The sequence below is a fragment of the Lethenteron reissneri genome, chromosome 26, assembly GCF_015708825.2.
Source record: "Lethenteron reissneri isolate LAM-NWPU_2019-01 chromosome 26, ASM1570882v1, whole genome shotgun sequence".
NCBI classification, from domain to species: Eukaryota; Metazoa; Chordata; class Hyperoartia; order Petromyzontiformes; family Petromyzontidae; genus Lethenteron; species Lethenteron reissneri.
The window spans coordinates 3,103,245-3,336,336 of NC_083804.1; the positions used below are offsets into that span (position 1 = coordinate 3,103,245).

General features: G+C 51.5%; 9 protein-coding genes across 15 annotated transcripts; 3 read left to right on the plus strand and 6 right to left on the minus strand.

Moving 5' to 3' along the window:
• The first annotated feature begins 3,014 nt into the window (after window positions 1-3,014).
• CAT (catalase) lies at window positions 3,015-15,050 on the plus strand. The gene is made up of 13 exons (XM_061559790.1): window positions 3,015-3,278; window positions 5,886-6,057; window positions 7,322-7,432; window positions 8,522-8,652; window positions 9,516-9,620; window positions 9,816-9,941; window positions 10,472-10,663; window positions 11,119-11,271; window positions 11,406-11,544; window positions 12,129-12,259; window positions 12,743-12,850; window positions 13,203-13,286; window positions 14,287-15,050. The coding sequence occupies exons 1-13, from the start codon at window positions 3,213-3,215 to the stop codon at window positions 14,338-14,340; spliced, it is 1,572 nt and encodes a 523-aa protein (XP_061415774.1). The 5' UTR covers window positions 3,015-3,212; the 3' UTR covers window positions 14,341-15,050.
• A 1,410-nt stretch (window positions 15,051-16,460) lies between these two features.
• LOC133347495 (tumor susceptibility gene 101 protein-like) lies at window positions 16,461-31,501 on the minus strand. 2 transcript variants are annotated; one of them, XM_061559791.1, is made up of 7 exons: window positions 31,148-31,501; window positions 27,570-27,649; window positions 25,690-25,940; window positions 23,078-23,162; window positions 20,663-20,728; window positions 19,155-19,318; window positions 16,461-18,049 (listed from the first exon to the last, which is right to left on the minus strand). In XM_061559791.1, exons 2-7 carry the CDS (start codon window positions 27,598-27,600, stop codon window positions 17,930-17,932), a joined length of 717 nt encoding a protein of 238 aa, XP_061415775.1. In that variant the 5' UTR covers window positions 27,601-27,649; window positions 31,148-31,501; the 3' UTR covers window positions 16,461-17,929. The 2 variants fall into 2 exon arrangements, with proteins under 2 accessions (XP_061415775.1, XP_061415776.1); XM_061559792.1 differs by lacking the exon at window positions 27,570-27,649.
• Window positions 31,502-31,930: 429 nt separating this feature from the next.
• On the plus strand, window positions 31,931-62,126 carry TMTC1 (transmembrane O-mannosyltransferase targeting cadherins 1). 2 transcript variants are annotated; one of them, XM_061559788.1, is made up of 19 exons: window positions 31,931-32,887; window positions 39,434-39,635; window positions 40,616-40,689; window positions 41,563-41,757; window positions 42,384-42,477; window positions 45,707-45,810; window positions 47,836-48,025; window positions 48,532-48,653; window positions 51,078-51,245; window positions 52,138-52,251; window positions 53,106-53,249; window positions 55,636-55,744; window positions 56,377-56,479; window positions 57,245-57,380; window positions 57,549-57,693; window positions 58,368-58,505; window positions 58,662-58,784; window positions 59,321-59,398; window positions 60,039-62,123. In XM_061559788.1, the coding sequence occupies exons 1-19, from the start codon at window positions 32,550-32,552 to the stop codon at window positions 60,252-60,254; spliced, it is 2,793 nt and encodes a 930-aa protein (XP_061415772.1). In that variant the 5' UTR covers window positions 31,931-32,549; the 3' UTR covers window positions 60,255-62,123. The 2 variants fall into 2 exon arrangements, with proteins under 2 accessions (XP_061415772.1, XP_061415773.1); XM_061559789.1 differs by having other exon boundaries at window positions 32,393-32,887; window positions 57,549-57,771; window positions 60,039-62,126.
• A 1,193-nt stretch (window positions 62,127-63,319) lies between these two features.
• Window positions 63,320-108,854, minus strand: LOC133347492 (DENN domain-containing protein 2B-like). The gene is made up of 20 exons (XM_061559787.1): window positions 108,744-108,854; window positions 81,830-81,942; window positions 79,336-81,495; window positions 77,428-77,564; window positions 76,676-76,809; window positions 75,782-75,979; window positions 74,699-74,789; window positions 74,244-74,288; window positions 73,690-73,895; window positions 73,002-73,141; window positions 72,309-72,378; window positions 71,769-71,840; window positions 71,169-71,309; window positions 70,265-70,413; window positions 66,983-67,160; window positions 65,938-65,979; window positions 65,322-65,469; window positions 64,935-65,213; window positions 64,289-64,375; window positions 63,320-63,733 (listed from the first exon to the last, which is right to left on the minus strand). The coding sequence occupies exons 2-20, from the start codon at window positions 81,907-81,909 to the stop codon at window positions 63,702-63,704; spliced, it is 4,389 nt and encodes a 1,462-aa protein (XP_061415771.1). The 5' UTR covers window positions 81,910-81,942; window positions 108,744-108,854; the 3' UTR covers window positions 63,320-63,701.
• Window positions 108,855-121,397: 12,543 nt separating this feature from the next.
• Window positions 121,398-133,931, plus strand: LOC133347387 (endoplasmic reticulum-Golgi intermediate compartment protein 2-like). 2 transcript variants are annotated; one of them, XM_061559629.1, is made up of 15 exons: window positions 121,398-121,517; window positions 123,575-123,638; window positions 124,071-124,179; window positions 124,907-124,953; window positions 125,494-125,555; window positions 126,405-126,445; window positions 126,912-127,004; window positions 127,425-127,503; window positions 127,879-127,910; window positions 128,232-128,290; window positions 128,619-128,717; window positions 129,626-129,723; window positions 130,804-130,861; window positions 131,728-131,847; window positions 133,296-133,931. In XM_061559629.1, exons 1-15 carry the CDS (start codon window positions 121,461-121,463, stop codon window positions 133,664-133,666), a joined length of 1,389 nt encoding a protein of 462 aa, XP_061415613.1. In that variant the 5' UTR covers window positions 121,398-121,460; the 3' UTR covers window positions 133,667-133,931. The 2 variants fall into 2 exon arrangements, with proteins under 2 accessions (XP_061415613.1, XP_061415614.1); XM_061559630.1 differs by lacking the exon at window positions 133,296-133,931 and having other exon boundaries at window positions 131,728-133,237.
• A 1,080-nt stretch (window positions 133,932-135,011) lies between these two features.
• LOC133347496 (calumenin-B-like) lies at window positions 135,012-144,997 on the minus strand. 2 transcript variants are annotated; one of them, XM_061559794.1, is made up of 7 exons: window positions 144,938-144,997; window positions 142,998-143,262; window positions 142,124-142,317; window positions 141,195-141,358; window positions 139,874-139,934; window positions 139,049-139,248; window positions 135,012-138,711 (listed from the first exon to the last, which is right to left on the minus strand). In XM_061559794.1, the coding sequence occupies exons 2-7, from the start codon at window positions 143,246-143,248 to the stop codon at window positions 138,607-138,609; spliced, it is 975 nt and encodes a 324-aa protein (XP_061415778.1). In that variant the 5' UTR covers window positions 143,249-143,262; window positions 144,938-144,997; the 3' UTR covers window positions 135,012-138,606. The 2 variants fall into 2 exon arrangements, with proteins under 2 accessions (XP_061415778.1, XP_061415777.1); XM_061559793.1 differs by lacking the exon at window positions 144,938-144,997 and adding an exon at window positions 144,677-144,848.
• Window positions 144,998-145,985: 988 nt separating this feature from the next.
• On the minus strand, window positions 145,986-157,926 carry TOMM70 (translocase of outer mitochondrial membrane 70). Of its 2 annotated transcripts, none has more exons than XM_061559796.1 (12): window positions 157,577-157,926; window positions 155,792-155,965; window positions 155,176-155,302; window positions 154,087-154,196; window positions 152,244-152,365; window positions 150,440-150,656; window positions 149,640-149,774; window positions 149,040-149,147; window positions 148,349-148,465; window positions 147,749-147,846; window positions 147,335-147,457; window positions 145,986-146,940 (listed from the first exon to the last, which is right to left on the minus strand). In XM_061559796.1, exons 1-12 carry the CDS (start codon window positions 157,901-157,903, stop codon window positions 146,787-146,789), a joined length of 1,812 nt encoding a protein of 603 aa, XP_061415780.1. In that variant the 5' UTR covers window positions 157,904-157,926; the 3' UTR covers window positions 145,986-146,786. The 2 variants fall into 2 exon arrangements, with proteins under 2 accessions (XP_061415780.1, XP_061415779.1); XM_061559795.1 differs by having other exon boundaries at window positions 155,792-155,968.
• Window positions 157,927-158,653: 727 nt separating this feature from the next.
• Window positions 158,654-171,983, minus strand: LOC133347498 (lysophosphatidic acid phosphatase type 6-like). Its single transcript, XM_061559797.1, has 10 exons — window positions 171,594-171,983; window positions 170,044-170,172; window positions 169,283-169,413; window positions 168,459-168,538; window positions 167,333-167,420; window positions 165,574-165,700; window positions 165,303-165,403; window positions 164,227-164,304; window positions 163,161-163,332; window positions 158,654-162,549 (listed from the first exon to the last, which is right to left on the minus strand). Exons 1-10 carry the CDS (start codon window positions 171,804-171,806, stop codon window positions 162,364-162,366), a joined length of 1,305 nt encoding a protein of 434 aa, XP_061415781.1. The 5' UTR covers window positions 171,807-171,983; the 3' UTR covers window positions 158,654-162,363.
• A 2,577-nt stretch (window positions 171,984-174,560) lies between these two features.
• LOC133347499 (A disintegrin and metalloproteinase with thrombospondin motifs 4-like) lies at window positions 174,561-198,028 on the minus strand. 2 transcript variants are annotated; one of them, XM_061559798.1, is made up of 9 exons: window positions 188,739-190,252; window positions 187,974-188,106; window positions 186,459-186,552; window positions 182,340-182,452; window positions 181,244-181,575; window positions 180,516-180,699; window positions 179,720-179,946; window positions 177,853-178,031; window positions 174,561-176,144 (listed from the first exon to the last, which is right to left on the minus strand). In XM_061559798.1, the coding sequence occupies exons 1-9, from the start codon at window positions 188,826-188,828 to the stop codon at window positions 175,133-175,135; spliced, it is 2,364 nt and encodes a 787-aa protein (XP_061415782.1). In that variant the 5' UTR covers window positions 188,829-190,252; the 3' UTR covers window positions 174,561-175,132. The 2 variants fall into 2 exon arrangements, 1 of the variants encoding a protein (XP_061415782.1); XR_009755724.1 differs by lacking the exons at window positions 174,561-176,144; window positions 177,853-178,031; window positions 179,720-179,946; ... (2 more) ...; window positions 182,340-182,452; window positions 186,459-186,552 and adding exons at window positions 195,039-195,140; window positions 197,765-198,028 and having other exon boundaries at window positions 188,739-193,190.
• Window positions 198,029-233,092: the final 35,064 nt, after the last annotated feature.

The window sequence follows — 233,092 nt, forward strand, 5'->3', positions numbered from 1 at the left end:
TAGGCATGAATGAAAACAATGCTTAGAAAGTATTTTTTTAATTAAATTCATATAGCTTCGTGTCAAACCGCGATCATTACAACTATGCATACACTGTAATGGATGAAAGATAACTCCTCCAACAAAAAATCCCGATACTTCACATGAATTACTATATCAGCCATCCGATCTGTGGCTCAGCATGATCATGTTGCTTGCTGCGGTTAGACTTTGTGCCTCGGTTGACGGCTTGAGCTGCGTGGTCAGGATGAGCTGGGCTGATAGCCAAGTTGTTGGCATCTGCACGTAGTCAAAAAACAGAATAGGGGATCGAAGTCCACAGAATTATCTAAAAAAAGTCCATGAACTGAGAAGATTGTTAAAATTGGGGTAAGATAAGAAATGCTCGTAGGCTATCGCTATGAAGCCACCAAGGGAATTGCAAACAAGTGTACGTGATACACAATTGTATTTCATCCAAGCGGGAACATTGTACTATTTGTTTATATACTTTAGTTTCATGATGAAGTCAATGAGTCTTTACACTTGGTAAAACGAAACCCTGCAGCATTTCAGTATTGTGTTCATGATAGTTTGAAAAACTTTTTACCTATGGCACACCATGGTAAGCGGGGATAGAGTCAAGGATATAACTTGACTCTATGAGGAAATAAGAGGGAAAAGTATGGCAAGGGAATGGAAAACGTGACCAAGGTGTCTGGAAAGATGGTACTGTCCGTGAGGAAGAGCCTCTACATGAGCACCTCGAAGGTGCACGTTGCAGCGTCTGTTTTCACAGGGGGCGGGGAAAGGGGAGGGATTAAGAGTGGGGGGGGGGGGGGCTACACAGACGGCACTTGGTTTACAGGAAGGCTTCAGCTGATTCACATATACACTGCACAGATGTTGAGTTCATTGGTGGATGACGATTGGGACCCGAGAGTGACTTGCTGCTTTTCCATCAACACTAATAAATACACTCCAGGGTCATTGAAGGCAAGGCCGGGCAATGCCCTGTGACTCAATCTCCTCATGGTTGGAGAAGGGTTTAAAACCAAAAAAAACTTTATTGGATGACAATTTGGCATTTTTTTTGCCGTATTTTTGTTAACTGGAGATCTACAAAGCTCCAGACCCATTAGCCATCGGATCACACGTACAGTATATAAATTGTTTGTGAAGATCACTGGGATAAAGATTACTATATTGTATTACGTTTTTGTCTGTTCCGAATCAACAATAAATGTAAACTAAGGGAAGATTTACCTTCGGGTTGCGTAACGTATGCGTTTGGCCAAGCGGCCACTGGTTTGACCCCCATGGTCCCTTTGGCTAATTATTGTGAGTGAGAGGGGAGTGTGAGAGTGTGGTGAGGGGTGTGTGAGAGTGTGGTGAGGGGTGTGTGAGAGTGGAGTGTGAGAGTGAGTTGAGAGTGGAGTGTGAGAGTGAGGGGAGTGTGAGAGTGAGGGGAGTGTGAGAGTGAGTTGAGAGTGGAGTGTGAGAGTGAGGGGAGTGAGTTCAGAGTGGAGTGTGAGTACGAGGGGAGTGTGAGAGTGAGTTGAGAGTGGAATGTGAGAGTGAGGGGAGTGTGAGAGTGAGGGGTGTGTGAGAGTGAGTTGAGAGTGGAGTGTGAGAGTGAGGGGAGTGTGATAGTGAGGGGAGTGTGAGAGTGAGGGGAGTGTGAGAGTGGAGTGTGAGAGTGAGGGGAGTGTGAGAGTGAGGGGTGTGTGAGAGTGAGTTGAGAGTGGAGTGTGAGAGTGAGGGGAGTGTGAGAGTGAGGGGAGTGTGAGAGTGAGTTGAGAGTGGAGTGTGAGAGTGAGGGTAGTGTGAGAGTGAGGGGAGTGTGAGAGTGAGGGGAGTGTGAGAGTGAGGGGAGAGTGGAGTGTGAGAGTGAGGGTAGTGTGAGAGTAAGGGGAGTGTGAGAGTGAGGGGAGTGTGAGAGTGAGGGGAGTGTGAGAGTGAGTTGAGAGTGGAGTGTGAGAGTGAGGGTAGTGTGAGAGTAAGGGGAGTGTGAGAGTGAGGGGAGTGTGAGAGTGAGGGGAGTGTGAGAGTGAGGGGAGAGTGGAGTGTGAGAGGGGAGTGTGAGAATGTGGTGAGAGGGGAGTGTGAGAGTGTGGTGAGAGGGGAGTGTGAGGGTGTGGTGAGAGGGGAGTGTGAGGGTGTGGTGAGAGGGGAGAGTGTGAGAGTGGAGTGTGAGAGTGAGGGGAGTGTGAGAGTGAGGGGAGTGTGAGAGTGAGTTGAGAGTGGAGTGTGAGAGTGAGGGGAGTGTGAGAGTGAGGGGAGTGTGAGAGTGAGTTGAGAGGGGAGTGTGAGAGGGGAGTGTGAGAGTGAGTTGAGAGGGGAGTGTGAGAGTGAGTTGAGAGGGGAGAGTGTGAGAGTGTGGTGAGAGGGGAGTGTGAGGGTGAGTTAAGAGGGGAGTGTGAGAGTGAGGTATAAGGGTGGAGTGTGAGAGGGTGGAGTGTGAGAGTGAGGTATAAGGGTGGAGTGTGGTTGTGGGGGGAATGTGAGAGTGCGGTGAGGTGAGAGTGAGAGAGGGGGGAGGGTGAGGGGGGGGGGTGAGGGGGGAGTGAGAGGGGAGAGTGAGAGTGAGGTGAGGGGGGGTGAGGGGGAGTGAGAGAGGGGGGGAGAGTGAGAGTGTGGTGACGGGGGAGTGAGAGGGGAGTGTGAGAGGGGGGAGAGTGAGAGTGAGGTGAGAGTGAGAGAGGGGGGGAGAGTGAGGTGAGGGGGGGTGAGGGGGGGTGGGGGGTGAGGGGGTGTGGTGAGGGGGGTGGGGGGTGAGGGGGTGTGGTGAGGGGGGGGGTGAGGGGGGAGAGTGAGAGTGACGTGAGGGGGGGGTGGTGAGGGGGTGTGGTGAGGGGGGGTGAGAGTGACGTGAGGGGGTGTGGTGAGGGGGGGGTGTGGTGAGGGGGGGTGGTGAGGGGGTGGAGTGAGGGGGGGGTGAGGGGGGGTGGTGACGTGTGAGTGACGTGAGGGGGCGGGGTGGAGTGGTCGAGTGGCAGCCCGGGGGCGGCACGTGACCTGGTGGCAGCAGCTGCCGCCCTCCCTCCCGCCCTCCGCCCTATTTGTTTCCCCGCGGTCTCCCCTCGTGGCGCAGTCCTCACTGGCAGCGAGACGACAGCCTCCTCATCCTCCTGCTGCTGCCACTTGCACCAGCCTACAACAGCAGCAACAACAACAACACCAGCAGCATCTTCCCGTCGGTGTGGCCGACTCCGAGTCGTGTACGAGCCGTGATGGAGCATTCGAGGGACAAGGCCCGGGACCAGATGCAGCTGTGGAAGGACGCGCGCAAGGGCGCGGTGAGACACCCTCAGCCGCTGCCATCACCCCCCTCCCCCACACTCTCCTCCTCCTCTTCTTCTTCTATCATCATCTTCATGATGATGATGAGGAGGTTTTTTAGTGCCACTGCCCCTTACAGTAGCTGCTGCTGCTGCTGCTCCTCGCAGATGCTGCACAAGGGACAATCTTCCTGTTGCCATTTTATCTGATGCCGTCCTCAACGCGCTGCTGCTGCTGCTGCAACCTCTAATTACTGTGCATTGTTATAGTTGCTGCTGCAACTTCTAATGACATTGTTACAGTAGCTCACTGCTGCTGCAACTTCTAATGACATTGTTACAGCTGTTCACTGCTGCTGCAACCTCTAATGACATTGTTATAGTTGCTGCTGCAACTTCTAATGACATTGTTACAGTAGCTCACTGCTGCTGCAACCTCTAATGACATTGTTATAGTTGCTGCTGCAACTTCTAATGGCATTGTTACAGCTGTTCACTGCTGCTGCAACCTCTAATGACATTGTTATAGTTGCTGCTGCAACTTCTAATGACATTGTTACAGCTGTTCACTGCTGCTGCAACCTCTAATGACATTGTTATAGTTGCTGCTGCAACTTCTAATGACATTGTTACAGCTGTTCACTGCTGCTGCAACTTCTAATGACATTGTTACAGCTGTTCACTGCTGCTGCAACCTCTAATGACATTGTTACAGCTGTTCACTGCTGCTGCAACTTCTAATTACATTGTTACTGCTGCTCACTGATGCAACCTCTAATGACATTGTTATAGTTGCTGCTGCTGCAACTTCTAATTGCATTGTTACTGCTGCAACCTCTAATTAGTGTACATTGTTACAGCTGCAAGATCTAATGACATTGTTACAGTAGCTCACTCCTGCAACTTCTAATTACATTGTTACAGTAGCTCACTGCTGCAACTTCTAATTACGTTGTTACAGTAGCTCACTGCTGCAACTTCTAATGACATTGTTACAGCTGCTCACTGCTGCAACTTCTAATTACATTGTTACAGCTGCTCACTGCTGCAACCTCTATTTACGTTGTTACAGTAGCTCACTGCTGCAACTTCTAATGACATTGTTACAGCTGCTCACACTGCTGCTGCAGCTATTGCTCCATGAATGTGTTGCACGTTTGAGGGACAGCCTGAAGCCACGGGGAGGTGTGGGTGTTTCCACCTCTAACAACGCGTTGTCGTGTAAAAGCCACTGTTAGGTTTTGCTGGCTTGCTGCTGCTACTGCTGCACAGTGAGTGCAGCTGTTGATGTATCGCTGCTGCGGAGTGGGACATTGCGGAGTGAGACATTGCTGTGTGTTGCTGTTCAGGTCACCGCGCTCCAGTCTCTCCCCCCCCCCCTATTTGTTTTACTTATTAGACCATCGGCGTTGGCGCATTGCCCCCCACAACCACCACCATCACACGCCACCACCACCACCACGGCCTTTTGTCGAGTTGGCAGTAACGTGGTCCCCTCGTTCATCGAATGCGGCGGGCAGCTTTCTCTGGCTTTTGAACGGCCGGATTATCCCAGTAGCACCACAAGTAGCTACATACTCTTCGTTCTTTCGGTAAAGTCACGTAGGTAAAAAAATGAAATTAAAATTTATAAAAAATAAAAACAATTATTATTTTTTTACCTACGTGACTTTACTGAAAGAACTAAGAGTGTGAATCCTTGCAGTCACGAAAGCTTCAAATCTAGAAGTAGCTACATGCTACGGGCCCCGCACTTCCAAGGCCCCCGCGCTAAATGCTTTCAAGCTATCAATTCCGGTTCAGTGATTCTGCACTTCCTCGATTACTATAGTACTATACCGCCTTCAACTTTTATGGACGACTGGGTGTTTAAGGTTAGCGATTTGTCGTATTATCTGTCTGTATAGCAAATAAAAACACTTATTTTACTATGTAAGTTAAAAGTTTGTGTTTTAATATTTGTGTTTTTTTAGTTATTTAAGGCCCCTTTATAACATATGCTACAGGCCCCGCACTAGCTTAATCCGGCACTATAATTTACATAATGCGCAGATAGAAACACGGGGCGAACAATATGATAGGTTTATATGGTGATATCACTTTGATATGCATGCAAAACCAGATTGCCCCATAAAAGTTGCAGAAAAATGCTGATTTGTAAAATTTGGCCCTTGGCCTATAACTTTTTCGCAATATAGCATGTCCTAACCGACATACGAATTGCACATTCAATACATGTATTGCCAGCGGAGGTCGACTAAAGGGGAGGTCCATTCTTGTGCCAACTGAATTCATGCCCTTCGATAAGCAGCTTTAATTCAGACTGCGTCTGAGTGGGGCTTTCCTAGATTAAAAGTAAACTTGTTTACCGTATAGGCTGCTGCAGGGCTTTCCTTGTTGTGGACAACAGATGACAGTGCAGCCAAATTGTTCTGTGCTTTGCTCCATTGTCCATGCTCCCTCCGCACCTTCACAAATCCGAATTGATCAGTCTCGTGAAGCGTGGTAAATAACCTCTTGACCCGCACAGCATGGGGAAGGCTGCCATCCAAAAGTGAATTGACAAACTGTCAAGACATAATTCTTCTTATGATTCATCTTTGCCCATTTTTGTTGTCCCGACAGCCCCCTGATGTCCTGACGACGGGCGCGGGGAACCCCATTTCGGACAAGCTGAATGTTCAGACGGCGGGCCCTCGTGGGCCTCTGCTGGTGCAGGACACCGTGTTCACGGACGAGATGGCGCACTTTGACCGCGAACGCATTCCCGAGCGCGTGGTGCACGCCAAGGGTGCAGGTACAGCATGCGCGCCTTTCCCCGTGCGTGCGTGCGTGCGTGCGTGCGACAGAGGTACTGTTTGCAGCAGTGGCGTCTCTGTCGTGTAGTGCGAGCCACCCGCTTTTGGTTTGGCGGATGTTGCCCAGGCAGGTGGTTACAACTTTGCCACGATACGAGGATACTGTGATATATTGTAAGATATATGTGACCGCGTGATAGAGAGGAACGTGGCAGACTATCGTCAAGTCCTTGTGGGTAATGCCGTTTGCTTTTGATATTTTCCAACAAGGTGCCGTACATTGTAACTGATGCCAGTGTCAAAATTGTAGAGACCTTTATGTATCTGAATCGCATGCCCTGTTTTTTGGCAAATGCATTGCTGTTGTGAAATGTTTAGAGAATGGTGTAAATGCAGCAGAGAAATTATATTGCTGTACCGACACTCAGAATCGAAATCTGTATTTATTCTAAATCCGATGAGCTATAAAGCTCTTTTCACAGATGTCCGGAGACTGCCATGTATGTGATGGTAGAACTGGTTGAGTTTCTGTGGTCACACTACCTGGTTGCTTGACATAAACAAAAAATGTCTGCGACTCGGATATTGCCACTTTTGGAGACCATTTTATATTATCACAAAGGTGTTGAGTGACCAAACATATGCAACATCCAGCTGCTGTATTATCCCTCGTATGTAATGTAAAAGCATGCAATTATAGGAGCTGTGCTACGGACAGGCCAGAAAGGCTGTCTCCAGGATCCTCCTGACAACCTGTGTGAGCTTTGCTGGAAGAGTTTAGGAGATGGGCGTGTTAGGCAAGCCAACACTTCTCGATCCTCGGTTCAATGATGTTGCCTGGAGGTGTTGAAGAGAAAACCAGGCCACATGTAGTCGAGACGGTAGCTCCAGACTCAACACAATAGGAGCCAACATTATCTCAATAGCCACTTGTTAGCAGAGCCAGCTGATGACACAATGGGCTGTTTTGATACTGCAGAATCAACATCGCAGGGCATATGAATAGACATCAGCGGTGCAGTCAGAGGTGAACCATTATTTGGAGCAGCCCCTGCTGGATAGGAAATCCAGGAACCCCATTGCATGCTGAGAAGAAAATCTCCAGCTTAACCTGGATGCACTGGCAAGACACTATCTAGCGATACCTGTGACATCTGTTCCATCTGTAAGATTTCAATAATATGGGTCAATATCGCAATCAAAATTTGAAATTTCCCCGTCTAAAACTGCTCACGATGGATGTGTGTCTTTGTGCTCCTGCAGGTGCATTTGGCTTCTTTGAGGTAACGCATGATATCACCAACTTCTGCAAGGCCAAGGTGTTTGAGCACGTTGGCAAGCGCACACCCATAGCTGTGCGCTTCTCCACCGTCGGTGGGTTGCACACAAACACTGAACACTGACCCTTGCACTCGCTCTCATAAACTCAAACAAGAATACGTATCGCCACATGCATGAAAGCCAACACACCTGTTTGTCATTCGCACTCGGGTATATTTGTTTCAAGCATATGCATCTGCACCAGTTGTATGTGTTGCCACATGTCTGGACAAGTTTAGATGAATTTGCAATTATTGTTTAATTCTTAATGTGTGCGTGTGCGCATTTCACAGTGTACTTGTGTTGTGTGATTTATTTTTGGCCGCATCAGTTACTGGTGTGTTTTTCTGTTTGAACGTGTGGGTGTGCCTGTGTGATATTTGTGTTAGAGCTGTATAAGTTTATTGCCGAGTGTTGCCCTCCTTGTGTGCACTTTCATTTTAGCGCACGAGTGTGTACGTGACCTCGTTTAGGTGTGTCCCTGTCTGCCCTCTTGTGCCGTGTGGCCTGTATATCTTGGTATTGGAGTCATTCAAATGCTCCGAAAGCAGTTGTCGGTGCACAAGCATAATTTTAATAACGCAACTTTGAGCTCTGATAATGGTCATTATCATAACGTGTAATAAATATCCACTAAGATATGCACTTCAGAAACAACAATTCCAATTTATGTAGCGTCTAAATGAGGGTGGAGCAGTGGTTTTGTGGTTAGTGCACTTTGCTACGAACCCGGCTATCTGATTAACAATTATATATTCGAATATAGCGTCGAAATGCAATTGCCTCTCAAGAGACTTCAAAACAACTACATCACAGGGAGTGGCGGCAGGGAAATATTGGAAAGTATGTAGGTATTTTGAACTTCTTTTGCACCGTACGTAGCCAACCGTGATAATCGGAGGTGCAGGGGAAGGACATCAAATTAAACACAAAAAGATCTTCTGAAGAAATGAGTTTTCAATTTATATTTAAACGTGCATAGCTCCAGTGGGTTCCTCATATAGGAAGTAAGAGCGTTCCAGACGGCCGCAGGGTGAAGAGAGAACAACAACTGTGGCATGGCCCGGGAACGAATACAACGTTTAAGATGGTGTGTGCACGTGGACGCTGTGACGTGTGCTTGCGTACATTGCGGGCGAGCAGGTGGGGAGTCTGGCTCTGCGGATACCGTGCGGGATCCACGCGGGTTTCCTGTGAAGTTCTACACGGAGGACGGGAACTGGGACCTCGTTGGGAACAACGTGCCAATCTTTTTCATCCGCGACCCGATACTGGTTCGTGGTTAAATTCGTAGCCTCTTGACTCTTCCTTGCCACGTAAACTTTCCCTCCCCAATCCTTCACGAGTGATTCTCTTGTCATGGGTCTGTTCACACATTTAGAAACGTGTGCACGGGTATTTTGCTTGTGGCATTTTGTCGACGTCTTTGCTACTTGGAGATCTTTTTTTATTGACGCGTGAATGTAGCGTCACACAAGGTTATGCTTGAATGTTAATTATTTTAAAACATTCTCAGTTTGCCCCTATTTCGGTATTTGCTTGCCTAATCATATTTGCTCTGTCTATATGCTCATGTGGCTACCTTGTGTTTGTTCACTGCGGCCTCGACCTCAGCGCTTACACCTTTCAGTCACTGACCTCGTTATCTCCTGGCTGTTTTTTTGTGTGCTGTGTGTGCACTTTTTGAGCGGTGACGCCAATACTTACTGGTCTTTGGGATACACTTTCTATAATCATCACCAGCAGCGGCCATTGTCTATCCATGGTTGGATGAAGACCTTCCAAGCCGCTGCTTTTCCCATGCTCTTGCAAAACATAATATCTAATTTATGTTCATTCCCTGACCCTTGTGGTAGCCCTTTCTGGCTCTCAGTGTAATTCCAAGTATCCAATAGTATACGGCACACTCTCCGTATGTGGTAAATTAACACAAGCTGTCAAATCATATTGCTTGTCTAGAGCACAGCTGAACCTTACTGATGATAAATCGTTTGGTGTTACAGTGCCTATAAATATGTGAACCTCACAGCATATATGTGCGTAGCATTGTGTCGAGTGATGTTTATGTGCAAATTGTTGGCCTTATTGGGAGCAAGTAACACATTTTTTTTGACCGGCATTGTGGCTGTGTGTGCAGTTCCCATCTTTCATCCACACCCAGAAGAGGAACCCCCAGACCCACCTGAAGGACCCAGACATGTTCTGGGACTTCTTCTCTCTCCGCCCCGAGTCCCTGCACCACGTGAGTCATGCCCCTACCCTCCCCACCCTCCTCACCCTCCCAAGCCGGACTAACAGAGGCCACAGTCCATATGCTCAATGCAAAACCAGCCTCGTGACTCTTTGTGCAATGAGACGGGGATATATTTAACATTTACCTCCAATATTGTAATTTGTACATTTCTAAATCTGCAGCTCATCTCTGTCTCCGAACCAGATGTGCATCCTGTTCAGCGACCGCGGGATCCCCGACGGCTACAGACACATGAACGGCTACGGCTCCCACACCTTCAAGATGGTGAATGCTGCCGGTGAGGCCGTCTACTGCAAGTTCCACTACAAGGTGAGCTGCGAGCGGAGGGTCCATTAGTGATCTCTATTCTGCATAGCCTCTGGAGATGCACATCTCAATTCAGAGGGGATCTCTTGGGTAAGATAATGCTTGTGTCTGGGACCTGGGGGTAGGAGTTCAGCATGGAAGGTGCGTAGAGACTTGCAGAAACTGCTGCTTGCTTATTAGGGCACTCCGGTGGTGAGATTATCTGCCTTGCCTGGTATACAGGAGGTCATGAGCTCAATCCTGACCCTGATGATGTTTGTATATTTTGAGTTTGCATGTTTACCCGTGGTCGCATGGATTTTCCTTCAATTCCTTCGGTTTCCTCCTCCACGTTTAGAAACACGCGTTTAGATTAATTTGCTGCTGCTATACATTTCCACATAATAGGCCACTTCGTTGAGCTGTCATTTGTGGCCAGGCGTTTTCTGAAAAAGAGCTCTCTGGCTCAGTGGGCCTTGCCTGGTAACAAAAAAAATAGTTCAGAGTTTTTGTTTGTCTAGTTTATTAATTGAACACGTGTCCCCATGCTGCAGACTGACCAAGGAATCCGTAACATACCGGTGGAGGTGGCCGAGCGGTTGTCTGGTACTGACCCCGACTACAGCATCCGTGATCTCTACCGGGCGATCGCCGATGGCAACTTCCCCACGTGGACGCTCTATGTGCAGATCATGACCTTTGCGCAGGCCGAGGTCCATCGCTGGAACCCATTTGACCTCACCAAGGTACCTCTGTCGATCCCGCAGGTGCTCCGGACTGCTTTTTTTGTCCAGTCACTGTCTTTCCTCTGATAATATTTACGTTTGTGTTGGCATGTCATCAAGAGCGTTCACCTCTCGCAAACATTAAATGTGCAGCTAGCTACCACCACTTTGCTCAACTGCTTTTTGTGTTTAGTTTGTTGTCCTACCCCCGCACCTCTGATTAGCGCGGTTGACTACGTACGGTGCAAAATAATTTAAATATAGATTATACATACATACACCACCATGCACTTAGAAAAGTGTATTCGTATATTAAATAAATACATATTCCCACATCTTCTAAAAACATGCACGACATCAAACACTTCAAACGTTAACGTCTCACGTGCCGTTTCATCTGCCGTGGGTAACTCCTGTTAAGACTTGTGCCGTAGTCCTGATCGCGAGAGGGATCCGTGTGTGCCCCGTGTGCTCAGGTGTGGCCGCACGGGGAGTTCCCCCTGATCCCGGTGGGTCGCCTGGAGCTCAACCGCAACCCCACCGACTACTTTGCTGAAGTCGAGCAGATTGCATTTGACCCGTCCAACATGCCTCCGGGCATCGAGCCCAGCCCAGACAAGATGCTGCAGGTCTCGCCATCTCTGCCCCCCTCCTCTCCCCATTCTATAACCGCTGATGTTATCATTAACTACGACAACAACGCACAGCATCGTTTTGGGTGAATTTACCTGTGTCGGTGCGCGTGTGTGTTGCGCACATTCAGGGAAGGCTGTTCTCATACCCGGATACGCACCGGCACCGTCTGGGTGCCAACTACCTGCACCTGCCGGTGAACTGCCCGTTCCGTGCCCGCGTCCGAAACTACCAGCGTGACGGTCCCATGTGCATGTTCGACAACCAGGGTGCGTTGCCTGTCTGCTGACGCAGCTTTGTGTTCTTCGTATGTTTTATAACATCAAATATATTACACGGGTCTAATGTTTTTGTGTATGCATGTGTACCTCTCTGTTCGTGCCCCCCCCCCTTTAATATGATGGCAAGGGTTACTCGTTGTGTAGCGTCCCAAGTGACCTAGGCACCACCATTCATGGTCACGCATATCACTAGCAAACAAAGTCTGGGCTTGATACAGTGTCATCACCATTGCCACGCAGGGAGAATTGAGCAGAAATAATCAGCGGAGAATGATACGAGGTGGACCCTGGGCTTCACGTCTGCCAATCTTCCCATTACGGGCACTGTCTTAACAGACCGCGTAGGCTTTCGCAGTCGTGCTGCTGCGTAGCCTTGTGTTTTCCGGTTGTCTGACGCTCTGCTCCACGTGCAGCGAGCTTTACAGCAGTTGGAGCGACACGTCGGACACCGTGCCGAACAACGCGTGGCACAACCCGAAAGTGGGAGAGCGATTATTCCGCCAAGCAGAACGTTGCTGCAGCTGCCTGACTGGACGAGTAAATGGCAATTTTTGTCTTGCGTTTGCTTACAGCCGGTGCACCCAACTACTACCCAAACAGCTTCAGCGCTCCTGAGCAACAACCACACCTGCACGAGCATAAATTCGCCGTCAGTGCCGATGTGCAACGCTACAACTCTGCCGACGACGACAACTACTCGCAGGTGGGCCACCCCGTGGGCACACGTAACCTCGCAAGCCGAGGCACCAAGGGTGCCGCTGGTGCACACACTTTAGTCAGCACATTCAGAATTTGAACGCACACACACAAATAATAATAATAATAAATCCTCTGTATGTGCATCCACACACAAAACAATGTGCGCAAATTTGTGCACATGTGGATAACCAATTTCTACCCGAAATTTGCTATATGCGGTTTGAATTCACTCGTATGTGGGTAAGCGGTCGGACGTGGGACATTGCGTGTACTGTATGCGCTACTTAGCAGACAGCTATCTCGTGCGGTTTGGCTTTGTGCGCCCTTTTTTTGGAACGAATCTACTGCACAAGGCAAGGGAAACCTGTACACACGCGCACACACACTAGCATCTCAACAGCTGCTCGTGTGTGGAGCGTTGGTTATGGGGTGCGCTGGTTCGACTGTGTGTGTACATTGTGCCTCCGTACGTGTGCGCCCTGCGCAGGTGAACACGTTTTATGGCTCCGTGCTGAGCGAGGTTGAACGCACGCGCCTCGTGCAGAACATCGCTGGCAATCTCAAGGAGGCTCAGAAGTTCATCCAGGAGCGCATGGTATACACACGAACGCACCTACACCTGTACACATGTGTATACGCATCCACACGCACATACACACAAATGTATTTTAAATTAATCTGCTTAAGCGTGTTTGTTTCGCATGCAGCTGTGGTGCAGCAGTTTGAAATACTCGGGTGGCATTGTTAGATTCTGTTCACATGCTGCACTGAGGGAGCTGCCACGCGGTGCATATTGTACAGGGTGGACATGTTGGCACGAGCGTGTGCCAATGTCGATGCACATATTGAGCGAAAATCTCACGATGAAGGCTGTTTTGTACGGCGTTGTACGTTGGCCGTGACGGACCCTCACCCGCTGCGTGGTACGTGACCCCGTGCGCTTCCAGGTGAAGCAGCTGACCCTGGCACATTCGGAGCTGGGCGCCCGCGTCAAGGCCCTGCTGAACCAGCACAACGCTCGCTCCTCCTCGGTACGCGAACTCGCCTGGGGAACCCGGTCACTTAAGACACTTTTATCGCATGACGTCATTCACCTGGTGATGTTGTGACCTGAAGGCATCCTTGCCTGGTCACCCCAAACTCTGCTCAGTGGGAGGGTCATGCCTTCTCTGGTAGCCTCCCGTTGTCTGGAATTCCCTCGTCCCAGCTATCTGTGCTGCAGGCTCTCTGCGCCTGTTCGAGGGCTCAAGGAACTTTCTTCTTCCCTTTGCTTGTGATTGCGTCCTACGAAATGTGTCATGTAAAAAAATTATGATATACAGTAAAAACCCAATGGGCAGGCCCTATTATGTCGCCACACCAAGTTGGCTGAATAATAAAATAAACCCCGCAGCCTCCACCGCCCCCGAGAGCACGTGGGTGCAACGACAGTGCCACGTGGTAGAGCAGTCTCCGTCTACCCCCCCCCCCCCTCCTGTGCGTGCCACTGTTTTCAGAGGATCGTAGCTCGGCAACAGCCGTGTTGGTTGCAGGACAGTGGAGGAATCGAATTTCCAGTTCCGTGTTTTTTTTTTTTCATCAGGCAGTAACTCCTCTGTAACGTTATTTTTAACTTGTTACTTATTGTCAACTTGGATTTAACAATTTGTAGCCAATTTTTGTAATGTTACATGGGGTGTTCTGGTCGACAGCATACCGGTGGTGCTGAAGCTAATTGGCACGTTTGTTCCTGTGACAGATGTATTTAATTGGCTATATTGGGTGGAGGGTGAACGGCACACGATCTGAACCAAATATCATTTAGGAATCATATTTGTCGCGAAAGCCTGTGTGTTAAATCCAGGTTGCATTATATGGAGAGTACTATACCTAACCACACCATACACGCACCATTGTATACGTGGTACTGTACTTTTTATCTTTCTCAGCGGCTTGGTTAGGCTTTCATCCAGCAGTGGATTAACCAGGGATACTGCTGATCGTGATGATGATAATGAAGTAATGTTCCATCACTTGTAATTGTGTTTCCAGAATGCGGTGCACACGTACACCCAGCACGGCTCTGATGAGAAGGCCAACCTGTGAGCGGTCTGCACTTCCTGGTACCCCGCAAGGCCCCACCAGGGCCTCCGCTCGGGCCAAGGTGACCACAGGAAGTAGCTCTTGGCACATAAACAAATCGTACCAATCGAGCTTTCAAGTTGTGACTGAGATTTACTTTTCTCAAATCAATTTCGATTGATGTGGCCTTCAAACTATTTTTTTGGCCAGAATGTAGATTCCATATCGCTTCCGTCCACATGAGGAGAGCTAGGAAGAGTTGCTGTAGATTTTTGCTATGATTACTGTGATGAGGAAAAGACTGACTCGTGAAGAATCATAAAAACCTCGGCCTTCAAGGCCTCGTGCTGCCACTGCATGTTCTTAGCCTAGGAAAGGGCAGCTTTGTTCATTACCAGTTTGACAAAGAGATGCCACATGCATAATCTAAATTTGCACTGCAATGCAGAGTTAGAATTGAACTTATCTTTTGAGGTGGCATGAGAATAAAAATTTCACGTGAAATTTGTCCATAGCCTGTTCTTGATGTGTTTCTCATTAACAATAACACCAAAGGGCAACACATGTCAGACGGCAGCCTCGACTAGAGGGTACTGCATGTTGCTGCCATCCTTCCAATATGCCTTTCATGTATGATCATGTTAACAAACTAATTGTGTGCATTATGATAACCGATTTTGATGGTCATCTGTTTGTACTTTAAAAAAACAATTAAACTGATTTATGAAACTGCAGATGGTTGTTTGGCCTCAATTTACATGTTTCTGCCTTGAGATACAAAACACAATATTTTTGGTTCATTTTTAAATGGCCAAGAAAATGTATTTATTTTATTTTTTTCAAGTGAGAAACACGGATATGACAATGTACAGCCTGGCTGCACCCAGTCCAAGTTATAATACATGGAGTGGTGGTGTAGCTATGAAGTGTGCAGGTTCTGTAACTGCACCAGGGCCCACAGGCTAGAGGGGGCCAGGCCCAGGGCTACAAAATGTTTAAATTGAACAGGGTGCTGTCCCATTTAATCCTTTGCACCAGAGCCCATTCCATCCACGCACCATGCCACTGGTATGGAAGGAGTGTGAAGACCACCAGAAGAAGGGATGGCCTTAGGTGTCCTCCTTGGGGAGGAAGACGTCTACTTTGTATGTCTATTGATGCTGAAGGGTGCAGCCGGATACGTTTTGAGCAAATGGGTACAACCAGGAAGAGGAAAAAAACCTGAGCTGTGGGTGCTGCAAAGGACAAAAAACGTTTCTGTAGGAAGCAAATCTCACTTGATATTCTATGGGAGATGAAAACCCTGCAGTGAATTTGAGCTAAATCCTGTCTTGTCATTTTTTCTTATTTGTATAGCGCCTATATTCAAGGTGCTTTACAAGGGTTGTTAGTGGTACAATAAGGGTAGCTAAACGTGATATGGTGAATAGGTATGGGGAGTGAGTATGGGAATTAGGGGGTACCTCGGGATGGAGGGAAGGATGGGCCATGGAGAAGAGGTGGTCTTGAGGGAGGAGCGGAAACTCGACGGGAAGGAGGGTGCTTCTCGCTTGATGTGGAGGGAAAGTTTGTTCCAGTGCAAGGGGACAAGTCGGGGAAAAGGAGCAGAAACGGGATTGTTCACAAGAAGAGGGAGGGACGGTGTAAGAGAGATTGAGTGGAGCGGGCTGGAGGGGGGGACAAAACGAGACGAGAGAAGCGAGGTATGGTGGGGCAAAGCCATGAGGATGTTTATATACTATATATATACACAGCACAACATGCATTGCAAATTCACTGTGCGCGCTCTATTGAATGTTGCCAAGATGCAGGTGTCCTGCCTGCAAACTGCAATCCAAATGCATGCGCACGCTACAAGCAGTTGAACCAACAACCTGAACATCAAGGTATTCTATGTCGGACCATCGGGAATAATTTTTGAGCCTGTCAATACACTGTTGGTTTAAGGCCCAGGCTGTGTTGGTCATGGGGGCAGGTGGGGTGGTGGTTGTTGGCCATCCACCGGAGGCACAACCACAGTATGAAAGAGTATAATATGTTTCTGTACTGCCCTCTGCTGTCCAGGACATAGCCCAAGTATGCCTCTGACAACCTGTTAGTGCAAGGTGATCAAGCCTGCTTGGCTTCCGAGACATTGAGATGCATTTCGGGTGATTTGTATTTTTTATTCTTTGGTACTTTTCTTTTATCAGTCCAAAAACATTCCACAGAATCCACCGATGTTCTTTACAGGAAATGTTCGGATATAATTTGGTCGAAGTGAAAACACATAATTACTGGAAATGAAAACACAATTACTGGAACGTGTTAACGTTATTCTAATGGGACGGGAGCAGTGCTCAAGTTTGAATTTGTTCCTTTCACAAAAGCAATCGCACACACACAAGACCAAACCGAGGTCGCATGTTCCTCATGCTATTACTACATATAAAAATCTTAAACATATATTTGCATATTTTTTCCCAACGTAAGTAATACATACTTTTCACATTTCATTGTACATTCACACAAGTGCTCATCTGAAAAGCATACTAGTTATGCTCTTGCATATACAGTATTTACTTTGCTAATGCCTTTGTTTGCCCAAGCTCAAGGTATTAAGAGTCTCAGTCCCACACTACTCATCACCACCTGTGAAGTGGTTCCACATTCAGCCACTGGAATGTGCTACAAAAATATTAAACGGTGTGCAACTTGTTCCCACGATAGAAATGAGTGACAGGTGAGAATACCCTGCTGAATGGTTTGCGGTCGGATATCTGAATTTTCAGAGATTCAAATCGCAGCTCCAGCCATGTTCTGTTCACCAGCAACAGGGGGTCAAACACCATTCTTTATATATAAAAAAATGGCCTGCAGCCCTGCATTATTGCTCATTGTCTTCACGATTAGCAAGCACAATTTACTCGCAGATATAAATCTGTTGAAGGCACAAATGGCTCGCAAGGAAACTTTTGTTAAAACATAAACGTTCAAATAAATGACCTGCCCCATTATTCAGCTCCAACTCTGGAGCAAGCCTTCCTATTCGTCTCTTGTGACTCAATCTTTCTATGGCTTGAGAAAAAAGTCATAAAAATTTAACTTAAAATTTCCACCGAATCATTTCACTTTAAATAACCGTGTTATAGCAAACACTTAAATGAATTACATTACACTTAAAACCACCAACCTGGAGATCAACCATAACCTTGAGCAGACTCTTGGTATTGGCCATTGTTATAGTAATTCCCACGTGAGTATGCTTTTAAATAAGACAGTATATACTAAAGGCCATGATGTCTTGTGTGACAGTAAAAGGCATTCCACTGGGAAACCAGCTCGAGTCGCTGCACAAAACATCCCCCTCGCACCTCCCTGGCTACTCCCAGCAGAAGCATATAGCTGGTGCTGCGTGCAACGCATATAGCGCAAATGCACTCACCCTGCACCAATACCCACGTGTCCACCCAGCACCCCCACACCAATTCCTTCTGCACTCCCATCGCTCTTCAAAGCTCTCGAGCCTCCAGTCAGTCAAGTGTCACGGCACATCCCGTCGGAGGCGCCGCCTGGACTGGCTCGCCGGTCTGAGAACCCCAAGCAGGCCCCTTGGTGAGGTCGATGGGTTTGGTCACTGCCAGGAGTTGTAAGAAGGCGGACTTGTGGGCCCCCTCGGGAGAGCCGATACGGGCGGCTCCTTGGCAAAGACGTCCGCCATGGCTTGCAGGAGGCCACACGTGGTGGAGTTCGGCTGGGGACGTAAACATTCGCACACGCGGCACCAGTTGAGCGAGGCACATGATGTGGAGATGACAGTGACGTGCGGTGAGGTCAATGGCCGGGGAGGCACTGGCTAGTGTCAGAGCCAGATTCACACACTGAGGGGGGCGTGTTAGACACGTCCCCCTCAGTGAGGCAGATGTGACAGCTGCCTCCCCTGGTGCTTTTTCATTGCAGTTTCATGACGAGACCAGCAAGCCTAAACATCTTTAGACACATACGTGAAATAAGCTACCTGGAGTATGGAAGGTGAGGACATGAAATGAAGGGATCTACAAACATTACATTGGTGATATACTGTGATAGTAACAGGCACGCGCTTATTGCCCGCGCTCCATCCAGTTACTGAGGGGTTGCGCAATCAGAGGGGAGGCTGAGTGCGTCGCTGCCTCACCTCTTGTCTCTTCCTGTATTTGCAGCGGAACTCCGCAAATTTGGCGATTTTAACTATAAAAATGATTAGAATCGTACAGAAATGACATTTATAACACAGATAAAAAAAACTATATCTTAATATTTTTGTTTGATTATTTTTTTTTTCGTAACGGGTACTTTCATTGGAGTATGACACGTGAGGCTCTGCCTCCCCTGCCTCCCCTGACCGCACGTCCCTGGGAGATGATTGCTTACTTGAGAATTATCATTTCAATTGAGAAGGCTGGCTGTGATTGAACGAGTGTAGTTTGCACACACTAATGTTGAAAAGGCCCTTAATACCATGTTAAATGGTTGGTATACTATTTATTTTTCTTTTATTTAGCAGGTAAGGCCCACTGAGCTATGAGCTCTTTCAGAAGCGACCTGGCCACAAATCATAGCTCAACAAAAGTGGCTTACGTGGATTTTTGTTTGCAGCCAAATACTCTAAACACATGTTTCTAAATGTGGAGGGAAAAACCGGACCACCTGGAGAAAAATCCACGCAACCACAGGGAGAACATGTAAACTCAAGATCGAACGCACAACCACTTGTATACCAGGGGAGGTAGTTAACATCTCGCTACCGCGGCGTGTGGTGCGGTTGTAACAAGACGAGCTGTGGTGTTGCCTGTACAGGTTGTGGTGCGCTCACACACATGCGTCCAGTGCTGCAGGTAGGGCAAATACACTCGGCCGCGCGAGTCCACGTGGTGCCCGGGGTTGAGAATCATGTCCTGCGTAGGCTGCACGAAGGCCAGCGGGGGGCTGTACGGGAACGACTCGGGGAGCCACAAGCGCACGGGCATGTTGTACTCGAACCCTGCAGGGCACACAGGCGGGCGGGCGTGGCGGGGTCACGCGGCACAGGGCATCACTCACAAGCTGCATTCTCATGCATGACTTCCTGTGGAGTGCTTTACAGCGAAAAGCTGATTTGGCAAGATTAACACTTATTCCAACGACGTCGATAAACTTTACTTAACCATCAACTTAACACAAGCACCTCTGCTTCATTAGACAGGTTTATTTTATTTATTGTTGTTCAACCAGGGTAAGGCTCGTTGAACTAAAACACATTTTTTCGAGGTGACCTCGGGGATAGGTGGAGGGGTAGATAGATACATAAAAATGAAAACAATGGATAACCAAAAATTTTACGATTAACAATTTGAAAATGGAAAAAAAGCACGATGTCCAACAGATGGTCATGTATCTTAAACTCCTTTCACACCAGTACGTGACCAACCGTGCTTAACGGAGGTGCGAAACGGAGGTGTGATAAACTCTGTCGCATGAATAATAATTCAAGATGTATCATTTGTAATCGCTGGCTTGGAACTACACTTCAGAAAATGTTCGAGGCACGGTTCGAGCGAGTGTTTTAATTGTCGTTACAATATAGGAGACTGTGCTTTCCTTAAGTCAACAACATTTCAGCATTTTTCGCATCATGCGTGGCATTTCAGGCCAGAAAAAATACAATCTTCAATGCAACATGAGCCATGTAGCCTCATGCAGGACCTATAAAATACCTAAAGCGATAAAAAGTGAGAGCTGTGATTTCAACCAACAGGAAATATTACTAAGTTTCTAGTTTTGTAATCCGACGATACTTTCAAACGTAAACGAACGTTTCAGTTTGACTCAAACACTATCCCCTATCAGTTATAGGGGTTATGCATTTTGTTTAAAACTGATATCTTGAAACGAATATAATTTGTTTACTTGTGAGCCTTCTTCCTGTTCGACCGGTTTCGAAAGGCTGTCACTATCATAACACTGAGAACAAGGAAGTCAGATCTGTGCATGATGTATGACCTTTTTAAAATGTTTTAAAACAGTGACCCCCAACATAGGAACATTCACCGGACCTTAACTTAAACTCCAAATTTAAAACAGCTTCCATAAAATCCAAAGCGTCCATTCAGTCTGCTGCATAAGCTCTGGAATTAGAGAAACAACTTATCTCTCCGCAAGGAAGACGACCAAGTAAAAAAGTATTGAGACTTACCATATTTAACCACGGTAGCACACACGTGAACCCTCCTCACGAGCTGAGTGTGCGATGAATACGGTCACGTGCACACGGACAATACAGGACATATTTTGATCCATGCAAAACGTATAAGCACACAAGCACACGTGTACACATCCACACACCCACCTTCATAAATCACAGGGATTGTTCCACTGAGGTGCAGCAAATTCTTGTCAATCCCATTCGTGGCCACTGAAAGGTGGGGCATCACCAATGCATTACAGCTAACAATGCCTTCCGGCTATAAATATCCATCATAATAGCGCATTCTGAACCACCAAGAATTGGACATTTTTTGTCTGGTAATGATTAAAGGTGGCTCCCGCTTTTACTTTTACTACACAATGGGTTCCTGGAAACCCCGTCATAAATCAGACCCAATTTTTCCATAGACAGTAGAAACAGTCGAAACATCACTTGCCGATGTGTTTTTTCCCTCATATCAGACATATTTAACAGGGTTTAATAGGTAAAAATCCACAAAAACACTTGAGAATAACTAAATCTCCACGCCAAGTCTGCGTCGTAAGTTAAGTTTCTGCATCTTAAATCGATCCATGGTAGCATTATATAAATGTCGTAAATGTGGATCGTTGTAAACCAGAGACCACCTGTATGAAGAAGGGGGCTTAAAACAAAACAATTAAATCAAGGTAAAATATTTGTGCTAGTTGTTTTTCTCCAATGAGTAGTGACAACCAAAAAGATTGCCAAAGTTCATCACGTAGTTTGTCAGTTTTACTTAGAGGGGTATTCAGCACATTTTTTTTTACATTTTTTTAAAGTTCAAGAGTTGGGTGGGGAGATTTGATGAGGGTCAGTCGATGGTAAGGAGTTGCCAACGAGGTGAGAGATATCAATAAGGACCGAGGGAACACAAAATAACGAGAAATGTGGTGACAAATCCACACAAAGAAGCACATGGACAAAAATAACAGACAACAGCAACAACAGCAACAGCAACAACAGCAACAACAGCCGCCATTCGCCACTAAGTGGAGGTGGCGTTACCACACCACCGCCTGTGCCAGGCCAGGTGCACTTTGAGGCCACGTGAAGTGTCGAGGGCTCGCCGACAGGTCACAGGACAGACCCAAGTGCCATTGGTTGACCGACTGAGATTTCTCGCAGATGCACCAACACATGCTCACACATGCGCAGAAATAGGCTAATTGCCACAAGCGGATACAGCAAGACAATGACATAGTGAGAAGCAATGAGACATTGAAACAGACTAAGACAAGAGAAAACAACACGTGTGGACTTTCATTCAAAAAGCACGTGGTTCTCTAAAGCACTTAGTTAAACAGTGAAGGTAAAGTCAATATCGATGGCAATGCACTGTGCCAATTGCTGTTCACAACTGCGATAATTCTTCATATCCTGCACATAGCAGTCCCAAGTTTCACTTTGGTGTCCAATGAGAATAATGGCTGGGAACGAGGTGGTTACTCTTACGATGCAGGCTAGCTCCTACAGATTGAGAAGTTCAATTCTCAACCTTTGCAAGAACAGAACATGTAAGGTAGAGGATTCTGAACAATGTTAAACACACGATTATCTACTGCTTACCCCACCATGGGAAATTGGAATTTCCACCACTAGTTATGTTTGAGCAAGACGCACCCAGAAGTTTGACACGAGAACACACTATATCACCTGGCCATTAAGGCTGCGCTTCTCACTTCAAAGGTACTTCCTTCTCAATGTACATTTAAGAGGTGCTCATCTCCTTTACAGTCCTGAGCCAGTGGTGAAAATTCCATGTTACTATGGTGGCAGTGAGTGTTTTCCAAGGGACAACCAATCTTGATTTCCCGCACACAGTAGTACTTATGTTATCGACCCCAGAAGGCTGATGGGCTAAGTAAGCCACAATTTGAACTAACAACTTCCAATTGCGGAGTGCTGTTGGCTCTATCGCCGAGCCATCTGACAGCTTTCACTTGAATGTGGAGAACAATCCGGCTGAGCGACGAACGTGGCAATGCAAACAGCAGCGGTGGTTTCCATCGCCGCCGAGTGAGTGGTAGAGGTCGTGGGTGCCGTATACGAGTGGCAAGGGTGGCACAGTCGGGTTTTTTACAATCGGGTTTAATTGTCTTTTTATATTAAACCCGATCATCTGAGATTGGGAGAAATCCGGTTTAATTGCTTCTAATTGCAGAACCGCACTTCGCCAACTTCTCAACGATGGGCTTCATCCATTCCAAGCTAAGGAACTTCACTGGCGCCCACGATTGTGGAGGAGAAGCTCGTGTTCATCAAGACCAACCTGCCCGCCGCATTCTACGACTACCCCGTGCCCGACGGCTCCCCCGAGTACGATAGCAGCACCGACGAGGAAGTAGCCTAAGCCTATCAGAGCTTCGTATTCATTAAACCAGGTTTTAATTTCCCGAAATCGGGTTAAATTGTATTAAAGAAAAAACCCGATGCCTGCCGCTGGAAAAATCGGGTTTATTCCACCCATGACGAGTGTTAGGTAGCGGGTGCCGTATACGAGTGTGTGAGTGTGTGAGTGGTAGAGGTAGCGGGTACCGTATACGTCTCGTCCTGGGTGCAGCTCAGCATATCGGGCTCCTGCCAGGCGCACCTCCATGAGGGTCAGGTCTCTGAACCGGTACTGTTCACACACACACACACAAGCACATAGATCCCCCATCTATCCGTTCAAGATTGTTGGGGCAAGTGCTCTCAGCGAGCAGCACCTATGAAGGCGTGCACTGCACACGAGGGGATGGGTTGGCAGCACCACGCCTTTGTCTCCTCAATGGCGATGTTCACACATCGCACCGGGTATTCATTTGAGGGTGCGTCAACCTAGGAGAGGGCCCAGGACTGGTTCAGATAAATCGCCGCTGTTGGTGTTGGCTGTGAGCAGGAGGAATCGAATTCGCGCAGGGCGTGAGCCGCCACCCTATTCTTATATTCTTGGTTATTTCGGTAAAGTCACGTAGAAGGGAAATAATAAAATAATAAAAATAAAACACAATAAAATAATAAAATATAAAACAATAAAATTCTCACGACGTTTCGATTGCAACACAAGCAATCATCATCAGGTGTGAAAACCAGAGCAATAAAATCTTCTTGCTGTGGATTTAAAATTTCCTTGCTGTGGTTTTCACACCTAATGATGATTGCTTGTGTTGCAGTCGAAACGTCGTGAGAATTTTATTGTTATATTTTATTTATTTTATTATTTCCCTTCTACGTGACTTTACCGAAAGAACCAAGAATATGAATCCCTGCAGTCACGAAAGCTTTAAATCGAAACACCACCCTACTGTTTACACAGTACACACACACACACACCATAAACCACACACATGCCACACACACACACCACACAGTCACAAATGTCACAAACACCATGTAACGCCACAGCCATCCAAACATACCACGAGTATATGCCATGTACACACACACATCACATACACACTACATGGCAACTCACATCGATAATAGACGCCAACACCTCCCAGTCACACAAACCACACACAGTGCAATACCAATCTACGCATGCCACACATTATTGGCGATTCTGCGTTAGCAGTGGTGCAGAAGCACAGGTAACAAAAACAAATATCAGCACGTGCGTCACTAACACGGTTGCCTTCCTGGTCAAAGTAAATAGCAGGTGACGTTTCGGGCAATGACCCGTCTTCATAGCACATACCACCACCACCACACACGCTTATCACGTGTATAGAACAAAATACAAAGATCCCCGTATAGCCTGCAATAGACCGCTGGGGCAAGTGCTGTTAGCGAGTAGCAGCACCTGTGAAGGCCGCCACGGCACACGAGGGGGGTGGGTGACCAACACCACGCGCGGCCGCCTTTGTCTCCCCAGCGGCGATGTTTACCCACCGCACCAAGAGAGTAATTTGAGGCCGAGTCGACTAGGGGAGGCCTATGCCCGGTGAAGATAATCGTCACTGGCGTTGGCCGTGAATCGAACTCGGGTCGGCGGGTGTTTGTATCGTAGCGCGCTAACCACGACACGACCGCTACCCCCCCACCCCCCACACACATCGCGAGGATGCGGCTCTTCACCGCCCCCCGAGAAACTTCTCAAAGTCTCTCTCCTCTCCCTCTCGCCACGTGGAGCCGGCGGCGAAGGTCCCCCCCCCCCCTTCACCACCACCACCCCCCCGTGTCACCACCACCACCACCCCCCCGTGTCACCACCACCACCACCCCCCCCCCGTGTCACCACCACCACCCCCCCCCCCGTGTCACCACCACCACCACCCCCCCCCCCGTGTCACCACCACCACCACCCCCCCTCCCGTGTCACCACCACCCCCCCCCCGTGTCACCACCACCACCACCCCCCCGTGTCACCACCACCACCACCCCCCCGTGTCACCACCACCACCACCCCCCCCCCGTGTCACCACCACCACCCCCCCCCCCGTGTCACCACCACCACCACCCCCCCCCCCCGTGTCACCACCACCACCACCCCCCCCCCCCGTGTCACCACCACCACCCCCCCGTGTCACCACCACCACCACCCCCCCGTGTCACCACCACCACCCCCCCCCCCGTGTCACCCCCCCCCCCGTGTCACCCCCCCCCGTGTCACCCCCCCCCGTGTCACCCCCCCCCGTGTCACCCCCCCCTGTGTCACCTCCCCCCCCCGTGTCACCCCCCGTGTCACCCCCCCCGTAGCACCCCCCCCCCCGTGTCACCCCCCCCCGTGTCACCCCCCCCCCCCGTGTCACCCCCCCCGTCTCACCCCCCCCCGTGTCACCCCCCCCCCCCCCTGTGTCACCCCCCCCCCGTGTCACCCCCCCCCCCGTGTCACCCCCCCCGTCACCCCCCCCGTGTCACCCCCCCCCCTGTGTCACCCCCCCCCGTGTCACCCCCCCGTGTCACCCCCCCCGTGTCACCCCCCCCGTGTCACCCCCCCCCGTGTCACCCCCCCCCGTCTCACCCCCCCCCCCCATGTCACCCCCCCCCCCCCGTGTCACCCCCCTGTGTCACCCCCCCACCCCGTGTCACCCCCCCCCCGTGTCACCCCCCCCCGTGTCACCCCCCCCCGTCTCACCCCCCCCGTGTCACCCCCCCCCGTGTCACCCCCCCCGTGTCACCCCCCCCCTGTGTGACCCCCCCCCCCGTGTCACCCCCCCAGCTCTCACGTTTCTCAGCAGCGGCCTGAGCGCATCCTCGGAGCCCTGCGCCATCGCCAGCTTCACACCCCCAACAACCCCCAGAGATCGACCCCGCGGGGGCCCCGGTCCCCTTGCGCGGCTCCCCCGTGTCGCTGTGGGGTGGAGGAGGTGAAGGAGGAGGTGGTGAAGGAGGTGGTGAAGGAGGTAGAGGAGGAGGTGGAGGAGGAGGAGGTGGAGGCGGCGATGTCTCCGCGCCCGTGACAAGCCGGTGCTGTACCCTGGAGACGAATCGAATACCGGAATCGGTTACTCGCCTCTTCGTCGATTCCGATTCGGCGTTCGCGGCCCGTCCGCTAAAAGGGGCCTATGTTGACTTTCTGGCTTCTAAGTTGGTGGTTCTGGTTTCTTATTGATATTTCATTGTTTTTGCTCGGATTCCCACTTGTATGCGTGTTGGACTTCTTTCGCACCGTACGTAGCCAAACCGTGCTAGTCGGAGGTACGGGGACATTTACTTAATTTCCATTTACGTTATTTGGGTGACCCACGTCAATATGTGCCCATGAGACTATGTAATATAATATAATTAAGAGCCTCTTGAATTCTCCTCTGGTTAAAAAAAGCAAACTTGTAACTTGAACTACGGGACGTACTATTTTAGCGGCAACTGTTACAGCAATTGACCCTCTGGGATACACAATGACAAATAACAATGCCACTGCACATCATCATCATCATCGTCGTAACACATTCGTCGGTGACACTGCCCCCAAAGGAAAACGAATATTTAATAGGTGGCAATTCTGGGAATTCCCTTTATAGCTTCTTCTGCGCGACTAAGACTTGTCTCAGCTGGTGAAGCCCCCCATTGAGCTGAGCAGCTCTGTTACAAGGAACATCACAGGCCACGAACGCCGGCAGTGGCAGCAGTTACTGGGCATTGCTGGGTGGGAATTCAAGAGGTGCATTGGCCGAAACGTTGACTGGAATATACGGTTCGTATTTCCTTTGAAGGCCACTGTTATTGACTGTTGATTTTTTTTGTAAGAATCGATGTCACCCATCCGACGAGAATACTGCACTCGGTATTGAATGGAAGGAGCTAATCAATGGACATCATTCAATTGCATTGATTCAGTATACCGTACTGTATGGAAGTGAAGCTAAATAAAGAACATATGTATATACACAGTATATATTTCTGTAACCGCACTGTGCCTGTGCTCATTGCCACCACCGGCAGTGTGGAAGTGAAACCACCACCGAGGGAGCAGTGGCGCAGCGGTTAGCACACTGCGCTGTGAACCCGTCCTCACACGTGCAATTGCCGGCCACGGATATAATCAGTGGCGAGTGATATGTGAACCATTCAGTTTGATAATCAAAATAACAAAAAGCTGTGGGCATTCTTTTTTGTTACCAACTTACGCCTCTTGGATTTGGGCTATAATACATAGATGTTAATCAACTGCAGGATCAGGGCCTGTCCTGTGTTAATTATATACAAGCCACTTGCTCCGTCGAGCTTAGCAAATGCATTGTCTCGTGATATGACGCCGAAATAGCAAAGATTAAAATTAATTGTGAGATTCCCAAATGAAGCCGCTGGGTGGCAGTAATAATCCAGAGTCAGGAAAGCCATTCAATATCAGTTTTGAGAGGCGTTAATTGGCAATGCACTGGCCAACAGCCCTTGTAAAGTGGGTCTGTACCTCATCTACTCGTTCGCCTAAGTGTCTCAATAGCGTGCCGCGCTAGGTGGAAATGACTCCCGCTGACAATGAGCCCTTAATACTCGAATAACAAAAACAACAATAGTAATCATGGTTTCTAACCCTTAAGTCAACCCACTGATAGATGAAAGCCTCCCCGCGCCGTGCCGGTCATGGGGGTTGAATATACTTCACCTCTGTGGTCGGTGTGAGTTGCTGAGGTCATGGGAAGCGTGGGTGGGACGGATGAGCGGTTCGGATATCACTCGCAGTGGCTGAGAATCAAACCAAGGCAGACGGGGGCATTTTGGACGATGTTTCCCAACAATGGAATGATAACACGCACACGCACACACGCGTGACAGCTATTGGCGACTGCGACGGGAGGTTTTGGTTTGTGACACGCGCCGCGTGGCGATGCAAGAACGCACAACGTTGAACTTGTGTCGCACCGTGCGTCGCCGACCGTGACAATCGGATGGCGATGACGCGACGAGGTGACCTCGCAAGCTGCTGGAGAGGCTGTCGTTGCGATACTCGGTGTGTGTGTGTGTCTGTGTGTTTGACTGTGTGTGTGTGACTGTGTGTGTGTGTCTGTGTGAATGTGTGTGTGTGACTGTGTGTGTGTGACTGATGAAAGTTGCAAGCGAGAATTTCATCATCGCTTGCAGCTGGGGTTGGCATCGTCCCCCACTCCACCTGATGTCGAGGGTAAATGGGCGAGGTTTAAGACTGTGACTCATGCAGCTGCAATGGCTGCTTTGGGTACGCGGTCCAGACCTCCCCAGAAACCCTGGCTGACAGAGGAGGTGTTCAGGTTAATTGAGAAAAAGCGACAGGCCCACTCTCATCGCCTACAGCATCCCACGTCAGAGAATGAGGAGGTTTACCGCAGCCTTCGCTCGGAAGTTCGGAGAGCCGTAAGGCGTTGTAAGGATGGGTGGTGGTCGCGGGTTGCTGAGGAGATGGAGTCTGCCTCAGTGGCCCGTGATCACAAATCACTATTTAACTCCATCAAAAAAGTAACCTGCAGCGCCACACCTATTACCATCATTAGAGGAAAAAACGGTGATCCAATCTCCGACCCCCAGGAACAGGTTTGCAGATTTGCTGAGCATTTCTGTGAGGTCCTGGGGGAGGGAAATTTCTCTCAGCCAGGAAAACATCATGGCACAAAGTGGGGATAACCCTGCTGAGGCTGCGGTGCCTCAAATATTGGAAGAGGTCACCCCCTGTGAGTGGCTGGCTGAGGTTCCAGCTGTTGAGGAAGTACTGAGGGCGATCCGGAGTCTGAGACCAGGGAAGGCACCGGGCAGAGATGATCTCCCAAGCGAAATGCTGAGGGAGGGTGGCGTTTGTGCACAGACTGCCCTATATGACATCATAACAACAGTCTGGACCACTGGACGGGTTCCGCAGGACTGGAAGGATGCCCTGGTGGTCCCCCTCTTTAAGAAGGGGGACCGCACAGACTGTAACAACTACAGGGGCATCTCACTCCTCAGTGTGCCGGGTAAGGTCCTGGCAAGGATTATTCAACATCGCCTTGCTAGGCACGCTGAGGAGGGGCTTGCGGAGCCCCAATGCGGTTTCAGGAAAGGGCGGTCCTGCACAGATGCCATATTTTCTGTCCGTCTGCTACAGCAGAGGTGTAGGGAATTCCAAAAAGACCTACATCTCTGCTTTATTGACCTGGTCAAGGCCTATGATACCATCAGTAGGACTGGACTCTGGGTTGTTCTTCGTGCTTTCGGAGTCCCTGACCCTCTGCTCACGATCATTAAGGACCTTCATGATGGTGAGCGGGCCCGGGTAAAACTACGTGGCCGGGAGTCGGAGCCTTTCCCTGTACACCTTGGGGTGCGACAGGGATGTCCTCTGGCTCCCACATTATTTAACATCTATTTTGACCGCGTAGTTCGTGAAGCCTTCAATAGCTGTACCGGGGGAATTTCCGTTTGGTACAGATATAATGGGAGGCTGATCGACGCCCGGGTGCGATCAAGGGATGGCTCCCTATTGGTCAACCACGTTATGTATGCCGATGATTTGGTAATAGCTGCTCATTCAGAAGAGGAGTTGGAGGCGCTGCTTGCTGAGACTGGAGCGTGCCACTAAGAGGTGGGGCCTTACCATCAGCCCCACCAAAACCAAGCACCTGCCTGGGTATTTTGTACCATCGGACACTCCACCCCCACAACTCCCAATTGGTGATGGGGCAGTTGTGGAGAGAGTGGAGAGTTTCCCATACCTGGGCAGTATGCTTATGACCGGCTCCAGTCTATCAGCAGAGGTCTCACTCCGAATCAGTCGAGCGGCAATATCTTTTCATCGGTTGCGTAACGCTGTGTGGAAGCTACCTGGTCTGTCGCTCCGCACGAAGCTTCAGGTCTTCTCGGCCACGGTCATTCCCTCCCTTCTCTACGCTTGCGAGACGTGGACCCCCCTGGTGGAGCATCTTCGCCGGTTGGAAACATTTAGGCTGGCCTGCCTACGATCCATCCTGGGTTTAACCAGGCTGGATTGTGTGAGGAGCTCACAAATCCTTGAAAGATCTGGGCAAAGTCCCATCAGTGAGCTCCTCCGGCAGGCAAGGCTGCGTTGGCTGGGTCATGTAGCCCGCATGCCCAGCCACCGCATGCCTAAACAGCTTTTGTTCGGCCGGATCGAGGGGGCTAGACGGGCGCGGCACGGGCTGGAGAAGAGATGGAGTGATGTGGTACAGGAGGACGTGGAGCTGAGTGGACTTGCCGATGACTGGTACCAGCGGTGTCAAGATCGGCCTCAGTGGAGGAGGCTCGTGAAGGACGCTACTGGGCAGTTGGAGGCAGTCGCCCTCCAACAACAACGGAGGGCGGAGGAGCGACGCTCACAACAACGAGCGGAGCGCCGGGTGGCTAAAGCACAGCAAGTTGGCACAGTAGGGGGCACAGGTGGTGCATCAGCCAGTCATCTCGGTCATCTCGGTCAGTCGACCAGTGGCACCTGGGTCTGCCCCGTGACCTCCTGCCAGCGGGCTTTCGACACTTCACGTGGCCTCAAGGTGCACTTGGCCTGGCACAAGCATCGTGGTGACGTCACCGCCACTTAGTGGCGAATGGCGGTTGTTGTTGTTGTTGTGACTGTGTGTGACTGTGTGTGTGACTGTGTGTGACTGTGTGTGACTGTGTGTGTGTGACTGTGTGTGACTGTGTGTGACTGTGTGTGTGTGTGAATGTGTGTGTGTGACTGTGTGTGTGTGACTGTGTGTGACTGTGTGTGTGTGACTGTGTGTGTGTGACTGTGTGTGATTGTATGTGTGTGACTGTCTGTGTGATTGTGTGTGTGTGACTGTGTGTGTGATTGTGTGAATGTGTGTGTGTGACTGTGTGTGTGTGACTGTGTGTGACTGTGTGTGTGTGACTGTGTGTGTGTGACTGTGTGTGATTGTATGTGTGTGACTGTCTGTGTGATTGTGTTTGTGTGACTGTGTGTGTGATTGTGTGATTGTGTGACTGTGTGTGTGACTGTGTGTGTGACTGTGTGTGTGTGACTGTGTGTGATTGTATGTGTGTGACTGTGTGTGTGTGTGACTGTGTGTGTGACTGTGTGTGTGACTGTGTGTGTGTGACTGTGTGTGTGTGACTGTGTGACTGTGTGTGTGTGACTATGTGTGTGAGACTGTGTGTGTGTGACTGTGTGTGTGTGACTGTGTGTGTGTGACTGTGTGTGTGTGTCTGTGTGACTGTGTGTGTGTGTGACTGTGTGTGTGTGACTGTGTGCATGCCACGCACGTGCGCTGATGATGCCGATGATGCTCCTTGAACCCGGCTGTCCCGTCCCGTTATCCTCCGCGCTCCTGTGAGCCCGGGCCCCATTGTCTCCATTGTCTCCGCTCCGCAATCATTGCTCGCAGCCGGCTCGAGATCTCCTCTACTATTTATTTATTTATCACATTTCGTGGTGGTTTTTTTAAAATTCTGTCTCTCCTTCGCATCGCGCCGCACGTTTTCGATGCGATCCTCCCTCTCGCCGTTGTCTTGGGCGAGCAGAGAAGCGAGGAGGGCGGCGAGGGTCAGGATGAGAGGAGCCACTCGTCCACACGGAACCCATCATACACCCCCCCGCAACCCGCAATGATGGATTGACATGCTGCTGCCTGTAGTGCCGTGTCGGTGCTGATGGGTTGTGTAGCTGCTGCTGCTGCCTGTAGTGCCGTGTCGATGCTGATGGGTTTGTGTAGCTGCTGCTGCCTGTAGTGCAGTGTCAGAGCTGATGGGCTTGTGTAGCTGCTGCTGCCTGTAGTGCCGTGTCGGTGCTGATGGGCTTGTGTAGCTGCTGCTGTATGTAGTGCCGTGTCGGTGCTGATGGGTTTGTGTAGCTGCTGCTGCCTGTAGTGCCGTGTCGGTGCTGATGGGTTTGTGTAGCTGCTGCTGTATGTAGTGCCGTGTCGGTGCTGATGGGTTTGTGTAGCTGCTGCTGTATGTAGTGCCGTGTCGGTGCTGATGGGTTTGTGTAGCTGCTGCTGTATGTAGTGCCGTGTCGGTGCTGATGGGTTTGTGTAGCTGCTGCTGTATGTAGTGCCGTGTCGGTGCTGATGGGCTTGTGTAGCTGCTGCTGCCTGTAGTGCCGTGTCGGTGCTGATGGGTTTGTGTAGCTGCTGCTGCTGCCTGTAGTGCCGTGCCGGTGCTGATGGGTTTGTGTTGCTGCTGCTGCTGCCTGTAGTGCCGTGTCAGAGCTGATGGGCTTGTGTAGCTGCTGCTGCTGCCTGGAGTGCAGTGTCTGGGCTGATGGGTTTGTGTAGCTGCTGCTGCTGCTTGTAGTGCCGTGTCGGGGCTGACGTGTAGCTGCTGCTCGCTGGCTGCTGCTGCTGCTGCACGCTGCGCAGACGGCGTCCGTTACCCGTGCCCGGGATGAGATCGCTCGCGAAGCATCGTCCGCGTGCCCGTGCGCAGTGCTGTCTGCGGCGGCGCGAGCCAGATGTCTGCCGCACGCGCTCGCCGCTGAATCGTAGAGACGTCCATCATCATCCCCGGCGGCTCGGGGGCAGAGGGGGAGAGGAGCAGGGAGGCGGGGAGCGAGGCAGAGCAGGAGGAGCGGCAGGAGGAGCGGGAGGAGGAGGAAGCGCTGCGTCTCCAGCTGACGGCTGAGTCGCCACCGCCGCCAGAGGTGCTTGTGGTGGCGGAGCGCAGAGGAATGCGCGGCTCGGGCTGGTGGAGGCGCAGGCGGTGGTGGAGATGGAGGTGCTGGACGTGGAGTTTTCGGTGGCCACCGGGCCGCGTGGGGCCGTGGCCCCGCGTGGCGACCCCGACGTGGCAGGGGTACGCGCTGGTGGCTCTGCTCGCCGCGCTCGCGTACGCCAACAGCCTGCAGGGCGACTTCGTGCACGACGACCTCCTGGCCATCGTGGGCAACCCGGACGCGCAGCCCGGGGCCCCGCTGTCTCGTCTCATGGGCCACGACTTCTGGGGCAAGAGCATGAGGTCGCCCAGCAGCCACAAGTCGTACAGACCGCTCTGCGTGCTCACATTCAGGCAAGCCTCTCTCTCTCTCTCGCTGTCTCTCGTGCAGTGTGCTCAACTCGTCATCCCTGCTCGGTTGTGGTCAGACGGTCCCCCGTCTGCGGGATTTCCAGCTGTCATCATCGGCACGATCCATGATAGCCCCGTAGGTGTCCACTGGACGTTTCGTAATTTGTTTCCATTTTCCTCCTCCGTCTTGCAGAAATATGCTCAAGTAGTGGACATCGTTCTGGCACCAACCTCTTGTGTCGTCGTTAAGCACGTTCTCTGTTAGGTCTTCCTCTCTTTCCGGATCCTTCCATCTGTGTGCCGTGCTAATTTCCGTTGCCAATTAGTGTGGTGATTGGCGAATGGGTGAGACGTGTGCGGAGAGGACGACCCAGTCTCCTCGACCAGATGACGGCTGTCGTGCAGGTCAATCCGTGTCCCCGCCACCTCGTACCACCCATATTTTAAACCAGCGGTGGGTAACCCTGTTTTCCTTTCCGAATGACTTAAATACCTCTGGTGGGACCACCCCATTGGGTGGTCCCACCAGAGGTCATTACACACACACAGAGACACCTCAGTCCCTTCTGGAGTGACTGAGCATGCCAACATAAGCACAATGTTGTTGCCATGTTGTTGCCAGCACATTCACCTCTAGTACCCGATTAAGTGCGGCTAAGAAAGCTAGCAATGACGGATTAATATCATTCATGGGCCAACTCGAAGCGATAGGGCCCGTGTGGCCGCAGGGCCGTGTTAAATGAAGTCGTGGGTTTCTTTCGGCCCGCGAGCCGTTGGTTCTCCAACCCCGTTTTTAGACCGTCGGATACACACACCCGCCGACACACTCATCGTCACCCCTCACCCCTGTCACCCTCACCCATCATTTTAGTCGGTCCTCACTCTGTCCGCAAACACAGACCTCCGCTAACCCAGCCTGAGCACACTCGCATACGCTACCACGCCGGCCAGTGCGGTGCAGTGTAGAGGGATAGAGGGGACAGAGGCAAGAGCAGTTCGCAAATCACTTGCCAATAATGTGAGCCGTGGCCAGAGATCAAACTGGGGTCAACAGGTTCCGAGCACAGCGCGCAATGCTCTCACACTAACAGCCACGATACCAATTCCTTACCCTTCCTGTTCAACACCGCAAACTCGCTAATTCACTCCCCTCACTGGCCGTCATCTTCCCTCGCCTGTGATCACTCCTCCGTTGTATCACACCTGCAAGTGCGTCGATCATCCCGCTCATTAGTTTCAACAGGCGGGGAGAGAAAGTTTGCATTCGATCTCCATCATCGGGAGTCATGAGACTCAGCGAGGCTCTCCTAGGCCACCGAGCATCATAATAATTATAAAAGGTACACAAATAATTGATCGACGATCAGCGACCACGCGCGTTATGCACTGCAATGCGATGAGAGTGCTTTACTGCTCGCCTCTCCAGCCTAATTGGTCACTTCGTGGAAATGAGTTTAGCGAGGCCCGCACGCTGACACTGCTCGATTGGTGGTGGTGGTGCAGTCTGGAGCACTGCACACGCAGCACATCGCGGCGTGTGGCGCGCGTGCACGGGATGAGAGCCACACCAATGTATTATCTATTTACGCAGAGTTCACATCCCCGGGGGAATTGCTGACAGTAATGTTCATCACACACGCCACGACTGTTATTTATTGGGGGGGGGGAGGGACGAGAGGATACCGGGAAGGTCAAGGTCAATAGGTCATCCGAACCAATGCCGCTGATGCCATCACTCCGTTCTGCCAGGTCCCACGTGTTCTTGTTAATTAATCGCAGCGTGTAATCCACGGCTGCGATGTGGATTCTCGGTCGTGTAATGCATGGAACAATTGAGATTGAAACGATTTTTGAAGCCGCTACTCATCTGGTAGAATAGGAAAAACGCGCATACATATATAATGAGGAAGACTTCACAAACACTGTATTGTCATTGTTTTTACTCCTCCATATATACGGGAAGCATTGATCCATGAACATCGCAGTGACAGGATATAGCAGATAGCACAAGAGTCACTGCATCCTGTCGTAAACAATTTTTTCCCCCTATTGGTTAAATACGTTCAAAGCGAGCCTTTGTACCCTATTCGTAATGTAACGAATTATCCGGAATATAAGACGCACCCCGAACGTTGTGTCAATAAAGTTATTCAAATCTGGTCGCTGACGCCCACAGACTTGGCTATGTGAACCCCCAGGTGTTTGCTTTGAGAATACAGCGAGAAACGTCCATCTTATGATACATTGTACTGTACAAGATAATATGGTAAATCATTATCATTTAGACCGGTAGACGTTAAATGATGTGAGCATTTCCCCTCTCGAATTATCTGTGTGGAATAATCTCGTTCACAAGAATGGGCCATTCTTTACTGGTGGTGAACTGGAAGCGATTGCAATTAAACAAAGCTGTCCAAAGGAAATGAGTGGATAATGGAGTCAACGTTAAATGCGAAAAAAATCCCAAATTTACCTTCACGAATCCTGCCTCGATATGCCATTCAACAAAACCCTCCATTTTGTGTGCGCACAACCTCGGAGCCAACCACATTTAACGTTTTTAAACGAGTAAATTAAAAACATGGGCCGTTTTTTTTTTGTCGTCACTGAAGTTCCTGTGTCTGGAAGAAATTACTCTTATCCCGCTGTGAGAATTCATCAGCCCAGGCTGGACCCCATTTACCTAACTGAGAGCCAAATGGATCACTGTCCAGCCAGTTTTACCCTTCGGGAACCCACGATTCTACTTGGGAACATTTCACTCCCAAATAAAAAAAAACCTTCTAGAATCAACCATTGAACCTTATGTTACAGTATATGATCCGTTATTAATTATGAATCGACTCACGGGAGATGGCGCAGCCGTGCTCTTACGCAATCCCAACTACAACATTTACAGTGCATACACATTTCATACAGGGTCTGTGGTGACGCGTGGATTGAGTTGGCCGTTCGCTTCGCAGAATTGCCTTTGATCTTCGGTGCGTCCCTTTGAGGTGCGCCTGCTCCTCCCCCAAAGAGCAGCGCTTCTTCTCTATACAGAGTAGTGCAGTGCTCTGCGATGTGCCGTGATCAAGGGCAGTGGCACGGCAGAGAGAGGAGGAAGCTGCACCCAAAAGGGAAGCAGATTTTAGCTGTTGTTGGCGACTGTAGGGTGGGGGGGGGGAAACCCGGCCCTTTAGGGGCGGAAAGCGATGACCCACAACCCCTCAAGCCAAGTCCGTTCCACTTCCCGCGGATGATGAGACGCCGTCACCATCACGCGAACTCCCGGCGGTCATCCTTGCAGCAGGCATCGGCTTGTGGCGCAGTCATCGAACAAAAACGGCGGTCACCGCATCGCGCGGCCGTCTGGAACGCTCTTCCTTCCTATGTGAGGAAGTCGCTGGGAGCAATGCACTTTTAAATCCAGATTGATGATCTCATTTTTTTAGAACTGCGTTTTGTTTTAGTTTTTCGGCCTTCCCCCGCACGGTTGGCTACGTACGGTGCGAAAGAAGTTCAACGTACCGTACATACTCCCTGGGAGCCACCGCAGCGGCGATGGCTCGGAGGTTGACGGTGATACAAGAGGTGGAGAAAAATATCCCTGACTTTCTCACGAGCAACTCAAAATCCTCATGGCAATCGCTCAACACGGCGGCTACGCGTGTTTGTGAGCTCGATTAACGTGTGGCAGGATACGGTACACTGATGTATCGCTTTACACCCACCCTCCCCCCCAAAATAAATGTTGTACTGTATCGAAAACGTGCCAATTGTCTATGATCCCAAGCAATGGGGTAAACGACGGAGGTCGATGTGAGGTTGTTTTATTTGTTGGTGGTCGGCGCCAAATTGACGAGATGTCAACCTCGCCCGATGTGTATTGTTTGTAGAAATGAGTGAGCTCTCGATCCGTTTTGAAGAAAGAAAGCGACGTTTTTTTATTTAAATGAAATATACGTCTTGAAATTATTGGAATAGGAAGAAATCCACGTGATATCAAACGTCTTGAGTTTATAGGTGGTCCTCCAGCATTTTCTAAATATTTCGGGCCCGAGTCCACACCGCAAAACAACGTGGATTTTAATTAAAGGGCAGTTGCGAGAATGCCTGGGATGTTGGGAGTGGTGGCGCAGCGGATAGCGCGCTGCGCTACACAGCCGGCGACCCGACTTAAAATCCCGGCTCACGGCCAACATCAGTGACGAATATTTGAACCGATCCTCGGTCTCCCCCTAGGTCAACTGAGCCTCAAATGAGTTTCTAGTGCGTTATGTAAACATCAGCACTGGGGAGACAAAAGCGGCCGAGCGTGGTACTGGCCCCACACACCCGCATCGTGTGCCATGCCGGCCTTCGTAGGTGCTCGCTAACAGCACTTGCCCTAACAGTCTGTTAAAGGCTGTACGGGGTATCTTTGTCTTTATTGTACGCACCTCGCCGTACAGGGAATGAATATAACCACGGGGGCAAATGTGACAGCTGCTTCTCCGTTCGATCGACAACATGTGCGCGTGTGTGTTTTTGTTCTATCAATAAACAACACAAATAAAACATTTACAAAGCAACCCATTCACGAAAGCCTGTTCTCTTACTTTGTTGCCCTGGGTGAATTGTGCTGTGGTGGCGGCGTGATGATGAAGAGGTGCCAACTTCCATCCCCCGGCTCGTCCTGTCAGGGTGACTGGCCTCCTGGCTGTCGGGGCAGGCCCTGGCAGAGCCAAACATTTACACATCCTGTTCCTTGGCCTCAGTGATAAAAGCCCCCAAAAAACTCCTGCCAGTAACCCATCCACATTCAAGGGCTACTACGGCCCTTGATTGTACATGTTTGAACGGGTCTCTTTAAAAATCTGATTTAATTTCAAGTACCGTCAAGTATTTGGCTAAATCGTGTCCGAGTGTCCGAACCGCTTGTCGGACTGGATAGAAGGCCAAGTCGGGGTGCTTTGGCTGAGTCGTGGTCTCTGTCAACGCGCCCTCACGACATCTCCAATGGCGTGCTTTTTCTGAAGTTTTCTGCAACCCCTTTCAGTTTTTACATAGTCACATAGTCACTTTAAGATGTTTCTTGTTCATGTTTTTTGTTTGTTGCGGTTGCACCCGATTCAAGAGCCGAATGGCTCACAGGGCTATACCTAATACATGAACTTGAACTTGAAAGGAAAATAAATCAGTATCTTCTAGGTTTTTGTTTACATCCAGCATGCTGTGTCCGTACCATAAGTGGTGGTGGGGGGGGGGGGGGTCTATGCGAGGCTTGTGGGAACCTGTAACCGATTCTGCAAATGATTACCGATTCACAGATCAGTGTTTAACAATATAACAAAAACCTCTACATTTGACGACTGGTCTTACTGATCCATTTGTTTTTTATATTCTTTGACTACCCTCTCAAAGAGACTACTGTAGAAGCAGATTAGTTTTTTTAACGACATAGTTCTGAAAATGACCTTCGACATTGACATTCCTTCTCAATTCAATTATTTTCTAACCCCGACCTGCGAGGCAAACCCTAATCCACATATTTGTTTTGTATCGGATTCTGCCCGTTCTTTGTGTAGGAAGCTGGCATTTGCCAGGATATGCGGTATTATCCGGCTTATTAGACACACGCGATGTTTTCCCCGTGTGTATCTAACGCCACAGTTAGGGGTGCGTCTTATAATCCGGTAGGTGTGTGTGTGTGTGTGATTAGTATCACGTTATTGACACTGGGCACAATTTTGGTTGTGCATCTCAGTTTCTGGAGCGTCTTACAATTCGGTATCTCTGGAATTGTCACCACCGCGGCAGAGGCACAATGGCAACTATTGTGCCTCGTGGCAATACGTTTCCTGGGTTCGATTCCCGACGCCTTTCTGTGTGGAGTTTGTATTTTCTTCCCCGGTCCCATGTCCCCTGTCCTGCACGAGTTTCCTACCGGCTCCTCTGACTTTCTCACACAGCGAAGCAATCCCAACGCTAACTACCTAACTTGCAGGCTGCTCAATTGGGATTACAGTAACACAGTAGCAGCAACATCATCATCACCCCGTTTAACACGTAGGCTTTCGCGACCAATATTATTCATAATCAAGTTTTTGGGTTAGATCGCGTTATTTATTATAAATGTGTCGTAACCCTCCACCACCCGACACGGCTGATTGGCCATGTCGGGTGGTGGAGGGTTACGACACATTTATAAATAACGCGATCTAACCCAAAAACGTTGATTATGAATCATCACCCCGACTCCGAAAACTTGGCAGGACCCTCCTGCAAAGAGATCATCTTTAGACTCAGTAAGGCTTACCTGGTTGTAAAGCAAGTGTAGTCGTGATAATACATAATAACTACGTGTTTAACACGTAGGCTTTCGTGACCAATATTATTCAAAATACATTATTTTTCTCTTGGTTTAGATCGCGTAAATATAAATGTGTTATTAACCTACCACCACCTGACACAGCCAATTAGTAAGGTTTGTCACTTACTAATTTACACGCTCTAACCCCCCTGAAAATAAAAAAAACAACCTTTATTACCAACAATGACGTGTCCCGCGTGTGTCTGCTCGCGCAGGCTGAACGTGTGGCTGGGCGGGATGCACCCCTGGGGCTTCCACGTGCTCAACGTGTGCTTGCACGCCGCCACGTGCGTGGCCTTCGCCGGCCTCGGCCGCTCCATGCTGTGGCCCCCCGCCGCCGTCACTGAGCGGCGCCTGCCCGGCGCGCCCTGGCTCGCCGCTGCCCTCTTCGCGGTGCACCCGGTGCACACGGAGGCGGTGGGACGCGCAACCCGCTAGGCCACCCACCCACCCACCAACTCACCCACCCACCAACCCACCCACCAACTCACCCACCCACCCACCAACCAACTCATCCACCCACCAACCAACTCACCCACCCACCCACCAACCAACTCACCCACGCACCCACTAACCCACTCGCCCACCCACCCACCAACTCACCCACCCACCCACCAACTCACCCACCCACCCACCAACCAACCAACTCACCCACCCACCAATCCACTCACCCACCCACCCACCAACTCACCCACCCACCCACCAACTCACCCACCCACCAACCAACTCACCCACCAACCAACTCACCCACCCACCAACTCACCCACCAACTCACCCACCCACCCACCAACTCACCCACCCACCCACCAACTCACCCACCCACCCACCAACCCACTCACCCGTACACCAACCCACCCGCCCACCCGAGTTGAGTCGTGGTAGAGGCCAAGTCAGAGGCGAGCCGTGACTAAAAACTAGATTTGAAGCTTTCGTGACTGCAAGGATTCATACTCTTGGGTTTTTTCGGTAAAGTCACGTAGATAAAAAAGAAAAAAGAAAATTAATAGAAGTAATAATAGAAATCAAATAATAAATCACGACGTTTCGGAGGCAACACAAGTCTCCGTCATCAGGTGGGACCGTCACAGCTAAATTTACTGCATCAAGTGAGGCAAAATTCCAAGAGACCAGCCCTTAAATACAAGTTAAGGGGGGAGGGACTTATCTGAATTGAATGTGGTAACCAGGGAATGGGACGTGGGGATGGTGGGCGGGGCTACAAAAGAAATTTGCGAACGTCGCGACCTGTGCAAGAGAACAAGAGATGACGGAGACTTGTGTTGCCTCCGAAACGTCGTGATTTATTATTTTATTTCTTTTTATTTTTTACCTACGTGACTTTACCGACAAAACCTAAGAGCCGTGACTAAAAGCATTGGGCCCCCTTCCGCCGGCAGGTGTCGGGGATCGTCGGACGCGCGGATGTTCTCGCCGGCCTCCTCTTCCTCGCCTCCTTCTGCGCGTATGTCCGGTGAGCGGTATCCGCGGGTCCCTCCGCTCTCTCCGTGGCTCACTGCCCGGGCCTTCTTCACGTCCTCACCAACAAGACCCGAGCAAAAATACACTCGCGTTTTATGTCGACCTGTCTGACCGAGGCTGGACGGTGGCTACGTCAAATAGAGTTCAGCTCTTCAAACAGAGTTGACCTTTCTGACCTCTGTGCTGCTGCCCCTTCCCAGCCTACGTAGCATTCCCCACATACGTGACCTTAATGTGTTGTCCTTCACACACGCTGCACCTCTGGCCCTCTGCTTGGGTTCACAGTGACATTGCTATGAATCACATTTCCCAAGACTCAGCCATAGCGATGTGGAATTTCAACCAGAGGCTCAGTGCACCAGACGCGCTGAGTGTGATTACAGATACGCAATGAGGATGTGTGTTGTTGTTGTTGTAGCAATGGCCGATCCCAGCCATCAATCCCAAGCCCTGACCCCTTGGCAAGGTGTGGCCAGGGCGAGGCATCTGACTGCTCCTGCGTCCTTGTGTGTGTTTGTGTCATGTATGTACGTTGAACGTCTTTCGCACCGTACCTAGCCAACCGTGTTAATTGGAGGTGCAGTGTTGTGTCTATGGGCAGTGTTGAGTGTATGGTTAGTGTTAGTCTATGGGCAGTTTTAATCTATGGGCAGTGTTGAGTGTGTGTACGTTGAACTTCATTTGCACCATACGTAGCCAACCGTGCTCATCAGAGGTGCAGTGTTGAGTCTATGAGCAGGGTTGAGTCTACAGGGATTTGAGTATATGGTTAGTGTTAGTCCATGGGCAGTATGTGTGTACGTTGAACTTCTTTCGCACCGTACATGGCCAACCGTGCTAATCGGAGGTGCGGGAACTCTCGCAGGAGTGTGGGCGCGCAGGGCTCGGTCGCCAGTGCAGGCTGCTGCCGCTGCTGCCCCATCACCGAGTCCCCCGGGCTGCTGGTGCTGTCGCTGCTGCTGGGAGGAGCGGCGATGCTCGTGAAGGAGACGGGGGTGACGGCGCTGGGCGCCGCGCTCGCTTACGACGCTCTCGTGCTGAGCCGCCTGCCACCGTGTCGGTGAGGGTGAAGATATCACCACCGGGATGCCTGCCGACATTATCATCATCGGCAACAACATCAGCAGCAGCAGCAGCAGCAACACCATCATCATCATCATCATCATCCAAGCCTCCCTACCTCACACCCTCCAGCCCCACCGCTCCGCCAGTTGGATCTCTCTGGTCGTTATGGAAACAGCCCGCTGTGCACAAATGAACCACAAAACATTGCGGATCTCGTCAAAGAGCATAAACCATCATCCTCGCAGCAGATTTTGTCCAACCACTGAACAAAAACGGTGAGCGCATCGCACGCTCTATGATGTGCTCCTGCGGCCGTCCGAAATGCTCTTCCTTCCGATATTAGGAAGCCATTGGGAGCTGTGCAATTTTAAAATCTCGATTTGAGTTAAGTTTGTTGGCCTTACCCCGCACCTCCGATTAGCACGGTTTGGCTGCATCTGTCGCGGAAGAAGTTCAACTTAGACACGACCATCGGAGCTGAGAGATGGCGGAGGGCAGCACGGCACGGTGTCACGTGGAGAGGTTCACGCCACTGTTGCCCCCACTATTTGCCCACGCCAAATAGCAAAACCTTGTTCCTCTCTTTCCTCTGTCTTCAACCCTCCTTGCTGATGCTCACAGAGAGAAGGAGACGGCGTGGCGTGCGGGGCGGAGCTGGGACCTGCTGCACGGCTACAAGCCGCTTCTGAAGCGTGCAGCGGTCACCGTACTCTGGGTGAGTGCAGCATTCCCCTGGCAGCAGTCTTCATAGCCCGGGTGCATGAGGGCAGTAGCTGAGTCTAAGCCACTGTGTGTCAATGCCATCCTCATCATCTTCCGCATCATCATCATCATTATCCCCGTAGTCGATCCACGTTCCCAAGTTTTTACGGACTTTATTCAAACTCACGTTGTTTGTGATTACTGCAAACGTCCGTGCCAAAATCCTCGAGCCTAACCCCACGGTCCACCATGACAGTGCAGTGTAAGACTTTCCAATTATGGTTGAAAGCGTAAATGTATTTAGCTGTGTCCGTCTTTTCTGTATATAGCGGGGGAGCACACACTCAGTTGAAGAAACGGTTTAACTCTGTCGCTTTGGATTTAAATGGTATATGTGTAGGGGTGTTAAAGAGAGGGCCCGTTATGCATGGCAGCCTATGGAAAACAAACACAGTGGGCGGGGCTACGTAAGTGCACGAGGAGGTGCCCTCTACGACGTCCGAGCCAGACACCCTGGGGGGGGCTGGTTCGAACGTTATGATCCCCCGGGGCCCCACCCCTCAGGGAGGGGTTGGGTATAAAAGAGGATGTTTCAAAGGGCTCGGGAGTTATGTTTTAAGCTAAAGGGAGAAGACTGAAGACGTCTTAGATAGAGCCCTGGACTCCCCTAGTTCGATGTCCTTTTCAGGGCCGGACAGGACTGAGCCAGCGGCGTGGTCCCGAAAGCCAGAGCCGGTGCTCTTGTAAGAGCTGGTCTGGAACTCCGGGTACCGGGCCCGACTTACCAGTGTCGGGCCAGATAGCCTCCCCTAGCCCATTAGTGGAGGACTCGGGGCTAGGACAGAGTTAGCTAGGGGTGTATCCCGAGTTATACGGGTGAGGGGGCCGATACCCCCTCGAGTGTTATATGCCCACTGTCGTATTGTGAAATAAATATACGTGTGCCTCAACCTCGGTGTCAAGCGTCCTCACCGGTACTTCAACTGGAGTCAGAAGTAATACGAACATGGACACGCGGAAAACAGCTCGGGCCAAAGTACCGCAGGAGGAAGACACTGCCGAGATTTTCGAGCCCGAGACGGCACCGGTACTTCATATGTATAGAGCGCCTCAGCTCAAGGCGTTCCGTCACACAGTTTTAACAAATCGCTCAAAGGCACCCCTCTAGAACAGATAGAGACGGGCCCCGGAGAAACGGAGGAAAGGCTAAAACAAAATGTTAAAAGGCCACATGTTAGTTATTTATTGTCGGGGTGGTTGGGTTACACCCCCGTCCCTTTTCCCCAAATTACCCCCCCTCCCCACTCCACCGCCCCCCTTCTCATGTCAGAGGAACTCCTCCTCCTCCTCCCCCCTCCTTGTAACGCCCCACAGAAGACGTCCGCAGACCTCACGGAACTCACAGGTTACCCTGACCACACGTTGGCTCATGCAGGAACGTCGCTTGGACCCCCCCCCCTGCCCCGTCCCGTCCCGCACTAAATGTGTGCCTTGGAAATATGAACCACGAGATGCGTTGTGATGGGCCTGCGAGTTGTTTTGTTGAAATAAAATTATTTAAAAAAAATCGTGAACAGAAATCGAGCGATTTAGATGGTAGGGATAGGTGCAAGAGCCGAGGAATGAAGTGACCATGACAGAGGGCACGTGGGGGGGTGGGGGGGGTCACGGAAGGGCAGCGGGAGGGACGAGACTAGTGGGGGGGGGGGGAGGCGAGGAGAGGGAAGAGGAAGGGAATGGGCAATGGACAACAGGTGGTCTGTGCTCAGGAAACTGTGATTAAAAAAAACATCGCTAATGAATTCCACGTGTTGGCCATGGAGTGATCTGCAACAAGCGCTCCCAACACTACGACATAGTCTTTGGTTTGTGTTTTGCCCCAGGTGTCGTGGTAAAACGCCCGGTTATGTTTTCAACTGCTCTTCATCGAAACCGAGACCTAACGAATGCCATTCGATTTGACAGCCATACCACCAGTGGTTTTGTGTTAGGCATATTCGAAATGAACGCGACGTAGAGGTGAATGCGACACGAAAGGTGTTTGACGCTGAGAGTTCTTGCAGTGTCAATCCTTTGGCTAATGCTGCAGAACGTGTTTCACAGATGCGCTGACATGACAGAATACACAATTTGGTAATTATCTCACTTTACGTGATATTTACTCTCTAAAGTTGGTAGAAAGTAGGGGATAAAAACCTCCCACCGTACCAGTAAATCATTTGAGAAGAAAGAGCAGGGGAAGAAGATGTTTTGCTTGCTTGATGCAAGTGGCCACTGTACCGGAGCTGGCGTGGGGTAGCGCATTGGATGAAAGACGCAAAAAAGTAAAGAGGGGTGGGGGGGGTGGGAAATGCTATCCTAACGTTTTATTGGCAGGGCTTTTTTTCCCTACTGAAGTTTTGTCTGGAGATTGTGCGCTGAAAGGAAACGCTGCTGGATGTTGCTGGTGGCGGCGTTGGGGGCGCGTGCTGTTTGTTCCTGCGACACGGCCAATGCCAGGGGGGAGATTGCGAGCACATGCCTCGCAACGCACAGCGGTGTGCAGGCTTTACGCTTTGTGGAACGTTGCATAAAAGAGAAAAAGAGAGGTGTGGTGGATTAGACGGCACTCTGAATAGAATGGGTTGGTGGCAGCCCAGCAACGTTGGTTTCAGAGGCCACGCTCTTGCTTATGGGACTCCCAGACCAAATGGGACTCGGTTTGTCAGAGTTAACAGATGCCGCTTCAAACAAAAGCGGTGGTCCAGAAGGCCGAGAGACTGACGGATGAACAAGACTCGGTGACAGAGACTCTTGTCTGTGCAGGGTTTTATTACCCTTTATTAAGTGGTGCCGCAGTGGAAAGATGTGAACTACCTCACCTGGTACACGGGACGTGGGTTCGATCTTGACCCTGACGCCTGGATATTTGGAGTTTGCATGTCTCTCTCCCCGTGGTCGCGTACATTTTTCTCCGTGTCCTCCTGTTTTTCCCTCCACATTTAGAATCAATCTGTGTGTAGAGTATTTGGCTGCTATAATTTTCCACGTTATAAGCCACTTCGTTGAGATTTCATTTGTGGCCAGGTCGCTTCTGAAAAAGAGAAAAATTGCTTCGTGAACTTTACCTGGTAAACTAACGACTAGTTTAGGTTTATTAAGGCTATGATTGTGGCTAATACAGGATATGGAGAAAAAAATGTCTCGACATAAAAGTCACCGTGCAATTTTTAAACAACCATAGCCCTCGCCCTCTCCCACAGCTGGTGCTGCTGCTGGCGTTCCGTCTGGCCGTGATGGGGGCCACGCTACCGGCCTTCATCGAGCAGGACAACCCGGCCTCGTTCAGCCCACACCGCCTCACCAGGTGACGAGGAGGAGATCTGTCTGTGGCGTGTGCGTGCGCGCGCGCGTGTGTGTGTGTGTTTCACGCTGTCATTGGACTTGCCTCCACATTACGACGCCAAAGCGCTTTGCCTGCGATTCAGTTTCAACACTCGTTTCGTCATTCCATCGCAGGCGAACTTTACCTGCAGTAGGTGGAGGAGGCGTGACGGGAGCTTATACAGCTCCAGGGCAGTGCCATGGTGTGGTGTAATCAGTGGTATTTAGTGTAATCATTATGTGGCTTTTTTTACTTGGACATGTATATCAACCAGTTAGAGCTGCAATTCATCTGGAATAAATTGTCCACATTTCTTGATGAACGCTCATGAACTACCACGGCATTGGAGGTACTCAGAAAGAACTGATTTTTTAAATCAATGCTGGAATGCTGATGGAATGTTCAGTTTCCGTGTGTGTGTGTAACAAAACATGAACTTATTCCATAAATAAGCATTTTATTAGACTGTACATAATCCCCCTCGAACTGGCGCGTACGGTTGGAATGATTGTCTGTGGGGTTAGCCTCATTTGTGAAACTGCCCTCCAATTTAAAAGCAACAACAACAACAATAATGTGTTACTCGAGCCGGCTCATCGCAGAAACAACGAGCTAAATGCAGAGATGAAGAAGGGGGTTGTTTTGTGCACTCATTAAAAATTGTTGGGTTTTAATTGATTTTCGCCCCCTCGCTGTGCAACAACAACTGCTCCGTGGTGTGACGTATGTGATATTATTTACATCATGAGACCTCCTTTGCCAGTAGCAAAATATAATAATAGGGTTTTTACCCTTTTATCTGGCACAAAACTGACACCATTTTACAAGGGATCATGTTTGCATTAACCACAATACCTGTGGTCAAAATGCAAACAAAAAACAGCAGTCTGATCATGTATGCAGCACTCAAATGATAATGTATGCATTGTCCTTGAAAGGACTTGAAAGGACAATGCATACATTATCATGTGAGTGATGTTTTTTGTTTGCATTTTGACCACAGGTATTGTTGTTAATGCAAACATAATCCCTTGTAAAAAGGGGTCAGTTTTGTGCCAGATAAAAGGGTAAAAACCCTATTATTATCGTATGCATGCTGTTCACGTGCATTGCGGCTTTTGAAATATTGAGTCTTGTACCGAATTCGAAAAAAAAATGCTTTCTTGTGATTCTGATTGCCAACCCCCTGGCTTTATACAAACAATCACGCAAGCACTGCGCTCTGAATTTGGCGGACTGAGTTTGATTCCCAGTCATGGCCAGTGGACACATCTGAACCGGTCCTGAACGCCCCCCCCCCCCCGCTGACCCCCCCTGACCAGTGTGTGACCAGTGTGGTCAAGTTTGGTGAAATAACCCTGCACAACGGTCATGGCCATGGGGGGGGGGGGTGCCTTCATCCAGCAGTGGATTCAAGACGGAAGCTTGTGTTGCCTCCGAAACGTCGTGATTTTTATTGTTTTATTTCTATTAATTTTAATTTCATTTTTTTTACCTACGTGACTTTACCGAAAGAACTAAGAGTATGAATCCTTGCAGTCACGAAAGCTTCAAATCTAGAATCAAGTTTACTTTGTTTAACCAGCTGAGAACTCAACAAACTAGGGTTGTGGGTAGTCTCATTTGCGAGAGTGGATTGACGAAGGACTGTGAGCCTCTAGCGTAGTCACACCTTCAAGTGATGTAACAGGCGCTAGTGGTGTGGGTTCCCGACATACTCTTGCCTGTGCAGGTCAGCTAAGGTGACCAGCAGGCATGATGCCCACAATGCACACCTTGAGGAACTGCTGACGGTTTTAATTATTTGCGTTATGCACAGAGCCCGTGCGCTATTTAGACATTAATGCATCTTGTTTTGAAAGCTATGTTATTCCAGCCTGCGCTAGTTTTCCGTTACGGTGGGGCTTTTATTCTCGTCGTTGACAGATCTGACTTAACACGTGGCTGTTGCTGCTGCTGCTGTGTTTGGTCGTTGTGTGTGATCGTTGTCTTGCCGTCGTGTGGCAGGTTCCTGACCTACTCCTACCTGTGCGCGCTCAACGCGTGGCTGCTGCTGTGCCCACGCACGCTCAGCTACGACTGGCAGGCCGGCAGCGTGGAGCTGCTCACCTCGGCCCGCGACCCGCGCGTCCTCGCGCCCACGGGCCTGGCGCTGGGCCTGGGCATCATCGCCGTGCGCTGTGCTCGCACTCCGCAGGTATCAAAGCTGTGTAGCCTGAACGCCGCGTCGCCCGTCCACCCCAACCGCAACACGTCCCACGTCCACCGCCGTACATGCATCCCGTGTACGTGCGACCTGTGCACGTGGCCCCGCGTGCGTCTCCCGCGTGTTCCTCCCGCATGTGCGTGCGTGCGTAGGTTGAGAGCGGTCAGTGGAGCAGGTTAGTGTCGCGATTAGCACGCTGCGCTACGAACCCGGTGACCCGGGTTCGATTCCCGTTCGCGCCCGACACCAGTGACGGTGATCTGATCTGAACCGTTCCTGCGTCTCCCCTAGGTCGACTCGGCCTCAAATGAGTACCCGGTGCGGTGAGACAAATTCGGTCGGGCGTGGTTTGCTGGCCACCCACCCCGTCACGTGTGCCGTGCCGGCCTTCATAGGTGCGGCTCGCGGACAGCACTTGCCCCAACAGTCTTGTTGAAGGCTATACGGTGGGGTGGTGGGGGGGATCTTTGTCTATGTTTTCTTGCGTGCGTGCCTAGGTGGAGGAGCGCCGGGTTCTGACGGCGGGCCTGCTGCTCCTCGTGCTGCCCTTCCTCCCGGCGAGCAACCTCTTCTTTCGCGTCGGCTTCGTGATGGCCGAGCGCATTCTCTACTTGCCCAGGCAAGGCCTTTTCTCTCTCTCAAATAATAAAAAAAACACGTGGCATTCCGGCGTGTGACCTCCGCCGAATCGGAGTGACCCGCACCTCTGATTAGCACGGTTGGCTACGTACGGCGCGAAATAATTGGACATACACACATACATACTGCCCATAGACTAACACTGCCCACAGACTCAACACTGCCCACAGACTCAACACTGCCATAGACTCAACACTGCACCTGCGATTAGCACGGTTGGCTACGTACGGTCCGAAAGAAGTTCAACACACCTACCTGTCCAGGCAATGTCTCGTCGTCAGGTAACCGGGAGAAATTAATTCAGTTATGCAGGCTTGCACAAACCAAGGGTGGCGGGAATGTCCCGTTTATATTCTTACCACGGGAGGCAAAAGTTACCTGGGCACGTGGGAATTCCCTAACGAGTAAGCAGTCAGCGGTTAGATGATGCCTTTTCGTTGTCCGCAAAAGCCAGAGGCGCCAATGGTAATTGCAATTCACCAGTCTTGCCCAACATCCGATCAAATTGGCTCGCGTGCAGGCGCTAGGCGGATCGTTGCGACCGTTCGTCGCAGGATTGCAAGAGACGGCGGCGGTGGCTTGGTGAGGCCTTCATCCAGCAGTGGAGTGAGAAGGCTGCTGCAGTTGATGACATTATCATGCTCGGGATTCACCCGTGTGGCTGAGTGTCAAAGCCGCTGCTGAGCATTCAGTCGCTCGCGACGACGTCTCGATGCAAGCGACTGCAGTGCTCAGCCCAGGCTGCGGAGCGTTGTTGTGGTTTTTGTAGTTGAAGTCGTTGTTGTGTGTGGGGCTGCGTGGTGGGGAGGGTTTATTTATGCCCCGTGGCGGCCGGCCGTGGTGGTGGTGCTGGCAGACCTCCAAACCCTTCGGAATGTCTGGCATTTGTCCTTCTTCCAGCCCCCCCCCCCATCGACCACGGCGTGATTTCACGTTCCCCAATTTCTCCATAACCCAGTCACGTCAGCTCTGCCTCATCCACTCATTCCCTCGGTCATTCAGACGCTCGTTCACCAATTCATTCGCTCGTACAACAGAAGCACGTGATGCTGTTAGGTTTTTTCGGTAAAGTCACGTAGGTTAAAAATAATAACATAATAATAATAAAGGAAACTAAATCAATAAAATCACGAGATGCACGTGAGGCCGTCTCTACACTAAACAAATAAGAGGACACTTCACCACCTTCGTAAATATGTCCATCCGTATAAAAAGCACACACACACAATTAGATTCCACACATCCCATCAGTCAGACGACCGTCTGGGAACGGCGTAAATGCTGTGAAGAGAGAGTGTGAGTGAATGATCTGATCCCTTTGGAGGCCCTTGTAACAAAGTTACTGTTTTGGGATCTGCAACAGCCTGCGAGATACGAGGGCATAACGGGGGAGGCGAGGCAGCGGGAGGTGCGAGAGAGATGCATGATTAGCGGGGTGACATCTGGCAGCAAATGCGTCAAGCGAGCCCTGAGTCTGCTGACGAGTCACTGTGTGTTGAAACCGGCCCAGGGTTCGTTTCGTTTGCGCTTGAATCGATGCTGCTGCAATTGTGCATTCCCAGAAGGCACTGGCGGGGGGGGGGGGGTGTAAGGAATGCTTTTATTCATGTTGGGGAGTTATGTAGCCGTTGCGTCTGCTGATTTATTTCGCGACTTATTGAGCTGCAGTCTTGGTGCCTCTGCGCGTGCACAATGTGTCACGTGAGCAGAAATTAATGAAACCAACAAACATGCGCCTGAGGGATACAGTCCGATACAAGTCATCAAATATTACCCCTACCACCCCCTCTCCCTGCACCCACACACACACACAATCACACAGCACAAAGACAAAGATCCCCCATATAGCCTTAACAGACCAGTGGGGCAAGGGCTGTTAGCGAGTAGCACCTATGAAGGCCGGCACAGCACACGAGGGGGTGGCTGTTCAGCACCACGCCCGGCCGCCTTTGTCTCCCCAGTATCAATGTTAACTACACACCGCACCAGGTACTCATTTGAGGCTGAGTCTACCTAGGGGAAGACCGGTTTAGATAATCATCACTGTGTCGGCCGTGAGCGGGAACACATTTTTTTTACAAACGCAGATGCGAATTGGATATAACGCGATCGAGTTAACAGGACTACGTCGCAACGCGAGAAGGAATAAGCGGTCGTACGGCTGCCTCGGCGTAGCATCGCACAGGGCGGCGGGATGCTGCTGGATACTTCTGCATGCTACCCACGCGCCCTCAAGTCTTTGTTCAGCCTGCGCGCGCATCTCGCGTGTTACCGCGGCCCTTGCTCTACCCCACATCTACGCAACGCGAGCTTTCCTAGAACGCGGCGTTCCTCGGGAACACAACAGGAAGAGCAGACTCGTGATCTCGCGTTGCGCCGTCTCACCCTCCCGCCCTGCCCGCAGCATGGGCTCCTGCCTGCTGGTGACGCACGCGCTCACCTCGCTCTACCTCCGCGTGGGCTCGCGGGCCCGGCCGCCCGTCGCGGCGGCGGCGCTCTGCCTGCTGGCGCTCTTCGCCGCCAAGACTCTGCAGCGTAACCAGGTGTGGAGGTCCCGCGAGGCCCTCTTCAGGTGAGCGAGCGCTCCTCCTCCTCGTCCCGATTCTCATCCTCGTCGTCCCGATCCTCCTCGTCCGATGCATGCGTGTTGAACTTCTTTCGCAACGTACGTAGCCAGCCGCGTTGATCGCAGGTGCGATCCTCCTTTTCCTCCTCGTCGTCCAATCCTCATCGTACACCTCCGTTCTCATCGTCTGCTCGCCGCTCTTTGCTTCACTCGGTTATTTTGTTCATCGGCACGCCGTGTTCGGTCCAAAGATATTATCTGCGAGTCGACTTTAGGGACCGGGAATTGACTTGAATTTGTTACGCTGAATCATGTCTGCGCGACGGTATTTTGTCTTCTGTTTCAATTTGTGTCATCCCCATGCACCACCCGAGGTCGGAACTACTGTTTCCAGAGAGACGTGTCTGTGAAGCCACCCTTGAGTGTGCGCGCGTATCGGACGCGCTTGTGTGTGTCTGTGTGTCTCTGTGTGTGTCTGTGTGTCTGTGTGTGTCTGTGTGTCTATGTGTGTCTGTTTGTCTGTGTGTCTGTGTGTGTGTCTGTGTGTGTCTGTGTGTGTCTGTGTGTCTGTGTGTGTCTGTGGGGAGCGGTAGTGTCGCAGTGAGCGTTACGTTTCGCTACGAACCCGGCGATCCGATGTTCCATTCCTGCTCACGGCCAACACCAGTGACGATTATCTGAACTGGTCCTGGGCCTCCCCTGCGTCAACTCAGCCTCAAATGAGTACCTGGTGCGATGTGCAAACATCGCCACTGGGGAGACAAAGGCGGCCGGGCGTGGTGCTAGTCACCCACCCTCTCCGGCCTTCACAGGTGCTGCTACTCGCTCACAGCACTTGCCCCAAAACGTCTGATAAGGCTCTGAGGGTGGATCCGTGTCTTTGTGCGCACGGGCGCAGGTCGGGTGTGGAGACCCTGCCACATAATGCCAAGGCGCACTACAACTACGCCAACCTCCTGCGGGACAAGGGCGAGACGGAGCGCGCACGGCAACACTACCGGGCTGCGCTCAGGTACAGACCGCCACCGCAGCAGCAGCAGCACACCTGTGCACGGTCGCGCACCGTCACGCGTCGACACTCGGCTACACAAACCCGTCGCGGGGGCAACTCTAGGATGCTGTGAACGGTGGGGGGAGCGGTGCGTGCGGACACAACAGGGGGACATTAAATGTTGGCTGCGTAGAAGCTGCGGAAGCTGGCAGAAGGGAAGAAGCAATGGCGGGGTGTGGGGACATCGAGAGGATGAGTGCCTCCCAGCCGCTTCCCACCCGCTCCGAGCATCTGCCCGTGAATGCGGAGGTGAATGAGAAGTAAACACGGAGTGAATGGGAAGCGATTGGAGAGTGAATGGAGAGTGACTGAGGAGTGAAAGGGTAGTGAACGAGGGGGGAAAAGGAGAGTGAAGGAATAGTGAATGAGTGAATGCAGAGAAAAATAGAGCGGATGATTTATCCCGAGAAGCCAAGATTGATGACCCGGCACATTGTCAGGGCACGGAGTGAGAGCGGTCGCTGAGCGTTTAACGCAGCGAGTGGCGACGCTGTGAGAAGCCTCCGACGACAACCCCCGTTCCCGAACGACGACACAACCTTTTTTGCCGAGCTGCGTGCGTACCCTGGACTAGAACCAACTCTTCTGGAAAAAACATTTCAAGTCCACGTCGCGTCGCGTCGCGCGTGCCCATGCAGTAACTGCTCGCGTGTCACTGTGCACTCTGTGGTGCCCGGGTACGCGCGCGTGCCAACGAACCCGTGTGCCCGCGTGAGCGTCTCGCTCGACCGTTTCGCGTACGCACGGCTGTCATCCTAACCCCCCCTCCTCCCCCCACCCCTGTATCCCCGTCGCCCGCTCGCGATCGATCGCAGCCTGTGCCCGGGCCACGCCAGTGCGCTCAACAACCTGGGCACGCTGGCTCACGAGCTGGGACACGCCGAGAGCCTCTACAGACGCGCGCTCGCCGCCGCGCCCGCGCACGCCGGAGCCATGTTCAACCTCGCCAACCTGCTCAGGTGACCATCTCGCCAACCGCTGAGAGCGGCGGAAGGGTGAACGCCACTCGGAAGTTCGCTAACCCTTTCCCGTTCCGATGACGTGCGTGTACGTCGTCAGCCTCTCTTCCGATTCCGTTCTATTGACGTAGTGATAAAATAGAAGAACTTTACCGGTACCGAGACTCCCACAAGGTCATGCGGGAGGGCGTGTGGTACAGTTTGGCGCCAGCTATCATTGAGCGCGGTCGTGTTGCTACAGTTCTGTGTGGTGAGTACAATGTCTTTAATAACAGCAGCGCATGGCTTCTCTAAATGAAATTAACGCGAACCACTTATGCGTTCCGAGATTCAGCGGTGAACGGGACACCCACCCTGCAACTTGCAGACGTCTCGGAACAGGAAAGGGTTAATAGCAACCTGCTACTACTTGCTGGCTTTGCCAGGTCCAACTTCATTGAGAAAAATATGACAGCCGTCCTAAGATAGCGAAACTGAACGGGTGGCAAAATGACAGAAACAAGCGAGGAGGAATGAGACTGGGCACCTGGCCATTCGGCCCCCCTTAGGGAGTCATTGTGGACGGGTGAAATGCAAAGACCAAAATGCATTTGAGGTGCGGTGATGCAGGATAAGTGAGCGAGTGAGTTTGTGCGATGACAAGTCGAAGAAAGAGGAGGAGGAGACAGAACCGCTAGAAGTACATTTTGCTGAGGAAACCGATCGAGGAGCAGTGACGATGTTCGTACACAGATGAAAATGTAAGGACAGAGGGAGTGGTTGGTTGAACAGTGTGAGACGTGGGATAGGGCTCTCCATGGATGATGCCAAAGATCGCAAAACGTGGATAACGTCTTGTCATGGACATCAACCCTCGGTTACGAGGATGACGGTAGCTAGGCAGGTAGAGAGTCCACTGGAGAGACACAGCGACAGGCAGTCGTGGGGAGTGTGTGATAACCCAACTCAAGCAACAGCTTAACATCAAAACCCACGCAAGGGTTTTCTCCATATGCCCCGGTTTCCTACCACGTGTAAACACTCATTAATTGACCTATTACACCTTTATATATGGAGTACCGCAGAGCTTGGAGGGAAATTTGGCACCGGCTGACCAATTGGCTGCCTCTCCGGCTTGCGAGCGAACACTGTGTGGGGGGTTACAAGTTGGTATTATTATAATGATTATTAAAATATCTGGTTTCCTTTTGGCCCAGTCAGTCCCTGATAGCCAGGGGCAGCTTAGCAGTGGGAGGCATCTGTTATGAGCCGGCTGCTCGGAGCAATAACACCATCCCCTTCACCTAACCTCCGTGTTGCTGGAGCGAGCAGTGTGTCGATGTCAGTGTTTCAAGCCTTGGTGGTAGGGCTTGCCGAGGATAGAAAGTTTTCCAAGGGCAGTCCTCGGCATCCCCAACAAAATGTTTAAAATCTTCGCCTCAAACCACCTACGATTCCACGTACCGTTTGTTCCTCAATCTCTCTCGCTTTAAAGAAAAAAAGATCTTACCTCCCCTTGGGCTTTCTTATCACTCACGGAACAAAAGGCAAAAACAGTTTTTAACAAAACACATGGCAAAACACGTGACCTTAAAGCAAAATACTTTATTGTAGAGTCTGATGAAGGCTTTTGTTCACTCACAAATCTGTGCTTTGCATTCACATATTGTTTACGGTACAAGTCATTGAGGGAAAAGATTTGCTTAAACATTTGATAAAAATAAACCTTCATATTAGTAGCATGTTTTGGTGTAACTCTTTATTTAACTTGAATATACTGTACATGTCACGGTATATTTAAATTGTTATCTTTCTTCTCTGTTACTTATCTATTTTGGAATGTTCTACATCACCGAGTAGCGAAAGAGGCAGGCTCGGGCACCCTTGGGTGGCCCCGCTCGAGTTCACATCCTCACCACTGATCTGGGTCCTCAGTGGGTTCCTGTGCATGTCTGTCTGTACCTTGAACTTCTTTCGCACCGTACGTAGTAGCCGACCGTGCCAATAGGAGGGTGCAGTGCGCGCTAACCACAGTGCTAGGTTCCCCAACAACAACCGCCATTCGTCACTAGGTGTAGTAGTTTTAAACTGCTCTAAATTTAATCAAGGAAATTAATTCAGTTCCTGCACCTTGAGGCCACTTGAACTGTGGAAGTCTCGCTGGTAGAGTCACGGACCCAGAGCCGGCCCAGCCACTAAGCGACCCTTGCAATTGCAAAGGGCCCCGTGGCTAGCAGAGGGCCCCCTAGAGTCACTGCTAGCTGGTGGGTGAAGAAAATCATACATCAAAGGGGCCTCCAACCAAATTTTGCTTAGGGCCCCCAAAGGTCTAGGGCCGGTTCTGCACGGACCGGAGAGCGAGGAGCCGCTCCGGCTGAGCGGCGTCTGCGGCTGTTGCCGTCCCCAGGAGCCGTGGGCTGGGCGAGGAGGCGGAGCGGCTGTACCGGCGGGCCACGAGGGTCGCGCCGCACTTCGCCGACGCCTTCGCGGGGCTGGCCTCGCTGCTGTCTGCCCAGGTGGGTGTGGGGGTGTGCGCAGGTGTGTGCGGGTGTGTGCAGGTGTGTGCAGGTGTGTGTGTGTGGGGGTGTGCGCAGGTGTGTGTGTGTGTGGGGGTGTGCGCAGGTGTGCAGGTGGGTGTGCAGGTGTGTGTGCAGGTGGGTGTGCAGGTGTGTGTGTGTGCAGGTGTGTGCAGATGTGTCTGTGTGCCCCCAGGTGTCTGTGTTGCAATGCTGACGGTTTTTTGGGATAATCACCATGGCCGTGAGCCTTTGGTACATTTGGTGTCTCGTTTGAAGATTCCGAGCGCCTCCTACCCACGGGGGCTACTCGCCGCCTCGTATAAATGGGGAGCCGTGGTGGCTAGGAGATGTTAACTACCTCGCCTCGTATACAGGAGGTCGTGGGTTCGATCCCGACCTTGACGCCTGCTGTATTTTTGGAGTCTGCAAGTCTCTCCACCCGTGGTCGCGTGGTATTTTATCCGGATACTCCTGGTTTTCTCTCCACATTTAGAATCAACGTACATTTAGAGCATTTGGCTGCTAAAAATGTCTACGAAATAGCTACATAGCTCAGTGGACCTTAGCTGGTAGAATAAAAAGTTCGGTTTGATATTGCCGCTGAGAGGACGACGTCCCGTGCGATGCAGAATCGCGCGCACGAGGCGGAGGAGGTGTACCGCACGGCGCTGGAGATTCACGCGAACAACGCGGATCTTCACAACAACTACGGCGCCTTCCTCCTTGAGCGAGGTACGGCACGGGCGGCAGTCGCGCCGCGACGCGGGTTGCATGGGTGGCTTTCTAGATTTGAAGTTATCGTGACTGCAAGGATCCATACTCTTGGTTCTTTCGGCAAAGTCATGTAGGTAAAGAATATTTTTTATTTTTTTATCTTTTTTTTATATATATTTTTTATTCATTATTTTCTTTACCTACGTGACTTTACCGAAAGAAGCAAGAGTTATGCATGGGTGACCTCAACGTCGACGGATTCTCTCATCTCAAAGGTCAAAGTAAAAACGGTTTTAAACTCTTAAAATATTTCTATGGAGCCCTCTTGTGAACTTATGCCATTAGCGTTGACTTCTTTATCTCAAGTGTCCAGCTTGCAGTCTTTTCACCAACCCCCGCTAACCAGCATGGGGAAGTATGGTCACACAACCCCTATGATCGACACGGCCAGAAAAGGCCTCCGTCCAACAGTGGAATGACAGAGGGATAACAACAATAACAATAATAAATACTCCATGTGAGTGCTAATGCTGCTTTGTGCTGAAGTGGGTCTCGTAGGATTTGGGTCGGCTCCAGCTAAAACAGGCAGCAAGCCAGCAGCAGTACTTCTTCAACAGGCCTGACTGCTGATGACAACCAGGAAATTAGAAACCAGTGCAGCCTGCTTGCTGAAACAAATGCTGACGGACTTAGAAACGCGTTTGACGTGGAGAGACGGACTAGAGCCCGCGCGCCCAGCGGCGTGCCAACCTTTGCTGGCGCGGTGTGCCGGTGCCCTCCCAGGTGACCAGGAGCGCGCCCGCGGCCACTACATGCGGGCCACGCAGCTCAACCCCTCGCACTCCGTGGCGCTCGTCAACCTGGGGCGGCTGGCGCGCGCCCGCGGCCACAACCGCGAGGCCGAGGACTGGTACCTCCGGTAGGGCCGCCGTCCTCGTCTCTCATTACCCCCCTCCCGCCCCCAACTCGGCGTCTCCCCGCTCGCCGCTCGACAGCGGCAAGGTGACACACGCGACTCGTCGCTCGCGGCGCTTGCCCTGACGGCGCGGCCGCGCGGGGTGGGTCCGTGTCTGGCGTCTGAGCGCAGCTGCCTGGAGGTGGACCGCAGTGCGGAGGCGCTGTCGCTGCTGGGGGCCCTCTACTACAACACGGGGCGGACACGCGGCGCGCTCGGCGCCTACAGCGAGGCCCTGGAGCGGGATCCCTCGAGCAGGAGCAGCGCCCTGGCTCTGGTGATGCCACGCGAGCCGAGCGCGCGGAGGAACCTAGCGCACGGGCACGGCTCGGCTTCACCACCACGATGTAGCGATGTGTGTCGTACACCCTCCTCCACAAGAAGTGACAACTTCAATTTTCACTGGTGGCTACTCGTCCAGCTTCCAACGAAGCGGCTTGACGTGTGGAAATTGATAGCAGCCAAATACTCTAAATGCGTGATGTTGATTCTAAATATGGAAGGGAAAACCCGGAGAAAAATTGCACGTAACCACAGGGAGAACATGCAAACTACATATATATATTAGGCGTCAGGGTCGGGATGTAACCCACGACCTCCTGTATACCAGGCGAGGTAGTTAACATCTCGCCCCAGCGACGCCCTCTCACGTTGGCGTTCGTTTAGCACAGTGTGCACCTGTGCGTGTGTCTGTGTGGGAAGCGATAGTGTAGCGGTTAGCAAACCTGGTGACCCGAGTTCAATTTCCGCTCACGGCAAACATCAATGGCGATTATCTGAACCAGTCCTGGGCTTCCCCTAGGTCGACTCAGCCTCAAATAAGTACCTGGTGCGGTGTGTAAACATCGCCACTACGTGTGCCGTGCCGGTCATTCATAGGTGCTCGCTAACAGCACTTGCCCCAATAGTCTGTTAAGGCTATACGGTGGATCTTTGTACTTGTGTGCACAGGCACAGGTGCTGGTGCGTTTGGGGGAGGTGCGGGATGCCGAGCGGGCCGTGACGCGCGCGCTGGCGCTGGACCCCGCGTGCATCGAGTGCCACCGCCTGCGGGCGGCGCTGCACGCGCAGGCGGGAAGCACGCAGCAGGTCAGCTCCGGGGGCCGCCACCTCCAATTTGAGACAAAAGCTACGGCCGGGCGCCGGTGCCTCGCCCGGTGGCTTTCGCCAAAGCGGCACTCGCCCCGAGCGGTCCGCTAAAGAGCTACGCGGGGGATCTTTGTGTTTTGCGCGCGAGCGGTGCAGGCGCTGGAGGCAGTGCGCGCCGCCATCCGCTTGAGGCCCCCGGACTCGCGCCTCCTCGCCGACCTCCACTTTGCCGAGGGAAACCACCTGCGGGAGCTGGGCCGCACGCACGACGCCCTCAAGGTGCCGCCGGGCGAGCGCACTCGTCGCGTGCGACCTCACTGCCGCCGGTGCCCCCGGTGATGCCCGCGGAGGCGCCTGCAGCAGCCGGTGCAGTGGCACCGGGGCCCACTAGCCGGAGGGATCCAGGTGCCGGGCTTTGGAAATAGTGGGGGGGGGGGGAGGGTGATGGAATTTGACAGTCACCTCCCCCCGCCCCCAATTTCCTTCTTGGCACCTGGGCCCACGTCAACCGCGCTATGCGAAACGTAGCGATGAACTTACACCGAGGTGAACTCCCAGCCACGCGTGTGTTTGTTTGTTACTTTGCCAAGGTTCAAAATAGCACGTTCATTTGTCCAGATGAACCTCGATGCGAACGTCAGTTTTTCAAACGAACGAACCAGCCGTCGTCGTGAACGCGCGTGGGAGACGGATAATTCTGAATCCCGTCCGCCCTCGTCTTCTAAAACGCTCGTCGCGCGCGTTCGCCGTGCACGCCGCGCAACCGGTCCGAGACGCTTTGCCAACGCGAACGTCGCGGGCGCCGTCTTCCGCAGAGCTACCACGAGGCCGTGCAACTGGAGCCCTCGTTGGCGCCCGCGTGGATGAACATGGGAGCCGTGCTGCACGTGCAGGTGAGACGACGCCGCGTCCCATGGAGACCGCGTGGCAAGCGTTCGCTCTGATCGCCAGCGGAGCCCCTCTTATCCGTGACGCTGTTATCCTGGTGGCTACGCACCAAGGGGTTGGTGGATCGCGCGAAATATGTTTAAACTCCCGTGGGAGTCACAAATACCGTAACCCGACTTTACAGAAGACGGCGCAGAAAATGTGGACTCTCATCTGTTCCATCTGTGCGGGGATAGTGTTACCCCCCCCCCTCGTACGTGTGGGATTTCTTCGGGTGCTCCGGGTCTGTCCCACATGTAAACACTCATTAAATAATCATATATAGAGAACCTGCAGAGCTTGGGCAATTGCCGGTGGCGGCTCACCAAGTGGCTGCCTCTCCACTTGTTTTGTGATTCTTTGTGCCTCCCGGCTATTACCCGAGTTCGGAACCAATCGTGGGCTTCCCCTAGGTCGACTCAGCCTCAAATGAGTACCTGGTGCGGTGTGGTAAACATCGCTACTGGGGAGACAAAGGTGGCCGGGCGTGGTGCTGGCCACCCACCCCCTCGCGCGCTTTGCTGGCCTTCAAAGGTGCTCCCGAACGGCACTTGCCCCAACAGTCTGTCGCAGGCTATATGGGGGATCTTTGTCTTTGTTTGCCAGGGGGACTACAGGGGCGCCCGCGAACTCTACGAGAGAGCTCGGCAGTTGGAGCCCGGCAGCCTCGCGCTGCTGGAAAACCTGGCGAAGCTGGAGCGAGCGGAGCACGGAGCGAGCGGAGCATGGAGCGAGCGAAGCACGGAGCGAGCGGAGCACGGAGTGCCCCCCCTCGCAGGCCCCGAGCGGAGCTCCCCAACGGCTGTCCCACCGCTCCACTGACCACATCCTCACCCGCGGGGCCAAGCCCCCGCGTCAAGCACAACGTGCGGGGGACACACCTCTGAAGCGTTTCCGCACAGTGGCGCCTGTGTGGCTGATCATTATGGGATCCAGTGCGAGGCGGTAACTGGGTTCCCCTGCGTATTTTCTCTCCTCCACGGCTCCAACTGCTTGTCAGAGTCAGCAGCAATTACCAGCGAGTTAGTAAACATGACATGGTTAACCAGTGGGGAGCCATTGCTAGACCATATCTGGGTATTAATCATCCTCCCACTGTATCCATACCGGATGGAAATCTCATGTTTTTCAAAACGGACCTTAAATTGTACGATGTCGTATTATCGCCAACCCCGATAAGTATGTTGGGAACAGGTGTAGCTTGGGGGAGGGGGGTCAGGGCACTGGCTGGGCCGTGGGGCCCCGGTGCAGTTGCACTGCCTGCGCACTCGCTGGCCACGCCACTGTCCACAGAAAGACTTACAAAGCGAGCGAGCGAGAAGTGCTGGGTGTAAAACCGCGTGAATTTTGTCCAATTGTATAACTTATATAAGCGTGGCTTTACTGTGCACGGCCGTGGAGTTTGTCCGGTGTTTTGCCGTTTACATAATTAAGTGTTATATTTAAGCGGTGAGTGTTGGGACTGAGTGTAGCCGCGGCGAGCAGGTGGGGGACGACTCACCGCCTCCTCGCCACCTCCTCCTGCTGCTGCGGGAGCAGCGCGCGATTCTGGCCGGGGCTGTGGGCAGCGCTTGAACGAACGCCGCTGAGCTTCGTCTGCCTTGAGAGAGCAAGTTCGCCTCCTCCTCTTCCCGCAGTTCCACGCTGCTTACTGTTGTTGTTGTTGTTGTGCTTGTTTACCTAGGAGAGCCTAACAGAGTCTCAAGACACTTTTTTTTCCAAGAGGTTCCCTGTCAACTTTTCGCAGGGAGGGGGGTTCGGGGGGGGAGAGAAGATTATCCCGCGTGTGCAGGAATCCCCGTCGAGTAGTTTGCGAGGTTATTTTTCGGCATCGCGAAATTGCCGTTTGAACTCTTTGCTGTCCAAGGGCTATGCTCTTAGCGCACGTCCCGGACGCGAGAGATGAGCCAGCGGTCCACAGCGCGCGTGCGCTCCACTGCCGTTTCGTTACACACGGGCTCCGAGCCCACGGGGCTGGCATTAGTCAGTGTTTACGAGTGTTTACCTCCGTCTATGCACGATTCAGTTTTCGTCACATCACAGTTGGACACCCGTGGTCGTGCGCACGTTTCTAATTCCGTGCGGTCGTCTGTGACGGAGCATTGCTCATCGAGCTATGCACGGAACATTTATATTTTAAATGCTAATGGCAAGCCCAGGTAAGAGACCCAGCATCTCAGTCTCTCCATGAATCTGGAGCTGGACTTGTTTGAGTCTGTCATCACTGGCTTACGCACACATCGTCGCAAGGACACGTGGGTCCTCCGTGTGAAATGTTCTTTTAAAAAGTTAAAGACAGAGACCAGTCTGTTTGACATATTATGCAGAATGACGACACACGCGCATGATACCAAGTGCAACGTATCGACAATGTTTTATTTTAAAAATTGCAAAAAACAGAGTTATATATAAAATATATGTACAGTCGACACGTGCGGTGTGCAGTGTTTCAGCTTGCGTGCAAAGCAGCGTGGAGTGCCCCCTGCCGAGTGCGTGCAGCGCGACACGCAGACACCAGCGCCGCTCCCCGCACCGACCAGCCTCCTGTGGCAGCCTCCTCCCTCGCCTCCAGTGCCATACTCTCTCCCCTCACCTCCCTACCCTCCTGTGCCAGCCTCCTCTCACCTCCGTACCCTCCTGTGTCATCATACCCTCCTCTCACCTCCTATCTCTCTCCAAGCTCCATATCCTCTCTCCTCTCACTGCCCCCCCCCCCCCCCACCATGTCCAAACAGCATCACTGCCTTCCCACGATCCTCTTCGTTCAAAAGCTCCCTCCCTCCCTCTCGCCGTCTCCCCACCGTCCCTCGTGTCTCTTTCCCCAGGAGCCCATCGTCGCTGTCCGCCGACCGCCGTGGCTCTTCAGCACTGCCCCGTCCCTCGCCCTTCACCTCCTCACCCTACCACGTGCGCATCACCGCCCCCCCCGCCCCGTGCAGCCACCGTCGCTGCCCCCCTCCCCGTTGCGCTCACGGCTACGGACGAGGCTCCGTCACCTGGCGGCTCGCCGTGCGTGCTCCGGCGCTCGCTTGCTGCCCGTGCGCGTCCCCCGCCCGATTCACGGGAACGATGCCACTCCGTGGGCTCGGAGCCTTTGCTTGCTACGGTGCTCCTTTTTGGGGGGTTCAGTCGCTCACAGCTGCAATCCCCCCAAACCCCCCTCCCCCCCGGCTCTGCCCCGTTATCCGCGGACGCGCTCGCTCGCTCGCTCGCGACGACGTTAGTAAGGCTTCGTAAATAACTGGTAAACAAGAAGACTGCCAGACACCGCGGACGAATAGCGATGGACACAACGCGTCACAAATTCAAATAAATACACGGACTGGGACGAAGACGTCAGTACCGGCAGCAGGACTCCTCTACGCGGGTTTATTTGAAGACTTGAACTGAATTGCGCTCGGATTAGATTTCACAGAAATTCGCTAAATGTGGATAAATGCACTCAAGTACCTGACGCACATAAATACAAGGAAATGGACTGCAGTTGTCCAATATTGATGGAAACTAAAAGAATTGGACAGCAATAAACTGAACAAGAATGGATTCAACAGGCTACAAATGAATTTATAGGAACGCGATAAAAACTGGGTTGCGGATACTGTATTACGTGACGCACATTACGTCTGAGATTTTAAACTCGCAATGGATGTTGTACCTTCAAAATCGGGGGAAGTAGGTCGCCTCTCAAGTCTCAACGCCCGACATTCCCGCGAACGCTGCCCTACCATCGATCTCCGTCTCAAGCTCTCCCTTCAGGTGGACCTCGTCCATTTCCCTCCCATCCCACTCACTCTGCGTTCCGCACGCTGCAGACCCCTCCCTTTGCCTTCACCCCATTCCATTGCACTCCATGGTAACCCCCCTAGCCCCCCTCCCCCCCCCCAACATCGGTTGCCAGTGTGAACTGCAAACACTGAGCAGCCAGTCCGTTGCGACGCGACGCTCGTTAGCAGGCCTCCCCGTTTTAATTTCCGCGGACGCGCAGAGCCCGTCCCCTACCTGGGGGGTCACCGCCCCCCATCGCCGTCCCGCCAGGTTCAAGCCGAGGCTGTCGATCCCTGCGTGGGTCCCCGTCCGTGACCCTTGACCTCCCGACTCCACCTCGGGTTCAAGGACGCCCCCGGTCCCAACCAGGCCCCCGCCACCGGGACTTCTTTTAGGGGCCGAGACTGGGCCACGGGTGACCGTCGGCCCCCACCCCACACCCCACCCCTCGGCGTTTCAGGCTTGGGCCTCCAGAGTTCGTACCTCGGTGCTGCACCCGAGGCGTCACTTCTTGGAGAGGAACTTCATTCTGTTGCCTGTTAGTGAGTGAGAGAGGTGGGAGGTGGAATTGCAGGCAGAGGTAAGGGAGGAGGGCTGTTGGTTGGATACCTGCCTTGATCGCTATGAATTAGCCGCGTTACCCATTGCCAATGGCACGCAGAAGTTGGCGCAGAGCCGAACTTTTGTGGATCTCGTTCTTCTTGGCCGGGAACCCCCCCTCCCAACCCCCTCACGTACATTGGCATTTTACACAACAATACACACGCTAGCTTTGAACGCTTTATTGCAGTATTGTCCTTCGTGCCAAGTTTTGAGTCTGCAGCTGGTGGATTCCGATTTTGGAGCGAGCCTGCCTGCTAGCCGCAATGACACGGTTAAGGCCTCACCCCAGCCACAAACGGGGGGAGGCGAACGGACGCCCGCGGCGATCACCGGCAAGTCGTGGCGGATACAACGAAGCGCGGTGGCCCAGTGAGAAGCAGTCGGGGTCTGGCCCACAAACTGCTCCCCGCCCACGCCGCGTGGCCTCAAGAGTGCTCCTAGGCTGGCTGCGGGTGCCGTCACGACCGCTGTTGTGCCGACAAACTCACCGAGCCCTTTGAGGAAGCGATTGACCCCTCCCCGCTCCGCTTCAGGCGTCTCCGCCAGGTACTGAGCTGCGCGCACCTCAAAGAGGCCTACACACAAACACACAAAGGTAAAGATCCCCCGAATCAAGTTCAAGTTCATTTATTAGGTATAGCCCTGTGAGCCATTCGGCTCCTGAATCGGGTGCAACCGCAACAAACAAAAAACAAAAACATGAAAACATCTTAAAGTGAATATGTGACTAAGTGCAAACAGAAAATCCAAGAAAAGACAGCAAAATATTGCAGAAAACGCACCGTACACCAACGCTGTGTGCAAAAATCCCAGTGGGATGCAAGTCAAACAACAACAACCACAAGACAACTTAAATTAAGGCCATCAGTCTAACTCCATACTACAACAAACAAACATGGCCAAACCAAAAAACTTTTCGAAAATCACCAAGTGCTGTTAGCGAGTAGCACCTATGAAGGCCGGCACGGCACACGAGGGGCTATCTACGGGGTGTGTGAGTGGGAGAGAAGCCAGCAATGCGGGAGAGCACGGCGGTGCGACGGACCCGTTGCTCGCGCACGCAATGAGACCGCTCGTCCCGTCCATCTGCCGGTGCGTCCGTCCGTGCGTGCGTGCGGTGCGTCGACCTCTCACCTCTGGGGCAGGCACGCCGCGCCTCGCGCTCGTGCACGAAGCCGGCGAACATCTGCGTCTCCATGAAGAGCTCGAGGAAGCGCCGCGTGCTCTTGGAGGCCACCGCCTTGCGGAAGGTCTCGCGCTGCAGGCGCCGCTCCGCCCTTTCGCGCCTCCCGCCGGGCTCAGCGCGCCGCTCGCGCCCCTCCAGCGCGTCCAGGTGCAGCGAGTAGTGGCCCACGGTCTCGACGAAGAAGCGCACAAACGCCTCGGAGACGAAGCGATCCAGCGGGCCGCGGTCTGCGCGCCGGTACACCACGTTTAGCGGATGCGCATTTGTACGTACACTACAGAAGCTGAGTGAAATAGGGGGGCTCTCAGGGGTGGGGGGGGGGGGTGTCCGCTCACCCTGGTTCCCGTCTCCCGCGTCCTCCTGACCCTCGGCCTCCTCTCCGCTCGAGTCCGGGCCGCGTGCGCACAGCTCGTGGCGCTGCTCCAGCGCGTGCTCCAGCGCCCCCTGCAGCTTCCGCGGCAGAATGCTGTCCTCGTCGTCCAGCTGCGGGGAGAACGCTCCGTATGTGCTGTGTGTACGTTGAACTTCTTTCGCGCCGTACGTAGCCAACCGTGCTAATCGGAGGTGTGGGGGAAGGACAACGGGCTAACACACAACAAGGGTCTGTCGAGATGATTTAAACGTGCATTGCTCTCAATGGCTTCCTAATATCGGAAGGAAGAACGTTCCAGACAGCCGCCGAAGCGCATCCGAAAGCGGGCGATGCAGTGGCCGTCTTTGTTGGATGGCTAATTTATCGACACCACACACACACACGGGGAGGGGGGGGGTGTGCAGTCTACACCAGCTGAAAACAACTGAACGTGTGGGCCATTTTTGTCGTTTAGATCACCAACTCAAAGGGTTAAGTCGCGTTCTGTTGGGTACAAGCCCCGGAGTGTATACACGGCCACTGCTCTTGCAGCAGCAGCGTCGTCGCAGACGCAGCCTCACTACCCGCACGTGACCCACCTGGCGCAGGAAGCGATCGCCGCACAGATCCACCAACAGCACCTGGGGAGGCAGGGAGACATCGGTGTACGTGATCAATAATTACAGGGAACAGACGTTGGTCAATTCACTGCTGGAAAAAGCCCCCCCCCGCCATCTACCTCATTTCTTTAGAACTGATTTTTGTGTTTAGTTTGTTGCCTACCTCCCCCACACCTACAATTAGCACGGTTGGCTACGTACGGCACAATAGAAGTTCAACATAGATCATACGTTGAACCCTGCTGGTCGGTGCGAGTTGATGAAGCAGGGAGACCCAAGGTGCCGATTCAGGTATAATTCGCCACTGATGCTATCCGTGGCCGGGAATTCAACTCGGGACCACTTTGTTCAGAGCCACGCCAGTGCGTATGTACAGATGGTATGTTTTTTTTTTTAATGAGCATATAGTACTGTATGTCCTTACTTGAAATAACAATCTACATAAGTGAACACCCCGCATGTATGTATTTACGTACGTACGTAGCAAACCGTATTTATCGGAGCATCAGTGCATGCTGGGTAAAGGAACTCATAATTCGCAGCTAATTAGTGTAATGAGCAGCTGGCTGTGATGCACCTGGAAGAGGCAGCCTGGTCGCATGACCTGTCGTGATGTTTAAATCAATAAAAATAGTGGACTCTTGATCATATGGGGGCGCCACGGTGGCGAGATGTTAACTACCTCGCCTGGTATATGGGAGGTCGTGGGTTTTAATCCCGACCCTTACGCCTGCTGCTGTATATTTGGAGTTTGCATGTCTCTGTCCTCGTGGTCGCGTGGATGTTTCTCTGGGTCCTCCGGTTTTTCCCTCCACATTAAGAATCAACATGTGTTTAGGGTATTTGGCTGCTGTATATTTCCAAATAAGCCACTTGGTTGAGTTATCGTTTGTGGCCAGGTCGCTTCTGAACAAAGAGCTGCATAGCTCAGTGGGGCCTTACCTGGTAAAATAAAAAAAATGATTTCAAACATTTTTTAAAATAATAATGTATGACACGTCCAGGATTGCACGTGGCCCCTTACCTCTTCGATGGGCAGCTCTCGGAGGCGGGGCAGGGCGGAGCTAAGCACGCCGATGAGGAAGGGCGTGGGGGCGCACGCGATGTCCAGCATGCACGCGGGCAGCACGGGCACCAGGGTGTGCTGCCACGCGAACGGGTAGAGCAGCGCCGCGATGGCGTGGCCGCACTGCGACAGCGTGCTGCTCGCACACGACAGAGACAACGGGGCCCACGTCGCTGGGGTCAAACGTTTCCGTGAGCGAGCACCTGTGGAGGTCGGCAATGGCCCACCAGGGGACGGTGGCGTGGCCTGAAAAAAAAACTCGCCCGGCAATGGGGGGGACACTCACTCTGTGATGGAGCATTAGTAATGTGTAATTATTGTTGTGCTTCAACACGTAGTCGGCTTTCGTGAGCAATGTTATCAATAATAGAGGGTTTTTTGTTTTGTTAGATTGGGTAAGATATAAGTGTGTTGTTAAACCCGCAAGCACCCGACACAGCCAATTAGTACAGTTTGTCACGTAAAAAAAACATGCCAATTCATTAATAGTTGAGCATACCGGTGTGTTGGAGAGTAAACCCACAACATTTACAATTCGATTACGACGTTTCACCGGCAATTACAACCGGCCTCAGCAGGCAACAACCAGAGTTGTGTAGAAATCCTCCTGTTTCGGTCTTAACCCCCCCCCCACTATTATAGATGATTGTGCTTGTTTATCCACGAAGGGATCACTGAGTCTCAAGACTCTTTTTCAGGTGGGTCCTGCGAGGAAGGGGGGGCAGGGAAGATGTTGCCACTGTATGTGATCCAAAGTGAGTAATTTTCAGGTATTTTTTTCAGCATTGGGATGTTTCGGCCGCTATCAGTTGCACTGTGGGTTCTTTCAGCGACGGGGAAAAAACCCAGAAAAAACCCCATGCAGTTTGTTGTCCTTCCCCCGCACGTCCGATTAGCACGGTTGTCTACGTACGGTGCGAAAGAAGTTCAACATACAAGCACACGACATACAAGCACACGACATACAAGCACACGACATACAAGCACACAACATACAAGCTCTGCACAGAAAGACGCCCCAAGTCGGGAGTTGAACCCAGGCCGCTCTCGCCGCGAGACAGCACGCGTTTCCGTCGCGCCACCCGCACTGCCGGCAATACAAAACAAACAACAACAACAATAACAACTGAGTGACGAGAGTCGGCCGGTCGTTGGCGGCAGCGGGCTCAGAGGCCGCGTCTCGTGGATTCTGCCGCACGTGGGACGCGGTGTCGGGGGCAGGTCCGCGACCTCCGGAGCAAACCTCGCTCCCTGTCGCGTTGGGCGCCCTCCACAACGAGTTAATTGAATAAAGCGAGTACAGTACATTTATTTTCACAACGTACATTGGCGCAAGAGATGTTGATCGCGTGCGTGCGCGCGCGCGCAAGTCTGGAAAAGGTATGCGCGTGCCGACTCGCTATGGAAACAGCTTGCAGCCCCCCCACTGCTGCCCCCCCCCCCTTCTTAAAATATTACAACGCGTGGGAAAGTATGAGATAATGTGCACACAGCCCAAACTCTCTCTCCCCTTGCCCACCCCCAGTACTCCCAGATGAAAAGCCACCACAACATTCAATGGGAATGACAACCCGGCCTCGGTCCACCGTTTGCTTCGCAGAATCAGAATCGGAATATTTTTTTTGCACCGCAGGAATCCGATGAGCTTTTAACGGACGCCTTTTTGGTGTGGCGTGATGATATGCCCGCGTAAGCGTCTTCTCTCATTCCTCAGCGGCGCGATCCACGGGTTTGTTCCCCACTGGGGCCGGCTGGGAAATCTAAGTCGCGCGTGTGGGGCCGAGCCCCTCGTGCAGCAGCCTGCAGCCCACGTGTGCTCTAGAATGCACGTGCCTTGACTCTTCCGAGTGTGAAAGAGTCGGCCAAATGCCCTCTGAATGGGCTCTCTAAAGCTCCGTCTTGGGGCCCTTCCGCCAGCGGTGGAGTGAGCGAGCAATTGCAGGGGCGGCGCCTCCGCCTCCGTACGTGTGGAGTCCTCTGGTGGCTAAGATTTCCTCTTGCCCAAAATACTGAGAAAAAGCAATTGGCTAAACCTCCCAGGACTCTTCCCGAAAGAGTCTTAAAAAAGAACATTTTTATTACAGCTTTTTAAATGCATTACAGTGCTTTGTTATCGTTATGGCAGCGCCCGTTATGGGCGATGGTTAACAAAGATCGCCCGCTATCTGGGCAGACGTGTGGTGCTGGCGACGGCGGCGGTGGCAGGGGAGGATTGCAGGGGCAGCGGAGCCGGCCGGGGTGGGGGGGGGGGCGAGCGGAATCTAAGCAGGGGAGTCCGACCGCTTCCCCCGCCCCAAGCATCGCGCGCGGTATCTCAAGGGACGAGCAGAATGCAACGCTAACGACTTCCTGCGATTACACTGTAGCTGTGGACGGGGGGAAATCCGCCTCCAGTTCACATCTTGCACTCCATTCGGGCCGAAACCAGCCGGTTGCTACCTGACAATCTCTCTCGCTCGCTCCCTCGCTCGCTCTCTCTCTCTCGCTCGCTCTCTCTCCAATCCCCCATCACAAAGATGGGAAATGTATCGCCGCTGAGAAACGTGGCACCAAAGCGTAAGCAGACCGCAGGGCGAGGCTGGGAAAACCTTTCCCTCCCGAGGCCCACAGACGACTCTTAAATACCCAACACATTCACCCGCAGACCTCAAGTCACTCCTGTCGCTGCAAGGGTCTCTTGTAGTGACAGAAGTGTAACACGGCATTGCCAGGTGGAAAATATTCCCTTCCAGCACCCGATTAGTACGGCTAGGATGCTTGTAGCGGTAGATAAATACTAAAGAGTATGAATCCTTGCAGTCACGAAAGCTTCAAATCTAGAAATATTCTTGAGATGTTTAGAAGTGGCAGGCCTCACATGGCCGCAGGCCTCACATGGCCGCATGGTGCCGAGACGTCAACTACCTCACCTGGTATACAGGAGGCCATGGGTTCGATCCCAACCATGAAGCCTGTACACTTGGAGTTTGCATGTTCGCCCTGTGGTCGCGTGGATTTTTCTCCAGGTCCTCCGGTTTTTCCCTCCACATTTAGAAATACGTATTTAAAGTATTTGGCTGCTATAAATGTCCACACGATGATAAGCCACTTCGTTGAGCGATCATTTGTGGCCAGGTCGCTTCTAAAAAGAGCTGCATACAGCTCAGTGGGCCTTACCTGGTAAGAATAAAAATTCAGTTTCGCGTTTAGTTTAACTCCGGTGATGCCCGTGCACCACTGGGGAGCACAGGTGATGCTCACCTGAGCCGGTCGGCCGTCAGGATGATGCGTCGCTCCAGCAGCAGCGAGGCGAACACCTGCACGATGTGCCGCGTGCCCAGGCACGCCAGCAGGCACGAGAAGTCGACGTGCTCGAGCCGCGAGTCCAGCGGCCGCCGTAGCTCGATCACCTGCGGTCGGGCGGCAGTGGCGCTCACGGTCACGGCCGCGGCGAGGGGCTCCGGCGCCGGTCGGTGATGGGGAGTCCGTCACCGGCAGCGGAGGCGTAACGCCGGGTTGGTGGGGGGAGGGCACGGTACGTTGTGGGCACACGAAGTGCTTGCCACAAATGAACCACGATGACCTCGCTGATCTCGTCAAGGAGCGTAAACCATCACGTGGACTCCGGTCATCCTGGCAGCAGCGGCTTTTGGATGGCCGTCGAACAAAGGTGGTCACCGCATCGCGCGCTTTCACGTGCGCTTCTGCGGCCGTCTGGGACGCTCTTAAATCATTATCTAGATTGAAACCGCATTTGTTTAGAACTGCTTTTTGTGTTTAGTTTGTTGTCCTTCCCCGCACCTTCGATTAGCACGGGTTGGCTACGTACTGTGCGAAAGAAGTTCAACATACGTACTGTACATTCCGCGGTGCTCGTGCACACAGTGAGGTTGCCTGGTGCAGTGTAGGAGCGGGATCTGGAGTTTGCATGCTCTCCCCGTGGTCACATAGATTTTTCTCCGGGTCCTCCGGTGTTTCCCCTCCACATGTAGAATTAACGTGCGTGTAGAGTATTAATTGTCTGCTATAAATGTCCACGTGATGATAAGCCACTTCGTCAAGCTATCATTTGTGGCCAGGTGGCTTCTGAACAAAGCGCTACATAGCTCCGTGGGGCTTAAACCTGGTAAAATAAAAAACAAATTAGCGTAATACTATATCGTACCTCGTTGCCCGAGCCAGGCAGGAAATTCTTGAAGCGCACGGTGCGTCCGGGCGCGGGGAAGGGCGCGTCGGCGAGCACGCGCATGAAGGGGTAGACGAGCGCTGGGGACATGCAGCGCCGCTTCTCCACCTCGTCCAGGATCTGGCGGAGGGATGGGGGGGGGGTAGGGGGTTAGGGCGCGAGGGAGGGGGTCGACGTTGTGCGCGGGTGCGGCGACAGCGGGCGGGGGGGTCGCCGTCGTCAGGGGCGGGGACCGGCCGTGACGCTTCGCGTGGCTCCGGGCCGGCTCGCGTGGGGACGGTGACTTGAACGTCGTTCCGACTGCCCTGCGACGAGCGGTCGGCTCCGAGAAATCCCCATGAAATAACAAATCTCTTGTCCCATTCCATCCCTTACAATGTGCGGCTCCTCCAAATCGGACCGCGTCTTTAGATGCCATGGAATTTAGACATTTCACAGATCTAAATAGTACGTTAACTGATATAGGTATCGCATGGAGAAACCCCGTGATACATCATGCGGATGCCTTGCTGTGGTGCGTGTTGCCCACGCTGTCTTCATGAAGCGATGGCCGTGAGTGGGGTTTTTGCGCGGAGTCACCTTTGAGAAGAGGGTGAAGCAGCCCAGACGGCTGATGATGCAGTACACCTCGGGCAGGCCCTTCCCCTCGGGCTGCAGGCACACGGTGGCGCAGGGTGTCACGCGAGGGGTCACGGTGTCACAGGGCGGCACCCGGTGGCGCGGGATGACACACGGTCACACGCGGTGGCACACAGTCATACATGGTGGCACAAAGTGGCACACAGTCACACACGGTGGCACAAAGTGGCTTGGTGTGCCACCATGTGAGAGAGCACTGGGTGGTACGTTGAGGAACAGCCCAGGGTGGCGTGTCACGAGGTGGCAGTGTCGAATGTGAAGAGGCAATAAGGAGGCATGAGGTGGCACGGTGTGTAATGGCATCGGGTGGTGTGGTACAACACATCGTGAAATGCCATACGATGCCACGCTGCGAGGCGAGCATGGCGGCGGGGCGTGAGGCGGCGTGGCGAGATGGCGGCGTGGTGTGGGAAGAGGCATGGGGGTATGGGAAGGTTGCGAAAATGCGCGCGGCTGCCGTGGTGCGGAGAGAACGCTGACCGTCAGCCTCCGGCAGTACCCGAAGCGGCGGATGCCGTCCTCGTACGTGAGCACGAACGAGAAGGTCTCACTGCGGCGACACGACACGAGAAACACGCGCGGGCGTTACCGCCACAACAACAACGACAACAACCGCCGTTCGCCAACAACAGCCACGGCGCCTGCGCCACGCTAGGCGAACTTTGTGAGGCCACGGGAAGTGACGGGGGCCCGCCGGCAGGAGGTCAAGAAACGGATCCGGGTGCCGTGGGTTGACCGACCGAAATGGCGAGCAGACGCACGCAGCTGTGCCAACTCTCTGCGTTCTTTCTGCCCGGCAGTCGCTCTCCAGCCACGACGGAGGGCAGGAGAGCGACGCTCGCAAACAAAAAGCAACGCCACAACAAAGATTCCCCCATATAGCCTGTAACAGACTGTAGGGGCAAGTGCTGTTAGCGAGCGCCTATGAAGGCCTACATGGCACACGAGGGGATATTTACACACCGCACCAGGTACTCATTTGAGGCTGAGTCGACCTAGGGGATGCCCAGGACCGGTTCAGATAATCGAACTCGGGTGGCCGGGTTTGTAACGCTACGCCGCCGCTCCCCACACGCACACACGCTCGCGTGACACGCACGCACGCACGCACGCTCGCTCCGCGCGTGTCACGCACGCGCGGAGCGAGCGCAACACGCCGCTTCCCCTGCTTGCCTGGGACACGGCCCTCTGGGTCCCTCCGGGGCTCCGGGTCCCACCACGGGGCCCAGCTCGCGCACGTCGGGGAAGCAGAAGTGGGGGATGACCTTGAGCCTCTCCTCGGCCTCACGCGCCTCCTGGCTCGGCCGCTCGAGCTAAGGGGCCACGCACGCACACAAAGACACAAAGACAGAGACCCCCGGTGTAGCCTTCAACAGACTGTCAGGGCAAGTGCGCTGTTAGCGAGCAGCACCCGTGAAGGTCGCAACGGTGCACGAGGGCGTGGGGGTGGGTGGCCAGCGCCACGCCCCGGCCGCCTTGTTCTCCCTAACGCTGACGTTCACGCACCCAACCAGGTACTTATTTCAAGCTGAGTGCAGTGCGCTAACCACTGTGCCACCGCTCCCCACGTACGCAACACCCACACACAAACAGCCGCCGTTCGCGGCTAAGTGGCGGTGACATCACCACGGCGATTATGCCAGGCTAGGTGCCCTTTGAGGCCCCACACACAAAGACAAGGGCCCACGGCGGTGTAGCCTCACAGATTGTCGGAGACAAAGCAAGGACATACTGCGTGTACGTTGAACTTCTTTCGCACCGTACCTAGCCAACCGTGCTAATCGGAGGTGCGGAACGCAGCTCAAGCGTCTGGTGGGGCTCGCACGCACGCAACCTCCCACGCAACCTCCCACGCGCTCACCTTGGGGAACTGGTAGGTGAGCTGCGGCGTGAAGGTGCCGGGCGGCCCCGGCCCCACGGCCCCCGCGGGCCGCTCGCGGAGCGACACCACCACGAAGTGCTCGAAGAGGCGGCGGTTGTGCGGATCGAGCTGCTCCAGCTCCAGCGTGCGCCCGCTCCTGGCGCGACGCAGCGCCGCCGCCACGTGCACCAGGCGCAGCCGGTGCTCTAGGAACGACGCACGGGGGTGGGGGGGAGGGGTGGCGGTGAGACGGAGATGCAGACGTACGCGGAGAGAAGGACGGGGTGAGCGCGGAGCGACGCGGGAACGGGCGAGTGGGTAAGAGAGGAAGAGGAGGCATCGGGTGAGCGAGTGGGATTGAGAGAGAGAGAGAGCGGAGGAGAGAAACGAGGGAGAGGTAGGGAAGCACGTGGACGTGGTCCACGAAGGGCAGGGAGCGCGTGAGCGGGGAGGGCGAAGGGAAAGGCGGCTGGAGCCACGTACCTCACAGCGATTGAGAGCAGCAGGAAGAGAAGAGCTCAAGACAGGAGGTGGTGAGGAAGTTGTTGTCTCACCTGTCAGCTGCTCGTCAGAGTCACTCTCACTGTCGCTGTTCTCATCTGCCCGCGCACACACACACACAAGTGAACGCAACGTAATTATCCACCGTCACGCACGCGCACACGGCAAAGCAAAAAAGGTTTATGCAATAGAGAATGTGAAACATTAGCACAGCGTTAAGGGAAAATGTATATCACGAAGATCGTCTTGTCGCGACAGACCGATACCGCTTCAGCAATCGTGCCGCGCGAAATTCCACCGCGGCAACCCGACCGCTCAACCGCACCGTTCCATCGGACGTCGCCCGTAAACGCGGCTGGTCTCCAGTCCGGCGTTCTCCGTGAGTCAGCGGCGGACCACGAGTTCACGAGCAGTGCGAGGAGCGGCTTACCTCACCGTCGCTCGAGCGAGGACAAACGCACCGGCGGTGTGACCCGAGGCAAAGGCCACGGGACCCGAGCGCCCTGACCTTTGAGTGACTCTGGGCTCGACACCGACGTCTTTTTCCAGCGCTTCCAGCCGCACCGCGCAGTGAAGATGCTGTTAATCTTCTGCACGGACTGTGAAGTGACACGCGTGTCAGCACACGGACACGCACACACACACGTGAACAAAGGCAACTATCCCCCGTAGAGACTAACAGACTGCTGGGGCAGGTGCTGTTGACGAGCACCTATGAAGGCTGGCACGGCAGATGAGGTGGCCAACACCACGCCCGGTCGGACCCGCCTTTGTCTCCCCCAGTGCTGATGCTTTCATACACAACGCACCGGGTACTCATTTGAGGCTGAGTCGACCTAGGTGAGGCCCTGAAGCGGTTCAGATAATCGTCACCAGTGTTGGCCCTGAGCGGGTTCATAGTGTAGTGCTAACTTCTGTGTGCATGCACACACCCCCCACACTTGTGGACAGAAGAGACGTGTCACGGGACCTCTGCAAAATTCTTGAAGTGGCCTGTCCCACGCACCCTGCTATGAGATCGTTTGTGACGCGAGAGTCAAACCGATACTTTGCCTCATTATCAAGAGCCGGAATTCACACAAATCAGATGCAAAAGCAAGTTGAATGAAATGCGTTTTGTTGCGAATCCATTGGTGCCCAGGCTGGTGGTCGCTGCGACGTGAATGAGGTTAAGATTGAAAACTCTTTTCTTTAGAACTGCTTTTTGTTGTAGTTTGTTGTCCTTCCTGCACACCTCCGATTAGAACGGTTCGCAACGTACGGTGCGAAAGAAGTTCAACATACGTGCATTCTAAATGTTAAAGCATGACACCTTCACTCACCTCCTAACGTAGTGAAACACACAGGGTGGCCCGAAAGCCAAGACACGGGGTGTTATTATATTTATATTAACAAATGACAAAGGCTTACTACAGCAGCATCATCAACATCAGCACACGTGCGTGGCACACCGGGTATCACAGCAGCAGTCGTCGACGGCTTGCGAGGCCGCCGCTGTCACATCGCCGCCTCCGACAGGCACGGCCGGCTACGCACGGCGCGAAAGCGTTCTGACGATCACGGCCGCCCGCGGTGTGTGCGTGTGCGTCACCTTGGGGGCCCTGGCGGGCACGGCGCCGGCGCCCCACTCCTCGTCGAGGCCGCCGCCGGCGAAGAGGAGCGACGAGGGGGAGCCCCGGGCGGCCGCCCCCGCGCGTCCCGGCCGGGGGGCGCGCAGCGAGGAGGTGCGGCCACCCCCGCGAGTGCCCGGCCCGACCCCTCGGCGGCCGCCTCCACCCCAGGGCGGCAGCTGCGGGGGCGGCGGGGACATTTATCCACAGGGCGCCAAACGTCAGTCGGGATGTCGTCGCCGTTGTCAACAGGAACGTACCGTGGAAATCCTCTCGGTCTCGCCGATGTGGGCGCACTATTGGCGGGGATGCCATGATTATTAGCGTCATCGTCGTAGCGTCGATGTTCTAGCGCTTCTGAGTCCCTCCTCATGTGCAGAAATCAACAGGTAATCAGATGAATTCTGCACTTCCAGGAGGCTGCTCTGAGCTGGGCTCTTGTTTGCGCTGACCACGGTCGTGGCTCTGGTGGCGATGGCGTCGTCAATTTCGTAGCTCTTTTAACGACTCAATTGAGCATTGTGGAACCGACAGCTCGATCGCATTAAAGCGTTATCGCAGCGTCGCGATTATTAGAGCACTTGCGGCAGGCTTATGTCGAGTGCGTGGCAGTTGATGAAACTCACAAGCGATTCACACCGGAAGTCGAGCAGAGCACGAAAAACAAAACCCATCGGACGAACATTAAAGTCGCGCAAGTCGCAAAGTCGACGCAGTAATGGTCGTATTGCCAAACTTGACGTCGTATTGCATTGTGAAGCGTGGCGACGGCGCGGTTGTGACGTCGTGGCGGCGCGGTGGCACGGGGGAGGGGGTTGGTGGGGAGGGGTGGTGGGGGGGGGTGGTGGGGGGGGTGGTGGGGGGGAGGTTCGCACCCTGGGTTCGGAGAGGGTGGCGCTGCGGGACTTCCCGGGGGCGCTGCGCAGGCAGAGCGAGGAGGAGTCCTCCAGGCTCGACGCCCACTCCCCGTCGGCGATGTCCTCGTACGGATTCTCGCGCGAGCACGGTTCTGGACAGGTGCGTCGGTGAGGGTTAGAGCCCACGGTAACCGCACAGAGGCGGGGGGAGGGGTGATAAGTCCAGTTGTTAGCGCAAATGCTCTGCGAATCGCAGACAGCGCAGCGGTTTCTATATCCTTGCCGAGCACCCGATATCCCCTTAAGAAGGTTCCCGCATTCTGGGGCGATTGGCCGAATTCTCCCGTAAGCGGGAGGAAACTAAAGTATGCAAGAGAGATAGCCCACGCAAATGAGGAGAGAGAGCCCATAGCAAAAATTAGGAGGTAAGAAAAACTTTTATTCTTTGTGAGGATGAACGAATGGAGGAAACTCCTTGTCTGCTGCAGCTATTTCGCTCAATATCGATCACCCGCCACTACAACAGCTTGCGCAATCGATGCCCAGCTGATCGACATTTAGAACAGACGAATCGCGAATGCTTGGCTCTCTAAATCAGCCTGGTATGTATGTATGTTGAACTTCTTTCGCACCGTGCATAGCCAACCGTGCTAATCGGAGGTACGGGGGAAAGGACAAAAAACTAAAAACTAAAGCAGTTCTCAAGAAATGAGTTTTCAATTGAGATTTAAAAGTGCGCGGCCCTGTGCCCCCTCGCCGGCCTGCCGCACCTATGATGTCCTCGTAGATGTTTTCATGGGAGAGGGCGAGACCGAACTCGGGGCTGTGCGGCTGGAACGGAGGCAAGGGCAGCTCCTGCAGTGGCACACGGGGTCGCGATGGCACCGTACTCGGCTCCGGGGAGGACCTGCACACACACAAAGACCAAGATTCCCCCAACCGTGATGCCTTAACGGACTGTCGGAGCAACTGATGTTAGCTAGAAGAACCTGTGAAGGCCGAGCATGGAACGCGAGGGGGGTGGTGGGTGGCCAGCGCCGTGCCTTTGTCTCCTCAGTGCTGATGCACCAGGCACTTATTTAAGGCTGAGTGGATCTAGCGTAGGGCACGAGCGGGGAATCGAAATCGATTCGCCGGGTTCGTAGCACAGCGCTCTAACCGCTGCAGTACTCTACCCGCACACTCACACACAGACGTTCACATGCACGCACAGACAGAGGGACGCAGGGAAAGAAGGCCAACACGTAGTGAGCCACGCGCCTCCGTGCAGCAAGCGCCAGCAAGGGGTGGGTGGCAGTGTTACGTGCGCATCCTCAAGACACGGCGCAACATGCTGGCAGCGAGCGCTTGCTGAATGGGCTCAATGGGATTTAACAGGAACTTGCCGACAGCTGTTTCCACATCATTCGTCCTCGGTACATCATTTCACGGGTGCAGCGCTTTGTTGGGCACTGCGCTCTGAGTCCCTTGACCCGACTTTGATTCCCGGCGACAGCTAACGACAAGTGGCGAATGATATCTGAAATGCTCCTGGCCCACCTCCAGACTGCCTTCACCGACACGCTGACCAGAGTGGTCAAACAACTCCCATGGCCGACACAGGATGAGGAGGCTTTTCATCCACCAGCGGACTACCGAAGGCTCTAGATCAATACGTGCAACTCTGGTGCCGTGGGCGTTTGCCTCTGCGTGTGTGTACGTGTAGCCAGTGGCGCGACGGGTACAGGATTGCACTGAAATCCCTGGGGTCGATCACACTCCACGGACAACATCAAAGGGTTGTGACATCTGAACCTGTCCTTGACCTCCGATGCATTGACTCAACCGAGTACCACGGCGCAGCGTGCAAACATTGACGCTGCAAAAATCAAAGGCAGCCGGTCGTAATGTTGCCCAGCCACCACACTCTCTACGATTAGCACATCCGATTAGTACGGTTGGCTACGGACGGTGCGAAAGAAGTTAAAAATGCATACGTACAGTACGTACTCTTTAACGCATTCGAGATCAAGGTGTCGGCAAAACCGTCGACGCCCCCGCACCCCGTTAACGCTTCCTACCCTTCCGCAACCTCCGCAATATGCACCGACGGTCTGCCACCATCTGCTCTCAGGCCTTCACCCAAGAAGCACGTGGCTCGGTAACCAGGCCTCCTTCCGCCCAGCGCAACATGCGTCGCCTCATCATGTCTACAACGCTTACCTGCCATGCTCACTTCTGCACAGGCTTATGCTGTCGTGCCAAGGCATTCCTAGCAACCATCTGACGCACCTATGCTCAAACGCCAACAACTTCTCTTTGCACTACTTAGTGAGAGTGCAGCTCCTTATCCGCACATGCATCAAATACCCTTTAATGTAAACCGTGAGCGATCTCTTCCAAAGTGGTTTCAAAAACGCCGCTTGCTAGAGCAATGCGCCTCTTGACCTCCTTCTCGCAGCCCTCTGCATCGTACGGTCTCGTGTGTGTGTGTGCGTGCACGTCATTGTGCGCGTGCCGTGCATCTGCCAGTCATCCCGGTCAGTCAACCCACAGCGCCTGGGTCGGTCCCGTAACCTTTCCGTCAGCAGCGTGCATTCGACACGTCACGTGGCCTCAAAGTGCACCCGGCCTGGCACGAGCGCCGCCGTGACGTCACCGTGCGTGCGTGCCCACCGACGCTCTCTCTCCTCCCTTACAATCGCGAGCAGTCCTGGGCAGGGCGCGGAAGCGGCGGCGGCGGCTGCGTAGAGCACGGGGGGGGGCTGCTGGGCAGCGGCGGCGCCGGAGAAGATGGCGGCGGCAGCAGCGAGGAGGGCGGCGCGGGCGACGGAGCCGGGGGGCGCTGCGCGTCTCCCCCGCCGCCGCCGCCCTCGAACGGACCGGCCCGGTACTCGAACGTCCGCCGCGGCTTCGGCGGCGCGTCCGCGGGTGGGGGCGAGAGCGTGCGCGCGGGCGACGGCGTCGGGCTGGGGCTGTCGCAGAGCGCCGGGTCGGCGTACACGTTCTCCGAGTCCCAGGGCGCGTCGCCGCGCGCGCTGTACACGCTGCCGACGGTGCTGTAGTCCGTCTCGCTCGGCTCGGAGCCGCGGCTGTCGCGGCGCTGGCGGGCGGCCATCGCCGGGGACCCCCGGCGCTCGCGGGAGGTGCCCGGCCCGCGGGGCCCGAGCCCGGCACGCGAGCGCCGCGCCTCCCTCGCGCCGTAAAAGATGCCGGGCAGCTCGGGCACGCCGTGGTTGGGGCAGTCCTGCGCGGCGCGCTCCAGGGTCCGCACGCGGGACAGAACGGAGGCGACGCCCCCTCGCTTGCCCCCGCTCCGCGGCGCCGCTTCACCCGCGGGCGACGCCTCCTTCCTAGTGCCGTCGAGCTCACCCGGAGGCACGCATCCGACCGTCGCCCCGATCGCTCGGGGACTTTCGCTCCCTGCGCCGCGCCCCTCTGCCACGCGGCGCCCCGCGTCCACGTCGCTCGCCCCTCGGCCCGGCCGCATCGTGGGGCTCCCCATCCCCTCGCTGTTCGCGGTCGCCCCCGTCGCGCCGCACCTGCTCGACGCGCGGTCGCCGGCACGCGCGTTCGCGCTCGAATCCGCTATCCTGTCCGACGCCGTACGAGTGACACCCCCCGCTGCTCTGCCGACGGCTTCGCCGCTACAGCCCCCGTGCTCTCTCCGCTCCGACGATTTCCCATTGACGCTTTCCTGCAGTCCGCCGCGGCGTTCGGTCTGCGCGCCGGGCAGGACACGAGCTGCCGCTGCCGGCTTGGGCTGCGGGTGGGCGGGCGTGCAGTACCAGCCCTCCGTGGGCCCCGCTTTGGGTTGGCCAGCGCACGCCGTGCTCGCTCTCACCGCGGCGACTTTCTCGCCTCCGGGCACGAGGCCAACCCCGCCGCTGACATTATTATTTAAGGAGGCGTCCGTGTTCGTGGTTTTGATAAAGAGACACTTGTTGTTGGTTAGCGCCTCCGCGAGAGGCTTGCACGAATCAGACCCTCCGCACGTCCGCGTCCGCACGCCGTCAGCATTCCCGGTAAAGTCCCGCCGAGCGCCCGGGCTCTGAGCTGATCCCGCACGCTCACGTGCGGCCGCTGCTCCAGTCATGGAGCGACCGCATTCGTCCAGCAGCGTCACCTCTCCTCCTCCTCCGGTTGTGGCGCTGAGGCTTTTGTCTGGAAGTGGTGTCCGCTGGATCACCCCGGCGGCTGTGCCGGCCTCACGGCCCGGCGATCGTGGCCCAGCAAGAGGCTCGCGCACCTCGCCTGGTTTCACACCCTCCTCCTCCTTCTTCATCCTCGTTTGTTGCCTCTCTGGCCCTGTCGGTGCTGCTGGCTCCTTTGGAGTGACCAATCCTCGGCCCACGGCGCCCCCTCCGTTCCCCGAGTCGGCATCCCCCTGCCGCCCCTCCCATCGCTCGATCCGTTGGCGGATGACCTCGGCGCGGCCTCGTGCATTCGCCGCTCTCGCTCCCGCCTCCGGCGCCGCCACCGCCGCGGCCGTCGTCGCCGTGCCGTCCCTCGACGGACGCGAGTTGAGCGCGCCACCGTTGACGAGGCCATTCTGACGAGGGGGCGGCCGCCGCCGGAAGCCGCATTCAGCCCCGCGTTCCGCGCTCAGGTCGAAGTCTCCGTCGGGGTTCGTCGGGGTCGTGGGCTCGCAGCTGAGGTCACGCGCCCGAGTCCTGCGCAGCGCGTAACCTCCGGGCGGCCCGCCGGCCCGGCACCCGTCCCCTCTCCGGCCGCCGCGGACCCCGCACACGTCCACCTCGCTGCTGGCCAGCTTGAGCGTGTGCGGCCTGCATTGGGCACGGAGCGCCGAACTCTGGGGCCCGGCAGACGGCAGGCTCAACAGGGACTGCGAGAGAGGCCTGCGGGAAACGGGACGAGAGGGGCGGAGGTCGGGGGTTCGCGAGGTCAGGGCGCTAGGGCAGGAACGCAAGTGTCAAAAGAGAGGTTCCGTTTCCGATGCACTTTTTGCACAACAGGGGTCGTCAAACTCTGAATCTGCGTACACCGACGTGTAAACACAGTGAGAGTGAACATAATCCGTACACTTCGGCTGCTTGTTGTTGAAATCCATTAGGTCTAAAAAATCTATTGAAAATCGGTGGAGGAAAACAATGGGACAGGCCGGCTCCGCAGCGAGTGCGACGGTCCGCCCGCTTGCGAGAGAGAGAGGCTTCGGGCGCGAGCTGCCCTCACCTGTGCACGGGCATGCGGTGCGCTGGCGCAGAGCTCGAAGATGGCGCGCTGCTCTCCAGCGAGGGGACGACCGTGGTCATGAGGTCGCGTGCCGCCTGCGCTCCAACGTTCACCTTGCACGGAGGCGAGAGAGGGATGAGCGATTGCCGGTGGGGGGGGGGGGAGGAACCCTGCAACAAAAAAATAAAAAACGAATGTAACCTAGGATGGACTCTTGATAGTGGGGAGCGGTGGTGCAGCGGTTGGTGCGCTGCGCTACGAAGCCGGCGGCCCGGTTTCGATTCCCGCTCACAGTCAACACCGAATCGGTCCTGGGCCTCTCCTAGGTCGACTCAGCCTCAAATGAGTACCCGGTGTGGTGTGTCAATCATCACGAAGGCGGTCGGGCGTGGTGCTGGCCACCCACCTCCTCCCGTGCCGTGCTGCCCTTCATAGGTGCTCGCTAACAGCACTTGCCCCAACAGTCTGTTACGTCTATATGGGGGATATTTGCCTTTTTGTATACTCCTGTGTGTGTTCGTGTCGTTCTACATGTGTGAGGATGCCATTCAGTGAGTGCGTGTGTGTTGGTGTCTGCTTGTAGACCTTCGCAACTCCGATTAGGACAGTGTGAAAGAAGTTCAACATACATACAAACACAAACATATACTGTACATTTCTAAATGCAATAAGATTTTACATGACCACAGGGATGTCCCTTTATGGAATGACTCGGCCATTTCATTTTAATTTAGTATGTGTGGCGAGCTGCCAGCCAGCCAAATCACCGTCTATAGTCAGTCACCCAACCAGCCACACCCAACAAGGCGTTCAGTCGTCCAGTCAGCCACTAAGCCAGACAACCTTCCCACTGTCAGCCAGTAGGCCAGCCAGTCAGGCAGCCAGTGAGCCAACAAGCCTCCGAGTCACGACCCAACAGCGCTGTTTCCACCAAGAGAGGCGGTCACATGGCACCATTCCTGTCAAGGGAAGTGCTCGCCTCACGACGAGAGACTGGTTGCCAGTTCGGGCATCAACGAAGCCTTGCATCCCTTTGGAATTGATGAAAATGAGTGAAGTGGGACGTCAACCCGCCCCGCCCACCCCCGACTCCACGGGAACGTGGAATTTCCTCCATTAGAGAAAAGCACCGCTCCTCGCCCGTAAGAACCAGGAGACACTTTTACTCATCAGCTTCACAAGCAGCCGGCTGCCCAGAAGGATGGCCAGTAAACCCAACAGCACGTCGCACAAATGCCTAAAGCGAGGCGGTCGGCAAACCGAAATAACAAGTAGAAATTATTTTTCAAACTCGGTAAAAAAAAAAAAACCCTCAATATTTAAAGAGCCACAATGCCACGTGAATACGAGAAGACGATCCTGAATGATAACAATGATAAATAACGTCACGACCAAGCGGTCCGTGAAGAGCCACATGCGGCTCCGGAGCCGCATGTTGCTGATCCCTGGGCCCGAAAGGGATTGTACAGAGAGAGCCGTGTAGAGAGAGCCCTGCAGAGAGAGCCCTGCAGTCAGAGCCCTGCAGATAGAGCCCTGCAGTCAGAGCCCTGCAGAGAGAGCCCTGCAGTCAGAGCCCTGCAGTCAGAGCCCTGCAGTCAGAGCCCTGCAGAGAGAGTCGTGCAGAGAGAGTCGTGCAGAGAGAGCCCTGCAGTCAGAGCCCTGCAGAGAGAGCCCTGCACAGAGAGCCCTGCAGTCAGAGCCCTGCAGAGAGAGCCGTGCAGTCAGAGCCCTGCAGTCAGAGCCCTGCAGAGAGAGCCGTGCAGTCAGAGCCCTGCATAGAGAGCCCTGCAGTCAGAGCCCTGCAGAGAGATCCCTGCAGAGAGAGCCCTGCAGAGAGAGCCCAGCAGTCAGAGCCCTGCAGAGAGAGCCGTGCAGTCAGAGCCCTGCAGTCAGAGCCCTGCAGAGAGAGCCCTGCAGAGAGAGCCCTGCAGTCAGAGCCCTGCAGAGAGAGCCCTGAAGAGAGAGCCGTGCAGTCAGAGCCCTGCACAGAGAGCCCTGCACAGAGAGCCCTGCAGAGAGAGACGTGCACAGAGAGCCGTGCAGGCGGCCTGGCCGCCGCCGTCCCGCCACTGAGGAATACCCCGGCGAGATCGCCAGACACCCCTCACCTTGAGCTGTACGAGCGTTCTCTCACAAAAAAACAGCCACACTTGGCTTTAGATCTGCGCACAGCTGTGAATTAAAATCACGTGCGGGAAAGGGACGTGATGGGGGGGGGACTCAAGGGTGGGAGGATGGAGGAGGGGTAAGGAGCCAGAGAGTCGTGGCGAGGGAGGGAGTGGAGGGAAGAGACGAGAGGATGGAAGAGGGTTGTGGGAGGTGGGACAGAGTGGATTTTAAATGGTTAGAAGGCATGGAATTAATACCCAATTCAGAGACGAGATGAATTGTTATAACCTGCATCAAGAATCGACATTTTTCGTCTCGCTTTTTGCCCGGCTTCGTGTTTTTGTTCTGTCTCGTCCGGAGAGCTGAGCTCACCCCATTAGCCTAAACGTAACAATCGCCGATAATTTTCACGTCATTTTCAGGACTCACAATCATTATTCTACGTATGTACCGTGAGCATTATAATGAATCAATATATTAATAAATAAATTAATCAATGCATTGCGAAATACCTGTTAAAATGAAAGAGATACATGGTGGGGAGATAAAGAGTGGGAGGATGAGGGAGGAGATTAGGAGGAGGATGGCCTGAAGAGATAATCAGTAGGACAAGGACTTGAAGAAGTGTTGTCGGGAGGGACTGGGTAAGAGGTAGGAGACATGGGGGAGGGATGGGTGAGCTGGGAGTGGGTGGAGGGGAGAGATCTGTGACATGTACAGACGGTGCCTGGGGGATTCCTCATGCGATGATCCTTGAACATCCTTCCTGAACATGTGTGGTACAGTAACGCGCGCCCCCATCATCTTGAGCAGGGTCACTCGCCAGCGGTGATCTCTGCCCTTCCTCACGCGCAGAAATGTGAACGTTTTTGCCTCGTGATTTAATGTCGTTAAAATGCGGTCCGTGTTGCTTTTTGAAGAGCGGTAAATAACGGCAAAAGATTCAACATTGAAATGAAACGTATTGAAGTGTCTATGCCCATATGATCGACGTGTAAAATCATAACACACCTTCACTTATAATAATAGGGGGTTTCCCCTTTTTTTCTGGCAACAAAACTGAAACCTTTTTACAAGGATTCATGTCTGCATTAACCACAATACTTGCAGTCAAAATGCAAGCAAAAAACACACTATGATAATGTATGCATTGTCCTTGAAACTGATTGGTCCACACCAGGGATGGCTTTCTTTTGTGCTCGACCAGAGGACGCCAAAAGGCGTACAGCTCAAAGACAATGCTCAAAGTAATGAGGGCTCGGGGTGAGCATCTACATCATTAGACCTCCTTTGCCAGTACCAAAATATAATAATAGGGGTTTCCCCCTTTTTTTCACCTTCACTCACCTCCCAACGTACTGAAACATACAGGGTGGCCCCCGAGTTAGGATACATTGGGTTATTATATTTATTTTAACAAATGACATCGGGTGATTTTATTTATTTTAACAAATGTTCAATCTGATCCTCATTAATATAAACGTATGCATTTTCTTTTGAACTTAATGGAGGACTTTTGTTTTAAAGATTAAAGCTGTAATTTTTGAACATTCATAAATTATGTTTCGTCTCAATGCATTCCGGGTTCTTGGCCGGGTTCTTGTAAATGACGGATTGGAGGTGATTCCACGGGAAGAAGAAGAAGAATAGATATTAATGATCATAGATACAACATTAACTTAAAGAATAAACAATAAAAATGCCAGGTGTTAAAACAAATGAAATGACCCCGTGTGTCCTGAATTTTGGGCCATGCTGTCTTCCCTCGCGCCATGTTGGTTGTCTGTCCAAGCTTTATGGAGGTGGCAGGATGGCTCAGAGTTCAGGGTACGGACTCGGCACACGTGAAACCCTGGGTTTAAATTCACGTTTCAGCCACCCATGGTTAAACTAGGACCTCAAATGTTACCAGCGTTGATGATCTCAACATTGGTGACAATGACTCTGTAAACGTTAATTTCAGTTGACCTCTCAAGCGACTAACATGTCGACAGTCGGGGATTTGGGCTTAGTGTAGCCCCCCTGGTGCAGACAAAATGATAGGTCCCGTGAAGGGATTTCTGTGAAATCACCCTTTAATGAGATGTTCTCTAACACACGATGATGCATGCAGCGTAAGGTCTGATCGTGCATTTCTTCATCTCTTGAAATGACACGAACAGCAAAAAATGTTTAGGTAACTTTGACAAAAAGCCAAAACCGTGAAGCTTTCAAAACACATTTAAGCTTCAGATTAGATTGCGTTAGGTTGTGAAGCCATGATGATGATGATCGCAACTCACGTATTTATTTATTTAAACGCCGCCGTAACTGCGAATATTTGAAAATGGAGTAAACATGCCGCGGGAACGAGCCCCGGTGCTCTTGATCTGTGCGGGGAGATTGACTCAGACAGGAAGGGCGCGCAGAGAAGTGCCACAGTGGAAGGAAACGGCGAGCGTACGAGTTGATACATCGCGTGAACCCAAAGTGTTGTTGCACTGGGATGCCATCCCGTAACTTTTTCACGTGACGTTGACGTGTGTCATTTTGAAGTGAGGGCACATGAATCATCAGGTTGCCGTAAGAGCTGTTGTTTAAGGTTCGCTCATAGCAGTGAGCACCGCTCATCGATGCCAGCTTACCCAGTCAGAATCTACTCTGCAACCTTTGGCGGTCGTGCACGTACACTATGAAGCCGCAAACTCGAGTTTGATTCCCAGCTGTGTCTCACAGCCACGGGCGAAGTGGTGCGGGATATGGAGCCACTTGTCAGCCTGCACTAACACGGTGAAGTGGGGTCCTACAACCCTTAGGACTGACAGCGGCGTGGGGAGGCCTTTATTCAGCAGCGGCATGGGTAGAGAGGGATGTGAGGGGAGACCGAGGCAGGGGTGAGTCCACGGAGGCCGTTTAAGACGATGAGGCCAATCTTGTAGTTGATCCAGAAGATTTTAATGGAGCAATCTGGGGATTGGGATGATGTTAACTACCTCGCCTGGTATGCAGGAGTTTGTGGGTTCGATCCCAACCCTGACGCCTGCTGCTGTATATTTGGAGGTTGCGTGTCTCTCTCTCTCATTATCATCACGGTGGCGAGGATATGTTAACTACCTCACCTGGTATACAGGAGGTCGTGGGTTCGAACTCGACCCTGATGCCTGCTGTATATTTGGAGTTTGCGTGTCCCTCTCTCTCTCCCCGTGGTCGCGTGGATTTTTCTCCGGGTTCTCTGGATTTTCCCTCCGCATTTAGAATCAACATCACCATGCGTTTAGAGTATTTGGCTGCTATATATGTCCACGTGATACGTCACTTTGTTGAGCTATCATTTGTGGCCAGGTCACTTCTGAAAAAGATCTATATAGATCGGTGGGCTTTACCTGGTAAAATAAAAAATAGTACTTTACCTTATTTACGAGTGCGGGCGAAAAGTCTTATCCTGTACAAGGCCACTATATGAACTCTGGTTACACACGAGTTTGTGTACTAACGTGTGTATGCAAACGTGTTTTGTGTGTGTACTGCCCTTTAAATACGGCAGACGTGTCTTTAAACTAATAGTGCATGGTGCGGTGTGAAAGCCTGCGTGCATTCGCTGTGTGTTTTTGCGAGCGTTATTCCGTGTGTCGTTAGAGTGTGCATGCCCCATGGGATCTGACCGCCATATAAGGCAGCCAAAGCACAGAAACTTTGATATTTGCCCAAATCGAGCAACCCAAGCGAGCAGACAAATTACCACATGCACACACTCACGCATGGTTAACACACACACACAAGTTCATCACACAAATGCCTTTGCGTGCACACAAAAGACAAAAATCCCCCATAAAGCCTTAACAGACTGTTGGGGCAAGTGCTGGTAGCATGCACCTATGAGGGCCGACACAGCACACGAGACTGTGGGTAGCCAACACAAAGCCCGACAGTCTTTGTCTCCCCAGTGGCGATGTTTACTACACACCGCACCAGGTACTCATTTTAGGCTGAGTCGACTTAGGGGAGACCTAGGACCGGTTCAGATAATTGTCACCGGTGTTGGTCGTGAGCGGGAATCGAACTCGGGTCGCCGGGTTCGTAGCGCAGCCTAGCGCTACCCGCTGTGTGCGTGCACACACACACAACCCAAACTTGTGGACAGCCACCGAGAGTAACCGCACAACCTCACAAGGTCTTGCCATGCACCCTCAACCCCAACAGCCTCATTCACAAGACACACAAACTCAACTCAGAACATGCAAGCATAAATACACACGCGTACACTCTGCATAGCCATGTATACTGTATACATAAGTTCGTACATTCATAATTTTTTAAGCCATGTGCCTGTCGAGGAAAGTTTTCAATCGGGGCATATTGCTTGCTATCATATATGGATCAGGAAAAAAAGCAAGGCCACTGATAAATTAAACGGATCAAACGCTGAAAAGTACGCAAAGAAGCAAGGCTTTGTTGTCCTTCCCCCGCACCCCCGATTAGTGCGGTTGGCTACGTACGGTGCGAAAGAAGTCCAACATACATCACATAGATACACGGCGAGATGCACGCTTTGAATTACGCAAAGAGACGGACAAAAGTGGGAATTCATAGACCAGTTACAATCAGAGAGCAGAGGGACAATGATAATTGGGCAGGACAGATTGCTGAAAGGATCGATGACCACGTGTTGAGACTGGTGACTGAACGACAGCCCACGGAGGGAATGTGCCCAAGATGACAACGCCACGGAAATGGAGCAATGAGGCCCGCTTGTGTGCAGCAGCTCGATGGATTGTGGTATCGCGAGGTCAAAACAGAGGGTGATGCCATGATGTTATCCAGCAGTGGACAGATAATGGCGATTGATGATGATCATGGCGAAGGGCTATTCCTAGCATACCCAAGGCTTTTGTGCGTGACTACAGTGAACCGTGCACGTAGAATTAGCATTTACATGGGCACATGTTCGATCGTAAACTGGCCCATGGATGTACACGCAGATTTGTTGACATTCTCCGAGTAGGATATATCAATGTAAAGCTTTGATACAGTACAACACTTGTAAATTGTTGATGTACATGTGCAGCCCTTTGTCAATCGACTGCTGGATGAGGGCTTCCCCATGCTATGTTGGTCACGGGAGTTATTAGACCGTACTTCACTACGGCAGTCAGTGCGGGTTGGTGAAGGAGGTGGCCCAGTGTGGAGATCACGCGCATGGCTGGGTGGGGGGGTGAGCGTAGAAGTACAGGACAACAATGGATTTTTCCGCACATAATTCTTCAAATAATAGAATTCTATGTTAATGACAGCAATGGAATTGTTTCCATTTGTAAATAATTTGTTGAAGTGGGCAGAGCTATTTCCTTAATTGGCAGGACAATTTAAAAAATATTCCATTGATTTTTTGCATGTCCATATTTTCACAGATGTCCCCCCTACCCCCTACCCCAATCGATGTCTGGCTTAACCCCATCGGGTCAAAACTCGCTAAGCCTGAATCGTCGCAGACCTGTGCCAACGTCACCTTCTGGCATTTGCGAGAAATTCCAAAATCTTTTTCCAAAAAAGACGAGATTATGATTGCCCCCCCCCCCCCCCCAAATGAGAAACAAATCCCAGGAATAGATGCCAACCTCATCGAGTAACTGGAGCCCTTTAGTGACACAAAAGGTCACGTAGGAAGTTTGCAAAGAAACGTAAACAACAACAACAACCCTATCTCTGAGATGAGTGTGTTTTGCAACTTCTTGAGATTTTTTTTAGGTTGCTAATCTCATTTCACATAACGGTCGCACTCAACTGATTTACTCTCGTTGTATATAAAACTTACCGACTTTTTTTATTTAGCAAGTAAGGCCCACTGAGCGATGTAGCTCTTTTACAGAAGCGACCTGGCCACCACAAATGATAGCTCAACGAAGTGCCTCGTTACGTGGACATCTATAGCAGCAGCCAAATACGTTAAACGCGTGGTGTCGATTCTAAACGTGGAGGGGAAAACTGGAAGACCCGGAGAAAAGCCAACCGACCACGGGGAGAGAGAGAGAGACATCGCAAACTCCACATATACAGCACGCGTTAGGCTTGGGATCGAACCCACGACCTCCTGCATACCAGGCGAGGTAGCCATCATCTCGCTACCGTGGCGTAAATAACGATCCCGCATACAAGGGGATTGTTAACGACGCCACGCAAGATGTTCCCATATAAAATAGGATCGTTAATGTCTTCAATCATCTTTAGCATTTTGGGGAGGAGGGGGTGGCGGGGGGTTGGGGGAACTTGTCACAGTTAAAGGTGAAGACGACGGAGCCATAGAAGGACCGTTTTGATCGGTAATCACCCATTTCTGTTTTTTTCTCTCCATGGCATCGAACTTTCTTTACTCCCCCCCTCCTCCTCCTGCTCCGAGGAATGCAACAGCTGGCCGGAATAAAATAAACCAACGGCACTCAGGTCCCGCAAAGAATGAGCTCAGAGACAGTACAGTATCGCAACTTTTAGCACGACTTGGAAATTTACAGCGTAATAATTACTGTACGCAAAAGATTTTGGGCTCGGTTTTTTGTTTGGAAAAGTCGCGAGCGCTCACTGACTTTTATTTGTTCACTGTACTTTTAAGGAAAAAAAGGTTTAAAATTTGGGTTGTAAGAATTGGATCGTAAATAATAATAAAAAATACTCGCTCATTTTTACACGATAACACTTCCAGCCAAACTGTGTTCGAGTACGGCAACTTTAATATCCTACAGTGATATTCTTCGTCTTCTCGAGTACTTGGTGTAGCAACATATTTCGGTTTCGAAGCCCATCAAAATGTGAGCCAACGCTTCCAATCAACGTTGGCACGTTGATTGGAATCGTTGGACGAACGTTGGCCCAGCGTGCCATGTTTATTGGGTGACCCGGGTAGCGTTGTGAATGATGCAGGGCCTGATGTGTATGTTGTGTGCGTTGAACTTCTTTCGCGCCATACACAGAGAGCCTCGTCAGATCTCAGCTAGCCAAGCGGGGTCGAGCCCGGATAGCCGCTTGGATGCGCGACAAGCAGAGGCCAGTGCAGCAACGACCAATTGTTGTCCCATACTTCTACGCTCCCGTGTCTATACCCACCCCGCCTTTTACCAAGCCGCAGCGGGTCGTCGTTTGACCTCAACGATACAACTCCCCGTGAGCGTTCCACAGTGCGGCAGGCCCTCATCCAGGGGAGGAGGAACGAAAGGGCTGAACGTGAAGAGCGGTCGGAGGCACGGCGGTCAGCGCACACTCGTGACAGAATTCGTGGTGCATTCCGATCCGCGAGGATGACGATGATGACCACATCGACGACGATGATGATGATGATGGGCTGGCTGATGAGAACGCCGGTCGCCGGAATGTAATCCTGCCTCTTTCCCCCATTGGGAGTCGAGAGTTATTTCCAATCGTTGCCGACCACACTCCAGGCAGATGCATTGGCCTGCAATATCTACGCATGGCGGACTTCGTGTGGTCATGTTACCGTAGGACTCTGTCACGCAGGCAAATGTGCAGCCTCGCTATTGCTGAATTGCTCACGTTGGTCGTGAGACACGTCTCGGAAGAGGTGGGTGGCTGGGGGGGGTACCCACGCTTTATCCCACTAAAGGAGCCGTCCATAAATGACGTCACGCGATTTTTGACGATTTTTGACCCCCCCCCCCCCTCTTCACACGGCGTCACAAAAAGTCAGATCCCCCTCAAAAAACATATTTCCATTTTGAAAATAAAACATGCTTCAAATCGCTTTAAACTATTGTCATTGTAGTGCGTATTTAATGTGGCGCTGCACTCTGATGTTGTAGGAGTGTTGTAATAACAATTAGTGTTGTAATAACAATTACATATTTATTTAAAGTTGCGCATTTTGATGTGACATCACATTTCTCAAACGCCCCCCCTCGTCACACATCGTCACAAATGTATCTGCCTGCCCGCCCAGGTGTGTGACGTCATTTATGGACGGCCCCAAAGGCAACCTGTCACCCCGTCGAATGTGTGCGGTGTGACCATTTCCCGGCACTGTGCTGCTGAGTGGACAGAGTGGGGTGGGCAGTGGGGGTTAATAAACTCGCCCTATTTGTTTAATCTTCCACGCCGGGAGATCGCATCCAGCCGGTGACCTCTGGATCGCAATAATCCCGTTGTGCTACCCGATCACACCACCCGTGGCGGCATCCCAAGCAGTACTCGAGTAGTACTTTAACAGTACAAATGAGTTTGAGTTTTTCTAAAGACGGTACTGCAATATTGTCTCGCTTTTTTGTCGCCTTACCCCAGCAGCTCCGATGAGCACGGTTAAGCTACGTATGTTGCAAAATAAAAGTTCAGCATACATAAGATAGCTTTGTTGGTAACAACAACAACAAGCTCCCAATCGTTCACCTAAGAGTTGAAACCCTGGTCACAGCTGAGTTGTTCCAGACTCGTCATCCTCTTCGGGTGGGGAAATGAACACCACGTGGTGGGATGCGTTACAGCGAGATGTGTCGCGTGGAGATTGCAGCGCCGTGCTGGTCCTTGCCATAGGCACGTGTAATTTCCACCACGTGCTTGGCGGAGGTGGGGGGGGGGCATCAGGGATGAGTAACGCAACACGCCAGACTCTTCTGAGCATTGTGAAGTTGAAACTTTATGTGCTGAGTTTGGGAAACTTATCATAGAAAAGTCCCGTTCTCGAAAAATGTGTTACGGCCATTTGTAACTAAAATTCAATGCTTATTATAAAATGTACATGAACTCATCCCTATCGCAATCCACTGCTGGATGGCAGGCTTTTTCACGCTGTTGGCCATTGGCATTTTTTTTTACCATACTTCACCATTCTGAACAGTGCAGGTTGGTGAAGTGGTAGGAAGATGGGGGGCGAGGAAGACGAGCCGAAGACCGGGTCATAGACACAGCATCACTCTGAGACTAACGCTGCTATAGCCGTGTTGCAAGAATCGAACCCAGGTCAGCTGGTCCACAGTGCAGCGAGTGCGCTCACCGCTGTGCCACCGCTCCACCTAAGCCCCCATTGTTTTGTATGACAAGAATTTCAGGTACTGCTGCAATGATTTAAACGTTCTATAGAACAGAGAGAGGAAGAGCAGGAAGAAGAGGGGGGGGGGGCTCACACGTCACGTGACTCACAATTGCAATATTTGAATAGGAAGCGGCCTAATTGTCCCCCGTGTTTGTGGTGAAGCTGCAGCAGTTATCTGCGTGTAAGCTCTCATCATCATCAGCTGCTGCTGCAGAAGCAGCATACAGTGGTCGTAGCCATGTATGGTCCCGTTACTCGAGCAGCCTCGGGGCCCCCGCTGACTCCAGCCCCCCCCCCCACCACCACCACACCCACCCACCCAAGGGAGCTCTGTCAAATCAGAAATGAAAAATTAACCACCAGACTTTAATGGAAAAAAAAAATCTTCCAGATTTCAATAAAACATCCTCGCTCTCTATTCCGTGGCGCTTTTAAATAAAACGTAAAAAAAGAAAGTTGTATAATTTGGACAATGCCACAAAACGCACGTATTGTGCCTTGCAGTTTAACAGTGCTTAAGTCTGAGTAGTGTGTATATATACGCGTTTTACTGTGACTCATTCTTGAAAGCACTGCAGTGTGTGTACTGAATTATCGCATGAAACTTTAGATGGGTCAGGGAGCAAAATGCAAGTTAAGAGGCAGCGTAGTGACGGGCAAGAGACGTGGGTTTCGGGCCAGCAAACGCGTCGCTATGAAGGACAATGCATGCCCCGCGGTCGACGCTGATGATGGAGCGACGGGCCGAAGGAGAGAACCACACCAGATATGAACATCAACACTGAGGGGCGGGAGCGATGATATCAGCGAATGTGCAAATCGAGACGAGTTGTTCTCTCGTGTGACCTTGTGGAATGGCTACAGCTCGGGGAGGCATTCATCAAGCAGTGGGTAAAGTTGTGGCTGATGATGAAGTTAGATGCACAAAGAGGATGATGATGTGAGCAGCGTACTCTGTAATGCTCTTGTCTGCACAGCAAAGTTAATCATCTGTGTGCAATGTCTTGTTAAGCTCACCATGTTGTACGAAGTTAATTACGACATTAAGACGAGGTTCCACAATATGACCCCAGTGACCCCCGAATTAAATTTGCAGTCACAGCCAACACCGGTGGTGAACCGGCACTCCCCTATCGCAAACCCGCACGTGCCAGCGTGGTGAAGTATGGTCAAAATAACTCTCAACTGCACGCCGTGGAGAGGTCCTCCCATCCAGAATCAGAAGGACAAACGGGCTGCATTGTGGGCACGATTAGCGGGAGGAGGACATGGGCCCAGACATTTCACTCTCCTCACTGCTGGATGAAGGCCTTTGTTCTGGTCACGTGAGATAATCATGATCATACTTCACCATGCTGAGCAGTGTGGGTGGTTAGTGAAGGGGCTGCCCCTCTGGGATATGACTCGCAAACTCGAAACTCAGGTCGCCCACTTTACTGCTCTTCCCCCAAGTGAGAGTTCTCTTTCAGGAGAAAAAAAAATCACTTCTGACCCTGTGGCCAGATTTTCTGTAAAAATATACTGTATCTAGTTCAGTGGTGTACTTTGTTACGATGTAGAATGGTTGTACGACATTTATATAATGAGGGAATGGTGATATCACATCCTAAATGCAAACATTTGTTGCAAATTATTGCCGTACTGCACTGTATGTTTCAATGCAATACATTAGGTCTACGCTGTGCAAATGGAATTGGTGGCATGCAATGTGGTATGAGAACATGAAACCCGATCAAATGCCTCTATCGCAGCGGTCAAAAATGAGTCTGATATCTCAGTATGGCACTCGGAAACGCAATCGCCTCCAGCCAAAGAAGGTCCGGAATTTAATTAAATTATAGTACTGTACTGTACGTCAGCACATGTCTGAAACACTGCCCTCATCTTTAAAATGAGGGGGTTTAAACGTCATTTATTCCTGTCATCACGAGAATGCGTACTCAAGTTGTTACGACAGTTTTTTGTTCGTAGTCCACAGAAACAAGTATGTTCATGCTTGACGAATCGTCGTCAAGAATCCACAATCGTGAACAGAAATTAATCTTGCTATCCACAAATTCTTACAAATAACCAGAGCATAGGTATGTGCATTTCTTCGCGTGTTTATACGTGAAAAAAAAATTACTGACCTCAGGAAATTCATAATTACGCAAACTGCACTTTTACAAACTCTTACAATGCATAGCAAATTTGTTTCGAGGGCTGGGTAGGGCCCAACACATTTTGCAGACGCTCTACAACGTGCATATGCCGTACGATGGGGAGTTTGTAGAGATAACGTCTGTGTCTATTCAACTTCCTGTAAGGAATTCCCCCAGATGAGAGCTGGATCCACTTTAGACACTTAACTACAGTAACATGAGAACCGTCACTCAGAACTTGTAATAACTGAGCTGTGGGTATTTGTTACATTTTGCGTAACATGGGTATGGCACTGGGAAAAAAAAAACTACCTATATTCTTGATCGCAATGTTGCAGAATACAAAATCGTATTAATGCAAAGTATACATAAACAACTATGGAATACTTTCCGCCAGTATCAAAATACCGAATGATAAAAACGGTTTTTACATTTCTGGCGTACACACATTGCTGGTATGTATGTATGCTCAACTTCCTTCGCACCGTACGTAGCCAACCGTGCTAATCGCAGGTAGCATATAAACAGCCAAAATGGTGTTCTCTGAATGCTCGACTTCATCACAGGCTGGTAATGGGTGATCACATGGGGAACCTCAAAGGGTCCATAGCCCTTCTTCCTGTGTTCACGGGTAGCTCTTTGGGGGTCGCCCGTGTGGCACTGGTGATACGCAGCGGCATCGTGTCGAGCGGTCATCACGGACAACACCACCGGCGCTGTCACCACCTCCGTCCGCATCACTTCCTTCTGCCGCCATCCCTCAGCCGCTGCTCCTCCACAGCTGAAACCGAACTCCACAACAGCGCCCTTCCAGTCCCGCCACCTCCGATTGGCACGGTTGGCTACGTACGGTGCGAAAGAAGTTCAACGTACATACAGTAAACGCCTCCATCTGGCTTCACGTCTGCCCCTTGGTCCCCAACCTGCCAAGTGCCCCTCAAAACGCGCGCCCCTCCTCCATCCTAAACACGAGCTCCAAGCTGCTCACCCTATATCCCTGCCCATTAAATTCCTGGCATCTTACGCACGTACGTGCCTTATGCCGTGTGCACACTGCAATCCGTATGGCTGCTCAATGCATAGACATTATTACAGTGAATGTGATTTATCACGAAAGAGATAATTTTGTTCCCAAAGCTCCATGGCTTACAATTCTGCATTTACAAGTATAAACATTTTGATTTAAAGCTTTCGTGACTCCAGGGATTCATATTCTTGGTTCTTTCGGTAAAGTCACGTAGAAGGGAAATAATAAAATACAAATATAAAACAATAAAAATTCTCACGACGTTTCGAATTCAAATGTTCTTGCCGTGGATTTCACACCTGATGATGATTGCTTGTGTTGCAGTCGAAACGTCGTGAGAATTTTTATTGTTTTATATTTGTATTATTTTATTATTTCCCTTCTACGTGACTTTACCGAAAGAACCAAGAATAAGTATAAACATCTTTGCAAATATACGGGGCGGGGTTGGCGCGACTCAATCCCTGTCTGCCCACAAACCTGCGCATGTGGACATGTTTAGGCATTTATGACATTTAATTTTTCTGTATCGACTCAAATTACAGAGATAGCTCTCAAGCGCTCAAGTGCCGGCGCTGTATCTGGCACTTTCCACGGTTGTTACATATCTAAGATGCGATTGCGTGCGAGTGTTTTCCTGAGGGCGCTAGAGAAAAACCTCTCCCCCGCCCCCACCTCTACGCTTTGACAACCCCGATGGCCGTGCGGGCATGGGGCCGTGATCCTCCCTGGATTGTGGTATAGGGGCCGGTGTCACGTGTCTCGATTTCAGTAGCGACGCCACATGTCACGCCGTGGACATCAATCGGCGGAGGTGTCCACGTGTAAGCGTGCGTGCCTATCTCAGCCAGCCTTGGGAGGAACGTTCTATGTGCAATTCATTCCATGCACCAGGCAGTATGTTCGGGCAATGTGTGTGGTAAAAGCGTTGTGGCGATAGAGCGATACCACGACACATAGCTATGGTCTAAGCACCGCGATAATCGTACGGTATAGTCCATTGTGCATAAGATCGTCATATCGTGATGCCAGGTCACGCTTGCATACAAGATGTTATCCTGGTCTCTTGTGTTGTCGTCTGGGTAAACAAAATAAAACTGAAACTCAATACTTGTCGCTTCTTTTTATTTAAAATTTTTATTTTCTGACAAATTATCTTTGACATCACAAGCGTTGGCCGTGAGCGGGAATCGAATTCGGGTCGCCGGGTTCGTTACGCAGTGCGCGAGCACCTATGAAGGCCGGCACGGCACACGAGGGGGTGGGTGGCCAACACCACCAGGTACTCATTTGAGGCTTAGTCGACCTAGGGGAGGCCCGGTACCGGTTCAGATAATCGTCACTGGTGTTGGCCGTGAGCGGGAATCGAACCTGGGTCGCCAGGTTCATAGCACGGCGCGCTAACCGCATCACCACCGCTCCCCACACACACACAGACATATACACACACGCGCAAGCACAGCGCACACACACTTACACAGGCGCTCCTGCATGTAATACGCTCACGACGTGCTCGCCACATATCTCCTGCAGATCACAAGCCAAACGTCGTGCGACATGCCCATCATCACACGCAATATTCATGACGCACGCACACGCAGCACACACAGCACGCTCAGGGCGAGAGTCGACACGTCACGTGCACGTCGCTGGTTCGACACGCGCGCCTCACGACCCGACACGTGATCAACATCACCGGGCGACTGAAAGCAGGTCGCGTTTCAGCAAGGGCCCCGCTCTCCTCCGAACGTTCCAGCTACCCTTGCTCGTCCATCCTCTTCGGGGCCGTCCATAAATGACGTCACGCGATTTTGGACGATTTTTGACCCCCCCCTCCACTCGTCACACGGCGTCACAAAAAGTCAGATCCCCCCCCCCTCAAATATGACGTCACAAAGCTTTGCCCCCCCCCTCCCACCCAAAACCATATTTCCATTTTGAAAATAAAACGTGCTTCAAATCGCTTTAAACTATTGTCATTGTAGTGCGTATTTAATGTGGCGCTGCACTCTGATGTTGTAGGAGTTTTGCTATAACAATTAGTGTTGTTATAACATTCTATATTTATTTAAAGTTGCGCATTTTGATGTGACGTCACATTTCTCAACCCCGCCCCCCCTCGTCACACATCGTCATAAATGTCTGCCCCCCCCCCCCCCATGTGCGTGACGTCATTTATGGACGGCCCCTTATATCAAGCAGAGAATGGAGACTTTCCCTCCGGTTCCTCTCCCCCCTCCTCTACGACTGCCTCCTTGCTGCCTCTATTTATCCTCCTACTTTGATTGCAGTCCCTCCGCATCTCTCTCACCTCCCCCATCTCACAGGCAACACGAGGCCCGTGACACGTGGACGATCGGTGACCCGACTCACACCGGCGGATATTTGGGAAAGGCGACGTGGGTGCGATTTGCCCCGCGCGGAAAACATTTTCGGAGGGTGCAAACAAATGCACATTAGAGGCAGGTCGCCAGCAACATTTATATTTTAAAAATGCCTTCCACTTCCCCCCAAGAGCAGTTTCAAGTTCTGTCCCTGTGAGGACGGACTTTACACATTTTATCTCATGAGTCACGGCTCACTTTCAAATCGAAGTTATTATTTTTTAAAGCACGTGACTTTGACACACAACGGCATGCTCTTCTTCTGAACGATGCCATCTAGTTCCCCGTTCACCGGTTGCGGTTTGCTGTCCCCGTTCGCAACAGGTTTGATTTTGCACGCGAGCGAACGAACGGGCGCCAGCGTGAAGGATTTGTCAAACGCGTGCCACCCGACCCAGTGCAGAGCCTCTCTCTCTCTGGTTGGAAGACGGGCGAGGGATGACGCTTGTCAGAGAGGGTCAAGCGGGCAGTGTGAGATTGGCTGCCAGTGGCGGCGTGAGATCACCTGGGAGTTCTAGATTTGAAGCTGTCGTGACTGCAAGGATTCATACTCTTAGTTCTTTCGGTAAAGTCACGTAGGTAAAAAATGAAATTATTGTTTTTATTTTTTATTTATTTTAATTAGATTTTTTTCCTACGTGACTTTACCGAAAGAACTAAGAGTATCACCTGGGAGGACTAAACAACAACGGTGGTGTTGTGTTTATGCTTGGAGGAGGGGGGCGGGTGGAGAGAGAATAGCAGGAAGGGAATGTTGTTTTGTGAGGAATCGCTACGTTTCGCCGAGTCAAAATCACCCATTTTTTTCACGCAGTTGAAATGCGCGACTTGCAATCGAACGCACCCAATGTGGAAGCTTCCCGTTAAGTGAGCTCCCCCCATCTGATACGTACACGCGAGACGCACTTCAGGCGCGTGCGTCTTGACAGGTCCGCCGCTCTGAAACACGCAGCCTGCTTCACGGGAGAATACGAACCGTGGAGGCTTCAAAAGCGCCGAAGTAGAGTAATGTGTGTGGGTGCTCGCCAGTCAATCCCCAAATGTGCTTAAAAGGTCAATCAGGCTCCCCTCCGTATCACTTCCAACGCCACGGTGCGGACACTGCGCACAGCACCCCACCTCAGCGCACACCCCCACCGCCAGCCACCCTCACGACTACAGCTCCCATAGCTGGGCGACCCCTGACCTCTGACTGTCGCCATGGTGAGTCTGCCCCCATTCCCTCCAACATAATCCATCCCAGCAGCTGCATACCGAGAGCTCATGCGCACAGAATCTTTACTTGTACGCGGAGTGGTGCATTTTTGACGCATTCCATCCATATGGAGAAGCGTCTCTGCATTTGCTTTGTCTGTGAAGGGGCGCTGGTGTGGGGGTGGGTGACAAGATAGAGTTGTACTTTTTTTTCATGGATTTAGCAAAAACTCTACAACAGATTACAGAAGTTTGTCCCACATACGCTGTTAAGTATGTCAAGATCAACCCACGACTTCTCGAATTGTACGTATCCTAGTCGCCGCAGTTATTTATTGTTAATGGAAGCTCGCTTAATTAAATTTGATACTCAACACTTGTGTCACAATGTGGAACTTTTCATGAAATAAGCTAACCCCCTCGCTTACTATAGAAAGATATTTAAGAGAGAAAATTACAAATTGAGTGTAACATTTGTAGGCATTCAAAATATTTAAATGGGGCACACATGGACAGGGGGGAGCTGTGGTGCCGCGGTTAGCACACTTAGCTATGAACCCGGTGACCTGTGTTCAATTCCTAGCCGTGGGCCCATTTACCCTTCACCAACTCGCACGAACCAGCACGGTGAAGTTATGGCCAAACAACACTGACATGAGGTGGGCAGGTCTTCATCCAGCAGTGGATTAACAGAGGGGGCAGTACATGATGTATTACTAGACTTTGATTACAATAATGTCTGAATGTAAAAGCATGCAGCAGCAAAGAAACGAGGAAGAGCTTCAATGGGTTCTGCTGGTTACGAATCATTAAAAGGAAATGCAGTTGAAAAAATATGTAACGGAAATGCAATTGCTGAATACTTTACCATGAAGGAAAACTTGCTGCCTGTGTTATATGGAAAGCTGTGCATGTTATTAAAAGTGGTGCGATATGCAGAGATTGAGGTGGGAACGGTGACACAGCGATCACGATAGACCATTGTGAGCTTTGATTACTGGTCACGGATAAGATCAGTGGCTAAGGGCGCCACAGTGGCTAGGAGATGTTAGCTCCCCTCGTCTGGTGTACAGGAGGTCGTGGGTTCGATCCCGACCCTGACGCTGACGCTGCTGTATCTTGGGAGTTTTGCATGTTCTCCCCGTGGTCGCGTGGAGTTTTCTCCGGGTCCTCCAGTTTTCCTTCCACATTTAGAATCAACATCACACGTTTGGAGTATTTGGCTCCTATATATTTCCACGTGATACGTCGCTTTGTTGAGCAATCATTTGTGGCCAGGTCGCTTCTGAAAAGAAGCTACCATAGCTCAGTGGACCTTACCTGATAAAATATAAAATAGTTGAGTTTAGAGTGCAGTCTGAACTGGTCCCTGGGCCCCCACTCTGTTAATCAACCCGCACCAAGCAGGGTGGTGAAGTATGGTTAAACACCCCCCCCCCCATCGTATAGTGTGAGGAGGCCTTCATCCAGTCGTCAGTTGACTTAAGGGCTGTGAATTATTGTCAATATTAATAAGCAGATAACACATTGACACCTCCCAGGTGTTAGACAATACTTTGCATCGGTGCTGAAGTAACCGTGGAAGTCGATGTAGCGTTTCCATTCCACTTGTATTTCCACTCTGAGAGAATAGAACAAATAAAGTTGACGAGGCTTAAGCCCTTGATAAGCCTGCGCCGTGAACGCTGTATGTTGACTTGGGTATCAAATGACACAGCAGACATCCAGGGAGGGAGGCTTGTTGACAGGGAAAACGAATTCCAACACCTGGGGAATATGCTCATGGGCAGCTCTGAGCTGTCGGCAAATGTCCTGGCTTCCAAGCAGGATGAGCCTTTAACGCCATTGCTTGTGTAACATTGGTGTAAAAAGTTGCCTGGCGCGTCGTCTTCACACACACAAAACAAGTTCTGTCTCGTCACGATCGAGTCGTCTCGTCTTCTTCATGCTTGAAAGACACAGCTCAACCTGAAAGGAACACCTGCGCCAGATTGAAATAGCCCAGACGGCTGGGTGAAGAATACACGTTCGACTGTGCGAGGAGCTCACGGATATTGCAACAGCGAGTGGGAAATCCTCCATCACGCGAGGTCGTGCTGGATACAACGTGCCCAAAGCAGCTGCTGCTGCTGTTCAGCCAACAAAGAGGGTGCCAAACGGGCATGGCACAAGGGTAGAGAGCAGAGTAGAATGTCTGCCGCGTAAATCATCGGTGTTCAACCCTGCCTGTTGTTAAGGTATTTTGTTGTTGTTTTAGTTGTTGTTGTTGTTGTGTGTAACTGATGTTGGGTAGAGCTGTAAAGATTCAATCCCGAGCTGCCGCAGAATTTTCAGTTGCTGTAATTGTCACACTTCGGGGTTGCGATCAGAATTGAAACAATTCTTGAATCTGAAGAATTATTTCAATTCTTGAATCATCGGAGGCATTGTTTGTACCTCCGGTGACTGATCGCAAGCGTCACGTGAACCAATTACATACAACGCATACGAATCAAAGTTAACCAATTCGTACACAGGCACACACATTTAATCCTTATCACGAGCTGAACAACTGATTTTACTAATTGAGGAATCGATGCTTCGTGCAGACAGCGTCATGACTTGCCCGTCTCGAACCCATAACCTCATCAGCGGGGCTTCATCATTCTACACAGCCTGGCGCAAAAGCTGCAGTGAAGTCACGCCACTTAGCAATGGATGGGGTAAGCTAGCTGGTGTTGTTGCTGCTGCTGATGCTGATGATGCTTTTGCATGCGACTGTGTTGATTCGCGTGTCCGTGATTGTGCAACGTTATCTTGCGTACGGGTTTGCGTGGACGGCATTGCGAGAGGATTGTGAATTGGGGAGCTTGAGGGCGTGCGGTGTGGAGCGGTGGTGCAGCGGTTAGCGCTACGAACCCGGCGACCCGAGTTCGATTCCCGCTCACGGCCAACAACCGATGACGATTATCTGAACCAGTCCTGGGCCTCCCCTAGGTCGACTCAGCCTCAAATGAGTACCTGGTACGGTGCGTAAACATCGCCACTGGGGAGACAAAGGCGGCCAGGCGTGGTGTTGGCCACCTACCTCCTCGTGTGCCGTACCGGCCTTCATAGGTGCTCGCTAACACAGCACTTGCCCCCACAGTCTGTTCAGGTCATACGGGGTGTGGGTATTTGTCTTCGTACGCGTGGGTTTGCGATTGTGGCGTTGTCTCCGTACGCCTCGCGTGCGTACGTGCGAGGTTTTGTGTGAGGATTTGCAGGCTTCAAGTATATACATGGGATGCTTGTGTTGCTCATCAGGGAGCTCCACCGGCAGGCGAGGAGGAGGCTGCGTTGGCTGCGTCACGGAGCCACCGCGTGCCCAGGGCAGCAGCTGTTCGGGCCGGACAGAAGGAGGACTCGGCACGGGGCTCGGCACCGGCTGGAGGAGAGATGTCAGCTGATGATGCGGCACGGCAGGATGCGGAGCTAAGAGTTGGGACTTACTCAGGGAGTATGGATTCCTGCAGTCACGAAAGTTTCTCATCAACACTGAGTGGACTTGCCGGTAACTGGCAACCAGCGGTGGTCAAGATCGGCCTCTGTGGAGGAGCAGGATGGTCGTGAAGGACGCTGCTGCTGCTGCTTGCTACTGGGCAATTGGAGGCATTCGCCCTCCAGCAAGAGCGGAGGGCAGAGGAGAGCGACGCTCACAACAACGGGCGGATAAAACGCAGCGAGTTGTCACAGTAGTGAGCCACAGGTGGTCGTGCATCTTGCCAGCCTCATCTGAGTGAGTCATCGCACGGCAAACTGGGTCTGTGCCGTGAACCTCCTGCCAGCAGAGAGCCTTCCACACGCCTCACGAAACGGCCTCAAGGTGCACCTAGCCTGGCACAAGCGCCGTGGTGGTGCCACCGCCACTTAAAGGCGATTGGTGGCTGCTGTTGTAGTTATTGTGAGCGGTGGTGCAGCGGTTAGCGCTACGCTACGCCACGTACCTGGCCACCCGAGTTCGATTCCCGTTCACGGCCTCCAACACCCAGTGACGATTATCTCAACCGGTCATGGGCCTCCCCTAGGTCGACTCAGCCTCAAATGAGTACCTGGTGCGGTGCGTAGTAAAAATCGCCACCGTTGGGAGGCGGGCGGGGACGGGCGGGGGGAGGGAGGGGAGAGACAAAGGCGGCCGGCGCGTGGTGCTGACCCACCAACCCACCCACCCTTCGTCCGTGTGTGCCGTGCCGTGCCGACCTTCATCGCAAACGATCACTTGCCCCGGCAGGCTGTGTCGAGGCTACACGGGGGAGCTTTGTCTTTGTCGCGGTGTGTAACGGTAGCTCCTCCACGCGCGCGCACCGCCTGTGTCGCGACATTCTTTGCGCGCCTGGCGTCCATCTGGGGACCTGTGTACAGTGCGCTTTGTTTTTTGGTGGTGGTGGTTTGGGTTTTTTTAACTCCATTTAAAAAGTGCACTCTTCGTGACAACAAACGACCACGGGTGCGTCCGTCCAGAGGGCACAGCCACTCGACCCAGACGCGTGGTTCACCCGGCTGACTCGCCCACAGGCACTGATAAACCAGCGAAAAGGCCACGTGGGGGTGCCACCACCTTAGCCGGTCACCCAAACAAACAAACAAGCTACACAGCCATTCACTCACAACCCTCACCCCCGTCGACCTGTGGAAATAAAGCCGCTCAGGTACATCTGTGCCGTGTGTCCACTTCACTGGGCAAGCCACCTCAACATCAGCTCCCAAGCGTATTACCCACACATCGTGAAAGCCACCTGGATAACTGAGGCGCGTTGTTGTTCAAACCGAAGCATCTGGCCCCCGACTTCCCAGCCACCTCGCCCGCTGGCTACGTGGCCGGCGAACCATCATTCACACGGCCACTGAATCTGAAGCCCTACCAGGAGTCATCAGCCGTTGTTGATCCCCAAGCAGCCAGCTATGAGCCATCAGACCATAGTCTTGGTCACATCTGGCTTCAAGGCAGACGTTGCAGTTGGCAAGGGTTAATAAAGGCCTTGGCTATCGAATGCAGTCGAGGATTCCAAATGTCCCACCTAAATTACTGCGGCGTAGCAGATCGTCGGAATGGCTGCGATGGGAGAAGGGATCGTCTCCGTTGCATATCCGACCGCTGTTTTATTTCATTAACGGACTGCTCTCAAGACGGCAGGAAAACGACTCGATTATATAAATAAATACGACCAGAGAAAGTTAATGACACTTCGCTTCTGATGGGTGGTCGCAACGACTCACGAAAGAGTACTCAAAAAAGTTGGCACCGACTTAACGCCGAGTTTATTTTGAAAGCCTCATCACCATCAGCCTCAACTCGAGCGGCAACGAGGGGGTGGTGCGCGTTTCCCCAGCGTCGTTCTGGTGGTGGTGATGACATCACCGTGCCCCAGCGGTGCGATGGAGCCAGAAAGGGCCTGGACCACGTTCCAGTACTTTTTTTGGCAGGAGCAATGTACTTGGTTCGGAGCACTTCCTGAGAATATCTCTTCCTGGAAATTGTTTTTTTGTCCTATCGAGTACCCGACATCGGCGAAGACCGAGTTAAGTAACGCTTACACACACACATAACTAAACAAATCACAAGATAATTCTGAAGCATCAACTGGACAAAAAAAAGTGTATACAAAGTCTCCAAAAAGCATAACGTTGAACAATCTCTATTTCAGTTTAATGCTTCAACAGCCTGACCCACTTCTGTTGCGAGTCACAATATTTAGACCGTAAACTTTACCAGTGGTTCCCAACATTTCTCCATCCACGGGCCACTGTCAGTGGAAGAAAAATCATGATGCGCAACAGCTCCACAGACCACAGGCGGTCCAGTGACCGCAGGTTGTGAACCACTGATCTAGAAGATGCCCCCACTGCCGGTATTTTCGCTATAACTGAGAGTGCTCATGAGACGTGACTTTGTGAAGCGTGTGGTCACAGCACGCCCCGGAAACTGCCTCTTACAGTGCATGGGCCAGAGCAGACATTGGTACCACCTAATGTCGTAGGCCTTCATCCAGCAGTGGATTGTTCATGGATGATGATGGTGATTCGGTATTTTTGATCGTATAACAGTATGAATATGTGCTATTCATAAAAATAAAAACTCGGTCTTTAATTTCTTTACAAGGTTGTTGTTTATATTGGTGTGCCAACATGTAGAAGAGAATGAGGCCAAATACCCAGATACTGACTCAATATTTTCAGCAGTAAAGTTAAATAACGTTCCTAATGAAAATGCGCAAAGACACGTTTGCAAGAACGATTTGGGGCTCAAAGGACTTACGTGTTGTTTTTCCTGCATTAATCAAAAGTTATGGAAGATAATTATCAATCCAATCACAACCTCATTTATCGATTAAGTAGAAATATAAAATATATCATCAGCATAAATTAATCGTTGGCTGCGTCAACTTTAGGATGATATTATATGTAAACAGTTTTGTTTTCCTTATTTAAATATAAGGGAACATCACCGCATATGAGTTCTATACTAAGTGGGTTCAATATTTGAACCCGCGTTCATACGTCTCATTCCTCCTGGTGATACCAATCAGGAGGTGAATCTCACATCATGATTCTTGCTGGACCACTCTTTTCAAAATCGCCTGAATTTGTCCCATCTCATCAGAACTCTGAAGTACTTTCCAGGTTGAACCTGCAATGTACTTGGATGGTTGACCACCATGTACACACAGGTTGTCATAGGCAGCTATAGGGCTATGTAGTGGGCAGCAGAGGGTAGTACAGAAAAATCCATGACGTATTGTCGTGTTGTTCTATGCCCAAGCGTCTGAGCCTCTCTACCTCCAACCCACACTGACCAGCGTGGTGAAGTATGGTCGTATAATCCCCACGACCCACGCGGCATGGAGAATCACTCATCCAGCAGTTGACTCACTAAAGGGCTGTACATGTAACGCATCAGTCGTGGTTACTATAGTCGATCCCAAGGATACGTAAATGATTCTTTGGGTTGTAAATCATAATCGGGTTTCACGGTCCAATTGCCGCTGGCAATCCATACGCTCACATAGCATTGTAATCAATGTGCTGGAGTTTTTGTAAAATCAACATTGATTTTAAAGACCCTGGCTATGTTTTTGAAACTCACCCCAATGAGAACTATTAGTGATCCACATCACACCACATACTCCGAAATAATTATTTGTATTCTGCCGACAACAGTGGTGGTAACAGTGGTGGTGCTGTCCAATTGGGGGCCCGAAGCAGACATTAAATTCGTTTTGGGAGAGGGCGGGAGGGAGGACATTTAATTATGTAAAATCCTAGTGAGATGACATAAGAGATACAGTATAGAGAAGAGTCAGAGATTTAGTGAGATAAGAGACATTTAGACAAAAAATAGAGATGTAGTGAGTTGGAATGTTGTGTTTGTTTACGTTAATCATTGACTGTTTATGAGGATTTTAATTTGATGCATCCCGAATCTTTTTTTAATGAATTCGAGGCCCCTTGAGCTATTCGGGGCCACGTGCTTTTGCTTTATTTGCGAACGCGCAGACTCCGCCACTTGTCAGTAACAACAAATCACCGCATTGCAATTAGAAATGACTCCACAATACTTTAATAGTAAATATCCTAACCTGGTTTGAAATACAAATAGAACGAAGCATTTCACGTAGCTGCTGGCTGTAGCATTTTTGTGCAGCGCCTATACCCTTAACAAAAGTCTCCCGTATAGCCTTAACAGACTGCTGGGGCAAGTGCTGTTAGCAAGCACCTATGAAGTCGGATGGGGGTGGGTGGCCAGCACCAGGCCCGGCCACTCCCGGGATCGATGCAAGATATCATTCACCACTGATGTGGTTAGCCGGGAACGGGATTCGTACTCGGATGGCCGGCGGGTACACGATGATGAATCACCGCTCCCCCGGCCAGATGATGTCTCCACCCAGGTGTCAAAATACCCGTCCCATGTGCACCAAACTGGTCGCTTCAACTCTCCCTTGATCCGCAAATCACGGCAAGTGTGGGGGGGGGGGGGTTATTTTTATTTCTCAAACACAGTTGCTATGCACGGGCCCGAAACGTCAAGCGGGTAAGCAACAAACAGCACGAGCAAAGGTAAGAGTTAACACGTTTCTTTCACTTGAGCTTTAAAAGCTTGGGGGGGGGGGAGACATTCCAAAGTCGAGCAGTGCGAGTGATCATAGTAATGGGTGGAGGAATCAATGAGTGAAGTTAACAGGAACGGAATCCGCGGTAGTAGCGATAGAAGAGTGATACGGAGACGACTCAGTGAGTGCTGGGTCATCAGGCCATCGCCCTGACTGCTTCACAATTACATTGCATTCTAATACAAGTGCAGTGAGGTATGGGCTGGGTGCTCTATTGTATGTATGTTGAGCTTCTTTCGCACCGTACGTAAACAACCATACGAATCACATATATGACTGCAGCTCGAGCCCAACTTCGGCGACCGTGTACACGTCCAACGTGACCCAGAGTCCCACGTGACCCAGACTCCTAATTGACCCAGAGTCCCACGTGACCCAGATCCTCACTTGACCCAGAGTCCCACGTGACCCAGAGTCCCACGTGACCCAGACTCCCACATGACCCAGAGTCCCACGTGACCCAGACTCCCAATTGACCCAGACTCCCACGTCACCCAGACCCTCACTTGACCCAGAGTCCCACTTGACCCAGACTCCCACGTGACCCAGACTCCCACGTGACCCAGACTCCCACGTGACCCAGACCCTCACTTGACCCAGAGTCCCACTTGACCAAGACTCCCACGTGACCCAGACCCTCACTTGACCCAGAGTCTCACATGACCCAGAGTCCCACTTGACCCAGAGTCCCACGTGACCCAGACTCTCACTTGACCCAGACCCTCACTTGACCCAGAGTCCCACTTGACCCAGAGTTCCACTTGACTCAGAGTCCCACGTGACCCAGACCCTCACTTGACCCAGAGTCCCACGTGACCCAGACGCGTCCGTCTCATGCCCCTTTTCAGTCGAAGCTGACCTCAGCGTTCACGCGTAAACGTCTCTGGAACTCCGCTTGTGATGGAACGCGGCACTGCACTCACCTCTTTGCGGAGAGCCGCCGTGGGATGAGCGGTGAGGATCCGAGGAGGAGGAAGATCCTTCAGCCCGTCATGCACATCGCATGCACACACGGCCCTCCCCGTCTCCCCTCGCCCCCCTCTCTCCCTCTCTCTGTCTCCACCCTTGTTGTAGAGTTTACTAGTTTTGTCTCTCAAGCACCTCCTGGCGCTCTCTCTCTCTCTCACCAACTTTCTCGTGTATTGTAACTCGCTCACAATTCTATTCCTCTTTTTAACTATACCCACCCACCCTCTCTCTGTCTGTCTGCCTTCTTCCCCGTTGCTTTGCACCGTCTATCCCAAGTTGTCTCTCCCGCAGCCACCCTCTCTCTCTCTCTCCCCCCAGCTGTGTCTCTTCCCTCCTGCTCCTCCTCCTCCTGCTCTGTGTGAGTGAGCAGCAGAATGCTGCGGAAACTTTGTAGAGTTCCATCTCGCCCGGCCATAGGCTGCGCCTACGCCAGAGGACCCGCCCACTCACGTCGGACAAAAGGAACGCTCCTCGGCATCACCAAGTGTCAGGACACACTCTAACACACACACACCGCTCAGCTACCTCGACCAGACCACCTTGCTCTCTACTTCCCAGCCATCTACCATCATCAGCAGCAGCAGCATCGATTACATCATTGTCATCATCCACCCCTTCCATCATCTACCAACTACATTATTATCAGTCATCTACCAGCTCGAAAGTCTTCTTGATCATCAGGTTTTTTAGTCATGTACCATCATCAACCATAATGATACCATCATCATCAACCACTGTCGTCACTCATCTACCACATCGACATGTCATCTATCACATAATCTACGACCATGAATCCCCTACCAGCTCCACCGTCATCTCGACTATCCTCTCTCTCGTCTCAAATCATCTATCCCCATCGTCATCAGTAATGTTCTTAACGTCATCCTCATCCACATCATCATCATCAACCACCATAATCAGGCATCTACCGGTTCTACCAACATCTTGAATCATATACCATCACCACCACCATCAGTCACCTACCATCGTCACACCATTTACCACATCATCATCACCAACCCCAGCAGCAGCTTCAGCAGTTGAGGAGTTTTGGGGGTCCCCCCTCCCTCGGAAGACTGAGTGGGTGCTTTAGAAAGTGCAGTGTTTGTACAGATCAGAAGAGAGGCGATGTACATCTCCCCACCCTCCCCATTAAAAACCAAGCCAGATTCCCCTGGGGAATTGAAATCATCATCTGGGCTACGCGACACGTTTGCCCTGTTGCTGTCACTTCAACACGCCTCCCCCATCGCCACGTGTGTGCGAGAGACTTCCTATGCAGGGAGAAAGAGTGCCTGAGGATCCACGGTCACATCACTGTAAGTGGGACGAGCTGCTGGTGGGGGATGGGTGGTGTGCTGGGGTGTTTTGGAGGTTGCTTCGGGGTGGGGATGTTGGGGGATGGATGTTGGTGGTGGTGGTGGTGAGACGGGGGAGTGATGTGGAGCAGAGGGCGAATGGGAGAAGGAACCACAGCCGTTGACGAGCAAACGCCCTCTTCAGTTTTGTTCCGGTAGCGGTTTTTTCCCCCATCAATGAGTGCTAAATCCCATCCTTGTTACATCCATTTATTAAACTGTTATTTTTTTTATTTCACCAGGTAAGCCTCAATGAGCTATATAGCTATTTTTCAGAAGCGACCTGGCCACAAATGATTGCTCAACGAAGTGGCTTATTGTCATGTGCATATTTATAGCAGCCAAATTTGGAGGGAAAACCCGGAGTACCCGGAGAAAAATCCACGCGACCACGGGGAGAGAGACACGCAAACTCCAAATATACAGCAGGCGTCAGGGTCTGGATCGAACCCACGACGTCCTGTATACCAGGCGAGGTGGTTAACATCTCGCCACCAGGGCACCCTTTTATATGAGGTACTCCTGTGTCTTTTGCCAGTGACATCTGTTAATTTATCAGTATTTGTTTTGCAAGCCTGGCTCTGCTGATGGGACCCAGAGTGTCGAAACGAGCCAAGAGTTTGCTTGCTGGAACACATTCTGCTGCACAGACCACTTCGGATTGATTCCATATTCACTTTATATTTAGGGCCTCAAGATAAGTTCCATTGTACAAGTAGTTTATACTAGTTTATCACATTACCAGTAACGTGATATATTTAAAAGGTTGGCTTTTGTCAACTCGTTTTATGCGTCTGCCATTGTGGGTTATGCACAATATCTCTTGGAATGCATTTGCTTTTTATTTGGCTGCATTGTTCATGAATGTGGTTCTACAAATTAAAGGCATGTGGTGCGGTAGGTTTTGTAGTAATTAGTGGTGGAGGTTTTTTTTTCCCGGACAAAGAGACTACACAGTAACACACAAACAAGGAGTAATTGTATCTGTAAGGCACCTCCTACGACAGAGGATCTCTTGAACATGAGGGGAGGTGTGGGGAATGGGAGACGAGAGAACAGGGAGTATGGCGGGTGAGGTTAGGCAGGGAAAAAAACAAGCATTTTAGGGGTCAGCGAGGAATGGGGAAAATTAATGGTAAGGGAAGGATTGATCGAGGGTAGATGGGTAATGAACTGCGTCAATGGAGGGAGAAAATAGGGGTTAGGTGTGTGAACTTTAGGGGTTATGGAAGCTTGGTGGTGTTTCATTCTTCACCTGAGGACGGCTGCTTGCGTTGTGGCCGAAACGTCGTGAGAATTATTTTATTATGTTTCATTTTTATTATTGTATTACTTCCCTTCTACGTGACTTTACCGAAAGAACCAAGAAGAGGGTTATGGAAGGTTTCGGATGGAGTGTGGACAGGGCTATGGCGAATGCTGTGACATGGATTGCAGACGTGCTTGATATTCTGAGACAGAAAGATGAACACAGGCATCAGAGACAAATTTCAGTGCAGTTCTGGCATTTTCCCCACGAATGGCAGGAATTCCCTTTCTGCCAGCTTAAAGGCCCTATTATCTCACCATGACACGCGTTTACTGCCAAGGGGCTTTGGAAGGTATGTCATTGAATTGAGAGTGAATGTTTTTCTGTAATAACCAATCAGTTATCAAATTACTTGGCGACAATGCACGGCCAGTAGTGCACAAGCACAAACAAAATACGAACAAATTCGTCAAAAAACAGTGTGGACTTCAAGATATAAATTGTTTTCCTGAAATGTCAGTGCTGTAATTGACAAAAACCTTTATGTTTTTGGTTCGTAATCAGCAAATGCTTCATGAATTGCATGTTGTATTGCTCAAGTAGACAACTGAATGACAGAACGGTATTGAATTTGTTTTAAACAATACGTCGAGAAGTCTAAAATATATCAACGTTGCATGTCTGGCATTCAGAGCCACCACAACTGCGGCCGCCATCTTAGGCAGGGAAGCCCGCCGCTCGTGCACGGTGGCGCGTGACGTCATAAACCAGTGCAGCGCGTGACGTCAAAAAACATTTGGAGAGCATGACGTCATCAAGCAGAGCCTCGGCGTAGCGTCATCAAGCGCAGGTTTTGCCGGAGGGGGCCCAGAAGCAAAAGCTACGCGTGATGTCATAAACCATCAAAGCGCGTGACGTCATTACGCAGACCTCGCGTGGCGTCATCAACTACAGCCATTACAAAAAGCTACGGTGACGTCATCAAGCACAGCTGCGGCTGACGTCATAAAGCAGTGGCGCGCGTGACGTCATAAAGCACAGCTACGTGGCCAGCCACATGCAATTACGTTCCTTATCCGTAATGGAGTTTTTTTTGGGTTAATTGACATCGCAACTCATTACATAAACACGTCGACATATATCGTAGCCGTAGTTCACAATCCACTAGCTGTGTACTGCGTATAGACACGCTGTGTAGTCTTGTGTTTGCCAGCACGGTTTGTTCTCGCACGCAACCTCTGGGCTGGTTTCCACATTCCGGGACTCATTAGCAATACATTCGTGAGGCTTGCTAACCAAACGCTGCTGCTGCTGGCTAATCGGATATCATCATCATTATTATTATTGATTCTACTAATAGCAGTCTTAAACAAACATAACGAGCACTGGCTCGAATAAGGCTTTTGGTATGCGGTGTGGTAGGTTTTGTAATAATTAGTGGGTGGATTGGAGGGGGTTTGTTTCTTCCTCTTGGTTCTTTCAGTAAAGTCACGTAGAAGGAAAATAATAAAATAATAAAAATGAAACATAAAATAATTTCACGTCTTGGCCACAACGCAAGCAGCCGTCTTCAGGTGGAGAACAGGTCTGTCGAGAAGGCAGAGTCTGAATGCAGTCACGAAAGCTTTAAATCGAGGTTTGTTTCTTGTTGATAAGAAAACTCCCTCCACGTCACGGGCGCCCCCTCTCATTGTGGGCACCAAACGATAACAGCGGATACGACGGGAAGAATGTTTGTACGTGGAACTTCTTTAGCACGACGACGACGACGACTACGACAACAACACGTGGCAAAAACACGGAATCGTCGTGGAGCGATGAGAATGTCACTGCGCCTCCACACCCGATGGATGAGATGCTGGAATGAATGCACTCCCGCCAGGCAGTGTGGCTGATGGGTTGGAGGAAACAGATCAGGGATATTTAGGAGGGGATTTACCTCCTTATTTCTTGGTGTGGAATACATTGAGATCCTGGAAACTCATACCTGCCAACTCATACCTGTCAACCCATACCTGTAAACTCATACCTGTGAACTCATACCTGTCAACTCATACCTGTCAACCTCATACCTGCCAACTTATACCTGTCAACTCATACCTGTCAACCCATACCTGTAAACTCATACCTGCCAACTCATACCTGTCAACTCATACCTGTCAACCCATACCTGTCAACCTCATACCTGTCAACTCATACCTGTCAACTCATACCTGCCAACTTATACCTGCCAACTCATACCTATCATCCCATACCTATCAACTCATACTATCATCCCATACCTGTCAACTCATACCTATCATCCCATACCTGTCAACTCATACCTGTCAACCCATACCTATCAACTCATACCTGTCAACTCATACCCGTCAACCCATAACTATCAACTCATACCTGCCAACCCATACCTGTCAACCCATACCTGTCAACTCATACCTGTCATCCCATCACGGTTTACCCCGTATTATTGTACAGGTAAATTGAGTTTTCAGGTCCATATGGCGTTCAGACGTTTCGATATGGGCAAAATCTATTTGTTTGTGTTTATCCCTTGTGATGGCACTTTGTAGGATGAACGTTGCGATGTATAAGGGCACAGGGTGACCAATAAGGTCTGAATTTGTCTGTAATAAGGGAGGGCACTGATCAAGATCTGCATTCCAGAAACAACCTCGAGCAAAAGCAAAACTCAACCATCGCGTTATCGTCATCGGAATTTCCGACTATAATCACCCACAAATGTCTGTCCGTCCCGCGCGTGACGTCACTCTACATGAGCCCCTCCCGCGTGACGTCACTGCAAAAGAGGCATCCCTCCCTCATTAATAATCATGAGCGGGTGACGTCACTCCACATGTCGCACCCCTCCACAATAACAATTAGCGGGTGACGTCACTACACATGTCACACCCCTCCACAATAATCATGAGCGGGTGACGTCACTCCATATGTCACACCCCTCCACAATAACCATTAGCGGGTGACGTCACGCCACATGTCGCACCCCTCCACAATAACAATTATCGGGTGACGTCACTCCATATGTCACACCCCTCCACAATAACAATTATCGGGTGACGTCACGCCACATGTCGCACCCCTCCACAATAATAATTATCGGGTGACGTCACTCCACATGGGGCAACCCCCCCTAATTAATAATCATGAGCTGAACATTTTATTTATATTTCCGATTTACTGCAATCTACACCCGTCCTTGGGCGGGCAAGAAAGCGAGTCAGAGAATAGTTAGTGAGACTGGAGGAGGAGGAGGAGGAATCCGATGATCTAGAAAGCTCTTTGTTATCACGCACGTTCAGCAGGGGGCGTGGGGGAGGCTGTCGATAAAGTTGTGCGGAGGGCGACGGCAGCAAGCGGCGGCGTCGTCATCGCGAGCGCCGGGCGGGTGGAGGAGGAGGAAGAAGAGGAAGGAGGAGGAGGAGAGGAAGGAGGAGGAAGAAGGAGGGAGGAGGAGGAGAGGAAGGAGGGAGGAGGAGAGGGAGGAGGAAGTAGCGGCGACAGCGGCGGTACCGTGGAGTCCGGAGCCGCGCGCGTCCGCCTGAGTTCACCTTCATCCCAGGTGGGTGGCCTACACACAAAGACAAATATCCCCCGTATAGCCTTAACAGACTGTAGGGGCAAGTGCTGTTAGCGAGCACACACACACCACACAACCCCCACTCATTGAGATCAGCCTCCCAGGGTCTGCAAGAGGAGACATCGCCACCACCCCCCCACACACACTTGGAACAGGGGTCCAAGGGATCGCCTCGCCAAGGCCGCCAGCAGACTACCCAAGTGACGTAACGAAGACGACGAAGATCGACCCCACAACAGACAGACTGTTGTGGGGCCAGGTGCTGTTAGCGAGCAGCACACGCCCGACCGCCTTTGTCTCCCCAGTGGCGACGTTTACTCCACACCACCGCACCGGGTACTCATTTGAGGCCGAGTCGACCTAGGGGAGGCCCAGGACCGGCTCAGATAATCGTTGTCCGTGAGCGGGAATCGAACTCGGGAGGCCGGGTTCGTAGCGCTAACCGCTGCGCCACCGCTCCTCCAGCACGACCGTAACCACCAGCACGTGGCACGGCTCTCCACGTGGTCACGGATTATTAGAAGACGAACTTTTATACCCCCCCACCCCCCCCCCCGTGTATTTTCCGTCTCGCTATCCGGTAGGTGTGTGTGGTGTGTGTTTGTGAGTGGGGAGCGTGATGGCGATTATCTGAACCGAGCCTCTTCCTCCCCTATGTCGACTCAGCCTCAACTGAGTACCTGGTGCCGGTGATGTGTAGTAAACGTCGCCATTGGGGAGACAAAGGCGGCCGTGCGTGGTGTCTGTACCACTGTGCCGGCCTTCATAGGTGCTACTCGCTAACAGCACTTGCCCCAGTACCCTACTAAGGCTACACGGGGGACCTTTGTCTCTCTGTCAGCGAGAGAGAGAGATGAGAATTGTGGAACTTTATTGATACCGGGCAACAAGAAGCTTGGGGTCAAAGTTCAAGTTCTCACAACTACCAGTGGAAGTTACTGCTCAACATCCCGACTGTGAACTCTACACTCGAGCGGTCCGCAACACGATCGCCGGGCGCGGCAGTTTGTGTTGAGTGTTGCTGTTTGCCCCCCCCCATTCCCCTGCGCCTCCGATTGGCACGGTTGGCTACGTACGGTGCGAAAGAAGTTCAACGTGCAGGACACACACGTGCAGCTACCAACACCTCCCTACCCAATGATGCCCCTGCATCTTAGCTGCCAAGTGCCGCGTCTCATGAACTCCACCACGTGTCTGTTACTCTTGTGTTGAGAACTTCTTTCACACCGTACGCAGGCAACCGTGCTAATCGGAGGTGCTGGATTGAGGTCTTCCTGCGGTGATGCCGGCACCAGAGCCGCTTTCTCCCATTCCGTACCTGTGGCCCCACGGTGACAACCTCCCTCCGTCGTGGTTGCATCTGCACCACTCTCTGGCTACGTTCTGCCCTTCCGAGTCCCTTCCACCGATGCTGCTCCCCTGGAATTCCTAATGTTCCTAATATTATCTGCACGCACATGCGGATTTATTAAATGTCGGATATTTATCGTCTAGTTGCTTTGTTAAAAGTCCCAATTTTCCGAGACCTTCCAGCAGCACAGACTCTACTGCTGCCCCTGAAACGCCTCTCCTTGAACACTAAAATGGGCACTGACGTTTACCATAAACACTTCCACCATGGCGTTTGTGTTTTGTTGTCTGTGCTGTCGGCCCCGCTAAGCCCTGGGTGTTTGTCCTGCCCGTGAGGGAAGCTGCGGGCAGGTGAGCGTTTTCGATTCCTGCTCACGGCCAACACCAGTGACGATTATCTGAACTGGTCCTGGGCATCTCCTAGGTCGACTACGCCTAAAATGAGTGCCTGGTGCGATGTGGAAACATCGCCAATGGGGAGACAAAGGCGGCCGGGCGTGGTACCGGCCACCCACCCCCTCGTGTGCCATGCCGGCCTTCATAGGTGCTCGCTCACAGCACTTTCTCCAACATTCTGTTAAGACTATGGAGGTGGATCTTTGTCTCTGTTTGCAGCAGCAGCAGCAGACCGCATGGAGGCTGAGTGGGAGCCGCCCGTCTGTACCCTCTGCCGCTCAGCTGAGCAGGGCCGCCGCCTCCTGGAAAGGGTGGGCCGCCCGCGCCCCAGCTGGCCCCCCTCTACAAGACATCCCAGCCGAGCCCCCCACCGGCATCCCTCCCGGACACCTCCGCAGCCCGCCAGGGGACCCTTGCGGCAGCAGCAGCGTCCCATCACCCCGCAGGTAATGGAGCTCTCCTCCCACAGCACGACGTGTGTATTGTGTCTTGTTTATTCACGACCCGTCAATCCCCTGCTAGATGAAGGCCTCCCCGCGCCGTGCCAGTCATTGGCGTTGTTGTTTGACCAGGTTTACCACGCTGGTGTTGGTACCATTTGGTGAAGGGGAGCGGAGGACCAATTCAGGTGTTACCACTCATATTATCCTTGGATAGGCAAACACGCACTCTCACTTATAGGTATGGAGAGATTAACACACCCCCTTCCCTTCTAGATTTTGGGTATTTTTTTAAATGTATTATGTCCCAAACCTGCCAGGGCTGTACGTGGCCGGGAGATGGCAGTACAGCAAAATGGGCGCTTGCACCCATCTGCGCGATCCTTTGAATGTTATCTCCTCCCACGCACAGCCTCTCTCTAATAATTGCTGTCTCCTTTGATACGTAAAAAAACTCGTTACAAATGGATTTGGCCAAATATCTCAATCCACAAAACTTCCAGAAAGAGAGTCAACTCATGAATGCTTCTCTGCTTCGGCCAATAAGTGGCAGATGGCAGCAAGACCTGTGTAACATTGTAATGCTTCTGTTCAATGTGTGTGTGTGTGCGTGCGGTAGTGTCGCGGTTAGCTCAGTCCGCTACGAAGCCGGCGACCTGAGTTCGATTCCCATTCACGGCCAACACCGGTGGCAATTATCTGAACTCGTCCCGGACCTCCCCTAGATCGACTCAGCCTCAAATGAGTACCTGGTGCGGTCTGTAAACATCGCCCCTCGTGTACCGCTGCCGGCCTTCATATGTGCTGCTCGCTAACAGCACTTTCCACAACAGTCTGTTAAGGCTACATATGGGGGGAACTTTGTCTTTGATGCTCGGACAGGGTCCACTCCGACAATGTGGAGGTGGTGCATCTGGGGAGCTGGACTCCGTGTTCTCGTCGCTGGCAGACGTCCTGGCCCGCGCCTCCTGGCTCTGCGAGGTGACTTCCCGCATTTGCCTAGTGCTGCGCTTCCACGACCACTGGCAATTATTTCTCATGAATTTTTTCATTTTACGTATTCGCCACGAATACGGTGTGTTGCAGATTACAGGCTAGGCGAAAACCCTCCCTCCAAATCACCGCGGATCTTTGAAGTTCTGTTGTGTTGTTGTTGCATACATATCAGGCACTGATTGGCTGGATGAGGTCACGTGGTCGTTATGGAAATGCAATCATTTTTATCCCACAAAAATTTCTGCATTTATGTGTATCGTGTTGTGGAGATGTTAAAAACAGGAAACTGGATTCATATTTATGTAGAGGTTAACACTCACTGGTTATTTAAAACGTAATTCACCTTTATTTTCTCAATATGCCTCGACTTATTTTTATTCTTAAGCTGAGCAAGAATCTTTCCTATTGTTTCTCCACCGCTACCAACGTCGTGCCGTTTTCATGATCTGCTGTTGAATCTTAACAATCTGCCCCTTCTTGTCTTCCGTCCATGCTCTCGGTGTCTCCGCTCTCATGACAGCGCGCGTGCGAGACGTCCGACGCTCGCGATGCCGAGCACATGGCACGATACCACGGCATGGAGCCGTCCGTGGTGAGAATGCCTGTAACACGTCATAAGACACACTTTTAGAATAGTTGTACTCCGATTAGCACGGTTGGCTACGTACGGTGCGAAAACGTTCAACATGCATACAATAGTTGGCTGCACCTGCCTGGAAATGCCTGTGCACAAATACACACCGCGACAGACTTACCCGCTGACACGTGTGTGGTTGACAATGACTCGATATCAATGACCTCCTTGTCGTCACGTGTTCACTTGTCAAGCAGGATCCTTGGGAGCTCTGTGCTGGACACCAGCTTCACCCAGATGAGAGACCCAGGGGCCAGGCTCATGGACATGTGCAAGGACCTCCTCCCAGAAGTGGCCACTGACATTGTCTTCACCGTCAGCCTGGGAGACACAGCCTTACTCGCACCTAACCACACAAGAGTGTCTTGGTCCACTGGACTGCACGCACTTTGCTTTGCAGTGTTTTAAGTTAAATCAGCGTTCGCTCCTGTCACTGCACCAGCGGTGCGAGATGCTGATGATGCATTGGCAAAAGTTAGCGCCGTTCACAGGAAACTCATGGGCTAGCCAATCAAACTTTTAAAAACAAATATTTTTAAATTCAATCAAACTCAGAACCATATAATACTTTGGTGAAAATCAAACTTGTTTTTAAGTAATGTATCATGTTTATTGTATGTGCCATTAGTTATTTCCGCCTCATATTTTTAGCATGCCGCACGACCGTGCAATGACAGTTTGAAGGCCTGCACTTGTATCTACTGAACTGTCACGTGGTTTCCTCCCCGATAGCTTTGTGACATGGAGCTGTGTGCAGCAGGCTAGCAATATGAATGAAGCACAGATAGGCGCACAGCACAGCGGATGGGCCGATTGTGCCTGCAAAGCTGAAAAGCAGCGACTGTAAATGTCTTCAGTATGATGTTGTATGTGCTTAGTAACCAGCAGCAAGCTTCACCTGCTTTCGTTTGGCTTTAAAGCCATGTTTTTAAAGCCATATTTTGATGTCATATTTGGAATCGCGGCCCTCTTCAAAACCCCCAGAATTCAAAACGTAGGCCAAGATTTTTTAATATTCAGACGTTGCTGTTGTTACCAGGATATACTCGACAAGACTTGTAGCAAACTTCACCTTTTTTGCCATTATATAACGTACGTTGAACTTTCACACCGTACGTAGCCAACCGTGCTGATCGGAGGTGCGGAGGAAATGACAAACCTAACGCATCAGACATCTGTTACAACCGGATATGCGTATGCGTTTTATAAACGATAGCCATCGCTTTTGCCGCTATTATACGAAGTTGAATCGTGTAAACCGGCCATCACAGTTGCCCCCGACATGCTCATGATGGCACTCGTTGTTGTGTGTGCCAGCGTGTTTTTGCACTTGTATTTTAAAAAGAGGGTTGCAATTTCCATGCCAAGTCGCCGTGTTCCTCCATGCAGCTCTCAGAGGGGGGTGGCGGCAGGTGGGGGGGGGGGGGTCCAGAGTTCGCTGGCTCGAATCGCCCTCTGCTTCTTAATGCACGGCAGGGAGGTAATGAAACGGATACGCCGAAGGATAATTATTTGCGTGAATTTAAACAAACCCATGACATTGTAAAAACCGTTGTGTTTACATATTATTACCAAACTTTAATTGCTCGTTATTGTTAAGTTTGCTCGTTGCATAGTTTTTTTCTTAAGTAAGCCAGAACCACATGGTGCTCAGTTGGAGGGGGGGGGGTGCGCAACTTTTGCAAGGCACGCGTTTCTATGTTGATATCAATAGATGTGTTATTTTTGTCAAAACTCCCGAAAATGACACGACCTTTTGGACATTGCTTAACCATCTGTCCATATTGACATTTTAATGCAAATTTTCATTTCTAGTTTTGCTTTTTGCCTTACAATGCCAGTTAAAACTAAAATTATTCCATCTGCTCCTGGCAACGATTTCCTTAACCCTGCTTGAAATTATAGAATTCGTTTATAAGGATGTTTTTTTTTAACCTCAGGATTTAAAACTTTACAAAAAAATGTTTCCATGATTTTACCAACCTTAATCCTACCAACTGGAGCCCTCCAGGTATGTTGCTCGGAATTTCCACTAATGCCAAAAACCTTCACTGCCAGATGATAAGCTGCTGTGCTTTTATTGATGTTTAATAAACGTATATGGATCTCGTGCAATTTACACTGAATAATTTCAACCAATATATGAAATAATTTCGTATAGTCTTCTTGGTTCTTTCGGTAAAGTCACGTAAAATGGAAATAAAGTAATAAAAATAAAACAATTATTTCCATTCTACGTGACTTTACCGAAAGAACCAAGAAGATGAATCCCTGCATTCACGAAAGCTTTACATCGAAATTTCTTATAGGTTCTAAAGGGTATTTATCTTAACTCGGCAGTGCTGTGGCAGCGTGCTCTACTCGCAATCGGGGGTTGATAAAAAAAAATGAGTACCAATTTGTGGTAAGTCAATATGAATATCCTGTGGAGATATCTTCTCCCGATATAGGAATGTGGCATTTCCCACCACGTCCTGGGCCACTCGTGTAGACTCGGTCTCGGTGAAGGCACTTGAGAGAGCGTGGGTGCCACGTGGCCATTCGTCGTGGATCCGGGAATTGGGGGGAGGGAGGTGTGAGAGGAGCCGACGGGAGAGGATGGGGGTCGTCATCCCGGACACATCGCTCCATTGTCGCGACGTTATCCATCATGCGCCGGAGAAGGCTACTCGGTGCGATTCCGAGCCGGAGATTTCATCTCATCAAGGTGAGACCGGGGTTGAGGGCTGGTGTTGATGGGGAGGGGCGGTTGGGGGTCAGGTAAGGGACAGGTGTTCTAAAGGTGTCAGGTGTCACCTAACGTAGCGCGACACGAGGGCGATGGCGTGACGGTGAGCGCACTGCGCCGTGAACTCGCCCATTTGAGTTCAATTCCCGGTCACGAATTCCATCGGTGGTGAGCGGGGATTCGTTTCAGCCGGGGCTGTCAGTGGAAGCTATTCCGTGGTATATTCGGGCCTGGTGATGAGTGATATCTCAACCGGGTCCTAGGCCTCGTCCTCCTACCTCCACCCACCTTCACCAGCCCGGACTGACCAGCGTGGCGAAGTATGGTAAAATAACCCATCATCCGATACGGTGTGTTTGCCAAAACAGGTTATAGCACATCTTGCGTGAAAACAATAGGACGCCACAGCAGCTATGCGCTTTTAAATGTAGATTGAAAACTCATTCTTTAGAACTGCTTTTTGTGTTTAGTTTGTTGTAATTTCCCCGATTAGCACGGTTGGCTACGTACGGTGCGAAAGAAGTTCAACATACAGTAATCACTGCAAAATAATACTTTCAAAGTCAGGATGCAAACATGTGATCATATTAGCAAAGTCCACGCAACCTTTCCAAGTACAGCAGAGTACAGACAGAGCTTCTCCAGTATCTGGGAGAGTACAACACGATTTGTAAGTGTCGAACATCTGAATGCGAACCGAATCAAAGTCACAATATCTCCCTTGCGCTGCGTGATCTCCAGCCAGCAGTTGAAGTTCTATGTTCCCATGACGGGGTCCAGCTAGGCTGACCACTGGCATACATTAAACAACAAAAGTAGTTGAGTGTTTTATCTACCCCCAAAAGGATGATGTGCTGAGACAACACGACAAAGGCACACATGACCATTACTACTCGTTTGATAAGATTGGATACATGAGTTAGACCCTGGGGTTAAGAACTCTCATCCACACTCTGAGCCTCTTCGTTTATGTTGATAAATTGATCATTTGTGGTGATGATGATAAACTTAATGGCTCTGTAATTAAAGCCAAAGTCTTCCACTCTTGTTGATGGCCATTCTGACGTTGGTTCTTTGGACACGTTATTAGTGGTTGTGCAGCTGCTGCTAATGTTGTTTGGGAACATTGAGGTACTGTAAGTATTGTGGTATTTGTGGCGGTAATGAATACGATGTAACAATAGGTTAATTCTGGCTGTCGCCTGATGATGCTCGTAATTACTGACGAAATGTCGTGCTCGCATTGTAAATATTGTGGCTTGTGCTATAATAGTAACGAATTGGCATGTTCTGTTTCCGCGACAAACCTTACTAATTGGCTGTGTCGGGTGGTGGCGGGTTTAAGGACACATTTATGTTTCGCGATCTAACCCAAAAAACCTATATTATTAAGGTTTTGCCCTTTCTGGAAATAAGATAGGTATTAAGATATCCAAACACCAAATATAAACCTTTGGCGAGGCGTCAAGTCTGCATTAACCACACGTACTTGTGGCAAAACATGCGAATAAACAAACTGTGATAATGTTGGCATTGTCTCTGAAACTGATTGGCTTAGGGGCCGTCCATAAATGACGTCACGCACCTAGGGGGGTGGTCAGACATTTGTGACGATGTGTGACGAAGGGGGGGGGGGGTTTGAGAAATGTGACGTCACATCAAAATGCGTAACTTTAAATAAATATAGACAACACGTTCTGCTTAATGAAATATACTTTTTAATAAATGTTTTCTCTTACAACATCAGAGTGCAGCGCCACATAAAATACGCACTACAATGACAATAGTTTAAAGCGTTTTGAAGCGTGTTTTATTTGTGGGGGGGCAGAGCTTTGTGACGTCATATTTGAGGGGGGGGGTCTGACTTTTTGTGACTCCGTGTGACGAGGGGGGGGGTCAATAATCGCCCCAAAAATCGCGTGACGTCATTTATGGACGGCCCCTTTAAACCTATTGTTCTTTTTTTGATACTGACAAAAAAAAGCGTCCCGTACAAATGCGACGGTGATCTCCTTTCCTGCCCGCCCGCCCCGCAGGAGTTGGACGCCTTCCCCAAGCTCCCCGAGGGCCTCCGTGAGACATCTGCCCTGGGGGCAGCCGGTACTGACCACACTCCTCCCACACGTTCACGTCTCACGCGAAACAATGTAGTTCTAAAGAAATAAGTTTTAAATCTCGGTTTAAAAGTGCATAGCTCCAGTGGATCCCTAATATCGAAAGGAGAGCGTTCCAGACGGCCGCAGAACCGCACCAGAAAGCAGCGACCGTCTTTGTTCAATGGCCAGCCAACATCCTCAAGCAGAACGTGGGACATTTTAGAGCCTGAACTTCAAAATAGATAATGCGCGGTGCGAAAAACATGTGGGGTGTCCTGTGCTGGAAGATCGTTCCAGACGGCCGCAGAAGCGCACCTGAAAGCGCGCGATGCAGTGGCCGTCTTTGTTCGATGGTTAAACCGAACGCCGCTCCGAGATGACACCGACTCGCGGGCTGCCACCTCCTTGGCTTTCTCCCTCACCTCCCCCGGTACAGCCACACTCTGGAGCATCGCCTTCATCTCCCTGCTGCTGCTGTCCGAGTTTCGGGAGTTCCGCTCCACACACATGCGCTACTCATTCAGGCCAGACCACGAGCACAACGCGTGAGTTCGACACCCTCATTCCCATACGGAGAGAAAGGGAATGGGACAATATTTTGTCTGTGTGTGGCACGGAGAGTGAAAGGTGTCGGAGCAGAGAGACGCACACACGCATTAGAGAGATTTAATACGTGTTGTGGTAGAGCTGGTGATGGAGATCGATGGTGATGCTTCAGATGGTGGTGCTGCATGACAGGCTGAAGAAGCTGGTGATGATAGCCGTGTTTGATCGTTCTACTGATGTTGCTTCTGATTTGTTCTGCTGTGGTAAATAGTGGCCGTGATTGTGGCGCTGATGGAATAGTACGATTCGGATGGCGGCGATGTTACTTGCGTGGTGGACGGTGACTCGGCGCTGACTGCACTTTGCTAAATTCCATACACGTCAGTGGCCGACGGTGCCAGAACATAAGTCCATCGCAAGAGTGTAAGGCCAGGGTGGGGCGACGTCAGGGCCGACATTTGCCATGTTCGAATATTACCTGCAAATTCCTAAATCTGGATTGTACAGAGCAATCATTGCCCCCGATTGGCAAAAGAATTCCCCAGGTCACTCTTGCACAATGAGACTACCCTGGTTTCTTGAGGTCTCACTCTGGTACAACAAAATGAACTTGAACTAAAGCTATACATTGGTTGTTTGGCCACACCACCCCCTTCAACTTCAATACTAGAGGGCAGAAAATATCTACGTGTGCGTTGATGTGCGTTGATGTGCATGTGTTCCCAGGTCACTGCTCATCAATGTAGACATCACAGTGGCCATGGCATGCAAGTGTAAGCATTGTCACGTTATTATACATCCATGTGTGATGCACACAGCTGAGTGTCGATAAGTGATATTGTGGATGGGAAGATACAATATCATTTTTTTTTATATAAAAGATGTTTCGGGTGCAACTCTCGGGGGTGGAGCAGTGGCACATTCTTTCGAGCGCTGCACTATGGACCTGGTAGCCTGAGTTTAATTCCTGGCCATGACGAACATCGGTGGCTAGTGATGTCTGAACCAGCCGCGGGCAGTTTGGCCCATCGGCCTGCAAGCATTTGCTTGCTTTTGCAATGCTGCCAGAAACCATTTGCGCAAAAAGCCAATATCTTGATCAAAGCCGGACTCTGTACGCAGAGCCAGTTTTCCCATTGGTGAACCCACCCTAACATGGTGCACTTTGTGTGTCAACTCGCGTGTTCGGAACACAAGGGCTGATGAATGTTTTCGGTTGCGGGCCACGTAGACCATACTAGGTGCTCACGTGACACTTTCCCCCAAAAGTGACACAGTTACCGTCGTATTTTGGCACCTGTCCTCCCCTTCAGATATAGGAGGGGATGCTGTGGACCTCTTCGGTAACTATGCAGGCTCACTGAACGAGGAACCGGTAAGCATTCGCAAGGTCTCATGGCAAAGACAAATACAAAGATCCCCCGTATAGCTTTAACAGACTGTAGGGGCAAGTGCTGTTAGCGAGCACCTCATGGCACACATACACGTCTCTTATCCACGATAGGATTTCCCCTGGGCTTGTTGCAGAGCAGCCTGTAACTACACACCAATATTGTCTCATTTGGTTTATCTTTCTGTCAACCCCAACTTAATCCTGATTCCCACCTGGCAGAGGGGCACTGCCCTCCAGATCAGGCAGCAGCCACCGAGCAGCTGGGGTGTAAATGGGATGTTGGCTTCGCTGTCCAAGGAGGCATCACGGTCTTTGAATTGACACTAAGATGTAGGAGACATAAGGTGGTCCGGTGGTTCAGAGGTCACACATAGCACTGGGCCGGCACCACCGAGAACCTGGGCTTGAATACAAGCAAGCCATCAATGAATAAAGTTTGGTCTCAGATGGAGTGTTTCGTTTTTGTCCTTCCCCCGCACCTGCGATTAGCACGGTTGGCTACGTACGGTGCTGAATAAGTTCAACATACATGGTCTTAGCCCGGTCACCAATGACTGCTCGTAAAAAAATATCATCCGATTATATTTAGTTCTACATGCATTGGCTAAAAATTCCAGCTCTGGGAATGAAGCATTGCTCTGACTGTCATGCGACGGGCTTTACTGTCGCGTGTAAATCCGGCAGGAAGCCGGCATACGTGGTCTACTCTGCTTTGAACGACGCCACGGTAGTTACCTGTGCACCACAGGTGTGTGTGTGCGTCAACTCAGGTGTGTGTGTGTGCGTCAACTCACGTGCGTGTGTGCGTGTCCATCACCGCCCACCTCCCAGGCCTACTTCGATCTGAGCGAGAACCAGCGGAGGTGGCAGGAGTGAGTGGAGCCCAAGTGACACGCACCTTATGAGCACCTGTACCCTCACACGTTCTCCACCCTATACCCTGCAAACACCTGTATTTATTTAGCACACCAGTATGCACCGCACAGCACCACACCTGTAAGCTTAACACACCTGAACGCGCCACTGCTGTATGCACGCACACCTTCATGCACCACACACCGTGCTCCTGCAGCAACAACAGCGGCCGCCATTCGGCACCAAGTGGCAGCGATGCTACCACGGTGACTGTACCAAGCTAGGTGCACTTTACATGCTGCACCCACCTGTCCACACCTGTCCACACACCACCCTCTATCGTGTTCTGTCTTCCTGCCTCCTCCATCGCTTTGTCCCCTCACTGTGTTCTTTCGTGGCACTCTCCCTTGGTCCCCGTGTCTCCCTCGCCGCCCGCACTCACTGATCCTGCCCCCCCCCCCCCCGACTCACCTCCCCGTGCAGGAGAGTGCAGGCTCTCAAGGTGCGCCTCGCTGTCGAGCAGGGCCTGCATGACGTGCTCTTCAAGGAGGGCTTCAGCGAGCGCATGCCGCCCAGGTGAGGCCTGAGCCGACCAGGTTAACCACCCGGGTGGGTCACCCAGATGAGTCACCTGGGTGAACGACCCAGGTGAGCCACCTGGTTCAGCCACCCAGGCAAGTCACCCAGGCTGGCCACCCAGGTGAGCTACCCATGTGGGCCACCCACATAAGCCACCTGGGTGAGACACCCAGGTGAGCCATGTGGGTGAGCCACTCGTCACCCAGGTGAGCCAGTGGGTGAGCCACTCGTCACCCAGGTGAGCCAGTGGGTGAGCCACTCGTCACCCAGGTGATTCCTTCTGACGATACGCCACGGCATGCGTGGTCCTGTAAATGAGAATTCTCACTCTTCCCAACGTAATCGGTGACGGAGCCCCCCCCCCTCCCCCCATCGCCGACCTCTGACCCCTGCCCCGAATTCGTTGCCCCGGCACAGGGAGGAGAGCAGTGGGGGGGAGCTGCCGGACCGCGAGCCGGACGCGTGCCGCATCCACGGCACGCTCATCACCAAGAAGGTGACGGACGCCGGTGGACGTGTGGTGGACAACGCGCAAGGCTGACGGAGGGGTAGGAGGGGGGGCAGAGTACGAACGCGGACGACGAGCGGTAGCCACTTTGTTTACGTGGCGAGCGATGCTCGTAGAACACGTGGAGGAGTGATGCAGAGGGTGAGCTGAGTCAATGCGTGGGGGCACGTGGCAGAGTTATGAACAATTTCTCTCTCTCGTTGAAGACAGGCAGGTAACATTATTCAGATTACACCCGGTCAACGCCATTGCAATGTATAGCACCATGGGGGGTGTATGAACGGGTGCGTGTGTGGGAGCGACTGGCCCTGGGGTGATTCATTGTCCTCCCGCACGTGTTTTGATTCAGATTATTTTCTCCAGGTGCCCGGAAACTTCCACATCGTCCCCGGGAAGTAAGTGCACGCGCAAGTTCAATGTAGCGTCTCCCATCTCATCTCACATATCTTACATCTCATCTTCTTATCATCTCAAATATCATCTCTCATATCTTACATCTCAACTCCCATCTCATCTCACATATCATCTCCCATATCTTACATATCATCTCCCATCTCATCTTCCATTCCACATCATCTTACCTCTCATCTAATCTCCGCTATCATCTCCCGTTTCACCATCTTCCATATAATTTCCTGTTTCATCTGCCGTACTGCAACATCCGCACAGCGCGTGACCTTACCGTGCCCTTCACGCTCACGCGCATCTGTGTGCAGGTCACGGGGGCACCGCCACGGACACGCGCACATCCTGCACTACATGTTGCCCGAGGAAAGTGAGTATCCTCCACGCACCTGCGATGAGCACAGTTGGCTGCATTCGGTGCAAAGAAGTTCAACACACACGCACATCGATGACCAACCTCAGCGGGTGGCTCATGGGGTTACCCCACAGCCCCAGACAGTGATGATGATGAAGTTGGTGGTAATGAAGGTGGCGAGGTGGACGATGGTGGTGGTGATGATGAAGTTGGTGGTAATGAAGGTGACGAGGTGGACGGTGGTGGTAGTGATGATGATGAAGTTGGTGGTGATGAAGGTGACGAGGTGGACGGTGGTGGTGGTGGTGATGATGACGATGGCTGTGGTGCCGTGCCACCGCAGGCTTTAACTTCTCGCACCGCATCGACGAGCTGTCGTTCGGGCAGCGCGCGCCGGGCATCGTCAACGCGCTCGACGGGGACGCGCGCACGGCCACACGAGGTGCCCACCATGTGCCCACCACGTGCCCACCACGTGCCCACCACGTGCCCACCACGTGCACAAAGATCCCCCGTATAGCCATGCACACTGTTGGGACAGTGCTCTTAGCGAGCACCTATGAAGGGCCACATGGTTCACGAGGGGGTTGGTGTGGCCAGAACCATTCCCTGTGTAGTTCCGTCTCCCCGGTACTCAATTTAAGGCGAAGTCGACCGAAGGATTGTGTCAGAATGGGTTCAGATATGTGTTCAACGATTTTAACGTGTGACCGAGAATCGAACTCGGGTGGCCGGGTTGTTAGCGCCGCTTCGCTAAGCATGCCACCACCGCTCGCCGCACCGCACACGTAAACGACTCGTATACCTGGAACGGCTCTTGCGCGAGCATTGCAATGCCCATCATCAAAATTGCTACCGCCCCACAATTGCGCACGGCATGCGCGAACGGGTTTTCAGTTTCATTTATTAGGTATAACCCTGTGAGCCATGCGGCTGTTGACTCGGATGCAACCGCAACAAACAAAAACATGAACAAGAGACATCTTAAAGTGTCTACACGCAACAGAAAAATCCAGGAAAAAAGAGCAAAGTCTTCCAGAAAAAACACCGTATTTTAACGCGGTGTGCAAAAATTCCAGTGGGATGCAAGTCAAACGATAACAACCATAAGACAATTTAGATTAAAGGTATCAGTCTAACTCTGTACTACAACAAACAAACATGGCTAAACCAGAACGTTTTCAAAATCACCAAAATAAAGCTATAAAAACAATGTAACAGTGATCATAGGAACTTGAATGTAAATTGATCGCAGCAGTCGTTGGGGGTGGTGGTGTTGGGGGTTTGGGGGCTGCCTGCCTCATTGCTCCACCTCATCCACCTTATCCACCTCGCCGTCTGTCTTCGCAGAGATGCAGAAGTTCCAGTACTTCCTGCAGGTGGTGCCCACGTGCGTGCGCACCCGGAGCGCACACGTCGACACGCATCAGTACTCCGTCACGGAGCAGGTGGGGATGTTCACTACCTCGCCTGGTACACAGGAGGTCGTGGGTTCGATCCCGACCCTTGACGCTCGGTGGCTATTTTGAGGTTGCACGTCTCTCTCTCTCTCTGTGGTCGCGTGGATTTTTCTCCGGGCTTTAGCCCTACATTTAAAATCAACGTGCGTTTAGAGTATTTGGCTGCTATAACTTTCCACGTGATAAGCCTCTTTGTTGGGCTATTACTTGTGGCCAGGTGGCTTCTAGAAAATAGCTACATAGCTCAGTGGGCCTTATCTGCTAAAATAAAATAAACACTGTAGTCTCTCTGCCAAGTTGAGTACTCTACCAGCAGCCGGTGGTGATCTTTCCCGAATGTGCGTTGGACCTTTTTCGCACCGTACGTAAGCCGACCGTGCTCATCGGAGGTGCGAGGGGAAGGACAACAGTCCAAACACACAGACACACACAAACCCCAAAGTTAAATAACGCACACGTCCCATACATTCTCCACAATAAAGCGTAATGGTTATTCAGTGTTTGTTAAAGTGTTTATCGTAATAAGGGACCCACCTCTTACTCTTAGGTTTTTTCGGTAAAGTCACGTAGGTAAAAAATAATAATATTAATAATAATAAAATAATAATAAATGAAAATAACTAAATTAAATCACGACGTTTCGGAGGCAACACAAGTCTCCGTCTTCAGGTGGGACCGTCACAGCCAAATTTACTGTATCAAGTGATTTACTGTATCAATTTCACTGTGACGGTCCCACCTGAAGACGGAGACTTGTGTTGCCTCCGAAACGTCGTGATCTAATTAAGTTATTTTCATTTATTTTTATTTTATTTATTATTATTATTATTAATTTTTTACCTACGTGACTTACCGAAAAAACCTAAGAGTATGAATGCTTGCAGTCACGAAAGCTTCAAATCTAGGACCCACCTCTCTTGAGACAAATAAACCAGGTCCAAGTCAGGCAAAAGCCACCTGTACAAAATGTTACGAGGAGGACCGGACAAGCAGAACTTGCGAGTTTACTGTGATGACATGACTCCCGCCTCTCACACCCCCTTACCCCGGGCAACCCTTTCACTGCAGCACGTGGTGGCAGACACTGACTACTCACCAGGCCGTTACCGCAGGCACACCGTCCCAGGTAACGTCACACGCCCACACCGCCCACAACGCTGAGCCACCTTGGCCTCACGCTTCCTTCCACCCCACATCCACCCTCCATGCCATCACCATTCTACCTCATTGCCTCCCTCGGGCACACCTGACATCCCACCATTTGATCCATCCTGCATCAAACCTCCCATCTCCTGCAACAGATGAACTGCACTGCCTCGATGCCACCCAATAACTCGCTCACCAACCCCAACCCCACACCCTGCCACTAAGCCCAGCCGACAACATCCCTCAGTCTGCATCCCATCTCCATCTCACCCTTCCTCATCCCATCATCTCAATCCTACCACCCATAAATCTTGACTTAAAGCTTTCGTGACTGCAGAAATTCATATTCTTTGAGTCTTTCTGTGAAGTCACGTAGATGGGTTCAAAGAAAATCATAAAAAACCACGACGTTTCGATCGCAACACAAGCGTTTGTCATCAGGAAGAGGGAGGTAGTTAGCTTCCACCCATCTCACCAACCGCAGACCAGCCCCATTCCACCAGCGGCATCGCTCCTCCATCATCCCGCCCCACCTTGATCTGACCACCTCAATCACTCCTCCATCATCCCACTACCTTCGTCATCTACTCTCCATCCCACCACCTTCATGTCTCCTTTGCACACACCCTCCGTCTCATGCCACCCCCAATCACCACGCCCACCATCCCACCCTTTTCTCCTCTTCAAATAAAAAAAATTCCATCGTGGTACATTTTTGGATTGGGCTGCCCCCCTTGCGAACGCGTCAAGCCACTGTCGTCGTCTCGCACGCCGAGACCGTGAGGAGGACCCCCCCCCACCTCACCCCCAGCCTCCGCTCGTGTCGCTGCTGTGCGCGTGTCGCAGGGATCTTCGTGCGCTTCTCGTTCGCCCCGCTGCGCGTGCTCGTGGCGGAGGAGAGCGTCTCGTACGCGCACTTCGCCGTGAGGCTCTGCGGTCTCGCCGGAGGCATCTTCCAGACCTTGGGTACGCGGGAGGGGGGGGAAGGCGGCTCGAGTCGTGGTGGCCTCGTCCGCTGGCGTGGACTCCCCCCAACCCTCGCTCTCCTCTCGGTCTCACGCGCGGACTGCTTCAGCTCGACGAGAAGAGCGTGCTTGCTGAAATGAGTTTTGCGTTGATGATCACAGTGACGCCACGGGCGATGCGTTCTCATCGCACGTGGGAAGATAAGCAAGGTTGAGGCTGGAGAACGCTCGGGTGACTTATCACAGGCAAGAGACAAGTGTCGTCGGCATTGTGGGCAACCCTCCTCCCACCACCCGGGACAGCTCCGGCTTAAATGAAGCTCTGATCTGCAGAGGACGTTCCCTTTACACAAATTGAATGCACTCGGCATTATCAGTCTTAGCATAATCACTTTTAAAAATCCATCGGATGATAAAGAGTTTTGTGCGTGTTTATGACCATAATAAAAATAATCTATTTTGAGCAAGAGCATGTTAAAGGCTTACACGCACACGCCTAATACACGATTAGGATTGTTTTAATGAACACATGGCGCACGAGAACCATCGAGACATCAGAGAACCTGGCCTCGAACCGAGGATCAGTCTCGGTGACGCTGCCATGGGACCCCCCCCCCCCCCCGCAGGGCACTCGGTCGGCCGTACAACGAGCGTCTATGAACCAACACGAACTTGGTGGCATGCCGTGAACTCCGATGGTGATGCTCGCAGCGGCGGCAGATATTGGCTCAGCCATCGAACGGACACGGCGGTGACCGCTTTCAGAACCCACTGGGGAGCTGTGCGCTTTTAAATCTCGTCTTGATTTGAAGCTTTCGTGACTGCAGGAATCCATACTCTCTGCCTCTTTCAGTAAAGTCACGCAGGTAGAAAAAATAACAAAAGAAAACACGTTTCGGTCGTCCTGAAGACGGACGCTTGTGTTGCGACTGAAACGTCTTGTTTTTGTTTTGTTACTTTTAAATCTAGATTGAAAACTAATTTCTTAAGAACTGGTTTTTGTGTTTAGGTTGATGTCCTTCCCCCGCACCTCCGATTAGTACAGCTGGCTACGTGCGGTGCGAAAGAAGTTCAACATGTCCAACAACTAAAATTCCCCGTGTAGCCTGAATAGACTATTTGAGCAAGTGCTGTTAGCGAGCACCTATGAAGGCCAACACGGCTCACGAGGGGGTCGGTGGCCAGCACTACGCCCGCCTGCCTTTGTCTCCCCAGTTGTGATGTTTTACACACCACACCAAGCACTCATGTGACGCTGAGTCGACCTAGGGGAGGCCCAGGACCGATTCAGATAATCGTTACTGGTGTTGGCTGTGAGCGGGAATCAAACTCGGGTCGCCGGGTTCGTAGTCCAGCGCGCTAACCGCTACACCACCGCTCCCCACATATACACACACGGCGTTTCTTTGTTACTCTGCCCACTCACTTTCCCCTCGGACTCCACTGCAGGCGTGGTGAACTCTCTGCTCAGTGGACTCTGGTGGCTACGTACAGCCCACACGCGTGCCAAGGAGCCTCTCGCTGCCAGTCGAAGCAGGACAATAGCGAGCCCCTGCTGGTGCCAGCACTGTTGCAGTCGAGGTCGAGAGGTCACCACCGCCGCCACCGATCGTGCCGTTGATGCGACCACACCTCGCCAACGCTTCCGTCCTTCTGTACGACCCATCAACTGTTGTTGGGAGTCAACAGCTGACCCCCAAGGTACACCAGTTTTACTCATCCAGACCTTCTACACTGCTGGTGGGATTTTGACACAAACATTGCACTACCAGTGGATTTCACCAGCGTCGTGGATACATTACATTGAACGTCTTCTCTAAAGCCCGCCCATATATCTTGTGCCTGATGTACACGTCTAATTAGGTAAAGTTGTGTCATCATGAAATGGTAGCGGGCCACTTGCACACAATACCATCGTTTTGGGTACCATCCGTGGCATGTGCCGTCTGTATTGATCAAGTTGTAGGAATGTCTGCTCAATCTTGAGAATGATTAAGATATACCATTGTGTGTATTATTTAACTGTGCAATAACTCCATGAAGATTGTTAACTTTGCGAGATGAAAAATAAACGCAGATTTTAAAACAATTCTTAGTAGGCTATAGTAACACAGGAACTGTCACGCAGACGAGCAAGACAATTTCAGTTACAGATGTTTAAATGACACAGGTGCCCATCCCAGCTGTCATCACGGAGTAGAGGTTAGGTTTTTTTAATATAGTACTGACTTTTCAGCAATTTAAGCCAATTTTTTATTTTTTTTAAGTCATTTTATTTTTAAACCAGGGTTTTCAGGTCTTTCATTTGCATAGTGTTACGAACCATTCAGAATTACAAAAATACACAAAAAACATTAAAACAGTTATTATATTTTATGAGCTGGACACAATACTGCATGTTCTATCAATCTTAGTTTCTTCATCTATTAACTGTTCAGTGTTTAATTTGGCAAAAACGTACACTTAAATTGTCAAAAAAAAAACCCTCTAAAGTAGGCATGATTAAAAAAAAACTTTCACATTACAGGCAACTGCTTACAGTTGTGTGGGAAACGGGTGCCGGACATCCAGACGGGAAGTCCCCACTCGTGTGCGCCGTTAGAATCACTCTGCACGCTCAAGGCAATTTTGAGAAGACGCTGCGATAAGCATGTTTTGTTGTTAGGTTATAAAGTAAACATTGTAAAAAAAAACTGCATTTAATGTTTTACATTGTGAGAGAAAGTTCAAGGGCACGTAAAAAGTAACTTTGTTGTTTCCACAAAAAACCCATATTCAGAATTAAAGTCTGTAAAAGTCAATGTACAGAAGTTAAAAAACCCTCTAGTTTAGGGGATTTTTAAACAGTTAAAGAGACACTAAACTATTATGACATTGGCTAAATCAGAAACCTGATGGTGAAAGTGCTTGAAGCTGGAATATACCGAGAAACACAGAAATATAATTCGTGGCAGGTGTAATTAATATGCGGGACAGGTGCTTTATATATATAACATTGTACGATAATACTGTTAAGGTTTTCGAATGAATCGTGGTATATCCATCTGCCATTTAACTTCACACATAGCTCTTGTTTCTCTTGGCATATATTATGTGGCATATGCTGCTAAAGTAGGAAGCGCCGAGTAAGACGAAGATGCTAATCCAGCCCTCGTACGCATGCAGTATAAATCGAATATTTTTTATTCCACAAATGAATATTGTTTTGCCAATAAATCAACCATTTCTGTAGCGAGCACAATTTTAAGCGAAGAACACACTTTCGATTTTTGGTGAAAAATATATAACGTCCACAGCTCGTGGCATAGAAACAATAAACACTTTGAACGCCGCAACAATAATTAAAACAACAAGTGAAACAAGTGAGACAAAACAATACTTCAATTGTGAATGAAAGTGACTGTGTGGGGCGGTCTACAGCGAGGGCAGCTGATGACGCGACGCTTACTGCTGCACGTGTCACAAACGGTGTACCGTCAGTCTCAAACGAAACACTAAACTTCTTCGATTAATTTTAGAAGTCCAATTTAACGATTTCCATTCGGTTAATGCATTATTCGCTTACGGTTCACGGTTACAAAGGTAACAATTGTAGTGTTTACCACCTGGTGATTGTGGCAGATGTTGTACGCGTGTTGAACTTCTTTCGTGCCGTACATAGCAAACCGTGCTAATCGGAGGTGCAGAAGCATGTCATCGTTTGAAGTGTCATCGTTTATAAGGTTATCAACATTGCAGCGTTGCACTGACACATGGTCATTGACAACTTGCATCTATACAATTGACGTTGTATTCTACTCCTATTGTAGTCATTGCATTGTTACTGTTTGGAGTGCATTGTTTGTTATTGCAGTGTTATTGTGCGTGCGTGTGCTTTATTTAAGTGTTATTTCAGTGTTAACGTAGCATGATAATGTGAAGAGCTGTGAATTTTGTTGAAGTAACAGCAATGAGGTGGTTACAGCCTATCCATCTTCATTGGCAGTTGTATCACCCATCCCACGGCGAGCAGCAAGCCCGTGGGCTGCACCCGACTCCAAGGCACGCAGCAGCATCAGCAGCAGCATCACGGAGCGTGCGTGAACCATTTTGATTTCGGCATGAACACTCACTAAATTTAGACTTTCTTCCTTTTCGATTGAAATGATTCGATTCAACGGTTATTTGAGATTTCCTCCAATCATTATTGGCATGTCACTTGTTCAAAAATGTATTTGTATTCATATTCATGAGCTTAAGTCCACGAATAAAATGGATCATCTCTGAAGGGCGTCCAATTGGAGGTAATGAACACGTGCTACTATCGTGGGTTTCAATTGTGGGCACGATTAATTTTAGCTTTAATTTCGACATAAGCAATCTGGGTAGGCTATAATTGTAACCCACTTTAGCTCTTGTAGGTTTTAAGAGAGATTTAAACCATATGTTTCAGAGGCATTGTGAATTGATAATCTTCAGATCAGATGGAACCTCTTTCATGTAACTTTCTTTCACGTGAGAAACTGTATTCAACTGAAAAACACCATGCACTCCCGATACAGCATAGAACAGCCGTGACCATCGCACAGCGTAGCGATGCGAGTCGCTCATATGAGTGGGCTCTTGATGGTGTGTAGAGGATGTAGATGTGAGAATGTCCTCCAGACAAGTCGTGGTGCTAGAGACCAAACAGCTTTCAATAGGTCCTGTGAACCAAAGGGCGTTCCTTAGAGCAAAGTCACTTCTCTTCTCCACTGCCCTATACTATATTTATTCTTGGCTCGTATAGATAAGCCATGATAATATTCATCTTCTTGGTTCTTTCGGTAAAGTCACGTAGAATGGAAATAATAACATAATAAACTTATATTTTTATGTTGTATTTTTATTATTTTATTATTTCCATTCTACGTGACTTTACCGAAAGAACCAAGAAGATGAATCCCTGCAGTCACGAAAGCTTTAAATCGAAATTTAATGATATTGTTGTACTTCCAATTGGACAATACCTTGCTAAAAGGATGGAACCAATGTGAACATTTTACGTCTCTCAGCTTGTGAAATCAAAGGCTAGGTGGAATATGAAGCCATTTTTCAACCTCGGAATCAGTTCTTGGAGACCAAGATTTTGGCCACAATGAGGCATTTAGGTAGTTTACTTTGTGATAATATATTCGTGTTAATATCTGGCAGATCATCGCGTGCAGTGCAGTACATTCAGATCGTTTTAAGATTCCTTATGGAATTGTTGTAAACATCTGAGCTTAAAAATGATATTCAGTACATTTTCATCCCAACTGTCAACTCTTAATTTAGTGTCATTTTGAATAACGTGAGCACAGCTTTTGACATGATGTACTGTATATGGAATTATAAAGTGTCCTGTTGACCGCAGTTTAAAATACCACGTTGTCTTCTCGGAACAGAATTTTGGAAAACCGGGTCTCATATGTCCCCAGGTCTCAATTCCTTCTGAAATACTTATACATCAATCGCCCTGTCTCTACCACTTTCATAGAATCACCCCATTCCATGCCTTATACTAACCTTATTTATTCCACTAGGCACAATGTATTTAAACAATGAACTGAAACTCAGAAATCTTTAATGGATATAAGCACAATAGATAAATAAATGTCCCTGTGCCATCAGCAAATCAACGTTCTGTACTTTAATGGCATTCACAGCCTCCACTGCTTGCACACACACTTAGACGGGACACTTACACTCACCACACCACCCCAATTAGCCCTGGTTATGGGCAAGCCTTTGAGTTACTATTGAAAGCATGAAAGTGAGATAACCCAATAGCTCAGAGGCCCGTGCCAGGATTCTGAGCTAACTCCGCAAAGATACTGGCGTCCAATCCTGACCAATCATTGTGTGTAAACAAGTATGCGTGTTAAATCATTTTGATCTGCTCAGTGACAAAAAAAAAACTGCATCATAAAAAGTGCTCGTGGTCTGTTGGCTTGAAGCCGGAGTGCCCGACTCGCAATTGGAAGACGGAGAGTTAACAGTTTGCTCGTGTGTCGACTCGGCTTATGAAATGTGGTAAGCCCTGGAAGGTCCGAGGGACACTGAACACACCCCGCTGGTAACACGGGATGGCTTTAGAAGGCCTGGACTGGGTTGGCATCGAGTGATTCGGGGAGGTTTACATTGGCTTGGGGTGGTCTGTATTGTGGGAGCCAGTAATCTGTCAGCTACATGATGTATGCCTTGCAACCATACATGTGCTTCTGCCCTAGTGTGTGGTGCCTATTGACGTGCACATGGTTTACGGGCATCTACCTGTGTGCACGCGGATATAATGCACGTGCGTGCAGTGGAGTATGCACACAGTTACTCATGCGCTGCGTGTGTTGGTGAGTGTAGGTGTCAGTCTGTGACACGACAATGGGTTCCCATGCCGCGATGTTTAGGATACAATGTTACGGTCCAAGCAACTCGGGGTTCAACTTCTAGTACAGGACACTGGCGAACTTTACTTGGGCTTCCCCTCGGGTCAACTTGGCCTGAACTGATTACCTGGTGCAGCAAGTGAACATCGATCGGCAAAGAAAAGACCAAAGTGGTCAAGGCTGCATATTGCTTGCTTCACTGCCCTGGCCTTCATGAGCATTCTCTAACAGCGCTTGTCCAAACAGTATCACCGAGGCCAAAAAGGGCATTGTGATTGATGCGAGTGCACATGTCATGAGCACGTGTCATGAGCACATGTGTGCATGAGGAGTGTATGCATGCACGTGTACGTCGTGTGTGCGTGTGTGCGTGCGGCTCATAACTCATCGTGCCGCATGAGAGCCTCCCCAAAGTCTGTGGCCTGGCTGCCCACAAACAGGTCGTACTTAGCTATAATCTCCTCCCTCGTCAGATTCCCATCCTGTAAATAGACAAAACGCCCATCAGCAACACGAACAGCATAACATCAATCGTCAATGCAATGGCATCGATGCTGCAAGCCCATCCCCTAACAGTTTTGACTTCAATGTGTATGCAAGTTAAAAAAACAGCCCCTGTAAATTTTGTTTAACATTGACACCTGCATTGACTCACGTTTCACTAGAATGCACAGAGGCAAGTTTCTAGAAGAGCTTTTTGCATTTTAGATTTAACCTTCATTCAACTCCACGTCAAGTTAAGAACAATTACAGAACTACAGACAACCGCCAAGGTAGCATTTCCCCCGGTCCCCCTCTCCGCACCGCCCTTCGTCCCACCTGGTCATCGTCGCACTCATGGATGAGGTGCTTGGACTCGGCCTCGGCCTGGTCGTAGTCGTCGGGCAGGATCCAGGCGGCCACCTCGTCATGCCCCATCAGCCCGTCGCCATCCGTATCGCGGAGTTCCGCAAACTGCTTCCGCTCCGATTCCACCCACTCGGAGTCGCCCTCCTCGCTCTCCTCGCTGTACATGTCTCCTGGACGCGCACGCGCACACAAACACGTTCTGCGTTAGGCGTGGGTAAGCCGAGGAGAGGTGGGTAAGGGAGGGACACAAGCGGGAGCACGTGATACTTGTGAGTAAACATACTGGACCCGAGACGGGCGCATGCAGCAGCACCTGCTGGTCCAGTGAAGGCCACGTGTAGCTACGTATACTACACCCGAGAGGGAGAGATGTGTATGTGCTGCATTAGGGAGGACGCATGCAGGTGGGCGTTCTGGCGCTAGCGAGGGGCACGTGCTAGGTTAAGGAGGCGCTCATACTCCTGCATGTGTTGGGTTAGGAAGGGACAATCTCAGATGCATGTGCTGGCTTAGGGAGGAACGTGATTACAGATGCTGCGTTCGGGAACGACTTGTGCAGTTGCACGTGGTCTGCATTCTGGTACACACAAGTGTATTCTCTACGACAGGGCAATGCGTCCGCACTGTGGGTCCATATGTGCCATGGGTTTAGAAAACATGTGATCTGCAGGTGGGTACGTGCGTGTACAAGCACTGGCTGAGCGTAGACGTGCAAGTGGATGCGCCGGTTTATGAATGTGTGTGGGGTTGTCAAGGACACAGCGGTGTCCGTGCGTGTTGTCTTGCATCCCTCACCTATGTACTCATCCACGTTGATGAAGCCGTCGCCGTTTTTATCAATGTCTTCAATGGTTTCCTGAAATCAGAATCCAGGCTTCGTGTTAACGAGCTGTACGTTGCCAAGAGGTCCTCGGAAATTATAAGCACCACATTTTATTTGTCCCGGATAGCCTCAATGAATTGAATCTCAAGACTCTTATTCATCAGGGTCTTGGCATTGGGATGTTTGGCCAATTCCATATTAAGGAGTGGTTTATTTTGTACATTGGGAGGCAATTAGAGCATCTTCAGAAAACCAATACACACGAGGAGACAAGACGCAAAACAAAGGTTTACACAGATGGACTAAAATGATCCGATTGCTGTACTGGCACCTCCTGGCCACCTTGAATCCAGCGGGATTGCAACTTTCACGAACCTGTACGATTCACCGACCCTTGCATCAGAAGTGCTAGATCACGAATAGGGATTCGCCAACCAGGTCAGGCACAAGTTTCCAGGTGTATTCCTCCAGTATAAATACATATTCTGATTCTGTTTGCCTGTGATTTTTAAGCTTCACTGTATTTTGTGCGGATCTTTCTAAGCATCCATGCACAGTGCGTTGATTGATGTCTCCAGGTGTGTCGGTGATGTCTGATGGTATTACTTTCAAGCTGGTGTTTGCGAGTTTGCGGAGAATGCTAGTGTTGATATGTGGTAAGCGTCACTATTGTGTGAGCCAGTCTATTTAGAGATGCGACCCAACAAGCACATATATTGTTAAGTACTGCGGAGGTGTGTCTGACAAGTGTCTGCATCCAATATACTGTCAGCTGTATCACCAAGGCATTCTAGTGATATCGCTCTCATACTACCTCAAAGTAAAATTATAGATATTGCTTTACATCAACACAGCTGTAGGAAGAAGAAGACCAAAGCACACTATGGATGCATGTCTGATTATGGTTTTCAAGTCCATGAATGAAGCTTATGAACATCTGTCAAAAAGCCTGTAAAACAGCCTGGATATGTAATCCATCTACAATATATTTGTTTTTTGGGCTGCATCTTCCTTTAAATATTTGTACATTTGTGCTCGTAAAGTGTCCATGCGGTGGGTGGGTGCTGGTGAGCGTCAATGTCAGCCGCCGTGTTCCATTGTGTCGGCATCCATTAATACTTTCAAATGGCGCAGTGTATGCTGCAGCTTAGGCTAAATATAGGCAGCGTTGATGGCGAGCACCACTGCAGCGTGCGCTTGAGTGCACATGTTCAACGTCCGCTGGAGTTGTCGGGGGTGGTGGGAGCAACACGAGGGCGCTGGTGAGTGCGAGCGTCCGGTGCAGGTTCGCACCGTGACGACGAGGTTGCGCATGTGCGGGTGCTCCTCGGGGTGCAGGAAGGCCGCGTACTCGTTGCGTGATGCCCGCCCATCCCCGTCCACGTCCGCTGCCTGGAAGCGGCGCTCGTCCCGGAGAACCATCGCCCGGTACCCGTCCGGGTCCTCGGGGTCCTCCTCTACATCACCACCAACGAATTGCAAAATAATCGATTGTCACGAACAAGATTCGTTGCAAGAATCATTTTCATAACAATAAATTTGAAATCACGCATGCCTATTTACTACAAATGCAATGTGCTTAACATTTACTGAACTGGGCTTTTATAGAACAATAATAATTGCCCCCTACTAGCAGACTGTTTGTTATCAGGCCAAGTTCTGGGTCACCTTGCGCCCACAGAAACAGCTGTCACTGACTTTGGGTGCCTTTTCAAGCGCTACGAGACGCCCCGACCTATAGGAGGGTGCAATTTCAAAAACTCATTATTATTACCATCATGCCACTAACATATGAACCAAGTATGTTCGTGGCATATATGCAAACACATTTTCACACGAACCGATAGGTGAATGTGTGGGTATATTACAATAATAATGGAGAATTTGTAAAGCACAAAGTTTTCATTAATTCTCAGAGAGAGAGAGAACGATTCAGAGGCACAGGAAACCACAAACATTAAAGCAGACAGAACACAGCCGATAATTGGTCAAGCTTTGTTGTCCAATGTGGCATACGGTGCGAAAGAAGTTCAACATACATACATACGTAACTTGCTGACCCGCCCCTACTGGCCATCTGTGAATAAGAGCTTCATAGCTCATCGGATTCCTCCAGGATAAAAAAAGATTCTGATCAAGATAACGATTTACTCTGGGATGTTTCGTCAAACTCCATTAATGAGTGTTTATACATGCATGCGTGCGCGGACGTGTCTGCGGACCGGCGAGGTAGCTGTAGGTGGCATTCTTGTACTCGGCCCAGTTGACGTAGCCGTCACCGTCCAGGTCGTGGCTGCTCCACTGCCGCTCCGCCTCCTCCAGCACCCAGCGCCGCTGCGAGTGGCGGATCCACTCGGTGAGCTCCGTCTCCGTTACCAGCCCGTCCCCGTTCTCGTCGATGCGCGTCACAATCATCCTGGGATACGGTCGGCACGGGTCATATGCCACACGCGCGGGTTATGCAATTCGTAGACAGTTAAGATGAATGTGCAGAACTGAAAACAATTCATGGGCTGCAACCTATCTTTCCCATCATCATCCTCCTCTACTCTATTCCACTCCATGACAGCATCTGACACCTCCTGTTAAATCTCCCAGTCCACCACCTCTCAATGGAAGGTTGCTTCTCTTGTCTGCAACTCCCTCCCCCTAGCAGTGTGCGCTGCCGATGAGTGAATGCCTCTCTCAATCACATAGATTGTGGCAAGATGAAGATACCTAATGCAGCCGCAAACACCAAACGGTGGATCATGGTAACTTTGCACTAACCCAAATATCCATTTGAAGGTGGTGAATTGCAGATACACTGCCTCAAAGCAATTGAAAACGCTAAATCACTTACAAATAAATCTCCAAAGATTGCACTTCACTGACCACACAAAAGAAGCGAGTGAACTGTGTTCAGTTCTTACCACAGATGTCTTGATTGTGACCTGGCACGTAACTCAGATCTCCCGCCAGCGTCCTAGCTCGGTTCCCTTCCCTAGTACGAGTCTGGCAATGTGACTGCATTCATTACCCGCATTCTACAGCCCAGCTGCACAGTACTCGAAGACCCACTGCCATAGCCACCTGCCGTTCCCCACGGGCGCTCACCCCAAACGCTCCTTGCTCTCCTCGGGGCTCAGCTGGTCGAAGGTTCTCGCCTCCTCGGCGCCCAGAAACGCCTCGTGGTCGAACTCGTGATCGTGATCGTCGTCGTGAACGTGCTCGCTCAGCGGCCGCTCGTGCACGCGCGACGACCGCCTCTCGTCCCCGGTCGCGGCCGCCAACACCGCTGTGATCAACGTCGCCATCGCCAGGGTTCGAACCATAGCCGCCGAACGCAGGCAGCCGGGGAGAGCCATCGCCGAAAGAGTTTCTGGTGCACGCAAGCACGCATACATACACACACACGTTAGTAGAAGTGCGTGCTGAGAGTGTGCGTCAAAACCCTGGCTGGGAGTCGACTCAGCCACCATTCGTCATCCTCAGCCCTCATCTATTCACCGATGAAGCCCCCAACCCCCACAATCCATCTCCTGCACACGAATTGTTTGCATTGCTCCATCGCTGTGCTGGTCACCCTCCCAGGGCACGGTCACCCCTCCTTCGACCGTCATTCCATCACCAGTCTCGTCCACTGGCTCCGATTCGTATGTTCCTTTGTCCACTTTTCAGTGTTTTGTTCCACTTGCCCGACTAGTGGCAATGTTTTCCCCACCACGTCACAGCTGGGAAACTCGGTTCATCAGGCCCAATGGTATGCCGAACACTACCCGAACATTGAACATCGTCTACATATTACACACCACCTACACTTTAGCTTAAGTCATTAACACATTCAAGTTAAACACACACGCGTTAGGTTACAACGTCAAATTACGGCACAGAATATTGCGGAAGATGCTCCGGAAAGTGAGACACACTCAAAAGTTGTGCCCGATATTAATGAAGTGACAACTCTGGTCACACACACGCCGGATAAGACACACTACCAACTTTAGCTTTAAAATACGGAGGGAAAGTGCCACTAATAAATTAATTATCTATTCTATTTAGGATGTAAATAGCGACCTTTCCAGGGCGAAGGGAAATTGATGCCCATTGCAATACGCTAGAGACAACTCGTCAGCAAATTCCATAGAGTTCCGCATGCAGCTTCTAGAGTCAGACTCTTGACCCCCATTGACAGCTCTGGGGTCAGTGGTGGTAATTCCGCGTTCCTATGGCGGAGACGAGTGACCAACAGAACAAAGGAAGAGATCCCCCGTACAGCCTTAACAGACTGTTGGGGCAAGTGGCTGTTAGCGAGCAGCGCCTATGAAGACCGGCACGGCACACGAGTGGGGGGGGGTGAGTGTCCAGCACCACGCCCGGCCGCCTTTGTCTCCCCAGTGGCGATGTTTACTACACACCGCACCAGGTACTCATTTGAGGCCGGGTCGACCTAGGGGAGTCCCAGTACAGGTTCAGATAAATCGTCACCGGTGTAGGTGGCCGTGAGCGGGAATCGAACTCGGGGGGTTCGCCGGGTTGTGAGCGCAGCGTGGCGCTAACCGCTGCGCCACCGCTCCCCCGCCACTGAACACCCACAAATAGACGTGTAACGATTCGATTCGGCGAACACCGGAACGGATCGAATCGTGCCCGCCAGGCCGTGTCGGGGTTGGTTCATGACCGGCTTAGGGCGGCAACAACAACAACAGATGTTTACACATTCGTCCCACTACACCATAATCCACAACGTCCCTCGCACTCCCGATGCGACCAGCGCGCCGCGAGATGAGAGTTACCGAAGCGAGAATCGATTCACGGAAATTTCGTTCGACGCCGGATGGGAGGGAGGGGAATCAATCGTCACGAGCCTATCGGGAGCAGAATTTAAAACAGGAGCGCCGTCTTCTCGAAACAGCGACGTGGCGCGACGTGGCGGCCGCTAGCCGTCTGTACGACGCGAGCGAGTGGCTGAGCGAAGACCGGGGAGACGGGGGGGGGCATCAAAGAGCCGCGCGTCCCTAGTTGCTCACAGCGGCCGCACGGAGACGCAAACTCACCCAGCCGAGCCGCGAAGAGACCAGGCCGGGGGTGGCGTGACGTCACCGCGGCACGGGGCGGGAGGGGCGGGGCGGGGAGGGACGTGGACCAATGGGGAGCGCGAAGTGAGGCTGAGGACACGCCCCCTGCCAAACTCCACCCCTCCCCCACCCCGCCGCGCTGTGTCGCTCCTATTGGTGGTGCGGTGCCACGTGTCGTCCGCGGGGGGTATATAAGGGAGTTCAACGGGCGACCTCTGGCAGTAGCCGGGCTTCTGGTGCAGTGAGAATGGGGGCAGGTCATCGGTGGACACGTGGAAGTTGGGATCGTCTAATGATACGGACAATTTAATTGGTCTCTCGGCTCATGGAGGACCTCGCCACGGTTACAGACCGGGCACGATCCTGTAGCATGGTGTTACATTCTGTATTCATGGCAGAAGACAAGAAGTCTGGAGTAATGTCATGGGAATTTATTGACATGCCGCATCCGTTGAGCATTAGCTTGTCCTCGTGTTACTGCGGTGATACATCGGGTGTAACATATTATTGATTGGCAGACCTTGAACTCTAGTGGTTAATGCCTGATGCTGTACATCCCCACTCAAAGCCAGCCGAGCAGCATAATGGAAATTAAAGTTGGCAGCATGGCTGCATGCATAATAGGCTAATTTCATGTGGGGAATCAACATTGCTGCTTGCGTCTGCGGCGTTTTCCGTGACTTTATCGGCAAATTGTTCACGGACACGTTTTATCGAGCAGCTCTACGAATTGCCGTCCATAATCTACTGCTGCTTGAAAGGCCTCCACAAGGAGTATTGTTGGTACATTTGCGTGTAGCTTCATATAAAAGTGCTACAACCCTACAATTCTTTGCTCATGCTATCATTGGAAATGTCTCCACTCTGGAGCTCGATACAGCCCCTCTGCAGAGTAATTGGCCTACACTTCCACAAAGAAAGAAAAATACCGACACTTTCTCGCAAACATGATCAGCCAATCAACTACATGTAGTGTCCATTTACACCGCTGAGTGAAGAGGCAAGGGGAATCAAGAAACATGGCTCATTGTTTGGCGTTCGGAAAATGATTTTATGAGGGTGGTAATATCACAAATGGTAACAGACACTGCTCGGGTTACACACAAGAGATGCAGGATAAACATTATGGGACGTGACTGATGCGATATGTTAACAGTGCAACTAAATATTTTTTCACATTATAACATTCATTCTCATGCTTCCTACAATGGCATCTGGTGCTGTCGACCTGTCCATTGGTGTGATGTATGACAAGATGCTGTGTTATGATGCCTATGTGCGGTGGTGCAGCATGTGGTGGTTCACGCAAGATAATGTTTGGTCGGATGAATAGCAGGTGTGCACGAGTTGCTTCTTTGATCAAGTGCTTTCTGGGCACGAGTTGGAGGATCACATACATTTGTGAAACACTAAATCTTCTGGGCAGGCTGGCTGTCATATGGCCATCAGATGGTAATATGGCAAAGTAGGCTTGTGAACTCATCTGTGTAGACTTTTGGATGTTAACCCCCCTTCCATGTGTGGGTTTTCTCCCACATGGACAGCACTCCTGAAAGAGGAATTGGCCTAAAATGCCAAAGTAGAGTCCTCTTGAAAAATGTTATAATTAATTACAACATAAAATGGGGCAGGAGAGACCTGGACATTGGGGCTCACTGATTATTCAGTTGCATAAATGTGGTTGAGAGCCATTAGCCGTGCACACAGTCAGATGTTGGGTAGCATATGTGTGGTGCGAGTGGTGGCGTTGGCGTGCGCGTGCAATCAGACTTAGTGACGAGAAGCGATGTTGTGTGTACGTGGCATGAGAGGTGAAGTGTTTGCATAATCAGACATTGGATGGCACGAGCCCATATTTGGTTGCGACTGCCAGCTGGGCCTGTGCTGCGTGGCACAGGGACAGCAGGTGTGCCATCTCCATCTCAGACTTGGACAGCGTCACTGCCTCCTCGAACAGCTGCACTGCACGTGTCAGGTTACCCCTGCGCACACAGAACAAAGCATCACCCACCATGCACTGTTTCCAAAACATCATGCCAATACACAAAACCATCAACAACACACCACACCATCACCACTACCAACCCATCATATCAACACTGCAACATGACCAATGCTAACATAAAAAACAAGAATACCAATCACCTAAACGTGTAAAAAAAAATCACACTACATTACCCCAATTCATAAAACGCACACCACACCACAATCATCAAACCATCACAACATAACATCACAATAAACAATGACCTACCAAAAACACCGCATACACGAAGTTAACATGTTACACAATCACACCGGCATAATTCAAGGGAGATGTCAAATTAATATCAGAGCGTGTCCACTGATAACACGGGGACTGGTGCATTCCCTCACCTCTGAACCTCAATCGTGCCGAGGGTCTCGTAGGCAAAATCGCACTTGGGGTCGATCTGAATGGCGCGGGAGATGAGACGCACGCCCGCATCCAGATCTTGCCTCCACTGCAGCTGCAGGAGTCTGAAGCACAATCACAACCACATCCACAGTCACCACCACTGCCACGCAATATAATACCACATCTACCAGCACAGCCATTCACAACTGAAAATGATACTGTAAATTAAAGTGAAACTAAATAAAACAGGATGTTGTGATGTATTTTAGCAAGCTTGGCGATGTGTGTATTGTGTGGTATGTGCCGATGCGATCGATATGTGTTGTAGAATGTATGACGCGACTACATTATCATGTGCGGTCCATCATGAGGTGTTTTGAGGTGTGTGATGAGGTACAGGAAGGTGTGCGCACCCCTTATGCACGTAAGTGGTGGCGTTGTTCGGTTCCAGCTGAATGCAGGAGTCGTACATCTCGTCGGCACGGTCAAACATTTGCTGATCCGTGAGGGCCTGGAGATGACATAACGAATCATGTTATCACACAAGCAAACACCACCACAGGCAAACAAGTATCATCACAATACCACCACGCATTAGATCACACATGAGATGTCGTCACGTTTACACCACGATAGCACACCAAGCAAGTCAACACTCATCACCACGAACCATTGCGTATAAGAGGTGGAAGCAACAACGAGTAACTTATTAACAGGTGGCTATTGAACGCATGCCTTTTGATTCCAATAAGCCCGCGAAGATGAAACCTTGAATACAATAGGCTATATATTGACGCATGCCTTCACCAATCGACCCGAGGTGAGGCCCAACACAGGTGCAGATACTACTTGCCACTCACGTCATCTGCCGCCAGGGATCCAATCCAGGTCACCGTGTTCGCATCGCAGTGCGGTAATCATACTGCCACCACAACTTTGGCGCACACACTTTTCACACACACACACTTTGCATGCTCGTGGAAGCACTGCCCCATGCGGACACACACACACACCTGTGCGTAGAGCGCGTACGCCTCGGCACAGCGGGGGCAGTCGCGGATGAGTTTGTCGAATGCCTTCATGGATGCTTGGATCTCCGAGGGACTGGAGTGGGACAGTGCTGCCCGGTACTGCGCCAGCACAGTGCACGGACAGTGGCATGAGAGCAATGTAGCAAAAACAAAGATCCCCCCTATAGCCTTAACAGACTTGCACTTAACAGAAGTGCTGTTTGTGAGCACCTATGAAGGGGCTGAGTGGCCAGCATCACACCCGGCCACCTTTGTCCCCCTAGTTGTGATGTTTACACACAGCACCAGGTATTAATTTGAGGCCCAGTTGACCTCGGGGAGGCCTAGGACCGATTCAAATATTCGTCTCCGATGTTGACCATGAGCAGAAATCAAACTCGGGTTGCCAGTGTGGTAACATGGTGTTCAGAGTGGAGATTGTGAATGTGCAATTCGAGCGTCTGGAGCTGTTAAGTGAGCTGTAGTGATGAAGAGCGTGTCGAATGTGGAGCTGGTGGGTGTTTGGTGAGTGAGATACAGTGGTGATCAATGTGTTGACCGAATGTGATGGTGATGAATGAGGTGAGTGCGGACCTGGTGAGTGGTTGTGGTGGAGAGTGGCGGTGATAGCGAGCATAGTGTAATCGTGGTGAGTGTGGTAAGTGGCGAGCGTGGTAATGAGTGAGGTGCTCACCTGAGCGAAGCAACGCTGGGCGCGTGCGAGGGGAAAGTCCTGCTTGAGCCGTACGCACTCCTCAAAGTCAGACATCGCCTCGTCCACGCGGTCCAGCAGGATGTGCAGCTACAACAAACACACCCCGTTGCATCACCCCACACCCCGTCACTCTCAAGCCACACCTCCCCACATCACACCAAGTCACGATCATTTTAAAGAATTCTTTTCATATTCATCATGAAACTTCAAGCTCTTGCCAGGCAGCCTGAGACACACACAGCCTAGGTATGTAACAACAAGATAAGAGCTGTTTGTGTTCTGGTTGAATCTTCCTTTAACTTTACAATTATGCAACCACACCAACAATATTACCATATTCTCGAGATATAAGACGCTTTTTCTCGTGTTTTTTAAAGCAACATTTGGTGGGTGGATCTTATAATCCAGTAGGTGTGTGGGTGCCAGACCACGTGTAAAACTATATTGACATGGGCACAAGTTTGTGGTGCATCTTACTTTTCGGACGGTCTTATAATCCGAACAATACAGTAAATTGTGAGATAAGGGACCACTACTGCCACCACAGACGTGATAGTAGTAGTGCCGTGGGGCTGTCACCTGTCCGCGGTGGTGGTGCACGTCGGCGTTGCTGGGGTCGAGCTCCAGGGCACGGGCAAAGTCCTGCACGGAGCGCGCCACATCCTGCGACTGCATGTGCATGCTACCGCGCTTGATGAGGGCGTTCACACGCACCTGCGAACAACGTACATCAGATTCATAACACGCACCACGCTCACGGACGTGAAAGCAAGGGGACTCACAGAAACAGTGGCAAAGAGTCTCCGAGATGTAAAGAGAACAGAGAACAAAATATCCAAACATACGAGCGGGTCAACACACAGCATACAGCACAGCGTTGTGTAGTGCTCTAAGCTACATGAAAAAGGCCACAAACTGAAAAGGCCAGTGGTTGGAATGTCAACGTGCCGTGAAAATGGCCCATTACCCAAAACTTCACCTGTTATATTTTTTTAAATATTAATTGCACGGTGTTATTGTTGGAATAAAGAGCTCACAGGCAGAGTACATATAATTATAACTACCCAACCAGCCCTGAGCACTAGCCTGGCCACTGACCAACCTTAGTAGCCAACGAGTTACTATTAGTATGAGCTCTTTCAATAATCATAACTCTCCTCTGACCCGATATCTAGAGCTCAGTCAGGTCCCATTAAAAAAATGTGTTCACTTTTCAGGTTTGGTGTTCACAGCGCCTAAACAAGCACAGTGAATGATACAGTAACAGAGGTGCAATATGCTTGAATAAACAAACACACAAAGCCACATCGAGTGAGCAACCATGGATGCACGAACACAAGGAACTGACATTGACACACAACAACGGGAGGCATCACCACCTTAACTGGCACGTTCTCGCTGTCGATGAGCTGGTCGAGGTCGACCTGTGCGGCCACCGCGCTGCCCGACAGCAGCTGGAAGGTGGCGCGCAGCAGCTGCGCCCTGGGCCCCCAGGGGCCCTCGCCGGAGCCATCGCCCAGCTCCTCGTCGCAGAGCGCGATGACACACGTGTAATCGCCGGCACGCACGCGCTCGCAGGCCCGCTCGTACGCGGAGCTGCACTCAAGCACACGCGCAGGAGCAAAGATGAAGATCCCCCGTATAGCCTTAACAGACTAAAAAACTTAACTAAACGATTTTTATTTTAGCAGGTAAGGCCCACTGAGCTATATAGCTCAGAGGCGACCTGGCCACAAATGTTATACATTTACACGTGGCTTATCACGTGGAAATGTATAGCAGCAGCCAAATACTCCAAACTCATGTTTCTAAATGTGGAGGGAAAAATGGAGGACTCGGAGAGAAAGCCACACGACCACGGGGAGAACATGCAGACTCCAAATATACAGGCCTCAGGGTTGGGATCGAATCCACGCCTCCTGTATATGAGGCGAGGTAGTAAACATCAAGCCACCATGGCGCCCGGTTGAGGCAAGTGCTGTGAGCGCATGTACACGCACACGCGTACTGCACACATGAAACCACCCAAACGCACGCAAGAACACACTAGAGCAGCCTCCAATCATCACCAGGTGATTATCAATGCCCTTATGAGGTTTAAAGCATTGCTTTGTTGAACTTAGTCATTGGATAGCAAGTGTCCTCAAGTGTCCAGCAGTATTGTTCACAAATGTGCTATGCAGAGGCTAACCCTGATGGGTGCCAGCCTGCTGAGAATACGCCCATCTGCAGATCTTCTCATGCTACTGAGATGCACCTGTTGTATGGCTAAAGCCACTAGTTTTTCCATCTCTATGTAGATGGAGAGGATGCATAAGTGTGCAACATCTTGTCAGCGCACCAACCAAGACAGGAATTGATCATTCTTGTCAGTTATGGATGAATCCATAGACCCCTGAACCTTCAAAGCCACTCCATCAATTGATTCCACACTAATTACATTAACTTCACAAACTTTAAGCGTAAGATCACATTACATGTACAAAAGCTCTCAGCCTTATCCAGACCACCAGCTCAAAAGAACCGAACATGTAGTTGGTTTGTTGTTTAGGCCACTTACTCGAATAGTTGAGAAAATCTGGCTCTCCAAATGGGTAGCAGTGAACCAAAGACACAACTGTAGACTGGTTTTGTCCCGATTAGGCCTCGTCAGTACAGTCATCAATGTTTGAGTTGGTGGTTTAATTGACAAAAAAGACACACATTCAATTCTTTTGAACAGGGTGGTCTGGATAAGGCTCAGAGCTTGTATACATGCAATTCACACACACGCACTTGTGTTGTGTGCATGTTGTTAAGTCAGTTGAAGGCAGTCGCCCTTTAACGGAGGGCAGAGGAGCGATGTTTACATCAATGAGCGGAGCGCCGGGCGGCTAAACTACCTACAGCAAGTTGGCATAGTTGGGGGTACAGCTGGTACATCTGCCAATCATCTCAGTCAGTCAACCCATGACACCTGGGTCTGTACCGTGACCTCCTGTCAGCAAGCCTTCGACACTTCACATGGCCTCAAAGTGCACCTGGCCTGACACAAGCGCCGTGGTGATGTCACCACCGCTTAGTATCGAATGGCCGGTGTTGTTGTTAAATATATTTGTTTTCAGCCTGCAATAAAGTTTCCGTTGCGATGGGATTTTCTCATCATATTGGCTGCAGGGCACACCGGACAACACACCAGCCAACCTGGGAGCGCCATCCTGGATGGGGTTTGTGCCATCGGTCTCGGAGATGAGGGTGGGGTCCTCGTTGAAGGAATTGAAGTAGGATTGCACGAACTGGGCTGAAGGAAACACTGGCTCACGGTCCTGCACAGTGAATAATAATAATAATTGCATAATACCGTCAAGTGTCACCATACCCTCATCATACCATCACGTGTCATAAAACCATTATGGTTCGAATACACACATCACAACACACAACATTATATAGGACACTGCATTACACGCCATAAGCAACACTTTATACGCACTGTGTAATACATTTCAAACCATGCACAATTACCCACACTGATGTATTACACACGAGCAGAGCCCTCACAATAGCAAGTGGAACCCTGTGTAGACAAAGGGCCCTAAAGACAGGGAGGTAGAGAGACACACAAAGACACAGAGACAGACACGTGAAGCAAGATGAACACGGAAACACACAAAAGAGGAATAGACACGCACACAAAAAACAGGGAGAGATATACAAAAGCAGACAAGGCTAAATACTCGAAAATAACTTTGCGTTCTTTAAATGTAAACGTGCACCATGCATACATAAAAATAGCACTGCACAAGAGGCACATCATGTCATGACACACATTATGTTCCATTATACAAAATAGTGGAGTTGTCTAGTGTGAGATAGTGTCATAATTCTGGGTGCTGTGGTACCCCACAATGTTTAATGATGTCGAAGATTCCTCACACAAGGTGGTGTGCCCTACAGGGAACACCACAAAATGGTACTGTGTATTTGTGGGTGATGCGCTAGTGCTGTGTGTTGGTGGGTAGTGCGCTAGTGCTGTGTGTTGGTGGGTAGTGCGCTGGTGACGTGTGTTGGTGGGTAGTGCGCTGGTGCTGTGTGTTGGTGGGTAGTGCGCTGGTGCAGTGTGTTGGTGGGTAGTGCGCTAGTGCAGTGTGTTGGTGGGTAGTGTGCTAGTGCAGTGTGTTGGTGGGTAGTGCGCTGGTGACGTGTGTTGGTGGGTAGTGCGCTAGTACAGTGTGTTGGTGGGTAGTGCGCTGGTGACGTGTGTTGGTGGGTAGTGCACTGGTGACGTGTGTTGGTGAGTAGTGCGCTGGTGACGTGTGTTGGTGGGTAGTGCGCTGGTGACGTGTGTTGGTGGGTAGTGCGCTGGTGACGTGTGTTGGTGGGTAGTGCGCTGGTGGCGTGTGTTGGTGGGTAGTGCGCTGGTGCAGTGTGTTGGTGGGTAGTGCGCTAGTGCAGTGTGTTGGTGGGTAGTGCGCTAGTGACGTGTGTTGGTGGGTAGTGCGCTGGTGCTGTGTGTTGGTGGGTAGTGCGCTAGTGACGTGTGTTGGTGGGTAGTGCGCTAGTACAGTGTGTTGGTGGGTAGTGCGCTGGTGCTGTGTGTTGGTGGGTAGTGCGCTGGTGCTGTGTGTTGGTGGGTAGTGCGCTGGTGCTGTGTGTTGGTGGGTAGTGCGCTGGTGCAGTGTGTTGGTGGGTAGTGCACTGGTGACGTGTGTTGGTGAGTAGTGCGCTGGTGACGTGTTGGTGGGTAGTGCACTGGTGACGTGTGTTGGTGGGTAGTACGCTGGTGCCGTATGTTGGGGGTAGTGCGCTAGTGCTGTGTGTTGGGGGTAGTGCGCTGGTGCAGTGTGTTGGTGGGTAGTGCGCTGGTGACGTGTGTTGGTGGGTAGTGCGCTAGTACTGTGTGTAGGTGGGTAGTGCGCTGGTGACGTGTGTTGGTGGGTAGTGCGCTAGTGCTGTGTGTTGGTGGGTAGTGCGCTGGTGACGTGTGTTGGTGGGTAGTGCGCTAGTGCTGTGTGTTGGTGGGTAGTGCGCTGGTGCCGGGTTGTACCTTGTATCGCTCACGTGCCCGTTCGCGGCCCAGCTCCTTAAGAACGCGATCAGCAATGAGCATGGACTGCTGATTCTGAAATCCCTCCAGGATGCACACTGCTGTGATATCTGCCAAACCAAACCACATTAAACTACACCAATCCGTACCACAAACCAGTCATGTTTCACACCACAACATAGGAAAATCACAACTCTACGATTTTACAGAAAAAGGTATGTGAACGATGTAATTCTTCACCCCCCGTGATTCGAAGAACGGTCACAATTTAGGGGTAACGATTTAATTAAATAATCGATTCTTCGCAATTTTTTTTATTTCTTTTCACATTTATTTAGTCCCATTTGTACAGTTCTGACTATTTCATTAGCCTAATTGTACCATATAAATATACTTTGCTGAAACGAGAAATCAGTTATTCTCACGCAATTTTAAGCATGTATTAAGGGCGCGTGTAGTGTAAGCCTGTGGTGCATATGGTGTGTATCTTGCATGCATTTGCCTTTGTAAAACAGTGAGGAGCTTAAGTTATCAGCCAGTTATCCCAGTCAGTTAACCATTACATCTGTCACGTGACCTTCTGTCAGCGAACATTCCAACGCTTCATGTGGCCTCAAAGTGACCATGCCATTCTCTTAGTGGTGAATGCCGACTGTTGGGATGTCTATGTGTGTACTGTGTGTTGTGTATCTATGTATGTATGTATGTTGAACTTCTTTCACACCATACGTAGCCAACCATGCTAATCGGGGGTACAGGAGAAGAACAAACCAAGTACAAAAAGCAGTTCTAAAGAAATGAGTTTTCTATCTAGATTTAAAAGTGCATAGCTCCAGTGGTTTCCGAATATCGGAAGGAAGCGCGTTCCAGACGGCCGCAGAAGCGCATCTGAAAGCACGCGATGCAGTGATCTTCGATGGCTAGCCAGAAACCACTGTGAGGATGACCGGAGTTTGCGCGATGGTTTATGATCCTTGACGGGATTACCAAGGTATTGTGGTTCATTTGTGGCAAGCATTTTGTGTGTAATGAGTGCAACCTTGTTGTGTGTGTTGTGTATACATCTCATGGTGTGTGTGTGTGGTGTACCCTCCAGGCAGAGGGCATGCCTGCCGGCCTGCTCGTGCACGCGTGCTCGCCGGTGCAGGGCCTTCACGTAACGCGGGTGCAGCTCCAGCGCACGGTCACAGTCAGACAGCACGGCGTCCCAGTCTCCCTGAGAAACAATCAGAATCTTTATTTAGACTGGAGGAATGTGATGATCTATAAATCTCTTTTTTACAAATGTCCAGTCGGGATGGGTCAGAAATTTACAACAACAAACAATACCAAAAACACGATAGGAGTGCAACGTATAGGAAATAAAAAAATCACAAAAAAATGGCTATTTATTTTACCAGGTAAAGATCATCGAGCTATTAAGCTTCTTTTTCAGAAGCGACCTGCCCACAAATGATAGCTCAACAAAGTATCTCATCATGTGGAAATTTATAGCAGCCAAATCTAAATAATCGAAACAACATTCCTCAGTAACACTCCCTCACGAACAGAAACGTCAAATTAAGAAACTGAATTGGCGGTGGTGCACTAACATGAAAGGAATTTGTCAATACTAATCCATTTTAATGTAAATAAATATAAACATTTGGCTCATTCTTCAGGCATTAGTGTAGTACAAGTGGAAGTGTTGATGACGTAGCCCCACCATCTGTTGCAGGGCGGCCGCGCGGTTCTGGTGAAAGGTTGCGAGTTCCTCTTTGGTGGCACCTACACCCAGGGTGATGGCCTGGCTGTAGCATTGAACAGCGTCCGCAAAGCGCCCAGCCTTGAACAGTCGGTTCCCACGATTCTTGGCGGCATGTGCCTTTTCCAGCGGGGTCTGCTGCAAAGATAAATATCCTCTGTGTAACCTACGTAGGCTGTTTGGGACACGTGTTGTTATCGAGTGCCTTTGAAGGCCAGCACAGCGCATTAGGGGAGGGTGTGGCCAACACCAGGCCCAAGCTGTCATTGTCTCACCAGTGATGATGTGTACGCACCTTACCAGGTATTCATATGTCAGGCTGAGTCGACCTAAGCGAGACCTGGTCGCGTTCATATATTTCCCATTGACGCTAGCCTCGGTCGGGAATTTGATTCGTTGGTTGCTCAACACGGGCCCTTGTCACTCCACTTCAAATTCACTCCCATCACCTGAAGTCGCTGTGTAGCAATGCCACACAGGCCAACAGCTGAATAAGAGACATTTCCCCCCAGAACTCGCTTGGTGCATGTACACCCATAAATGTTATTGTAAGAACAATGACCGAGCCGGCTAGAACGGTTTGCGCAGAAGCAGTTCAATCTCCTGTGGTGGTGGCCAAGTGGCACACAGCACAATTTGTGAAGGTGTCCCTATCAACAGAGGTGGTGCGTCGCCGCAGAACCTCACCTGGTAAAAAAAAAAAAGCATACTACAAACACATCGCATAGCAGACATCGGTGGGGAGGCATTTGGGGTTGCAGTAGCAACATGCGTTCAATCCACCTTCTCCATGGGATTAAGTGAATTCGCTCGCTTTGTGGAGCCAGAAACCCTGATCTCTGCTGCCTAGCGTCACGCGGCTCCATCCAACATCCCACGTTTGAGTGCGGCCAATGCGAGAGATTGAATAGTGGCGGCGTGAGTGACAGCTGTGGTAAGAGGAAATGGCTGTGGGGTTGTGCTCCAGGCGAATAAGAGTGGCGTACGGGTGAGCGTTTGAGTTGACCTTGTGGTTGAATTAAAATAAATCACCGCTGTGGCAGAGATGCACAAGCACGATATAAAACTCAACCACGATATAAAACTCAACCAACGTCTTAATTAGCACTGCTTTGTAATATCAAGTATCAAACAGGCCTAACGCCGAACGCGATACTCTATATTCTCATTCCGAAGGTCGGAGTACCGAGACGATGTTAATCTTCCAGCTAACGCGCTTACCCTCCCGCCTAATGCATACATCTCGCGCCTAATGAATTTATCTTGAGCGCAGTGATCCTCGAGGCTAATGCCGGACAATCGCTCAAACACCCGCGTGACACGCCGTCTGTGTTTGACCTTACAGGCCATTCCTGAGTCCCAAGGCTCGTCTCACCGTCTGTCACACTGCAGCCCGTCTCACGCCTGACACCCTCCACCGAGTCTCCCGTCTGTCACCCTGCATCGCATCTCACGTCTGATACACTCCACCAGGTCTCACGCCTGTCACCCTGCAGCCCGTCGTCTCATGCCTGTCACCCTGCAGCCCGTCGTCTCACGCCTGTCACCCTGCAGCCCGTCTCACGCCTGTCATCCTGCACCAGGTCTCACGCCTGTCACCCTGCAGCCCGTCGTCTCACGCCTGTCATCCTGCACCCGTCTCACGCCTGTCACTCTACGCCCGTCTCACGCCTGTCATCCTGCAGCCCGTCCTCTCACGCCTCGCCTCGCCATCCCAACACCACGCACCACCGTCTCCCTCCTCACCTCATCGCCGCTCTTGCCCGCCTCGCTCTCGCTCTCCTTGGCCTCGCCGCCCCCCTTGCCGCTGGGCAGCGAGGGCGGCCCGGGCGGACTGGCGCTGCCCTCGGGCTCGCGCCTCTTGCCGAGCGCGCGTCGCCGCCACACGAGGTACGCGGCCGCCCCGACCACGAGCAGCGGCGCGCCGACCGCCAGCGCGGCGCGCCAGTTCCAGGCGTGCCCGGGGCCCGAGGCGGCCAGCGGCACGGGGTTCGGGGGGTGAGGCGCGGGCACCAGGGACACCGCGGGGCCCGCGGGGACCGCCACATCCAGCACGGGCATGGAGGCCGCCATGCTGAGAGCGAGGGGGGGGGAGGGGCCGGGGCCGCGGTGCGTGATGGGAGCGCGAGGGGGGGAGGGGCGGGGAGGGAGGGGGGCGGGGAGGGAGGGGGGCGTTGTCATGGCGACCACGTTTCTGGGAGGGGGCGTTGTCATGGCGACCACGTTTCTGGGAGGGGGGCGTTGTCAGGCGACCACGTTTCTGGGAGGGGGGCGTTGTCATGGCGACCACGTTTCTGGGAGGGCTCGACAAGGGGCCTTGTTTTTGTTGTTTTGTCTCATGGCGTCAATAATTATTCAAGGTGGATGGCCCTCCTTATTCTTTATTGCAAAGCTTATTTACTCACGCAAAAAAAGCCTCGGCGAGTCTCGTGACGGCCTTTTATGAGGGTCATGCCAAGTTCTCACAGTAGGGGGCGATGATGTTTTGTATATTCCCATTGAGGTGACATTTAATATTTGGCAAATTTGACCCATGAGATTGGCACATAATGGCCTCCTCTTGCGAATGATATGTTTCATTTGAACGGTGAACCTCGAACAAGCGGCGAACAATGGAGACGTGTAATGGAATGGCAGCCATGGGAGAAACAATTGGCAAGATATCCTCCGTGAAGATTAAGTTATGAGATTAGCTCATGTGTGGGGAGCGAGATGGCCTGTGGCTTCGTTGGACCGTGGGGAGTGGTAACGAAGTGGTGATCACTTCATCCAGCAACGGATGGAACATGGCTGATGGGTCCTTTAGAACTGACACAATGAGCATTATTCTCCTCGGAGACATGGATTTATTAAACATTTCAGTTACATTGTGAAACATTTTAGATTTGCTACCAGTGCAAAAAATATATATTCGAACCTCTTTTTCTCACCTTTGTGAAAGGCATATTTTTCCACCCAATTTGTTTAAAACATTGTAATTCATCCACATTCATTTGAACTACAGTATTGCCACAAAATAAACGGAAATAAATATTTCCAGACATGGCGATGAGATAATCGGTGTTAACATTACAGAATCTTGCAAGAAACTACCCGTTATAAAAAAAATATACATCTTGAAAATGTAATGTCAAAAACAATGGATCAATATCCCATTAAATTAAAAAGCACTCAAACAGAAAGTACACAGATAAACACGTACCATGTGCACTGCTACAATTTTAATTTGCGATTAAAATGAGCGTGTTGTTCTGGCTAGGCTTCCCATGCCAATACCACCAAGTTAAAACTACAATCATTTACCAACGACTATTATCCATCCACTGTTATAAGGCCTCCCCAGTCATCATACCATGAGTTAATTTGCTTTACACTATTCAAGAGGCCTTCTTAAGGAATACAAATGGCACTCTCCAATTATTCAGTTGAGCAAGTGGAGTGTTTTATGCATACTTAGTAAGCCCTTAGAGCTGGAATGAAACAAACGGAGCACGAGTGTTGAATTCACAGCTCTAACATAGTGATGCATAATGGTACCACTTGTTCAGAACTGCCAACGCAGATAAGCACCAACTTTGAATTCATTAATTGTTTTTGTGTGCATTACAAAAATGTTTCTCAACACCAGGATTCCAAACCACATTCAGTGGAATAGGCTGTGACATGCACATTAACGTACGCTTTTTGAGCCAAATATCCACCTCAATGTAATTTGAAAATATCTTACAATGTATCAGATTTAAATCCTTGCTTTAAAACGCATGGGGGGGGGGGGGATGTGGACAAGCCCATTGCCCAAAACGTCATTAATTTATTTTTTAATATTTTACAATTAGCTGCATGTTTACAAAAAAGTGTCTCGTGAATGGTAAACAGTCCAGTAAACATTAGAATGCATTGTTGATTGCGATTATATTGAGAATTACTATGATACAAACACGCAGGAGCCCATTGATGTGTCAATACTAACAGAGAAACCTGGTAAACTTGTATTTTTGGAGACCTTTTATAATGTAAAATGGTTTTGACTTTAATGCACAATTTCAAAGTCGTAAGAATCGCACGTAATTTCAGCTTCGGTTTGGCAGAAGTCGGCGTGCCATGTAAATGACACACCATAATCAAACTGTCATGTACAACTGTCATGTGCAAACTCATTTCTGTTCACAATAGAAAGCTTAAAAACCTGGGTAAATTAAAACAATGTAAATTTCAACTTGTAAACAATAATGAAGAAAATTAATCCTAGGAATGTTACAAGGATTATGTCATCACATGTCTAGCTAATGCCATGTCGCCATAAGCAGTATCACTGTTTCGTGGCCGTTGCAGAGCAGCATCTCACGAGCACCCTCTTTGCTGTTGAGCAATAACAGAAGCACTAAAATTAAAGCCTATCGGTGTTGCCATGGTGTCATTTATCGCACACTGGAATTGCTATCCAGAGGTCGCTGGTTCTATCTACCGGTGCAGCAGTAAAGGGAAAAAAAAAGCTTTTTTTTAAGTATCCCTGTCCACCCAGCAGTAAATGGGTACACAAGTGGCAGGTCACAGGAAATAGGGGAACGTGTGGGTGCTCCCACCTCTTCAAAGACATTTGGCCATGGAAGCGTTGGCCAAAATGCCATCGAGCGCAGTGTTCTTCATTGCAAGGTACGCGGGCCATTGGCGGACCCTGGTGGCCTGTAGTGCGGCACCTAACGTGCGGCCCCCAACATTACAAATGTGAAAACACCCCACCATGCGGTCTAAGCCAATGGTTTCAAATGTGTCGCAGTCCTCACACTTGTCTTATTGGCGAAAGTACCCCCCCCTCTCCTCTGAAAACTAATGAAGAACACTGACCTAGAGGGTCTATTTACAGCTCCTTCTACTGGACTTCCCTCGAATGCAACATGGGAGATGCACGTGCACCTTCTACAAATTAAAGATCAAAGAATCGCCGTCCTGCGACTTTGGCGAATTTCAAACCATCAAACGCGTCATCGACGAATGCGCCATCCATGTACATCCTAGCGGTGTTGCTGCAATCCATGCAGCGTCTACTGCCCTCTTGCATTGGTTGCATTCAACTGCCCTAACTGGAAACCATTTCACCAGCTGTGTCGTGAACGGGAATTTCAGGGCTGCACCTTTATATTCAGGGCGAGTGAATGCTGCAACGAAGCACAAAACTGGATTAGTCTGCACACACGTTTCCTAAGGCTAATTGTTTAACTTAAATTCCTCAATAAAGCATGATTAAATGTTATCAATATTGTGGCATTTGGTGTCTTCAGTGGAGATGAACATCGCTTCTACTTCTTTTTATCGCTTATTCTCTGTCAATGCCACAAGCTGTAAATAACATTTTGGTGAAGATGAAATTAAAGACTTAAAAATATCACTTAAATCACTAATCTACATAAAAACATTTTCCTGGGGGATTGGAGATTGAAAACATGACTGCATAAAGTATCTACACCTGTCTCACTACAGTGGACATACCTTTTCATATATTTAATTAAAATATGTTCATGTTTGTTTCAACCTCCAATTCATTTGATTACTTTCTTCTTCTCCTCATATAATTGACAGGGACACTGCACATCATGTTCGTTCCTCTTCCAATCGCAATGCATCCACGTGGGAAATGTAGCTTGTATGGTGGAGACCATATAAGCGCAGAAGCCAAACCAAAACACATGTAAAGCCATGTGCAGAAACAAACCTACTGCACATATCTACCTACTCAACTGAGAGATCAGCACTTAAAGTAGGTTTTAAAATGTTCATTCATTAAATAGAATGCGAATACCATGCTGCCATGTGCTCTTGAGCAACGGCAAGTACAAAAGTCTCCAGGTTACAAGACGCGTTTAACCAAGACTTTTAAAGCAAAAGTCGTCTTACGTGATAGGCGCACCTGAGACCAGATTTGTACAACTTACAATTTGGGGTGCGTCCTACACTTTGCGGAGATTCTTTAACTCAGAATATGGTACTTATTTTGTTAGGAGATAATGTACGTATGTTGAACTTATTTCGCACTATACGTAACCAACCCGGCTGCTAATTGGAGGCACGGGGGAAGGACACAAGCTAAACAATAATAAACAAGACGCTACAGTCGATTTCTCCCTGAGGATCCATGTTCAGCCTACGACACGAGTCCTCAGCCTCCGGGAATAATCTGGCTTGAACAGAGGCTGTCTCGTCGATGTTCAGGATAAAATGTGTTTTCTCTTCACACTTAGGATGAACATAGGAACTTAGGGTGATCGTTGCTAAGCACGTTGACGACGGAAGCTGTAAATTGCCGTATTTGAATAATTTTTGTATGGGTTTGGAAAATGTGGGGCTGACGTCCCAATCTGGCTAGCACACAAGCAAAGTTGTTTGTGGTGGTGTTGATGATCTAATATTCATGATGCTGTTTTTGCACCATGCTCATGGCTATATTGATGGCGCTTGCGATGGAAATTATACTGTGTTGCCGAGTCATGCGTTAGTGTCGACAGAGCTGATGTTAACAGTGTTGACTGGGTTTGTGATTATTGTGATGGTGTGGTTGGCGGTGCTGAAGACGTGGACTGTGGCGACTGAGGAGGAGATGTGGGCTTGTAATCCAAGTCACAGATGTGCTTTAACTCCTCGGCCGAAAGAGCCAAGTCAGCGACAGCCGCGCGGAACTCCTCCAGAGGACACAGGGTGGCGCTGCACTGCGGCATGCGGTGCTCCTGCAGCAACACCACGCAACAGCAAACCACACCATGTCACACAACACACATCACACCTTCACCGCACACCCCAGTGGCGTCGACAGTAATTTCGATCGTGTAGCGCGAGCCGACCGACTGTCGCCAACGGTGATGAGCATGCGCGCGCATTTGTGCGGAGTGGATGAAAATTGTGCGAGCATGTCAGCAGGTGGCAGCAGGGTAGTGCTGAATCACTTTCACTAGATTAAACTATTTAAACTTTTTTATTTTACCAGGTCCCACTGAGCTATATAGCTCTTTTTCAGAAGAAACCGGGCCACAAATGATAGCGCAATAAAGTGGCTTATCGTGTGTAATTGTTTGGCAGCCAAATACTCTAAAGGCCTGTTTCTAAATGTGGAGGGCAAATCCAGAGGACCCGGAGAAAAAGCCACACAACCACGGGGAGAACATGCAAACTCCAACTATTCAGGGGTCATGGTCGGGATCGAAGCCACGACCTCCTGTATACCATGCGAGGTAGTTAACATCTCGCCACCGTGGCACCCAAATGCCAAGGCGTCGCCACCTAGTGTCACCCGTGGTGGTGATGCCTCTGCCGGCCTGCCCGGCTCACCAGCCATGCTCACCTTGCCGTTGTACACGAGGCGGACAAACGCGCGGCGGGAGACCGGCTCCACGTGCAGCTCAATGGCAACGTGCGACGCGAACGGTGGCCACCGCCCGTCGAACACACGCAAGCCGACCAGCAGCGGCAGCAGCGTCGTATCGTGTGCCGAAAACAACACCAGGTTCTCCTTCCTGCGCAGCACCGCACCAAACAGAAACGACACACAGCTGTGGCGACCGGACATATCCAAAGGTTGGAGTCATCCAAGTTTACATCATGTAGTTCAAGAGCCCCAAACGACATTCCGCCCCATGGCAGGACCAAAGCCTCCCACCTCCTCACTTGCCTATACACTGCTGGATGAAAGCCTCCCTATGCTGGAACCAGCCCACATGCTTCTGTGATGTTACAATCCATCTCGCTTCTGCACATGAACTGATCTCCTTGGTCCATCCATGTGGTGGTGATCTTGGACACAACTGTTGTTCATTGGTCATCATTTATTCTAGCTATGTGTCCTGCCCAAGGCTAATTACTATAAGTCAATACGCCGTTCATGATTTTCATGTCTCCGAACGTGTTCCTCTTTATACATCTCACTGTCATACCAAGCACACATTCCTGCAGGACTCTACGACGCCTAATATTATTCTCAAGTCTCAACATCAAGAAACCAAAATTATCAGTTATATATATTGCCAATACTTTTAAAAAGCAGTATAACACTATGTGATATTGCCAATGTTAAACCAGTGTTAATATACACAGTGTATCCCATTCAACAGAAAGCTCCTGGACCAAATGGAATAATTATGGGTATATAAATACACAGAACCAACAGTTGGAACACAATTAGTGGATCTATATACTAAGTATTTACAAGGAAATGTATTTTCAAACATTGCTGTTAAGAAATATGAGGCTCTGTTTTTGCTTTAGTATAAAGTATATTGTTTGTGCTCTGTATACACCCAATACATTGCCTTTTATATGTTTTTTTTCTTTTATAGACGAGTCGTGTTGTTGTTGAATACGTCTAGTTAGTTTGGAGCGATATGCCGTGCGTGGTGAGAGTTGATGCTCACATTTTCCCACACATATACTTGTCGATGTTGGAGAGGAGCGTGTCAAGGAGACGTCCAATGCAGAGCTGTAGGCCATCTCTGCACAAACCATGACACAGAACATTTGAGCCAATCAAAAGGCACAAAACATCGCCACAGATTGGCAAACGTTATCAATGCCGTTGTATAATTTCATCAAGAAATAAAATTTGAGAAGAGTGCAAAGATCATCATAGTATTTCCACCCACGTGAAAAAATACATATTTGTATAGAAAATGCCAAATAAGTTAAACTCTATTATTTATAGAGTTTGGATATCCAATTATTTAAGCAATTAGTTACTTTGCTGAATGGTAATTGACTCTTCGGATGATATGAAAAGATTTAAAGCTTTCGTGACTGCATATCTTCTTGGTTCTTTCGGTAAAGTCACGTAGAAGGGAAATAATAAAATAATAAAAATAAAACATCATAAAATAATTCTCACGACGTTTCGGTCACAACGAAAGCAGGCCGTCCTCAGGTGAAGAACAGGTCTGTCGGAAAGACAGCGTCATTCATTCATTCAGATGCTGTCTTTCCGACAGACCTGTTCTTCACCTGAGGACGGCTACTTGCGTTGTGGCCGAAACGTCGTGAGAATTATTTTATTATATTTGATTTTTATTATTTTATTATTTCCCTTCTACGTGACTTTACCGAAAGAACCAAGAAGATATGAAAAGAGTTGGGGTAAAAAAATTGTCACATCTGTTCTCATGCTGGCGGTGCTTGGTGATGTCATCGGCAAGATCAGCCACGTGATGCTGAGCGTGGTTTGAGGGGGTTTCCCTGCTTTGCCAGGGAGGATGTTGGGGCAACTGCCATTTGTAAACGAGCCCCAGCACTTACAAAGAGGTCAATTACAATGTTTTTCTGATTAATCGATTTAACGGACTCATCGCCCCTACTGGCAGACTAATTCCCCAGGTCACTCTTGCAAATTAGACTCTATACTGATCTCCTAAGTTCTCACCTGGTTAAAGAAAATACATTTGAATTTTAAACTCTGCATCAAGCCCCGGAGTCACCCGGCCAGCTCTGGTGAGTGAAGTACCTTTGAGAGGTCTTCAGGATGTTCAATATGGTGGTCACTGCTCCGGTGTCAATCACATGTCTGTGCCTTAACAGCTCCTTTGGGACCAGCATACCATGGGCCTACAACGCGCCACAGACACACCCACCCCATACAATCACACATCATCCCAACCCTTCGCACACCACCCAATTACTAAACCCACTTTACACCACAGCAAACGTAAAATACAATTTGGATATAAACGGTGACTTTGAGATTTCAGGCAGCCTGCGGGCCACCCGCCACACACCTCCCTGGCGACGATGACGTCCCTAATGGCGACGAAGTTGGAAGGAGACTCTGGGGCGGCGTGAGGACTGGGAGGTGGCAGCAGCTCCTCCAGCAACTTCCATTCGGGGCACTTTTTCCAGCCCTGCCTGCACAGGATCAGACCACGGGGCGCGGGATAATGTAATAATACATTACACATGCATACTGGCCAAGGGGCCATGGGATCATTGGGCACAGAGTCCTTAAGAGCAACACCGGTGGTGGGATGTGAAGTACCTCGCCTGGTATACAGCTTTGTGACAGCTTGGATGACTGCATCAATCTCTACTAGGGTGGCTAACTCGGTTGTTTTGTATGAGCGGTAAGAGCATGAAAAGAAACGGTTAAAAGCGGTTACTGGTTTGCCGCAAATATACAAATGTCTCTCGCAATACATGTAACATTTTTGCCCTTTTAAATGACAAACGAAGGGAGGTGCAGTGGTGTGAAGATTAAAACACTGGACAATCCAGAGGTCACCAGTTCGATTCCCTCTCCCAGCACAGCAGTTGAAACATTTGGGCAAGTTTCTGAATTTCCCGGGCTTTCTGCGCATCCAGCAATATAAATAGGTATACCAAAGTTAGTCAATTGGTAGGTCGTCTGTGGTGAGGTCAAGTGCGAGTCTATGCCCAACTCTTGCAACACGTCTGGTTAGCGGGGAAGAGGAGTCCAAATACCCTCCAGGGGAGGCTCTTCCACCAGCAGCGGTGCGAGCAAGGAAACAATTGCGAGGCTGCACTTTTACCTTCTAACCGAAAAGCGAGGTCAAATGTACCACACAGTGAATTAGGCCACCGTGCCCATTGTCCAATCACGTGGGCCAATTGGTGCCTTCATTACTAACATTCCACTGCTTGTGTGGCGATCGAAACGTCGTGATCTATTATTATTTTTCTACCGAAAGAACCAAAGAGTATGGATTCCTGCAGTCATGAAAGCTTAAAATCAAGATTCCACTGGAGTTGATTCGCAGCTTCCGACTTTCTGAACCAGCCATTGATTTAGAAAACGGTTAACGGTTATCATTCAACATCCCTAATTTCCGAGTCGGATGCTTTTCTATAAAGGCTAGGCAAAATGTTAATTGAATATATTAGTCAATATGGAACCACCACAATCAGTCACCTGTAAAGGTGAGCCCTAATTAACACATTCCTGCGGAGGGAGCTGGTAGGAATGTTGGGTTGCTCGGTCAATGTCCAGGGTCAACGGCGGCGTGGTGTATTCCGCAAATATGCCCGACTGTGAGGGCGGGCACAAGCCGGCGTGAGTAGGTTAAACGTTGAGTTTTATAAGGGCACCACGGGGTGACCAGCCCCTCCCCACCCAGCCCCACCCCTCCCACCCTCCCCACCCAGCCCCTCCCCACCCAGCCCCTCCCCACCCAGCCCCTCCCCATCCAGCCCTCCCCACCCAGCCCCTCCCCACCCTCCCCACCCAGCCCCTCCCCACCCAGCCCCTCCCTGCACGACGGACGGACACAATAATCCCCTGTGGGCTGGTGGAACCAGTGGGTTCCTACCAGTATTATTAGATAACACCAAGGTGTGTGTTACTGTGTGAATGCCCACGAAAGATATTTGAAAGTCCTATTTATCCCCCAGTAAAGAAAGTTTCCCATACCATAGAACATTACGCCAACTTCACATTTCTAGGCAGCATGCTACCCCTTCTCAATCTGACACAGTGCAGCACATCACAACAAGTCACAACATCCCCATGGGGAGGGCACGCACTGGTATATGGCCCCGAGGCGCGGACAGCCGTGCATGTTGGGGTAGAGGATTTCCGCCAGAGAGTGCGACACGTGGATCCGAGCCGGTTCTGCGCTTCACACCACGCACCACCGCACGCACTCACCATACCACTCGCCATGCGCACAGCAACTCGCCAGCCAGACAACCATGCACACCGAAAACCACTCGCAACACACATCACACCACTCGCCACATGTTCGCCACTAACTAACAAAATCACTATCCTTGCACACCGCCGACTATTATACCAGTACGTGCAGCGGAGCTCAAAATGCACTCGCCACATAACCATTCGTTAAGAGTATGATTATGGCCGAGAAGTCTTCGTGCAGTGCCAGGTCGCTTCCACACAACGTTACACAGCTGATGAAACAATAGTGACACATGACTGATTCAGAGTGATAGCTTAGATACCAAGCCAGAAGTGGCCATGAGCACACTGCCCAGGTAGAGGATCTCCTCCATCCTCGCCATAACCAACCCCACTACTCAGAGTGGCGGGGTTTGAGCGTTCTACTATACAGGGGACCCAAGCAGGTGGCTTGTTTTGGTGGTACAGATAGGTGAGGTCCCTCCCACCTTTTAGTGGCAAACTCCACCTTCAGAAGCAAAGTCTCCAACTCTTTCTCAGAGGTGACAGCAATGACCAGGTCATCAGCATACGTGATATCGATGAACAATATAGTGCCATCTCTTGATCGTACATGGTTATCCATTAGCCTCCCATTGTATACATAACTGATGTAAATTCCACTGATACAGCCATGACAGGCTTACCACATTGTTGAATCCTGTAGGAGCCAGAGGATATTCCGAACAAACCCAAGATAAACAGGGAATTTCTCTGTCATAGAGCTTTACCTGGGCCTGACAACCATCGCAAAGATGCTTAATGATCACGAGCAGAGCATTAGAGCCCAAAAACACCTGTATGATAAATGGTGAGAATGGGCCTGCCACTCTCTTTCAACTAGATGAAGCACTTCTTCCATTATAGACACACATACTCCCTGAGAAGCACCAATATCAATACCTGCCATTCACCACTAAGTGCCAGGCTAGGTGCACCTTGAGAAGCACACACTCTCTCACACATGGCGCTCACCGAGCTGCGACTGTTGGAAGAGGCCGGCCAGGAGGCACCGTGCAGACTCAATTGTACGAGCCGTATTGGTGGAGCGCACACTACAATGACATGCCACCAACACACAACAATACCACCACACACCAGAAACACCCACCACGGTTCAACATAAAATAAAATCACATACACCACCAGACCAACACGCCACGACCAAACTCAACCACCACACGTAAGACCACACACGACACCCCCGTTGCATCACCATGCACCATCACAACAACACACAGCCGTAAAACACACCATACACCAAAGCATACCACCACACCAAGATAAAATCAGTACAAAGCATGATTAACTTCACGAATGTGGTGTTGCTTGATTCGTCATGATGTCTGGTGATGGGTGTGATTTTATGCGAGGTGTGGGTATAATAATATGCTGTATTTAATCAAAACTTCACTGAGTCTCAATATAAACTCTTTCAGTATTCAGAAATGGTTTGATTGGCCAATTGACATTAGTAAGCATGTTTCCAAACTGTCACATAAAGAAAAAATCCAACAGTCAAAGGTGCGCCCAGACAGAATCAAGAATCCATTCAGTCTACTGCCATTTCCTAGCCACCATTTCGAGCCAAGCGGGTTTTGGAGTTTCAAAAAGCCACGTGATCCACCAATCCAGTGGTGTGTGCATTGATGTTGTGTGAGGTTTAATATACAGCAAGGTGTGGGGGTGCTGTGCTGCTGGGTTTGCTTTTGTGTTGTTAGTTGTTGTTGTTAGCGTGTGGACTCCCTGTGATGCGGAACGTGGCCTAGTGTGGACATGCTGCAACATGCTATACTCACTAAACCTGGCTGGGTGTGTAGGTGTGCGACACCAGAGCACACCCGTTGATGTACGTCTCCCTCAGATGTACGCCGAGCTCGTACAACTGCTGCATGCCCACCGAGGACAGCTGGCCTCGCGCACACCCGCCCTGTAAGACAACGCAACAACATTCCGGCTAAAATCGACATACAGATATCGTACATACCGATATCGTACATACAGATATTGGGCCAAGTGGGGGGGGGGGGGGGACTCAGTAACCCCCCCCTACTTGGTGCAAGAGCTCAGTAACCCCCCCCCCCACACTTGGCGCAAGAGCGCAGAAGCATGGTCACCACATCTACGCCTTTATATAAGGAACTAAACAGTTAGACTTCTCCACAAATCTGTCCGTCTCCTGATGAAGCTAGTTGTAATTACTGGCGCAACGTCGTACTCAGATTGTAAATGTTGTGGCTTCGCTCTCCAAAACACCGGTGTGCTGTACTAGTGACGAATTGGAATGTTCTGTTTACGTGACAACCCTTACTAGTTGGCTGTGTCGGGTGGTGGCGGGTTTTAACGACACTTTTATATATTTACGTGATCTAACCCAAAAAACCTCTTATGGATGATATTGGTCGCGAAAGCCTACGTGTTAAAGTACACCCACTAAACTTCATCAAGCGATGCCCAGAAAATACAACACATTTCAGTAAATCAGTGGCAGAGTGATAGCGAGTTAATCATTAATTTGAGCACGGAGCGCGGTGCGGAGACAGTGCCGGGGCGAACGCACCGGCAGAGGGTTTTCCTGGTACGAGTCCTCCAGGGGGGATGAAGGCTGCTTGCCCCCATTGAGGTCCGTCACCTCGTACTGGAAGAGCGTGTTCGGTGGGGCCTCCAGCATGGACGGTGGCCAGTCGACCTGCGAGAACAACCGGCGGCAACGATAACAGGGGGGGGGGCACGCGAAACGATTGCTGTATTTGGGAGACACATCAAGGGGTGGCAATCCACGACGTAAATTCTGCACCTCAACATCAGCAACATCAACAACCGCCCCTTCCACTCTGGGACGCTTTGCCAAAAGACATCAGGGATTGGACTGTGATTGAGATGTTGTAAAACATTCCTATTTAAGAATGCTTTCACCTAATTTTACTACTATTACTAGACATTTAAATTGATGGGTTTTAATGCTTACTTTTTATTTTCATGCATATTGTGTACAGCACTCAGCGCTACAATGTACGTCTAATTTATTATTACTAAGACGTCGGCCATGGCGCTTGTGCCAGGCTACGTGCACTTTGAGGCCATTTTGAAGGAGCGCACACTGCAGTCGGTAGTTTTACAAACATGGTCCATACTTTGGGCAGGAGAGGAATTGGGGGTGGTGGAAACGGAGTGGAAGTCACCGAAGAAATTGAGTCTCGCAGCCCCACGTCGCATGGGCACACAGACCCATGTCCACCCCCTGCTTATCCTGGCAGAGACGCGTTTCCCAGTGGTCGTGGATACAGAATCACAATGTATAGTTATACTGGATAAATCCGATGAGCTACAAAGCTCTTTTTTGCTTTTTACAAATATCCACTCGGGTCGGGTAAGAAAGTTACAACAATACGAAAACAAGGTCGGAGTGCAACGTGTAGGATAAGGTAAACAAATCACTTAAAAACACACGAATTAAAGTAAATGTTGTTTTATCTTACCAGGTAAAGCCCACCGAGGTATGAACAAGACATCAGGTGACCACGAACAGAACCAGCAGGTGAGAACATTTCTGGTTACATAATTCTGGCATCTTAACGGCTCACATTTGTTACAGGGCTCACTTCAATGTAAACTGAAAACTGGATGGCTCGTGATTTAAAAAGGTCAATTCAACACCAGCAGCCACCAACTCCTCGTCCACAAGCGCCACCAGACCACATCCACTCACTTTGCGCGCATCACCCACCCAACCCCCACGTGTCGCACTCCACGTTACGTGGGCCACAAAGCGGACCCACGTGCCAAGCAAGAAGGACCCCCCCCCCTCCAACCATTCTCCATCTCGCACAGCCGACACAGAACAACAGCAGCAGCACCGCCACCACCAGCAGCAGCAGCAAACCACGGGGCCACATCCATCTCCACGCTGCAGCACTCGCAACAACAAATCACCCAATATGGTGGCGTAGCTTATTCGCACCCCCCCCCCCATGCCAATGCTTAAACACCCCCCCACCACCACCACCAAAGTCCTTGTCCAATGTTGCCCCGACTCGGCTGCCCCAGCGCCTGGGCCTCGGTGCGTTTGCACCGCCACCAAAGCCCGAGCCGAGACCCCCCCTCGCTCACCTCGGGCAGGTGGGAGACGCGGCTCAGCGGTGTCCGCGCCCCGTGGCGGAACACGACCTGCACGAGCGAGATGAGGGCGCGCTCCCCACCGCTCTCGCCCCCGGGGCCCGGCGGCGGCGCCGCGGGCTCCGCTTCAGCCGGGCGCGACCACAGGCGCCGCGCGGCGTACGCGACCGGAGCCGCCACGCACACTCCCTTCAGCAGCAGAGCCATCGCCGTAGACTCGCCTCGGCTTTCAGTCGCGTGTGTTGTCGCCTGTGGAAGAGGGGGGTGATTCGCGCGAGTTCGTTTCGTTCGCTACTTTAACCCGCGCGAGGTTGGAGGCGCCGGGCCGTGCGTGGCGAGGCTGCGGTGGCGGCCTCCACGATGTCTGCGGCGGGGGAAGTGGCGGCGCCCGGCGTAACCACCCCCCCCAGCCCATGACCACGCCCCCCAGCCCATGACCACGCCCCCCAGCCCATGACCACGCCCCCCAGCCCATGACCACGCCCCCCAGCCCATGACCACGCCCCCCAGCCCATGACCACGCCCCCCGTCCATGACCACGCCCCCCCCCCCCGCTCATGACCACGCCTCTTCCACTCACAACCACGCCCCTCCGCCTACGACCATGCCCCCTCCACACACGACCACGCCCCCTCCGCCCAAGACCACGCCCCCTCCACACACGACCACGCCCCCTCCGCCCAAGACCACGCACCCTCTGCTTAGGACCACGCCCCCTCCACACACGACCCCACCCCCCTCCGCCCACGACCCCCACCCCCTGGACGCACGTGGCCGTGACGCCACCGCGTCGCAACCACGAGGTGCCGTTAACGCGCGGTGACGTCATCGCGCATGAGTGCGGACCGTGCGTGATGACGCGTTACGTGCTGCTCACCCGGCCCCAGTGTCGTATCACACGACTCGTTGTGCGCGTGCGAAGCCCTACGAAGCCCTGCGATAGAGAACGTGGTTGTCTTGCTCGTGTTAAAAGGAATGTGTCGGGTGTACTGGACGGCTGCTGGCTGAGCGCCTCTGCATTCCAACAATAACTCTGTTGATTTAAAGCTTTCGTGACTGCAGGGATTACTATTCTTGGTTCTTCTTTCGGTAAAGTCACGTAGAAGGAAACAATAAAATAAAAAAAATATGAAACAATAAAATTCTCACGACGTTTCGACTGCAACACAAGCAATCATTCTAGATTTGAAGCTTTCGTGACTGCAAGGATTCATATTCTTAGGTTTTTTCGGTAAAGTCACGTAGGTAAAACATCAAAATGATCTTTATTTTATTTTATTTTTATTAATTTTGATGTTTTACCTACGTGACTTTACCGAAAAAACCTAAGAATACAAGCAATCATCATCAGGTGTGAAACACAGCAAGAAATGTTTAATCACCCAGTCACTCTTGCGAACGAGACTATCGGTGGCGTATTGAGTTCTCTTCTGGTTAAACAAACTTTACCTGATACGCCTACAGCACGACCTCGTGACATGAACGCATTTATAATGGAAGAGCTTAGAGATGCACATAAATACCTCATAATCTCGTCATACTGATTTTTTTCCGATTGGTTTGTCAAAATTTCCCCCATGCCGCACTAATTTTAGCGATGTGAAATAAAGTGAGATCCTTCACATTATCTTGAGCCAAGTGGTTTAGAGCTCTCATCATCACCAAAAGAAGCCATTTTTTCCAACGCAATCTTAATTGTCTCATTTCTTGTACTAATAAGGCACCGGCTGATCTATACGAAATACAAATGTCAAACTCTGACAAATGTCTTCACTCCATTGACATCTAACTGAAAAACGATCCTACATTCCTTGCGACCACTGTTAGAGTTAAGCGAGTCAACCCAGAGATTGGAGGAGTGAGTGGTAACGTCTGAAGTCGCACTCTCAACTCAATCCTCTACCTCTGAGCTCGCCGCCTCTGCTGCAGACAGCTGAAGCGGTCACTATCGCTGCCTTCATCCTCGTCGTCCAAGCCGGAGGCACTGTACGATTATCTTTCAGTGGAGAACTCAATCTCACTTTCCAAACAGGTCTACGGGAAGAGCTTTCGGCATCACTCTGCAGCACCCAACCTCTCTAGCGAAACGTATTGGGAGTGGTCATGCACAGGGCACTGGCATTTGGTCCAAGGGATAGTAACTGTGTGACATAGGACCCTTTCCTCCTCTAGGCCCCGTGAGTAATGTATGTTGAATTTATTTCGAAATGCACGTAGCCAATCGGAGGTGCGGGTGGGGGGGACAACACAATGAGCTGTAGTTTTTTTTGTCTACAAATGCCTCATCTCTTGGGGAGGGGGGGTGATGAAATCTGATTGCTTAGCAACGTGTCACACTGAGTGAAGGTGGCCATCAAAGAAGAGGTTGAGAAACCACTGGACCCACCCCTGCCAAAGAAACGTGGACTTCCACCACTGGCACTATGAGATCTCTTTTACCAGTGGCAAAATATAGTAGTAGGTTTTTACCCTTTTAGATGTCATAGTGTAAATGCTTACCCCGAGCTCTCAATACTCTGATATTGCACTGTGTTTGAGTTGTACGCCTTCTGGTGTCATCTGGTCCAACACCAATGGGGACTAGGCTCTAAAGAAAGCCATCTCGGGTGTGGACCAATCAACTTCAAGGACAATGCATATTATTATCATTATCAGAGTTGCTTCTTTTTGTTTGCTTTTTTGACTTGTGTTGTGGTTTTTGAATAAAGGTGTCAGTTTTGTACCAGTTTAAAAGGGTAAAAACCTACTACTATATTCCACCACTGGCTGAAGGCCACTGAACATGCCTTGTTGTACTCTCTCCGCACCTCCAATTAGCACGGTTGGCTACGTACGGTGTGAAATAAGTTGAACGTAGATACAAACGTGGGAGCCCAGATCTTCTGAAGTCAGCGGCAGTAGCTGTGACCGAATGCCACAAGGAAGTTAGATATATGGAAAAGTGACAACAATGCACGTCGGTTCAATTAGATACACAGTACTTTATTAAATCAGGGAGATCCTGAGATACAATAACTTTTCCAAGGAAAACCTGGATACCCAAAGATATGTAGGTACGAATAGCTATGTTTAATTTGGATATGCAAGGATAGTTATCAATGCTCAACGTTTTCATTGGTAATTCTCAAACGTGTGATGACATACGAGGATATTTAATGTTCATTGTACAGTACATCACAGATTTTTGGAATGATGCCATGCGGAAGTTACTGCATCAAATAGGAAACGGAACCTTATGCCCAGTGCAAAATGTATCCACAGTGAAATGAGCAATTAAAAGATACTGTTTTTTTAAAGTTTCTGGCATGAAGCCTACATTGCAGTCGAATTGACAATTTCACAGTAAATCACTTTCAATGTTGACATCACGACCACACACCTCGTGATTGTCAACTTCATCATCCTGCTACCCATCATCACCACCACCATCTGAGTTACCTTGTCGTCTGGATCATGGATGTTATCATCTTTACATCATTCACTTATATTCACCATCATCTACACCAACTTCGTTCACACCTTTATTATCGTGATCATGCTTTGCTCCTCTCCCCCGTGCTGAGATGTTGTCTGCCGTCTTCTTGACCTTTCCCTTGCTGACCTTTATTCAGTTGTCCTTTTGAGGACACCACGCTCCCTTTATGTTGGCTTTTGGTGGGATGTGTTTTCCAGTTACCGTTCCCTTGTCGACCTTTGACCTGCTGCGATGCACTTTTATGTCCTTTCAACTGCCGCCCCTCCGATCTGGAGTCAACGTGAGCCTCTCTACCGACGGGCTTGAGTTGCACGCCCGGCCTGTGTTGCCCGTCAAGTTGGTCTCCACTTTTGGAACTCCGAGCCACCACTTTATCCTGCGGCCTCTGAGAATGTGGACCCTTACTCTTCCCCTTCTGCCTCTTGATATTTTCTCCCGGCTGCTTTTGATCATGTTTTTCCTGCTGCACTCGGTCTTTTCCCTGCTGCGCATTAATGTGTCTTTCTTGCCCCTTCTGGTTTCCTCCGTCTTGCTGCACCATGCCTCCTCTCTCCTCACGCCCTTTACTCTCTCCCTGCTGGTTATTGACTTTCTGCTGCTGCCCTCTGGCCGTGTCTGTCTGCCCAGTCCTGCGCGCAGCGTACGAGTATTTGAGCCACACGGGGGGCAGCTTGCTCTTGCCCCCGCTGCCCGCACACAGGACCTCCAGCGACAGGGCCTCGGGAATCGGCAGCAGCGCCCTCAGCGTCTCGGGATTGGAGAACGCGCCGCTGTACAGCATCACGCTCTCTCTTGCTGGGCCCGCGCCCGCCGCTCCGCGTCTGCTCCGGCCCGCGCTGTCCGTCCGCTGGGCAGCAGCAGCGGGCAGCAGGCGGATGTCTCGGCTGCCCGGCGTCACGACGAGCTGCCCGTTGAGAAGGTAGCGTCCGTCCGCCCCACGCACCGCCAGGTACGCGGTGTCGGGGGACGACGTGGACGGTGCCGATGGCGATGGAGGCGACGACATTTGCGTCACGTGAATCCGCGCCGAACCGGCCGGGATGGTGATCACGTGGTTGTAGCCGAAACGCCTGAAAATGTAAAAATTGGTGAGGTTAGTTTGTCAACAGTCACATGGGCCAATTTCGCTATCGGTTGAAAGGGGAAGAAATGTTCTCAGCAGAAGCTGCAGGGCCTCGCATTGCATTATGTGTAGCAGGATACATTGCGTTAAAGAGTAATTTAATACGATCACTTTTTTGGCAATCATTGTTGACTGCACTGGACTGGAAACTTGGCTAAAGCTAAATCAGAATCAATCACTCCTCGAGAGTCGTGGGGCTAAAGAGTTGTGTAATTTATTTGTTTTTATGTGAAGACACAGCTTTATAAAGGAGACAGACCTGTTGTCTGCTTATGTGTTTTGTCATTTATATTCTCCATAGTGACTTAGAATCATTACTTATGTCTATAAAAAGTGTTGGTTTTTTAGGTGAGACACAGGTATAACCTGCTCAGGGTAATATGTAACTTCATTCCCATGACAATCGCGATGTGTTTGTGTGAACATAAGGGTTGGGGGCACACGTTTATAGGCGTTGCGCAATGTTACAACCATGACTCATGCAATAAGCCTATTTATTGTCGAAGCTATATTTTTTAACTAATGTCCCATAAAATGTATTTTATGCATAATAATTGATTGATTGATTAAAAGCACCCATATCAAAATGTTACATTTATGTCATTGGAGTGAACAAGACTACAAGCGAGACATATTATCACGTGCATGGGTTTGTAAACGATGTACGTGGTACGGTGAGCGATGTGCGTGGTACGGTGAGCGATGTGCGTGGTACGGTGAGCGATGTACGTGGTACGGTGAGCGATGTGCGTGGTACGGTGAGCGATGTGCGTGGTACGGTGAGCGATGTGCGTGGTACGGTGAGCGATGTACGTGGTACGGTGAGCGATGTGCGTGGTACGGTGAGCGATGTGCGTGGTACGGTGAGCGATGTGCGTGGTACGGTGAGCGATGTGCGTGGTACGGTGAGCGATGTGCGTGGTACGGTGAGCGATGTGCGTGGTACGGTGAGCGATGTGCGTGGTACGGTGAGCGATGTACGTGGTACGGTGAGCGATGTGCGTGGTACGGTGAGCGATGTGCGTGGTACGGTGAGCGATGTACGTGGTACGGTGAGCGATGTGCGTGGTACGGTGAGCGATGTGCGTGGTACGGTGAGCGATGTGCGTGGTACGGTGAGCGATGTACGTGCTACGGTGAGCGATGTACGTGCTACGGTGAGCGATGTACGTGGTACGGTGAGCGATGTACGTGGTACGGTGAGCGATGTGCGTGGTACGGTGAGCGATGTGCGTGGTACGGTGAGCGATGTGCGTGGTACGGTGAGCGATGTGCGTGGGGTAGCGGTAGGGTAGCGATTAGCGCTACGCTGCGCTATAAACCCAGGCGACCCGAGTTCTATTCCTGCTCGCGGCCAACACCAGCAACGATTATCTGAACCAGTCATGGGCATCTCCCAAATGAGTACCTGGTGCAGTGTGTAAAACATGACCACTGGGGAGACAAAGGCGGCCGGGCGTGGTGTTTTGCCTCCCGACCCTCTCGTGTACCGCGCCGGCCTTCATAGGCGCTGCTCGCTAACAGCCACTTGCCCCAACAGTCTGTTTAGGCTGTACGGGGGGGTGAGAATTTTGTCTTCTAGGTGCATGGCATGGTACGGAATAAGCGCGGCTCGGCAAGCAACGGGCGCGTGACGACGCGAGTGGGACGCGCACTTTGGCCGGGTGAACACGCCGCTGACGATCGTGCACGAGGAGCCGTCCCCGCGGCACACCCCGCAGCGGTCGCGCGCGGCGCGCGAGCCCAGGGTGCCATCGCAGCCCGTGGGCACGCACTGCCCCTCCACGCACACCCCGCCGCCCGGCTCCGCTCCGCACGCCGTGCCGTCCACCACCTGGGAGGGGGAGCAACAACAACAATAAAGACGCGGGCGCAGCCGGGAGGCGTCGTGATCATTATGATGTCCGTCCGCACGTTCCAAAATCTAAGCGACGCTATGTATTTGCTTGATTGGCACGGTTGGCTACGTACGGTGCGAAAGAAGGTCAATATGTACGTATGTACGTACGTACTTGGCAGAAAAACCTTTCCAAAATATGGCTTGCTCGCACGGTTGTTTGGCTTCTAAATTGGCCATTATCTATGCGCGGCCGTGGCACAGGATGGACAGGCCCCTGTGATACAGTCCGGAGAACTCGGAGCCGAGTTGATTTGCCACTGGCTGGTACCAGCGGTGTCAAGGTCAACCTGTGGGAAGAAGTTGTGGGAACGGTGCCACTGAGCTACTGGTAGCAGCTACCAAATAAGGACGAACAGCAGGAAAAGTTCACACCAATAAGCAGAGCGTCGCGTGGTTATACCAGCGAGGCGACGGTGGAGGGCGTCCTGGTGACATCACTGCCGCCGATTACCGGTCAATAACAGCTGCTGCTGTAACAAACATTTAATCACAGTAAGAAGGACAGGTGTTGTATCTGTGGCCAGTTAACCCATAACACCTGCGACTGATCCATAACCTCGTGCCAGCAAGTTTTTGCCACTCCAAGTGGTGTCAGAGTGCAATTAACCGCGGCAAAGTCACTGGCAGTGGTGAATGGTGGCTGCTACTGCTACTACTGCAGGTGCTGTTGCATCATGGCCAAACCTCGGGGAAGTCACGAGCTCAGTGCTTCCAGTCAGAATCGCTTTAAGCACGTGCACAGTGGCTAACCTCGTGAAATTCGATATGCTCAATGGGGAGGCTTCTTCTCATTCGCCAAGTGCTCGCTTGCCAGGGCTTCTGGGCCACGCATGCTCAGCTACGGCAGAGCCAAGCAGCTTCTGTTGTCCAGGACGGAGGGGGTGCCAAATAGGTTGTGGTATGGGCTAGAGAAGAGGTGAAATTCCTCAGAGCCAAAAACACAGAGCGCGGTGGATTTGGCTCGCCGGCTCCTGCTGCCGCTGCTGCAGGTGTTTGGAACGGCCTTGCGTGGGGAAGGCTCGTGAACGAAGCTGCCCGGCAGCTTCAGGCATTGGCTCTGTGACCGGAGACGGGGGAGCAGGGGAAGGGTGCTGGGGAAGTGAAGACGAGCCCATCAGCCAGCCACTCTTCCCAAATAACCACAGACACGTGGCATAGTGCCATAGCCTCCTTCAACCACTACTCTACCCTGCCTTAAAGTGCGCCGCGCATGGCACAACCGTTGTGACGCAAATTTCAACTTTTGTTGCTGTGCCGGGCTGTTGAAGGCTATACGGGGGAATCTGTCTTTTTATAAGTGACAGTCGGCAGCTCTTTAGGATTTTTAAATTTCGCTATCAAAGCCTGAGGTTCGGAGGCCGATCGCTCGAGTGAGGGAGGTGAGAGGAGACATACGTATGCCCATAAGTTGAACTTCTTTGTAGGTGCTCACGAACAGCACTTGCCCCAACAGTCTGTTAAAGGCTACACGGGGAGATCTCTGTCTCGAACTTCGTCCGCACCGCACGTAGCCAAGCGTGCTCATCCGAGCTGCGGGGAGCAGGAGCTCGGCGACGGCGGCGGTTTGTGGGGGAATGGAGCCAGGCGAGTGGCAGTAGAGGCGTGCGTCCGCGCGTGCTCACCCTGCGCGCAAACATGTAATAGTAGGCGGTGCCGTTGGCACGGCAGAGCAGCTTGCAGCGGTCGGCCAGCGCCACGCCGGACACCTTGGGCACCCAGAGCACGGGGCGCGATGCCCGCGCGGCGCCCGCCGCCGCAGCGTGCGCGCCCGGCGGGCCCGGCGGTTCCGGCGCGCCCTTGGCACCCGCGCTGTTGTGCTGCGCGCACTGCTCCTCCCTGAATGACAGGCCTGGCCGGGGGGGGTGGTGGTGGTGGTGGGAGACCGTGGGGGTGCGATGATGAGCGCGCGAGGGGGGTAGGAGCCGGAGGGAGACGGTGGTGTTATCGTTGACACGTGGGTGGCAGTCTGTAGCCGGTGCTAACGATCCGCATTTGTATTTTGGATTTGGGCCACGTATGTCAGAATCTGAATATTTATACTGGAGGAATCCGATGAGCTATAAAGCTCTTTTTCGCAGATGTCCAGTAGGGGGCCAGGTAAAATGGCTACAACAATACAAAAACACGATAGGAGTGAAAAGTATAAAAAAACAAATAACTTAAAAAATGCTAATAATTTTTTTTTTACCAGATAAACCCCGCTGAGGTATTAATGTGTGTATGTTTGTTGAACTTCTTTCACACTGTATGTAGCCAACTGTGCTAAAGACACAAAAACTAAGCACGTGGCGGTAGTTTAATGCCAAAGTCCTGAAGTTATTAACCCTCCACCACCCGACGAGCTTGTCACGTTTACAAAGATGTTACTTAAACGTGGCCAATCTTGCTGATTGGAGTCTGTGGCTGTGGCCCCGGCACCTGTGGCGAGCTGGCAGGCCCGAGCGTGGCACGAGCGATAGCGCACACGCGCACCGCTGCAGTAGGCGCCGTGGCCACGCGGAGCCGGGGAGTCACACGCGCGCGGAGACACCTGGGCCCCGCCGCCGCAAGAGCGCGAGCAGGGACCCCACGGGCCCCATCCGCTCCAGCCTCCGTCCACATCCTGGGCGGGGGACAGGGCGTGCAGTCCACGACACAAAAAAAATCGCGTTGGAATAAATAATGTATGATTTAGGGGAAAACACGGTCCCGCGATAACACGCGAGATGCGCACACAGGCTGAACAAAGACTTGAGGGCACGTGGGTAGCATCTAGAAGTATCCAGCAGCATCCCGCCCTGTGCGATGCTATGCCGAGGCAGCCGTACGACTGCTTATTCCTACTCGCGTTGCGACGTAGTTCTGTTCACTCGATGGCGTTATATCCAATTCGCTTCATGAAAACACTCGTTATAGGAGAACAGACGGTATACGCTTACAGCACTCTCGTGTTCAGCTTGGGTCTCTCACTGTCTCAGGCGAGCGTGTGTGAGCGTCCGTAATCGACTGGCGGTGCTCTGAGTCTGTGGCGGAAAACTCCACAATCCTCACGTAGCTCACAACACCACGCACATCGCTCGCCAATAAATCCGGTGAACACTCTCACTCACCCGCTTCCCCACTCACTCACACGCTCGCTCGCTCCCTCGCTGCACACGCTCGCTCACCGAGGCGCGCTGCTCCGCCGAAGTGCAGACGCCGTGCGAGCACCACCGCCCGTGCCCGCACGCCGTCCCCTGCGCCCAGGGAAGGTGACGCGTGACGCACACCTTGCCGCGGTGCCGGGCGCCGCCGGTCCCGGACTCGAGCGTGGCGCCCGGCACCGCGCACCACAGCTTGGCGCACGGAGCCGTGTGGGCGCACACGCGGGCGCCGGGGCCGAACGCCAGGCGGCACTGCACGCTCGCGGGATAGCGCGCCCCGGGGGAAAAGGGCGTCGGGTCCGCGGGGTGGCCGGCCGAGAGTGGCAGAGCCGCGGGGGCAGAGAGAAGGCAGTCGGCTGTGGGAGGAGCGGGAGGGGTGCGGGCAGAGAGAGAGAGAGAGACGAGGGATGATGATTAACGCATTGAGGGCGGGGGGGATGGAAGACGGGTGAGTGACAGAGAGAGAGAGAAAGAGGCAATGAGAGAGGGAGGGAGGTGAGGGAGGAAGGTAGGTACACATCATTGGTAGAGGGTAACAGAGTGGTGAAAGTCGAGGAAGAATGAGAGTGCATGAGATAGCTGGAGAGAAAGCAACACAATGGAGTAGATAGTGAGAGGTTCGAGTTGATATTCTTGGTTCTTTCGGTAAAGTCACGTAGATAGAAAATAAAAAATAAAATAAGATTTTTTACTTTTTTAAATGAAAGCGAAAAACCCACGACGTTTCGATCGCAACACAAGCGCCTGATGAAGACCGCTTGTGTTGCGATCGAAACGTCGTGGGTTTTTTTGCTTTCATTTTGCTTTCATTTATTTTTCATTTTATTTGTATTTTACTTTAATTTTATATCTACGTGACTTTACCGAAAGAACCAAGAATATGAATTCCTGGAGTCACGAAAGTTTTAAGTCAAGGTTTGAGTTAATTGGATTTGTTACACGGCAGATTCTCATCATCAAGCCTCTCATCCTCTTTTGCTACCCAGTCGCTTGCCAGGCTGGACTGTCACCTGCTCGGCCCCTGCTATGGCTGCGATTGCTTCCCCAACACCACCCCCAACACACCGACGCCTCCACACACACTACACACTCCTCGCTCTCTCTCTCTCTCTCTGCCCACCTCCCCCCGAGTGGAAGATGTCGTCGAGCAGCGCCGCGCTGCACGGAGACCAGGGCCGCGCTGGGTCCACGTGCGCCAGCGTGGCCGACATGATGTGAGCGCGGGGACGTCCGCTGGGGGACGAGGGGGACATTGAGACAAAATACCGGTAACCCACTGGTCGACGAGCAAGGCAACAAAGACCTCTTGATGACTTGTAATGACGCAACGTCCGATCCACAAATACGGATGAGACACCGCAGCGATGCACTCCGCTACTCCACGCGAGTGTCAAATTGTAGTTGTTGATCTGCATCTACATCAGCCGTACGAAGGAAAAAGGAGAATGACGATGACACGCAAACTCAATGAAGCCTTATTGCTTTGACATTTTAGTGAGACACTGAACTGTATATCGAGGGGTAGTGTAGCGGTGAACGAACCCGGCGACCCGTGATCGATACCTGCTCATGGTCAACAACATAGACCATTATTGGAACCGGTCCTGGGCCTCCCCTAGGTCGACTCAGCCTTAAATGAGTAGCTGGTGCGATGTGTAAACATCGCCACTGGGGAGACAAAGGCGGCCGGGCGTGGTGTTGGCCACCCACCCCCTCTTGTGCCGTGTCGGCCTTCATAGGTGCTCGCTAACAGCACTTGCCCCTACAGTCTGTTAAGGCTACACGGGGGATCTTTGTCTGTGCGTGCGTGTCCGTGCGTGTGTCCGTGCGTGCCGTCAATGAGCGGTTGTGAGAAGCCACGCCGAGAGCTCCTAACATGGCGAGTGAAACGCTCGAAAGTTCAGGGCGCGAGTTCCCAATCATGGGGATTACGTGGAGGATATGACGGGAGAGTTATGGCTTCACCACGGCCACTCGTTGCTTTCATTGCTCGCTTTCTCCGTCACTTCACGGAACTTTAAAAAAAATCAAATCTCGCGTAATAAATTGTGGCAAGAGTGCTTTAATCTCTTCGCTAAGTAGTAAGCCGCAATTAATCACGAGTGGGGATCTAGTAAAGTGCTTTTATTCGCGGAATGCACATCAGTATTAAAGCTCGTGCGAATTTCCACTCAGTGACTGTTTTGGTTGGAGCACGAGGCCGAGTATGAATAAAACATTGGGCCCCATCTGCCGCGCGGCCGCTCGGCGCGCAGTTGGCGCGGCGTGGGGTACCGGCGGTCTCGACGTCCAGACCTGGATCCCCCACATTTAGCCCCACGAGCCAACGGGCTTGGTCGGGACCACCATAGGGGGTAAATGCTCCTCGAATTTACCATGGGCAGTGGTCCATCATGGGCAGAAGCTTAATGTGCATTCCGTCTGTTTTATGAACACGCTACCTCTTAATTTTCCTATTCCGCAGATGTTTCATATCACCGTAAGTTTTTGGTTTTGTTTTCCACAATTAAATTCCCAATTACACTTCCTGTGGCAGGCAGCCTTAAGTTTGTTTTTTATAGAATCTCGTAAAAAGCTACTACAGTGATCTTGCTGTCGTGCATATTTATAATCTAGAGATACAATGCTGCAATAAAATCATGGTCAGTATTTTACCACCTTGGGTCGTACCAATAAACCCTTTTCGAGCCAATGGCTGGCCGGTGTTGTTTACTCTACGGTGTAGAGCACCGGCTGCAGCCTGAGCGGGAGGAACGAGTGGCCAGATGCGTTAATCGCCTTAACTTAAATCTCCCCAGAGTTTTTTCACTTTAGCTGGAGTAAAAATCCGAGTGGATTTTTTTTTTACTTTCAACTCAAACGAGCATGTCAATTTGTTTATTGCCTTCTGAGAGTTCGTGGAGACTAATGGTCTCTCGCAAGGGAGAAGCTCGGGTTTCGAAAAGCAACAGAGTGCATGTGCTGAGTTTTTTTTATTTATCCTCGTGCACCGCTGCCAACCGGTAATCGCCAAATATGAATAATAATAACAGCAGACGCGGTTCATGACGCGCCACGCATCGCGACACGGACGCAACGTTCGACCGAAAACTCGGGAGGCGCGGAGCCAGAGCTCAATAATAATGATTTGTTTTGTTTTCAAAACCATGAGTTTTTCTCGATGAAGCAGGAAGCACGCCCATGCCCGTGGGGAAGTTTTTATTAGTCTCCGGTTAAGTTAAGGATTACACCCGTGACCAGGGGCACAATTCACCGACTTCAACGGGCGGGCTAGGCAAGATACGACTGTGTACACCCCTCGTTTCTCCCGACTCACTTTTACTGAAATAGCTGCGGATGTTAATAACCCGTACACAATAATATGTCGGCTGTCATTATATCATGTTAGTTGCACAGTGTATTGGGTTTAGAGGAAGACACTCTCCCAGTGACAGTATTCATAATGATCACAAGGAAGTTATCGTGCGTCTTGCTTTCATGCCGGCCCCATTGATCTAGGATTTCCTCAAAGGGGGTGGGATCCCGCAACTGTATGCTGTTCTATTGATATGATGCGTTAATCGGGCTTCGTCCCTGATAGACTGCAAGAAAAAAGCTTTATGAATATTTTTTGAGACATTATCTTGACATATTTTACGCGTTTATCTGTTGATTCGGGGCCCACTTGTGGCCAACCGGGCCCCTTCGTGTTACAAAACGCTGCCACATACCCCATAGTCGCGCCCCTGGGCGCGTTTTATTAGTCTCCGGTAAACTAAGGATTACGACGGCGACCTTTATGGACACTGCAGCCCAACGTGTGGCCGGCCCGACGTCTGGGACCTGCCACGCGCCATTGTAGCCCTGCCAGCAGCGTCAAAGCAACATACCCAGCGCCTAATCCCGATCCCCGGTGGCTGTCGCACACGCAGCTGCGCAAGCTGCGTGTGCGAATCCCCGCAGGACTCACAAAGTCTTTCTGCTCCTAACGCTTGGAAGTGTCAACAGTGGTCTGGAGTTTGCCCGCTTAAAACTAGTGCTGCTAGAAAAACATTGGTCCAGAAGGCTCATAAGGCTGGTGGACTAAAATGTGAATTCATTTTATTTTTACACGGTTAAAACAGAACCGCATGTATTTAGCAAAACGATGTAAGCTTCAAAGGTCAGTAAACATATCCAAAGTTTAAATCGTTTCCCACTCAAAAACGCGTGGGGATGGAATAGTGCAGGGCTTGCCAAGGAATTGTGCAAATCATTGCCATTGTCTGCGTTTCACCTCCTCTACCCATCAGTCACACGTGGGCATGGGCACCAGAGATCCAGACTCTCTTGGACCAGGCTCAACAGACTGCTTTGTGGCTTTGAGTGTCTCGGCACCATCCCGGTCTGTGTGCCACCCCTACTACCGCTACTACACGTGAGTGCAGAGCTGTCCAGCAGACAGCCATCCATCCACATTGTTGAGGAGAGTCCCTCACAATGAGTGGGAAGGCCGAGTGAACAGGATGAAGTGGTTCAGTGACTTGGATGGACAGCTTTGATAGCAAACGCAAGAAGTAAAAGATTGCTGATGGCCTGGCGAGGCCTGTTTAGAGCTCACTTGGTATCTTGGCGATGCCTGTTAAGACCTCACCTGGTGCCCTGGTGAGGTCTGTTTAGACCTCACCTGGTGCCCTGGTGAGGCCTGTTAAGACCTCACCTGGTGCCCTGGTGAGGCCTGTTAAGACCTCACCTGGTGCCCTGGGGAGGTCTGTTTAAAGCTCACCTGGTGCCCTGGTGAGGCCTGCTAAGACCTCACCTGGTGCCCTGGTGAGACCTGCTAAGACCTCACCTGGTGTCCTGGTGAGGCCTGTTAAGACCTCACCTGGTGTCCTGGTGAGGTCTGCTAAGACCTCACCTGGTGTCCTGGGGAGGTTTGTTTAAAGCTCACCTGGTGCCCTGGTGAGACCTGTTGAGACCTCACCTTGTGTCCTGGGGAGGTTTGTTTAAAGCTCACCTGGTGTCCTGGTGAGACCTGTTAAGACCTCACCTGGTGTCCTGGTGAGGCTTGTTTCGAGCTCACCTGGTGCCCTGGTGAGACCTGTTAAGGTCTCACCTGGTGCCCTGGTGAGGCCTGCTAAGACCTCACCTGGTGCCCTGGTGAGACCTGCTAAGACCTCACCTGGTGCCCTGGTGAGGCCTGCTAAGACCTCACCTGGTGCCCTGGTGAGACCTGTTAAGACCTCACCTGGTGTCCTGGTGAGGCTTGTTTCGAGCTCACCTGGTGCCCTGGGGAGGCGGCTGTGCGTGGTTTGTCCCCTTGAGGATCTCGCTGCAGGCCTTCGACTCGTCATGCGGGAGGCCCAGGATGTGCCCTGGGCACACGCAGTGAGCAGCAGCAGTGGTCATCGTCGGGTGAGGAGTGGCTCGTCACCACGAGATCGATCGTTGCAATATGAGGTTACGATTTGATGCTGGAAGTAATAAAAACAAATCTTGGTTCGTTCTATTGCATTTGTACTGTCCGTAGAGCCTTATGTAATTTAATTTTAATCAATGCATATGAATATTTTTGACTTCTTAAGTTTGTATTCAATACTCGATGCCACCAATAGAAACTTTGTACTTTTATATGAATTCCCAAATGATAATTTATCAACGTTCTTAAAATGTCCCAGTTTCCTCGAGGACCCACAGTGTGTCGTGTGATCTCCAAGCGAAAAGTCAGTGGGCCTCTGTTGCCCTCTGGCTCTTTGCTCTGAAGATGAATGCCATCCTAATAATCCATTTCTCTGGATTATGAGACGCACTTTTTTCCCGCTGTATTTTAATGTCAAAGTTGGCCTATTTTGGTCTCCTCTACCCAGCCGAATACAATATTCCAGGGCACACAAGTGGGTGTGTGATCATAATAACAATTCACACTCGTAAAGCAACGTTCCAGTGCTGCACAGAGCAAAAAACTAAAATACTTTTTATAAACGAAAAAAAACATCCCCATTAAAAACCTCATAAAAGCACGGAGGCTCGTGATAAGAACACCCCACCAAACAAAATAAAAACCAAATTGGTCGAGATATATATAATGAATAGGAATTCCAAAAGGTCTTTAAGAACAGATGGCGGGAATTGAATGAGCCGAGGGACTGCTCAGTGCGGACTGAATATCTGGGAGGGGAGGGGGGGGAGTGAATTCCAGAGCCCTGGGCGGGCGGAGGAGGCGGCGCACAGGAAGGGGACCGGTCGTCCACCGAGCGGACGTGGGCTATGCGATGACGGATGTGGAACCTTCACCGGCTGTGGAACCTTGACCGGCTGTGGAACCTTCACCGGCTGTGGAACCTTCACCGGCTGTGGAACCTTCACCGGCTGTGGAACCTTCACCGGCTGTGGAACCTTCACTGGCACCTGGGAATGCTCCCGTGCGTCTCTGGGACTCCGTGTGTGTGCGCGGTGTGGTGCGGGTGAGCGGTGGCGCTGCGGTTAGCGCGCTGCTCGCGGGAACCCAGCGACCCGAGTTCGATTCCCGCTCACGGCCACCAACGCCGGTGACGATTCTCTGATTCTGTCCTGCGCCTCCCGTCGGGCGACTCGGCCTCAAATGAGTACCTGGTGCGACGTGTACACATCGCCCCCGGGGGAGACAAAGGCGGCTGGGCTGGCGTTGGTGTCGACCACCCACCCCCTCGTATATTCCATGCACGGTGGGCTACGTACGGTGCCAAAGAAGTTCAAGCCACATACACACACGCAGACACACGCACACACAACACGTTGGGCGCGAGCGGACACGCACCGATCTCGTGCGCCATCGTGTAGGCGGCCGTCATGCCGTGGTCCCGGATGAGTGCGCAGCTGCGCTGGGGGTCGCACACGGTGCCCACGTCCGCCATGCCCAGCGTGTGGCAACTGTGCGCCCCGCAGAGCTCCTGCACAGCGGCACACACGGTGGGGTGAGGGGGGGGGGGTGTCGACATCGCGTGGCACTCGAGTTCGCAACTGCCGAGGCCCCCCCCCCTCTGCAAGAACGAACAACGCAAGAGTGGCTGGCGCAAAAATTAAAAGCTGCTCAAGCTTTAAATCGACTCGTGAGATGGATTGGCAGGAGGCATTGTGAGATTGTCAAAGACGTACACATACGGAGCCTGCTTTTGGTCAATCCACTGCTGGATGAAAGCCATCCCCTCGCCTGGTCTCATTGGCTCCCATCCCCACGCCTGGTCTCATTGGCTCCCATCCCCACGCCTGGTCTCATTGGCTCCCATCCCCACGCCTGGTCTCATTGGCTCATAGCTGGTTATCATTGTCTGCCCCACACCTGTCCATCACGTGTCCATCACGTGTCTGCATGTCACATGTCCGTCCAACATGCCACGTGTCCGTCTCGTGTCGGTATACCGTGTCACGTGTCTGTCCATTGTCACATTTCCGTCACGTGTCGGTTCGCCGTGTCACGTGTCAGTCCATCGTGCCACATGCCCATCACGCGTCTGTCCGTCGTGTGTCTGCATGTCACAATGTCCATCTGCCAGGTGTTGTCCGACGCCCTGTGTACCTGTACCTGTCGCGTGAGCAGCACGGCCACGTGGTGCGTGGGAACGGCGCCGCCTCGCATCTCGCGCCTCTGCCACGCGCAGAAGCTCCTGAGCATGGCGGCGGCGTCGCCGCGTGTCGCGGGCACCGCGGGGGCCGCCGCCAGCGGCGCGGGGGCCACGCGGCCCCCCGTGTCGTTGGCCGCCGGCTCGCTCCGGCCCCTGCCGGCGTGGGGGGACGTTCCATTGGCCCCGTCGTGCTTCTCGCCCGGTTTTCCGTCGCCAGATTTGCCGCCGTGCGGTTTGTCGTGCGATTCGGATTTACGGTCCGATTTGACGGACGGAGTCGCTGTGCTCGTCACTCTGCGCTCGGTTCTGCCGGAAGATTTATCAGCAGGAGCGTTGCCGTCCGGTTTACCATGCGGTTCGTGGTCTGGCTTGGAGGCAACTTTACTGCCCGATTTATCGTCCGCTTTGCTATCATCGGATTTAGCGCTTCCCGAGTTGTTGTGCACTATACCGGCAGACGAACCAAACGGTGTGAGTGTACTGTTTAATTTACGCTCTGTTTTACCGGCTGATTTATCAAGAAGTGGTCTACTGTTGACATTATCGTCCGCTTTAGTCTGTGATTTGTCTTCAAGTTTCACGTCTGATTTAGCTGCTACTTTACCTTCCGGTTTACTCTCGGATTTGCCAGCTGATTTGTCATCTAATTTACTGCCTGATTTATCATCAGATTTACCATCTGATTTGCTGTCTAATGTATGAACAGATTTACTGTTTTCAGATCTGTTGTAAGATTTAATGATTGGTACCCTATCAAATTCAGCGTCTATTTTACCCTCTGAATTTTCATTCAATTTACGATCAGATTTACTGTCAAACGTACCAAACAGTGGCCACTTATTTATTACTTTACCGCCGGTTTTAACACCTGGCTCACCCTTAGGTGGAGGCTTACTCTCCGCTTGGCCATGCACTTGCTTATCCGGTACAATTGAAGGTGGAATTTTACTGTCCGATCTGCACTCTGAATTCCCATCTGCTTTACAATTAGCTGACAGTCTGCCATTGATTTTACCATCCGATTTACCAACAGGCGGTGGTTTACCCTCCAACTTTCCATCTGCTTTACCATCTGTTTTGCCGGCAAATTTCAACAAAGGCTGTGGCTTTCCGTCTGACGTGCCAGTTGATTTATTGTCAAATTTACCATCTGCTTTGAGCAAAGCCGACAGTTTTGTGCTCGATTCACCGTCGGATTTGCCGCCTGCTTCACTGTCGGGACGCGGCCCAGCGACCGATTTGGCGCCCACTCGCAACTCACAATTTGATGTCTTGCCCAGCAGTGACAAACACCCTGGTTCACCTTCACTCTTTACCGTCCAGTGACAAATCGGCAATAGGTTTACCTTCGGAGTTATCGCCCAGTTGAGATTTATTGTAAGGTTTGTCCACCAAATAGCAGTTGTCCATGTACATTTCCATCTTTTGGCAGTTCCTGGTCCGTCTTAACCCATAGATCACCCTCTTTTTGGGATTTAACATCTGATTTACCATGCCGTGGTGATAGTGCTACCAAATGTTCCATCTTTTTGTTGTGTGTCTTCCAAATGTCCCTTCGCGTGTGATTTACACTCAGATTTACCACCCATTGCAGATTTGCTATCTACTGACTTTTCATTTGATTGCTCGTGAATTAACAATTTCCCAGCTATCAGTACGGAGGGCAAATCATCCGATTTGCTGCCTGCTGCAGAGGTGCCGTTTACTTCGCCACTCGCCGAAGGTTTACTGTGAACTGACACGCTACTATTCACTGGTGGTTGGCCATAGCCTTTTATATCCATTGATTTATCTTCAGATTTACTAAGCAATAGCAATTTACCATCTATTGAAGAAATACCATCTGAGATACTATCTGTTGATGGATTACCATCTGATAAACCATCTAATGATGATTTACCATCTAGTGATGACTTACCCTTGATTGGAAAGTTGCCCTCAGTTTTAAAACTCTCCATTGACACGCCGCCAGTTTCATTACGCTTTGCCAATTTTACCACCGTTGGAGATGTACCGCGTGAATTACCGTTCGCTAAATATTTGTTCGCCCCTTTACTTCCCACTGTAGAGTTGTCGCTCGTGGCTGTCACCGGTTGTCCCCCGTCCCTGGGAGATTCGCTCGACGCATTTCTGTGCCGCACGCCGTCTCCTTCCAAGTTCGCCCTCGCGGTGGCCGGAGTCCGTTGCGCGTGCTTGTAATGTAGCCACGCCTGAACGTCTGGAGACGAGTTCCCCCCCATTGCTGCTTTGCTATTGAACAGCCGTCCATTTGTGGGCGAGTCCTCAACATATCCTGTGCCACGTGAGCCCCGAGTGGTCTCTGAGCTCCCGTCTGTGTGTGGGCCGTTCCTGTGCAGTGAGCCCCTTTCACCGAGCACAGTCGCACCATCTGCCAAACTTCTACCCCTCGATTGGACCTTGCCGTCCTGCTCACTGCTCGCCTTCGCGTATCCATCAGATGGATCGCCACCCAAACTGGCACGTGCCAACCTATCACTCTCTGCCACGTGCTCAACTCCCCGATGGCTGCTGTCTCCAGCAGCCGCACTGACCACTCGAGGTTTCTTGTGGTCGCTCAGGGTGCCACCAGTCGGCAACCTCCTGTCCATGGCAAGATCACCCGAGGTTTTTCCCTTCACGGTCATTCCGCGGTCCACCGGCAGACCGGGTCTCGCAGGAGCGACCTTGCCGCCTCTCGGCGAGCGATCGTCCGCCACGTGACTTCCAATGACTCCCTTACGAGTTCTCGCGACCTCCCAGTGACCCGCGGCTTCCTTCTCGCGACCTGCGGCGACTTCGATGTGGCCTCCTTCGGCTTCCTCGGGCCGCGGGGACGACGACCCCCCCCCGCGACTCCGCGGCGGCACCGCCGCCTCCTCCCCGCCGCGGCCGCGGAACTCGTCGCCCTCCTCCAGCACGAGGACGCGCGAGACGGCGAGGTGCACGCGCTGGCGGGTGGTGGCGTGGGCCAGGAGCGCGCGGGCCGCGTGCGCCAGCGCCAGCACATAGTGCGCCACCTCGTGCGCGTCGCCGCGGTGCGCTCGCGCCACCCCCGCGTCGCACACGAGCAGCGCGTCCAGGCGGCGCGTGCGCACCTCGGCCCAGTTCACGCCCTCCCCGTCGCCGCCCTCGTCCTTGGGGCCGTTCCGGCCGGGCGCCGAGCGTCGCGCGCGACGGCCGGCGGATGGCTTCCCCGCGGCGGCGCCGCCGGCGACGACGCGCGTCACCACGTGTTCGCGCTCGGTCCGGCTGGCGGCCGGCCACGCCGCGTCGCTCCGCCGTCGGCGCGTCCTCCTGCCGGCGAGGCGGTACCGTGGCTTGATGGTGAAATCCTCGTCCCCGACGCGGAACGCGCCCAGCATCCCTCCGCACAGGCTGAGCGCGGCAGAAGAAGAGGGCGGCGGCGGCGGCGGATCAAAGCGGTCCCGTTCGTCGGACGAAGCAGAGTCGGTGGATGGCGAGCCGGGCAAGAGGTAGTCGAACCAACGAGAAACGTAATCCCGTGCCAACGAGAGGTAATCCTTCCGAGAGGAGGCGTCGCGCGCTTCAGGGGAAGGCGACGAAGAGTAACTCCCGTTCCCGGGCCGCGTCGCCACCACCGCCCCGGAGTAGAAGCACCTTGTCAGCCAGCGCTCCGCGCCTCGGAGCCGCAGCCTGGGCCGATCGCCGGGTCGACCAGGAGCCGTCTCCACGCGGAAGCCCGGCGCCAGGAAGTCCGTCTCACGGCGCAGACGAAGCGTCATCTCGCGGCCGAACGCGCGCACGTGCAGGCGCGCGCTCGCACCGGAGTCGTGGAAGCGTGGCGCCCGCACGAGGACGGACTGGTGCACGACGGGGCGGCGATCCGTCCTCGTCCGGCCCGTTGCCTCCCTCGCCCAGAAGGCACCGCTCGGCCCGAGGCGCGTCCCACTCAGCCATCAGCAGACAGAGAACCAGGAGGGCGGCAGAGCGCATGGCCCAGATGGCTCAACCGATGCCTACAGGAGCATCATTTGTACTCCGCAGGCCAGCCAGGTCACGCTTCTGGGGAGCCCGACTTGGTTCTGTCGGTGTCCTCGCCCGTCGGTTTATCTCCTGCCGATTCGCCGCGGAGAAATGTGCCCGAGCGCACACGGGAGAGGTTCGCCAAACGTTCGGACGCTTCAGAACGGCCGCGGCGAACGTGACCCGCCGAGGGACCGCGTGGGGCCACGCGCGGAAATCCCTCCGGAAGGCGAGGCCGTCGGCTCTCGGCAAGAAGGTCGGCGACAAAAAAGAAAGGGGGGTGCCAAACAGCTGGGCCGCTGAGCGAGGCAGACGACGACGGCCGAGCGACGCTGCAGGCCGGCCGAGCGGAAAGTGCAGCTTGGACGTTCAAGGGGCGACACTCTCGCAGCGAAGATCGGGCAACGGTTCTTCAAGAGCTGAAGGAGCTGCAGACCAAAGCAAACAAAGTAACGCATTTTACTTTAGACATCGCTCAGAGTCACATTTGATTAAGCCAGTCCACAGTTTGAAACAAAAAAGCGTAAGTCGTCGTTATTGGATCATACATTTTAAACTAATTTCTTTACAGCTGCTTTTTGTTTTTAGTTTGTTGCACCTTCAATTAGCACGAAAGCAACGTTTGTGGGGAATAATAGCCATTTTCTATACTTTTTAGGCATTAGAAATAAAAAAATACACTTAGTACCCTGGAACAAAAATTGTGTTACGTAGTGGAATCAGTGAATTGGAATCAAATCCAGAAGTTGGCATGTTTGACGTTCAAAACAGACGTGAACGGACTAAAACTCTATATTGATCTGGAGCGTGCATAGGAGAAGTGTTTAGTTTTCTGCAATTACGCAACCGCTGTACCGTTGTGTGTGTTTGTATTATTGTTGTTGTTGTTGTGGAGAGCGGTGGCGTCGTGGTTAGTGCACTGCGCTAGGAACCCAGAGCCCCGAGATCGATTACCGCTCACGACCAATAAAAGTAGCGAATATTTGAACCGATCCCGGGCCTCCCCTAGGTCGACTCAGCCTTAAACGAGTCCATGGTGCGGTGTGTAAAAACATCAGCACTAGGGAAACAAAGGCGGCCGAGCGTGGTGGTGGTTACCCCACCCTCTCGTGTGCCGTGCCGGCCTTCATAGGTGCTTGCTTACAGCACTTGCCCTAACAGTCTGTCAAGGGGAGGGGGAAGCTTTGTCTTTGTTATTATTGTACAAGAACAAGACTCTTTTTGCTCCCAAACAAGTCTGGCCACAATGTTCACACAGCCACGGCTCACGATGACAACGGCAACATCGCAATCAAGGTCATATAAGAATTCTGCGCTGTTGAAATCGCCCCGATAAAACGTCGCAGCAGCGCGTGGATTGATCTGAGCTGCCGATGGTGGCGATGATGACGACGGTGGCGGCGATGATGGCGATAAGATCACTCGGCTTAAGATGTGACTGCTTGCTGCACGGTCACTCCCAGCACTATCGGAGAGGAGACATCGGCCAAGTATGCGGAGACGCGAGCGGGTGACGCGCTCCGTGCGGGCGTGAAGACACGCGCCGCGCGAGGCCGCTCGAGTGGGACGCGCGCGTACGCAGAGAGGGGGGGGGGGCGCCGAGCGGTGAGCAAAGCCAAAGCTTTAGGCGCCCACGTAGCTCAAGGGGGGCCCCTCCTTGAGACAATAAAACAACATGCCAATCGATGTTGCCCACGTCTAGGTTGCCTGCCTACGTGTCATCTCGCTACACCGCTTCTGCCATGTCATCGACTCATCGACGTTTTTCTTACAGGTTCCCGTCAGCCGTGCTCACGCGGAGTTTACGAATTGAACGGGGGGGGCTCCTAAAAAATACCTCGCCCCCCCCCCACGCACCCAACGGGCCAGCACCACCACTCCAAAATATAAAGATCCCCTGTGTAGCCTTAACAGACTGTTGTGGCAATAGTTTTTTTAAGCAAGCACCTATGAAGGCTGCCACGGTACACGGCGACGTTTACACATCGCACCAGGTACTCTTTTGAGGCTGTGTCGACCTAGACGAGGCCCAGGACCGGTTCAGATAATCATCACCGGTTGTTGGTGACCGTGAGCGGGAATCCAACACGGGTGGCCGGGTTCGTAGCGCATCGCCCTACCCGCTACACCACCGCTCCCCACACCGACTGCCGAAACACACACAGACACGTGCACACCACCAATACCAACACCCGGCCATTCGACACGAATTGACGGCGACGTCACCACGGCCCCTGTGCCAGGCCAGGTGCGCTCTGAGGGCAACGCGCACGCACCTTCAGGCTGCTTGACCATACTTCCCCGCCCTGGTCGCCCACGGTGCCGCTGCCACCTGTCCGTCAGCGTCGTCTCGACTCCGCTGCTCCCTTGCGCCAGCTCTGCAGGGGAGAGTCACGTGACGCTGGTCACAATGAAAGAGGCGCGCGCCACGTGACCGGGCGGCCACGCGGTTCGAGGCATCTGGGTGGCAGCAGCAGCAGCAGCGTGCGCATCATCAGCGGCGCGCGCTTTGGGAATAAGCAAACCCCGAGCCTGAAGAAAAGCGTAGGGCCCCAGGTAGGTCAACGGGAGTTCATGGAAAAAAATACGTAAAATAAAAAAATATATACATTGATAAATAACTTAATAGTTCAATGTGGTGTTCACAAACACCGGCTCAACTTAACCCCCCCCCCCCCAATAATGATCGTTCCGAGCTAATTAAACCCCGACAAGACATGATCACCTCTGCCCCGCATCTCTGTATTATCTTCCCATCACCCCCACCCGCACTGACGCCGCGAAGCTCCGTGAAGTTTGCTCACGTAACCCGCACAGCCCTGCGCGGGCGTGGGGATAGACATTCGTCATCCAGCAGTGGCTCGACACAGAAAGCGGGTTTCTAGCCGGACGTAAACACACGCACAGGCACACGTGTGTGCACACGTGTGCACACGCGGGCGTCATGCATCACCGTCTACGCACGGTGCGTTGTACGCGCACCGGCTCATGTATCCATCAAACGTTGAAAAGTAACGAGCAAAAAATACAACAGCAGCCCCACACCACGGGGCAAGGAGTTGAGTGCACGAGCATACTTAGCAACAACAACAACAACAAACTCAACACAATCGTCAACAATGCTGTGGCTTTAAAATAGCACATATATAATCGGTGACGTTTCGGGCAACGGCCCTTCTCCATGTGCCATGTGGAAGAATATCGGTGTACCCGTGTTAGAAGTTTGTCTTTAATACCGGACGTCTGGTGTCCGTGGGAAGTTGAATCACAATGGTGCACGGCAGCCCCAGCAGCAGCAGCAACAATGACAACACCAACAACAATCACATTCTATAGGTCGGCAGTGGGTGGAGTGGGGTGGGTGAGCTACTCACTGTGAGCAGAGAACACAGGGAGTGTGTGAGTGAGTGTGAGTGAGTGAGTGTGAGTGAGGGAGTGTGATGAGTGAGTGAGAGGGAGTGAGTGTGAGAGTGAGTGAGTGTGAGAGTGAGTGAGTGTGAGTGAGTGAGAGTGGGTGTGTGAGTGAGTGTTAGTGATGGAGTGTGATGAGTGAGTGAGAGGGAGTGAGTGTGAGAAGGAGTGAGTGTGTGATAGAGTGAGTCTGAGTGTGTGTGAGTGAGTGATAGTGTGAGTGAGTGTGTGTGTGAGTGAGTGAGTGTGAGAGTGAGTGTGTGAGTGAGTGTTTGAGTGAGTGTGTGAGTGAGTGAGTGTGTGAGTGAGTGAGAGTGAGTGAGTGTGTCAGTGAGTGAGTGTGTCAGTGAGTGAGCGAGTGTGAGTGAGTGAGAGTGAATGTGTGAGTGAGTGTGAGTGAGGGAGTGTGATGAGTGAGTGAGAGGGAAGTGAGTGTGAGTGAGTGTGTGATAGAGTGAGTGTGAGTGTGTGTGAGTGAGTATGTGAGTGAGTGAGAGTGTGAGTGAGTGTGTGAGTGAGTGAATGTGAGAGTGAGTGTGTGAGTGAGTGTTTGAGTGAGTAAGTGAGTGTATGAGTGAGTGAGAGTGAGTGAGAGTGAGAGTAAGTGAGTGAGTGAGTGCGTGTGTGAGTGAGGGAGTGTGAGTGAGGGAGTGTGAGTGAGAGTGAGTGAGTGAGTGTGTGAGTCAGTGAGAGAGGGTGAGTGAGTGAGTGTGTGTGAGTGAGTGTGAGTGTGTGAGTGAGTGTGTTAGTAAGTGAGTGTGAGTGAGGGAGTGTGAGTGAGTGAGTGAGAGTGAGTGAGTGTGAGAGTGAGTGTGTGAGTGAGTGAGGGAGTGTGAGTGAGAGTGTGTGAGTGTGTGAGTGAGTGAGAGTGTGTGAGTGAGTGTGTGAGTGAGTGTGTGAGTGAGTGTGAGTGAGTGTTTGAGTGTGTGAGTGAGTGTGTGAGTAAGTGAGTGTATGAGTGTGAGAGTGAGTGTGTGAGTGAGTGAGTGAGGGAGTGTGAGAGTGTGTGAGTGAGTGAGTGAGAGTGAGTGAGTGTGAGAGTGAGTGAGTGTGAGAGTGAGTGAGTGTGTGAGTGTGTGAGTGAGTGTGTGAGTGAGTGTGAGTGAGTGAGTGAGTGAGAGTGAGTGAGAGTGAGTGAATGAGGGAGTGTGAGTGAGTGAGTGTGAGTGAGTGTGAGTGAGTGAGTGTGAGAGTGAGTGTGTGAGTGTGTGAGTGTGAGAGTGAGTGTGTGAGTGAGTGTTTGAGTGAGTTTGAGAGTATATGAGTATGTAAGTGAGTGTGTGAGTGTGTGAGTGAGTGTGAGAGTGAGTGTGTGAGTGTGTGAGTGAGTGTGTGAGTGAGTTAGAGTGAGTGAGTGAGGGAGTCTGAGTGAGTGAGTGTGTGTGAGTGAGTGTGAGAGTGAGTATGTGAGTGAGTGTGTGAGTGAGTGTGTGAGTGAGTGTATGAGTGTGTGAGTGTGTGAGTGAGTGAGTGTGTGAGTGAGTGAGTGTGTGAGTGAGTGAATGAGTGAGTGTGTAAGAGTGAGTGTGTGTGTGAGTGAGTGTGTAAGAGTGAGTGTGTGAGTGTGTGTGAGTGAGTGTGAGACTCTTACATGCGCCCGTGAGACCGACAGGAGCGTTGCATCCTCCTCTGATCTCCAGTGCCTCACTCCGCTCTCCCTCCGCTCACTCCTCTCCGCTCTCGCTCGCTCGCTGCTCACTGATGAAGGTTGCAAGTGGAGCGCTTCGCGTTTATAAGCGGCGGGGCGGGGCGGTGTGCGGTGTTATTGTGAGTGTGCGAGTCGGCTGTGCGCGCGTGTGCTGTGCGTGTGAGTTGTGTGTGAGTTGTGTCAGAGCGGTGGCGCAGTGGTTAGCGCACTGCGCTGCAAAACCTGGCGACCCGAGTTGGATTCCCGCTCATGATCATAACCAGTGACGATTATCTGAAACAGGTCCTGGACCTCAAATGAGGACCGGTCGCAATGTGTAAACATCGCCGCTGGGGAGACAAAGGTGGCCGGGCATGGTGCTGTCCACCCAGCCCCCTTGTGTATCGTGCCGGCCTTAATAGGTGCTCGCTAACAACGGCCTCTGTGAGACTGAGTGTGTGTGTGATTGACAGTGTGTGAGTGTCTTGATGAACGCGTGTTAATGTGCGTGCGTACGCGCGCTTGTTTGTGAATGTGAGTCGCGTGTGTGTCTGCATGCACGTGTGTGTGTGTGTTTGGCTCGCGTGCGTGTGATTGTCCAGTGTGTGCGTGTTTATGAATGTGATTGCGCGTGTGCGCGCGTGTGCGTGTGTGCGCGTGTGTGTGAATGGATGCGATGTGTATTAATGGGGAGGGGTGACGTAGTGGTTAGCGCACTTGCGCTACGAACCGGACGGCCCGGGTTCGTGTCCTGCTCACCGTCTAAACCATCGGCGACAAATCATCTCAACCAATTCTGGGTCTCCCCTTTGGTCGACTGACACTGGGGAGACAAATGCGGCCGCGAGTGGCTGTCGGTCACAGCAGCCTCTCATGCACCGGCCCTAATAGGTGCTCGCTAACAGCACTGGTCACGCCACCCTGCATAGGCGAGACGGGGAGGCGGGTGAAGGGTGGTGGGGGGGATCTTTGTCTTCGTATGGAATGTTTGTGATTCCGTGGGTGTTTGTGTCGCGAGCGCCGTGGATTGCCATGCGGGGCAGCATGGGGATGTGGACAGAGTGGGGCTGGAGTGAGTTGGGGGGGGTGGGCAACTCCCCCTTCCCCCGATCCCCCTCCCCATCCGCCCCCCCCCCCTTGTATTTTGTTCAGCGTCGGGATCAGAAATATGGTGGCACCCCCTCAATGAATATCCACTCGGCGTGGGCTCCATGGCGACTCGCTCCACGAGCCGGGACGCGGGTGGAACCCACTACTCCCATGGGGCCCCCCACTTACATACAGCCCCCCGCCCCCCTCTCTCTCTCTACGTCTCTCTCCGTGTCTCTGAGTCTTGTCCGTCAGTTCTGTCACTCTCTGCGCGTCTCTGTCTCTCTCTGCGCGTCTCTCTTCGCTCGCCCGCGGCTCTCGGCGTCTCGCGGTGTGCCGCGTACAGAGTTAGACTGATGGCCTTCATCTAAGTTGTCTTGTGGTTGTTGTTGGTTGTTTGACTTGCATCCCACTGGGATTTTTGCACACAGCGTTGGTGTGTAACGGTGTTTTTTTCTGCAATATTTTGCTGTCTTTTCTTGGATTTTCTGTTTGCACATAGTCACATATTCACTTTAAGATGTTTTTTGTTCATGTTTTTTTGTTTGTTGCGGTTGCACCCGATTCAAGAGCCGAATGGCTCACAGGGCTATACCTAATAAATGAACTTGAACTTGAACTCTCTCTCTCTCTTGGACAAGAAGTCTCGCCTCGCCGGACGAGCCCGTAACTTTCTCTGGACGCGGAGAGAACTAAAGTCTCGTCGCTAATTTTAATGAATCCACCTCAACAACACGTGGGTACACATTCACACACAAAAACACCCCCCCTCCCTCCCCCCCGTGGAGTCTCAGAGACCGGGGCGCCCACAAGTGGCACGTGCCTTCCCTTGTGGTAGAAGTAATAATATTTATTAAGAACCCACCCACCCCGTACCTGTACAGCTGTGTGACTCTTTGTTGTTTCATTGGCCGCAGATTCCAATCCACCCACGACCCCGCACTTTGATCGCACACCCACCGGTCTAATACCCAAGTGTCCTTTCGAATACAGCCGTAAAGTTGTAATACCCAAGCCAGTGGTGCCCTTACAACTCTACGCCTGTACCCTTAACCGTCTCAACCAGTCCCATTGAAAAGGGGGCACGACCACCCCCCCCCCCCACCACCACCACCTCCATCGTTTAAAATACGACGCACGCGTGTATGTTGAACCGCTTTCGCACCGTACGTAGCCACACGCGCTGATCGGAGGTGGGTGAAGCGAGGAGTCGTCGTCTTACGCGCTGAGATGCGTTCCTGGGGAGTGGCGCTTTAAGCGAAAAACTTCGTGAAGCGAAAACAATTTCCCCCCGTGCATAATGTGACGATAAAGTTTGTCGAGATGTGATTGACTACGCGCGCGGTGAGATGGCGAGACAAATGACGGAGGGCACGCCACCGCATTACCGAATCACTCCGCTGACTCCAGTGTTATTCATAATAAAGTTGTTGGGTTAGATCATCACGCTATTTATAAATGTGTCGTAACCCTCCACCACCCGACACGGCCAATCAGCAAAAAAGTGTCACGTTGACAAAAGACAAAATAGTTCACTACTTTAGCCCACCGGTGTGTTGAAGAGTGAATCCACAACATTTACAGTTTTTGAGTAGTACGACGTTTCGCTGGTAATTGCATCCAGCATCATCGGGCAATTCGCCAGAATGGTGAAGCCCTCACTTGCTCCCGTTCTTAAAGCAGTGAACTATTTGTCTTTTGTCAACGTGACACTTTTTTGCTGATTGGCCGTGTCGGATGGTGGAGGGTAACGACACATGTATAACTATCGCGATCTAAGCCAAAAACGTTTATTATGAGTAATATTGGTCGCGAAAACCTCCGTGTTACTCTATTGTTATTGTTAGAATCGGATTTTACTATATTTCTATTGGATGTTACCTTTACCCGCGAGCGTGGTGTCTTCAACGTACTGCCCTGTGAAATATTTCGTTTTGAAAGGCACTTCGCGAAATAAGGATCCTCATAATCAACGTTTTTGGGTTTAGATCGCGTTATTTATAAATGTGTCGTAACCCTCCACCACCCGACACGGCCAATCAGTAAAAAAGTGCCACGTTGACAAAAGACAAATAGTTCACTGCTTTAGCCCACCGGTGTGTTGAAGCCACAACATTGCGATCTAAACCCAAAAACGTTGATTATGAACAACATTGGTCGCGAAAGCCTACGTGTTATAAGGATCCTCATTAACAGTATCGATCCGTCACAGAGCGTTGTCGCGAGCGGTGACGTCACAGTTCGCTCCGTACTCTGTGACGTCACATCTTAATTCGGGATCTGTGACGTCACATCTTAATCCGGGATCTGTGACGTCGCCAGGTGCGACTGTTTCGCTCGCCCTGCCATCAACAGTTCATGCAAATCACCTGCCGAGGTTACATTCAGGCCGACTGATCGAACATAGCTGGGCCAACTATCCAAATGATACGGCAAATCAAAGAATCGATTGTTCAAATGAAACGGCGTTCCAGAGTGATGACAAATTCAGTGGACTCGCTGGGTCGTCGCGGCGGCGGTGATCGGCCTCCACGGGCGAGCAAAGGACATCTCTCAAAAAGAGCTTTACAGCTCATCGGATTCCTCCTCCAGGATAAACAAATATGCTGAGCGATCTGGAATGCCCGCTGCTGCCGCGGGGAAGCCACACGCGGCTGTTTATTCTAATCGGAGGCAGCCGCGCGTGGAGTCCGCACATCGGACACGAAGCCGCAGCTCGCGGTCTCCGCCGTGACGATGGCGGCGTCTGAGAGACGAGGAGATGACAGACGCGAGGTGATGCGTACTGGAGCTTAAACATCTTCTTTTTTAAGCCACGTGAGAATCCGTTGGAACTTAAAAGTGCATTTGCGTTACACGTGTAACGCATGTTGAACTTCGTTCGCACCGTACGTGGCCCATCGTGCTAAGCGGAGGCATGGACAGTAACAATATTTACGCGATCTAACCCCAAAAAATTATGGATTGATATTGGTCGCGAAAGTCTACGCGTTAAACCGAACAACAACAGAATTGTACAACATTCGAATGTTGAATACCATGCACTTACCCTCAAGCCAGACTCGTCAAAATAATAATAATAACAACATGAATGAGCGCCTACAGAGAACCAAGGTCAAGAGGTCAACATAGCCAACGCAGTTGATGCCCTCCACACCGTGACCTCGCGTCCCTTCTGCTAGAACCCCGGAGTTCATCTTCTTGGTTCTTTCGGTAAAGTCACGTAGAAGGGCAAATAATGAAATAATAAAAATAAAACATCATAAAATACAATTCTCACGACGTTTCGGCCACAACACAAGCAGCCGTCTTCAGGTGAAGACAGAGCTGTCTGAAAGACAGCGCTCCAATGAACACTGCTAAGCTTGGCAGCGTATTTTAAGCTGGGTGGGAGGAGAAGAGCGCCTTGACAAAGGAGTTTACATATCAACAGAAGAATTTAGCATTGAATAAGCTGTGTTGATGCGAGAGGATTAGCAGGATGTTAAAGTCAGAAATGAGCATGTAACTGGGAGATTAGCATGATGTTGATGTGAGGAATTAGCATATAACTGGTCACGGAAGTAGCGTTGTCACAAAGTTGACACTCAACTTCTCACACAGTGCTTCCCCGTCCCCTTGACCCTCAGCTCATTGGTCACTAACTAACCTTGATCATCAGCCTTGGTCGCCACTCCACATTCCGTCTCATCACCCCCCCCCCCCTCTTCCCACCATGCACACGCCGTATCAACACACCACAACCCTCAATTTCCTGCACTATTAAAATCATCGCTAACACTTTCTCGACATGTCCTCTTCCAGCACTGCCACGCTGCCTACTCTCTCTCTCTCTATCCTTCCTTGACGTCCGTAGCGTCCTCTGCACGTACAATAATACTGGTAGGAACCTCCTGGTTACACCAGCCCACAGGGGATTATTGTGTCCGTCCGTCCGTCGTGAAGGTAGGGGCTGGGTGGGGAGGGAGGGGCTGGGTGGGGAGGGGAGGGTGGGGAGGGGCTGGGTGGGGAGGGGAGGGTGGGGGGGGGCTGGGTGGGGAGGGTGGGTAGGGGCTGGGTGGGGAGGGTGGGGCTGGGTGGGAGGGGTGGGGCTGGGTGGGGAGGGGCTGGTCACCGCGTGGTGCCCTTATAAAACTCAACGTTTAACCTACTCACGCCGGCTTGTGCCCGCCCTCACAGTCGGGCATATTTGCGTAATACACCACGCCGCCGTTGACCCTGGCCATAGACCGAGCAACCCAACGTTCCTACCAGCTCCCTCCGCAGCAGGACAATGTGTTTATCAGTGGCACGGACATAAGCTAGCCCCAGTCTAGTCGCTTTGTGAAAAAGTCCGACAAATCTCGATTCACCTTTTGCTTGCGCGAGAGGTCTTGACTGCGACTAAGGGTGCTCGTGTGACTCGTATTTCGGCCGTCTGGAACGCTTTCCCTGCCCGGTATTAGAAAGCCACTGGAGCAACGCACCTTTAAATCATCCGGATTGAAAACTAATTGATTTAAAGCTGCTATTTGTGTTTAGTTTCTCGTCCTCTCCCCCCCTCCCCCGCTGCTTCCGATTAGCACGGTCGCCTACGTACGATGCCAAAGAAGTTAAACACACGTACAACGTGTGTGCATTGCGCACACAGCCCCCCCCCCCCCCCCCCCCGTTAATATAGAAACCGTCGCGACGTTGTGACCGAGCTCCTCGGCTGAAAAAACCCACGAGCGCTGAAGAGATCCCGTTCTCCGGGCAGGAATGTCGCTGTGTAAATTATCCCGGATCGTGGAGACGTCTTGCTTAGACTCGCGCACGTGCACCCACACTTGCACAAACACACATGGGGGGGGGGGGCATGTACGTACAAAACAAACCCAGTACAAAGGGCCCCCTTTTTCCCTGAAGAGATGTTGGGGGGGGGGTGGAGAAGCTGTGAGTGCACACCGAACCTTCTCGTGTGTTTTACTCGAACTGAACTTTCTATTTGACCAGGTAAGGCCCACTGAGTTACCTGGCTATCACAGGTGATAGCTTCAACGATGTGGCTTATTGTTTGTGTGGGCATTTAAACGCGTGGTGATGTTGATTCTAAATGTGGAGGGAAAAACCGGAGGGCCCGGAGAAAAATCCACGCGACCACGGGGAGAGAGAGAGAGACACGCAGACTCCAAATATACAGTAGCAGGGGTCAGGGTCGGGATGGAACCCACGACCTCCTGTATACCAGGCGAGGTAGTTAACATCTCATAGCCACCGTGATGATGACGAGAGAGAGAGAGAGACACGCAAACTCCAAATATACAGCAGCAGGCACTGTCAGGGTCGGGATGGAGCCCACGACCTCCTGTATACCAGGCGAGGTAGTTAATATCTCCTAGCCACCGTGATGATGAGAGAGACACGCAAACTCCACATATACAGCAGCAGGCACTGTCAGGGTCGGGATCGAACCCACGACCTCCTGTATACCAGGCGAGGTAGTGAGTCGACTTTGGGCACCCGACGCAACGCCCTCCAACACCTTTTTTCGCGTTTCGGTTTAAATTTCTACAACGTCCAAGTTGCGCACGAGTGTAAGAAAATAAACGTGGCACGGCGCGGCTGTTCATTTCATCGCCGCACGAGTGTGGTGAACGTGCAACGTTTACATTTGTCTGGATTTTGAACGTTTGTTCAACTGCGACGGTGTGCTGCTGTGATGCAGACTGTCACGGGATGTTGCCCTTCGTCGTTTGCCTGTCTAGGAAAAGCTTCGCCGAGTGTAGACACCTGCTTTCTGGAGGGTCCTGTATCGTGATGTTTCCACGTTCCTTTTTAAACGAGTGTGGTTTTTGAGCGCGTGGGAGTAAGGAGGAAATACAAACCAATAACAAAGATCCCCCGTATAGCCTGAAAACAACTGTTGGGGCAAGTGCTGTAGCACCTACGAAGGCCAGCACAGCACACGAGGGGGTGGGTGGCCAGCACCACGCCCGGCCGCCTTTGTCTTCCTAGACAATATTTCCGTATCGCACGAGGTACTCATTTGAGGCTGAGTCGACCTACGGGAAGCCCATGACCGGTTCAGATAGTTGTCAGCGGTGTTGGCCGTGAGCTGGAATCGAACTCGGAACGTCGGACTCGTAGCGCAGCGTCGCGCTAACCCCGACACTACCGCTCCCCACAAACAAAGACAAAGATCCCCCGTATAGCCTTAACAGACACGCGCACACACACGCGCGCTCATAAAGCATCTGCAGAGATGGATCCACAATTCAACTTCCTCTGCCCAACTCGCAGAGCAGATTCACAGATTCGCGTCTTAGAATGCAGAAGAAACAGCGTGAAGGCGTGTGGCGTTGTCGGCAAGCACCTGCTTCTTAGCCAAGCGCACAATGTTCGCTTAGATCGGAGCCGACTCCGTGTTTATGAATTCTCTGAAATGCACAGGATCTCTCCCCCCTACCCTTGACAAATAATCTCTCTCCCACACACACACACGTTCACAGTAGCTCATAGAACCTCAGAGAAGCTCACAAAGACAAAGATACCCCGTATAGCCTTAACAGGCTGTTGGGGCAAGTGAAGTAAGCGAGTAGCACCTATGAAGGCCGGAGCGGTACACAAGGGGGTGGGTGGCCAGCACCACCAGCAGTTGACTTTGTCTCCCTACTGGCGATTTTTTTTACATCCACACCAGCACCAGGAATTGTACTGATTTGAGGCTGAGTCGACTTGGGAGAGGCCCAGGACCGGTTCAGATAATCGTCACTTGGTAGTCGGTGGCCGGGAAGCGAACCCGGGTCGCAGGTTGCGCAGCGCATCGCGCTAACCGCTGCGCCACCGCTCCACCACACACAGAAGCTCCACAACCCACGCATCCCAACGCAAACCACGCGCGCACGCCATCAAAGCACGCACACGATGGCGTGATTCGCCTGAGCAATAGACGGAGGCTGATCTCGGAACACTTCCAAAGGTCGTGGTGCAGGAGGTCCAGAAGTTTCCACCGTTTAAATAATAATACGAATAATATAACAACAACAAAAACAACCCGTGCATTTTGTTTGTCTTTGGTAATATTGCGTTATTCGTGTAATCTCCAATGTTTTTACAATAATAAAGAATAGGTTTTATCAAAATCAGCAATAATATCAATAAATACTAATTTTCGCAGTCTAAGTGGAGGCGATTATTATAAGAGGCAGACGTTTCAGGTAATGAGCCTTCTTCAGGGCAGAGAGAGAGAGAGAGTGCGCAAAGAGAAATTGAATAACTGGCGCCCTAAACGCTTTAAGCTGACGTGTGATGCAGTTTTGAATGAATATTTAAACGATTTTGCATTAACAGGCATCGAGTAGCCAAGCGTGGAAGGTGGGGACGTACACGCTCGTACACACCGCATTGCGACTGAACTGCGTCGTTTTGATCGCGCCCGGGCTGCGTGCACCCATTGGGACCTCTCTTCCCAACCTGTAAACTCACAGCGAGATGACAGACGAGATACGGGCCAGCGGCAGGGCTGTAAGCGAGATAAAATGCGAACCAAAAATAGCGACGCAGTGACATCAGAGAGACGACAAGAGACGGAGATGAGAGAGACGGAGCTTTTTGTACGTTTTGCGAGCTTGTGTTTATTGGGGTTTTAACTCGAGCTGATATTTGATGCACATCTCATTTTCCCACGAATCTAAGGGGCCCCCCCTTGAGCTTACTGCGACCCTAAAGTGTTTGCTTAGTTTGCTTTGTAGCTTAGCTATTCCTCCGCTGAAGGAGCGCAGGCTACAGAGGGTGTATTATATGGCCCATGCAACCCAAACTATATGAATAGTAAACGATATGGACCAGATAGTAAACCAGCGTAGTCTGCAGCTTCATCAACGGCAGAAGAAAAAGCAAAGCTACACGAACTCTCTCTCTCTCGCTCTCTGCTGAAGCCATCTCGCCCTGGCTGGCAGACCCACCTCGGCATTGGTATTCAGCTTCTTTGGACGGGGCTTGTGTCACTTGATTGACGTCTGCAGGGGCACACGTTTTTTGGGGGTGCGTCTTCCTTTCCCGAGCAGCATCTTACAAGACGGAGGGATACGATGAGCACCTGTCTTTGTTATGAAAGCCTGAGCTTCACGTGGATCGTTTACCTAAATCCGTTTTGACCCAACCAGTAATTTTCTTTCAGCGTAAAGAGGGCAGTGCGTGTGCACAGCCGACATACAAAGCTCTTAATGGGCCCGCAACTTGCTTGATCGAGACCATATCGCTGTCTCGACAATTCCAACTTCACTCGTTAATTCGTCGGTCTACCAAATCGTTTCGTTTCATCAAACACACCGCGTTCAATCCCCACATGCAGGGCCGCCCCGAGGGTACGGGAAATCGGGGCGACCGCCCCGGCCCCCCCGTTTTTTTTTGGGGGGGGGCTCTTCGACGTCACAGTGTCATACTTAGTTTGAAGGCGTTTGGGGGGCCCGCGTGGTGTTTGAGTCGCCCCGGGCCCCGCACCCCCCCCCCCCCAGGAATGGCCCAAACCACTCCGCATGTTGCAACAGACAAGACAAAGACCCCCCGTGTGGCCTTAACAGAGTGTTGGGGCAAGTGCTGATAGCGAGTAGCACCTGTGAAGGCCGGCACGGGCACACGAGGGAGTGGGTGGTCCAGCACCACGCCCGGCCGCCTTTGTCTCCCCAGTGGCGATTTTTTTTTTAACACACCGCACCAGGTACTCATTTGAGGCTGAGTGAACCTAGGGGAGGCCTAGGACCGGTTCAGATAATCGTCACTGGTGGCCGTGAGCGGAAATCGAACTCGGATCGCCGGGTTCGTAGCGCAGCGCGCTAACCGCTACACCACCGCTCCTCACAACAACACACTCGCCAACTACTCATCTTCTCTCGCTCATCCTCTCACTCACCACACTGCCAGTCGCACCACTTCTCGCTTTCTCCCAGCTTCTTTCTCCTCAATGCTCCCAAACGAATTTCTTCCCAAGCTCTGAATATTAATAATAATATTGCTCCTTTCAAGAACCGAATTACAACTCCCATATCAACCACTCATTTTAATCGTTTCTGCCCGTTGCTGCAGCTTTATTTTTGGGACCTTTATGGTCCTGTGCTCAGTAGCTGTGATTAAACTAAACAGAAACAAATAGCCGTGCAGGTTCCCTACTCGTTACTGGAGAAACAATGGACTTTGCTACCGCCCGCTTAAGTCAACAGATAAATCGGTGCATTTCAGCTGCTCGGTTGCATAAGGCGATGCAGATGTTTTTTTGGCAACGTTGCATTCACCACATAAAATGCATGGCTCTCGTTTGAAATATGCAGTGAAAAAAATGTTATGTAATCGGGCAGCTGGCACAATAAAGCAATGTGAAATAATGAAGGCGCTTGAGTGAGTGTATAAGTTAACATACACGGACTCATAATAGCCTTCACAGACTTTTAGGACAAGTGCTGTTAGCAGGCCCCTGTGAAGGCCGGCATGGCACACGAGGGGGTGGGTGGGTGGCCAGTACCTACTCCCCGCCGCCTTTGTCTCCCCATACTTTATCTCCCCACCAGTAGCGATCTTGACACATTCCACCAGGTTCTAATTTGTACTGATTTGAGGCTGAGTCGACTTGGGAGAGGCCCAGAACCGGTTCAGATAATCGTCACTGGTGTTGGTGGCCGTGAGCGGGAGTCCAACTCAGGATCGCCGGGTTCGTAGCGCAGCATCCTAATCCGCTGCATGAAACAGTATCGGTGAATATTCATTGCAGGATCAACATAGAATATACATTTGTTTCGATTAAAAGCTTTCGTGACTGCAGGGATTCCTCTTCTTGGTTCTTTCGGTAAAGTCACGTAGAAGGGAAATAATAAAATAATAAAAATTCAACATCATAAAATAAATTCTCACAACGTTTCGGCCACAACGCCTTCTTCACCTGAGGACGGCTGCTTGCGTTGTGGCCGAAACGTCGCGAGAATTTTATTATGTTTCATTTTATTATTTTATTGTTTCCCTTCTACGTGACTTTACCGAAAGAACCAAGAATATATATTTGTTAATATGCTGATTATAGACATTGTCTTTATTGATGCTAATATTTCAGACTGTTTTAACTTGCAATGTGCAAATTGTCCAATTGTGTCGAAAGGTCATATGATATTGAGCGATATGAGAGCTGTCAAATGTTCTCATTTTTTTCTCAGAATATGTTTTTAGCTCCAGAGGTGATTCGAATGGCTCGGAGTGCTGACCTGACGTCGCTGAAAGCCTGAGTTCGAATCCACGCAGAGGCCCTTTCAGTCAACCCGCACCTGTGAAGGCCGGCAGGGCACACGAGGGGATGGGTGGCCGGCACCACGCGTGAGGGATGCACGGAGACAGACACACAACGAGACACAGAGCGCCACCCAAACCGCGGAGAGAAACACAGAGATGGGTAGAGACACCAATGGTGATTGATGGCGAGCAATGCAACGTGTCCATGGCTGTGGGTGGGTGTTACACTCGGCACGTGCCCTCCTGTGTAGCAGCTCCACACGCTCGTCAATGACAGTGCGTGGCCTTTGAAGGGAACATGTCTAATAGGCGACGTTTCGGAAGACGAGCCTTAGATTGCACTGTAGAGAGCACGTGGCTCACTCGTGACGCACTTCTGCAAGCGTGCAACGGGCGGTGAACATGGAGACATCTGTTGCTAATTACGCTTTGCAACGATGATGGCGGTGATAAAAGATGATGACAATGATTCACAATGATGATTATGATTAGAAGAACGATGATGTTTAATGACGATGACGAATTCGAAGGCAAATATGACGACGATACTGATGGTTGGTGTTTGTTGCTGAGGATTGTGATTTGTGATCATGACTCATGAAGATGATGATGATGGTGGTGATAACGACGACGATGCCGATCGTAACAATGACGATGATTACGGAATTGATGAAGATGATGATCGAGGAGGGTTGAAGATGATGACGATAATGATAATGATGAAGAGGGTAACACGACTGATGATGCTGATGATGACTTTGCTCATGACAGCCGACGATGATGATGATGACTGTAACACTAATGATGATGATGACGAGGTGACGCCAGTGTTGACGAAGCAGCAGCTTGCACGCGGGGCCTGTTCGTAACCCCCCCCACTACCCCCCACACTACTACTTCCCCACCTACCACTACGGCCCCCACTACCCCCCCCCCCCACTAAACACCCTACTATCCCCCACTACCCCACCACTAACCCCCATCACTACCTCTCCCACTACCCCCCCCCCCCACTACACCCCCCCACTAAACACCCTACTATCCCCCACTACCCCCCCACTAACCCCCATCACTACCTCTCCCACCACCCCCCCACTACACCCCCCCACTAAACACCCTACTATCCCCCACTACCCCCCCACTAACCCCCATCACTACCTCTCCCACCACCCCCCCCCACTACACCCCCCCACTAAACACCCTACTATCCCCCACTACCCCCCCACTAACCCCCATCACTACCTCTCCCACCACCCCCCCACTACACCCCCCCACTAAACACCCTACTATCCCCCACTACCCCCCCACTAACCCCCATCACTACCTCTCCCACCACCCCCCCGCCACTACACCCCCCCACTAAACACCCTACTATCCCCCACTACCCCCCCACTAACCCCCATCACTACCTCTCCCACTACCCCCCCACTACACCCCCCACTAAACACCCTACTATCCCCCACTACCCCCCCACTAACCCCCATCACTACCTCTCCCACTACCCCCCCACTACACCCCCCCCCCCCCACTAAACACCCTACTATCCCCCACTACCCCACCACTACCCCCATCACTACCTCTCCCACTACCCCCCCCACTACACCCCCCCCACTACCCCCCCCCACTACACCCCCCCACTAAACACCCTACTATCCCCCACTACCCCCCCACTAACCCCCATCACTACCTCTCCCACCACCCCCCCACTACACCCCCCCACTAAACACCCTACTATCCGCCACTACCCCACCACTACCCCCCATCACTACCTCTCCCACTACCCCCCCACTACACCCCCCCCACTACCCCCCCCCCCCCACTACACCCCCCCACTATTTTCCCCACCCACCCCGTCCCCGCGACCCACGCGCTCGCATTCCTCCAGCCGGGGATATAACTGGAAATAAATAAATGCGCGCACGCACATACTTAGCAAAAAAATATATAAATATATAAATAACTAACCGCTCATGATAACATTTAATACAAGAGACGCGAGGGGAGAGGAAAACACAAGGAACACACGAAAAAAATCCCAAGAATTTTCCATCAAAACACATTCTTGCGGTGGTGGCGTGCGTGAGTCGGTGTGACTCTGTGTGTGTAGTACACGCACGCGCACGTGCACGCGCGCGTTTACAACTCGCGTGTGTGTGTACACAGCCTCCAGACTGCATCAATGCAGTCTGGAGGCTGTCTAGAGGCTGTGTGTGTACTCCAGAGCAGCACCGGCCCTTATCCCCGTGTTGGTCTTTGCTTCGTACACCGGCATCCGAGCCCCGAGCGAGACCTCGAACTCGTAGCCGGTGGCGTGGATAGAGGCACAGCCCCTGCAATTTCTCGCTCGTGTCGCTGCTGGCGGAGGGACCTCCGCTTGGAGGGAGCTTACAGAGGCTAGTTCGGCACTGCACTATGTTCCACGGTGGCCAGACGTCTTGCAAGAGGTAGATAAAAGGGTAAAAAAACAATGATCATATTTTGTACTGGCAAATGAGGTTCCAATGGTGTAAATGCTTACCCCGAGCTCTCATACTCTGATGGTGCATTGTCTTTGAGTTGTGCGCCTTTTGGCGTCATGTGGTCCAACACCATGTGAGACTAGGCTCTAAGGAAAGCTGTCTCGGGTGTGGACCAATCAACTTTAAGGACAGTGCATACATTATCAGAGTTATGTTTTTTGTTTGCATTATGACTGCAGGTATTGTGGTCTATGCAAACATGACTCTTTGTAAAAAAAAGGTGTCAGTTTTGTTGCTAGATAAAAGAGGTAAAAAACAATTATCATATTTTTTACTGGAAAATGAGGTTCCAATGGAGTACACACACAGTTTACCCACACCAAACGCGACTTAACCCGTGGTTGAACGTAAGGGTACGGTTTCAAAGCCCCGCACAGATGGCGCACGCAAATCCCCTTGCTGTAAACGGTCATCTCCCGGTCACCGCAATCGCAGCCCAAGTTGATGTTTTGGGAGTTTCGCAGATGATGATCAATCTCTACGTGATCCGCCAACCCCTGCCTCCAGAAAACATCGCGGGCACCACGCGTCCCCAAAAGAACAGCGAATCCTCGTTTCGACTCGGGGCAATTCCTCTCCATTCCAATCCTCAACGCAAACCTCCGATGAAGCACGTCTAGCTGCGTACGGTGCGAAAGAAGTTCAACGCACAGTACGGGATACAACATCGCGGCTCCACTCAAGAGCGGAGCATCTCTGCCGCTTCACCCAGACAACTCACAACCCTCGTTCCTCTCTTTCCTCCTCGTAGGTTGGTTACGTCATAGTGCAAGTCCCCCCCCCACCCCCGCTCTGCCTGATTCATGTTTATGGAACGTGTAATTGTAGTTATAGCTATGGCCGATCTAAAAATAATCCGCCCGTGCGGACTTACGCGAAACAGGAAATGTGTTATTTAACAATGATTTATCTCCGTGCGATGTCGTTTTGCTCGCTCGCGTGACGGCGCCGTGGTTTCATCTTCTTGGTTCTTTCGGTAAAGTCACGTAGAAGGGAAATCATAAAATAATAAGAATAAACCATAATAAAATACAATTCTCACGACGCTTCGGCCACAACGCAATCAGCCGTCCTCAGGTGAAGAACAGGTCTGTCGGAAAGACAGCGTCTGAATGTTGTGGCCGAAACGTCGTGAGAATTGTATTCTATTATGTTTATTCTTATTGTTTTATTATTTCCCTTCTACGTGACTTTACCGAAAGAACCAAGAAGATGAATCCCTGCAGTCACGAAAGCTTTAAATCGAAATTTATGACGTTGTGGTTGTTTTTATCCTGGTTTCCTCTCCTCTCATTTCTTGTCCGGATTTTCTACTCGCTTTGCATCCCCTGTGTTTCTCTTGTCTGGGTGATTTTGGTGGCCCGGGTCTCAGTCTTGCAAGTGAGACTCGGGCCCTGACCTCTTGAGTTTTCTCTCTCCCACCTGGTCAACACATTAAAAAAACACTCACCCCTTAAACTCGAAACTCCTTCTCTCCCCGCTCACTCTGACCCGTAGGGACGTCATCTTCCTTCCTGTGCATGCATATCCCACACGGCCGTCAACAAATCAACACGGGCAGCAATTACTGTTTAGAGTTCTGTGTTTCGGCTGCTTTAAATTTCCACGTGATAAGTCCACTATAATTGGGCTCATCATTTGTGGCCAGGTCGCTTCTGAAAAAAAAGAGCGATAAAGCTGAGTGAGCCATACCTGGTAAAATAAAAAAAATATATAGTTTAGTTTACATCGTTCTAAAATTAAACAATGGTAAACAGCTTGCTGCTATGAATAAGGGTCATTGCTTGAAAGCGTCGCTCGTTTATAGGTATTTTTGTTCTTATAGGACAGTCTCATTGACAAATGTGTTGAGGGTTTTTGTTGTTGTTGTTATTATTATTATGTGTTTCTTCTGCACTACCGCATCGAAATGTTTTCAGTCGTTTAGCGCCGCGTGTCAGCTCCCCCTCTCACTCCCCTCGCTCTGTCGGAAGTGCAGAGAAAGCAGCAACTTTGCCCCCTGCTGCGAAAACGTTGGCAGTCTTGAGGCTCAGTGAAGGCTCTTCCAGGGTAAACAGACGTTACAGCAATCATAAATAGTTATCTCTGTTGCTGGGCTGCTTTGTGATAGAGTCACGGCGTTGCTTTGCCAACCATTACAATACACATGGATATATTCCGTCCAACTTAGCGAGGCAAAGTTCAAATGGCCGTTTTTTTCTTCAATCATTCTTGTTGCATGAGCGGGAATGGAATCTGCTTTTGGGCGGTTTGTGTTCCCAATTACGAAGACGCATAGACGGCGTGGCTTGGGACACGCGATCCAATTTATTTCTCTCGCCCGTGACCGATGTTGATGCGGTGGGATCGGTCTTCAGTTTGAGATGCCCCATATGTGCTTGACAGACTATTGGGGCAAGTGTTGTTAGCAAGAAGCGCCAATATGAAGCGAGTCGCACGGTACACGAGGGGGGTGGGTGGCCAATACCACACCCGACACACAAATACACAGACAAAGATCCCCCGTATAGCCTGAACAGATCGTTGGGGCAAGTGCTGTTAGCGAGCACCTATGAAGGCCGGCACAGCACACGTGGGGGTGGGTGGCCAGCACCACGCCCGACTGCCTTTGTCTCCCCAGTGACAATGTTTTTACACACCGCACCAGGTACTCATTTACATACACACTCCCACTCACCCACACACACACGCAGCTGTGCCAGCAGCACACGCGGGCAGTCCCAGCGGAGGTCGGGGCGGTGTTTTTGTTGGACTTGGATGTGTGTGAGTTGTGTGTGTGTGACTTTTGTGTGCGTGTGTGAGTTGTGTATGTTTTGGGAACTGCATTTAACAATATAAATAATCAGACAACAAGTTATTTCGTGGCGGTTGTTGCTGCTTTTGTAGTGGTGCACAATCACAATTATAACATATTCATCCATAAAAAATGTAAAATGTAACGGTCGACGTTATGGACTGTGGCACCTCTTCATAGCGCATATACCGAATGCATGTATGAGCTATGAAGAAGGACCATTGCCTGAAACGTTGCCTGTTATATATCCTCCCCGTGTATGTCTCTCACGTGACAACAAAACATGGGAGTGCATTTATTTCCGCCGTGTTTGGTTGAACACGAGCACCGGTTATGAGTTTCAGTCTCATCGGGAGGCCTGCTTATTTATAGCCAACAGAGGGACCTTGCCAGAAGGCGGCGGACTGGCTGATGGGATGTGGAATAAAAACAAACTCTTTAATTGTTTTTTTAAGAGACGAATACGGGAGGAGGATGATCTCATTAGGAGAATTATCCGATGGTTAATTTTGCCACTCAGATTCTCCACAACGACTCCCAGGAGTGTGCGTGCGTGTGCGTGAGTGTGGAGCGGTAACGTAGTGGTCAGCGCGCTATGCTTACAAAGCCGGCAGGCCGAGTTCGATTCCCGCTCACGACCATCATCAGCGGCGATTATCTGAACCGGTACATGTGCCTCCCCTAGGTCGACTCAGCCTTAAACGAGTACTTAGTTTTAGTTGTACAAACATCAGACGTGCTGCTTGACCACAGCACCCCCTGCTTACGCCGTGCTGGCATTCACAGGTTCCTCGCGAACAGCACTGAGGCCTCACAGCCTTGTGGAGGCTACACGGGGTGGACTTTGTGTGCGTGTGGGTGGCGGGGTTCCAATCCCCGTCTCGTTCCACTCATGCCAGAGACTCATCTGTATACAGATGAAGCAGATGACCCCCTTTGCAAATCCGCGCAAGTGTTGTGTTACGCTATGCCGCATGCCATTGTGCCTGCACTGAGATATGTCACGGCAGTAAGTGATAAGAACGAACGACATGCATGTTTTTCAATTATATGTTCATTCTTGTCAATGTGTGTTTCTACCCAACGGAATTTTCGTTATGCAAAAGTACAGAGGGGCTGTAAATCATGCTCGACATGTAAGATTTGTATGTTACATTTCAACAACAAGAAATAGCAGAGGGCAATTCTGCCGTGACAAGAATCCCATCAACACGGCAAATAACTTGGCTCCGCTGCGTGTCACACTGACCCTGCTGCGGAACAACATTCAGACTCTCCGAGCAACTCTGTACCCGTGGCACCACACCACGGGAAGAGGATCAGAGTCCGTGGTTTTTTTAGCGTAGGTAAAAGTACAAAGGAACGAGAAGAGAGAGAGAGAAGATAATTAATTGGAAATTACAAAAAATATATGGAAAGGAAAATAAACGAAGACAATTAGCAAAGGATTCAGGAGAGATGATGAAAGGGAGGAGGAAGAGGCTCTACTGAAGGACTTCGACGCTGCTGCGTGAAGCAGCGTCTGTTTTCACGTGGGGCGGGGAGAGATTCAGAGTGGGAGGGGCCACACAGAAGCCACGTGGTTTACGGAACACTTGAGCCACTTCTTGGTTCTTTCGGTAAAGTCACGTAGAAGGGAAATAATAAAATAATAAGAATAAAACATATAAAATACAATTCTCACGACGTTTCGGCCACAACGCAAGCAGCCGTCCTCAGGTGAAGAACATCAGCCGTCCTCAGGTGAAGAACAGGTCTGTCGGAAAGACAGCGTCTGAATGCTGTCTTTCCGACAGACCTGTTCTTCACCTGAGGACGGCTGCTTGCGTTGTGGCCGAAACGTCGTGAGAATTGTATTTTATTATGTTTTATTTGTATTATTTTATTAGTTCCCTTCTACGTGACTTTACCGAAAGAACCAAGAAGATGGATCCTTGCAGTCACGAAAGCTTTAAATCGAAACTTGAGCCACTTTAGATACAGTGTTTAGATGGGACCCCGAATGATGCTTTCTGCATTCGGTGAGTGTCAGCTTCTGTGCACCATGTAACCCCATCACCGTGGAGCTATCCCACCGCTATTGTTTCACCATTGCGCTGGTTTACCCTGCAGGAGAAATCTCACTGAGCGCCATGCCTCTTATTCAGGAGCGTCAGAAAAAAGTTGCTTAATAGCTAGTAGGATTCCTCCAGGATAAATAAAGATGTTGGTTCGCAGTTCGGGTGGCAACGATTATTGCTGACGCTGCTGTGTGTGTGGAATCCCAATTGGGTAATGTGCCGTGCAAGGTTTCAAATCTGCCAAAAACGGCCTCACGCCTGCGAAAGACCTCACTGGATCTTGAAGGTCCACGATGGTGTTTGTCAGCAGAGTGATACACCCGCAGCAACAGCCCAAGTGCAGTGATAAAATACACACACACTGTGAAGAGCTTGAATCTGTGAATAACACAGTGGATGTAAAAATATAATGATCAGGTTTGCCCGGTGCGAGCGAGGGTTGGGGTCGAGCGCGAGTTGAGGATGAATGGATAGGGGGGAGGGGGGCTGCAGCGACCGAGGTTTGCGTTGGCAACCAGAGCGCGCGCCAGATGTGCTCTCACTCCCACGCACTCCCCTCTGGCTCATAACACGTGCCCCCCCCCCTTCCTCATAACACGTGCCCCCTTCCTCATAACACGTGCTCCCCCCTTCCTCATAACACGTGCCCCCTTCCTCATTACACGTGCCCCCTTCCTCATTACACGTGCCCCCCTCTTCCTCATTACACGTGCCCCCCCTTCCTCATAACACGTGCCCCCTTCCTCATTACACGTGCCCCCCCCCCCTTCCTCATTACACGTGCCCCCCCCCCTTCCTCATTACACGTGCCCCCCTCTTCCTCATTACACGTGCCCCCCCTTCCTCATAACACGTGCCCCCTTCCTCATTACACGTGCCCCCCCCCCTTCCTCATTACACGTGCCCCCCCCCCCTTCCTCATTACACGTGCCCCCCCTTCCTCATAACACGTGCCCCCCCCCCTTCCTCATTACACGTGCCCCTCCCCTTCCTCATAACACGTGCCCCCTTCCTCATTACACGTGCCCCCCCCCCTTCCTCATAACACGTGCCCCCTTCCTCATAACACGTGCCCCCCCCCCCTTCCTCATTACACGTGCCCCCCCTTCCTCATAACACGTGCCCCCTTCCTCATTACACGTGCCCCTCCCCTTCCTCTTATCACGTGCCCCCTCCCCCGGTTCATAACACGTGCTCCCCCCCCTCCTCAGGCATTTACCACGTGCCCCCCACACCCCCCCCCCCACGGAATTTACCACGTGCCCCCCCCCCCCCCCGGCTCATAACACCCCACTTCCTCCTCCTCTGGCTCATAACACGTGCTCCCCCCGCCCGGTTCATACCACGTGCCCCCCGCCCCACCCCCCTTCTCTGTGACGCGTAACACGCGGCCCGAGGTTCGGGGGCTCTCTATGAAACACAAGGCGGCCACGTGCTTGGTGCGCGTCGATTGTTCTTGACGACCGCGTCGAGGTGAATTGTCGACGCCCGTGACCGTTGGCACACCCGGACCGCGCGAGGCGCTGCTGCCCGTGTGCCAGGCTCGCTGGTGGCAAGGCGACACGCGTGGAGTGAGGGGGGGCAACACGAGATCAGAGGCCAGCAGACACCCCGTGGCAGTCAGGGCCACGGTGGTTTTCTGCGCCGCCAACAAGATGCACGAGCCGCTGGTAGACAATTCCACATTCCTCTGGCTGGTGTGAGTTTAGGGGCCGTCCATAAATGACGTCACGCGATTTTGGACGATTTTTGACTCCCCCCCCCCCTTCGTCACACGGCGTCACAAAAAGTCAGACCTCCCCCTCAAATATGACGTCACAAAGCTCTGCCCCCCCCCCCCCAAATAAAATTAAGCATGCTTCAAATCGCTTTAAACTATTGTCATTGTAGTGCGTATTTAATGTGGCGCTGCACTCTGATGTTGTAGGAGAAAACATGTATTATTAAAAGTCTATTTAATTAAGTAGAACGTGTTGTTTATTTTTATTTAAAGTTGCGCATTTTGATGTGACGTCACATTTCTCACCCATCCCCCCTCGTCACACATCGTCACAAATGTCTGACCACCCCCCCCCCAGGTGCGTGACGTCATTTATGGACGGCCCCTTATCCGTAGTAATTAAAATGAGTTACCCCAAAAAAATCCCGCAATTTGCGCTGTTTTATTTACCCCCGGGTCGGACAAAGGGCTGAGTGCGGAAGCCCTGGGCGGGAGCTGAACTCGTCTCGTTTTGACCGCGAGCCGAGCGCCCTCAGCAGAGCACCACCCAGCCACGGATGAGTGCGGATCAGAGGTCGCAAACGGGTTTTCATTCCTTACCCGTACCCGTACCCGGCCGCACCAGGGTCGCAAACGGGTATCGGGTACCTGATTGCGACCTCTGGGATGAAGCCATGTTGCAGGCGAGGGTGGGATGATTCTCGGACTTGAATTGTGAGAAGAGACAAGACGTTGGGAAATGAGTGACAAACGGTGACTCACCAGTGACTCACGGTCTACCCGTACCCGGCCGCACCAGGGTCGCAAACAGGTACCCGTACCCGGCCGGGTACGGGTAGCCGGGTATCGGGTAGGGTACGGGTATCGGGTACCCGGTTGCGACCTCTGGTGCGGATCGTGGAGCCCTGGGGACTGTCAGACACGAAGCCATCACGGGACGCCGGCACAGACAATGCTCTTCGTCCGCGCTTCCCGGAGCTCTGCGCGCGATGGGTGGGCGATTGCAGGTAACCCCTCCACACTCAGGCTCACTGCTGAGGGTACAACCCGCTCACGCTGGGCGCCCATTGGTATACATATCAAGGCTCCTCCAGCACCGAGATTACAAGTCACTGGTGTCAACTTGGGAGCATAGGCACTCAGTTGTGGGTGTCCTGTGGAAGATGAGCCCAACGCTCACGAGATGCCCCACGCGCTTGTAGCTGTCACTGCTTATAGCGCGTGGGCTGCCCGCCCACCATTCAGCGAATAAACCTAATCGAGGAGGCCCGGTAGCTGCTTTAATGACAATGATCCCCGTTGATGGCCGGTTATCGTATTTTCCGGATGAAACCAATGCTCCGGAGAGTGTCAATACGCACCCCGATCTCATTCGTACCGTACGTAGCCAACCGTGCTAATCGGAGGGGCGGGGGAAGGACGACAGACTACACACACAAAAACAATTCTAAAGAAACGAGTTTTCAATCTAGATGATTTAAAAGTTCGCATCTCCCAGTGGCTTCCGAATATCATAAAGAACAGCGTTCTAGACGGCCCCAGAAGCGCATATGAAAGTGCGCGATGTGGTGGCCGTCTTTAATCGGAGTCGGTAGATATTCATGTTTGCTTTGAAACCCCATCTCGTTTAAAGTGGCCTTCCCTCTTTAGTTTGGTCGGTTGCCCTGGTTCCATTTTTGTTTCCTGCTTTTCATGCATTGCGAATTTTGATCCTAGGATGGAAGGCGCATTCCACATTTTAATTATTATTATTCGATGGCTGACCCAAAAACCGCTGCTAAAGGGCAGTATTATCCACCAGGCACAGTAGGCACTGTGCATCGGGGCTACGAAACTCAAGGTCCTGAGAAAAAATATATGACCATGTCTTTTTTGTTTGTATGATAAAAATGTACCCAAGATATCTTACTGAATAAATACATTTAAATATCAAGGATAGGCAACAGAGAAATTAAAACCGGTGATGAACTTTTCGAGATTTTTTACATTGCAAAATTAGCAATGACATCTTCAAATAGCGAGTTACAGCGGCGGTAGTAGTGACATGGGGCAGCATCAGTACCAACTGCAGAAAGTTATCACCGAAGCCCTACAAAACAAAAGTACCTCGAGCCGACCAGAACCTTAATCTGCCCTGCGCTGCGAGGATGATCGGAGTTCCCGTGATGATTCTCGCTCCTCGGCGAGATCGGCGAGGTTGTCGTGTGCTTCATCTATGCGGCGAGCACTTTGCGTGTAACGAGAGCGAGCTCGTGATGCATTCGTTCGAAGGGAAGGCCTGGCTGGATGAGAAAAACACCGCAGCAGTTCGAGGCGACTGCGCGCTGTTGCAGTCGTGGGGGTGGAGAGGGGGTGGGGGGGTTTGTCTCCGTTCGCACAGAGCGCCTCGTCGCCCGACGACACGTGACACGGGAATGTTAACATTGGGGCCGCGGAGACCCCCCCCCCCCCCCCGATGAACTCGTGAAGAAATAAACATCGAAGGTGTCTCTCTCGCAACAGCACAACTCGTGTTTACATTCACCGATCAAAGAAATGGGGCCTTAACCCCGACGTCTTCTAGCTGGCACTTGTTTAGACAAGTGCTGCCTTTGGTTTCTCGGGGTCTCATCGGCAAGATGTGGCCTGTTGTGTAAAAAAAAAAACAACGTGAGGTTGGTCTGTGTCATTCGTACAATTTTGCTGGCACCATTATCATTGTCCGCCATGATCGATCCACTGCTGGAGGGAAGCCTCTCCAAGTCGTCGCCATCTCCCAGGTTCATGCGAACTAAATAATCCACGCCAGCAAGTTGCCGCACGAGCTGATTTCACAACGGGCCAATTGCCCCGTAGCCACTGCGGCATGAAGGCCAACCAGAGTGCCACGATGGCCATGCAACTCAAACTATTGGGCCAAGTAGTAAAACCACTGTTAGTCTACGCTCCCTCAACAAAGGAGGAGGAACAACAAAACTACACGAACTCTCTCTCTCAACTGAAGCCCAATCTTCATGGCTCGCAGACCCTGGACGTTTGCGTTCAGCTCCTGAACCGTATCGCTGCTGCCACACGCAGTGGATTGGAGTAGATCTCACCCCGGCGTCGCGGTGGCGAAATGTTAACTACCTCGCCTGATATGCAGGAGGTCGTGTGTTCGATCCCGACCCTGACGTCTGCTGTATATTTGGAGTTTGCGTGTCTCTCTCCCCGTGTTAGCGTGGATTTTTTTTTCCCCCTCCTCCACATTTAGAATGAAAATGCGTTTTGAGTATTTGGCTGCAAAACATTTCCATACGATGATGATGATGATGCCACTTCGTTGAACCATCCAATTGTGATGGTCAGGTCGCTTCTAAAAAAGAGCTCAGTTGGCCTTACCTGGTAAAATAAAATAAAATCAATAGCTAATAGTTTAGCTTATAGTTTATTAGAAGTGTGGGGGTTCGCTGCGCGGTTTGTTCCGGCAGAGCGTGGCCGCCGCCTCGCGGCTGATCACCGCCGGCGCGTGCGGAGGATGAGAGGCCATCGCTGCGGAATTGGAAACAAAAAACATCGACAAACCTCACCACGGGACGGGCACCTAAACATCCCCCTGGACCCCCCCCCCGCCGCCAACCACCGACTCTAAATGCATCGTCGCGATTCTTGATCGGAATTCAATAAGTAAAGATATTGACTCGTCTTCTGTTTCATTTGTGCGCTTAGGCGCCGTTTGACTTCGATATTTGGGGGGGGGGGGGAGGCAGGAGTTCGCTTTGTCCCTCACATTCGGAATCGCGGGTGCATATAGTCAATTGTTTTTGTAAATTACTGAAAATAAATTAATAGAGGTGTTCAGTTTGGCGGGGGGGTATTACCCCCCCCCCCCCCCGTGTGCCCCCCCCCTAACTCCGCCCATGTTTTTATGGCCGTGTTTCAATTGTACGTAATGCACCGATGCATCATTGCGCCGATTAAATATCGATTATTAGATTAATTAGATGTGTTTAGTATGTGAAAGACAACAATGTATGATAAATGATGGGTTCGCGTGATATTTATAGCAAGGGGACAAATACAAATCTAGACATGGCGCGAGATACTGAGAAACACACGGTTTACAATGGAATCGAATTGTGACAATTCATTGAATTGATGGTTGGAGGGTTTGGTTGTGAATCTTAACAATGATAATTATACTGCTATATATATTGCCCTCCTAACGTAACAGAACGTCTCAGAAAGCAGTTGGTTCGCTTCGAGGACCCCAAATGGCCGACTTACACACCCCATGCATTGCTTTTCAATGTTTATATCGACTAAATGTATCGTTAGCTTTCCATGTGCATGGCATTTGACGCATGCACTGTGTGCACAGCAATAGATGCGTTGATGGATTCTTATCACACAATCTAACTTGTGTTGGCCAAACATCGCAGTGATAATTAACAAACACAGCCGTGTACCTGCAGATGACTACCTTGGGATGGCTTCAACATCGCCCCCTACCGCGACAACTTGGCAGGGCCATCCTGAAAAAAAGTGCCTTGAGACTCAGGGAGGTTTCCTTGGGCACATAAGCGCAGTAATAATAATACACTGAAAATAAAACTATGAACTATTTTAAAATTGACCAGATAAGGCCCACTGAGCGATATAGATAGATTGTTTTTCACAAGCTACCTTGCCACAAATGATAGCTCAACTCAGTGGCTTATCGTGTGGAAATGTATTGCGGCCAAATGCTCTAAAAGCGTGTTGTTGATTCTAAATGTGTGGGGGGGGGGGGGGGGGGAGCCGGAGGACCCGGAGAAAAATCCACGCGACCACGGGGAGAGAGACACGCAAACTCCAAATATACAGCAGCAGGCGTTAGGTTCGGGATCAAATCCACGACACCCTGCATACCAGGCGAGGTAGTTAACATCTCACCACCGTGGCGCACCATAGTCGTTCCACGCCTGCTATTGTCACAGGGGCCAAGAGAGAGCACGGCCACGGGTGGCATGTGTGCGCGCTGCCTATGTGTGGTTGGCTGTTGAAGAACGATCTGAAAATTGGCGGAGCTGCCGGTCATTGAAGGTACCGACGCTGATCCAGAGAGCCATGGTCAGTGCACGATTCTTCAATCACAAAAACAATTACAGACATTCAACTTGTAACGCCCCGAAGTGCTCGCTCACTTTCCGAGAGAGAGAGAACGACTCAGGGATGAATGACAGGCAAGCGGGACAGGCAGCACCGAGGTGAGTGGGTGCCAAATTCACTCCCCCGCGTTCTGCGGTCCTCTGTATATGAAGGTGTTACTGGATCGCCATTGATGCAGGGCTTATTAGCTCAATGGGCCAAAGTGAGCGTTTGCACGTGGGAGGAAACCCACGCGTGCGACGGGGTAACACTCCCACACGTATGATTAACGCTCATCGTGATATCTATGGGACATTTTGCCAGTATCAAAATGATGAAAACATAAGAATAGGCTTTACCCTTTCTGGCAATTGACAGAAAACGTCTTCAAATGAAGAAAAAAAAAAACCCACCCAATGATGCAGGGACCTTCCTGAAAGCGTGTCCAGCTTCCGCTGAGTTCGTGTTTTCCTATGTAAATAACGAATTAATAGAATGTTGTATTATTATTATCATCATTATTCCCAAAGCAATTCGGGTATGGCGCGTGACTTTTTTGTGGACAATTTGGGCAGCTGGGAGCCGCGCGACTGACGCGCAGAAGCTTGGGAGCGCGTGCGCTCTCCCTCTCCCTCCCTCTCCCTCCCTCTCCCTCCCTCTCCCTCCCTCTCCCTCCCTCTCCCTCCCTCTCCCTCCCTCTCCCTCCCTCCCTCCCTCCCTCTCCCTCCCTCTCTGTCTCTCTCGAATAGATGACCAGCGATGAATGATTGAGCGGGTGATCGGGCGGTCGTGAATTATGCATGGCGCTGCCCATTCCTCTGCACGGGCGGCGCGCGGCGGCATTCAGACTCGCCGACTCGCCGGCCGTCGCCGCCGCCGCCGCTGCACGACGCCGCGCTGCGCCCACGCTCCTCCGCGTAACGCAAAGATAAAGATCCCCCGAGTAGCCTTTCGACGGACTGTCGGGGGCTCTTGTAAAGGCAGCCGGTGCAGCACCCGCGAAAGTCGTGGGTAGGTCGGTGGGTGGCCAGCACCACGCCCGGCCGCCTTTGTCTGCCCGGTGGCGGTGTTTCAACACCGCACCAGGTGCTGTACTCGTTTGAGGCTGAGTCGATCTAGGGGATGCCCATGATCTGGGTCAGGTATTCGTCACTGTTATTGGTCGTGAGTGGACATCTAGCGCCGCTGGAAACAGATCGTGAATCAAAACAAGTCCCATATAGGGTTACCAGCCAGGAAGAAAACTGTCAGTAAGCCGAACCGATACACCTGGCAAAAACTCAACACACTCATCAATAACACTTCCCTAAACGGGAATGTATAAATTTAGATATAATTGGCGGCGTTTTAGGCAATTTGTGCAACGCGAGCAGCCATTTATTCATTTTCCATCTCTCGTGGCAAACGGAATCTTTAGAGTCCACAAACTCTGCGGGGCCAGATTCATATTCTACAGGGAATGGCCCAAACACCACTGATGTAACTGAAGTCATCTGCACATGTTTTCCAAAAAACGGCAACTAAAGAAACTTTTGCCAACGCACCAATTAGACCCATAATTCCTTGAATAAAGACATCTCCTCTGTGCAAAACTCGCATGGAAAACACATGTCCACTGAAACAATGTTCACAGATTTGTGTTGTAAAGTATTAGGCCAACAGAGAGGTAAGATGGTTCTATCACCCATGTTTGCACGCACACACACAAATCCCATTATATTTGGTTTTGCACTTATTTTATAGCTCATTTCCAGCTATGATAATAATAATAAAAAACGTCAGTGCAATTGAAACTATGGCACCCCCTGGTGTCAATTCTAGAAAGCCACTTGAAGCGCTGAGCCTGGCACCACGGAGGCCATTGGGTTGGAATCCAGGCAGCTGCCTCAGAGTAAACCAGGTCCGCCGGTGTGGTGAGTTAACAGTCTGAGTCCGGTCACCAATGATTACGGGGAAAAAACCCGGAGTAAATTGGGTAATTGCGGTTCTCAATATTTCACGCTTAAAACGATCATGTTAAATTTAGTATTGCAATTACGGTAATTTGGCTAAATTTTAAAATGCACTTGTGTGATGATCAACTCGTCTGAAAACGTTGCCATATATAATTCACCCATATTGGCCACAAAGTGGCTACAGCTCAAGTTGAACCGCCTCAGGCGGGGGCGACAGGATGAGTGTCTTGGCCTGGGCCCATGGACGAGAGAGGACATGTGAGTGGCAACCAGCAGCAGCTCAGAGCCCAGAGCCATCTTTATTCCTCCATTAGGATTGTGTTCCCGAGTTTTGGATGGATCTGAAATAGTAATAGTATTTTGGATTATCCGAAAGTAAGACATCGTCCTGCCCGATAGTTGCGTCACGTGGCATCGGCTGACGTCACTTTTGTTAGCACGATCACGCGTTCTATCGTGACAAGATCTTAAGAAGAAGAAAAAAAATCATCCAAAATCATCGCGAACAAAAAATCCGAAATGGGGAAACTCGACTCTCGCCTCCCCACCGAAAAGGTCACGGCTGGGCCCAGCCGCTCTCGATGGGAAGGCGGCCCCGACCCTCGGCTTCCATCCTCGCGGCTGAATTATTAACAGCGACCTTGAATAATAGAGGCGCTGCTCATCAAACCTTAATAGGGGCGGAACGGAAGAGGGATTGGGCACAATGATGAGCCTCACTTATTTATAAATTACCTCGACCCCAATTATATGCATGCATTGCATCTGACTTGCGTGCGTGGGAGAATGATGGAAGTCTAAGGAGTCAGCAGTCACTCACAACACAAGTAAAAAAGAAAATGTTGGCACATGCACAGAGGAGGTCAACAAGGTGTTCGGTTGTGGAAATGTTTTTCGACAAAAGTCTCCGTTGTCACTTGCCAAGCAGCTTCCAGGCATGGCGTCTCTGGGTAATGTTCATTCATGGGTTTGTTTTTATTGTCCGTTGCTGATACAGGCCACAGGTTTTCTTATGACCATCGAGATGATCCAAAGTGGCCGAACGTCGGTCAAACTTCTACTTTTGACATTTTAAGGGGACAGAGTTTGCCATCACGAGAAATGGCGTGGACGCAACAAGACTCAGTAAAAAGCATCAATAATAAACAAGAACGCATAAGCGAAATAAAACATTTGTTCGCAAATCATAACAGCAATATACAATTTATTAAATAACATTTACGTTTAATATGAATTATTATCAAATAGCACGTTGTATCTCTAACAATATACTCATTTAAATCTGCCGTATTAATTATAATAGATCTGCCATATTAATTATAATGCAGACACGATGGCATTACATTCGACTGATAGCGCTTTCGAAGTGGGAGCAAGAGGTTATTCCGAGAAAGCGATAGGGACGACCGCGTCCACAGAGTGGGGCCTTCCCATGCTGCCTTGCACGCCGCGTGAATAATGCAACAACCGCTTAAATGTTGTAGGACCTAGACTCCAAAGAAAAGTCGACCTTTTTAGACAGCAGCGGCAGCAGCATTCCAGTTCCACCCGCGTTGTTAAGAATCATCGGTGGAGTGTATCATATACCTGATGAGATTGTCTGGCCGTACGTCACCGCGCTGGCCATTGCGGATGGACGAACAGAAGGGGTCTAGGACCATCACTGGCCGGGGACTTGCATTGAAGATGAGCGCCGCGCCACTGCTCGTTGGGGTCGAGCAGGGTGGAGGTGACGGACATCTCGACTTTCCTCTCCTGCAACAAGTGGTTGCGTAACAGGCACGGCCAGAATGGATTGTTTCAATATTACAAACCCATGCAAGTCGCTCAACGTAGATGGCAGGGGAGTGGTGACATGTGCAACACGGATTATAAGACGTACTCCCCGCCCTCATCATCCATTAATTTTAATTCAAACGTTTGACGTGCGTTTTAAAATCCGGTAGGTGTGAAGTATGGGAATTGACGGCAGGAACTTCTTGACGGGTAACACACTTTTATTAAATCCTTTAGGTATCACAATACAACGTGTGGTCTCTCTTCTTCCTCCGACACACTCCACTAATCTCGTGTAAGCTCTAGGCCTCTGGCTACACCCGATACACTTGACTCGTGTAGACCCTATGCCTCTGGCTACACACAATATACTCGACTCGTGTAAGCCCTATGCCTCTGGCTACACAATACACTCGACTCGTGTAAGCCCTATGCCTCTGGCTACACAATACACTCGACTCGTGTAAGCCCTATGCCCTGGCTACACATAGTACATTCGGCTCGTGTAGACCTATGGCTACACCCACTACACTCGCCTCTGGGTTACACAGAGTCCCGGTCCCCTTAGGACAGCGGGGCTAGGTACCGCAGGGCTCTAGGTCTTCATCCCCGTCTTCCTTCTTCGCTGGTTACACACTGCCCTTACGCCTGTGTGCATCCCCTTTTATAGCCCCTGCTCACGAGGGACGGAGCTGATGCGGCGTCGACGTGAGCGTCGTTCCTTAATGACCCAATCACGACGCACTCTCTCTCAGCGCGTCACCGCCCACAGCCAATCGGTACCCCGTAACCCACGACCCCGCGCTGACCCCTGATCCTCCACCGTCAGCGCGCGTCACCACCTACACAGCCAATCATCACGCACTGTGCATACGATCCTTAATCCCAGCGCGTATCACCTCTACATCACCCCCTCCCACATAGCTTGCAGCCGGCCCGGCTGTTAACCTACAACACAACATAACGCAACGCAGTAATAAAGAACTCCACATCCCAGTGTGCCCCGTAACACAACAACAACAACATAACACAACCTTAAATATGAAGCAATATACAGCCCGACGAACAACACAATAAAAGCGAACACCGTAAAACGAACGCGCCAAGTGTCACTGTGACCCACGCAGTGCCGAGGCGCTCCGGCTGCCTCGACTCCGCACGTGGTAGGTTACACAAAGTAGCGCGACCTAGCGCGAGTCCGTCTGGCCGGTCCGTCGTATGGAACGGGACGTTGGCGACCGTCCGGTGTCTCCGGCAGCTCTAGACGGCACGGGTCGGGCCTGGAAGGACCGGCCCCGCCGTGAAGATCCGGCCGCCGGTGGTCGGCAGCAGTCAGTTCCGAGACACCTGGGAGCGGATCAGGCGGAGACATGTGAGGAGCAGGCAAGGACAATTCCCTCTCAGGGTCGTCGGTCACGTCACATGCTCGGCCCTCACGACACAAGGGGAGGCCATACGGAGGCGAGAACGGTTTCAGTCGGGAGGGGTGGACGTACCAACGGCGTTTCCCCCATTTTATCTGAACGCACTGGGGGCGTGCCACCCGCACGACCTCCACGGGTCCCCGCCACGGCTTCAACAATTTAGGCGACGTGGCCAAAGGTGCCTGAGGGCAATGCAGCCAGGCCTTGTCACCTGGTTCCCAATTGTGCACGGACACCTTCCGTGCCCGCAACCGCTCGTTCGCAATTTGGCGAGCCCGCGAATTAAGCCGTGCGGCCTCCCTTGCCTCTGTCAGTTTATGAATATTAAATTTAATATGCTCTGCCAATTTAGAATTAGTTCGTGGTGCGGGCAGACCCAGCTGCGTTTCCATGGGCGGGTCGGCTTCCCGACCGTACATTAGAAAAAACGGGGAAAACCCCGTAGCTGCATGGGGGGCCATTCTATACGCGGCAAGGACCCCAGGGACCTGCAGGTCCCAATCAACATGCGACTCACACACCTGCTGGCACAGCATAGAGGTCAATGTCCTGTTAAGCCTCTCCACCATCCCGTCCGTCTGCGGGTGGTACGGGGAGGTACGCACCTTTTTGGTACCCAACAGGTCGCACACCTCCTGCAGTAATTTACTCGAAAAATTTTTCCCTTGGTCAGTCAGCAAGCGTTCGGGAGCCCCCTTGTCCAGGACGTAGCCCTGGACAAAGGCGTCCGTCACAGCCGCCGCCGACTGGTTGGCGAGTGGCCACGCCATAGGCCACCGGGTAAAATATTCGACCCCCACCAACAGGTACTTATTACCCCTAGGCGTGACCGGAAAGGGCCCCAGAATATCGAGTGCAACGAGCTCGTTAGTGCGCGAGACCTGAATAGATTGCAGCGGTGGATTAGCTGCCACGGGCGGTGGTTTCCGTCTGGCGCACTCAACACAACCCTTCAGAATATTCACCACGTCACCCCCCATTCCCGGCCAATAATAGTCACGCTGAAGCAGGGCAAGCGTTTTGTTAACTCCCAAATGCAAGAGGCGTTCGTGTGCGGCCAAGACAACCTTCCCCCTCACAGCAGAAGGCACCACAATCGCATGCCGTCGGGACAAACTGTCCCATCTCATCAACAGGCCCTGCTTAAGCTCGTAGGAGCCAGTTCGGTCGTGGCTACCTTCGGAACCCTCCGTCTTTCGGCGCAATGTCAGCAGGGAGCTGTCCGCCATTTGGAGACGGCCCCACTCAATCAACGACAGTGAGAGCAGCGAGTCCTGACCCCCTGGGGTAGCGGGACCATCCCCAATTGGTGTGCTCGCGGTCGCAACCAACGCCTCCCTACCTTCCGTAACCGGAGGTTTACAGCGCGCCGATCCCGATAAGCACGCACATTTGTGACAAGGCAACAACCGCGACAGGGCATCGGCATTCGTGTGTCGCAACCCTTTACGGTACGTAGTCGTGAACTGATAGTCCTGGAGGACTTCCAACCACCGCGACAATTGGCCCGAGGGCTGGGCAACCCGTAATGAATACTGGAGCGCCGCATGGTCCGTCCGGACCGTGAAATGACGACCATAGAGATATGGCCTGAATTGTTGTACAAAAAAAACAATGGCAAGTAGTTCACGACGGGTGACGCAGTAGCGCTGCTCTGCCGGCGACAACACCCTGCTACCATAGGCGACCACCCGTTCGACCCCTCCAACGACTTGGGACAGCACTCCCCCAATGCCCGTGTTGCTAGCATCCGTGTCTAGCAAGAAGGGACTCTCAAAGTCCGGATAGCACAAGGGTGGGGCCCTTACCAAGGCGTCCCGGAGGGAGCAGAATGCAGCCTCCTCCTCCGGTCCCCACCGGAACTTCACTCCTTTTGCCGTTAGAGCGTGCAAGGGCTTTGCAATGGTGGCGAAGTGCTCAACGAATCGGCGATAATACGAAGCAAAACCGATGAAACTGCGCACGTCTGACACTGACGTGGGCGTCGGCCACGAACTGACACAGTCCGTCTTCGCAGGATCGGTAGAAATCCCCGAAGAGTCGACAATGTGACCCAAGTACCTCACGGATTTACGAAAAAGATGGCATTTGGCCGGTTTAAACTTTAATTTAGCCGATCGCATTCGCAAGAACACCCCTCTCAATCGCTGGAGGTGTTCTTCGAACGTTTTACCGAAAACAATGACATCGTCAAGGTAAATGAGGCACGTCTCCCACTGCAAGCCCGACAAAACCAATTCCATAAGACGCTGAAACGTCGCAGGAGAGGAGTGAAGTCCCATGGGTAACCGGTTAAACTGAAACAGGCCCCCTGGAGTCCGGAATGCAGTCTTAGGCTTAGACTCCTCGTCGAGTGGCAACTGCCAAAATCCGGACAATAAATCAAGAGTCGAAAAGTATCGCGCACCGGACAATGCGTCGAGAGACTCGTCCATCCTGGGGAGCGGATACGCGTCGGCCACCGAGATCTTATTCAGGCGGCGGAAATCGACGCAAAATCGCAGGGACCCGTCCTGCTTTTTAACGAGCACAATAGGTGCTCCCCAAGGACTGGAAGAAGGCGAAATAATGTCGGCTTCCAGCATATCGTTAACTGCCGACTGAACATGTTCCTTCTCAGCAGGACTCAGTCGGAAGGGATTTTGCCTGACCGGTGCCGCATCGCCCGTTTCAATGTGGTGGCGTAGCAGGTCCGTGCATCCGATATCATACTTATGTTTACTGAAGACATCCGAAAATTCAATCAGCAACCCGCGCAACGCACCCAACTGTAGCGCTGACAAATCGTCAGAGTCCGCGCACAGCATATCAATCCAATCTAGGTCCTCCTTTGATGGTACGCTATTCGTGGGGCTCGGATCAGCCTGCGCAACCAGCCTCTCCTCCGCAGGGACCCGTGCCGCGTGAGCCAGCACGGTGCCCTGCTGAATGACGGCCGGCCGCGCCCCAGCGTTTAAAACCATGACAAACGGATCCCTGTCTGCCCCAACCAAAGTGTGAGCCACCGATAAATCGAGACCTCCAACAGCCCTATTAGAAGGACCCAGAAGCATGGCCTGTTCCGAGGCCTCCTTCCCCCATGGCTTCCGTAACCGGAGGGGAATCAACATTTGTGAACCCGGGGGCACGTGCACGGTCTGTGTTGCTAACGCCTGAATGGTAGCGCACGCCGTCCGAATTACATTAGGGCTCGTCAAAAATGAAATACGGCGACCCGATGGTAGTTCAATGCAACGCTGATCAATGAGAATTTTGATGGGCATTTTCGCCAAAAAATCAGTGCCCAATAGGCAAGGAACCGCCAGGGAAGATGAAACGAAAACGGGTCCCGACAATTTGATATCACCAATGCAAATGGACGCCCTAATCTGACCGATAATGCCCAACGATTCCCCGTTTGCGGCGTAAAATGGCACATCCACCGGAAGAAGCGGACGACATTGTACCGGGAGAATATTATAAATGAGATCCGAAATAATAGTCGCCGATGCCCCCGTGTCCACTAACACCCTGACCTCGACCCCATCAATCGATCCGGTAACGACGGATGAACCCGCTGAGGCAGCCACTATTCTGTGCCCCAATTCCGACCATTTAATGTCTCCCCGGTCCCGGCCGAACCCCCCTCTCCGAACCGAATCCCCGAACTCTACTCGGCTCTCCCTCGTCGCAACGCGACGACCCATACGTGTCGAGTATGCGGGCCAAGCATGTGAGGTGCCGCGACTTGCCGGGGTTTGCAGTGATGACTTGGGGCCTTGGTCGTCGTCCAGCCGAGGTCCCATGGCGCGCTGACGTGGGGCGCGGCAACCGGAGGCCACGTGGCCACGAAGGCCGCAGTTATAGCAGGTGATGACAGTAGTCGGAGATCTCGGTTGCTCCAGCTTGCGGGCCGCTCGCAGAGGCGAACGACCCCCCGACCTCCAGTCCCCCGCTCGTCCCGCGATGAACGCGTCCTCTCGTGGGCTGACGACTTGGGGCACGGTGTCAACCGGACCCGGAGTTGAGGCCACGGCAGCGTTGCAGACGACCCCCTGCTTTCGTTGAAGGACCTCGTGCGCTTGCATGCTCGTGGCGACCCGTAATGAAGAAATATCGGTGTCGTCGGCCGTGTTGATGGGGACCCCCAGGTCCTGCGCCAACTTGAGCAGCTGCTCCAAAACCATCGCATCTTGGCCCTCCTCGTCCATACGAGGGAACGCGGCGTCAGCGAGAGCGAGCAACGCCGTGCGGTAGGCGAGCACGGTCTCCGTGTCCGCCTTCCGTCTTGCGTAGAAATGATGGCGGCACGCCGAGGGAGGACCGTAGACTTTGGCCATGAGAGCCAGCGCATCCTTGAGCGTGGAGCGGTCCGACCTGCGTGCGGACGTGAAGGCCGCGAGCGCGTTGTCGTCCAGCATGGCAGGCAGTGCCCGCAGTGCCGTAGCGTCGGACCAGGCGGACATCTCTTGATGCGCCAAAAATCTGCGCTGAAATTGGCTCCAATCCCCGCCTTCCGCCTTGAATGCTGACAACGTGGGAAGGCGCTGCTGAAAGATAAAGTCGTCCTCCTCCTCGTGCTTCCTCTCTGCCCCCCCGTCGGTGTGTAAGATGGCGGCCCCAGTGGCGGGTGTGTGATGGCGGTCCGCCGCGCG

Excerpts from the sequence above, each read along its gene's own strand:
- CAT (XM_061559790.1), top strand. The coding sequence starts at position 3,213 with ATGGAGCATTCGAGGGACAAGGCCCGGGACCAGATGCAGCTGTGGAAG. Across the intron at positions 12,260-12,742 it reads ACGACGACAACTACTCGCAG|GTGAACACGTTTTATGGCTC; the intron begins GTGGGCCACCCC and ends CGCCCTGCGCAG. Across the intron at positions 12,851-13,202 it reads AGTTCATCCAGGAGCGCATG|GTGAAGCAGCTGACCCTGGC; the intron begins GTATACACACGA and ends GTGCGCTTCCAG.
- LOC133347495 (XM_061559791.1), bottom strand. The coding sequence starts at position 27,600 with ATGACCTCAGCAACTCACACCGACCACAGAG. Across the intron at positions 25,941-27,569 it reads AACTCACACCGACCACAGAG|GGTACAGCACCGGCTTGTCA; the intron begins GTGAAGTATATT and ends ATTCGTCTCCAG. Across the intron at positions 23,163-25,689 it reads TCAGGCCGCTGCTGAGAAAC|TACCGGTTCAGAGACCTGAC; the intron begins GTGAGAGCTGGG and ends GTGTGTGAACAG.
- TMTC1 (XM_061559789.1), top strand. The coding sequence starts at position 32,550 with ATGCGCGGCTCGGGCTGGTGGAGGCGCAGGCGGTGGTGGAGATGGAGG. Across the intron at positions 45,811-47,835 it reads AGCCCACACCGCCTCACCAG|GTTCCTGACCTACTCCTACC; the intron begins GTGACGAGGAGG and ends GTCGTGTGGCAG. Across the intron at positions 59,399-60,038 it reads GAGCCGTGCTGCACGTGCAG|GGGGACTACAGGGGCGCCCG; the intron begins GTGAGACGACGC and ends TTTGTTTGCCAG.
- LOC133347492 (XM_061559787.1), bottom strand. The coding sequence starts at position 81,909 with ATGACCACGGTCGTCCCCTCGCTGGAGAGCAGCGCGCCATCTTCGAGC. Across the intron at positions 81,496-81,829 it reads CACCGCATGCCCGTGCACAG|GCCTCTCTCGCAGTCCCTGT; the intron begins GTGAGGGCAGCT and ends CGTTTCCCGCAG. Across the intron at positions 74,790-75,781 it reads TGCCCGCCAGGGCCCCCAAG|TCCGTGCAGAAGATTAACAG; the intron begins GTGACGCACACG and ends GTCACTTCACAG.
- LOC133347387 (XM_061559629.1), top strand. The coding sequence starts at position 121,461 with ATGCGCCGGAGAAGGCTACTCGGTGCGATTCCGAGCCGGAGATTTCAT. Across the intron at positions 125,556-126,404 it reads GCTCACTGAACGAGGAACCG|GCCTACTTCGATCTGAGCGA; the intron begins GTAAGCATTCGC and ends CCCACCTCCCAG. Across the intron at positions 130,862-131,727 it reads CCGCAGGCACACCGTCCCAG|GGATCTTCGTGCGCTTCTCG; the intron begins GTAACGTCACAC and ends CGCGTGTCGCAG.
- LOC133347496 (XM_061559794.1), bottom strand. The coding sequence starts at position 143,248 with ATGGCTCTCCCCGGCTGCCTGCGTTCGGCGGCTATGGTTCGAACCCTG. Across the intron at positions 141,359-142,123 it reads CACCTACAGCTACCTCGCCG|AGGAGGACCCCGAGGACCCG; the intron begins GTCCGCAGACAC and ends GTGGTGATGTAG. Across the intron at positions 139,935-141,194 it reads TGCGCAACCTCGTCGTCACG|GAAACCATTGAAGACATTGA; the intron begins GTGCGAACCTGC and ends TTCTGATTTCAG.
- TOMM70 (XM_061559795.1), bottom strand. The coding sequence starts at position 157,903 with ATGGCGGCCTCCATGCCCGTGCTGGATGTGGCGGTCCCCGCGGGCCCC. Across the intron at positions 148,466-149,039 it reads CCCAGCGTTGCTTCGCTCAG|TACCGGGCAGCACTGTCCCA; the intron begins GTGAGCACCTCA and ends GTGCTGGCGCAG. Across the intron at positions 146,941-147,334 it reads GGCACGATTGAGGTTCAGAG|GGGTAACCTGACACGTGCAG; the intron begins GTGAGGGAATGC and ends CTGTGTGCGCAG.
- LOC133347498 (XM_061559797.1), bottom strand. The coding sequence starts at position 171,806 with ATGGCTCTGCTGCTGAAGGGAGTGTGCGTGGCGGCTCCGGTCGCGTAC. Across the intron at positions 169,414-170,043 it reads ACCAGGAAAACCCTCTGCCG|GGCGGGTGTGCGCGAGGCCA; the intron begins GTGCGTTCGCCC and ends GTTGTCTTACAG. Across the intron at positions 162,550-163,160 it reads GCCTCGTGTACAACGGCAAG|GAGCACCGCATGCCGCAGTG; the intron begins GTGAGCATGGCT and ends GTGTTGCTGCAG.
- LOC133347499 (XM_061559798.1), bottom strand. The coding sequence starts at position 188,828 with ATGCTCAGGAGCTTCTGCGCGTGGCAGAGGCGCGAGATGCGAGGCGGC. Across the intron at positions 186,553-187,973 it reads CACGATGGCGCACGAGATCG|GGCACATCCTGGGCCTCCCG; the intron begins GTGCGTGTCCGC and ends GCGTGTGCCCAG. Across the intron at positions 176,145-177,852 it reads GGCGTGTTCACCCGGCCAAA|GCGTTTCGGCTACAACCACG; the intron begins GTGCGCGTCCCA and ends TTACATTTTCAG.